General features: G+C 37.2%; 1 protein-coding gene across 4 annotated transcripts; it reads right to left on the bottom strand.

The window, feature by feature from the left end:
• Positions 1-123,021: 123,021 nt before the first annotated feature.
• EPHA7 (EPH receptor A7) lies at positions 123,022-285,671 on the bottom strand. Of its 4 annotated transcripts, none has more exons than XM_013948856.2 (17): positions 285,348-285,671; positions 281,088-281,152; positions 276,157-276,826; positions 233,728-233,883; positions 232,504-232,839; positions 168,375-168,499; positions 164,750-164,918; positions 161,071-161,179; positions 160,329-160,384; positions 156,254-156,379; positions 151,711-151,896; positions 151,084-151,145; positions 149,891-150,100; positions 148,661-148,810; positions 143,803-143,996; positions 142,533-142,688; positions 123,022-123,471 (listed from the first exon to the last, which is right to left on the bottom strand). In XM_013948856.2, exons 1-17 carry the CDS (start codon positions 285,442-285,444, stop codon positions 123,450-123,452), a joined length of 2,889 nt encoding a protein of 962 aa, XP_013804310.1. In that variant the 5' UTR covers positions 285,445-285,671; the 3' UTR covers positions 123,022-123,449. The 4 variants fall into 4 exon arrangements, with proteins under 4 accessions (XP_013804310.1, XP_013804307.1, XP_013804308.1 ...); XM_013948853.2 differs by lacking the exon at positions 123,022-123,471 and adding an exon at positions 139,262-141,358; XM_013948854.2 differs by lacking the exon at positions 123,022-123,471 and adding an exon at positions 139,262-141,358 and having other exon boundaries at positions 156,254-156,367.
• Positions 285,672-288,358: the final 2,687 nt, after the last annotated feature.

Genomic DNA, 288,358 nt, shown 5'->3' with positions numbered 1-288,358 from the left:
CAACAAACTGTATGTATCTGAATTCCATTGTGCTAGGAACAGATCAAAAAAAAAAATCCAGCATTGACAATATCTCAAGAAAATTTTAGGTATTTATCCCTAAAGAAAGTATCTAACCTACCCAGCTCTACCCTCTAAGTTTTTCATACTGCCAGTGGAGAGAGGTGAGATGCTCTGCAAACCCTTAGGAAATAATGTTGTCCTGCCTAACAAAGGTACATCTTCTCTCCATAAGTACTGGGAATTCAAGCAGCATCAGAGGGTGAGTTACGTATCTACCCTAGAGAACTGAGGAAAGAAGCAGAAATCACTAGATGCTTCTACCCAGTAGTTGAAAATATGGTCGCTTAATGGAAGAAGTGACGGTGATGCCGACCTTTCCTGTTTAATGGCTAGATCGGTCACACAGGGAGCAGGAAGGCTCCTTAGCCTGAGGAAGAGTGAGAATGCATCCGAAAAGAGGATGTCCTATAACCAGTAGTAATGTGCATTTCAGGAAGTGTCTAAAGTTTAAGTACTCACAAAACTACCAAGCTAAAATAGGACTGCAAACAAGCACCTGATGAGTACAAGGAATGGATTGCTGTCTGGGACTTAGTCTCCAATTAGATGTGATTTAGACTGAGTGGATTCCTTTATGTGCAGCAGACCTTTTAAGCTGACTGTTTTCCAGTATGTGAAATAGCACAGTCTGTTGTATGGCACAAGATATAAATTAAGGAAAGGCTCAACTGTGCTAATATGCAGCTGGGATTTGTGCCTTGTAGCACAAATAGTCCATGCCAAGACCTTTAGCTACAGTATGGCACAGAAGCTCTCCCCTGCTTTATGAATTCATCCATTCTCCAATCAGTAGTATTTGCTATGTGGAGATGTAGTGAGAACACCTGAAGAAGATCTGGTGAGGAATCAGTGACTGGCAGAGTACGGGGTAGCAGGCCCAGCATGAGAAACTACACACTGACCAAATTTCCATGAGGGCCAGGCGTACATATTCCATTTTGTCAACAATGTCTAGCTGCTTCTGGACAGTAGCTACTCAAGGTTAGCACAGCTGAGATAAGGAAATAGTTCTAGTAGATTTAAGGGACCCTTAGAATACAGTGAGTCAAGTCCTGCCTGGGTGTCCACCCGTGCATCCAACCTGTGACTCCAGCAGTCTCCTCCCGGCGACCCATCCACGCGGCTCCTGGGGCTTCCTGCGCGGCTTGAAGTGTAAGTCCTTTATTAGATCTATCCTGTTTAATCCTTCACGAACTCTGAGTGTCTCTCTTTGCGGATATCCAACCCTCTCTTGCCTGCCTTGCGGTCACAGGAGATATATATATAGAGAGAGTTTTTCAAATTGCAGTGAATAAATGTGTGAAATATAGCCCTAACTGTGATACAGTGTGAAGCAAGAACCAGTTGTATAAATCTCTTATTTAATACATGAGACCTGAAGGTCTGTATATTAGGAAGATGAAACAAGCAAGTGCATTAGAATAAAAGAGAAGGAGGGAACACAGCAGAAACTACATAAATCTTACCTGCTAAGGAGCAATAATCACATGGAACTGAAAGAGAAGCTGGGGACAGGAGAAGAGTGTAAATGGATTTCAGTCACTTGATGTAGGTCTCGTTTCAAAAATTTGGTGAGCAAAGAAAAAAAACTTTTGTATTGGAATATTTTGTCTGTGCATCAGTGGTCCCAAATATCTTGCAGTTGGTTGGTGTGTTCAAAGTCTTGGTAGGGTTCCTTGTTTGAATTAAATCCAATCTGCTTGTCTGTCCGTCTAAATTTATGACTTCTATCATCAAGAAGTTTGAATGCTGATAGATAAATTTCTACATGGAAGTCTAATTAGTTTAAAGACTAATTTAAGTATGTTTACACAGCTGATCAAATAGGATCTACATATCAGAAATTGCCATATTTAATAGGGCACCCAACACTTTCCCTCTTTTAGGTTAAAGTGATCTACTGGGCCAATATTGCACGCTATCCTGTGCCGATATCAGCTTCTGCTCCACTTCTTTGTCCATACCATTACTTTGAAATGGACAGGAAATTTTCAGCTTTCATTAAATCATTAAAAACACATGACTGCTTAAAATTAACGCAGGTACAAACTCCCAAAGGTTTTGTGGTGCCTTCTGCATGTGATCTATGCCATTTGTGAAGAACTGATACGAGTACGATTTGACTTGATATGCTTGGTTCCATTCGTTGTTCTCTTTCCTTCCCTCATACTGAAGAATAAACAATTTACTGTTAATGTGATTTCCTAGAACTTGAAAAGATAACCCCATCTTCCAGAAAAAGAATATTCCTTAGGGAAACTGCAAATCGTTACAGCAAAAGCAACAACAGAAGTAATTTCTGTTTCTTCAGCATTTGGCATTAGTGACATTTTCATGGAAGAAGTAGGTTCAGCTTGATAACAGTTTCTTTCTTAAAAAAAATGTATCTGTAACCACAGTCACAGCTTCAAAGTCTACTGTCATCTTTGAAAAGCCCAAGGCTGGGGATGGATTTGTTCAGGACTTTTGGATTAGCTTAGTGAATTAAGCAGTTTTGTTTCATATTTTACAAACTCTCAAAGTTCTAGGTTCATTTCTTCTTTTCTGTAACTTTTATAGAAATTAGAGCAAGATAATCCATTTACATATAAGTAATTACATTAAAAATGTAACTGTTTTTCAAAATATGCATAATGAAATTGTGGAACTTAGTGCCTTGGGTTGTTGGGAAGGTAAAATATGTCCATGGGTGGGCAGGTTCACGAAGGACAAATTCTTCATTAGCTTTTGGACATGATGGTTCAGAAGTATTTCTTATCAGAGATTTTCCCTAAACTACAGATTACTGGAAGCCAGGAGACCTACTAGGGAAATGATTATTCTGCATATGATTTTTCCCCCTAAGAATCTAGTATGAGCCATTTTCAGTAAAAGGATACTGGGCTAGTTAAGTCTTTTGTCTCTCACGCACACAGGCATGGTTATATATGTATACATTGAATACATCAAATTAATTTTTGAAGTGTATTTTTATTATTTTACTGTTTGCACTAAAATTATCCAGTAGGGAATAGTCCCTTAACATCTGAATCTGAAAAGAATATTATCTTTGAGAAGTCACAATTTAAAAACCTGACAAACTCTACTTATGTCATTTACTCTCAGAATTAAATAATGCTGCAAGAAGTCCATTGTACAGTGAAAAAAAAAGATCAACCACTCAACTGTTTGACTTCTGTGAAACTGATAGTGAAAACAGAGAGGTGAAATGCTAAATAAAATGAAAAAAAGAAAAAAAAAGATGTTGTGGAAAAGCCAGATGAATTTGAAAAACAGAGGTAATATCCTTACAAGCAAAGATTGTTGAGAGGTACTGCTGGTACTCAGGAGGGGTGAGGGTTCTGATTACAAATGCTGGACTGAATTTCTCTATAGGATAAAGTGCAGAGGCAGGACTAGTACTAATAACTCAGTCGCTATCCATAGGACTTTCTTCTGAAAAGCAGAAGCAGAGTACAAGTCAAGAAGAACTCTTAAGGAGAAAAACGTCTTGTTTGGGACCAGTTTACATTTAAAAAAAAATGAAGAAAGTCGCTGGATGTGGAAATACTTCATACAAAAAGATGAGAAACTAGAAAAAAAAAAAATCTATCAGCTCTTTTTCATCCAGCATTTAGGTTAACCCTTCTTGATCTAGTAGGCATACAGATGATGAATTACTCTACAGTTACTTTGAATTAGAGATGTACAGTACATGAAAATTCTAACTGTGAAGTTTGCCTGGTGCATTGGCATTTCAGTAAACTGACTCATGAGCCAAACTGATCAGCTTTCTAGAACTAATGAAAAACCCAACAGCAATAAAAAGACTTATTTACCAAATTAGAGCTCCTTGAACATCAAATATGTAGTCTGTAGACAGATGTTCACTTAAGAACAGCAGCTGCAGTCTAATATGTTGCTACACCTAACAGCTTCTTATTAGTCCTTCTGCAGGAGGTTATTGCTCTCCCAAGTTCAGTCATGGAAGGAGGGTTTGGTGGTCCATGCCAAGCAAAAGTAGGCATTGCAGCTCAAACCACCAGTTAATGTGTTTTAAGTAAGCCAGATGATTTATTCCGAACATTTTAAGTCGCAATTACCTGAGAAGTGTGGTGGTGGGGTTGTCAGGGTGGTATCTTCTCACAGAAGGTTAGTGATAAGGAACTGGTGTTGAAGGCTTAAAGGCCCAGGTGGATCCAGAAAAAGATCTCTCTTCATAGTGTTATGTAATAAGCAAAACTTTGTTAAATGGCTTAGACTTCTTCATATAATGACACAGGAAAAGCATTAGAGAACAGCATTTTAATATTATGTTCTCTTTATTCTAAGATTTAAAGTAAACAGTTTTTACAACCAGTGTTTCTCAAAATCTTTAGATTTGGATTATAGATACTGCTGGAAAAACTAGCAGCCTCAAAGGTGTGATATTCAAAATCCACACTCTTTATATACAAAGAAGATGAAGAAACCATAAGTTTTCTGAGCCCAGTCTGCAGCCCTTAATCGCTTGAAACATACTCTGAAATCAATAAAATAAGGCAAGATCTATTGCACTGTAGTTACTTGTTGTTAATGTCAGGTGACAGTGATAAAGAACCTTGTATTAACTGGCCATGTGCTCATGCAAAAATCTGATTTTCTCATACAGTCTGAGTATTTTCACACATAATTAAGCATACACAGATGCTTGCAAAGAACCAAATTGAAAATCAGAAATTAGACCATAATTTCATTGATGTCAGCTGCAAAATTCCTATAGCTTTAGCTGCACTGGGATTCCACCCATGGGTATGAAAATTCCCTGAAACAGTCTGTCTTTATTAAAAAAAAAAAAAAAAAAACTTTCTTTGAAGCTCCAAGTATGAAATGTAGTTCTTTCTCTTGCCAAATTACAAATGTGAATCCTACCAACCAAAGCCATCTTTTACCAAGTTAAGGAGTCTTTTAAAGAAAATATTGAACATAAAGGCTAAAGATTCCTAATCTTGGAAGAATGGAAAACTAGAGAATGGAAAGAAAATGGAAACTAGAAAAGCATTGAGTAATTAGATATAAAAAAACAGGCCAACTCTCAACTGATAAATTCTTAATTTATGTACTGTCGCTCTTCCCAACCCAGCTTTTGCCTATTTCTAATATATGATACTACAAGATCTTCAAGGCTTCTAACACACTTTCTAAGTTTCTGTTTAATGACAAATTGTAGTTTAAGTACTTAATTGAAGCAGAGTTACAACAACAAAAGGAACTAAGGTTTTCTGTAGTTATTATTAAAAGTTATCTTCTTCAGTGATACTCAGATTATAATATCACACTTCAGTGATATTCAGTTTATATTTTCTCTTTCTTTCTTTTCTGTTCTTTTCAAATGGAAACACTATGTCTGTTTGTTTAATAATTTATAAAGAAGAAGTGGATAAATGTACAGATATTAATTTTCAGATGTGATACAATATCACCAGACAGCACTGGAGACAAATGTTGGAGAGGATGGGGTGATAAGAAAGGCAATGAATAGTAAAGTCATTGAAAAGATGCATTTTGTTTTTCTGAAATTATCTGCAAATGTAGGTCAAATTTGCCCAGTAGTGTCAGCTGAAATTTATGGATGAAGCAAAGTGATGTTCTCTTTTTGTCTAACAATTCTAAGGTGAGAACACCCTCCACAGGCTATCAAAGTTCAAACCCACTCAACTCATTTCAGGACAAAGATTTTAATCTCCTGTTTAGTTGAAAGGCCAGGCCACCCACTGGTCCAAATCAGAACCTTTGGTTCAAGATATTCTGCTTTGCATTTAAATATTGATATAGTCACTAAAGAGAGCATACAAGCTAATCAGAATAAGTTACTGTCTCGGTGGCTAGGGATTTTATTTTAGAGGGAGAAAAGGAATGACTGAGTGGCAGTCTTACTGTATATATGCCTTGCTTTGAATCAAAAAACAGTGTCAATCAAAGAGAGAGATGGCACATGTCTCAGGTACTTTTTAACTCACTGGTTAGGGATTCCATGTGGAAGGACTGAGTTTAAATTCTTTACGAATAAAAAAAATTTGAATTTTTATCTTATCCATGCAGTGCTCCGGTTTCCAGCATGCTACTGCTCCATTGTCTGAATAACAGTGGTTAGAGGGAGGGATACTTGTCCACTAGTTTTAAAAGCTTTTTTTTTTTCTCACTTTCTTTAGGACACAGGTCTGACAGTGATTGTTTTTTTTTCCTTTTACGTCATAAAAAAAAGAAGTAATTTCATTCAATCCAAAAATTATATAAATTATTTGGTTCCTTAGTGAACCAAAAAATCATTTATTTACACAGTCCTACTCATGAGTTCTTCAAGTGTTTCAGTTTCTGAACAAAAATGCAGCCTAATGTTTTTATTGTGTTTTTTCTGTTTTCGGAAATGGATGGTAGATGACAAGAAGACACTAAAGCATCATAACACAAAGTCATGAGATTTATTGATCCAGCTCAGAGCTGCTGGAGTTTCCATACATCAGAGCTTTCAAGAAGTAGTGCACTCACCCTATATCACATCCATTAAGGATTTTTTTATTATTAAAAATCCAATGAAATATTTATAACTCCGTTACAAACCCCTGATGGTTAGATGAATGCAATTCTAAGTGTAATGATTATCTAACACAAAGTTTTACACATATATCTTGCTTGGATCTTCCTTCCTTTTTTTTTTTTTTTTTCCATTTCTTTTTGTCAACCCAGTGAATTTTAATTTCAGATCTGTCAAAATTTTCAGGCTATCAGCTCTAAGAGGCTCCCTGACAACTGTCTCAAATGTCCATCTCTTTCCAGCAAAGTCTGAAATTTAAATCTTCCTAAGGGCTATTTGAATACCCTTTCATGAATTTGGAAATAATTAGATGATCTCTTATAATGAAGCAATTTATATAAATAAAAGATAAGTCACAGCCTATGTAATGAAGCCTGGAAGTAGACTCTCTGCTCCCTTGTTACCACATTTTAATTCAGTATCTTTGTGCCTCTATGAAAGCACTTGAAAAGTATTCTCAGGAGATGGCCGTACTAGCAAGAACATGAGAAGGTGTGTGTACGGTACAAATGCATGCCATTTGAAAAGAGTTATCTTTTTTTAATGTACAGTCAACAGTCTTCTTCCAACTAAATACAGTTTGTTAGTTCAAGCATAGTTTTAAAGCTATTTGGGCACTACATCTCCCTGCAAAAGTCTGCAAAGGACTTACAGTTTTACATGAAAAGATTAGCTAGTGATAAAAGTAGGAATAAAATATTTTCCACCATTTCATTTTACAATAAAATTAATTCTTGAACTATTAAGGTATTTACTGATACCAGTATAGATGCTTTTTACATGTGGCTTTTCAGTGTAGAGGATCAAGAAAAAAACAACAGTCTGGAAATTTCTTCTTCAAGTTATTGCATAAAATAAAAATATGAGTTTAAGCTATATTGCATAAATCATATAGATTATTGTCACAGATTAACAATTACTAATAATTATTGGTTGCACAGATAGGTTATATAGGATAAGGTTGTATAGAAAGAGATTATTCTAAGAAACACCTGTGTAGAAATCAGTATTGGTGCGGCAAAGAAAATCTCTTTAGACAATAGCTACGTATCTTTTTCTCAGAGCATCTATGCACACAGAATTTGCACCTGTTTAACTACGTCAGTTTCTAAACCAGTTTACCTAAGCTGACATAAACACAGACAGTGGACCCTGAAAATGATATGGAAAACTACTGGACATGACATAAGAAATTGCTGGATGTGACAGAAAACAACGTAAGAATCTGACAAAACTTACAGACAGTGCCGTGAAGCACGGCCTGATCTCAGAGACGGTTAAGAGGGGAGTTATGTGAGAAATGACAGCAGGAGTGGGACAGTAAACCAATCTGTTGCTCTGAGCAGACCATCCAAGCTGGGCCTGTGTCCATGGTAAGGAGGACTGGGAGGAGCAGGGCAGGCGCTCTCCCTTGCTGGCAAGGGAATGTCTGGACGGCATCAGTACCATCAACACCATCAAGCACCCTGACTGTCACCATGTCAATGCTGGTTCCAGGCCTAAAGGCATCAGCAGCTAGCCACCACTTCACAGCAAATTATATAATTTGTCTTGTAATAAAAATGATTTTTAAAGTGATGATGATTTTCCGTGAGCCTGAGCTGTGGAGCCTTGGTAGATATGTTAATTTGCAAGTTATATGGGTAACAGGAGATTAAGAGGTGAGATGCTATTAGAGTGTTGATTTGTCCTTTCTTCTCTGTAATTTTGTCCTGACATAATGGATAATGTCCTGACATAATGGATAAGGAGTTCTGGGGGTGATTTTTTTTCCTTTTTTATTCAACAGAAAGAAATTGTTAGCTAGGAAAAGCCCTAGTATGAAGTTCATATTTTTGTCAGGGGTTGAGGGCCAGCCCATGTAAGGTGCTACACAGCCTGCTCCAAACTTAAGGAACTTGTTCCAATTTGGAACTAAACTTTAGGTCAGTTTAGCAGCCTTGGTACTGAGAGACCTCTCAGCTTTGCGTGCAGTTCTAAGTTGCATTTTTAATGCAGTCCAGAATCTTAATTTAGCTTGGAAATGTGGAATAGATATGACTGTAGTTTAGGGTTTTAGTATAATTCATAAGCTTGTCATGGCCCAGAAGCATAAACCGAATAAAAGTGCACTGTACTGGCTAGAGTTTCCTCCAGTCCTGGCACAGTTCATTTAGAAGCCTTCTTGCCCTTAAGGAAAGTAAAGGTAAGTAAAGAGGAAAACGTTTCCCATTGAGGTCCAAGTGCAATTCCATAAATTAAATGTCAAAGGTTTGCAGATGACTAAAATTAAAAATCATCTATTTTTTTCTAGGTTTAGAACAGATCCTAACTTTCTTCCATTCTCTTTCCCTGAGCTGCATTTCTGAGTTTGACCTACAGTTCGCACACTACAAGCAGAATAGGACAGATATTGCAATGCTAATCCTAACTTTTCATATGCTGATAAGAGAACATAAGCATCACAAGAAATGTGGACTTCCACTCTTTGTAGTATATGTATTTGATCATTAAAAATGCTTTTTAAAAAATCTTTGTTCTACAGAACCAATATTTTATTTTACAATGTGGAATATTATATTAATTTAATAGTCACATGAGAAAGAAAATCTAATCTGAAATATAAAATGGCAGTCACTGATACATCAAAAAAGGAATTCCTCAGCATTAGCAAGAGAAAAGTGCAAGCTGTAGAAAGGGCAGTATCTCATTCAGCAGCTGAGAATAATCCCTTGTTACAATCTGTGGTTAAGTTGAACCCATAAAAGAAGGACTGCCTTAAACTATGCTACAATAGACACTGATACAAACGGTGACATATATCTGATGGAAAAATATTAGGAATAAAGGGTTATGTTTTTTAAAAAAAGTGAGTACAATTTAATTTACTTGAAAAAATTTTGCATCTTCTAGATAGACACAGGAGGATTTTCTACACATGAAAGAGTAAGAGCAAATATCTATTCTGTACACATAACTGAGGAAAAATCAGAGGCTAATGTGAACAGATAAAAATATTCTGATTTAGGCATTTCCCAGAAATACCTCATAGGAACTACTGTTCGTGGGTCTTTCATCCCCCTTCTCTTTCATTGGTAACAATGTAGAGACATGTATCAGACTCCTATGACTCATGGGCTGTCCTCCTTGAGGGGAGAAACTATGGTGCCTTATAGAAAATACTGTACTGTCAGTAAACACAACATGCAGAAAATATAGGGAGTACAAGAACTACAAGACTCCCAGACTTGCTCCCATAGTTACCATAAACATCATATTTACATTTCCAAATCAAAATAATTGGATTTTTACCAAAAAGTGGAAATTTCATGAGAAAAAAAAATGTAATTTTTGATCAGCTCCATTGGAGATCTTGGATATATAATGTAGTTCTCATTACAGTATTACTGAGTTCCTGATCAATTTTCAAATATAATTTATTCTAATACCTTTGTGAGGTCAAGAAAGGCATCTTTTCTCAGTGGGAAACTGAGCCATTATAGTCTCTGAGCCTGAGCCTCAAAGATCAATAATGGGACATGGATGCCTAAACATGAACGAGATCTCTATCTACCCTTGTTGGCTGAGAGACTTGCTCAACCTTGCCAGAGGATCTTTGAAGGAGAGGTTATTAAACCTGTATGACTTAAGGCTCAGGAGAGCAGCTTGTCCAAGCTAGATTAAGCTCTTGTGCATAGGAGAATAGAGGCAGAATTGCAAGACCTGACCTCCTGCCTTGCATCCATTGCTGAATGACGGTGGGCTAGCCATTTCTGTGTGCGCCTCTTTTCCCCATTTGTAAACTGGGATAATGGTGCTTCCCTTCTTTGCAAAATGCAAGTGACACATTTTTGCCCTTACTATTTGCTGGACCTCCGCATTGGCAAAATGTTCTGCTAATCATTATTTGGGATATTACTGAATGATCTGGTTAATAGTCATTTAGAATATCATGGTTTTCCTATTGTTCTCCAAAAATGTTACTCTATTCACATACTGGAATAACCAAAAATTAAATTACAACTTCTTGCACTTGCAGACTCATGGTTTGCTTTACTTTCATTCTGTTGAGTTCATAGTTGTGTTAATTGTGTGTGCAGTTTATACGTGTATGTACCTATTATTGAACTATTTCTGTTTCTCTTTTTAATCTTAGAAAGTCCATCCCAGTAATTCTTTGTACTTAACATCATATCATGCCTATCTTAAAACCCTACTTCTTTTAGGAGTTTCTGACTGAATAACTTTACAGGAGTTTGAACTTCCTTATGCAGTCTCTGAAAGGAAGTCTTCCAAAAATAATACTTTGCACCCTTGAAATGGCAGTGCATTTGGGTTCAGATGTTCTCTGAAAGTATGGTGGTACTCCTATATGTGACACCTCAGTGTGCGGAGTCACACAGTTTACACAGGGATTATCTGGAGCGTAGAGAAAGCTAATGGGACATGAAGCCTTTCACCTGCAGAGGACTGGAGAGGCCTGTGACACTACTGAGCATGACATGACTATTTGTTGCTGTTTGGAGGTGTAATTATCTTGAGATGTGCTCCTGCAGCTGCTTGTGATTATTTTAGAGAGGTTTCAGAAGTGACTGTACCCTCAGCTGAGAATTAGCAGCTGATCCATACTTCATGAATACATCCAGACCATTGCAATGTTGAATAAAGCAGATCAATTTAAGCCAAACTGAAGGTTAGCATGGATACAAACCAGCCTGTTTTATTCAGCCCTGCAATGGAAAAGGAGCTCTTACCTACAGGCAGATAAGGATTCACTGGGCATGAAACTGAGCTTCAAGCCCATTGATCTATTGATCAATGTTGAGGCACAGTAGTGGAGGAGCAGTGTGGGAAAGGCTAAAGCACGAGCACTGCTCCATTCAAGGAGATGAGAGTTTCTAGTCTCCTGTGTGTCCCAGTGCCGTGTTGATTGCTGCTACCTTCTTGCCGTGTGTGCTACCTTCCTGTCCTGTGTACTACCTTCCTGCTGTACTCCTCAGGCCGCTGATGGCGTAACCCACTGAGAGCACATGCACAGGTCAAAAACACTGGTCCTGCTCAGGCCAAAACAGAACAAAGAAAGATTACTGCTGTATCACAGGACAGAGAAAGGGAGAGAGAGCAAGACAGAGAACGAAATTACTTTAGGAAAACAGGAAGCTCTTTTTTTCATTTTTTTGTAAGCAAGCCAAACACAGGGTGGGGAAGGGGGCTATGTTTTTATGTAAGTTGTTTGCTGTTTTTAATATACTGTATACTGTATTTCATACATCCAGCCATCTGTTTACAGAGACACAAAGATATCATTTTATTATCTTGTTTAAAAGTCAAGCCCCTCAAATGCTTGGCATACTCATGGCATCAAAAAAAAAAGAAAAAAAATCAAAACTTTTATATTCAGACAAAATTAAATAATGAAGGCATCTCTTTTAGTGTGCATTAACTCATTCAAAGTACAGAGGTAAAAACTTTTAGACATAACAGAAGACTATAAGTTTCTGGTATTCAGTACTCTAGTGTCATGGTGTTGTCATAACAGCAACAATCTATACTAAAAACTACTGAAGAAAAAACAAATTGTTTCATTACATAAAGCCATGTCCACAGCATAGATCATAAAACTTAAACCAAATATTTAAATAGTTCTGTAGAGAAAGTTACATATTGATCCTTAAAGAATAATGCAGCATAAAGACTTAATCTATAGTGCTGACAAGAAGGGAAAAAATCAATAGTGGCCAAGAAACTAGAGGCAAAAAGTGGCTAAAACAATGATACTGTTAAACTAACCAAGAGCTAACGCTCACAGTTACAGCTGAAGCAATGAGTAAATACAGTCTTATTATGTTGATATACCTATTTCACAATCCCTTTGCCATCACTGCCAATAATATTCAAATATGTCAAAATGAATATGGAATATGTAAGTAACAGTACAAATATTTGACATGAAAGATATATACTCCTCCCTTCCCTCTCTTTTTCACCAGTTACAGTTCAAACCAATAGAACACAGGATTGCACAGACCCATGGAGAGAGCATAGCTTATGAATAATATTAATATTTCAAGAAAACTTAGTGCAAAGACGGGTTTGAATAATGACTTAAAGGAGACGGATTTCTCCAGGAAGACACTGGAGAACTATCATTGACATCTCCTTGGGAAATGATCTGGAGGAGGAGAAAACTGAGAGAGATGGATCTTATGTTTTGGCTCTAACAGCTGAAATAAAGCATTATGCCTAATCCAAAGGGGTGGGAAGTAAAGTGTATGAATCTAAAGAATGTAGACGGTTATTTATTCCTAGAAGTGCTTTGCTTTGAAGAGATGAAAATGTATATCAGGTATTTCTATACCACTGCAGGAAAATGCCTTGGCTTGAAGAGTGCAGAGACAAGTATTGATTGAACAATGGGCACAAATCTAGGAGAATTAGGTGCAAATTCCAGACCTCTTTCAGATGTGCTTTCTATAGACATTTATATGTCTGATGTATGCTAGTGTGAATATTCCTAAATATTAGTTTATTTTGTATGCTTGTACTTCCAGTGGAGAGATTTTGCAGTCTCTATTCAGCTGTAATATTTCTTGCTGCAATCTGCACTTCACATGTATAAATGACATAACTAGCATAACAGAAACTATGACTGTTACAGTCAGAATGTAATTTGAAATTCAAAGTATACTTGTTACTTCCATAATGAAATTGCATATATATAATTATATGAAATGCAAATAATGACACATACTTTATTTACCTAATACCATTAGGTGCATTACATGAGAATTGGCCATTATAAATTCAAAAGTAATTTTCATAATTGAAATAACTTTCAGCCTCAAAAATTCTTTCTGGAAAATGTGAATTTTGAATAATTTCAAACCTGCTGAGTGTTATGAAAGGAATAAATAACAGAAAGTTTTAATAGTTATTGCTAGGAAATGATTCACTCGGTACAAATGACCACCAAAACAAAAATTCAAATTATGCAAATTAACCATACATTTTCTCTGTTGACATCCTTCCCACTAACAATATTATTTAATGAAAAAACTTTTACAGTCTATCTGAAACATCCATAACAATTTAGAGAATAAAATGACAAAGGTAGAAAAATATCATGTTTAAGTCCAAAGCTTTCTCAGTCAGTAGTTCTCCAGGTCATGTATTCTGAAAAATGAAGAATATAGTCTTGCCATTTTGTGGTAAGGAATCTAAAAATGCCTTTGGTTTTGACACATGTCAAAGTAATGTTGACTAGCAGCCCATATCATCCCTGAAGAATCTTCTAGGTGCAAGATGCATCACCTTTCCAGGACTAAGACTTGGCAGAAAGTAAGACATTAAAACAATCTTGGTTTTTTGTTGTTGCTGTTGTTGATTTTCAAAAATTGACATTAAAATAGTATTGTTCTTCAACAAAATATACATTTAGTATAAGTGGATGACAAGTGAGAGAAAACACTTACCGATCTCATTAGAATTTCAAATGTTGAAGAAAATGTCATTAGCCTTGTGAATTGCAATATTTTAAACCCTTTTGGCTTGTTCTTGCCTTTCACAAGTAAGAATTAGACATAAACCAACCTTCATCGTGAAGAATGAGACAAAGAATAATTTAATATTCTCACCAAAAGATGGTCCTCTTTTTTACTTTTCTAGTCTGGAATGGAAGAAAAATTGCACAAGATTAGTGTCTTTGGAGATAAGAGAACTTTACAGAGAAAGAACCAAAAACATGAAACACTGAGCAAAAGCAGTTCATGTCTTATGAATCATAGAAAAAATGAGAGCCACGCATGCCAAAACTTCCAGAATGCTCTCTCTAAAAAAAAGCCAAAGCCAAGCAATGTCACTACAGCTGAAGAAACTGATTTTCTGTGATCTGGAAATGATCCTTACTATTTGGAAGCAAGACTTGAATAATAAAAATGATCTGTGGTACAGGATAGGAACAGTGGCAAAGCAATACAAACTGACATCCATAAGGGTTCAGCGGCAGGGTTTTAAGTGAAGGTACATCATATTTCCAGTGATGTTGTCCTTTTTTGTTCTATCATCTGACTAGAAGCTGTATATTTAAAAGTTTTCTGCACCTAAAATATATATTTACATTTCATAGCTGCTAGAAGGTGAATACTGTTTCAGAGTAAACAGGAACAATGTAGTATTCATCTTTTTTTTTTTTTTTTTTTTTTTTTTTTTACCTTTCAGCCTTGGCAAACACACAGCTTTTCTGACTTTTGGGGGAGAGGCTGAATGGTGGGGAGATGTATGAGATAAACTGTGGCTGGGTGCCAGTTAAAACAGGAACGTTTAAAATGTCCCTAGTAGAAACCCTACTGATTTTTTTAAATAATTCCCATATAGCTAACTTAAAGAAAACATTTTGCTGATCATGTGCAAGCAGTAGTCATCCAGTCAGCCTCAGCTGCTGTTTTTTCAGCAGCAGTAAAATATACATTCAATATTAGTGTTTATATCTCCTTTGTCCCAATGTGCGAAACTGTGTGTGCCACACTCTTGACAAGTCAGGGAGCCCATATATGCAGCAATGTCGCTGAACCATCTCCTTCCATTCATTTTGTGGTCTATTTCAACGGAATGATCTGAAGGAAACAAGTAGAGAGCTCTCACTGTTTTCTAACCTTTCCTAAGAGATGACCTTTCCATTACATATGGTATAGTGACCTACACTGCTGGAAGCCTTTTAAAGACAGTTGGTTTGCCATTTCCCAAATGGATTTGTTTGTCTGGAAACCAAATCATTAGCTGTCGACAAGCGAGTTTTTTGCTGTTCCTATCAAAAGCTTTTGAGGCTCTTTAAATGTTGGAAGTTAGCCAGAAAGATTTTATGTTGTGTACAAGTTCTGTTTCAGAGCTCAGACCTGAATTCTTTATAGCAAGATTACTGATATCTCGACTGCTCAGTCTCTGTGGGAGTGAGACTCTGGTCCGTTCCAGGAAAGGAAAGGAGGGGTGATCCTAACTGAGATTAACTGTCTCCATTCAGAAGAAACTTGAGTCTTGTGATATAACCATAGTCACCTAAAAGTGGCTGTTTTAACCGTTTGAACTTAAACTCTTTATCTGTTCTTTCTTTCAAAAAGTGTATGATTTTATAGGAATGCAGAAATATACAATTATTTTTTAAATAAAATGCTGTCATTTATTGTTTTGTCTTGTTTGGCGTGCTGTTTTGATAACTTCCTGCTTATTCTCTCTACTTCTCTCTTTTAGAGAAAAAAAAATTTAATTTTTCTCTCCTTCTATTGCATTTTTAGTTGTACAAAATTTAAATATCATTGTTCATGTATAGGAAGCTGGGGGAAAAAAATCCTAATATTGGCAATTTGGTTTCAAAAGTACTAAATGAGCACACGCAGGCCACAGTGAAACAGAGTAAGTCCTCCTACAAGCATAACTAATCATAACAACTCCCTGAGAAAAGGTGGTAATGGACCCTGGGTGCCATGGTTTTCCTAGAAAAAAGAAGAGATAACTTAACCAGGTTCTGGTGTGTATCATGGCCTCCAGACAGACAACATGTCTCCTGCCATCTATAGCAGAGTGATCAGAGGGTAGCACAGAGACTGGCCATGTTAGGTTAAAGCCAGTAAAGAGCTTAACTCCCTAAGGTGTATTCTCTAATGACCTTTGCATTTTATACCTCCTGGAAACTACAGAATGGCTGGAAGAGAAAAGAGATGGGATCTATTCTCCGCAGAAGATTGCTATCTACATTTCTAAAAGGAAACCACATGCTCTTAGATATACATATCTTACTGTAAGTCATTGCACACACACTCATTTTGTCAACATTCTTAAAAGAAAAAACAGTGGCCTAGAGAAAAAAATTAATGGTATGGATGTGTGATGTGGGATCAGTTGCTTATTGTTCCTTACAAATTAAGAACGAACATTAAATAAAGGTAGTAGGTGGCAAGTTCAGAAGCAAGCAAAGCAAAGCAAGTATTTCTTGACACTTTGTAGTTAAGCTGTAGAACTCGCTGGCCCAAGATGTGTAAGTGCTAAAAGTCTCCAGGAAATCAAGGGACAACTGGAAAAAAATGCATGCAAGACAGGAAAGGCTGTTTAATTCAAAGATATTGCCAGCATTTGAGAAAGTAACTGAGATGTCAGTTGTTGGATGCTGGAAGGATATTCTGAAGAATTGTTACTATTTACTTGCCTTATTTTTATACAAGCTGTAATTTGTTCTTGGCATCTGCTTTTTACCACTGCTGGCAGAAGGATACCTGGATAAATGAGTCTTTGGTCTGATCCATTATAGACAGTGATACATTTTCATATCCTTTTGTTTATCCTTAACAAAAAATGGTATAATTATTAACAAAAAATGGCTTCTTGTATGCGCATGCAATGGGTGACGTTCCACACATTGCCTCATGATAAGTGTGTGTGGCCAATAGTGCTTCTCCAGGGTGTAAATCAATTAGTTAAATCCACGTTTTTCATGTTCTAAAGTATTTTCATTTTTAGAAAAAAAAAAAACAACAGGATTAATTGGGCTCATTTATTCTCCACGTGACAGCACTCATAGCTTCAAATATTTTTTTCAATGGAAGTACAATAATTTCTTCATTGTGAGTTGGAACCATTCCCAGATTTGTATATTCTTAAATAACAAAACTGTGAAAATAGAATTGTTTAAAAGGAAAGTCTAGAGTAAAAAGAACTTTTGATTGCATTTTTACTGGTTTAATTTCAATATTAAAGAAAACAGGCTAGAAGAAATTGTGATGGCTTGTTCTAAGAAAGTCATGCACCTAAACTACTTGGAAAAGTTTTGAAATTGAAGAAGGTGCCAATAAAAATAATTTCTTATTATTATTCTTTCCTTGAAACTGAGAGAATGACAATTTTCTAAGGTACCACTGTGTGGTGACTCTTGAACAAATTCTGTCTGTCTTGTGCAATCACTTTTACTGGAATACTGGAATATGAGTATTAGTGTGATTTCAAGAATAAATGACATAGATGTATGCATAGTAAAGGGTAGGCCACAATTTTGTTGTAACAACATTTTGGTTTTGTTGATTTGGGTTCAAATCTCACTTTCCAAACTGAAATGATTATGCCACTGAAAGAGTTTTGTCTTTATCAAATATGCATCCATTTTAGTATAATCCTCCTGATCAGCAATATCTACTCTGGTAAGATCCAGCACTATAATATCTGTGAAGATCCTAAGCCATCAACAGTGGCATAAATTCTTTAGTGCGCTCCGTGATTCCTTGGTTTATACTTCAGGATATCTCATCAAAGTGTCATCACAGTGTTAAACAAAAGCTGAATTTGGGATACTTACTTATGGATACAACTTGCTAATTCCCCTCTGAGTCTAACATGAACAAATTCAACGGGTAGGAACTTCAGACCACGTGACAGCACACAAGTGTCATTGGCTCTGTAGCTCCGCATGATGCCTTACAATAGCCTTGAGGATTTAGAGTGCACATGGTAAGTTTCACTAGTCTCAAGAACAGGTCCAAAACTGATCATTTGACTGTTGATATATAAGAAAATATTCATATATGACAATGTATGCAATTGCATACAGTAAATACTTTAAAAATCAACCAGATATTTTAACCATGGAATCTTCTGGTATCACAAGTTTTGGGTTGAGGTTTAGGAAATTTGTTGGGGTCTTTTTCAGGAGGAAATACTCAAAAATGCTTTGGAGATAGAGCCTGAATCTTCACATAAAAATCTTAAACCTTCTTGTATAAAAAGGCAGGTAATGGAAGTGCTATAGAATGTCTAAAATGTGCCCTGCCTTCTTGGAAACATGAACCTCCAAAAAAAGAAAAAAAGGGGGGCTCCAAGAATGTCATCTATAGGTCTAATATATGTTGGTAAATTATCTGCAGGTGTATGTCTGGTTCTGCCATTACTCTGCCAGATGTACTATGCATCAAAGCTGATGCAAAGATTAACACTAATGGATAGATTAACACTAATGGATAGAGATGTAGGCTGCAAGAAGAAGAAAGCATTCAATGTTTTGTTGCCTGAGGACTAGCTTCTCACTGCATACCCTCACTATCTAGAGTTTATTCTTCCCTTTTTAGGTCTTACTTTATCCAACTTAAAAGCTTCATTTTTAGCTTATCTGTCTGAAGTAGCTATCTTAGTTTTCTCAAAATTAAGATACCTCAAATTAACCCACTGATTGCTCTTTGCCGTAACTGTATTGTGTATGGGTGACATGAATGGACAATTTGAATCCTCTTTTTGGAACAATTCACATGGCTCTCACATAGGTAAGCATAAACACTATATAGTTTCAGTATGTTGATTTTCTGGGTTCACTTTGGGATTACAGAAAGTGTGATTATCCGCGTTGTGTATTAATCCTACTGGAAGCTCAGTCTTTCGGGAAATGTTATTACTGTTTGCCACAACTGAAGCACCTGCACTGTGGTTACTCCTGTAGCTGACCACACTTAATGATATTTATTGGTCTCAAAAGAACAGAGACCTCAATAATCAAAGTATTTGTGTAAAATTAAGTCTAAATAGTGGTTTTGACCATAAATTACAGAGTTTTTATTGCAACTTTTTTTCTTTCTCTCCTAAAAATTCATGAAGAACACTAGAAGAGAATAAATGTTACCAATGAAACTGAACAAAACCTTTTTTCTTTTTCCTAAACAATGAGATTGGAAAGAGTAGATTAGACAGCAGTAGATAGTGGAACACTAACCGAAGTTTTAGAATATCCACTTGCAGTTTCCAGCTCTTCTGCAGTTTTTGTCTCTACCTTGGGCAACATACCAGCTTCTCTGAGACTCAGTTCTTCACCTGTAAAGTGAAAATAATAACCCCTTACTTTGCAGAGTAGTTGTAAGAACAAATACATTAAAAACTGTGAGGGGCTCTGTGATAGCTATGATACATTTTCAGACAAAAAACATTTCACAGAACTGCTGAAGTAAGACATACAAGACAACAACATGTTGAATGCGTCAAGGGGTCTTATCTTCGCCTCCAATACTCAGAGCCAGACTCACATTAAATTTCTAGTAAAACTAACATTGGTATGCATTGAATTAGTTAGATGTTTAAACACAGGTATATTTGCTTTTGAAAATTTGGCATTGTTTCTTTGAGGTTCCTGTTTCTTACAGTTAATCTTTAAATATGTTGGTCCCTATAAATCAAAGTCTTCCAGGGAATAAGGTTCAATTTTCCTCTGGGAAGTGATTTTTCATCTTCCTCGAGTTTGTTTTTAGAAAGTTTTCATTGATATTCCATCCATTTTTTCTTTCCTCAGTTTCAGTCCAGTATTTTTTATAATAACCTCTAAATCCTACTCTAAATAATTATTCTTCAGGCTTGCTTTCTGCATATTTCAAGTGTTCATAGACTTTTTTTCTTTTTTTCCTCCTACTTAGACTGTTATACAGATATTAAACCCTTCTATTCCTTCCATATAGATCATGTCTTCTAGTTTTCTTATTTTAATTACTTTCAATTTATCGATATATAATCCTAGATCTGAAAATAAATACTATAATTGGTTAAATTCCAATAATTAGATAATTTCTGTGTAATTGTTTATGATTACAATAATAAAGATAAAACTGATAAAATAATTAATTTTTAGGAATAAGTTATTTCCTGTATCTAACCTCTCTACTAATCGTCACAGAACATATCTTATTGCAACTCTTTCACCCAAACAGCTTTGGGAATGTGATTTATTTCTTGCTCAGAAGTCTGTCATTTCTTTGAAACATTGTTTCTATCTTCCTTTAAAAGTCAGCAAATTGCCTTTCTACCACATTTAAGGTTCACTGTAACATAAATAATAAATAACCGTTATTGACTGTAGTGTATTCTGAGGGCTAATTCAGTCCCATTCTTGAGGACTAACTTCAATTATTATCATTTTTTTAATGGTGAAGATATTTGTGAAAGCAAAAGTGGACTGAAACCACAAAATTGTTCCCATGGGTCGCAGAACACCTAACAGATCACAAAGCCTTCTGCTTTCTCTCAAGTCAGCCCCCAATTGAGAGGATGTTTTAAAACTGTACAGCATTAGAGAAGCTAGGATCTTTCAAATAAAAATGTCCCTGACAATGAAATACCTTTTGAAAAGACAAAGACTTTTTTGGTGTCTCTGCTCTTTTTTTTATTATCTTTCATTCTGGCACCACCAAATTCTTTAGTCTAGAAAGCATTAGGGAACAAAAAAGTATGGGAAGAAGTTGCAACATAAATAACCCAGTGTCTATGATTATGATGACAGTTGAAAAATGAGTACTGTATTGACTTTGATGACCTACAAAGAAAATTCAATGTCTGTGGCAATCAGTTTTATAAATAGCTGAAGATTAGAAACTGTATTTTTTAAAAAAATAACTTGACTCTTATCTCTTTTCTGAGACACCTGTCTCAGTATCATATCTGAAATCCAAAGTTACACTTCCTATTCCAGACACAGCTATGTATAAATATATAATCTCAAATTCAGCTACTTTACTAGATAAAAAAAAAAGGGGAGGAGGACTTTTCCACAAAAAGTCTTTGTCCTCTAAAAAATGGCAAACTATGTGAAGAAAACTATAGCAAACTTTATGATATATGGCAAACAGATTTGTTTGAACTGCAGTCTTCAGATTTGCTGTTAATATAAGTAATTAGGGTGCTTGTCAAACAATGTATTTCATGACTCAAGTCTCATGAATCAGGTTAATTGTGATGTTCATAGCAGGCAGGACAGAATATTACTTATGCCTTCTAAATTGTCACTTTATCAAATCTGATGTTTCACAAAAAAAAAGCTATATATAGGGTCACATCCAAAATACCAGAGACAAGACCAAATGTAACTAATCTAGTCCTGTACATTTTATATAAATTTATTCACTTAACATTTTTCAGTTTAAATCCAAATCTGACCTTCTATGTTAGTCAACCATGACAACCATGAATAGCCAAAAATCCTAAACGTATTGGGTGTGGCTGACATCAAAATGTTTCTTTTGCAGTAGAAAAAACATCATAGTTGTAGTCTTTATGGCAGTTATTCATGCAGACAGAATTTTTTTCAGCAGGGAGCAAAATCGTCCTAGGGAAAACAACGGAACTCTGAATGTAATGAACATTGGTCCTATCCTTACACAAGCACTCTGGGTAGGAAACAATTTAACTTATGTATTTATATGGTGGATAGCCTGATGAGGGCTTGTTTCATAAAAATATTAAAACAATCCTCCCAGGCTCTGGATGAAATAGAAATTAGTGTCATGGAGTTTAGTTATATTCATAAACATGATATTTTATTTAACTTGCATTTTAGTCTTGAACCAGTAAAGATCAAAAATATGTATCTGGCGTCCTTTCATAAATGTAAGATCAACAGCAGTAATTTCTTTGGGAACTCCTGTATCACAAGAATTTACAAAAGCAAACCCTAAATCAAAGAATGAATGCACTTCTGTTAAGAATATAGCACAATTTAAGCTGGAATGGATGTCTGGAGGTCATCTAGTTGAATTTCCTGTCCAAAACAGTGAAAATTTCAAAGCTAGATCAGGTTACTCAGGGCTGTGCCCAGTCAGGTTTTGAATATCTCCAGGAATGGAAACTCTACAGACTCTCTGGGCAACTTGTACTTAAACAGTATTTAAGTACACTATTTGTGATTTTTTTTTCTTCATAGCCAATTGGAATTTCTTTTGCTGAAGCTTTTAATCATTGTCATATGTCCTTTTGTTGTGCCTCACTAAGATTCTTTCTTCTGTATAACCCCTGCTTTAGGTAGTAGATAACTACAGTAATGTCTCCCTTGATCCTTGTCTTTTCTAGGCTAAACAGATACGGTTCCCCAGCCTCTCTCCACATGCCATGTGCATCAGCCACTTAATGATATTAGTGGCCCTCTCCTGCACTCTCTTCAGTTTGTTGATGTCTCTCTTGCACCAGAAGGCCCAAAGAGCAACACAATATTCCAGATGTGGCCTCCAAAATGCTGAATAGAGGGGTATAATCACTTTCCTTGTCTGGTGGTATAGGCTTTTGCTAATTCAGCTCAGGATAAGGTTAGCTGCCATCATCACTTTGCATCAACACTTGCATCACTCCTCTACACAGAAGTGAATATTCACAGAATATTTCCTTAAAAAAGAAGAACTTGTAAGAATATCATGAAGTGTGATATAACAGGACTCTGTAATTACAATTTGCCTTGGCCCTGAGTGTGCTGAGACCAAGCAGGCTCATGGGGGAAGGCAGCCCTAGTGCTGCTCAGACCCCTTTGATGCTCTCTCTCTGGGGCTCCCCAGGGTGGCTTCATCACTCCCCCTTTCCTGCTGAGTCCACCCGGCCTCCAGGCTCCCCAGGAAAGCTTGAACCCCCCAGCCAGCCCCACGTCCTCCAGGCCAAGTCCCTTTTCCCCTTCCCAGTTCCTGCCCTGGCTCCGTGCCCTCTGAAATAGCCCACTGACAAGCCACAGAGATTAAATCACCTTGTGAGAGCACCTTGCTGGGATGGGAGGCTGCTGCCAGGCCCCCAAGACCCCCCTGTCCCTGCCCCCACCCCGGGCCTCCCCCAGCCCCAGCCCCATCTCAGCCCAGCCCGGGCCATCAGTCACTTCCCCATGATGCCCCAGCGGTGCGGGCTCCAGCCCCGGCCCCTACCCGGCCACATGATGCCTTGACAGCCTTGTATTTTGCATATTTATGATCCATTAATGTATATTTGGTACAATTTGATATCCAACTTCTTTATTTTCACTTGTGTTTAATAACATACAATTAAACATTTTAATACTTAATAGCATATACGCTGATGAAACTGCCTTGGAATAACATATGCAGATTTATTTTTTAATTGAAGAAAAAGAAATTGCTTACTGTGTAAGCCCATCTTTTATTAAAGGCACTTATTGTAGAAGAGCAGCAATAACTTAAAATAACAGCTCTTAGCAGAGCAGTTGTATCTCAGAACAAGCAAGAGTGACCATGAAACACATTAACGGGGCAGTTGCACCATGGTGAGGTCTTGCTATGTTGACAGAGTTAAAAAAAAGACTAACACTTGACAATCACAAAATATGAACAGAACTTAGCTGTAGGAGGTAGAAATCAACCAGGTAGCATGATTTCTTACCAATAAATCAGAGACTAGGATTTTTAATAGTGGTGGTTACATTTTGGGAAAAGACAGTTAGCTATTGAACATTATCTTGTTTATTTATCTGTTGTCAGTTGTATTTTTTTTCCCTAGGTATTTCTTTGTTAAGCCAGTTAATATACTGCTTGGAGGTAGGTAAGATTGTTTTATTGAATAACACATCTTTTTTTTTTTTCAGATTTTGTTAGATTTCTAGATAGGAACTTAAGACAACAGCATAGTAACGATTCCTAAATTTTGAACCCAGACATTGCTGCAATGTCCCTGGAGAAATACTGCACAGAGGAACAGATGATTCTGCACAAGATGATACGCTAAATGACTGCGTCAGTTTCTTCCAGACTGTTTTCTTTTTGATATTTTTTTTTTCTTATTTCTGTGGATGATGTGGGTCACTACAGAGAAAGATTTATAATTTCCCAAATACGTGTTCAGATGTTTCCTCAAGTATGAATAGAGAGTAGAACCATCTGAAACCAGAAACCATTGTCAGGGGCTGGGGTTGGGCAGGAGCCTTTCACATTTGTATTATACTTGACCCAAGACAGCGATTCTGTTTTCTTAACCTCCTGTACCAGAAAGTCTATGGAGCAGTAAAAAATAAAATATACCAGAAAGATGCATACACTGACTTTACCCAGAGGCTCATATGTTAGTTTAATGTATGCAAAGTAAATTCTATTAACACACTTCTCCTACTTTGTTGTTAAATATGTTCTAAAAAATTAATCACGTCCCTTTCTCACCTTCCCTAGCCTCATTCAGCACCACCTGACTAGCTGGAAAGAATAACAGCCAGTTTGATCTGACTCAGTGCTGCAGTGATCAGACAAACTTACCGTGATGCAAACAGAAGACTAGTATGGTAATAGTGCTAGTTTTAGGAATAACTGGCCTGGCATTCATCAGCCTGGGTCAGAGTTTAGAAACAGGCAGTTTACAAAAGCAAGAGACAGTTATTCAAGTAAAAGTAACTCTTCCAATGAGTTATGTTTAATGATATCCAAACATATTAGACAGATGATTACAAATGTTATACACAGGCTATAAACATGTAGGCTTTATGGGTGAAACACGTTCCCTGAGTGGCATATCTCACATTATCTGATGCATGAAACGACTTACAGGAGAAACATTTTACCTCTAATTAACTCTAATTTCTTTAATCACATTGCCAATTAGTAGTAAAAAAAAGAGCATAGATTAACACCACAGTATTCATTCATTTATTTTAAAGTCATTTTCTTTCTTCAATAATTTCCAAGGAAATAATTTTTATGCTAACTGCTCTTTTTTGTACTAAATAAACACTACAAATAAAGCTAATTGTCTGACTGCAAACGATCATTGTTATGCCCTTGGAGGCGTATTGCTGGGAGAGGCAGTTCTGACCTCTTTCATGATCTAAATTTGGCTACTTCAAACCCAAAACTGAGTTGTGCAGCAAGTACCCACTGGGTATAATTTATCACCCACAAAATGAGCCCTTGTCCTCAATGCCTTAACTGACTGTCTTTCTAAGCCTCTCTGAGACCTCTTTAAGCCATTGAGGTATTAGTATTGTCAGCTGATACTTGTTGCCTTGTTAACTTAGCAGCCAAATTTTAGATGCCCAGCAAAGCTTTATTTGAACCCGGTTGCTGAAGCAAAGGTCTATGTTACTTTTAATCCTGGTGCAATAAACAATAAAGAAGTACAAAAAGTCTGTGCAACCGCTATTGAAAGAGGAATATAGCAATAAAATTTTCCAGTGATTGAATCTACCCTCCATTTCTTCCACTGACCATTATAGAAAACTGGAGATCATTTTGTAATAGATCACTCCAAAAAATTTGGTGGTGTTCACCTTTTGCTAAAATCGTATGAAAACCATCCCTGCATCAACTGGACCATATCTTGTTCAACTTATTTCTCCTAGTGTAATTTAAAATTCCTGCAAAGAATATTTTAATTTTATACCAGGTGCTCTGGTATAACCTCTTTTAAACTTTTTAAACTATGTTAATACTATGTGTTTTCTGGAAAGCCACAAAATGTATGATATGTGCCAATTTTAATTTTCTAACCCACTCATCTTTATATAGTCATTAATTTCTTCAGCCCCAAAGTAAATTATTAAGCAAGGCTCTCAAACATTCAAAAATTTATTTAATATGATTACTCATAATAGTTTTGTATGAATCACAGTTTAATACTGTTGCCCTTACAAAGATAATATGCATTCAAAGTATGATCTGCCCAGCTTTCTTTAATGATAACATTATACTTAGCGTTTTGGGTTTTTTTTTTATTAGTATTATTCTGTCAGGAATAGATCTGTAGATATAAACAGTCCCAGAAATCCTTCTCAGCTTTGTCACTGATTATAAGTGTTGGATTCCATAATTTCCATTCCTAGGTGAAGCTTTTCAGTACCCATGTATTTGGATAGCAATACAAATTTAAAAGAAACAAGAATTCTTAATAATCTTAAAATTCAGAAATACACAACAAAAATATATTTCCTACAGCAATGTTGCTGCTGGAACATTCTAGACAAATCCTGCCCAAATAAAATCTAAATGTTGGAATGGAGTGGGTAAAGATGTGAGTCTTGGCATTTAGTTCTGGAGATTGTGGAGGTCATTTTCACTTCTTTAAATAAGTTCCAGGTGCATAGAGAGAATTTTGAATTCTGTTTCTACCCTCCTGAGATTCATCCTTGCACTTTAAAATTCCATATTTCCTAAACCACTGCCTGGAAAAGTCACATCATTCTGTGGTAGGCAATCACTGAAGTAGCCTGAGGTTATACTAACAGAGCTTTGAAGATTAAAAGTGTAGCGTTGAACTTGATGTGAATGTAAGAGGGGAAACAGTTAAGCGTACAGAGTACTGTCACACTGAACATTTGAAAAAATTGACATAGTTATGGTAGAAGTGTGGCAAATGCATTGAGAAAACCCTGTGTATTGCTGCTCCAGAAGCACAGCAAGAGTTACCCCTTGTGATCTTCCAGACACCTGCATCTGCATCAGCTCAGAAAAGTTCCTCTATCTTCTTCCTCCTGTGTGAGGCAAAATTACATGTTAGGGCTGAGGAATACTGTACTGTGTTTGTAGGGTTTTATACAGTAGACATTGCCATGTAGAAGTCACCTCATACTGTGATCCAGAAGTGCGTCTGTTCAAAATTTAAGTTCTAAAATTTAGTAGAGATAATTAAAAAAAAAAAAAAAGGTAGATATCATGAGTAGTTGATAAGTTGTTTTTGGACTTTTTTCCAATCTTGGTCAAAATAGATTAGACACCAAAAATCACAAGATCACTTAGGTTGGCCACACTAAGCAATGATTTCCTGTAGCAGGTTATTGCATGCTATATAGATAGGGAGAAGGCAGTATTAACTGAGGATCCAGACACCTGCAGATGGATTTTGCCAACAATAACATGTACGGCTCCAAATTTCAGCTGGCTATTTGGATTTCTTCAGTGCCTTAAAAATTCATTTTCTGCAAGTAGCTCATAATCTGTGAAGGAACCTTTTGTATCAACAACCAAATGAACAGTTTGTGCAGTGATCTGAGAATTCCTTGCAGACAGCATTACTGGAACTGGAAGAAATTTCTGTTCATAGCCTGGAGAAGTTCTGCAGCACCTGAGGTGGAATCCAGAATGGGAAGGTTGGCTGTATGTGGGCAATCCCACGTGAGGCCTGATACTAAATTATTTGTGTGGGCAAAATCCCCTGTGATATCGAACACATTCCTCATAAGAAATTCAAGTTTCTGCCACAGGAAAGCAAATCTGCCATTTAAAATTTATGATAGTACTCTTGCCAACATCACAACCCTCTGATCAAGCCAAAATAAAATCAGCAGATATTGTGGTGAACAGTACTGAAATATAATTTCTTCTTACGAGTCACACCCTTTCTTCTCTTCACTTCTCTGCATCTTTAAAGTTTGGCTAAGGACAGAATATCAATTTTCCATTATCTTCCATTTAAAGTTTTTGGGCAACTTATACTTTGACATGTTTGTCTTTAGCATTTATATTCCCTTTCTGCTTCTCGTTATTACCGGTCAACAGTAGTGTCATACTTCTTTAGAAGTATGCTATTGCTTTCTTTCCAAAATGAAGTAGAAGAGATCAAAACAGTTGGCCCTTATGTAAGGTACATCGGCAGCAATAGAGGGTTATGCTAACCCAAACACAGGCTACACACCTCATTTCAGTGCAAACAGGTGCAGTGAATAATGGTGTAAAGGTCATTAATGTTGTCATCATTTCGAATTTCAAGAACACTTTTCCAAAGTTTCCTTTATAAAGCAAAGTCAAAGCTATTGGATAATATGTCTTCATTTTGCTGAAATGCTACAATTTTAGGGGCAAAGAACTTGATTTTGATAGTTACTGAATGTAATTAAATTTTCTTCAGGTCACTGGTTGTTGTGGATACTGAGCATCCTTACAAGTGATGCCTAGTACTACATAGGATCAGACCATAGTAGCATTGCTGCAGCAAGCTCTTGGAGTTTCTGTCACATATGCAATAGAAAAATGTGATAAAGTGTGCTTAGATGAAATATAGCAGCCTAGCCAGCTGTTAATAGTGGCAGTGGTGAGTCAATTTTAAGTCACAGCTGAAAGGATTATAGCACTAAAATTGAAAAAGTTTTGGATCAATATAGGTAAATAAGAACACAGTAGACTTTACGGAGGAACAGACCTCCCAGTTTTAACTCTGTGAAAAGTAAAGGAATTGGATTGTCAAGATTACTGTGCTTAGTGGGCCCTGCAAAGTCTTCCAGTGTTCTAAAAACTATTTGTCCTCTTTAGGGGAGATGTGCAAAGCAACAATGGCTAACTTTTTATTTTCATTATACTTGTTTTCTTTATGCTTGATTGCTCTATACAGTGCTATTCCCTTTAATACTGAGCAATCTAGCTTGCAATTTTCAAAGCATCATTCACAGTAAATAAATATATCTGTCAGATCTCAGAAAGAAATACAAATGTGCTGTGTTTTCTATGAGAGAAATATACAATTGAAAAACTCCCCAAAGTAATTTTCTCCCAGGTCCATCATATACACATATTTAATGGTTTTTTTGGCCCAGACAACTATAGTTAGTTCTTGGGGTTTTGTATTACCAATTCTGTATAGTATAAATGGGAAGTAAGTGTACTAGAATAATGACATGAAGTTCAAACCATAAAATAAATATAAAAATCAAAAATATGGTATATCTGATTTTCATATGCTATTTCTTTCCTTTCTAAAATAAATTTCTAGTCTCCTTGACCCAAATGTGTAGAGCATGCACACAAGAGCAACCAGCTTCCAGGTGCATAATGCATACGTGCTTGGGATGTATATTGAATTGAAATGCATCTAAGCCATTCTTGTTGCTGGCAAACAAGTCAAAGAAGAAAAAGAAAGTGAAACAAAAATCCTAGCTAATTTTGGATCCACAGTACATTAAACTGAGAATAAAGTTGAACTCAAGATGGTGGTGATACTGCCCTCCTTTGAATATGAATTCAGAACAAATGCTCAACTAAGAGCTCTTGACCCTCTGGAATGGGGGAGGGGGAAAAAAAAGCCTAATGAACACTGCAGTGTCTTCAATACATTTGCATTCAGGGAATTTCCACTACATTGTTGCCTTGAGCAGGGAGAATTTGGACCTATGAAACAGGAAAGGAATTTGATGTCCTGAATCCTTCAGACACATTAGGAACCACAAGGCTCTTAGGAATACATAATCATGACCTTAATCCTGTCAAGAATCTGACCAAACTCAACAAAAGTAGCCACTGTTTCTTCATGTCTTCTCCAGTGCTCTGTCACCATAGTAACTGAGCAAATATTAATGGACTTATTCTCAAAGGCATGATGGGAAGTAGTTACCTCTCTTTTGCAGATGAGAATCTGAACCACAGGGGGAGATGAAAACCATGAAGTAGTGAAGCACTTAAGAACCTGCTAACCTTTACACATCTGAGAAGCCTTGTTTGCATAATTAAAGCAAAGCATACATTTGAGGATTTGTCCAGACCTATGTGACTTCCCAAAAGTCACACAGATGGCCATAGCAAAGTTGAGTACTGAACCCCTGTGGCTCCTGAGAGCTGGTGAAATGCATTAACCACAGGTTCCTCTTCCCCTTTCCCAGGTATGCAGAAAGATCTTTGTGGGACTAGATCTTTACAAAAAATTCTTAAAATCCATTGAATTGCTTGTCTGTCAGTTATATTATAACCTTAGAAACAGAGTTTGACTGATACTAGAAACCACACCTGAAGTTATTAGGCAAAGAAAAACAAGGAAAATCCCCTTACATAAAGTAATGCTGTCCTGTAGGTCATTTTTATGTTACAAGTATTATGCTCTCACTTTGCAGTGATAGGAAAAGTATATGTGTCTTGCTATGTATGTCAGAAGCGAGGACTTTCTCAAGATCATTTTCTCTCTCTTTTTATTACACAATTAAATTCTATGGAAGAATAAAAAAAAAGTTTCTCTTTTATTTTAAATAAACATCATAGTAAAGGTAAAATCTTCATGGATTCAAATGTACTTGAAAAGCTACTTTTAACCATATTTGATCTAAACAATCTAAAAGGTTTGGGCAAATTAAGGAATAGTGGATTTTATATTGGGTGAAATAGGTATGCCTCTCTCTCCTGCCTACATTACATGCCAACAACAACAAAAAAAGCATTTTAAGGGTAATTATTATTTTTCAAATCTTCATTCAAAACTGCTTAGCTTAAAATCAATTTGCTTCTATCAATTAGTGTCTCAAACCCTTCAAGATGTACTGAATAATTATACTGATGAATTTTCATAGATATCAGGAGCTTACAGGTCACTTGGCCATTGAAGATTAGATCAGAAACACAACATCTAAGTATATTCATAACAAAATTTGTTTTACTTATATTTATCCATCAGACCTGGAACACAGCATGCCATAAGCAGAACATACAAATTCTTTCCGTCAGGAATCTCAGCACCAGCAAAAATGCTCACATTCTGGGAGTAACTTTGCTTTAACAACTGACTGATTAGAAAGAGTAAGAAAGAGAACAGTCTCTGGATTTTCATCAGAAAGAAGCAGTAGAGAATCAGTAACAGCAGACCATCTCCCACCAAGATTAAAAATGTGTAAGCACTAAGAAAAAGTTATTGACTAAGCTCTGTGTAGCAGTGCCATCTTGTAACTCCTAAGAAACATATGTCTGATCTTTTCCATGTTCTTCCCCATTGTTTTCTTTTTCCTGCTTCTTATGTTACAGTCCTTTGCGTGTTTTCAGAGGACCAGATTATCTCAGACTCCCAGGTATACTACAGGGTAGTTTGGAGATGGTCTGTAGGACTGTGACCTATTCTCCCAGTGTCTTTTCCTGCTTCTGATCTGTTAAGTCAGTGTGGAAAACAAGGGTTAGGACTTATAGTAAAAAGATTTTGTTCTTTGCTGTTTAAGCTTAACTAAATATATCAAACTAATATTAATTGGAAAACATAATATTTACTTATTTCCTGATATATAAAAATGCAAATGAATTTGCATATGTAACTGCTGGAAAAGTTACAGGGATTTATTTATTTATTTATTTTACTTTGTGGCATTTTTATTAAGAGAAACTACTTAACAGAAAAAATCTTTTAAAAATTCATAGTGATATGATCTATAAAGAGTTTGCTTTTGCTGGGTAATGTTACAAGTTAAATTATAGAATATAATAAGCTGTGTTTAAAGAGGGACAGTTTTAGGCCAAAAATGTGGCCTACAGAAAGGAATTTTTCTCTGTATTCTAAGTACCAGAAATTCTATAACATTACCTCTCTTTTTCCTTCTAAATACTCATCACCTGCATGTCTCATAAAAACAAAAAGTCTATTCTTCTCCTGTGATGCAGTAATCTGAAAGCGCTACAGACTTTAAAGTATTAGCAGCACAGTCTGAGTTTCCAAAGAGGATCTTGTTGGAAAGACTTCCTAGAAACAATGTTTTTCTGTTGCTACCAATTTCAAGCAGCTGTGGCCATCAGTGGGATAAATTTTTTATAGTTCTCAGTATGAATGCTGCCCCAAAAGTGGTGTTCTCTGAGAATTAATCCAGCGCAGCACTGGTAACAATGAGGCTAAAGCTTTACCAGTAACTTAAACCAGTCAGGAACCTTTCCTTGGCCCTCTGGCCAACAGTCATGGCAAAGCTTGTGTCTGTGCAGCTAAACTCATTAGTTTCCCCCGAAAGGGAGGTCAGCTCCTTGCTTTTTGGGGGGATTGGTCCTTGGCCTGAGCTAGCTCCAAAGCAAGGTTGGGAAAGTGCAAGAGGGCACACACCAAAATTGTGCCAGAATTTAAGAATTTATAAATTTCAGAGTGTGAATGACTGCATTGCAAAGCCCAGTCATTTGTCCTAATCCTGCTTAATCTCGCTGACACTCACAGAATACTGTTTTGCTTCACGCATGTTATGTGATCACACCAGTATCCAGCATGGCATTATGGAGGTCACTCTTATGTTTTTATTTTACTCCATATGGCAATTCTTGGGGCTGTGCTGAAAATCTTCAATTAAAAAGCCACTACCTGCCTTCCTGAACACAGCCAGGGACATTCTTGGAAACATGGTTGTTCCTCCCTTTATGAGCTGAAATAGCTGGAGCGACATGCTGTCAAATGCCAAGGCTCCTCATATCCCTCATAGTACAGCTTTGGACCTGCAAAATGTAATAATACTTAGGTGTTTTCAAAATATGTCTTCGGCACATTATGAAAAAGATATCAGTGAGAGATATTGTCAGCAAACCTGCATTTTTGTACTGTGATAGGACAAGAAAGATATGTGTACAGAGAGATTTAAAGGGGAATAAAGGCATGTGAAGTGGTCAACAAACTAATCTAACTACCAGACCACTGCCAGCCTTTGCCTGGGGAGAGACCTTGTTGTTCCTCACCAAAGATAGGCCAGGAGCAGTCTAGCATGTAACAGGTATGGACATTGAAAGAAACAGGATCTAGGAGCAGAATAGCAGGTAATTCAAACTGTCCATGTAGATGCAAAAATAGTTCCTTTGCGCATCGATGTATTTTAAACCCTGCCACTTGACAGCTTGATTGGATGTCTCCTAGTTCTTGCACTCTATAATTCCTTAAAACTCCTTTTGTGATGCAGCATACAGGCAACATTTTATCTATCCCAGGATCACTGCTAGTCACCACCAGTGATGGTTTCCTCTCTGCATCTGTGCAAACTATATTCATTCAGCTGCAGTTTGGTTAGTGGACTCTGGAGACTTATGGAGATATAGGATATACAGAGCTGATATTTCTGGCAGACCCTGATGCTACTTCCTCTTCTTTTGTTCTCTGTCATTCCTTTCCATGGGATGAAGCAGATGCTTGTGATATTTGTGTTGTGAGTAGGAGCTGTAGAAATTTACAACTGCTCAACTTCACGTCAGTGCTTCAGCCTCTGTAGGCATCACTGTTTATACTTCCAAATGAATATGTGATGTTTTGGAATATTACAGCATGAAAATAGTTAAGTATAAAACTCATGAAACTGCAAAGACCTCCTCGTGGGTATTGGTGTATTAAAACAGTTGACTGATAGATGTATCTTTTCCAGAGCTATCTTCCCACTGCAAGCACTAAGAGGTTTCCACTGTATAATAAAAATAGGGAGCAGAGAGGGAATTTCAGTTTGCTACAGTATGGAAAACATAAAATCAAAAATAAAAGCATTGTGGTCTGAAGCTTTTTAGAAGATGCTATAAACAACAATGAACAATACAAATGTATATACCGATATATAAATAACAGTTGACAGAGCAATCTTAAGAAGTTATTTGGACTTCAAACTGACCTGCAGTAAAATGGTGGCACTCAATTTAAGAAATGTTGAAGTTGTTCAGATGTAAATAATTGAAAGCATTAAATCCAGAGTAACAAAATGGTCAGCAAATAGAAATGAACTACACATTCTTGCATAATTGTAATTTAGTGGAGCAGATAATCACACTTTTACTTTTTTTTTCCCCCAGCTAAAATCAAGTTTCTTCTTAACATTTCTAGAGCATACCCCACATTGTATTCATCCTGTGCAGCATCCCAGATGATTCTTATTTACAGCAAGCCCTGCTGTCAGTGTAAAGAGGTGTTACTTTGTAGTAAATGCAATAGTAAGCTTATTTTAAATTTCCTAAATAGAATGCAGGATGAACAAACAAGGACTCTTTGAAATTGTTTCATTTATACATGGGGAGAAACCCCTTTATCAAGAAAAAGATATAGAAGAAGAACGAATAATCTTCTGTCATCATAAATTATCTGAAACATCTTTGAGTATTGAGAACCAGAGAAACAGAGATACTACTTTTCGGTACAATATTGCAGAGATACAGAACAGCTACATTGAGTAACTGATAACAAAATTGTAGCCACATTTTTACTCAGGGAACAAATGGCCTTATTTTGACACTGTTCTTTTGATTGGATCAAGGGTATCAAGAAAGAAAACACAGCTGCCTTCAAGCATTTTCGGGGCTTTATAAGGCTTTCCGAGAGCCAGTTGCCTATATATATATATCAGCAGCTTCATAGTTCTTTTATATTCTGCTTCCCTTAACTTTGTAAGGAAAATAATAACAGTCCAGAGTCTTAACAGTGTCCTTGACATATCCTGATCTGTTACCTGCACTAAAATTCAATCCTAGACATTTTGAGGTAGTTGACAACCACTGGGGATACTCTGTGTGACCTGGAAGGCTAAAAAGGACCTCATTATAACTAAGAATTTAAAATGCAGTATAAAAATATATATTTCATATATCAGACTTTTGCTTGGAAAACTTAAGTTTGCTTTAGTTTCTGCCTATAACTATGTTCATACATCAAGAGCGTCTACGCCTCTCTCTAAAATTTCTTTTTGCTGATGAATTTGCTCTTCATGCTTTTCCTCTATGAACAGCTGTAAGTTTGGCAAAGACATATATTTACAGCGCTAAAGAGTTTATTTGGCAGCTGGCTTTTATTTTTTATAACTTGCTCTCTCTTAGACAGTAAATATTTCTCTATCTTCTTTTTCTCTGTGATTATGCATGTGACACAGACATCCATTTTGTAAATTCAGATTAATATTATATCCTATTTGTGTACATGTAGTCCACTGCAATCACTCTTGCTGAAATTACTGACTATTATCTCTTTCTTAAATAAACTGGCCATGCCCTGCTGTAAATGTTAAGACTAGAAATGTTGGACTATGTGATTCAGAGGAGTCTGGCAGCCTGTGACCTGGAAGGCAATTTGCAGTCAAATTCCTTTCTGCACCCTTTCTTCTCTATTGCCTCACAGTTAAAAGTAGTAGTGAAGTGACAGGTTTGTTACTGGCAGCATGGGAAGCCCCAATGCAATAGGCCTCGCAGTGCACCTTGGTGGGATAATGTAGGTGGCCTCGTATTCAGGGGTTGTGCCCATCCGCAGCGGCGATTGCTATCACATAACCTCAGGGATTACAGCCATTATCACTGAATTGTATTTCCAACTGATGGCCCAAAGCAATTCAGCACAACTGACATCCAACCCACAGCCTTATATCAGCATCAGACAAACCTGATTAAAGAATATTTGTTTTCTAATCTATGTTTCTCAGAGATACCTGTCTTAATGCACAGTACAATAGATGTCATCATTTTGCTAGTTCTTTGTCTATATCTTTTCCCATCTCTCCTGAAGACTATGCAAGGAGATGATATGAATGAAATAATGTTTTTTTTTTGATTCAGCAGTGATGATTATGAAGTACAAAACCAATATGTATATAGTATTAAGTGATTAAGTGACATTGTGAATACAATTTTAAAATGAACATGTGACCTTGAAGTAGCACATTGGAAACTGTGTTCCACATTAAAAAAGTTTTCTTCTTCTTCTCCTTTTTTTTTTTTTTTTTTTTTAATCATTAGATACTCATTATCAGGGCATATTTTGGACAGTGCACTTTCTCAGATTAGTCTCAAGTGATCCCCTTTACTTACAAAACTAATGTCATTTGCATGTCAGGCATGAGAACTACCATGTATTGCAGCATGTAAAGACAGTAAGTTTTCCTTATTCGCACTGATTTCAGAAAGGTAGAGTTCGCTCCATTTTATCTTGAGGCAAAAATGTATGTCTCTTATTTTTATTTTTATTTTTAATTTCACTTAAACTAAATTGACATTGTAAGCATTACTGCTCTGAAACATGATTTTTCATGTTAAAATTCATATACCCATATAGTAAAATAGAGAAATATTTGTATTCATGTACTGAACAGGTTTATCTATTCATATTTGGACCTGAGAGTTTGAAAAAAAAACTGATTTGGTCATGAAACAGCCAGTCTTCATCAGTCTTTTGGGACAATTTCAGTGTCAGAACTTTATTTTCTACAGGCTTTTATTAAATCAGCCAAAGAAGAGGAAAAGTGACCCATATCACTAACACGTCTATAGCACTCCAGGTAGGAAAATACTTGCTCCCTGGAATACAAGTCATCTGTGATTACAGAAATATCCTAAGGGAGAGCAAGGCACCTGACACATTTATGTAATTGGAACTCACAATAATGCATTTAAGGTTCTGTCTACAGTTTGCATCACTTAGGTTCTAAAAGAAACCAACTTTACCTATTTCTAAACATTTGTGAAGAATGTTGTATCTAATGCCAGCTTGAGTCCACTGTATAATGAGATTGAGACATATTCTCTGGTACAATAGTACTACAATAGTAATTCCCTGGTAGAGTTTAATATTTATCATTTTCACTGCTTTATATACAGTGGTGATTGATTGAATTTTACTCTTAACTCAGTTAACTCCAGGTTATCCTATGTAGCTGATGAAGAATCTGTTGGAATCTGCTGAAATGTAACCATAATAAATCAAAATATAAATCCCTATAGTAAAGTAAATATTAAAAAAAGTAATAATAATCACAGTCTCACAGGAATAAGTATAAGGAAAGTTCTGTGAGTAAGGTAAATTGTGACTTTGTATCAGTCTATCTGCTGTAAAATCTACCCTTCTGGTTCATTTTCTCACAGCAAATGTGACATATGGTAATTTATTCCCCTTGAGCTGATGGGTTTTGAACTCCATCTTTGCCATGGAGCAAAAAGGATGTGTATGAGATATTATTGCAGAATAGCTAGCATGCAGTGAATCTACACTTACCATACTATAGTCTGTGTGGACAGACAGACCTTGAAGTTAATAGAAGCATCCTTACATTGCCAGGTGTAACGGTCCGGCGGGGGCGACACCTGGGCTCCCGGCAGGAACAGATACACAAACGCAAGGCACGCTAAGGTCGATACTGAGCATTTATCACCTCTGCATCTGAGTGGGGGTTCCCCAGCAATTTCCCGATCGAGGCAATAAAGGAGCGGGAGAGTCCCTGGCACCGCTGAGCGTCGGTCCATGGCGAGGAACGCCGGGGGGGCACTATACGTGGGTTTTGTGTACTATACACATGTGCAGTGGGCACATTGAGCTCATCGCTAATCTCGAGTCAAAGCCCAGGTGCACACCACGCTGGCATAGGCCCAGCTACATGGCTATGGGTCAACATGCCCTGTTGATGCTCCTTTTCCCACGGAACGGTCTGGCTAGCTTCCATCGCCTATCTCCTCGACATTCTTCCGCACTTTCCCATACACCAGGTATAATTTTAGTACAAAGACTCATAATGTTATTTAGCCAGTTAGATCATGACAGCAACTTTGGTCAACCCGAGCCATAGTATATAAATTCAGCACAGTAGAATTGGCCCAAGATCTTATGTTATTCATAAATATTATTACCTGCCTCTGCCTGCCTGCCTGCCTCCCTACCATATGAGGTTCTCCACTACAGTCATTGATATGGGCATGGAAGTGCAAAAAGGATCACGTCTGCTCCAGAGGGCAACCTTCAGCCATTCCTGCAGAGATAGCCGCAAGAAGTCAAACTGGTAGAGCATCAGTGTGCTTTTGGCTATCACAGTCTTTGAATCTACGTTCCAGGTTTACCAGTTACATAGTACATGTTTTCTTATATAAAAATTGTATCAAATTATTTGGAAATGTGTTCAGATTTCTGGCACAAATTAGTTAAATACAACAGAGGGAAAATCTATCCAGACATAGCTGAATATTTCTTCCATTTCAGTGGAAAATATAACAAAGACTCTAAAATTTCCTTTTAATCAGGACTGAGAGAAGTAATCCTGATCTTAATGAAGTCAGTAACGAAACAACTCTTGACTTCAGTGAAGCCTGGATTTCACACATGGTGTCAGTTTTGAACCTAGTGTGTAAATATAATTTAAAACAACTTTCCTTTTCTGTTTGTTTGTTTGCTACTTTTTCCTCCTGATTTTCTATTTTTGTCTGTCATTAGGAGATGATTTTGGAAACTTTTTCTGTCATGTGTTTGAGGCAAATCTTTAAGGGTTAATGCATATATATCATAGTAATATCAGTTAATATATCATTTTTTTTTCCAGCCCTAGGAAAAAGCAGGGAATTGGCACTGCACTGGAATTCAGTCAAATCTTGTCTAGCTAACACATCTTCCAGTTCCACCTACTCCCCTATCTCCTGGCAGAGATGACAAAAATGCTGAGATCCAAACACACAGAAAAATATCCGCAGAACTAGAGGGATCTCAGAGGAATAGGAAATAATAATATTTTTAGTCTAGGATTAATATCTTGTTATATTTGACGAGGGTACAGAAAATATAGGAATGAAAATAAAAGAAACAAAATAGGACTTTACATGCATTGTAAAAAAAAAAAAAAAAAGATTCAGAAGTAGAACTGAGTTTGAATATATCCTTTTTCCCCTTATATAGTCTTCCACTGACTCAAGTGTGATATGAAGTTAAACTGCAATGTGACACACTCTTGAATAAGAACCTGGCATAATCAGGAAAAATAATTTGCTGCTGTGATACCTTTATGGCTGACAATTTGAACTATATATTTCTTTCTCTTAGGATATTTCTAAATTGCACCCTTCATAAAGATTGCACCTTGACAAGAGATTTCTGTGGGCTTGGTTGTTGTCAGTTTGGGTTTGTTTCTTTTTTTTTTTCTTTTCCTTTTTTCTTAGATTATTAGTGTAGAGATTTTCTTGGATAGTTGTCAGTTCCAGGCTACTTACACTTAATTTCAGCTTTACACAAGTATTCAATTCATAGCTGGAGAACAAATGGCCAAAATTAATACCTCCTAGAAAGGCAATATATTTTTAAAGTGTCTGAATAAGCTATTATTATGCATTTAAAATTATATTTCAGTAGCTTTCAGGAAACTGGAATAGATTATACCAGAAGAAAATAATGTCAGATAATTTGTTTGTTTTCCAATTTAGTTCCTTAGCTTCATTTTGTAGTAAGGAGGTTCCATGGTAATTACTAATACAGCATCCTTCTGTATCATTACACATTGCCTGTGCCTGGGCAAGTACACGTAACATGTTCTGAATATTGTGAGAGCTGCCTGTTCTTGGGACTCATGTGAATATGGCAGTCTAAATTCCCATAAAGTTGTTCACTGATCTGTGCTTAGGGCTTAACCTATGCAAATCACAAGAAGCCACAGCAGCACTGATGTTGTTGCAGCTTTATGCCAGAATGCTCTATTGAGCCTTGGTTTGTTTACCACTAAATTGCCTTCAAAGAGCAGACTTAAGTATATAAACAATGAAGACCTTAATATATAATTAATGTGTTTTCTAATTAAATAATAAACAAGTATGTTGTAACATTTCAATTAAGAGTATAGAAAATAATTAATTATCATCTTCAATAGTTAATGTGAGCACACCAATTAACAAAATGCAACTTCTATAATTTAAAAATGGTGCTTGGCCCAACTTCAAACTCACTATAAATTTTTAGTGATAAAAATCCACTTTTTTCAAGAGATGCCTTTTGTGTTTGCTTTTTTTTTTGAATCCAGATATATGAAAGTATACTTTAGAATATTTGACTGTATCACTACTAGTAAATTAAGTGGCCTAAGACCAAGTCTCTGTCCCTGAAAATAACTGAAAAGGCATGATTCAGTCCACATGGCTAAACTTTGTTTCTCTAAAATTAATGTAGCTTATTCATACTGCCTTCCAGAACACTTTCTGGGCCATATTATTACAAAAACAGTTCCTGGGCACTATCTGGGAGAGTGCTGGTGACATAAAACAAATTCAGGCCAGGGAACATGCCAACAATCAAACAGAATGGCTTGCCCATGCTTGATTCTATGCATTAGTCCTGTTTAATTTGTTAATATAGACACAGTCTTTTGAGCCTAACTATTTGCAGACACATATAAACCACTATCATGATTCTATCTGGAAAAAACAAAACAAAACAAAACAAAACTACCTGTGTTACCATAAAACATATTTGGAAGTGAAAAATGTAAAATTCCCTTGTTAATTGTTATTTCAAGGACACTTAATTTTCATATTAAGTGATAAGCTTGAGATATATGATCAGTGCATTTCATTTTTCTGGCTAACAAGAGGTAAATTTGTATTAAAATCCCTGGAACTGAACTATCAATTCAAACTGGATTTTAGTCTTTGAAAGATCTGTGTGAGTGTGAACTACAGACACTGTATGGTACTGCAGACAGCTCAGAGCCACAAAGCTTAAGCAAGAGCTGTGAGAAAGACATATTCCAATATTTGGATATCTTCAAGAGGTGCTACTTAAACTTCATTGCTGCCTTTTCCTCTTCTTTAGTGTTAGCAGTGAGGCATTCCAATATCCAAGAATGAGTAATAACAGCAGTTGCAGTCAGAACAGCTCAGGTCTGAATAAAGACCTACGTGGATAGGTGGGATGTCAAACTGTCTTTGCAGTCGCCATGTGGCCTTGCCTATGAAAATAAGCATGGCAATTTCCACTTGAAGTTCAGTTACCCACACCCACTCATTGCATTCAAGTGTAATAACCATTTCCTGCAATGCAATGCAAGATTAGTAAAGTTTAGAAACAGATTCTTTGGGTGGTTGTGGTGATAGTGTTGATTCAAAAAATAGAGACTAGAAGCACATTCCAGAGATCACCACAGCATTGTTGAAAAGGAGAAAAATTCAAAATTGGTGTCTAAAATAAGAATACTATGCTATATTTAGGCACTTAAATAGAAATCGGCTTGACTATTACAAGTGTCACATATCCTTATATCTAGAGGAAGTCAACGAGAGCCCATGTTTTGTATGCTATGCAGTATCTTCAGAACACAAATTTGAAACTTTTGTGCAAGATTCCTCTGGGACAGTCTAGCATATTGTTTCTAATCCTGAACGGAAAGAACACAAAAGAAAGGAAAAGAAAAATTGTTGGGTGCCCATCTTGTGAACTTCTGAAAATAGAAAGTTAGAGTAATTGTATGGTCATCCACTTCTTAAATGAATATCTGAAATCTAATGCAAAGGACTTCTTGCAAGCAAAACATAGGTTAGCCCTCTATGTATTCTGTAAAACAGTTTACAGCTTGCTTACTTCTCCTGTAAGTACATTATAGAGACATTGTTTATCTGAACAGTGGCATGCATTATTTCAAGGCATAACATCTAACAGTATTAATTATAAATGCCACCTTAAATTAATAATAGACCTAACAATAACGGTAAAGAGACCAAGTATTTAATATACTTTTGTACTTCAGTGGAACATAATGTGTCAGTACATAGGTTACAGCCTTTCTTAGTTATTTAGCATTGACCAAGATTATATACATTATAACTGTTATGAAACTAATGTAATTATATCATAGTTTTAGTGCAACCGTTGTACCTATGTTTAGACAATAATTTAAATGTCAGGAATTTTTGCACATTATAAATAGTCCAGCCCTCCTTTTATATCATTCTAATTTACTACAGAAAAGTCTTCATGTGTAAGAAGTATTCAAATGCACATGGGATTTCTCTTCATATCATATACATCTTATTTTCCAGTGCTTAATACTGAACAGTGTAGCACAAAACATAACCCATTACGCTTGATTTCCTGTACAAGGTTCCCTTTAACTTTTCACTGCATGACTGGTTGGAATGTGCAAATTATAACTTGCAGCAGAGTATTCTGAGGGAATAATATTTGCCTTAGGAGCAGTGTGGTCGCATTATATTTCCAAGGCAGAATGCAACACTGAACTACCTGCCCTGACAGCGTTCATTCATCACCAGGAGCTATGCTGTGGTAGAGGTCAGAGCAATAGAAGTTCTCCATTTTATATAGAAGAGGCACAGTTCTTTAATTACACTTAAACAAAGTGCTGAAATTCTATTCTCAGGGTTTATGTTCTTTATCTTCAGGGGAAATTAATATGTTTAAAATCTAAAGATAAGAATTCATATTCATCTAGTTACTGGAAGACATAAACCAAGGTCTGATTAATCAACTTGAAAAGTTCCATACAGAAAAATTGTTCCTTAGCTGTTCACTGTTTGATTCTCACATCTTCCTCTCAAGTATCTCTTTTAAGCTCCTGTCAAAGACCAGATATTGAATCAAGTAGATGGATCGTGGCCCTTCACACTGTAATGTTTGCAATATTTTAAGGGTAGGACTCCTTTCTAATGTTAATCATTAGAGCTAGGTGTCAAGCCTAAGCTAATAGTCTAGAGTCACTTTGTAGTCCCTGAAGCTAGGGCCCTCTAAAGGCAAATTACAAATTCCCAAAAGGCAATTTATCACCTCTATCTTTTATATCTATTCTGGGATAGACAGAAACACCCTCTGGAAGAACCTGTCTCTCCATTGTCTACACAGAAAGCTTAGACAAGACATTTCATTTTTGATGGCCAAATTTACATAAAAGCAATCTCAGACTTAATCAATTACTAAATATAAATCTATCACTTGAAGAATACATTGCTTCATAGTAATGAATCCAACAAGATTTTGTAAGGACATTGGGTACAAACAAGATCTAACAGGTCTGAGATCCTTCCCACTTCTCACATATATAGAGTCTATGTTGCATACAAGTCAGTATTACCTCTTGTTCAGATCTGCAAATTGCATTAGATGTCTGCAGTGCAAACAGGTAGCCTGAGAGATTTAAAAAATGTAGATTCAGCCATATTTTAAAACCAGGGATGACACCTTATTGTGTCTTTAGACTCTTAAATATCCCTACGGTGTTCCTTAGATGAACAAAAACATCGGAGGGGAGGGGGGGGAACAAAAAAACCCCTACCATCTACACTATTTATAAATTAGTTTGATTTAGAAAGGTCTGAAAGAATAATAATCTTTTCTCATATTTGTCCATGGATCTTTGGATTTCCTATAATAATGGGAACAATGAACATGTGGAAACCATTTACTGGGAAAATTTGAGGACTTTACTGTTATCAATTCATTCAGCATTCATTGTAAAACTACTAATAAATCTCTTTAGTGTTCTTATGGATCTCACTTAACATTCAATTGTTCTCATGGATCTAGCTTGCAGTTCAGTTGCAGTGCATTTGTTTAAATGGCACTGGTCTGTGCTTAGATTGGTCTCTAGAAAACAAAACTGTCACTTTTTTTTTCCCCTTTGGGGGCTTTGTTGTTTTTTTAGGAAGTTTTTGTGCTGCTGCTTTTTTAAACTAAGCAATTCCAGTAGAGTAATCCAGCAATCTTTATGTTAAAAATGTTGTTAACAAACATTTACCATAATCTTTTAAAGGATGCCATGTAGAATCCTCTCTTCTTAGCCACTTCTTTTCATAAAGTTGAAAAAAAAAAAGAAGGCAGCAGGTTAATTTCCACCTCAAGAGAAGCAGTATGCTTTTTTTTTTTTTCCCTCCCCTCACACCACTGCCAGAAATAATTATGAGTGTGTTTCATTCTTAGGTGTTCAGCCCTTTGAACTGTTAGTCTGTCTGCAAGGTTTTAGTTCACCGGAGAGGACAAAAAAAAGGCAATGAATAACATTTTACAGAGTCCCTAAAACTTGATATTTACTTCATGTTTTTATGCCATTGTCAGGAAGGTCCTGTAAAATATTTAAATTCAGAATTTCTTTCATGAGAGATGGCACACTGTAAAAGAAAAAAAAAACTATATTTTGTTTCACTTCCTGTGTACTAAGAACATAGAAGATTTAAGGACCTGCTTCAAAATTGTTATAGTTCATCTTTTTCAGCTGTGTACTGCATTTCATGTATATAGTTCATAGTCCATAAATTCTCTTTTATATGCATAATCTGCTTCTCTGATCTTAGCACCTCCGTTGGAAGTTATATAATGTGACCACAGTTGTGCTATATTCCTGTATGGAGGGGGCTGGGGATGGTGTAGGCAGAAAGTGCAGGTGAAATTCCTTGCTCTCCTTTAGCCTCTCAACCCAGCTTGTGGTCTGGTCTCTCTGCATGAATATAAAGTTCTCAGACTAAGCTATTTTTTGCCTCATTTTGCTACATTAATTTGGGTCCAATTGGCACACTAACCACTAGCCATATAATCTTGTAAGTCACTTCTCATTGTGCCTACAAAACAATAACTGGATATACCCTTGCCCCAACCATGTGCCCACACCTCCTGCATTAGCATATGGACACTCGCCTGGCTGTTCCTACAGATGTTCCAGATACTCTTACAGTTCCATCAAAAACCTTTTTAATATACAGTGATTTAAAAGCAGAATCCTATTTTTAATTTCATGTTACTTAAGAATAACACTTTATCCACTATGTGAAGGAACTTGGGTGTCATAGATCAAGAAGCTTGACATTCTGAAGAATAACAACTACCTCATTATAAAGCAATGTATGCACTACCTTTGGGAAACACACCCAGTATTGTCAAGTCCCATATGTTCCTAATCTGCAGCAGACCGTCACTGAAATCCTAGGGTAGTTTAGCAGTGTTAAGAAAGCCTCTAAAAGTAAGTTTACGAGAAAAATAATCATTAAATACTTCAGTAAGGGAATTTTTTACCCCGCCTTAGAATTAGTCATTCTGCTTAGTGGCATGATGTTTGTGGTGTGAATATTTATTGCAATATGCACTAACAGCATATATATATATTATATGTGAATTTATAGTAATAAATATTGAAAGTGAGAATACTGGTTCATTTGTCTTTACAAATGCTGCCCCAAAAACCTGCCTAACCATCGTCTCAGGTAACAAACAAAAAACCAGATAAGATAAAATTATGCAAAGTTTGCAAACCATGTCAGTGGCTTATTGCCACAAGAGGGAGTGAATCCCAAAGACAATGATCCTATGATCCTACTTCGATAGCCCAACTTCCAAGAAATCAGCTGGAGGGAGAGAGAACCAAATTATTCAAGCCAGTCATAATAGCATATATTAGATGAGAAAAATGACACCTGAGATAGTCTGGTCAGTGCCACTTGGAGCTTTTATATGGTCATCAACACCTAGAATTGCATTAGAAATGAAATTAGACCATAGCTCCTTTTCTGTTATCAACTTGCTCTGTTTGAAGGGCTCTGAGAAGTTATTACAACAAGGTCTGAAAATGATTCTCTACATTTTCAGCCCAGTGAATTATTCAACCACTAAATCCAAAAAATAAGTGGACTGTCAGATTTGTAAAAGACCCTCTACAGAGAAGAGCAGGCTGCAGCTATCCAATTATCTGCTCCCTTGGTTACCTAACTGATCTATGAAATCAAATTAAACACCAATCTACAGATTTAATATTAATATCTCAGCACTAAAGGATCTGGACCAAATCTACTGAAACAATGAGGAATACCTAAGTCCTCTTGTGGTTTGCACGTGGAAGCTAGGAAATCTTGAGTGGTTAAAATCCAGAATATTTTAGTGCTTATGTTTTCTATAGTTAAGTGTTATTAATCTGTATTCTCACTTTCTCTATTAAAAGCACAACCCTGTTCCACCTCTATTCCATCTTTAGCAATAAACACGCAATTGAGTATACCCAAGAAGACAGTTAATACAGTCCCTTTAATTTTAATGTGCCCTGTTTCGGGGGGGGGGGGTATTAGTTAGTTAGTTTGTTTGTTTGTTTGTTTTTCTTGCCTTCCATTAGTCATCCACCTGCAGGGACAGATACTGTAGTGATAAGGAAACTGAGGACTATATTTGTCCTCTGATCACCTTCTCTCTCCTTTTCTCTCTCTTCCCTCTTTCTATCTATTCTTTACTTGTTTGTCACTTCTAAGTATTTTCAGCAGCAACAGGAGTCATGCTGAAATATTTACCAGTTATCTGTTATTCCAACTTTCCAGGAACATCAAATGACAGTATTTTTTCCTTGAGGACTTTTTTTTTTTACATTTGCAAATGGAAAAGAAAGAAAAAGGGAAAGAAAAAAAAAAGGAAAAGAAAAAGCAAACAAAGGAAAATGGAAAGGAAAAGGGAAAGAGAAAGGGAAAGAAATGGAAATGGAAATGAAAAAAAAAGGGAAGGAAAGGGAAAAGGAAAAGGGGAAGTAGAAAGTGATACATTGTTTGTCATGATCATTTATCACTGAAATTTAAATTTTAATCAAAATAATCAAAACATTTGCACAAGACCTGGTATTTGTTGGCAGACAATGTCTATCTATTGAAAGCAAAATTGTATACAAGAAAGGTTAGTTATGACAAATATATGACTATGGATTTTTTTAATTGCTAAAATATCTTAGTAATTTCAAAGCAAAAATAATATTTATTTTCAGTTTGGATAGTTGTTTTTTTTTTTTCCAAGCTGTAAGCTAATTAAACTGTTTTTTTAATAAAATATTTTCAACATTTTGATAGACCAAATGGTGTTACTTTGTGTGGACAGTTGTTGAATATTTATTTTCTTAAAGATTTGGATATTTGGCCTGATTTAGTATTAGAAAAAATTTCAGTTTTGAATATTTTGCCCAAATCCATTAATACCCTTTATGACAAGATTTTCCAGGAAGCATAATAATGACTTAATGCCTGTCATTCCTGACAAAGAGGTGGAGAGGAGGTAGAAGTGAATGACAGCTCCCCAGGATTTCCACTACTCTGTTATCCCAGTGACTTTGGTATCTTAAATATATGACTCAGTTCACTGGGATGCTGATCACCACTGTATTCATCGAAGCTTTCTCTGAGAAGTAAAACAAGCAAGTACGACCCAGTTTTATTCACAGAAATAACCTTTCACATGCTCATTCTTGTGGGTACATTAGTGTTCTGTCCCCACATGTGCTGCTGGGAAGAAGGTGTTTTCAATTGATATTAAAATATAATTAATTTGATTTTAAACTTTGAGTTTACAACGTATAAAATAATCATAAGTACAAGTGAACCAGCTACACTGAGCTTTTGTTTTGATTTGTTTTGTTTTGGTTTTCTGGCAATAGTTATTTTGCTGTGGTGTTTATTTAGAAATTAATGTATTAAAGACTAAATGAGTGAAATAGCCAATGGCACAAAGACGAAGTCATCACTCAGTTCAATTATCACTTTAACTGTGCATGGCCATATAATATGAAAAGTATACATATCTAATCACATTTCTATTCCCCTGTTTCTTATATGCTGGCTTATCTGTTCTGATCTTTTGTCCCTAGCAGCCAGAAGGTTTTTCTGCAAGTAAAGGATAAGGCCGTGGACTGTAAGTCTTTGGGATGAGGATATATATTTATCTCTGACTTCACAATACTTAGTGGAAACGTAATAGGAGTGTTGAAAACCTCAGGTAATAATTTTAGCATAGATAAATCAGCTTTTCTCTTGCCCTCCCTCTTCCGGGGGGAAAAAAAAAAAAAGCCTTTCTAAAGATATAGGTTTTCCCTATGATCTTAATAAAAAAAAATCCCATCCTTTCTCTCCTGCTATTATGGTAATATTCTTCAGAATTTTTAACCTTGGATGTCAAGATGGTTGAGTATTAAAACCATTCAGACAGAACTTCCAAAGTAACAGCCTACATCTTTCCTTCCTTTTCCAGTCTACTTGGTTACTGCAGACTTCTGCTGCTCCATATCACCTCCTGAATTTGAGACGATTTAGAGTTCTAACAGTGAGATTACAGTGGAAAGGTCTCCCCTGAGTTTCATTATGTGTCTTCTCACATCTTTTTCTAATAAATTGTTTACATGTATATACCTTTGAATATACATTTACCCTTAATATACTGAATATACCCTCAATACACTGAATATACTATTTACAGTTATCTTGGGTAGCTCTCCACATGCAGCTCTTAAGCACAGAGTTAAAGAAAAGTGCAGTATGTATGGCACCAAAGTACTATCGTGTGTCCTACAATGCTCTGCTTTGTTTTTTTTTCTCTTTCTGTAACACACCTGCACACACACACAGAGCTTAAAAATTCTTGCAGCATATTTATTCCTGTGGCATTATATAAAGAGCTCAAAAATAAATAATTGTTTCTTAAATATCTAAGCCACTGTTTGGTAAGTGTCATATACTGCTCTGGTCAGGTTGTTACACTATGGTTAAGTTTAAACTAGTAAATTAAACAGTGCAGCATATTCCTTGCCACTGGAACACTATCAGCTGTCCTATTAAATTAGACTAGACCCCGGCCTACTTTGGCCTTGCCTAAGTTAACTCTCCACCAAAAAATCCCCAAGCAGTTTCAGCAGTCTGTATGGGTCAAGAAGCACTACCACTAGGCAGCTGGTATGAAGCCACCATTTTTTAAAGTCTAAGAGAATTAGACTCTTAAAATTTGTTAGAAATTTTTAGAGTTTTTCTTAATATTTTTATTAGTTCCATGCAAGTTAGCTTCATGGACAGAGAATAGTCCATATATTTATGTTACTTATTGCTTTAGACATAGTCTATGTCTAGCAGCACAGGAGCAGTTAAGTGCATATATTTGCACTTTACTGTATATTTGCATATATATTGGAGTGTTTAATGATGATTTCTACAGCTCTAAAATTCTGTTTTTTGGTTTTTGGGTTTTTTTTTTTTACAAATGAAAGCTACATAGATGGACCATAATTATATTCAAATGCAAACCTCTGAAAATAATTTAACATATTTTATGACTGTCTTCATAATACTTTATATCTAATAATAAAAATAAAATTATCCAATACTACAAATTGGAATTTAAAAACAACAAAAAAGATCTTTCTGTACATTTACTTTAATTATGTATAGATTTAGTAACTCTGGCCACTTCACAGTTGCTCTGAATTAAGGCTAATGCCATAACAAAAAAGACTTTGCCTAAGTGCTTTTGTGTTAAGTGGACTACCACGGTGTCTGTTCCTCTTCTTAATCAGATATTAAGTAATCACTGAAAGTGTCTCAGACAAAGGTTGCACCACAGAGTTGAGAGGGTTTTTTTTATGTGAAACATTGCTATTTTACTTGCACAGAATAAAGCAGGATAATATTTTATGACAGGAAACCAAAAGTATCACTTGATAAAAAACATTCTTTCTGTGAATTTTTATAATCTTAGAATCTGTAAGAAGAAAATAAACTTTTTTATTTAATAGCCTGACTGTAGAACATTCATATACATTTGGAAAATTCATTTTTAATATTAATGATTTATGACAGAAGAATATTTTCTCATATTATTAGTTGACTTTGATGAGCACATGTAAAATTTAAAGTTAAATTAAGATTACATGTAGTATCTGTTGAAGTTGATGGAAAAGCTTCCCATTGATTTCAGAGTAGCTTGGACTGGGTTCTTGATGACCATTTGGATACCACACAGCTCTTGTTTGAATAATCATATTAAATCATATTAAGATCTATGAGAGAGATTTTCAGAACTGAGCTTTGACATAATAACAATGTATCATACTGATATATTTGCATATATTGGTGCATGATCAAGCATCTCTCTTTTACATATACACAGAGCAAAATTCATATATTTAATAAGATTAGTGAATAGTAAAATTATGTTATTATCATATATTGATATGACCAAATCACTGGTGAATCCGTATCACTCACAGATTCATAAATATAAACATTTTAAGAAAGGAAGGGATTTATGGTTACTTAGTGTGACCTTCCACTTAACTCAGACCCTAGATTTCACATGTGTCAAACATGAGAATTATTTACTCTTTAACTAAGTTAGGAATGGAGAATTCCCTATATCCCTGAATAAGGTCTTCAAATGGTTATTTAATTACATAATAAAAAAAATACTACATCTTAGATGTGTGCAGAAAAACAACCAAACAAAACCTCAAACTCTATCACCAATTTCCTACCATAGGATTTTACTTTTCTTCCGAAATAAAACTAGTAGTCATAGAGAATAAGTGTGAAAGGGAATCTGCTCTCCACGTAGCCATGTACTGAACACGCGGAATTACCTCATGGACTTATCTGTGATGAGCAAAGTAGGTAGTTTTTCTCACTGTAAGTTTTTTTTACATTTTGAATTGTCCTTATACAAGATTCTGGTAAGCTCTTTCCAACTTGCTGGGAACATATTTAAAATACAACTTATCTGAAGCATGCATCTATAAAACCTTCCTGACATTTGCAGAGGCAATTTTTTTTTATGTTGATGTTATTTTTTTATATCCTGTAACTGAAAAAAAGGCAGTCTACTGCAGTTTACTGAGTACCATTTGCCAGCTTTTGAATGGAGATGGGAAATTCTAAATAATACAAAAATATTTCTTCCTTTTAATAAGAATGTTGAATGTCAAAGGTGAGAACCTTTCAGAATACGCATATGGTAGGAAATGCCTTATGCCACTGTAGTAGAGATTCCCAGCTTTCAAACTGTAATCAAACTTCTCTTTTTTTAGCCAGTCACAACTGTTTGTACCGTTTACTTAAAATCCAGAGTTCGGGCCCTAGATTTTAGACAGCTCCACATTTCTTTGTTTGTTGAGACTTCTAACATTCTACTCCACCGAGCAGCTGCAATCATCCATCACAAAAATAATAAAACAAGGACAAGGTAGGGTGCTAAAACATATCAGACGGTCAAAGGTGCATAATATATGAAATTTACCACAGGAGACTTAAGTGTGCACCGTGCATGTTGCCACCATCTATATGTTCATGAAATTTTATATAGTGGAATGCACCTATTATCTTTGTCATAACAGTTGTACTCAGGTGCACGTTACCACTGAAATTTAGTCTCCTTTCTAAACACAATTGTATGTCAGTCACCTAATTATCCTATTCATACACAACCCAGAGTTTATAACAAAAATATGATTAATTTTCTCCAGCTTTAAACAAACAAACAAATAGAAAAATCTGTGGGAGAAAACAGTGTTTGATACAGAGAGAAACTGGCATGCCCAGTATGAAGCATCTGATGTCTACTGCCATTCAGACTTTGCTGTTGGGGAACTTGTGCAGAGTGCATTTGGAGAACTGATAAGAAATAGGAAATTCTGAATGATTTTGATTTATTTGTCATTTTCAGAATGCAACATTCCAGCACTGCCTTGGAAAAGCGCACACAGGGTTTCATTTCACAAAGAACTCCCTGAGTAAGCTGTCCAGCTCAGCACTAATGATTCCTGTTGCATGTCCTAAGTAAATTAACGCTCACAATTCATACTTGTTGAATTCTGATGTCCCATTATATATCATTCCTCAAAAAAAGTGCTAATGTGTAACTCAGAAATGGGAGTGCTTTAATCAGTGTCATTTCCTTCTCTCTTCTTAAACTCTGGACATTTTTATTTTAAAATAAAATACCATTTATGGACAGAGATATAAGACATTTTTCAGAAATCCCATTTCATTCCAATTCTTCTAAATGCAGTGCAAGGCTGTATGGAAAAGAAGAGATAAAATAAGAAGATTAAGATTTAATTCAGACAAAACCCCCAAAATAAGTTTATATCCCACACTGATGAAGTCAACATTGCTGACAGATACCTGATTTCTCCATACTGTTTTTTACATGACATTTCAATTAAAAATGTAAATGATTTTAAAATGTGATTTAAAAAATGATACAGAAATTACAGGAAGTTAGTAGTTCATGTGTTAACTCACTGATTGGCTTCCAAAGGGTATTGTTAGTGAAGAGATATTGGCAGGAGTCACTAAGTCTTGGTAAGATAAAAATCATGCCCACTGGTTATAGACTCAACAATAAAGCTGATAAAGACATAACAACATTAGATTGTTAGAAATAGAAATTAGACAAAAGTTAAAGATGAAATAAGATACTTAACTAGGGCATTTAAATACAGGAACATCTTTCTAGCAAAGCAACAGATCCACTGTGGCTTGAGGTCCTTAACATGGGATTTTATGTCTTTCTAAAAAATACGCTGTAATCCAGATATCGGATTGGCTGCCACAGTAATTGTCTAAGGCTTCAGCATCTATGTGATATGTATGCGCAGCATTCAGTGAACAACACCCTTGTTCACAGGAGAAGTTTGAGAGCTGTGTGAAAAATTTCCTCGTGTAAATTGAAACCAGTGACATTTATTTTTTGACTTCCAAAGAATGGAGGGACTAAAAATGAAAAGAAATTCCTTCATGTCTTTCCATGACTTACCTGTGATCAAAAGCAGTTTTTGACAGTAAACACTGTCTTTCATTAGCAGTCTGGGTAGGGGGCAAAAGTGGAAGAAGATATTCAAAGTTCAAGCTGTTCACCATGTTACTCTCTCTCAGTATTTCCCACACGATTCTTAACATTAGCCTATTATCTGAATGATTAGCATTGTTTCTTCGAAATGGACTGACCCAATACTAGTTTTATTACAGAAGAAGTGAGAAGGTGTTTTAAGGTTAAAGAAAGCTCAGAACCAAGCAGCTTCCCTATCCTTTTCCTTGTCATGCCCCCTGCCCCTCCACACACAGCCTTTTTCTTTCCTCCATAGATCAGTTGCTGAGACTCCATGTGTCTCTACTCTAGATAATCTCTGATTACTTTCACTAGGGACAAGCATCTGACAAGCACAAGCTTATGGAAACAAATGAAGAATGCACTGACTGGAGGTGATAATAACCTTCAGGTCTGATTCTCAGTCAAGGCAGACTTACACCAATTAACATATTGCTTAAAAACCTGGCTCTCAGTGTCTGCTTATATTAAATCATTTAACACAGCAAAAAACGATATTTGGAGAAGGAGACCCTTTCAATGCACAAACCATCAGTGCAGAAGATGTTTACTAGTAATTCACAGGTATGATTTATTTTAAATAACACCCATTCTGCGATCTGGGTTGCCTGTAATACAACTCAGAATTTATGGTGATGAGTAATTCTCATTCCTGTACTTTGTACCACAGTACTGTGTTATAATCTTGCATTACTTCAAAATGTAGGCTCACAGTACCATCCACTTTCAAATCCAGCCAGATGACTCAAGATAAAATACACAGTAAAGAAAAAAGGATCTCCATAGTGAATCAGAGAAGTTAACAAACGGGAAATCTGAAAAATCAGTAAGGAAGGGCGCCATATTTAGCATCTGGAGCTTTTTCACCAGGAATATTATTCTGTCAGGTTCCTCCATTGATCCCAGAGAGCTGCACCTGTTGACACAAGGTGAGTGGAGACCAGGTAACTCCCTTTCAATTATTTAGGGTTATAGGAGGTCATTACCTTGAGTTCCACTGAGAAGTGCACCAGACCAAGGCTTGAAAAAAGCTGCTGTTCTGACCCTTGCATTCCATTTTTTAAGCTGGAAAGGAAAATCTTCTGGGTAGCTAATTTTTAAATAGTGTATAGATTAGATTGCACATGTTCTCTTTCAGTTTTACAAGCAGTAGGACTTGATGTAATTAAAAATACAAGAGGAGGGAACATGTGTAAAAAAAATTGTGGAAAATGAGCCTGAAATGATCCAAAGGGATTCAAAGGATTCAAAGTCCTATTCAGATGGAAATGTTTAAATGGAGGAAAAAAATGGAGGCATATTCTGATCTAAGAGTAAACTCAAGCTAACCACACTCACCTTGGACTGATCCCCACTTGCACTGGGGAGTGCAAAGGAGACAGGAACCTGGAATCAGGGATCATTGCAGCAGTCCCTCTGCGATGCAGTCACAGACTGACTTCTCTAATTGCTAGGGGCACAACCTTGTCACCATGTGGAATCCATCATCTACCTCATCTGAGTTCTTTGGCCACTGTCCTTACCTTCCGCAAGGAGTGGTTTCTACAGAAGCACAGCCAAAAATGGAGGGAGAGCAAAACCACCTAATTAAAGAATACATGTATCCATATATATATACATATAGGGTTCATTGATATCCATTTCAAACACATCTATTGATTAACTTTATGAGGGCATAGTTCAAGCTTGTTACAAATTGAGCTGTTTCTTTGGTTTTATTTATTGAGATCACAGAAATGTATCAACAAAATACATAGCACATTTGTATTATGTGTGCTTTTAATTGTGCAGTGACTTATTTACTGGTATTATATATTGTTTATCTAAACAAGACAGAAATCCAAATCCTGAAAGATGAAAACAAACAAATAAACAAACAAACAAACCTCAAAAAAATAGTTTCAGTTTCTCAGAAACTTCCAGCTGACACTTTGCAGAATTTGAGCTGTCAGTTATGTATTTGGTTTCTTTACTTACACATAGCTAGGTGAAGGCTTCTGTTCTATTTATTCTAGCATTGGGATTCTTTTTTAATCTTCAGTTTTCAGAATGGTATGGAGTGGAACCAGGTATTTCATCAGCATTTTGTCTTAATGAAGTTGTGTTTCATCTCTCTCCTGCCTGCCCCCTCCTTCCTAAACACCTACCCGTATGTTCACACACTCTTTCTGAAAGAGGAAAGTCTGCTTGAATACTCAGGTCATATTTCATCTCAGCAAAGACATGAGTGGGACTGAGAATAGTTATTTCACAAGAGGAAGAAAATATCTTGAATAACATTTTACAGAAAATATTATCTTTGTATTTCTTGAAAGTTTAGGCTAAAAAATTAAAGTACTAATTTTAACTTTCAGGACACTGAGAATCTAGAGCAGCTTTCCCATGGAAATAATAGAAAAACAGCTAAGGTTTGGCTGAGTTGTCTACATATAGACCCTTATTGTAATTTAAGGTACCTGTGTGTGGACACCTAAATTTAGGTAGTTTAATCTTGAACTAAATTTTATCCATGTAGATGTATACAGGTATGATAGGTGTTCGTTGTAGACACTTAGGCCATGATTCAGATGTCCACGTTGACCACACATGGATATCTAGCACCATTTGACATGTCCCAGGATATCTGAGACAAATCTGCACAGAAGTGACAGACTAAAACCTGTGGGAGACTAAAGATCTCCTGGAAATATGGCTGTAGTCATCCCAAATAGCACTAGATGCCCATGTGTGGGCAACTGGACAACCTCCAGATGAACTGGTCTGAATGTCTGTCAAAGGCATTGTAGCGACCAAACCTCTGCTGAGAGCTTAGACATATATCATACCTATATAAACCTATATAGGTACATCTAAATTTAGCTTTGTATTGAACCCTGCCCCTAGTCTCTTACTCTTGCTTTAATTCTAAATTCCTTCAAAATTCATCTTGATCAACTGATGAAAGATCAACCTGATCAACTGTGAAAGATAATATTTATATAATTTCTGTTTCAACAGTGGATTGGACCTGATAACACAGGAACTGTTTCTTTGCAGTGCTCTCTTATTTTTGTCATCCAGAGGCCTTAACCTGGCCTGAAGGTCCAGTGATGGGTCCATGATTGTGTAAGGTGCTGGATAAACATGTCAAGCAGATGATAGTCCAAAGCATTTATAAACTTATAGCCCAACTCTTCAGTACTAAATTGTTTCAAAAAATTTCAGCTTCTCCTAGTTTTACAACATACAGGAAGAAAAGAAAAGCCTGTGTGAAGATAAGCTTGTTACAGTGGGTGTAAAAGTAATGCTTAGGTGATAGGCTGTAATGTCAGTTTACTGATTATGTGGTTATTCTTATGTGTTCACATCATAATGGAGGTGGGTATTAAAGATGGGCCCCAGTTCCCGCTATAATTAGATACTTCTGTAAGTTTTGTGGTCAAAATCAGCTGCTTTAGGCACTGAATCTACCCATGTGTTGAACAGCAGTGATGAGGTGTAAAATCACTCTGAGCACTCACGCTTGTCGTACCAAAGGCAATATTTTGTCTGAATGTACACAAAAAGGAATGCTGTATTCAAACCAAATCTAATACTAAGTATACAGCAGTATTTTAGAGAAATGTCTGGTATATGCTTTTGATGGAAAAGCTTATGACTGAGGATCAGCTTTACCTCAGGATGTAAAGCATTAACAGCCATGTCAATCACTTAATTTGATTTAGCCAAATCAATACTACTCACAAACCTTTGGATTGTACTAGGTCTGTGAACGGTGTCACTAACTATCAAAATTATTAAGATCTAGATCCTGATCCATTCATGGCATCTGTGTGTGTCCGGATCCAAGGTTTTGCATTGGTCACAGAGAGAGAGCGTTCAGTCAGACGCAAATCCCAGATCTGAATTGTCACTTCCAAACTCTAAAGGTAGGTGAACTTGAGCCTTTGATTCAAGTTTACCATCAGCTTGATGCCTCTTGTTCTGAAAATAAGTGTAGGTGGGTGGATGTGTTTGCACAGAGAGGCATGAACTAAAGGAGAATAACACAGCAAACACAGGGCATGTCTGCACAGAGCAAGGTCCTGATGACATAGCACCCACTGGCAAGCTCCAAGCTGCTCTCGCTGGGCAGATGTAGCAGCTTGCTCAAAGGCAGCACAAAGGTTCTTGCACAACACTTCACCCTGTGAGGTAGACATGCCTCTTGGGGGCAAATTTAGAGCAGACATAAATAGCTTTTGTGTACTGCTGATAAAGTTTGTTTCTAAGGGATTCTGTTCTCTGCTCTGTAACGTTTAAAAACAAAAGAAAGGGAGGACACACATTCCTTCTCCTATGCCTTTTGTTCTTTTTTTCTGTGCTGTGAGATGAAGGGATATGAACACAGAAAACTTTAGAAGAGTTATGAGCTGAAAGGCACACATTAATCAAAAAGTCTTTCCCTGCAAGTCAGCTTTAGATCTGAAAATCTGGGAGGTTGTTGTGTCATTACCATAGCCATATATACTGTATTTTTTTCCTTTATTGTTTTGAATATTATATGCAGAGCACATTATTTAAAGAAAAATCTTTCAGAGCATTTATTAAATGCATTAAAATTTTTATCCCTGTGTAACTATATAAAAATTCCCTAAATGGGAATGTCAGAATTTTCAGTCTTGAAAACTGAATATTAGGCATCTTAAAAAAAAAAAGAAAAAAAAGAAAAGCCTGTTTCAAAGGCATTGACTACCATAAACATGTTATGTAGTAGGTAGAAGTTTAATTTATACTTGAAATATTTGGCTTGAAATGTTATTTGCGTTTTAACAGTTTCAATTATTATGCACACTTATATTGCAAATCTATGGAAACATATTCATTTAAAAACAGTATTTAACCTCAGAATGTATCTTTGTATGTTAAAAACAAGACAGACCGTAACAGTTCTTCCCAAGACCCAGGCCTTAGGCCACTGGTGAAAATTTTTTACATAAATACTAATATTGATGATGGAAATTGTTTATTCATTACACTAAACATTTTCATACCTGCATTAGTTTATTGTGGTACTGGTTCTGCCATCATTGGTACATTCACTTAACTTAAGACTGAGCCACTGTCCACAGAAATACGTTAAGTGGAATTATTTCAGTCGACTTTTAGCTACTCCATTAGTTTGTATGACATTGCTCAGGGGAAAAAATAGCGTATGTGTGATAATAGAAATCCACTTCCGCTGTGTGTAAAGAAGCAGGATTTTCACCATATGCATGGTAATAATTGTTTTAGATTAGGGAAGTCAGTAAGGCAACTCTTGCAGCAAAATAATTGCTAGTCACTTCTTGTGGGTGGAGGGGAAGAGAGGAGAGGTCTCGGGAAATAAGACTTAAGGAAAAAATAACATTCCTCTCTATGAATGAAACATTTTGGTAAGAGAAAGAGTACTCAGATGAATTCCACATGGATGAAATATATCATTGTTTGACTGGCCTTTTTTTCCTTTCCTTTTCTATTAAGAAATGTAGTCCCCTAAATGTAGGATGTCAATATTTTAAGACTTAAAAAATAAAAATATTAAGCCTCCATTTAATAACATTTGAAACCATCAGTACAGGAGCAACACATACCATGAATGAAGTTCAAAAATGGACAGATAAAAGTATTCTCAGCAGCTTGAACAGTGCTGTGTTTGTCTAATATATGCCAAGAGAATTTAGTAAAATAAGGACTGTTATGAAGTATTAGTAAATCAGGACAATCCAAAAATATGTATTTGAGTTTAAATAAGCAAGGAATTGTTTCATGATATTTCTTTCTTTTTGTCAAGCTTTGCTTTTGCACTCAACTGTTCTTTTGAAGCATTTCCTAAAAGCACAATTCTGACCATCACTCTTGGTACCCAAAACAAAGTACTACAGAACATGTTTAGTTTTGATAATGTGCTTCAGTTCCTTTCCTTAAAATCCTTTAGTTGTTAAGCACAAAGAATGAACCCAACAATGTGATGAATTTGAGCCATGGCCTTAAGTTTTACTGAACCTGGGTTTAACTAGGATATTGTATCTTGTATTACTTTTTTGGCCAAATATTTATTCATTATAGGTGCAGGCTACAGTTCAGAAGGAATCTCACTTCATTTCATTTTGCAGAAACTTGCCTAATTTATTCACAAACTTACCTTTTCAGAGTATCTTCCAGTGATAAACCCACATTTTTATCCATCAGAACAGAAAACAGTAATTTACCTTGAAACAAAATATGACTTTAACTTTTTGGTCTGTAACCCTGAAATGAGTTTTTGATATTTAGTGCTTTGCAGTCATATTCCCACTTTAATGACCAAAGACTGAGGTCAAAGATATTAAATGATTTGCTCATCAGTCACAAAGAAGTTTTGCAAAAAAGCTGAAAAATGGGTGTTGGCACCCACCCTTAAGAAACCAAATATCTGTTGTCTCACTGACATAAAAAAGATATTCTCCAGAAGTAGCTGGAACCTCCTCACTTCAGCAATTCATCTCTTAAAATACAGAGTGAGAGGATTCCTCTTTTTGTAAAGCATCAAAATTATCTATGATCAAATCCATATCAGACATCTTTCTTACATATGAGCCAGAGAACAATCTTTTTATTATTATTATTTCCAATAGTGCACTGAGGAAAAATAAAAGCACAAAGAAAGAAACTGAGGCTACAGCCTGCTGAATAGGCAGTACATTAGTCCTATGTAATCTCCCATTCAGTAGAGGATTTATACTGGTTACGCTGACAGCAATGGTGAATGGATATCATATATAGTAGAAGAGGAAAAGAGGAGGCCAGAAAAACATAGTAGGAAGCTGTAGGAAAAGTCATACACCCTGATTTTGAGGTTATCAGTCCCTCAGTGGTTTCATTCTGGCTAAGTCTTGTTAGTAAATTAAATTATACCAAGAAACATTCCCGGGCACTTGAATCGTACTAATATCTGTCATCTACCTTGCTACATTTCTGGAGTGATCCCTAGCATGCTTTTGTCCCTGGAAAACCAGCTCTCTGAAACTATTTCCAGGCATGTTTCAAAAATTAGGACTGAGGACAATTCCCAACAGGCAGTTTTGCATGCGTGCACTCTCTTTTCAAGCCTAGTAATGTAAATACGGTCAGGCTGTGCTGGTGGATTTCAGGGCTACAACAACGGATTTTGGCACTGTTTTGTTTACTAATAAAACTATCACCACTGTGGATCTATAATGCCAACCTCAACATTTATTATGAAATGAAATCTATTCAAGATAGTTATAGATGTTTCCTTTTTTACTGTATTTCCTAACCTAAGGCTTTATTATTTTTTGAGAACTTCAGTGTTTCTCACTTCTTTTTCCCCATGCATACCATTTTTCTTGCACAGAGCAACATTTTTTGTTATTTTTACCTCTTTTACAATTTTTGTCATCTTAATGACTACCTCTAGGCTTCTTATTATTACACAGTGCTTCAGACATTGTATTTTTTCATCTCCAATATTATCCCTCACTCAGTTATCCCTCTGGCCATCACAACTAAATGGTGATATAAATATTTTTTTAAACTATGTTTGAAGTATATGATTTCAGGAAAATGCAGTAAGGGTTTTGATTAAGAAATAAATATAATTCAGTGGCTGAATGCTAGTATGAAAATCCAGTATTTTTCATTTTACTTCAAGCAAATAATTTTACTTATATCATTAGGAGTTTCAAGGGTCAATAGGTTAATAGCTGTGAAGTATTCAGATACTGTGAAAATTCAGGGCAGGTATTATAGATGGATAATTTTTTATTTACAATATGCTATGAAAATTTTCCACAGGTTTGCAATGATAGGTTCCAGGAAGAAAGACGGATTGCTTCTCCTACCATCTTTCCCAGAATTTTTTTTTGGTTTGTTGTTTTTTTCCTTCACTGACTGTGAGTTTGTTATGTAATAAGACAGTTTTTAAGACATTGTTCTTAGTTTTGCCTCTTTCTGGAAATAGTAGTTTAACCATGAGGAGGTAAAATGAGTGATCACTGTGAGCTCTTGGTCAATTATTTTTAATGTGGACATTATTACATTATAACATAAAATTACTTTTATCTTATATATATATATGTGTGTGTGTGTATATACACATATATATAATCATTGTGAACCTGTGATTATATTTATGTGTGTGTGTCTGTGTGTGTGTGTATTCATTGTGAACCTGTGAGCACTTTTAGGTAAAGAATGAAGTCAAAGTTTGTCCATCTAGTACAGTTAATACAGTGCCTGTATGTACTTAGCTGTTGAGTGTTTTGGAGCACTGCTGAAAAAGAGAGAGAAGGGGAAAACATCTGGCCTGAAAATCTTGGTAGATCAAACATCTTTTGGGGTCTAAAAACAGTCAGCCCTCTTGGCTTCACTCATACTGTCCTTGGACCACAGTTCTCAGTTGTTCTCTGGGTTAAACCAAGGACTGTTTTCCAGTGAGTCAGGACTCTATTCATTCCTTGGCCTCTACTAATGGCAAGGAATAAATTGAATAACCCATTCCACGGAATCTCATGAATTCAATTCACTATCCCTATGGAAGTGGAAAAGATAAAAATCCAGCAGCTCTACATAAATGGCCCAAGACACTAGTTTAAAGACTTATTTCCTTTATTGGGACTCTGGGACTCCTTTACACTCATATATAATAATAGAAGTCTGTAACTGTTATCAAATTCTATTTGTCCCACTTTTCTGCATGCTTAAGCTTGATCATCTAAAAAGAAAATACCTTTGCTGGTTACCTTTACATTTTCAAGCTTCTTAGTTTTTAATTTCATCTGGAAACAGGACCTTAATCCAGTTTAGTAGGATATAACTGAAAGATTATAAAGAAGGGAAAGAAAAAAAAATGAAAGAAAAAAACCTTAATCATAGAAGCATTTCTGCAGTAAATACTGAATTCTGACAAGTGCTAGGGGAATTGGTACATCCCAGATCTTTACGCATCATAAGCATGAGGGTTATATTCTACACATTCTGAAAATGTTAGAGCCAAAAGAATTCCACTTTGATTTAAAGTGAAAATATTAGTCGGCCTATAGTAGGGTGACTCACCTAAATCAATCTAATAGTATGCACATAGAACAGCTTGAATCTAAATTATCTATGCTGCGCTGCACCAAAAGGCATTTAAAAATGGGTCAGAAGCATTTAGTTTTATTTTCTAACATTTTAAATCTGCAATTTGTATGTAAACCATTGCTGTGAAAAATATGAGACAAATGCAGAATTAAGAAAGAGCAGAATGGAAAAGAATACTTGGGTTCTTGTGATCTCACATGGGTATTTTTAATTTAGGCTGAAACATTGCCACAGATAGCCTTCTGAAATGACTAGTTGGTGATTTCCTATATTCCTTTTTATTGTTGTTGTAGTTGCTATTGTATTGAGTAATAGCTCACAAGTGCGATAGGCAATTGACTGAATTTGTTATCAACACAGAACAGAGGTTTTAAACTCTAAAATGTTGTCACTGATGAGGTAATTTTTTTCTATATCATTTCTGAAGTCAATGGGTCCATGTGCATGAATAATATTACTGTACATTAATATTTGAAGAATCAAGGCGCTAAGATTATTAAAAAATTATTAAGAAGCTTTGTTGAGAAATTAGTGTATGAAGAAGGCTATTTGTGTGACAGATTTCTAGTGGCTTTCCAAAGTCAGACTCCCTGAACTTAGGTAAGTGGGGCTATAGCTGTATTTTCCAGTGTCCTTCCTACTTAGCATTCCCTTGACTTTATATCCTTTTTTTACCCTTTCCTCTCACAAACATATATTTCTTCCTGTTATCTTCTTCTTTAATGTACGACTAAGTACTTTTCCTTTTAAACAAGCATATGGAAACAGAGTTTTCAGATGTATACATGCATACATGAGTGCATATGCACCTACGATCATCTGTACTAATACTTGCATTCATATTTACACAAATCGAGACAAGAAGGAGAGGAACTGAAGTCTTGCTCTTCAAATCCCTACCTTCATTGGGAAATTTAAAGAATGTATTCACCTCTTCAGAGTCAAGTTAAGGCCTTACAACATTCTCACATCAGAGATGTTCACTTTGATTTAAAGAAAGCAAGAAAAGTTACTACATTCACAAATTAAAAAAAAACAAAAAGTTATAATGAATCAAACGGTAAAGATAAATGAAAAGTATGATTGATCTTATTTTGAAATGCTAGTAATGTTTCAATAATGAAATGAGTTGCATTTATCGAATTGCCAGATTCTAATGTCCCCTTCAGTGGTTAAAAATGAAAGTTTAATCTGCTAAGAAAAAAAGCATCCCATTTACTTCTGAAGTTGAGAGAAATGATGAGTTTTGCTTACTGTTTTAAAGAGAAGTGCTTCTGCCTAGAGAAGGTAGTAGAATGTATTCAGCATTCATAATTATACCAATTGCATAACACATTTGTTATTTAATTAAGAATATTTGATACAATGTATTAAAAACACACAAAGCATCCTGTCAAAAAAAGTATTTTGGAACATAATTATAGCTTTACTGACATTTGGAATTCTTTAAATGTGAAATCCAAGCTGATGTAGAACACCCACACACATCTTTTAATACATGTTTTAAGTGTTAAAAAGGGGATTATATAATGCTTTGTTCCAGTGTTAGTCTCATCCTAATTCATTTATAAAGTTCTTGTTCTAGTTCCCTTTCCAAGCCCTATCTATACACAGGGGGAAATTCACTCAGTAAGTGAAAAATGTACGCAAAATATTGTCATTATGACCTGGTAACATTAACAGGCACTTTGTGCAGCTTACGTGACTCTACAGTCTAAAGAAGAGTCAGATTTTGTTGTTATAGCCTTAGTCAAAACCGAAAGGAGGGACGAAGGATTGTTCCGCAAGGCACCTAACACGGCTGTGTCACAAGAAATGATGTGATATGGAAGCCTATGCCTGTGTGCCCAGGCAAGGTCTAAGGGAGGAAGGCCAAGGAAGGCAAGAGGAGGTAAAGCTCCCATACCTTCTCCTGCTCAGCCCACTCCCTGCACAAAGAAATTTTCTCTTTTTCTTTTCCAGCTCTGGTTTCTATAGCATTGAAGGTCATTAGTACAACTAAGGTGATGCAAATGCTGATTCAGATCTTCTCATTTTACTCTAAGAATAGTTTTTTTCAATGTAGTTTGAGGAACCCACGCAACAGCCTACAAGACTCTTACACTGTAAATATCTACCCTTGCTGAAAGTTTATGCGTAGATATCACCTTGTATCTTGCTGAAAGTAGTTAAGATAAATTACTGGATCCAAAAATGGTAATCAATTGTCTGCTCATGATTACTTTCTCATAGAAGTAATAGATCACAAGTGTCTAACGCTGTTTGCATGAGGCATTCAAATTATGTAGTGAGGCTGAGGCCATACTGAATACCATGATTACCATGATATCATTAATAATCATTCATGCACTGGCCAGGACTGACAGGATTGCCAAGAAAAGTAGTTAAGTAAATAGCATTATTTGTTGGCCTGTAAAGTAATTGGATAACTTCTCAGGATTAAGTAATCCATTAATGTAAGCCATTACTTAACAGTCATTTGACTCCATGTAACCATTACTTAATTTCAGCACAACACTTAAAGGACAGGGAGTGCTATGCTGCCTCAGTGCCAGATGTCAGTCACTGTTGTATATTTTAATCAGTACCTTTTACACACTAGCACCAATCATAATAAACAGTCACATATCTGCACAGCCATCTTTTAGAATCACAAAACACAATGCTGTCTTTGCAGAGTGTTCACATGTACGCAGTATGCCCCTATATGCACTTGTATATACATACATATTTGTGTTTATTTATGTATATTTTTGCAAGCTCTACTTCCATATCTCTGCTCTTTGGAGAAGGTATCTAACATACATTAAGAAAGCTTCCAATTGGGATAAAAAAAAGGAAGAGAGAAAAAGAAGTTAAAGTGTGTGGTGCAATGAGAGAAGGAAAGGTTAAAGAGGTAAGTAAGTCAGGCTAAGTATGACTTGCTAGGTTCTCACCAATCCTAAAGCCAGCCTTGCACTTAAATCAGACTGAATAACTTAAGGAATCACTTCAGACTGATAGCTTTTATTCAGACCAAGCCTGTTCAGAATCTTAGACTCAGTAAAATATCTGCCTTGCATGCACAATATTGTTAATAAGCAGCATTTTATTGGGAAGAAGCAATGGTTGACAAAAGGCTTTACTTTTTCTTTAGAGTTTTCTTAAGATCCTGTGCATTCTTTCTTTCAACAGGTTTCAATATGGAGAGCTAGTAAAGAAGGATTATCATAGTTTAACAAAGTAAAAAACTAATTGAATCATTAACTGGCCATTCAGATTTAAATATCTTCCTTCCATTTGTACCCTTGTTTATACTTCTGCTTTACTCCTGCACATCTCTCTTTAGTTTGCCTTGTTTGTAAAACTCCTTAGGCTTTAGCTCTACCTTAAAAAGGTCATGTGAAAATGCACATCAAAATGCCAGTGAAAGTCAAGGCTTTCAATATTAATAACCCTACAATTTTTTCCATCAAGACTTTTGCTCTTAGTGATTGAAAACACACACAAGAAAAATTTGGTTGAGATTTTACAACTGTATTGATTTATCCAACTTTTTGTTTCATACAATTTTCCACTTTCCATGAATAATGCACACTGTTTAGCAAAATGTATGATTAAACACAATATTCATAAGTATCAAACAAATAATGATTATGAATTTGCAAATTAAAAATGTTCCCTTTCAGTGTAAATTAGGTTCTTGTTTATCAGCTACCTTGGTTGTTGTAGTGATAAATTGCAACAGTTTTCTCTTTTCATTCCCAATCATCCTTTAGCAACAGCAATAAAAATAAAAAGAAATTTTATATACAGTTATGGGATCTCTCTGGTAGAGTTCTAACATGTTTCTGTAAGGACTTGCCTGCATTTAAGTGTCTGTCAGCAATTTCTGTTTCCAGCTATCCTGTCTGGATACCCTATTAAATCTCACACAACCTGCGCTCATTTTTTTCAGTGCCTTGAACCAGTCTACTTAGTAGCATTAGCCAACGCATACATTAAAAGTTAGGTTCTATGATGCTCAGATTTGAGATGCAAACTTAGCTCTTGTGTACACTTTTCTCATTCTGGTCAAGTGATATTTTGGATTTGAAAGTAAAAATAAACTTTGGTTCTTTAATGTAACTATGGCTTGATGAGTTAACAAGCGGTCAAATTTCAAGACCACCGTTAACTCTAGGTTTATGAAATCTAAAATGTACCTCTGGCCATATGACATGTCCCATTTTAGGGTTAGCAGAAAATGTCACTGTGATGTGTCAGTAAACATAAGGACAATTGTAGGAGCTACAATGTAGGCGCATTTTCTCGCAGGAATGCAGTGGGATCTTCTTCCAGGAGTCATCATTGCTAGCAGGAGAATCAAATATTGATTGGATCTATGTATTTGCCTAGGTACAGCATGCAGTTATGTATTTTTCTGATTTTCTTTTTTCATCTTCTCTATCATTCCTATGCAAAAGGGACAGAAACTATAAAGGAGAGTAATGCCAAGACAGTGTACCTCTTCACACATTCATGCACATATTTTAATTATACATCCCATTGACTAATGAATATTTAATTACTTTTGTAGCCTCTCTGGCAGGTCAAAGGCAGGATATAAGTATAAGGGTTAAAATACACCATATACTCAAGCTTCACTTATAAAACAAACAAAAATAAGCATATTCATGTAAGCTTGCTGTCTTTTTTTAGCCTAAGAAAACATTCTTAAAAAAAATAAGTCAAGAAATTAATTGGAGAGTTGAGAAGAGGGAAAAGCTCCATCCATAGCACTCACCTAAGGCTACCTGCAGCACCCTGAAAATTCACTCTTTCATGTTACTCTAATTCTGTTACACTTTCATGTGTGATAGTTTCTCCTTAACTTAAAGCAGGCTAATATTTAGCACAAGGAGTGCTACTAATGCAAATGAGCAGAGCTTAGCTGATCCCTCAGTGCACATCCCAACACTTTGGGGCAGAGAGTGCTCTGGTTTGGGGACTGCAGATCGGCATCTAGGAGTGTTATCAACATTGATGCTATGCCGGAAACAGTTTTATTCAGAGAGTAAAATGATAAGTTATTCCTGAACTGCCAGTTAAAAATGGCTCTCTTGCCCCTATCAGTGCCTCCCAGGAACTGTATCACCCATGTGCAACTTGCACACACACACACACACACTCCCCATTCAGGCTCCAGAGGCTCCCCAGCCACAGGTTGGACAGGTTGATGTTGGCTTAGCAGTACAGGCCAGATCAGTGTGACAACTATGTGGGAAGACAATATCAAAGTCCAGTCTCTGGCGAGAATTTGCTCATCAGTATTGGTACTATATCAATGGAGGATATCTCATATTGCACACATTTCACAATTACTCACGTTTTCTTTTGTGAGATAATAACATTCAACATAGTGGTTTTTTTCAGCAATCAATATATTACAGACAGGTTCAGATCTATGTAACAGCAAAAAAGTCTGGAAATTCCATATCTGTCTACCTATTTCTCTATATATCTACCTATCCACCCCCTCAAGACAAATTTCAGTTTCTGAAAAACAAGGAATCAAGTATAAAGTCTGTAATTTTTACTTACAATGTTGGTTGGTGCTATTTTCCGTTTCATATTTTTTAAGCTGGATCTCTTAAACAAATGTCAAATAAATAATAATAGATAAAAAGTAAAAATCCACTTTTTAGTTAATGGGCTAATGAATGTGATGTGAATGTCAGTTAATAAGTTCTCATTAAGTAATTATTCAGGATTTTCAAGTTCCTTATAAAATTCATCAGCATCAGCAGTAGGCACTTACTTTAACGTGAGAAGAATGGCCTTTTCCCAGTGAATAATTACTCTTAAAATAAAATGAAAAGTTTGTTAAGTCTGTAACTGGTTGATCATAATGATATTTAAAAGTTACCTTCCCTTCCTTGTTACTTGATAATGAACAAGGTTTAAATTTGCTGGGTGCTCTAGTAAGTAATTAAGACGCAATTAAGATTGTTGTTTAATCCCTGTGTAGCACTTGGAGCAGGGCAAGAAACATTAAAGGGGAAATAACTTGTATGTCAGTTTGGGGCTGACAGCTGAGCAAGTAAGAATTACATCCAGGCCAGAGCAAGCTGCTGCACAGAATTTGTAATTTACCTGTCTTCTCCATGTTTTAAGGGTGTGTTCAGAGGAATATGTGATTTTGTCTGAGTTTGATTCTCACTTACGGTGTTCTGCGCTTGAAGCAGGGGAAGAGCAAGGAATTTGGGAGTGCTAGAGAGTAGTAGTACAACTCATCTGAGTTTCTCTTCCCTGCGGCAACTTTCACATTTTCAGTTAAAAATGTAAAAAAATGAAAGTGAATATTTAAATGAAGAAATAAAAATTTCCAGTGAACTCAGATACTTTTTTACCCCAAGGTGCCCTTAAGTCAAAACCCGCTTTTCCATCATAGAGCTGCTTAAATGGACAAAACAAAACAAAACCCCAAATGGGGAAATTGGGTTGAATCAGCTTAATAAATGTTTTTCCTTTTCCTCTCCCCTTTCTATCACTATAGAAAAATAGCAAATATTCTCTTTGGAGCATCTGAGTGGACATTTTTTGCATAAAATTGAAGCCAAAGAATATTCAAAAGTTCTACATATTTACACGCCAAATTTTACTGTTTCCTAGAAAGTGCATGACATGAACTTGAGAAGATGAGAAAATTATTTTGAGAGTGCAACTTTTAAAAAACAAGCTTTCCTAAAAACAATTCACCACTAGTCGTGTTACCACCTTGTTAAGTTAGTGACAGTCTACGGATTTTTCCTACAAACTATTTTGAGGAAAAAAATATATATATTTTTTTCAGATCATTCTTATTACCATCATCTAAAGCACAACAACACCTTGAATAGCATCAAGACAGTCTTCCTAACTGCATGCAAACAAGTAACAAGGAAAATCTCCCAACCACAAAGAACTTGAAATCTCATTATAAGACAATAGACAACAGATGGATGCAACAAACAGATGGAGGAAGAATAAGGTAGCAATGAGATGATTATAATCAGCATGATAAGCAGTGATGCATACCAGCAAACCGGCTGCCTAGCTATTATTTATGTGTATATGCATGCATGTTAAATTACCTAGAATACCATTTTCATGAAATTAACTGATTCTGAATGTCTGATATCATCAATTTAGAACAACCAGGAACCCAGACTCAGGCAGTGACCTTGATGACCTTCTGGTAACATTTGGAAAGAGTATCGGAGATGACTGATGATACTAGCAGATGAAAGGGTGGAAAGGAGTTTCTGTTGGTAGCTGGTTTGCTGAGATTTTGCAAAGTGATCATTTCCCCGTGTTACTGGGAATCATAAGGTGAGGAAAGGTGTTTCTGTCTGGAAGACTCACGTCTCTAGATTTTGTGCTTGTGCATTTTCTAAATCATAGTGAATTAAAAGGATAATAGAGATAGATAAACGTGTCTTAGATAGGAGATACTCTACATGATGAGGCACAGTCTGAAAGGCTCTGTTGCTAAACCTCTGAGGCCATTTTGTTCTGTTAAAACTGAATTTCAAACAGGTTATCCAGGTTATCCTTCTCCTAACAACAGAATTATGATGGAAGACACTGCAATAGCATTGGAAAGCATTTGATCCATGTTCTCTTAAATAAAACAAAACAAAACAAAATAAACCCCTCTTTAGTCTTTAAGACTAAATGTTAAGACAAACACTTGTTTGTTAAGATAAACATTTAGAAGGCAAATACTAGTGGAAAAAATACAGGTGTACCTCATTCTCTTTGTTGGTGCAAAGGCAGATGTTTAAAGTTTAAATGCAAATAAATAAATACATAACAGATAATTCTACATACTTATTTGAGTATTAAAAATAATTGCCAGGAACAGTGAGTTGTGGTCCCCTCTGGCCTCATGACAGCTTTACTATCACAGGATGGCTGAGCTTCAAGAAAAGTTATGATAATGGCAAAGTTCTGCAAACTGCAGCACATATTTTTGTAATTAATTAGACAATGGAAAACTACATCTAAAATGTACTACTGAAATTATTAGCAAAAGATGTCCTATGCTGAAGTAGACCATATTCTTCCCAGAGCAGTATTCAAAAATGTCTTGCAGAGTATTCCTTTTACCTTTTTGCCAGTTCCCAGACAAACATTAATGATAGGGAACAATTTGGTTCTGAAACAGATCTTTTGGTGATGAAAATATTGCATTTGCATTTCTAAGAGGGGTGGGAATGAATAGAAAAAGGGATACTTTTAATTTTTCAAACAATTTTAATTCTGAGTGCTTAAACCAGTTTCTCATGGGTACTTTAGGACTCTGAGTGTTAATGCTGTTATAATTCTTGCCTTTACTTAAATTAAGCCAAGGTTTTCATTCAAAAAAGACTAAGAGGAAATGGATTTCTAATCCAATGCAAACAAATTCAAAGTAAACTTTTCGAATGGATTGTTATTAATGTTCTGTTATTAAAGGAATATTTTGCAAGTAATATTGCATTTTTCCTCAAGATTTTTAATTCATAAATATCCTTTATTCTACACTGCATTTCATCTGACCTGTAGATATAGACATAACCACATTTTTAATAGCTATAACTGCAAAGAAATAATCATTTTCAAACAATGGGATTTTTTAAAGACATATCATTTTAATAAACTCTTCACAGATTAACATGATGGCGACATGTGAACACTTACTAAAAGCACAAAAGCATTAGGAAATCTTAATGTAAAAAAGTCGGTAATTTTTTCCTTCACACATGCAAATTAACGTAATTCAGTCATCCTGCCATTGTTCCTTGACTTCACTGAATTCAACAGATAATTAGACATACCATGGCAGCCATTGATCTGAAGGAGAGCAAGTTGGAAACTGCAAAAGGTGGCCCAGACCTACTGGAACACTGATTCATTCTTTGCCTAGGACAAAACTATATCTGCTGGAGTCTTCTGAAAATGCCGACAGGACTTCTGTAGACATGTAGGTTAATTAAGCAGGTTCTTTAATGAAGCTTTCAGTTTCTTTTCTGATATATTTGCTTGATGATTGTGCTTGATAGCTTTGAGATCCAAATGTCAGCCATTACTCAGGTGAAATGAAATGGTCATTAAAGTACTAAAAGTTAAGAGAATGTTAACATGTCTTTTTTTGTAATTGTCATGTAATTTCATGAAAATGAAATTTTTCTTATTTTTAGATATGATGTCCAATGAGATGGCCTATTTTAGTAAACAGCAGGTTGTCCTTTCTTTGGAGAATTAAAACACTTCTACTACTTGTTTCATTGCTTTCAAAAATTTCTTTCTCTTTTTCAACCCTTACGTCTTTTAATAAGTGTAAGTAAGAATATTCAACATCAGAATTTTAGAAAACCAGGGGAACTTTTGTAAATGTCTGTTGTGCCCTAAGCCCAGAGAAAGTGGTCTAAGGACTAATAAAAAAAAAGGTGTGTGTGTGTGTGGGGAAATAGGACTGAACAGAATTACTTTGACCATTATTTGGCCATTATTGCCTCAATATTTAATGCCAAAGCTATAGCACTGAAGTAACATAAACAGGAAAAAGAAAGTAGATAAATGAGTAATAGTAAAGATGAAAAATTGCATGAGAAGGAAAGGAAGACTCTTGCATATTCCATTTTATAGAAATATTGTACCAGAGACTATTGTAGTATGCAACTCTAATTCCAGGTATTGCTAGATTTTGAAGATGTATTGCTTAGCCAGATGACTGCCTGCCCTATTCAAAGGGGTGCAATACTATAAAGCATTCTACCATTTCCAGAATATGTTGAACATGGAAGCATATATTTAGTTAAAGCAATAGGCCTTTCCACTATTTAGGAATGCAGTAAGAAGTAGTAGGTTTTTCACATTCAGTGCCTATCTAGTCATTGCCATCCAGATGAAATAAATCCCAGATCACCCCAGATCAAGGAATTGAAGTGGAAAGGATCAGCACCTTTTCTTCCAGTGTCTCTGGCATATATTTGTGGGTGAAGATCTTCAAATCATTTCCTTATGACTTTACTGAGACAGAGAAGTACAATGAACACCCTTTAGGAAGCAAAGCACATACTTTCTGAAGTTATCTGTAATCATAGATCCTTCACAAATATGCTTGTTAGGTATTTCATATGCTGAATTTCATAGTTAAAAAAAAATTCCATTAAATATTTCCGTTATTCACTCAAGTCTAATACCAACTGCAGTTAATCCAAACTTAGCTTTCTGTTTAAAATCTCTTGAAGAATTCTCATCTTTTTTATATCTGAAGAAAACACAGAGACTGAATGTCAAGCAATTTTTTTCAAGATTTTCCTATGTGTTTTCTCTTTCACATTTTAAAACTTATTTTACAGATTATTGACACTTAAAAAAATCAACCATCTCTACCCAGCATGAATTAACTCACTTGGAAATAATTGATACTTTACAGTTCTGCTGATGATATTGGTAATATGTCAGGTTTCTGACTGATTGATATAAATCTAGTTTTAGGAATTACAGTCTGAATACACATGGTTACAGATTTGTAAAAATTTTTTTACAGTATTCACTTGAAAAGTTTATTATTTACTAGGTCTAATATCTTTTGAAAATGAAAAAGTGCAAAATGAAGGGGAGTAATTTGGAATATTCAAGCATCTGCGAAAATATCTTCCAATATTTGTCCAGAGCTATACGGTGTTTTGTTTTCATTTTCTAAAGACAGCACTAAAACTGCTGTAAGATATTCTTCTGATAAGCATCTGGTTTAGTGACATAAGCCAGAGCTATTGTACAATTGGCAGATTAAGCTGATAAACCATTTCATGGACACTTAGAATGGAAGTCAGAATAGCAGTTTTGAGTCCAGTATTATGTTTTCCCTTTCTCTCTCTCTCTCTCTTTTTTTTTTCTCCTTATGGATATAGGTACAGTCTATTCATATTCCATGTGATGTCAAAGACGTTCTTTTGCTTTTTCTCTGATAAATTTCAGAGCATTTTACTGATTCCAGACTAACTTGGAATATAAATCTAATCCGGCCTATTCTAAATAAGTAGTATTATTCCCTTTCTGTTGTTATTGTCTGTTAAAAGTAAGTGTAAGATTTTAATAAAACATGGAAGAGCAGGTATGCAAACAGCAAAACATATCCCATCTGTTGGTAGATTTGAATATTGACAACCATATTAAAAAGAGATTTAGATAGTGCTGAGAGTCACAACACCTAACAGATACCTGGTTCTTGGGCCAGAATTCACAGCAACAAGTTAAGCACCCAAGTTAACCATAGTTTGTAGGATTACTATCATGTACCTGGGAATTAAATTTACAGCTGATGGTGCATCAAGGAGAGAAATGCCTGGGTGAGATAATAAGGACACATCTAAACTTCTCTCCCCCTTTGCTGGACCCTTTCTTAGCTGTAGCCTTCAGAAAGACACCTGTGAGAAACTGAAAATCCCTTCTGGAACTGTAAATCTTGGCTTAAACACCAAATCTTGCCACTGGATGGTGTTGAGCAACACTTTCTTTTTATAGAAAAATAAGATAGGAGAAGAAGGGAGACAGTGGTTGAATGACAACTATTGTGTCATAGATTATTATAGAGAAAACTGGTTCTGAGAGCAGGAAGTTGAAATGTTACACACTGCTTGGCCTCATGATGTGTGATCACACAGTTCCCGCATCGCAGAAGGAGTTGGTATTTGCTACCAAGCTGAACATACCTTGTCTGCCTCCTACTAAAGCTCAGTAGCCGAGGAAGACAGAGCCATGGGACCAGCGAGAAAGAAGTCAGCTGAGTATCCTGGTAATCAGGACACTCACTTCAGATAAGGGACACCTCTCTGGTTTGTCAGGAGTACTCCTTACCAGAGAAACCTGGAATTAAAAAGCAGTGTCTGGCCTGTGCATGCATCATGTTGTAGATATTATGAGGGCCCCGAGGGACCTCCCTGTCCCTGTCCCCCTGGACCTCCCCCAGCCCCAGCCCCATCTCAGCCCAGCCCAGGGCTGTCAGTCTCTGCCCTGTGCCCCTCCAAGGCCCTGCTCCCTGGGTATGGGGGGACGGGCCCAGGTAGCCAGGTCCGGCTCTGCTGCCCCACGGGCAGCCCCCTCAAGGCACTGGCCCCAGGGTGCCCCTGGCCCCCGTGGCACCCTGAGAGCCAGCACATCCAGGTTAGGTGCTTTAAGTGAAACAGCCGACAAACATCACACAAGCTGGACCATGTGGACTTGGAATGCCTCGAAGTTTATTCTGGTCCCTATTCCTAATGACATGATATGAGACTGCAACCTAGCTTTCTAAAGCCAGCTGAGCATGTTTACCACTAGGCTACAGATCCCTTTTGCTTGTTCTTTCTTGGTTTTGTCTGTAAAGTTGTCCAGCTTAAATGGCAAAGGCTCATAGTGCTCCCAGCTGGGCTCTCCTGCAGCCCGTGGATTAGTTTATGTTTCTAGGAAGCAGATGTTGAGAATTTGTAACCCCATGTGCCAGAAAGGGAACTAACCTCGTCCTCCTTCCAGAACGAGTGTGCCAGCTACTGAATTTTACGCAGAGCTCATATACTGACGTCAAACTTCCTCTATGGTCTTCTCTTTTTAATGAGTTTGACCATGACTGCAGCATTTGCCTTTGCCAGAGTGTGTTAGTCACGCCTGAGTTTCACTGATCAGCTAGCCCAGGGAGCATGCTGTGCACAGGGCTGAGTAGCTCGTAGATCTCAGGTCTGCTTAGGCAGATGATGAGCACCTGGATACTCAAAGCAGATAAGAGGCAAATGCTTCAGGGCCTGATTTGTAGCAGAATCTTAAGGGCCTGAGCAACTTGTGAGGCAAAAATATGTTCCCTGAACAGGCTAAGTAGTGGTTTTACAGACTTAGAGGTCTAAATCATGTTTTGCATCTTACACTCAATTCATACCTTTAAGACACCTAAATGGTCTGTATTGTGGACAGCTGTTCTTCACGAGTCAGGTCACTGCTAACGACTCTAATCCTCACATCCAGACAAAAATCTCCAAGGAGAAAACTCTCCTCTCCTAGAGAGACATAACTTAACAAAGCTGATCATTGTAATTTCTGTAATTATTCTTCAAAAGGTGTTTACTAGTCCAACTTCCCACGGGAATGAAGACCCACTTCTTCAACCTCATCTACCCTAACCTAAATACCTAACACAGTGTAGTTATATTATACCTAATAAACGGGGAAAATATTCCCACACAGTTTCTTTCTTGAGAGACAGATAGTGAAACAAAGGCAATTTCTAACTTAATGCACTAGTGGAAGGTGCTCAGATGACTGCATAAGTCTACAAAAGATCCTGAGCAGAATAGAACAGATCTAATAAATTAATTATCCAGACTGAGCAGTAAGAATGTGATCTATTTCTGAACGTGACATATCTGGTAACTGTATCTGTGTATAAACAGACGTAAGGACATACAGAAATAACTCCCTGGATGGGATTGACAACATGTTGGAGTTAGGATCAGAGAAGAGGTAGGGTAACATTTTAGAAAGTTAATCATTTCCGTAACTACTGAATCCTGTAGATGCTTTGGAAAGTTGGTAGGTTCTAGGATCATTTCAGGTGTGAATAAGAGGATGGGGCTTAGTCAAATGCTGGTGGCAGGGAAACAGAAACCAGTCAAAGCAGTGGTATAAGGAACAGAAAAGTAGGGAATGGAGTAGAGAAAGGAAGTAAACCACTGCAGGGTTTACTCCTTCGATTATGATCCAAACTATTAAATGAAATGAAACTTCCAAGTCTTTCAGTTTTTATTTATCGTGGTTGCTGATGACAGGATAGAGACTGGAAGAAGCAGAAGAATCACTAAAGGACAACATTACTATCTGTTTAATTCGAAGTTGTGAAAATACAGCTAAAAAGAATTCTCTCTTATGTATGCTACAGGTAGTTTATATCTTTGCTAAAGAAGAAATGTTTTCTTCACCTAAGCTTGCCTTAGACATAATAATGCCTTCTCTGTCACCCTTTTAAAGAAAGCCTTAGCAAAGGAAAAGTTTATTTCTGAACTTCCTAACATATTCTTCATCCTTATAAAAAAAAGAAAGAAAAAAAGAAACACACAGAAGCTGAAATTCTTAACACCAAAGGATTTTTTATAGTAATAACCTCATGTGTAAATGCAGACTAGTGTGCAAAAAGCCCATTAAGAAGCTGAGTGCTAAGAAGATTTGTGATCGACTCCATTTACCCCTGAAGGATAGATGATTCTCCACAGAATACATTGACCCCTTCCAGGCTCCAGAAGCTCATTCAGCCATCTTAAACATGTCTGTTTGGAAGTTCCTTCCCACCAATATAGCTTAGGAGCTGAGGGGGAAAAGGCATGGCATCTTTGTCTAAGGCTTCGATGCACTTAGACTTACCACAATTATTTTTCTATTTAGTTTGTTCAGTTGTTGGATAGCTCAGTAGGTAAAGCCATGGATTAAAAAGCGAGAAAGAAAATAAGAGGTGGTCTGAGATAGGCTGAGCTGTAGTATAAACAAGGAGAGAGTGACTGTGCATTATCTTCATGTGAATGGAGATTCCTGGGATAATGCTTATGGCTCTTAACTGCAAAAAAAAGACTTACCAATAGCCACCCATTGTCCTGCTTTTGTCAAGACTGAAATAAGAGAAGACAGGCTTTTCAGGTCTGGTCCGTAAGAATGGCAGGGTGGAATGCAGTTGGATTCCAGCTGAGTGTTTGATGTCTTCATTTTTGAGGCCTCTTCTGAAAAAGAACTGGCAGGAAAGTGTGGCCTTACATAGAAAAAGGGCAAGTCCTGGAGCAAGTCGCTTCCCTAGTAATGAGTAGACATCCAATTCTATTATAGTAATGTGCTTTCATTGCCACAGTGGAGCTAACAGAGTTGTGGTGACTTCACACCTGCTGCAGCTTGGCAAAAAAAAAAAAAAAAAAAAGTCACCATGAAATCTCCCAGAAGGCTACTGCTGTCTACGGGCAAGAGTGCAAGTGACAGATAAAGTGTCTGACAATGACATATTGCTTTAGGACTGCAGTGAAATGACTAGAATGCTAAACTATAATCTCCAACTTCTCTGCCTCTGAATATAAGAAAAAGGCAAAGAAGTGACACTTGCAATTAAACATTACCATTTTTTTTCTTGGTTAACTGGGGAACTGTTAGTATTCCATCTGAGAAGGCTAAATGAGATTTTTTCTCCTCATGGCCATGTATGCCTATTCAGTTCAATAATGTTTTTTATTATTCTTAGAGAAGAATAGTTACAGTATTGTAGTTTACACTCATTTTCGAATGGAAATTTGTTTTAAAAAATGTCAGGGTAAATGAAAATGTTTCCAATGGCACAAGACTGCTCTATTGCTTTTCTTCAGATTCCACTGATAAACACAAGCTGGTTTTCTTAAACAGCAAGATGCCGTCTTTTTGACAGATACAATATGTAGTTATGTCATTGCATTATGATAAACCTTATAGGGAAGACACAGCAGGGTCAGAGAGATTCTACATTCCCAGCACAGTTTCCATGAAAGGAATGTTTACATGACCCATAGCACAAAGTTTAAATATATGCAGCAGTTTTGCTGTTAACTCCCTGAACTTGCTTGCTGAGCAGTCTGCAACCAGCAAAATTGTGCTCGACTTGTTGTTACGGTGTTACTGTTAACATTTTCCTGTCTTGTCAGCTGTTTTGGACATCTGCTGTGCTCTATAAAATGCCTGCACAGGGGTGGTTGGGGGGTTTTGTTTGGTCTGTTTGAGAGGGCTGAGGAACATAAATATTAGCCTGTCCTTTTGTTTGTGTTGTCTGAGGGCAGATGAGAGAAGAGAAGGAAATCTTGGATATTAAGCCAATGAAAATTAGCAAGATTCTTGCCTGACAAGTGCTGTATTTGCCTTTTGTGACTCATTTCTCAAATCCATAACGTATATGTAAACAAAAAGTAGGGTACATATGACCTAATGTTTTGTTTACATGTGATTTAACAAGACTGATTCAGAACTCATTTTACTAATAAAGTTTTTTCATAGTCACAGTTAATATCTTTTGGCTTAAATGTGATTGCTTTATGTACCAGATGACTGCCATACACTGGAGAAATCAAACTGGTTAAAATCTTTTTAACATTTGCAGAGCACTTTACGTTATTCTCATCAAGGCCTAATTAAAGCAAGAAGGCAGAATAGATGAAATAGTAACTAGTCACTGGTTGAAATTTATGGAGATAACATAGGTCAGAACCAATTTTGTTTGTTTCACATGTTAGAAAATTGTATCTTCCCGTGGATGGCTCTGAGAATATTCTATCATATTTTCTATCCATAGTCTTTAAAGGATATATAAGAGATGTTATTATTCACAGTCTACAGATGGGAAAACTGAGGCACAGAGAAAAACAATTATTTCTCAAGTCCAAATGATAGAAATAAAAAAAACTTTCAAGAATATGTCTGAAGTGCTGGCCGCAGTAGTATCAAATCCATATTCACTAACTAGTTTAAGGCTGGTTAAAGCATTAGAAGTTACATCAGCCTGAAGATAAGTGTGGACTTCAAAACTGCCTATAAATCATGACTGTAAGCTCATAATAGGGTCTTTATTGCTGTGGTTAATCTTATAGAGGTGCCTGCACTACTTTGTTTAAAGCTAACTTGAGTATGCTTATAACATATTACCCCTGTTTTTGTGACTGCTATTCCAATTTCTATCCACAGAAGAATGCCCCTTCCTAAAGAGCTCTAATTAGATTGCAAGTTTTGAAAGACTTTCTGAACAAAACTCAAAACTCTGGGGAACTGCTCACCACAGCCCTAATTTTATGCCATTGTTCAAAACTTTTAAAAGTTTTTTTAAAAGAAAGACCGATTAAGATTGCAAGTCACTAACAGAGCAAACTTGAAGATTTGAACATCCTGGCCTTGATTTATTAGAAGTTCCTCAACTGAAGCATTTGACCTTGTGGCAGTTTTTTTTTTTTTTAACTTGTTGGCCTGCAGTTAAATTCAAGCATGTTTCATGTACTTGAGCAGAGTCTGATATGACTGTGGTTGTATATACAGTGAGATGCCTAGTATCTTGTATGTGCCTATTAAAGCAGGGCTACTTTTCAAAATGTGGTCTCTGTTACCTCTTTAAAACATTATGTTTTCAAACATAAAATCAATTCTTGCCTCTTATTTTTCTATCACATCAACTTATATGGCAATTATCTAAAACAAGACTGGCCATATGTATTTTTTTCCCCCCTTTCCCATTGGTTGTATTTGAAATGTCTTTAGTAGTTGCAGAGAACCTGCAACTCAGCTCTACAAACATATTGTGTTGATTCTTCTCTCCAAACACAAATTTAACCAGGATTGCTTCTTTAGTTATTGGCCTGAGATCTGTCTCTATATGTATGTTACATCTTAATTGCAGGCATGAGGTCTTCAAGAGTTTAAATTAAAAAAAAAAAAAAGACTCTGTGACTCACCTTTTTAAATATTCTGCACTAAATCAGCCATATCTGAAGACCTGAAAATTAAACAAACATTTGTCCATCTGAATGCAAATTCTAAAGGAATATCAATATATACTTTCTTCCTCACAGAAGAAATTGTAAGGTAGCAACTCAGTCATGCAGTCAAGTTGAGATACTGACAAGATAGGCTGAAAGCCCGACAGTCAGATATGAGGGAAATGAGGCAGAGGATAAATCTCAGCCTTATCTGTGCTGCATGAATTAGCTTAGCAACAGAAGAGTGGGACTGAGTATTCTTTATGACAAAAATGTTAGAGATGGTCAAAGGAATGCTGCCAAGGAGCATTCCTATGGATGCCGCGACACAACAGCAGCAACACCGAGACAACTGGCTCTCCACTAGCTAAAGGTGGATAGAAAGCACTGCAGAAGAACGAACATTTTTCATAATTGCATTTGAAAGCAGGACATAAATGTTATTCTTGTGCTGCAATATTTCCTGCTATAAGCCTGTCTCAAACCTGCCAAATTACCTGGATTCACCCTGTGCTTGCTTAGATTTGCTCATTTAGAGTTCTGGTACTTCAGCGACGGTTAATCCTGGAAACTAACAAGGAATCTTGGGTTTTGATCTCTCCACCCTTTCAGCATGTCCCACAGATGGATATGACAGCTGTTTGCATCTGACAGATTAAATCTGGTAACTGAACTTGCTGTGTGTGCACTCAGCCAGTCCTTGAACCAGAACCCTGGGGGTTTATAGAAAGCAGGTTTACCAAGTGTGTCAAAAGGGAGCCTTCCACTAATAGCTCTGCTAAGCTTCTCTCACTTTGAAGTCAGTTATTTGCAAGTCTTACAGCAGTTCTTTGACAAGAGAGATTTTTTTTTCCTGCAATGAAACAAGAAACAGAGACAATGCTAATAAGAAGAGAGACGCTACATTTTGCCACCCTGAAATCATGTGTCTGTTTTATTGCATTAGGTTCACTGCTGTTAAGGATGTCACTAGTGCCTCGGTATAGAAATGTGACTTGTATCAGGACTTGAGAGGGGGAGAGGTTGAGGGGTTGCTTTTTTTCATTTAATTAAATGGACTCAGTCATTATAGACTTTTAAAACAGGACAAAGATCTTCTGTCTTTGTGACCTGATAAAATCAGGGAAGGCTAGGAGAAGCCCAAAGCACTATACCTATCAACCTTATTTGCAGCAGTACTGTGGTCAACAGGGAATGAATAATCATAAAAGTTAGAACCTACTGTTAGTTACCTAAAACTGTCCTTTGAGTTGGGTTTTGGGGCCCCTGACAAAGCTGCAAAGGAATGTGGGGCATCTGCCATAGGAACAGATGACAACTTTTTTGATCTGACGCTTTCAGTGTCACCTCACCTCACTAAGCGGGGCACGTGTGTCTTTGCCAACAGGTTGGCCAACCTGGTAAGGAGGGCTTTAAACTAGGAAAGATGGGGGAAGGGGAGAGTTATAGTGACAGGGTAGTTGACAAAACACAGCTCAAGTTGGGATGCCTCCAGCAGGTGCATGCAGCCAGGAAAGTGTGATTGGGATGTGGCTATGGAGGATCCTCTTTTACCCCCCTGGGAAACCTGCATACTTGATCACCTCTCTGAAATGCCTGTACACCAATGCACGCAGCATGGAGAACAAACAGGAAGAACTAGAGATCTGTGTGCGGGCGCAGGGCCATGATCTCATTGCCATTACAGAGACATGGTGGGATTGCTCGCCTGACTGGAGTGCTGTCATGGATGGCTACATGCTTTTTAGGAAAGACAGGCCAGGAAAGCGAGGTGGTGGAGTTGCTCTTTATGTGAGAGAGCAACTGGAATGTATTGAGCTGTGCCTAGGGGTGGATGAAGAGCGAGTCGAGAGCTTATGGGTAAGGATTAAAGGGCAGGCTAGCATGGGTGACACTGTTGTGGGTGTTTACTACAGGCCACCTGATCAGGATGAGGAAGTCGATGAGGCCTTCTACAGAGAGCTGGAAGTAGCCTCACAGTCACAGGCCCTGGTTCTCATGGGGGACTTCAACCACCCCGATATCTGCTGGAAAGACAACACAGCTAGGCACAAACAGTCCTGGAGGTTCCTGCAGAGCATTGGTGACAACTTCTTGACACAGGTGGTGGAGGAGCCAACAAGGAGAGGTGTGCTGCTGGACCTCGTACTAACAAACAAAGAAGGACTGGTGGAAGATGTGAAGGTCGGGGGCTGCCTTGGCTGCAGTGACCACGAGATGGTGGAGTTCAGGGTCCTACAAGGAGGAAGCAGGGCACTAAGTAGGATCGCAGCCCTGGACTTCAGGAGAGCAAACTTTGGCCTCTTCAGGGACCTACTTGGAGGAATCCCATGGGTTAGGGTCCTAGGAGGAAGGGGGGGGGGGTCCAAGAGAGCTGGTTAATATTCAAGTATCACCTCCTCCAGGCTCAAGAGCGGTGCATCCCTATGAGTAGGAAGTCAAGCAAAGGAGGCAGGAGACCTGCATGGATGAGCAAGGAGCTCCTGGCAAAACTCAACCAGAAGAAGGAAGTATACAGAAAGTGGAAAGGGGGACAGGCCACTTGGGAGGAATATAGGAACGTTGTCAGAGTATGCAGAGATGCGACGAGGAAGGCTAAGGCCCGTTTGGAATTAAATCTGGTGAGAGATGTCAAGGACAGCAAGAAGGGCTTCTTCAAATACATCAGTAGCAAGAGGAAGACTAGGGAAAATGTGGGCCCTTTGCTGAATGGGGTGGGTGCCCTGGTGACGAAGGATGCAGAGAAGGCCGAGTTACTGAATGCCTTCTTTGCTTCAGTCTTTACTGCTCAGGCCAGCCCTCAGGAACCCCAGACCCTGGAGACAAGAGAGAAAGTCTGGAGGAAGGAAGACTTTCCCTTGGTGGAGGAGGAGTGGGTTAGAGATCATTTAAGCAAACTTGACACCCACAAATCCATGGGCCCTGATGGGATGCACCCACGAGTGCTGAGGGAGCTGGCGGACATCATTGCTAAGCCACTCTCCATCATCTTTGAAAGGTCACGGAGGACAGGAGAGGTCCCTGAGGACTGGAAGAAAGCCAATGTCACTCCAGTCTTCAAGAAGGAGGAGCCAGGGAACTACAGGCCAGTCAGCCTCACCTGCATCCCTGGAAAGGTGATGGAGCAGCTCATCCTGGAGGCCATCTCCAAGCATGTGGAGGAAAAGAAGGTGATCAGGAGTAGTCAGCATGGCTTCACCAAGGGGAAATCATGCCTAACCAACCTGATAGCCTTCTATGATGGAATGACTGGCTGGGTAGATGAGGGGAGAGCAGTGGATGTTGTCTCCCTTGACTTCAGCAAAGGTTTTGACGCTGTCTCCCTACCGTCCTCTTAGGCAAGGGGCAGTAAGAGTTCTAGTAAGATGATTAAGGAACTGGAGCATCTCTCTTATGAGGAAAGGCTGAGAGAGCTGGGACTCTTCAGGCTGGAGAAAAGAAGGCTGAGGGAGCGGGGGTGGGGGGGCAGTTATCAATGTGTATAAGTATTGAAGGGAGGGTGTAAAGAGGATGAGGCTGGACTCTATTCAGTGGTGCCCAGTGATAGGTTGAAAGGCAATGGGCACAAACCGAAACACAGGAAATTCTGTCTGAACATGAGGAAAAACTTCTCTACTGTGAGGGTGACAGAGCACTGGAACAGGTTGCCCAGAGAAGTTGTGGCGTCTCCATCCCTGGAGATATTCAAAACCCACCTGGACACAATCCTGTGCAATGTGCTCTAGGTGACACTGCTTGAGCAGGGGGGTTGGACTAGATGATCTCCAGAGGTCCCTTCCAACCTCAACCATTCTGTGATTCTGTGATTATGTCAAATAATGCCTAAATACTGATCTGGTGAATGGAATATTTCTGATTTCTTTTTTTTTTTTAATTTACTGAAATTAGAAAAGAAGAGAAATAGAAAATACACATCTCTAAGAGTTTTATATCCGCATACAGGATTGATAAGACTGATATTAGAAAACTATGTGTGCAATTCCAGTATTCATAATTTTAAAAGTCTGTTAAGAATTGGAGATGAGGTAGCTAAATCCATAGAAATGATTTACATTCTAGAGAAAATGTCTTACAGTGAGAGATGTAACGGGTTTCTTCTGTTCAACTTAAAGTAAAAAGATGTATTTTTAATATACGAATATCATCATAGGTGGAAAATATAGGGTATTGAAGACTTTATAATCTAGTAAAGAAAGGCATAACAAGATTTATGTCTGCAAGCAGAAGCCAGAAAAATTCAAATTAGAAATGAAGCATTTTTTTTTAAACAAGTGAAAGTGATTAATGAATGGAACAATCCACCAAAGGAATGGATTCTCTGTCTCTCAACATCTTCATCTCAAGAGAAGATGCCTTTTTGGAAGCTGTGTTTTTGCTAAATACAAGGCATGTTTTAGTCAAAAATGGATTGGTGGCTTCAGTACAGGGGTAAAGGGTGAAATTTAATGTCCTATAGTAAATGAGTGAGGCTAGATGATCCAGTGTTCCCTCTGGCCTAATTTCTGTTAATCTATTTTCTCTCAGATATCTGTTTAAGAAAAAAATAAATAAATAAGATATACTTCTATTTTATTAAGAGCATCTTGTTAAACTAGATAAGCATGTTTCCCATTTTTTTTCAGTACGTGAGCTGTATTTGAATAAAGGTAACGGGAGAAAACTGAGTTTTGATTTACCAAAACCAGAAACCAGTTCAGAAAATTCTTCATCTCTTTGCTCACACATAATATCTTTTTATGTGTAAGCTACAGATAATTATTGTCTGTAACAATAATCATAATAAAAGCAAGGTTTTTTATTTTGTGAAACACTCTCCTCATTATTGCATAAAATCTTCCAGTTTAGATATGCATTCAATATGATCACAGTTTGAACTGCAGCCAACTTGTCACATTGTTAGGTTTGGTAAACCTCCTCTGTGTTTGTAAGCATAGTCACTGTGTGGAGGATTCAAAATGATGAAGATAGAGCATGATATCTGGGATTTTCTAAAGTACGTTGCAGCAGTGGCCTAATTCTGATTCCTTTGAAATCAACTGAAGTTGTGCTATTGATATAATTGACAGTACCTTCAGGTCGATGCCAAATGCTTTTAATAATCATAAGTGATAGCTCTGCAACATCTTTCTTCTTTCTGAAACATAGTATTAAATGCCAGTGAGGGAAACTATGAGTAACTGTAAGTGGGAGCATTTATTGAATTAAAAGGAACTAGAGAGGTGTGATATGATGGCAAGCACAAATGTAAATCAGTAATACCACACTGCCTCTCTGAGATAGGAACCGCTATTATTGTAAGCACCAGAAAAATATTCCTTTTTTTCCTGAATTTTAAGTGGAAAGACATGGATAAAGTTACCACTACTAATTTGAAAATACATTGCTTTTTTCTATCATCTCTAATGGTCCCCTATACAATCAGCAGGAGACATAATAATATGGAAGCTTGTCACCATAAGAAGAAACCCAAATTCTTTTAAAGACAGTTGATAACTCTAATGATACAAGTCAAGAGATAACCACCATCCTATTCCTCTCCGCTTTGGGTGTTGGGCATTGAGGTGTAAGAGAAGACTGTTATTAGATGCTTAAAAATTGTTCTATGTTTGTCAACTTGGTTTGTTTTGCTGCTCCCATCTTCTTGCTAACCGACCACATCTCTTTAAAGTCAGTTCTGGTTCCAAGTCATCCCTGGGAAAAGTATGATATGAAACAGAGAAATTTAGGATCTGAGTTTTCTAACATAAAACAAATATAGAATCCTTATCAACAACAACAGAAATCCAACAACAACAAAAATTGGAGCTACTTCTATCTATTTTCAAAGTTTAATGAAGGGTAACATTTTATGCTTTACAGTTCACTTACACAGGTAAAGAAGTTCTGATCAGCTGTGACTCCACAGGGCATAAAGGCATAGAGAGAAATTACTCTGCAGAGAGATAGACAGATAATGTGCAATCTATTTAGAAAGAGTAATCAGTTGGGTAAGACCTTGATCATTGATTATAATTCATCTAAAATCTAATTTAAGTATTCCGTTTGAGAGGCAAAATTATTCTCTCAAGATTTTTCTGTGAAATTAATTTTTTTGGAAGTTCCCAAGTCACCTACAAACCTAAATCTCTTGTCTTATGTTCCTAAACAACCTTAGTATATCTGAATGTATTATCCAGGGATATTCAGTGAGTGCCTTTTCCATATTTGTTACATATTTCAGTTCAGCTTTTATCTGTAATATGCCCGTACTGGGAGCCAAGTACTGAATACTATAAACCTTCTGTTATTGCCAGGGCAAATATAAGAAGTATTTAATAGTACTTGGAAACCAATTTATATATATGTGGCAGCATAAAAGAATATATCTTTACAGCAAAGACAGCATGGTTTAAATAAAATACAAATAATAAAAATACATGATAATAAAATGTCTGGAGGGAATGATGCTTCCTTTTGAACATTTTTTAGATCAAGCTATCATCTGAATCACAAACGAAAATGTCTGAATTGCTGTTCTGTGGTCTGCTTTCATTAGTCTCATGGTCAGATTTAAATACTCCAACTTCTTGTCAGCACTTCAGCTGAACACTTCCATTGCATCTACAAATAGCAGTAGTGATAATCATTTGCCTACATTTTCTATCAAGAGAAAAAATGTCAGACGTTTCCCTGCATCTGGGGTAAGGGACACGGGGGAGCAATGCATACTGCTTTCTGCTGATGGTGTTGGGCTGGGATTAATGATAAATGATTAAAGAACAGATTAGTCAAGCATCCATCGGGAATGGGGCAAATATATTTGGAACAGAAAGATAGCGTAGGTGACTCCTCAAGGTTCTTTCCAAGTCTATCTTCTATTGTTCTATGATAATATTTAAGTTCTTCCTCTCTTGTTATTAGGCTTTTGCCTAAGGGCACATCTCTATTCAAGGTTATTCCTCTAGCATGATGTGCCCCATGATTATTCTCCTAAAATAGTACTGCGCTGGCTTAAAGTGGAAGTATATAGGCCAAAATTTCAGCTATAAACTAGGGTGCTTCTGCTGGCTTCCCTGGAGCTCCTGCAGTTCATAGCACCAGAGGATAAGGCCCCCATACTTCAACTTTCATCTCCAAAATGTAGTGAGCTCATTCTCAATATTTCAAGTGCCAGTGTGGATGAATTCCAACCCTGGAAACACAATTGAACTGGCAAACAGTCAATGGCTGCCATCAGGCATAAGCACTTGTTATATCAAGGCTTTGGCACATTATTTATGGAAGATTTATTCTAATGAATTCCATCCACACCTGCCAGATGTGCAGTCCAGGATTATGCCAGCTGTTTACCAGAATACTTGCTGTCCAACGTTATCATGGATATAACATGACATTCAATTTTAATGTTGCTGACTAAGGAAACTTTGTCTTAATATCTTGCAGAAAATGAAAAAAAAACAAAAAACCAATGTTTTCGCATATCCAGATTTGAAATGTTAGTGAGATGTAACACAGACACTTCCATCTTAACATGAGGAAAAACTTTTTCACTGTGAGGGTGACAGAGCACTGGAACAGGTTGCCCCGAGAGGTGGTGGAGTCTCCTTCTCTGGAGATATTCAAAAGCCGCCTGGATGCAATCCTGTGCAATGTGCTCTAGGTGACCCTGGTGGAGCAGGGGGGTTGGACTAGATGATCTCCAGAGGTCCCTTCCAACCTCAGTGATTCTGTGATTCTGTGATTCTATGTAAGCTGGTCCAGCCCCTATGAAAACACATGCCCTTCTGTGCACGTAGCCAACCCCAATTGCATCTGTATGAGGCTCTTTATTACTTTTAACAATTAAAGCCTCATACATAAAATCTCTGGCACAATAAAACACCTAAAATGATAAAGGAACAGAATTACCTAAATAACATTCACCATTACTCCTACCACTACTCCTCCCGAAGACTTGCAGCTGAAGAACAGGTTTAGTGCCCTCCAGGATGAGGAGGAGATGGGCATGGCTGCAAGGGGAATACCTGGGACAACACACCCTGTGCCCTGCCGGAACGTCCGGAAAAAGCGGCGGGTGATTGTTGTGGGGGACTCCCTGCTGCAGGGGACGGAGGCATCTATCTGCCGACCAGACCTCATGTCTAGAGAGGTTTGTGGCCTGCCAGGGGCTTGTGTGAGAGATGTCATGCAAAGACTGCCTAGGCTCGTCCATTCTTCGGACTATTACCCACTGCTGCTCTTCCATGTGGGCGCCAATGACACCAAGGGCAAACTGGAGACCATCAAGCAGGATTTCAGAGCTCTGGGGATGGTGGTCAAGGGTCTGGGAGCCCAGGTCATCTTCTCCTCAATCCTGCCAGTGAGGGGGATGGATGAGAGGAGGAGGAGACGGACTTTCCAGGTTAACGACTGGCTGCACCGCTGGTGTTGGCAACAGGGTTTTGGTTTCTACGACCATGGGACCCTGTTTGAAGATCGACAACTGATGGCAAGAGATGGGATCCACCTCATGAGGCGGGGCATGCGGGTCTTTGCCAACAGGTTGGCCAACCTGGTAAGGAGGGCTTTAAACTAGGAAAGATGGGGGAAGGGAGAGTTATAGTGACAGGGTAGTTGGCAAAAGACTGCTCAAGTCAGGAGGCCTCCAGCAGGTGAATGCAGCCAGGGAAGTGCGCATGGGATGTGGCTATGGAGGATCCTCTTTTACCCCCCTGGGAAACCTGCATACTCGATCACCTCTCTGAAATGCCTGTACACCAATGCACGCAGCATGGAGAACAAACAGGAAGAACTAGAGATCTGTGTGCGGGCGCAGGGCCATGATCTCATTGCCATTACAGAGACATGGTGGGATTGCTCGCCTGACTGGAGTGCTGTCATGGATGGCTACATGCTTTTTAGGAAAGACAGGCCAGGAAAGCGAGGTGGTGGAGTTGCTCTTTATGTGAGAGAGCAACTGGAATGTATTGAGCTGTGCCTAGGGGTGGATGAAGAGCGAGTCGAGAGCTTATGGGTAAGGATTAAAGGGCAGGCTAGCATGGGTGACACTGTTGTGGGTGTTTACTACAGGCCACCTGATCAGGATGAGGAAGTCGATGAGGCCTTCTACAGAGAGCTGGAAGTAGCCTCACAATCACAGGCCCTGGTTCTCATGGGGGAATTCAACCACCCCGATATCTGCTGGAAAGACAACACAGCTAGGCACAAACAGTCCTGGAGGTTCCTGCAGAGCATTGGTGACAACTTCTTGACACAGGTGGTGGAGGAGCCAACAAGGAGAGGTGTGCTGCTGGACCTCGTACTAACAAACAAAGAAGGACTGGTGGAAGATGTGAAGGTCGGGGGCAGCCTTGGCTGCAGTGACCACGAGATGGTGGAGTTCAGGGTCCTACAAGGAGGAAGCAGGGCACTAAGTAGGATCGCAGCCCTGGACTTCAGGAGAGCAAACTTTGGCCTCTTCAGGGACCTACTTGGAGGAATCCCATGGGTTAGGGTCCTAGGAGGAAGGGGGGGGGGGTCCAAGAGAGCTGGTTAATATTCAAGTATCACCTCCTCCAGGCTCAAGAGCGGTGCATCCCTATGAGTAGGAAGTCAAGCAAAGGAGGCAGGAGACCTGCATGGATGAGCAAGGAGCTCCTGGCAAAACTCAACCAGAAGAAGGAAGTATACAGAAAGTGGAAAGGGGGACAGGCCACTTGGGAGGAATATAGGAACGTTGTCAGAGTATGCAGAGATGCGACGAGGAAGGCTAAGGCCCGTTTGGAATTAAATCTGGTGAGAGATGTCAAGGACAGCAAGAAGGGCTTCTTCAAATACATCAGTAGCAAGAGGAAGACTAGGGAAAATGTGGGCCCTTTGCTGAATGGGGTGGGTGCCCTGGTGACGAAGGATGCAGAGAAGGCCGAGTTACTGAATGCCTTCTTTGCTTCAGTCTTTACTGCTCAGGCCAGCCCTCAGGAACCCCAGACCCTGGAGACAAGAGAGAAAGTCTGGAGGAAGGAAGACTTTCCCTTGGTGGAGGAGGAGTGGGTTAGAGATCATTTAAGCAAACTTGACACCCACAAATCCATGGGCCCTGATGGGATGCACCCACGAGTGCTGAGGGAGCTGGCGGACATCATTGCTAAGCCACTCTCCATCATCTTTGAAAGGTCATGGAGGACAGGAGAGGTCCCTGAGGACTGGAAGAAAGCCAATGTCACTCCAGTCTTCAAGAAGGAGGAGCCAGGGAACTACAGGCCAGTCAGCCTCACCTGCATCCCTGGAAAGGTGATGGAGCAGCTCATCCTGGAGGCCATCTCCAAGCATGTGGAGGAAAAGAAGGTGATCAGGAGTAGTCAGCATGGCTTCACGAAGGGGAAATCATGCCTAACCAACCTGATAGCCTTCTATGATGGAATGACTGGCTGGGTAGATGAGGGGAGAGCAGTGGATGTTGTCTCCCTTGACTTCAGCAAGGCTTTTGACACTGTCTCCCATACCATCCTCGTAGACAAGCTGAGGAAGTGTGGTTTAGATGAGTGGACAGTGAGGTGGATTGAGAACTGGCTGAATGGCAGAGCTCAGAGGGTTGTGCTCAGCGGCGCAGAGTCTAGTTGGAGGCCTGTAGCTAGTGGTGTCCCCCAAGGGTCAGTCCTGGGTCCAGTCTTGTTCAACTTCTTCATCAGTGACCTGGATGAAGGGACAGAGTGCACCCTCAGCAAGTTTGCTGACGATACAAAACTGGGAGGAGTGGCGGATACACCAGAGGGCTGTGCTGCCATTCAGAGGGACCTGGACAGGCTGGAGAGGTGGGCGGAGAGGAACCTCATGAAGCTCAACAAAGGCAAGTGCAGGGTCCTGCACCTGGGGAGGAATAACCCCATGCACCAGCACAGGTTGGGGGTTGACCGGCTGGAAAGCAGCTCTGCTGAGAAGGACCTGGGAGTGCTGGTGGACACCAAGTTAAGCATGAGGCAGCAATGTGCCCTTGTGGCCAAGAAGGCCAATGGTGTCCTGGGGTTCATCAGGAAGAGTATTGCCAGCAGGTGGAGGGAGGTGATTCTCCCCCTCTACTCAGCCCTGGTGAGGCCACATCTGGAGTACTGTGTCCAGTTCTGGGCTCCCCAGTACAAGAGGGATGTGACACTACTGGAGCAAGTCCAGCGAAGGGCTACAAAGATGATGAGGGGACTGGAGCATCTCTCTTATGAGGAAAGACTGAGAGAGCTGGGCCTGTTTAGCCTGGAGAAGAGAAGGCTGAGAGGAGATCTTATCAATGTGTACAAGTATGTGAAGGGAGGGTGTCGAGAGGATGGGACCAGACTCTCCTCAGTGGTGCCCAGCGACAGGACGCGAGGCAACGGGCACAAACTGAAACACAGACGCTTCCATCTGAACATGAGGAAAAACTTTTTTACTGTGAGGGTGACAGAGCACTGGAACAGGTTGCCCAGAGAGGTTGTGGAGTCTCCTTCTCTGGAGATATTCAAAACGCACCTGGATGCAATCCTGTGCAATGTGCTCTAGGTGACCCTGCTTGAGCAGGGGGGTTGGACTAGATGATCTCCAGAGGTCCCTTCCAACTTCAACCATTCTGTGATTCTGTGATTCTGTGATTTTCTGTTTATTTAAAGGTATTTGCAGGAATAAAAGCACAATATCTAATAATGACTAATAATTTCAATTCACATTGAGAAGACTTCCTCTCCACTAGGGATCCTGTTAAAATCAGTGGTATCTCTGACAAATTCAGGATTTTTCAAACATATGAGAAGATAGCAGAATCTAGTTCTGAGTTTTTTATTATGTTATACTTAGGGAAATATGATTTTTTTTTTTTTTTGATGTAACTGCCCTCCTTGATTTGGGGGCCCATCTTACAACATTGACATAATTTAATGTTGTACATTCAGCTTCTTGGGCAGGAGTATTTTGCTTTCAGCTTAATCACTTCTAATGCATTGGCTTCATGGGCATCGTATTTATAAATACTGATGAGAAGGATGATTCATTCTGTAAAGATCCATTTAAAACTGGGAGCGAAATGAAGACTTCTTAAAGGTATTATGCTTTCTGGGCTGATAAACATTTGTGATAACCCATTAGGCTTTGTAACTACATAAGATATTGACATATCATTAAGAAGAAATACATTGTGCTGATAACAATTCAAATATTTTAAAACTTCTCAATTTTTTTCAAAAATATAGTTTCTCCATGTGTCCCCATCTAGATAATGAAAAATACTACCAATTCACACAAGAGTTACCCTTGCTTAGAGAAAAATCAAAACATGGTATCAGTTCATTGCACTGTTTTGTAAAATAGGTGTATTTTATAAATTAGCTACAAGGAAGCTGTTTTAAAAATTCCGTTTCCTTCAAACTGCTCATCAGATTAGGATTCACTAAGTCTTGATCTCAGAAAATGAGCACTGGCACACAATTGATCTTTTTGTGGTTCAAACTTCACTAAATATATTAGCATTCCTTGCCCAGAGCTGTGATTTGTTGTATTACGATCTACTTCTCTGAACATGTATTGTTAATGAGAAAGTAATTTTGCTGCTGATGCTACTGCATTGAAAATTCTAGTTTCTGACCTTCCAGCTTGATAGTCCTAGAAGTATAGCATCACACAATGTAACAACATAGCCATATGCTGGGTACATACGTATTGTGGTTATTCAGAGATAGGGCATGAGGAGATTTATAAAATATTTGTGTTTTATTCTACTCGTAGAACAGTGATAACGCTTGTAATCTATTCTTAAAGTCTTCTTTATTTCCCTTGTGGGCCTGATTCTATACCAGACCCGTAGGGTCATATCTTGCAAAACAGCTTCAGATTAACATTTTTATGTTAAAGTATACTATTCCTAGGCTTTCATCTGTAAAAGCATTGTTAGAATTCCTGCATCTCAATCGTGTTTGATAGATGGACAATACTTGGCAATGTATATCAATGTCTTTTATTCTGCTTCTGGTAGCAAATATGTATGTGGAAAAAAGTGAGAGATCTTGGCAAGAAAAATGTCTTCCATTGTCAAAACAGAATTTCCTCACCCCTCTCTGAATGAGCTTTATTCATCAGCTTTTTCCCACTGCACTGCAGCTCTGATCCAAAACTTATTGAAGTCAATAGGCTTTGAATTGGTTCCTAATGTTCCAAGGTCATGAACATCTTTTCTATCTTTGAATCTCATTAGAAGAACAATTCTGTATATTAAAAATATTTTAAACTAAAAAAAGTGTGACTGGAAGTAAATTTAAATTCATTCATTCAAAATTTGGTTAAACCATAAATTTTGCTGGTGAAATTATTCTTCATTCTCTAGCACTGCTGACTCAGAATTTAGTTCTACCACAGATATACCTCCTTTTCAGTCATGATTAAATAGTTCTGTAAGTATAACTAATGCAAAGTACTTTGGGTTGAAATATGACATTGATGATTTCAGGCATTTTGGAAAAGATTATGATCTTCCCTACTTTGTTGAGCAAGGAGCACTGTGTATTTCCTCAGGAAACATCCAAAAAATATGTATGCTTGTAAAATGATGGAAGAATAACAATCAATGCATTTTTATTGTTTGTGTTTTAGTTAGCATAATTGGCCTTTTAAGAGCAGGACGAGCCCGTGTTAATAAACTCTGGGGAGAAAAAAAAAACAAAAAAGCCAGAACAGTGTGAATAACATCCTTGCTGGTAGTGTTTGAGTGTAGAAGTCTGAGTGAAAGAAGATTTCAAAGAAAAGGGGCAAGAGAGTGAATATGAATATGGTTTGAAAGGTATTTCCTAGCACTGGTATTAGTGCAGTCATGTAATGAATTCCTGATCATCTCTATCCATTTCAGTAGGTTGCCTGGAGACAACTTAACCCATCCTAAAGACCTATACAGGATCTGTATCCAAACACAAAAGCCTCAAGCTCACTTCAAACTCTCCAGGAATATTGGCAGAGAATCCTTATTTGCTAATCATGCCATACGCAGGTAAAAAACTTGCCAAGAGTCAAGACCCGACCAAAAGTATCTCCCAGTCAATTATGTGTTTGCATACCATTCATTTTCAGAAGCCAAACTTGAATAAACAAATTCTTCCGCTATTTGTTCCCATCGACTTTGCTCAGTCTTAAAAATGCAAAAGTTATCCCTTTCCTAAAACTTTTCTCTTTGGACATGTCCCCAGGCCTCTGACAAGTAATAGCAACTCATCGTTCATTTTCATTTCATTGGCAAGTACATTTCCTTACACTGGCCAGGGAAAACTGGAGCTTCCTGTCCTCATAAACTTTCCAAGCATCTGCTAAAGAGATAGCATACTCTCTGGCACCGAGATATCACCAGTCATCTCCAAGAATGTAATATAAAAATAAAGTAATGAGTGTAACAGCAAATAGGAGGGAATGTTGTACTTTATGTGGCCTTAGTTCAAAAGTTCTTCAGACTTATCCTTAAAGTGATTACAGAAGGTGATGCAGTTTAGTAGTCTTGGGTATTTTTTTTTGCTGTTTCATGGTAGAGACAAAGTTGACTTACTAGGTTTATTGTATCACTGTGCATTTTAACTAAACAAAATTGTTGTGATCAGTAGAAAAGCATTTAGCCTTTGGGCAGTAAGATATGTAATGTGGACATAAATTCAGTGCACTCGAAACCTGAAAGCAGGCTCACAGCTTAAAGGCATATCTGTATAGATACAACCAGTGCTTCTAGGTATTTGTCACCAGGGCACTGTCTATATATGCTTTAATCTAGCTTTTATCTAGCTATTTAAAATACCTTTATCTTTGTCTATACATGTATGTATGTCGTGTGTGTATACAGAGGAAGAGAGAGAGAGAGAGAGAGAGAGAGAGAATATGCCCTGAGATTGAACAGTCACAGTAGAGTCTCGTAATCTTTTATTAATAGCTCATCACTTGCGCCTTTTTCAAATGCAGTTGTATACCAAAAAAAAAAGAAGAGGCACTGTAATTTAAAAAAAAAAAATTTAGAGGAACCCCTATCTTCCATAAAAATGAAATAATAATTTGATAGAAAATGCATCCCTGTTGACACTTGAAGGGAAGTATTTATTGTATAGTCTCTGTATAACAGAGACAAAACTCTCATACGTGCATTCGCTTGCCGTGTTATAAGAGTGAGCCATAGCTTACTATAGAAATGAAACATTCTCTGCCCATTTATTTAGGTTGTAGTATGTCTCTTTTGTATGCAACCTAGTCATATAAATATCCTGGTTCTACAGTAAAAGTATTGCCGATGAAATATAAGTACAAATTGTGTCAACTCTAATGAAGACGGTTAATCTTGTTTAGAAGCAGGAATGTATTAAGCTAGCTGTAAACCAGCTTTAACACAAAGAGCAAAGTAATGTACCTGAGAGTAACCTCACAAGCATGGGGATGGATCAGGACTCAGCTGACACAGTCTATAGACTTTACCAACTCATGGAAGGGATATGTATGTTTATCCACAAGTCAACACAGATTCTTCTTCAATATTCTTCCCTTTTTTTGCTCATGTAGGGGGAAAAAGGTTTAGAGATTTGCAGATCTTTACAGATTTGCTGATGAGGAGGATTACACAAATTTTCACTACCGTCTAGCATCTTGGTACCAATCTCACTTCTTTCATTAAACTGTGCAGCTGATTAGAGATGCGCCTAATGGATTAGGAACAGATAAGTAAGGAACTACTTCCTTCTTTGTTTATTTATTTTTAATTGCTGCCTGATACAAAATAAAAATAGGTTTTAAGATGATTCAAAATGAAAAATATTTCTCTTATGTGCTGAAAGTTAAAGCTTAAAAAATGTCCTATATCATTCAGGTCAAGATTCAGATTTCCTAATTCCATTTAATTTGATACTCAGATAGAATTTTAGGCATTTATGGCTAAGATCAATCTAGTCTACCTAAGCTGGTGACATGAAAATCTGGACACCTTCAGTTTGGACAATAAAATTCCTTATGTGTTTAAACCTAAGCTCTCACATATGTTTAAAAGCACCTGGTTCCTGCCTAACCTACTTTATTCATAGATGGACTGGGAGACAACTAGATTCATTTGAAATTTCCAATATGTTAGATTTGATCTTAGCAAGGCAATGCATTCAGACAGTCTAATGTTTCAAATAAAAGCTACAGCCAGATGAAAAATCTTACTTCAATTAACTCTGGTGGTTCAAGCAAGTACTTACCCAGAAAGATACAGATGTGGATTCTAGCCCTTCTGGCTTGAGAGGGCTCCCGCCACCAGGAGAGGGACTTAAGCACCAAACAGCAGGTGAGGCAAGAACAGGCTTCATCTGCATCACTCCTGTTGAACTTGAGCTACTCTGGAGAAAAGCCTGTAAGAATAGTGGTCCAGAGAGCGAGACAGGAGTACGGTCTGTAGTCTAGTCCTTAAAGTACTTGCCTCAGGTTAGGAACACTCCAGCCCATTTCCAAAGAGCAGTCACGTATTTTAAGGAAAGATTTTGTCATATAAGAATACAATGATTCCTTAAATAGATGCTAAAATTTAACTCACTACTTTCTGCCCTTACCCCACCAAAGGGAACTCTCTACCATTTTCCCAGAGTCATGTTCGGATTTATGCTCTAGGCTACTGTGCAGAAGAAGGATTTTGTAATAGGATTACCTCTATGTTTTTAACTCCCACAGCTGAGTTAAAATAAATTGGCAGCCACAACTTAATTCTCCAAAGTGCAAAATTCTGTTGATCAGTCTTGAATGTGTTCTGTCAATGGTTTCCTAATATAGTTATACAGTGGAATCAAGCAGACTGCTTTCCAACTCTTTTCTAGGTTTTGAGTGGGTTTAAGAAATAAAGCTGTACAGACACATAAAAGTAGAACCTAGACTGGGAATGCAGAGTTTATCATTTAGGTACCTGAGGAATGTTCGTTTCAAGCACTAGCTTGTCTATATGCTTCAGCACTCTGACAGGCAGGTATCAGTTGAACGTGGATTTTTAGGAGCATAAATTTGGACCTAGACACACCATGCCTACTTTACAGCCTCTTTTGTGCCTTACCTTTTGAAAATATTGGCCACAGCAGTAAGAAAAAAATATATATCATTCTCTGACATTTATATCACTATACTATTAGAAATGTTGATTAAAGTGATTGTCTAGCTTGAATCTTGAACCCCTCAATTGATTAAACATTTTTAACCTTTTTGTTTCAAATTATATCATATTATAGATTATCTATTATATTATAGATTATATAATGTATGTATATAATATATCTATGATATATAATCATAGATAAATAACATGTCGGCTTATGCATTTACTTACAAGAAGATGTTGCTGATCAGCAACTTTGGCTGGAAATAGTCATTGAACATTATTATGAAGACAAATCTGAAAAGAGTTGAATAACTTCAAATAAACAGTTCAATTTAGTGTTTAATATACTAATGTGTAAATGGCTTTGATGAAAAGTGTTTTGCTTTCTCTGAAAGAAAAATGAATCATCCCAAATCTGCAATCACTGAAAACTACTATAATTGTATTTAACACACTTACTTAATTTCAGAACTGAAAAACTAGAGAGAGATTCCTTTAGAAAGGTTTTATTCTAGGTTAAAAGACTTATTCTAATTTAGAAAACATGAGCTTTCCTTCAGAAAGAAAGGAAGGGCTCAGAGAAAAAGCCCCCGCATATCATGGTATAATGCACAAGTGTCTTAATAACATCAAAATAACACGAGAATCCACTTGAGGATTCTCTGCTGAGCTGCAAAGACTTGTTCACCAGTCACTAGACATTCAAATGGAAGAAAGCAAACCCTTGTAAGATCAACAAAAAGGCTGTGAATCATTTCTCCTTTCATCTGACAGACTTGTCTTGGACATAGAATGCAGAAATGGATCTGGAAAATAACAGAAAGCTGCACTTTTACGTTTGAAAACATTATACAAATTGTGGAAGTCGGGTCAGGTATCATACTGAACTTCCCCTCTAATTGCTTCACCTTAGCCACTGCACTAGATTTTTCTGAACTCTAATATTATGATGTGTTCTTCTGCAGAATTTGTTTGTACGAATAAAAGGGAAAGCAAGGATAGATTTATCAAATACATGAACTGAAAGCACACTAAACCACTGTGCTGTATTCTTTCCCGGAACAAAACATGGCCTGGGATGATGCTGAAGCCAATATTTCAAGCAGGCTATTGAGGCAGAGCAAGTACAGGTCCTGGTTCCCAGCTTCCTAGTCATTCCTCCATTTCCTGAGTTACTGCTTCAAATGTCCTCATTAATGGGGAGACAGTGGAGAAAGAAACATCTCCTCATCTTTTTGTTTATGCTAACTGTGTGATTTGGAAACTGTTTACATGATTGACCCAAACACCTACACTATTGGGACTACACTTTGCTCTCATCTGTTATTCAGGGAAATATTCAAAACCACTTAAAAACAGGTGCCTTACTTGCTTATCTCCACAACCTAGCAAGTCAGACCATCCAGACTACCTATACAGTCAGTGAAGGAAGACAGATGCCTCCACACAGCAAGTCAGACCACCTCTGATATAGCAAGCTAATGAAAGTCTAGTGGAAGTACTCTGAATGACTCCCACTGAGTCACTCTGAATTTCCATAGTTCACATGAGCAGCAAGGTAGCCTAGGTTTATAGCCTGTTTTATAAGAATAATGAGGCCTTTAAAACAGATAGTGTAAATACCCCAGAAAGTGTCTGTTTTGGAGCTTGATTCTCTTACAAAACTATAGGTGCTTAGTGCAATAGGAGATGTCCCAGGGTACCCAGCTGGCTTCCAGTTGCTGCTCCAGTGGGACAAGTTTCCACAACCATATGTCATATCTGTCATTCCTCTGCTGATGTCTGCTATACTCTTTATCTCAAGTGGCTCTAGAAACCTATGTTTAGATGGCTGAGCCTTAATGTTCATTTTGTCCATTTATGACTTGGCTGCAAAACTACATTACTCTAGGTTTTGCAGTTAGTTTTTATTCCCTTCTCAGGGATGGTTCATCTTTGCTGGCCAACTCACCAGAGGACTCAGAGCCAATGTGCCATCATTCTGACTTTGGTTTTTTTGCTTTTTTTTCCTACAGGCTGTGGGTAAGGGAAGTTCTAGATGCACAGCTTCTGCTTTCTGCCCTGGAAGCAGCCTCATGTGGGAAAGCCTGTGGGAAAAAGGGATTATGTTTTTTTATGTCACTGTACACCATTATACAGCTATGCAGTTTGGACCTTAAATGATTAGAATAAGTGTGTTACACATGTCTGCAGGCATGCCTTCATAGTTTACTTGAGAAGTTAAAAACTGCTTGACGTCTAAATATGCGATACACTTTTTTACATTCTTTGTACCATTGGCATTAATCCAGTACCCTGCTGTTAACTTTCTCTCCCCTTCTTGAATGCTGGAAAGTTTTCAGATAATATCTTCTGATGGCTTACTATCCCTTGTATTTCAGTTTAATCTTGAGCTTAAGAATCCCTGACCACACAAACAGTTAAATGTGCGAGAAGGTCAAAGAATAGGGGCAGAACAGGGGAATGCTCATTCCTACAGTGTTACCTGCTCATTTTGGAATTGTGAGATATTATTTTATATATCTTTTCCAAATCATTCTATGGTGATCCTAAAATAGAATATTGTTCATAGGCTCCTCCAGACTTGGAACTAATTGTCATTTATGGGTCCTTTTGATTAAACCTAACCTAAGTCTAGAAGTCTACATTGTTCTTTTTCTTTTGGTATCATATTTTCACAAGAGTAAAGCTTTAGGAGTTTTGATGGAGAAAGCCTTTTTTATAGGAGGGGGAAGAAAAAAACAAATTGAATGAATTACCTTTGCAAACAGATCTCTGATTACAGTTGATGTTTTGGGACTATAAACTCATGTTAAGACCAATAAACAATTTGCTATTACTAAGCTGAGTTCTAATTCTCTAGCTGCTAATTTTAGATAGAAAAATTGTTTTCATTCTTAATATGCTTTTCTTTTGCTTATGTGCTTTTGATATCCTTTGTTGAGTAAAAAAGTAAAAATATGCTTCATTCAAGCCTGAAAAGATAATTTTACTCTATTTTTTCATCTTTCAATCAGTATTATTGCCTTATTTTCACTTTAATTATCTTTTTTTCATATTTGAATAAGAGAATAAGCAAAATAAATTCTAATATTAACACTAGAGCTATCTTATGTGATCCTAATGGAAAATACTTGCTTTAACTAGAGATAGGATTTTTTTTTTTTTTTGATTTTCGGATGGTTATATTTGTATTATAGGGAAAAATATTAAAAAGAACACAATAACAATGAGTCTTAAAATTTGGGCTCTTCAGATTTTCAGTTTAAGAGATTTAAGTTATTTTTCAGATATGCTGAGCTTCCATTAAATTGGTAAGAGGATAACCTTTGAAAACCATAAATGAATAAATAAATAAATAAATAAATAAATAAATTTTGGCTGAAAGATGTGATCCCAGTAATATAGAAATCAGTTGTACACCCTTTGCTTTTAAAAAATTTCTCTTTCTTCACCTATAAATCAGGAACAATTATATGCAACTAACAAAAAAGTATTAACTGCAGTAACTAGGTGTTGCATATGTTTAGAATAAGAAATACTCTTGTATGTAAGATGTCTACCTTTTAATTATATCTTCACAGAGTTGTCATGAAGCTCTATAAGTTTGTAAAGTTCTATACAAGTGCTAAATGTTATCTAAATATTCTTAGTTGCACAGAGGCTGACAAATTTCTGGTTTAAGAAAAAGAAAAAAAAAAGAAAATATAAATTAACAAACTATCTATCCTGAGAGAGAGTCTGGAAGGCTGGAAGGTAGAGCTATAGAAAAGTGGTTTCCTGACACATTCTTAATGGACTGGAAAGGTCCACATATCTCAGAAAGAGAGTACGTAGACAGGGAAGGCATTGCAGTTCAGGCAAAGGAGGACATAATCACAGAGCTTTTTCTCAGAATAATGAAAAGCATTGCCACCTCTGCCCTGTAGTCCTACTGTCTGTGGTGGCAATGCCACTATGTGCGTGACATCGGTGGCAAAATGGGTGAATGGAATCACAGCAGGCTGAAAGAGCCCAAGGTACTTGCCCACACACAAGCATCTAGTGCCATTTGAGAAGCCATAGTCCTCTGCCTACCTGGCCTCCAGCTGCTGCTGAAGAAGGGCATGCATCTCCCATGGATCCTGCGTCGCATCTGGGCAACATAGCCTCCTACATATCCAAGACCTTTGCACAGGCTGGCTGATACAAGACTTATGAAATACCTGCTTCCCGGACCAGCGGGAGACCAGGTATCCCAGTGCCCCTAAAGTGCCTCTGGACACCTGTGTTTTAGCAATATCTAGGCATCTATCTAAGGTTAGCTGAATCATTCAGCTCCACTAAGTGTATTAACAAGATTTCTGCTGAGTGTAATAGGATATTACTGTCTACAGGTGATGTACAGACCTTAATGATGTACAAACACCTACATTTAGATGTCTTAATCTCAAACTGAATCTCACACAAAGAGTTTCTTCACTGACTCCATGATGGTAATGATATCCAGTACACAGAGTATTTAACACCCTCTTTCCTGTTGTATCCTGATAAAAGAGATAAGTGTTGTTAATAGTGCTCCCCTATGTGTTTTTTTTCCTGCTGGCTGCTGGCAGAATTATCCTGCACAGCAATTTCTGTTTAGCTCACCCCCCTGAAGTTTCTGCTGACCCAAATCTGTTGGGTCATATAGCTTTTGGCTGCCCTGTGTGAATCTCTTCCTGGTTGAACCCCAGGACATGTATGAAGTTAAAGGATCTCACAACAGGTTCCTGGGTGCTAGCCATGGTAGTACTTTTTAAAAAAATTTTGTGCAAAATTATCAACTGTAGCATGTTTGGTAAGACTACAGTTGCTTTCAAAAATGCTACCATATTCTTACATGTATTGAAAACATTTCTAGAGGTTCCATTATTCTCTTTTTGCCCACTGTTATTTCATCAGCTCTTCTGAGCATTGAGTTGACTCTCGGGGCTGCTTTCAAAATGCCTTTATGCTTTTCTCATTCAGAAAATATTTTATAGAAGTCTCTCTTCTAATGATTCTTTCCCAGACATGCCTGAATATGATGGCAGTCTTTGGCTAATTATAAGACTGTACATTTAAAACTATTTGGGACGATGTAGCTGCCAGAATGGATAAGTCCTACATTATGCACTCGTGTCCTATATTATAAAGCACTCTCCTGGCTGTCCTCCAACATTAAAGAGATGTCACCTGGACATAAAAATTGCTGAGCAATGGAAGCAAATTGTAAGATAAATAGACTACCACAGATGTGAACTGCAAAAGTAGGGAGAGACTGGAGAACTGACAAAAGTTGAGTAGTTGTGTGCAACTGCTGCACGTATATGTCTGCACATACCACAGAACAACCAACATCATTCTGAGGTTAGCACACTCCTGCTTCAGGATATTAATTCGTTTAAAAAAAAAAATTATGTGTGATGGCAAGACAGTAACTAACTTAAGGGAATTTAAACACCTTAATGTAAATTTACCTCCAATCATCCCCTTAGTCTTTATACACATATAAAGTCTCCTTACCTTTCTTATTAAATGTATATGTGATTAGAAAGAAAATGATCTCATTTTATTTTTGAAAGATAGATAGTGAGCAATCATCTTTGTGCTTGCTGTAGAAGAGGGAGAAGACATTAGGTTGAGGAAGAGAAATCTTCCAGAAACAGAGGTAAGACTAAAGACTGGTGCATAGAAAGAGTAATGTAAAAATGCTGAGAAAGTTAAAGAATGGAGGAAAATATTTTTTTCTTCTCTTTTTCTAACTGAAAAAATTCCAGTTAATTAGAAAGGGACACAAAACCTAATAGCCAAAATCTCCCAAGTTCCAAACATGCATCTGAAAGTGACTTTGCTGTAGCAGAGGGCAATTTACTTAACCTTGCTGAGTTTTCCCATCTGTAATTTGGAGATAAGTATTTATTTGCCTCATAAGAGTGGCATGAGAAAAATTAGTAAATATATGTCTGAAGCTTCTATGTTGAAAAGTATTTTGATTTTAAACAGGACTTGTTTATTTTGTCTTATGCGTCTTCAGTGTTTTTCCTGTGGTTGGTGTAAACACAGTCGTGGTGTCAGACATTCTGATCCAAAACCCTCCCACAGGAAATTTTAAATGAGATTTAAATTAACCAAAGGGGATCAAACATTGTTCTCTGAATGTAATAATCTCTGCCTTTTAGAATTATGGAAAAGTAATTAAAAAGTTGAATATAACGACTCCACATCATGTTTCCTAGTTCATTCTTGCATGTAAAATTTCGTGAAAATCAGATTATGTTGTTTAACTTAAAAATTATTGGGCCAGATTCTCAGCTGAACTGAAATCAATGGAGTGGAGTTGATTTACACAAGCTGTGGTTTTGATCCATGACATTTATTTAACTTATTCAGAAGTCTAAAAAAAGAGAGAACAAACTTTCTGTGTAATCCTTTCCCCTCAAAGTAAGATTATAGCTTTTTTTTTTTTTTTTTTTTTGGTAAACAATATTGAACTGATGAGATCAATGCAAAACTACAAAGGGCTGAAGTTCAACTTGGGCATGACTCCAAGAAAGAGTGTGCCCACTCCCACTGCAGCCACAGAAGGCATTGTAATTCAGACTTTTCTGCTTCCTTTTATGTCCTAGGGGTTAATAATTTATAACTGGAGGGGCTCAGCATTGAACACCTATGCTCCCACTGTGAGCTGGTTTAGTTATTCTGGCTACGGAAAAGGGGAGGTGAAGTAAAGCTCTGTTCATTCCTGGAGCTGCTGTGACCATTCCTCCATTTCACATAAAGAAACCCTCACCCAAGGCTTATAGTAGGGTGCAGCAGGAGAGAACAGTATAGACAGCAAAACAATCTATATGCTTTGGAACTGCAGCAGCAGATGTAAACGACATCTGAATGAGGCATGGTAATCTCCTTGACTTCATCCATCATTTATCACTAGCTGAGAACCAGGCCCATAAATGATGGATAAAAATTGGTTGAAAAAAGTTAATTTGGCACTGACCATTCTCCAGCTTGCCCAGATTGTCTTGTTATCTCCAGATTCTACTGAATTTGAAGGGAACATTATCATAGAGATTATGGAGGGAAATAGAAAGTTAGGGTCAAGTTCCCTATGTCTGTCTAGAACTATAATTCCATTTCCAAATTTGGTTTAATAATTACTGTCACTTTAATTATCATGATTTATTGGAAGAGACAAGGAGATCCATATTAGTCAGGTGGGTGACAGAGATAGCAAAAAATCACATTTTGGTTTCTAGCAAATGAATAAATTCTTCATTGGCCACATGTATTTTTAGTTCACTGTCCAGTGGGATATTGTAAGTATTAAGAATCATCTTCATTAAAGTGTTCATTATTCAAACATTTCCTATTTTTCTTTTCTTTCTTTTTTTTTTCCTTTTCTAGGGGGGGTGTCTCTTTTTCTCCAGTATTGTGTATTATCATTGCTAATGGCTAGAGACAAGTACAACAGTTGGTGTGGGTAAGTATTATTTTGTGGAACATCATGAAAGTGTTGCTCTTCCTTTGCTTCTGCATAAAAGTTGTATGACAGTAACTCCTTGATTAAATTGCAGTGGGCAACATGTATGTTTGTACATCAGTTGATAGTGAAAAGCAGGAGGGACCCCAAATCCATTAACTCAAGAACTGAAGATACAGAGTTTGTATTCAGAAACCCCTCAGTGGTTTTCAGAGTCATTTGAAAGGGAACAGATATTGCTACATTTGCTACAGAAACAGATATTGCTAGCTCAGGAGAGAGTGAGGTCTAACGAAACAAATAGGAGATGCAGAGACAGGGTTACCTAAATTCTAATTTATGTTATCTTGAGATAAATGGAAGAAAATTAGACAGATATCTGGCCAGACCTCATGTGGAATATATATTTTTGAACATTCTGAGACTTCTTGTGTGTTTCACCTACTGCCATATTTGGATTAATACAGCTAGAATATCTGTTTCTCTAAATTAATCAACACGTCCACATGATCACTCTCCAAAATCTTAGGATTTCTTCATTTTGTAATTGTTCTCTGCTGGAAAACACTTCTTGTTAGTCTTACCCTATAAATAGGAAATTGCACTGGGCATGGAAATCCATGATATAGGTATGAATCTTCATACAAATCTGTTGAAATAGAGAACAATTTGCATGGCTTTTTCATATTAAGAGCCATGGAGTTCACACAGCTAAATGAAATACTTCTGGAATATATTTGTAAATGAAGAGAATTTTTTACTAACTTGCATGTCAAGGAGTATTTTCAATGTAATTACTCTGAGTGCTGCCTGTGACATTTCATTTCCCTAAAAAAGCATTTATTCTGCTAAATTGTGAATTACAGATGCAAAAGGGATGATTTCTGGGCTGTGTTTGAACTGGGAGACCGAGAAGTGCTTCTGAGCTCAGGATGCATGCTCTGGCCATGACCCACACCTGCTGCCTCTCTCTGTACCTTTGCTGCCACAAGAAAGAAACCTGGATGTACAGGCCTTGGTTCTGACCACATCCTCGTGGAGCTGGCCAGCCTGATCCAGCCAGAAAGCTGTCATGATTGTTCCTGTAATTTGGAGGTGAATGAAAATCCCAAATAAACAGAGAGAAAAATTACTTATTTATCCACAGGAGAGAGACACAGAATATTTAGCTCTGTTTCTTCAGATTGCTGTAAGACACCAATAAAATAATTTAAGACTCTTGGTGTCTCAGTGTTCAATCCATAAATATGAATAGTAATATCTTTCTCTTAGTTTTGTCTTTTCTCTGTACTTAAAATGTTACCCTAAGTGTTTGTGTCTGGAGGAATGTGGGCTTGCACACAAGAGCATGCAAAAAGCTAACACAATAGGGCTGCAACACACATTTTCAGAAATAGAAATAGATAGAAATATTTATTAGGATTAGAAATAAATTATTTTTGTCTTACTATAACAAGTTCTCTTATAATAACTGAGGTAACTCTGGCCTCATTAGCTAGGCCCACTTTAGTAAAATAAACATAGCATAGACTCATGCAAAAATGCTCAGTCATGAATACAGATTTCTTTAAGGCCTTGTAAATAATCACCCCTACATGTTTCTGGATCCAAACTCTCCTCTAATGGCACTGTGTTTGTTTTAGACAAAAATAATAGAAAAAAGTACTGAGCCTCTTGAAAATTGTTTGTTATTTTCCTTGTTTCTGAAAGCAATTTTCCCTATAGCCATCATAGATAAAAAAATAGTCAATGACTATATTCATGCCACTTACTAGAGGTGTCAAATATAATCATTACAGTTACTTCTGTACTCAAAGTCAAAATAGGAATCACAGAATCACAGAATGGTTGAGGTTGGAAAGGACCTCTGCAGATCATCTAGTCCAACCCCCCCTGCTCAAGCAGGGTCACCTAGAGCACATTGCACAGGATCACGTCCAGGCGGGTTTTGAATATCTCCAGAGAAGGAGACTCCACAACCTCTCTGGGCAACCTGTTCCAGTGCTCTGTCACCCTCACAGTGAAAAAGTTTTTTCCTCATGTTCAGATGGAAGCGTCTGTGTTTCAGTTTGTGCCCATTGCCTCGCGTCCTGTCGCTGGGCACCACTGAAAAGAGTCTGGTCCCATCCTCTCGACACCCTCCCTTCACATACTTGTACACATTGATAAGATCCCCTCTCAGTCTTCTCTTCTCCAGGCTAAACAGGCCCAGCTCTCTCAGTCTTTCCTCATAAGAGAGATGCTCCAGTCCCCTCATCATCTTTGTAGCCCTTCGCTGGACTTGCTCCAGTAGTGTCACATCCCTCTTGTACTGGGGAGCCCAGAACTGGACGCAGTACTCCAGATGTGGCCTCACCGGGGCTGAGTAGAGGGGGAGAATCACCTCCCTCCACCTGCTGGCAACACTCTTCCTGATGAACCCCAGGACACCATTGGCCTTCTTGGCCACAAGGGCACATTGCTGCCTCATGCTTAACTAGGTGTCCACCAGCACTCCCAGGTCCTTCTCAGCAGAACTGCTTTCCAGCAGGTCAACCCCCAACCTGTGCTGGTGCATGGAGTTATTCCTCCCCAGGTGCAGGACCCTGCACTTGCCTTTGTTGAACTTCATGAGGTTCCTCTCCGCCCACCTCCTCAGCCTGTCCAAGTCTCTTTGAATGGCAGCACAGCCCTCTGGTGTATCAGCCACTCCTCCCAGTTTTGTATCGTCAGCAAACTTGCTGAGGGTGCACTCTGTCCCTTCATCCAGGTCATTGATGAAGAAGTTGAACAAGACTGGACCCAGGACTGACCCTTGGGGGACACCACTAGCTACAGGCCTCCAACTAGACTCTGCGCCGCTGAGCACAACCCTCTGAGCTCTGCCATTCAGCCAGTTCTCAATCCACCTCACTGTCCACTCATCTAAACCACACTTCCTCAGCTTGTCTACGAGGATGGTATGGGAGACAGTGTCAAAAGCCTTGCTGAAGTCAAGGGAGACAACATCCACTGCTCTCCCCTCATCTACCCAGCCAGTCATTCCATCATAGAAGGCTATCAGGTTGGTTAGGCATGATTTCCCCTTCGTGAAGCCATGCTGACTACTCCTGATCACCTTCTTTTCCTCCACATGCTTGGAGATGGCCTCCAGGATGAGCTGCTCCATCACCTTTCCAGGGATGCAGGTGAGGCTGACTGGCCTGTAGTTCCCTGGCTCCTCCTTCTTGAAGACTGGAGTGACATTGGCTTTCTTCCAGTCCTCAGGGACCTCTCCTGTCCTCCATGACCTTTCAAAGATGATGGAGAGTGGCTTAGCAATGATGTCCGCCAGCTCCCTCAGCACTCGTGGGTGCATCCCATCAGGGCCCATGGATTTGTGGGTGTCAAGTTTGCTTAAATGATCTCTAACCCACTCCTCCTCCACCAAGGGAAAGTCTTCCTTCCTCCAGACTTTCTCTCTTGTCTCCAGGGTCTGGGGTTCCTGAGGGCTGGCCTGAGCAGTAAAGACTGAAGCAAAGAAGGCATTCAGTAACTCGGCCTTCTCTGCATCCTTCGTCACCAGGGCACCCACCCCATTCAGCAAAGGGCCCACATTTTCCCTAGTCTTCCTCTTGCTACTGATGTATTTGAAGAAGCCCTTCTTGCTGTCCTTGACATCTCTCACCAGATTTAATTCCAAACGGGCCTTAGCCTTCCTCGTCACATCTCTGCATACTCTGACAACGTTCCTATATTCCTCCCAAGTGGCCTGTCCCCCTTTCCACTTTCTGTATACTTCCTTCTTCTGGGTGAGTTTTGCCAGGAGCTCCTTGCTCATCCATGCAGGCCTCCTGCCTCCTTTGCTTGACTTCCTGCTTATTGAGATGCACCGCTCTTGAGCTTGGAGGAGGTGATACTTGAATATTAACCAGCTCTCTTGGACCCCCCCCCCCTTCCTCCTAGGACCCTAACCCATGGGATTCCTCCAAGTAGGTCGCTGAAGAGGCCAAAGTTTGCTCTCCTGAAGTCCAGGGCTGCGATCCTACTTAGTGCCCTGCTTCCTCCTTGTAGGACCCTGAACTCCACCATCTCGTGGTCACTGCAGCCAAGGCTGCCCCCAACCTTCACATCTTCCACCAGTCCTTCTTTGTTTGTTAGTACGAGGTCCAGCAGCACACCTCTCCTTGTTGGCTTCTCCACCACCTGTGTCAAAAAACTATCATCAATGCTCTGCAGGAACCTCCTGGACTGTTTTTGCCTAGCTGTGTTGTCTTTCCAGCAGATATCGGGGTGGTTGAATTCCCCCATGAGAACCAGGGCCTGTGACTGTGAGGCTGCTTCCAGCTCTCTGTGGAAGGCCTCACCAACTTCCTCTTCAAATGAGAATTTTGAATCATTCTGGCTAAGATTTGTGCACCTGGCCAGCTCTACTGTCAATGAAGAGAAAATTTTCAATAACTAAATTAAGCAAACAGATTATTTGGGAGCCTAACTTAAATATCACTCTTGTTCTCTCCATTGACTCTAGAGACTGTATATAAGCCAAGCTGAAAGACTTGTTCCCTTGATATTTGCCATCATGATGTTTGACTGAAACACCTTTAGAAGACTGAATACTGCCTTTGAGTTTTGTCTGAAAACATTTCTTCATAATTTGGGTATGTATGGTATGGCTCATTTGAACTGGCACACTGAGAAGTGCCCAGTTCCTGAGGTTTAATATCATCAGGCAATTCACTGGTATGCACCAGAAATAACAGTACGTTTATTTTCTTGTTTGTTGCAAAGCAATAATTTTCTTCAAAACAAAATTATTTGTATTTAACTAAAAATATTGTTAAAAGTTTAAATGCCACTACTATTTCTCTTCTTAATTTTGCTGTTAATACCTCGACTTTTTGGAGAATCACATAGCTCCTTTCTGCCTATTTTTATAGAGTGCACAATATTGTTTGCTACTAAAAAAGAAAAGCTGGATGGTTGATCCAGCTGTTAAATCATGTCTACAATGTTTCATAAACAGGCCAAAGATATAAAGCAAGAATCTAATTGACCAGTGCTTGGATAGTGTGTGACATTATATAGATATTTTAGCTGGCTTTGTAACATCACAGAAATCTATAACTTCATACTTCATGAGTCAGAATCAATAAACCTGCCATTACAGTCTCCAAAATCAATCTTGCCTTACACGTTCCCCTCTCCTTTAAGTCTTCCTATTTTCCTTCTACTTTCCAGCAGAAAAAAATAAGCTTTTAGTGAGAATTTAGTCTTTTGTGCTAACTAAAACATGAATTAGAAACAAGGATTCTGTGGGGAATCTCACTTACCACCCTTTTTAAGCCTGCATGTTGAAATGAATATGTTTGGTGTTGGCACCTGCACCCAAACTGATATTCCAATATAGCTGTCATCCCTCATTTCTCTTGCGTATTTTCAGGTCATTGTAGCTTAAGTTTGGCATTATCAGCTTTAGGAAAATGAAGGTTTCAAGTAAAATCGAGAAGCCAAGCCCTAAGTTATTCCATAATAACTGAAATTCCTCTCTTATTCCTTCTGAGAACTCATCTTAACTCCCCGTCACCAATACTGTGATCGCTGTTTTTGCCATCCTCCTGCACTTTTTACCACTCTAGTTCAGGACTCCAACACTGTAGGCACTATCCCTCACCTACTGATCTCCTAAACCACGTATCCAGACTTCTTAAAGACTTCATCTTGCAAATGTCATTGACCTCTCCTGGAAATTTCATATGCTCAGTCACTGCTGTCATTCTAAAAATGTTACTATAGCAGTTGTGTCATGAGAATGACTTGTGTGGTAAATCTTTGACCTCACAGCACATGCCAGGTGATTTGAAATCATTACTCCTTCAGGAAGGAGGAGTAAGCTACTTTCAGTGTCCTACAGAGAAAAAGCATACTCAGGTTTGTCCTAATTATCAAAAAGAGAGAGAAAAAATTGTGAATATTACCAATATATAAATGACCAAAATGATGGTAGAAACTGCTCCTATGTTACTGTCATAGGGAATTCTGCTGATCACTCAATTTAAATCTAGTTATTTTGGTGCCAATGGCTTGGCTTGATGTCAAAGTGTCTGAAGGGGTCATCTCCAAGGAAGTATGTGAATGATATAAAAAAAACAGTTTTAACAGGTAAAAGTGTGGTAAAAAGAATTACCTGTTTGAATAGGACAGACCAAATACTCAAAAGCAGATGGGAAAGGGGATGAGAATGATGACCTTTGATTTGGTCTTATTTACAAAATGTGTCATTTCAGTATTCTTCACAAAGACAATTCTGCTAATAAAGCTAAGACTTTAGCTTGCAAAATGGATACACAAACAATACATTTTGTACACTGCATAGCCCCTGGTATTTACTGAACCCCAACAATCTAAATACAAATCTCTTCTGAGCACAGTTTTCCTGTATTTTCCTCATTATTTATTTATATTTCCAAATAGCTTATACACCACTTAGGATGTGGTTTAATAACCCTGGCTCATACAGCTGAGCTATTAGTGCTCTTGTAAAGAGCATTTTTTGGCATTTATTTTGCTGTGTCAACCCACTGGAGCACTTAACAGAGGTTTGTAAATGAGAAGTTTGAGAAAGGAAGGAGAACAGTTAGCAGGTGTCATGCATTTGCAAAGCTGCACTTGCTACACTTATATCTAAACATGTAATCTGAGAAAGATATTGGCTTAGAATGGCAGACAACAATAAAATGATGATGATGTATGACACAATTATTTTTTCTTGGCATATTTTCACAGGTCCTGGCATCATTTTTGCCCATTTATGGGGAGAGCAGAGCAGTTCCTCCACACAAGATGCCATGTCATCCTTAACTGGCTTCTCTGATCTCTCCAAAAAGGAAATATGGATTCCTTCCAAGATTAATAACTGTTCATCTGTTAGTATAACAGTGAGGCAGATTTATGAACAACAGACCTACACATGTATCTGAAGAGATCTGGGGCACTGTATGAATTGAACCATGTAATTATAAAAAATGGGCCATTCTATGAGTCATCTGTATTTTGATGGTATTTGATTCTGTTGTGATATTTTAAATGCTCAGAGTACCACAGTCAACTTTCTTTGCCTTGCCTTGCCTTGCCTTGCCCTGCCTTGTCCTGCCTTGCCTTCTCTGTATGGGAACTTCCTCGATAGCAGTTTATTAACTAGAAAGAAAGATTGCTGAAAGATCAGTCATAAACCATGGTTTCATATAGCTGAGCAGACTATGATGATTGAAAAAAATAGCTGAGCATTTCACCAATTTTTGAAATCATCTCTCCTGTTTGGTAGAAAGATTGCCTTGAGCATGGCGCTGCCTCTTATCATCTCTGTCGTCATAGGCTGTCTTCCCTTCCTCTGACTGTCCACCAGTAGTTCTGGGGTTGCTACAGAAACTTCCAAAAGTGAAAACAATATTGGCAAATATTTCCAAAAAGTTTTAAGCTTTCTTTATTGTGACAGCATCTGAAAACAAGAGAAAATATGATCCTTGCTAGTCAAATTTAATGAATCATCTCTAATTGATTGCAACAGAACTTGGAAGAGAACTCGGACCAGCCAGTCCTTAGTAGACCACCATCAGGTTTTGCTTTAAGCAGTTTGGAGGCTCTTCAGATTACAGAACATTTTTAGTTTGGATGCTGTTTGTTCTATTTTCAATTGTGCTACCACAAACTGTAAATGCAAGCACAGAAAAAGAGGGAACAACATAAAAGCATACATTTTAACAGTAGTGTATGAAACAAGGTTAACTCAGAAAACTGATCAGAAGGCTTGTTCTCTTAAGTAATGATAATATTGTTTCTGTGCAGATAAAATTTCCACTGAAGTATACTTCGCCTGAGAAAGAATTGAGGAGAACTTCACAGGTAACTCAGTCATGCTACCACTTAGTATGAATCCTTCCTTTCTTGCACATGAGAAGGAAGTGCTGCCAATAACACAGATTTTGCCCTAATTCTGTAGGGATAGACTACTTGTGTACATTGGATTAAAAGTCTGACACAAAGAGAATGAAAAGAGCTTGTAGATCTCAGTATTTCCCCTTCCTACCAAAGCACAAACCGCCACTAATTGCTGCCACCAGCCTTCTGTAACTTTAGATCTTTTTCCCAACAGTCCATTAGGAAAGTGAGAGAAAGCCTCTGAAAGCACACCTCCAACATTACATGCATTTAGTAAAGACAATATGGACAAGCAGTAGCCATTTGTTTTCTTCAGGACACCCATAGGTTTGGGGAAAAAAAATGGTCAGCATCTCTCTTTGCACAGGAGAAAGAGGTAATTATGCTTTTTAGTCCAAGGATGCAAGAGAAACGTCATGCGTATTCAAACTCTGATGTTCCTTGTGGATTATTTTGGCCCTGAAAAGAATGTAATTTTTAGTCTTGTACAAACATGTTATGCCATTAACAATGACTCATCTGCATGTACAAAGCAATAATAATTCAGGAGAAGAGGTGAAGAACAGATCTAACTGAGGATTCTGCTGCTGTTATTACTTATTAAACAATAGTATTAAGCTAGAGATATTTGTCAAATTAGAAAATGGTAAACCTGATTACATAACAACAATAAGAAAAGGGTTGATGAGATAACCAGCACTAAATAACAAGGAATTTTTTTTTTGTTGTTTTTGTTTTGTTTTGTTTTTCCAGTAATACACAAGAAGGCTTCTCAGTAAAGGCTAATCTTTATCATCTTGTATCACAGCACTGGGAATCTTTCATTTTTATGCCAGCTCTACTGATACCTTGTACCAAGGTTTGATAAAGTCTTAACCGCTTTCAAGAACAGCAAGCATTTGGTCTCTGCACATTGTTTTTTTGACCCTTTGGAGGGGCCTGATTTTAACTTATAACTACAGTTCTTCAGAACTGTATATCAGTTTTCATGTGTTTGAGGGAGAATCTCGATGAGAGCAAAGTTTCATCACTTCTCTCAGAGGATCTGGCTTTTTTCAAAATGTAAGTTATAATGCTTCACACGTTGTCCCTGGAAGGACATTTTCCAAGCAAAATGCCAAGATTTGCAATATGAAAATAGTTTCCCACCTATCGAAATTGCAGTGGTGAAGACATGAAAAATATTTCATTTGACACAGAAATCATATAGAGGGATTCTCTTTGCCAGTGGTACGTTCAGATTTGTAAGCATGTGAGTAACTACCTGACCTTGGCTAGCCTGCTCAGGAACATAAAGGTCAGCATGGGCTTAGGTGCTATGTGAAGGAGCTGACACCTACAAAGACTATACTGAATTAATTTTTTTACTTAGCAGCTATAATTTGTTCTCTCCTCCTTTACCTTTCCAGAACAGTATCCCTGCATGCCTTTGTGAAAAGAGAAACAGTCTCTCTTCCTGATTCTCAGTCAGGAGGAGTTAATGTTTCCATTCTTGCCCCTGCATCATTTTGTCAAATGAGCCATTTAAAATGACATGCAAGAGCTTGAAGTTAGAAGCTCTCTAAATTATGTATTTCCAGTGACACTGCTCTGCACAGCTGTGTGGGAGGCATGAGCTTGATTTCACATCCCAGTCTCATATTCCTGCTCATTTAAACAGAAAAGCCATGAATAGTAACTTGTAATTAATAATCCTCTCCAACTTGTCATCTCCCTCTCCCCTGAGATAGATATTGCTTCCCCCACCAGCACAATACACGTTGCTAAAAAAAAAAAAAAAAAAAAAGTGGTGGATGGTATTATCTTTTCTGTGGTGTCTCTTAATTTATTGCTTTAAGTCTAAGAAAAATCTGCAGCCATATAATGAGCTAATATGCTCCCCACTGTAAGAAAGTTGGGTCTGATAATACTGAAGACAGCTATATATGTTTTTTCACCAAGGAACATATTTCTTTGACCATTTTTAGGAGTGAGAGACTAAGTTTTGATCTGCCTTAGAATGTCCATTCTTAAATTCCAGTGTTGGGCCTCAGCACCAATGGCTGCTATATCTTGCAACTATGCAACTAGGCTGTGGTGGGAGAAACTATTTTCTGGAATATAGAATAGACCCAGAGTAGACCCAGCACTACCTGTCCCTCTGTAATGGAAATATCAAAAGTGCCAATATGTTACTGCCTACCCTGCTTCACTGGAGGCCACCAAATCCAAAGAAAACTTTGAATCTGTATTTTTAATTCAAATTACTTGTGACGTTGAATGATATTTCTTAATAAGTAGATGTAAACACATTTGAACACTGCAATGTGATTGGTTTTTTTTAAAGAAAAAAATGCTGTTTAAAATATATAATATAACACATATGTATAAGCAAATATGTGTATTCATGTCTATACAGGTCATAATGATGTTTTTTTATTATCATCAGACTCATTCTTACTGCATTGACTGCTCCACAACTGAGTTTTCAATGAAGATTTCTTTGCTGAACTTTTTGAGCCATATACCAGTGAGATTCCATATATGTAAAACAGTCTGCCAAAGCAAAGTGAATTGCAAGTCTGGGAATTTAGTAAGAGCATCATGAAACTGCAGGAAATATTTCATGAAAAAGATTCAATTTTTAAGAACCATTGCATGCCCACAGTATTGTACATTTTTGTGAAAATGGTGAATTGAGAAGAAAATACATTGCTGTAACATTTTGTACAATTTTGATTGTGAAAAGAATATCAGTTAATCAGATAATCTTAAATTTAACAATAACATACAGATTTCAGGCAGAACTTGGAGCAAAGAAAGAGTGCACCTTTAAGAATATTTAACGCTTCTGCCTTACTTTTCATTACAAGGTCTCAAAGTGCTTTATAAACGTTAATTAAGTCACACTCGTCTCCTCATCTACTTCAGGTGAATAAACTGAAGTTCAGAGAGATTAAAGGGATTCTCTATAATAAAATAGTAAATCAGTGGCAGAGCTAAAAACAGAATTCAAGAGTTTGGATGAAAAGACTGTATTATGCAAAATTTTCATAATGAAATTAAAAAAATGGCTTAAATATAAAAGAGATTGATTGCTACAGATTCATAATTGGAGCCCCACTGGTGAAAACAACTTTTACATGTTAGTGGGAATAAAATTATTCTTGTGATGGAAGTATTCAAATCACATTTGGGACTGTTTTCCAGTAATAACATGCCTGTTTCTGAGTGAAAATAGATCCTTGAAAATTGCTTGCACCTTAAAGAATATGTGAGAATTGATGGTTTTATATATCCACATCTATGTATGAATGTGTGTAAAAATATATTTATACTTATATATACACACATATATATATAATCAATAAAATCATATTTTGAAACTACAAATATAGTAAGAACAATGGAACTTACAATTTTACAAAACAATGACATTTTTCATGCAAAACTGCACAAAATCAGAATGGCAAGTTTAACCCAGCTGTAGCTCTGACCAGAGATAGAACCCAGAGATAGAGACCAATATGCTGCATTATTTCAACTGACGACTTATTTCAATTTTCAGATAACTGAATGGTTGTTTTGTAATAGCTATGATTTCTTTTCAGAAAGAGTATTCATTCTGCAAACAGAGGACAAAACTAAAACAATGAGGCTTGTTTTAGATATTTATTGTTTTCTATACTGACAACACAGCAAACCCCAGTGAAACCTTTGGTGAACTTAAAACAAAAGTAGAACAGCATTTCACAAGCTTTCTGATGTTTTTGTTTCTGGAGACTTATTTGGCTATATTATATCTGGCACTAGTTGGTGAACATCTAACAACATAGCACAGTGGTGACTGCATGATGCTGTCTCTGTTCTCACTGTGAGCTGGGCAGAGATTCCTATTTTACGTATCCTTAACAATTTGTTCCAGTGGTGGAAAAAAATAAAGTAAACTTGTCACACACTGACAACAGTGAAAATAATATTCATCAAAAAATGTTTCTGTCTTGTTAGTTTTGGAAAGTTATCTGAGATGTTAGATGCGTAAAGCAGATGTCTTGGTGATTGTGAGGGGTTATCTCTTTGAAACCACCCAGCATCAGCTCAGCACCCAAGTGCCGATGGCTTTAGCCAGAAAGATTGGGTAAGGATTTCACTATGTTGTATTGCAAGCTCCCTTGCACCTTGTCATTTCAATCTTTCACACTTTTTGCTGTTTCATATCTCAGTAAAATTTCATCTTCCCAGGCAACAGTCAGCTGCTGCTGGAATATAGCTGACACCTTGACCTCGATCCCACTGAAGTCAACAAAATGATTTCCATTGATTTCATCCGGACCTGGATCAAGGCCTTTGCGTGGAACAAAGCTCATTTCACGCTGCCTTCTGTAACACTCCCAGCAAAGTACTCTGCCATACTCTTGGCTGGCTAGCAAACTCACAGTCAAATTCCTGCTTGCCTGACACAAGCAGCTGAAAACAAGTCATTTCTGACCCACCTGCAGAACTCAGCAAAAGCCAGTAATATCACTTTACTAGGGTGGGAGAATGAACAGATTTTTTTTCTTTGCTCCAGCCTGTTTCTTTGCCTATCTAATCATCTAGTCATTGCAGTAGAATATTTGATAATATCCAGAAAGAAGTTTTGGTACAAGTTTCAAGGATCCCAAGAGAGTCTTGTTCTATAGGAACCAGGAAATATATTTTTGGATATTTCTTTTGTGACAGCCTTTCCAATTGCAAAGAACAGGAATGCAACCTTCTTCATAAGAAAATATTGCTGGTTCTGGAATTTATGTATTTCCTTCATTCATGTGGGTGGAATTCATCTCGCCTAACCTTCATTCATCCAAAAGCTTAGCCACATCACCTGGGATTTCTCTACAGTCATGAGAGAGAAATGCATGCATATGGTACTAAAACAGGCAACTCAGATAAGTGGAATGAATTGCTCTCTAATGAACCTTGTCTTTCTGCATCAATTATAGTGCCTAGATGATTAATTTAGACTAGACACATAGATTCTCTGTCCCGCTATTTTTTTCATCAAAAGAGAAATAAGGCCTATTCTAAACACAAATTCCAATAAAGCTGCGAATGCGTAGTTATGCTCATGACTAAAAGCATGCTTAGACACAAAATATATAATATATGCACATACACAGAGATGTACATATATATATTTGCATACATATGCATATATACACAAATATTATACCCACATCCACTAGGTCCGCATATGTCTATGATAAAGTTTTTCAGGTGACTTTCTACATCCAGTTATTCTGTTTCTCCAAACATTTCTCACTAATTAACCTATGCACTTCTCCCTGTGGCCTTCAAGATACTTCAGCGTTAAGAAAATGACATGAACCATTCAGAAAGTAACATGGTAAACCTGAATTTGTTTTCTTTTTTAGTTGGTCTGCCTTTAAAAAAACAGATTTAACTCACCTTTCATCTAGTTGTTGGTTTTCTTCCTTGCTGTATTGTATTGTATTCAAAAATATCGGCTACATTTGATTAAAAAATTATTTAAAATCTCATGAAGTTTCCTTTTAAATTTCTAACATTCAGAACATTTTAACAAACATGACTTGCTTCTATTTCTAGTGAAGCCAATAGAAAAACTGTCACCGGATTCATTTTGGTGATGCCTCTGTTCTTAAACAGCCGTAATAAGGTCTTAAAGTTCTCCTCTTGTTAAGAAAATTTTCATGACAGTGGAAGAAACAGCTCATTAGTAGGATGATAGAGAGGGACAGTAAATGCACTGTAAAATAGCCGTCATCTTTACTTTCAACTTGGTATTAATTTTGTACCAGGGAAAGTGATTCTATTGAGAGTTATTTTATGCAGTAGTTTTTCATTTTCAGTTTTGTATTTGAGTTAGATTTGAACCTGACATGCCAAAGAGCTGCTGAGACACTACAGCTTAAAATTTCCTGTAAATGTATTTAAATTCAAAGGGTGTTGCATCTTTTTTCAGCTTGCATTTTTCCTCCAGATAAATACTAACCTTATACAAGGTTGTCATCATTACCAGTAATTGTTAACAATAATATTGTTAATACTAATTAGCAGAAATGTTCCTATGCCCAGAGAAAAAATAGGCATAGCTAAAAATACAGGGGAGGCACTTGTTAGGAACCTGATCAAACAAGCTTAATTATGACCCCCAGATAAAGGGACTGCCATTAAGCCATTAAATTATCACAGATAAGACAGACTCTCAGTCACTGTCTGATGATAAATCACAGCTAACAACAGCAAGGAAATCAGAGCTTGAACTGCTAATCCTTTTGAGGTTTGTGATGAGCCCCAGCTCCCCTACTGTTCTGCATTTATTTATATTGCACTCAGAACCCCCAAATGACCTCTGCTTATCTGCAGCTCTAGATAATTTATGCCTATTGGTGTGTCACCTCACAGTGGAGGCTGTTATCAGGAAAGAGGAGTTTTAGGAAATCTGATCCCTTGAAATGTTAATCCTTCAGAGATTACTGCACACAAACAAGTTTTCTGCCATGATTTACTTTGTTTATTGCTAGCAGAGATTAACACTTTACGATTGCCATTGCAGATACCTGTTTAGTTTGGGAATAAAGTGATCATTTAATGTGCAGGATTTTCACATTTGAAGCTATCCTGAGTCTAGCAGTCAGATGGCCAGATAGTCATTTTTATTTGCCTGTCATCTCTTAAAAATATTTGTAAATATTTTTTTAATATCATGAAAGGCTGATCTTAAATGTCTCATCCCTTACACTCCAATCCAGAAAAGCATCTACATTTCTGTGTAATTGTAATCATGTGAATTATCACACTAACTTTGACAGGATATTCTTGTTCTTATAATATAAGTGTGCTTACGTGCTTTGTTGGAGCAGGCCCCAGCAATGCAGTAAGTGCTCTCAGGTTTGATTCGACTGTGGTGGATACTTTCTATGTTGAAACGCTTACTGCTGAGAAAGGATGTAGGATCTGGAATTTTATTAACAAAGCTTTTCTTCTATCTTAATACTGTTGAACTGCTATGAAATCTTATCTTTCAGAATGTGTTGGGGCTATTTGGCTGGTAGTTAAATGTCTCACCTCTTAGTCCTACAGGGTATTCCTAAACGAATTACTTCCAAACTCTTCAAACCCATTCATGCCTACTAGTGTAATATAATGAAAACTTGAATTGCAGGCATGTAATATTGCTGAAAATAGGTGGACCAAACACATTGTCTCTATTTCTAGTCTTCTATTTCCTTTTTGTGTTGTTGTACTCAGGTTCAATAGTCAGACTGGATGAGATCACACCAAGTGACATGACTGATTACTAATTAGCCAAGAGTTCTGATGGTAGCTGTTGGTAGCAGCTATTGAGATACAGTACTATGTGTCAGGGAGATAAGGAGAGGTAAGAAATTAAGTTGACCTTGAGATTTCATTACATTTGATGTCACCTAATAGCATCAGATATTTTTAATCCTGGTTACATTCTCCTTCCCAAATCCATTCCCATTGGCAATCATGATAAAAAAGAAAAATGTGAGTTCAGAACTTCCACACTGTTCCCCCCCCCCCCCCTTTGGGAACAGTTCAGTATAAAAATGCATAGGAAGGCTGCCTAAAGGGGAGACAGTGGGGAATGTAGTGCTCCCTATTTTCAAGGGTGACAGAGGAACAATTTCATTACATGAAAGTGCATATTAATATATAATCTTCAGTTTTTGCCCCAAGCCTGAAATTTCTGTGTCTCTTGGGAGAATGTAGTCAGTCAGTGATTCTGTTAATCTTCTCCAAAAGTGAGGAGGCGTGTGTGTGTGTGTGTGTATGTGTGTGTGTGCGTGTGTGTGCGCGCGTGTGTGTGTGTGTGCGAATAAAGATATTCTAAAAATAAAATAAAAGATGGACACAGAGACAGTCAAGCAAGAATGCAGGTTACATGTCTGAGTGCTCCTTTTTGTTGGATTTGGAAAATTACATCTTTATCCACACCAAGACTTCTGTGTACTTTCAGTTTTGACATTATGCAATGGTAAAATTTGCTAAAAAAGTTGTTTAATCTTGAACATGTCTCCAATTTCTGGAGATGAGACGTTTTGACTGGCCTCTGGGCACATGTGCACATGAATGCCTGTATCTATTACGTGTATGTGGATAAAATTTCTGGTATCTTTTAGCAACATCTTTTTATTTTTCCCTAAGAATTTGATCCAGATCTACAGAAAGACTAATGCACTGTTTTGGTGATAATTATTAGGATAAGATGTCACGAGTTTTTCGGTTCTTCCTTTTCCTTTTTCTATTCAGCCATTTAAATGGATTTACAGTTATTGAGCAGCATACAGATAGAATATTATATTGAATGGATTAGTATGACAATTCCTACCTTTTTATTTTGTGGAGAGGGATGATAATATGTTGTACTAGCAGTAGACTTAACTTTGTCTCATTAATAGTCTGCTCTTATCTTTTGCTGTGAGCCTTGCCTACCATTTCTGTAACTTATACTTAAACTGTAAGTTTTCCACAGATTTTAGAAAACACTATAGCATGAAGATTTCAGAAAAAAAAATGTAATCCATATATTTTTACAGATTACTTTGCAAATTCTTGACAGTATCAAAATTTTACAATAAGAAAATTGCAGACCCTAAATTTTCTAAAGAAATTTCTGCTGGCTCCAGTTATTGGGATACAATTTTAAAAAGATTTTATTCTTCTGGGAATAGTTATTTCAATGGCTGATTACAACATGGTTTGAAATATATTTATCCCAGTTAGTATTAATTATGTTTGACAATAGTGCATCTTCTTTTAAAGTTTTACATGGCTCAAATAGGCAAAATCTTACACGGCTTAGTCATATAACCAACTCTTAGCATTTGCTAGAAAACATGCCTCCAAATTGATCATCCCAATTTGCTTTCCTTAATACTCCAGCTTTGATAAAATATTTGCTCATCGGCTAAAAGTTTATTTGTTATGTTAAAGTGTAGTGGAGAAACTGCCTCTTCTACTCCAGAAGGTGGAGAGTTATATCACAAGCATATGTATGTATGCATTCATAAGAAAGAGAGCAGCTGAGCGCACATTAAAAAAATCAAAGAAAAATCACTGACAGGCTGTTCCTTTAGTCTAAATATTTTTTTTCTATTTTCTGTTTGTGATAGACTGAGATTTCCTGCATTTAAGAGCTTTAGAAATCAATACTTTAAGAAAAGTTAGATTCTTATGAAGTGTTTTAAGTTGAGTGCTCAAAATTCTGGAAATCTTGGTGCAAAGGTATATTACAGAAAAAGTTTTCTTTCTAAAGAACTAGAGAAGACCTTTTCTTTTTTATTTAAAGAATCCATCATTCCTCACTTTCTAAATTTCAGGGTTATGGATTAGTATCAAAAATTTAACTGAGGCCATCTTTCAATAATGTAAGTGTAATTGACATCCAAACTGCAAAAGACACAAAATTTTAAATAAAACCTGAGACCAAGAAGCAATGAAGAGATGCGAAAACAAGTCCATATAAAGGCAGAAGAAGGGTTAGAGACTGTACTGAAAAAGAGCATGGACACCAAGTCTTTGAGTATACATACCAAAAAAAGAACTAGAAGCGGCTGGTGATTTGGCTTGTGAACAAGCAGTGAGCATTCCTGAAAGGTTGGTGCCATCACAGTAGCAGAACTGGCAAAAATATGCCAACTAATTTATTGCTTTGGAGTGTCTGATTGAGTTTAAAACAGCAGCCTTTTTACCAGGTCTCTCCTTTGTGTCACTGAGTCATGACTTCTTGGTTTTGGTATATTAGATTTCCTAGGCATAGACTTACTGTTACATGGTACCAGTGCATAAAAATCCAATTTCCTGGCCATTTTGGCGTTGTATGTAATAATGGCTGTACCCGTCTAGTACTTACCATGAAAGACTAGTTGACCTGAGATTTATTAAGAATTTCCCTTTAATCACAGATTTCTGTTCACTCTCTTTTATTTTATGGCTGCCTGCCTTTGTTACTCAATTAGTATCTGTCATGTTAGAAAAGCAGAACCCACTAAGGTTAACCTCAACTAAACAAGGAAAAGACAATGCTGAAGCAGAGGAGAGTCTGGCACGACATCCATATCTAATAAATTGAGAAGGTAAGAAATTAATTATGAAAGTAGGTACTAGCTCACTCTTAATATAGGTACTTAGCAGATCATTCAGAGTTTAGTCATTTCAAAAGTGGTGTATGGCAGTTTAATGATTGGCTGGTCTGTGGACTCTCTTAATTTTTGGCTTATTAGTTCCCAAAGCTCTACTGATTTATACAGAGGAAGGTTTACATGCATCCACACTGTAATGAAACAGATAGAAATTCATAACATTTTCTCTAGCAACATCAAAAATCTCCTCTGACAGCTAGTTCTCCTTTGTCACAGGCCAATTGAGTATAGCTATAACTTTTGAGATAATTATTTTTGTAACTACAAAAATATACCCAGTACTATATGTTTCTGTATTTTTTTAACAGAGGCAAGTGAAGAGGTTTATAAAAACAAATAAAATAAACAAGCCCTTCACTCCTCCTCTCAAAAATCCAAGATGCAGCTCAGCTTTGGAAACTATAAATGTCAATCATCACCCACTTATTTCCCCAACTGTGTAAGATTTCTGATATGTTATGAATACTAATAACTCAAGGGGTCTACTAACCTGCCTAGAATTACATACTGTCAGTATTCATGTACAACAGTATGGGTCTTGGCATAATCCTTGTGTAGACAGAGAATTGGTTTTTGGAGGTTTACTCTGATGACATTTCAGTGAAGTTAAGACATGGGCTAAACAGCAGTGATTACATTTTACACAAGCAAGTTTAACAAATATGTAAAACCAAGGTTCAAATTATTCTCACTGTCTTCACTGGTATTGTAACAAAGACCCAAGTTTAGACCTACAACGGAAATAGGTGGTTAACTAAAACTTTGGATGCTCACACTGACTGTACTCCCTCAAAGTCCACCCAGTTGTCTCCTAGTCCTGGAAGTTCAGTATTTCCTGGGCTAGAGAGAAAGAAAGGGATCAACGCCTCAACATGGTAGTTTGAACATACACATTAGACGCTAGAGTTCACTGCAAGGAGTGGTGCAATAAGCAAGAGGCACAGCTACCGTGGGAGAGGAGGAGCACCCTATAGTCCCATGAGCGGGGCAATGCTGAGAAAAACACCTATATCACTACATCATTCACTTGTTTTGCTTTCCCTGTCTGTCTGTTTCTCTAGCTCGCTTAGACTGTTCCCTGTTCAGTATCTCAGCACTAGCAGATGCCACTGTTAAACACCCAGCTGTCCTCTTCTGATGTACAGAGAGGTGCCTAATCTGGGTTTATGGCTTCTGCAAGGAGTCAGGACATCTAAGAGGCTAAAGGCTATTCCTAAATGCACTTTCTTGATCTAGCCCTTGGCAATTTTTCACTCTGAGGGTTGTATAACCAGTCTGTCAGAACTGATGGACAATAAGAAGGTTCAAATTCTACTTTTAAGGATTCTAGTTAATAAAACATAAATGACACTAGCTTGAAGGCCTCCCTCCCCCATCCTGAAAACTGCAAAAGTGAATTATACCAATTGGGCACTTAAGTGTGTGCAATGCTTCCTGGATTCTGAGGCATGAATTAAAACAAAGGATTTAAACAAAAGTAATTTTATTAATAGTAAAGGTAAATATGACAGCTAAGAACTGTCAGATGAGAAAACCTGATACAAAATGTTTCTAAAAAGTTAAATCAGAAGCTGACTGTGAAGAAATGAAAAATGATTTCACAATTTTGAATGCCATTGGCAATAAAGTGGTGATGAAATTTGATAAGCACAAAGAAATGCACAAGGGAAAAAATAAGCCTAACCACATACACACAGGCAGGGGCTTTGAATTAACTATTGCTTGAGAAGAAAGAAATCTGGAATTAATTTTAGACAGCTCTTTGAAAACATCAAGTCAAGCACTCAGCATCAAGTAAAAATGTCAAATAGGATATCTGGATGATTAAGAAAGAAACCATAAACAAAAATAGAAAACATATATATATATACATATATATATAATATCACTGTATAAACACACTGTATCGCTATATCACTGTATAAATACATCATACACTCTTATGTTGAATAATTCATGCAGCCCTGGTCATTCCACTTCATAAAATAGAAAGGCAAGACAGAGAAAGAAAGAGAGAAGGAGAAAGTAAATTCACAGGATCTAGGGCAACTTCAGACTATTAAACATAGTTCATCCCTTTATTTAGAAAGCGCTTCAACTGTACATGCAGGATATAGGGCCCTGACAGTTTCTGGAAGTCAACAGTTGAAGCTGTCCCTAATCAGTAGGGGAGAGGGGGCCCTAATCAGACCTGTTGTTATTCAACAAGGCAATACCCCTACGAGGACAGGACACCTGCCAGGAACACTGGGTAGGTGGACTTTTGGTTTGAGTCAGCGCAGCTATTCTTGCTTTACACACAACCAAGTATCATCTTCAAAAAGCTGATAGCCAACAATAGGCAAGGACAAGCTATAAAAGCATAGGCAAGGTGAAAAAAAAAAAAGGCAAACTAAGCATGCTCTCCTTTACTTTTATTTTACTTAACTTTACTTTGTGTTACTCTCTTTTTTCAGCCTTTTTCTTGTAACACCCTGTTGCTGCTGAGGTTCCTGGAATTAAATGCCTGCCTAAATCATGCTTCCAGTTCACTGTCTAAACTCAGATGGTAGGTCAGACTGCAGTTTTCAGAGATTCTGACATGTTCCCAATTGAAATGCTCAGCTTTTGGGTAGCAGAGAGAGAGAAGATGCCACAGAGTGGTATCCTCTCTCAATGCCAACAGGTGCACACATTTCCCATATCTGCTATCATGCCAGAAACAGAGAGAAAATTTAAGCAGAATCCCTGGGATACTGAAGTCCATAGGAGCTTAGCTAAATATAATACATGGAGATGATCACTATGTTTTGATATTACTTTATGCTGAGTCTATTATTGCAAAACAAGGTGTATGCAACTAATCATTAATGGGCTTCTATCAAATATGTAAAAATGATATGTAAAAAATTCTGTATGATAGGGAGACACAATGACACAGCTTTTCAATTTTTTTCTTTTTCTTAATGATACATGGGCTGTTATAAACATTTGGACTTCAATTACAGAGTCACAGAATCGCTGAGGTTGGAAGGGACCTCTGGAGATCATCTAGTCCAACCCCCCTGCTCAAGCAGGGTCACCTAGAGCACATTGCACAGGATTGCGTCCAGGTGCGTTTTGAATATCTCCAGAGAAGGAGACTCCACCACCTCTCTGGGCAACCTGTTCCAGTGCTCTGTCACCCTCACAGTGAAAAAGTTTTTCCTCATGTTCAGATGGAACTGTCTGTGTTTCAGGTTGTGCCCGTTGCCTCGCATCCTGTCGCTCGGCACCACTGAAAAGAGTCTGGTCCCATCCTCTCAACACCCTCCCTTCACATACTTGTACACATTGATAAGATCTCCTCTCAGCCTTCTCTTCTCCAGGCTAAACAGGCCAAGCTCTCTCAGTCTTTCCTCATAAGAGAGATGCTCCAGTCCCCTCATCATCTTTGTAGCCCTTCGCTGGACTTGCTCCAGTAGTGCCACATCCCTCTTGTACTGGGGAGCCCAGAACTGGACGCAGTACTGCAGATGTGGCCTCACCAGGGCTGAGTAGAGGGGGAGAATCACCTCCCTCCACCTGCTGGCAACACTCTTCCTGATGAACCCCAGGACACCATTGGCCTTCTTGGCCACAAGGGCACATTGCTGCCTCATGCTTAACTTGGTGTCCACCAGCACTCCCAGGTCCTTCTCAGCAGAGCTGCTTTCCAGCAGGTCAACCCCCAACCTGTGCTGGTGCATGGAGTTATTCCTCCCCAGGTGCAGGACCCTGCACTTGCCTTTGTTGAACTTCATGAGGTTCCTCTCCGCCCACCTCCTCAGCCTGTCCAAGTCTCTTTGAATGGCAGCACAGCCCTCTGGTGTATCAGCCACTCCTCCCAGTTTTGTATCGTCAGCAAACTTGCTGAGGGTGCACTCTGTCCCTTCATCCAGGTCATTGATGAAGAAGTTGAACAAGACTGGACCCAGGACTGACCCTTGGGGGACACCACTAGCTACAGGCCTCCAACTAGACTCTGCACCGCTGAGCACAACCCTCTGAGCTCTGCCATCCAGCCAGTTCTCAATCCACCTCACTGTCCACTCATCTAAACCACACTTCCTGAGCTTGTCTACGAGGATGGTATGGGAGACAGTGTCAAAAGCCTTGCTGAAGTCAAGGGAGACAACATCCACTGCTCTCCCCTCATCTACCCAGCCAGTCATTCCATCATAGAAGGCTATCAGGTTGGTTAGGCATGATTTCCCCTTGGTGAAGCCATGCTGACTACTCCTGATCACCTTCTTTTCCTCCACATGCTTGGAGATGGCCTCCAGGATGAGCTGCTCCATCACCTTTCCAGGGATGCAGGTGAGGCTGACTGGCCTGTAGTTCCCTGGCTCCTCCTTCTTGCCCTTTTTGAAGACTGGGGTGACATTGGCTTTCTTCCAGTCCTCAGGCACCTCTCCTGTCCTCAGGCACCTCTCCTGTCCTCCATGACCTTTCAAAGATGATGGAGAGTGGCTTAGCAATAATGTCTACCAGCTCCCTCAGCACTCGTGGATGCATCCCATCAGGGCCCACGGATTTGTGGATATAAGAAACGGGAATCTAAGCAGGGTAGATTTTGTAAACTGACACAATGATTGTATGGTTTAACTCTAATACCCTTGTTCAGTAACAGTGTAGAGAAATTACTAAAGTGGGCCTGATCCTTTGAGCACTGGGCCTTCAAGAACTGGGCATTATGTTAACTCTCTGTGTACCTGGCACTTTCTGCAGTAGCTGAAATCTCTAGATTCTGCTCTGAAAGATCTCTAGATCTGAAAGAGTAGGTCCTGTAAACCTCATTGCTAAAATGGTACCCTGAAATGATAGAACTTAACTAGCTTAAGCCAAGTTCGAACTGCAGACAATAAAAAGTGTATTTGGCAGCTTCTGCTATCTGAGAATCTAATAAGCCACCATTTACCAAAAACTTCAAAGATGGACAAACCCAACCAGTTAAGGATCATCAGTACTATTTCAGCTATGACTTTCAATTGTCTCCTCCTCGCCTAGATAAATTATTTGAATCCTATCCAGATTTGCCAAGACAGTCTTAAATGAGAACCTTGTCTCCACTAGACAATGCTTAAATCATTCTGCCTCTAGAAGAGACTAAAAATGGGCATCACATTCATAAGGTGTCACAACAACCAACTTGATATCGCTCTGGTGTACATTCAAGATGAATGATTCATGCAAAGCTGTGTTATGCTGAAGGAGAGCAATTTATCCAGTGCTGCCCTCTAGAACTTATAAGAAAAAACAGAACCAGTGAGTACCTACAGTACCCTAAGCATCAACACTTTGCACTCAGAAATACCACGCATAAAGTATCTATATATGCCAAAGTAATAAAATACTCTATCACCAGAAGTAGACTCTCAACTGTCATACCAATATATTTTCCACACTATAATTATGTCTAAAAACAGTTTCACTGGAGACAGAAAGATCTGAGGGTTTCCAGAATACTTTCTCATAAATTTTCCCAGGAAAAATGGAAGCAGCTGTGATGAGGATTTAAATGGAGACATAGTCTGTTGCAAAAAAGTGACTTCCTGTAAGCATATCTAGTTAATAATTCTTAAAGAATTTGGCAGTATGCCTTTTCTCAGGCAGACATTGAAACTAGTTTTTGCTCTTTGCAGCCCAATCAGCAGAGATGTCTGATCACAGAGGCAGAGGAGAAGGAAGTGAGGAAGAGATGAGACTGGCCACTTTGTAGCTTTCTTACTCCTGAAGAATTCTTACCTTAGAATTCAAGATAGTTTAAAGTGTCTGACAGTCTGAAGATGTCAATTTTCTAGTGAAAAAAAATCCATTTTTCCATTTTCCTTCTAGAAAAAAGACAATTTTCTAGAAAATGTCAGTTCAGAACAATTAAATGATTCCCAATTTTATCATAATTTTTGATGGAAAGTTATAAAATGTACTTTTCAGTGATCAAAAAAGCCCCTATCTTCTTTTGTAATATAGAAATGATTATTTTCAGCTCTAAAAGAAACCGCCCCAGTATTTTGCTTCCATGTTTCCATTTCACTGTAAATGATTTCTGCTTCATTCTGATTTAGAATGAAAGGAAAATTAAAAAGTCCTGAATTATTTGGAGTATTGAAATTCTATTTCTCAGCAAGGCCTATATGTAAGTAGTGGCAAAGACTCCCATTGATTTGTCTGCACGAGAAAGGTTAGCAGGATGCTCTCTGACCAGTTGCTATCAGTAGCAGCAACAGTAGGAGTAAGTTTATATTATCCCAGTTTAAACTTCTTCCCCAGCAAGCCTTTTGAAAATGTTTGATTTAGCTGCTTCTCCTTCTCCTTTGCTCTTCTATATACCTATTTTGTGTATAAGAGGGGAGCTAGAAAGAAGAGGGGGAAGCAGGGTTAGGTTAGAGTGAGGAGCTTCCAGGGCAGGCTTCGAGGGCAGCTTTGCTGGTTCTTCTCTCCCTAGCAGCATTGCCACGTCCTGCTTTGCCATCCTCCTGAAATCATCTTGCTTTTCCGATGTGGTCTTTCATTCTTGGCATTAGTCACAGTCCTCAGTTTGTCAGCTGTGTGTTCTGGCCTCTCCCATACACCTGTGTTTACTCTTCCTCCTGTTGCCAGTTTGTTCCTCCCTTCTTCTCCATTCCTTTCCATGCTTCTTTTCTACATTTCCATCCTCTAATCCCAACTACAGTTCTTATGTGCTTTAAAAAAATGCCTCATAGCGATCATTGTGCCTCCAAACCAATCTCATGATCTTATGGTTATAACTCTTGTTCTGCTTCCCCTTTCTGCTTCCTTTGTCTCCTGCCATTATGTCAATTCTATTCAGGCTGCCATCTCTTCTGGAAAGGGATTTTTCTTGTTCTGTTTTTTGCAAAGCACTTGGCTTGTTTTTGGTTCTGTCAAACAAATAATAACAACAGATATGAAATTGGCAGTGCAGCAGAATCCTGATATCAGGAAGTAATAGAGGCAAATTACACTATCATCGTCATTGCCATGTATACACTACTACTTGATAAAAATTCTAATTGGCTCACTAGGCAAACAACAATAAAACCAAAGATCCCCAAGCAAACATCTCTAACATGAAGGAAATGTAGTTGTGTTTCACACTGGATCTTAATGAACTACAGGGTTATACCTGACAATTTCAGTTTTTGGAATAAAGGAAATGAAGAAATGAGGTGCAGCAGTTTTTCAGATGGGTGTTTGGGTATTAAATTAAGGATTGGAAGAAGATGTAAATAACTCTTTAAAACAGAGAAGTGGAAAATGGTGGAATGGGTGTGTTAGTTCAACTTAAATGCTACTTAATTAGAAAAAACATACACATTGTAGCTAGATTCTAGCACAGTAATTAGTAAGGTAGAATCTCCTTTAGCCTAACTGATATTATCAGAAGCTCTCAGTATTGCTGAAGAATCTTATAAAACAGTTTAACTGACTTGTCTCAGTTATTACAAGACATTGGGGCACCCCAAGACTATGTTTATGTTACTTACGTTGCCAAAAAAACCCAAAAGCTGAAAAAAGAGAAAAGGAAAGGAAAAGAAAAGCTGTAGATTTTACTATATATTTAGTGACAGGCTAGCCATATGAAATCTTTAAAAAAATATAGCTTTAGGACTAATGGATTTAGGCCAGGATTTAACAAAAAATATTATACATATGGTTAGTAATCACTTAACTAAATTATTTGAAAATTCCTGAGAGAAAAGCAATTTATTACAGACTTTGAGACAGGCCAATGTAACACTAATACCAAGGAAAAATAAACCAGCAAAGAAATGTCCCCCTGCCACACCAACTAATCTTCTTACAGTTGATTCCAAAGTACAGGCTGCCATTCTGGCACACAGATTAGATTACTTAACAGCGTGAATCAAAGGGAAGATTCTCATTCAAGAAAAGAGTATTATTAATATATTGTAATATGCCATACATCTCCATCACCAAATTGGACAAAATGGGAGCAGATATTTTATGATAAGCCAAAAAGAGGACCTGACAATATTAATAGCCATAATGTCTGAGGTTTAGCAAAAACAATTAGAGGAAGCAATCTGATGAAGGAACAGAATGTTTTTTTCTATCTCTATGTAGCGTCTTATGGACTAATTCTACATGAAGGGAAGGTATTAACTAAGTTAAATCACACTTCTTTTTTTTTTGCACCTGTCTTTTGAAACCCTAGTAATGCAAAGAATGCATGAGAAAAGAATGTAGCAAAAAGAACTCTGAGAAGAAATCCTTTCAAAAGGAAGAAATATTTTGAGTCTGATGGTTGAGTTTATTTATTTATTTTTTTACTATTTTGAAGGCAAGTAAGTCTTTGAATTAGTAAAAATGATTGACATGCGAATTTATTCCAAGGCAAAAGATAGTCACAAATAACACTTACATACATACCTACTCACAAAGGTATTTAAAACCTCAGGTTACATTTATATTAGCTATGCCTGTACTTTTTCATCAGCACCAGGAAGGTCTACAGCTCAAGAGACATTCATGAGATAGTATGTGTCTGTCAGACCCTGGACGCTGGCATGGCTCTAATCTAGGCTGCACCTGGTTCTTATTGACGAGGACTGGTTTCTCCAGAGCAGAGACCAGGTGCAAGCTAACAAGTATGAAACATCAACAGCTGGGATATTGGAATCCCTGAGTGACGCATGGTAAATCCATTTGATAATTTCCTCGCATATGTATGACCTAGGCATATTCACTATCATAATGTTTCGTTTCTAGCTGCTTTGCTGTCCAATGTCATTCACAGTCCTGAATGTGGTACCCTATCTTTTTTGGAAGAATTAGAAACCTAAATCAGAAACTCTAGAAACTGAAGGCCAGTCAGAGCCAGTGGCTGACAAGCAGTGCTGAAGTGAGGACAGTTCTTCAGTTCTTGGCTAGGGCAGCTCTGTAGCTGGATTTAGTACTCACTTATCCAGACTCTGATGCATGCCAAAGCTATATCTGTAGTCAATTGTGGGGCAAAACCAACACACACACAAGTTATCACGCACACCCTAACTTTCACAGAAAGGAAACCCAGTGAGAATAAGTACTAAACATGATTAGGAAGCATAGGGTCCTGGGTATGCTATCTTGCATCCCAGCAAAAATATGGATGTGTCCTTAGGGAAATGTTTTCAGGGATTCACAGCCTCAAGCCTTCTCTGAAAGTAGATACTTAAATCCGTCCTTTCAACAGGAAACACACATAAGAAAAGATCAAAGAGATCATACACATTTTATCTAATGATATGATATGAAATGATATGGGAAGTCCAAACTCAGTGAGGTTCCTCTAGACCAAAGTATCTGCTCTTCTGGAACGTGACAGGATACTCAACCTCTTCCATGAAAATACTCCATTTTGCTTAGAACATAAGGCTCCTCGTTCCCAGACAAGTGACTTAAATATCAATTTTAGAGTCAGAAGAGGCAATTTTTGGCAAGGGAATAGTGTTTCAGGAAAGTAAAAGGCTGTATTGGTGTAGAGTGCAGGAAGAAGTTTTGGACATAAAATCCCATGGGGGCATACTGCCCGGTCTAATAAACCTTTCCCAGGCAGTGGCTCCTACTCAAAGGATTTGGTAATACATGCATTACTGCAGGGTCTCTCCCTTTCCCACACAGAGGTTAAAAGTGGCACGTTGGCCTTCTTGTACTACCTTCCCGTAACCCAAAACTGATGGGTCAGATGAACTCTTACCACCCCTTCCTCACCAAAGAAATGTGTCAATTTTCCATCTGTATCCCCAGAAAAGGAGTAGGTCATTCATCAAATCAAAAAATGTGAGCCTTCCTGGAAGCAGACTTGGAGGCAAAAGGATGGTGGATAGGTGTTGCATTTACATTAGCTGTGTATCTTGAACTGTGTGTAGCCATGATTCAGCTGTCAAAAATTATGAGGGGAGACAGACTTTCTGATATTTTGTTCTGGCATTTATACTAGGTGAGGAGAGAGAGGGAGTTCAGTACCAGCTGGACACCACCCCGTGAGATGTCTCCATAGTTTCAGGAAATGGCTTCTGCTCTTTCACACAGTATTCGTCTGCTCACTAGTGCTCACTGACCTTAACTAAATTCTTCAGAAAGGACTTCCATCACCAAAATGCCTTAAATATGAAAACAACAGAAACAGCAAAATAGAACTAAGGGTCTAGGCGCTACCAAATATAAAGTTCTGTTTAGCAAAAGTATGCTGAGATGGCTCAATGACAGACATGCTAATGCATAACTGTATGCTAAGATATGTGGTATCTGTTTTCCTATTATCTAAAGAGAAGCATTGTGAATTTGGATCTGGAAATTCAACCTTAAATATCTTGTAACTACTTGTAAAATGGGTATGAAACATATAATATCCGTTGTTCTAGGATTTTTAATTTAATTAACTTGACAACATCTGATGTAAAAAAAAAAAAAAAGATAAATTCAGCTTCACACAATCCTATTTCCTATTTTACAAGTACTCACTTGTAAAAGTAACTTACTTAACTACTTTGAAGACTTATTTTATAAAGACTTTTTACTAGTTTTACATAATTATTAAGATATTTCCCTATACTGAAAGCAGGCAGTATTTCTAGGGAATATCTTCAAGCTAAAAATGTAATTTTAGTATAAGCTAAAGGTTTTTTTTTTTTCAGCAAATAATTCAGAAACAGATAACACAGGAAATGCATTAGTTTCCATATGATTTTCTTTAATTCAGCTATATTCATCTCATAAAATCTGTAAGCCATAGATTTATAGTAAAAGGATGAGAAAAGACTTTTACCCATGCAATATGGGGAGTATAAAATCATAGAAGATAACTCTTTCCTCCCCTGCCTTGGAAAAGCCCCATCACCAGGTGTTTTGTTTTATGTTATTCAGCTCCCACTACACTTGGATTTTTCTACCCGTGAGTAGCTTTGGTTATTCTTTTAAACATACTCCATTAGTTCATATCATCAGTGCTGCTGGTCAATTCATTTGTAAGCCTGGCTGGTTCAGCTATTTCATAGAAAAGTGAGCTGGAAGGAGCTTAGCAGCAATACTCAGCAAGCAGCACTAAACACCAAGAGAAAGACGGGGCAGGGTACAGAGCACTTGCACACTCACAGAAATCCCAATGAATTGCCTAATGGGATTTATTGTCACTGTAGTACTAATTGTTTCTTCCTCATTGTCCTCTTCTACTTATCCTCCAGTAGAGCATGGGTGCTGCTAGGAAATAATGACTCATGTCTACTGGGGAGAAATGCAAGCAGAGGATACCACAAAATTTGTTTCCTCCTTATGGTGAGGGAAATATCCCTCAAAAGCTAGAGGCATCCCTGCACAAAGAAACAAATATGGAGACCTGGAAAGGGACTTTGGTGTTGTGATGCTCAAGTAACTACCACAGAAAGTCAGGTACTGTCTTGGGGGCTGGAATTAACACCTCCGTGTTAGGCAAGAAGTTTGATGGGGAAAGAAGCAGTTTAAGTCTGAATTTTGCAACAGGCGGCAAACAGGGTATCTGCGATACTTTTGCCATCAGTTAAGAAGAACCAAATAGGATTTGTCTTTTGCACAGGTTTAGCTAGTTTTAGGCATTGAGACAAATATTTCTCTTGAAAAGAGCACTACAAAGAAGTGCCTGAAAACTCAGCTCTCTTTTTCTTTTCTTCTCTTTTCTCTTTTTTCTTTTCTTTTCTTTTTTCTTTTTTCTTTTCTTTTTTCTTTTCTTCTTTTTTCTTTTTTTTCTTTTATTTTCTTTTTTCTTCTTTCTTTTTTCTTTTCTTTTTTTTCTTTCTTTTCTTTTCCTTTCTTTTCTTTCTTCTTTCTTCTTTCTTTTTTCTTTTTTCTTTTCTTTTTTTCCCTTTCCTTTCCTTTCCTTTCCTTTCCTTTCCTTTCCTTTCCTTCTCTTGGGAGTGGATTAGTTGGAGTGCGTAAGGAAGTTATTTAGTAAGGTGCAGCCTTTCTCTCCACAAGAGCAATCCAAGGACCACTTGTCCATTGTAGTGAAGACCAGAAATACTAAAACAAAATCTTCATCAGGCTGGCCAATTGCTTCCTGTAGGCATGTGGTCTGGATTTTTTGGCCCTTTTTTCACTTCCTTTCCAGCAGCCCATGGAAGTGCAAACACTAGCTACTAGGGAAGAAGACAACAGTTATATTTTGTGTGGCATAATGTAAGGGAGGACTTAAGGAGCTAGTTGAATAGAAGAGCCAGGAAGATTTGTGAGACCTGGGATGAAGTGGGCTGAAGGTGAGGGTCTTTCACCTCAAATGTCCTGAAAAGGAGAAATACAAAGATTGCCCCAAACCACCTGCTGCTCCCTCAGGTCCTCTCTCTTCTCAGCCTCTTCTTTCCAGCCCAGCGAGCCCCCTCATCCCAATCAATCCCATTCTCCCCTTTTATCTTCTGGACTCCAACTTAGTCTTCCAGTCATCCCAAAGGGAAACACCATTATTGCCACCACCAAAAATAAATGCATAAATGTGGAGAAGTCTTGGTCTAACCTGCTACAAAATTAATTTCTCATTTCTTTACCATATGGACTCATACATTTTGCATTCATGGTCTATTTTCAATGACAGTTACTGAAGATATCTTCTACCCAGAATGCACAATAGTTTGGTAGAGTGTTTTCTGGAGGTGTGAAAGCTGCAGACACAAACCTCTGAGGATGATGAAGATGATAAACCCATCTCTTTCACTTTCTGGACAAAACCCTAACCACCATTTAAAAATTGTCATTTCTGGGTGGCCTTCAAGAGGTACCTGAATGATTTTGCTAAGATCATTCCAAGTAAATTAGATTTCTCATGCAATTTACTATGTGCAACCTTGGTGGGAGAACACATTTAAATTACAACTATAACCTAAAAGAACACCCTGGAGAGAACTAATCTGAGATTGTTGCACTTTCTTATTCGCAAAATCAGGAAAAAAAAGAAAAAAGTCTTGCATTCTTGGCATAGGCTAGTTGGTCCCTGAGAAAAGGAAATTGAAGTATGTTTTCCAGCAACTGTCTTAAGAATGGGCATGTAGTCCTTCAGTAAACCAGTGAAAGTTAGCATGGTAAAACAGATTGAATAATAGTCAAGAAGTTGCCTGAGTAACATCTCTACAGACATGAAATGTGAAGAATCAGTGTATCTACAATCTTTCGTTTCTTCCTCAATTTGGCCTCTTCCAAGCGAAATGTGAATGCCTCAGTAAAACAAAAGGATAAACAGCCTTTGACTACAGTAGTCTCTCGATTTGCCCTCTCAGTGAGACTGCATCTCTGGAATAGGAAGTTAGTTTCTTAATGTATGAGATATACTCATGTATTTCATGGTAATTCTAAGGAAATAACCAGAAAATGTCATTAAGCTTGAGCAACCTTTTGATTCCTTCCCTTTTTTGGCAGAAGAGTGGAAGGCTTTAGTTATGCACTTGGGACTATACTTTATCCAGTTTATAACTGACCTGAAATAGCTCAGAGTTTTGGAACTCTTAACATCACTAGCATAGATCAGTCTTTGGGTGTAACTATGGATTAACCATTGTATGTGCTTTCCAGTATTAACCATATTATGATTCATTTGATGAACTCTAAGTTTTAGTTTTTCATTATTAGCATTAATTATTACTAGCAACACTGTTCCACAATTGGTTATTTGGTTCAGTTAAATACAGCAGCTTTGGCCCACAGATGAACAGATTTTTCTGTTCCTGATTTAGCTCTTCTGGCACTAGGAATAACGTCTTGTTTTGTCCAAGATTCATTTGGCTGGCTACATGAATTTCATATGGTTGTATCTCATCTTTTTCACAGTCTATCAAGACATCAACTATTTTTTGACTTGTGATTATTTCTTGGTCATTCTAATTACACATTAATTTCACCCAATAAGTATGGTATCAGTGCTGAAATCTGGTATTGTTACCCTAGTTTTAAAGAAAACTATTCTAGAACCCTCTGAGAGTAAATACCATCACAGTTCTTGTTTTATTTTCAGACTTTTAATGTAAAATTTTCCTTTCATGTCTCTTTCAAGTCTGCTTGAATGAGCTGTGAATTACCAGTTGCTTTCCCATCTGTCTCAATTTTGTCTCTTTGACAAATTCCAATCTGGCCTGAGGAAAAATCGGAGCACTGAAACCACTCCACATTAGATTATTAGGTATATTTTATTAACAATACCTCTTTACTTAAAAAAATCTTGATGTTCCTTAACTTCACTGCCAGCCTTTGGAATGCCTTGTGCAGCCCTACAACTTAGTCTTGCACATTCTAGGTGTCTTCACATCCCTCTTTTTCCAGTCCCTGTCATTTTCTGGCTTTTCATCAGGTGCAAAAGTTTCCTTTGCAAACCTTTCATAGTCTCACTGCACATAATCTACACGGTCACTACAGCATCCAAACTCCAGAGGATTCTTTTCACTTTCAAACTGCACAATCTTTACCCATCCTAAAGGTGCACTCACAGTTTCATAAGTGTTACAGACTCATTAGTTTGTCCCTCAGACTGTCCCAACAGGCTCTACACTAAAAGTGTGTGTTTATTGTCCTAACTTTAAAATCTTGCAGAACCAAATCCAGACGGGACGGGGGGGGGGGGGGGGAGGGGGGGGAACCTCCCTGCAAATGTAGCTTGCATTCTGTCTCTACTCAGTTATAAGAATATTGCAGATTTTATGCCTATGGTTTAATCTGTTATATGCTTCAGTAAGCATATATTTTTCAAAGTACTATATGGAATGTGTTACTAAAAAGGTGAACTCAGTCATGCTTTGGTTTTCACAACTCATTTGTTGGCTTAGGTTTTTCTTTCTTTGTTTTTGTGTGCCAACCCCCCCCCAAACCTTTTGTGTCCACCCGCTCCTCCCCCAACCTTGCTTCTACAGGAAATATAATTATAGACGACTGCCTATTCCTAAGTAAATGAAAGGCTGCACTATGCAAATAATAAAGATCCTTGTTTAAAAGTAAGTGTTGGCTAGGTTTGACAGCTGTTAAGGGAATAGTGGAGAAAATATCATCTGCTGCCCAGAGTTTCTGTTTTACTAGAAATTAGTTTGAAGATAAGCCATTTGAGTAGTTTTTTGAATCCAAAAGCTATCATCTATCTGCAAGTGCACTCCAAGTAAGTGGGGAAAAAAATTCTCCTATTTCTACGTATCAGCTAATTCCTTAGAAGTATGATCCTAACAGGTCCTAAACACACATAAATTCTATTGCTCTAGTTCCTCAGCAAACCATAGCTTCAACTGCCTGAAAATCCTTGAACCACCTGCTTCCAGAATTACTGTTAGGCAAGAATTTATATTGTACTTTTCTTTAACTGGGCTTGGCATTCTGTCTGGGAACTCTTCTGTTCTCTTCCATAGCACCCCAAATGACATTTGTTCAAAATCAAAGAAAAAAGTCCTGAACAAGTCATGAGCATATCAGTTTCTAACTGCATACCAGGTTTTAAGGAATTAAGCATTAGCTGTAAAATGTCACATATATTTTTAAAAGGTGAAATAACCCTTTTTTGGCTCAGCTGGCCTTCACTCCTCACATGCAGCCAGTGGGCTGCCTCATGTGATTACTTGGTAAAAGAATGTCAGCCAAACCTGCCATTGTGGCAGTGTGTCTCTGCATCACTTACAGTTATGGCTGGAGTGACAAAGTCATCTTTTTTCAGTTAGTAACTGAAAGTTGCAGAATTAAATCATTCTCAAAATTACTGTGTACGAATTATTTAGAAAGTTAAGGAAAAATTATTATTTTTTTTATTTCCACTACTAACCAATAAAGGTAAAAAAAAAAAAGCCAACAACAAAACCAAACCAAACCCCTTCATCCGCCACATAAAAGCAATAGTTCTTGTAACATTCAAAACAGTGGAAACTATTTACCGTGTATTACTATTAGCGTAGAAAAGCAAATTTAATTTAAAATAATTCAAACTCCCTCAGTGGATGCCAGATGACTCTAAATAAATATCAAAACCTCATTTTTAAATGGAGAATAATACAGACACAGCTTAGTGATGGAGAAGTTAAGGGCAACATTCAATTTTAGATATATTTAAGCATCTTTGCCTCCTGGAGATTTTTACGTGACAAGGCTTTAGATAAACATGGTTTTGCAAACAGCAACTATCATATCTGACCACATAACCTCTGGATTGAAGCAGTATGTCAACAAATATTTCAGATTATTTAAAATATTAAATAACTGTAATTTACTAGGCAGGTCTTTCTTGGAACAACCACAAAATTTATCAAGAATTAATACCCATATACAAAGAGCATTTAGATGATCTGTTACAAATCTCTGAAGAAAAAAAAAATCTCTCTGTGATAAAGCCCAGTTCAAATACATTCTGGCATATACTAGTGGAAGAACTGCCTTTCTATGACGCTTAGCTTGAAGGGGAAACTATGTAGCAGCCAAGGACATATAGGGTAGTAATCATCTCACCTAACTTTAACTATCTAAAAATTAGATGCCTAATTTAAGCTAATCATCCAGGATCCCTCTGCAGGCAATGAAGATAAGCACTCCCAGAGGGTGATTCATCCCGCTTGTCTTAGACATCTCTCTTTTAGATGCTTGCGGATGGACAAACTCAAGAAAGATCAACCTCATTCATAGCCTGAAATTCTGCACAGTTCCCAAGTTCAACAGAATTAAGTCAGAACTGAGCCCACTTGTTTCACCACTCAGCCTACAATTCTGCCTTCACCTCCACTTTTTCTTCTGCTCCTCCCATGAACACCAACTTTCTCTGTAACTTTTATTTTTCTTATGCTCATCTACCTTTTCCTGGAACTTGGGGAACTGCAACTGACATCAATATGTTGCTGCTTCACCAATTACAGATCCTTTTACATGCATGTGCTCTAAATTGCAGTAATGTTCTGAATAGATAGATATGACAGGAATATTGATATTGATTGTGCTTTCCCGGTCTACTCTACCACTTTCAAATGTGTACATATCTGTGGCAACATTAAGGCAGTCAAGGTATATAGATGAATGATAAAATACATTTACTATTCAAAGAAGATGGCTTAAATCAAATAAGGAAAAATAAGGAAGAAATAACATTAGGACCCTCACTTGTACATGTGTGAGCTTGAAGATAAGACACCACACATGCTTTGAGGTCTCTGTGCTTCAGAATATTGAATAAATCCTAAAGGTGAAGCATGGCCTCATGTATTTAGGGTTTGCGGGTTCTCAGCAATACCAGCATTGCTGCATTGCACCTTTAATCACCAAGCCCTTTGAAATAATAGCCAAGATTTGTAAGAAAGCTGGTGTCTGAACTTAGATGCCTAAATTCATAGTTAGGTGCCTAAAGAAACAGCAAAACTGACAAGCACCCTGCGCAGATGTTGGTCATGGTGACCCCGGTAGCGAGGCACTTAGCATATGTTATAACACAAAAAGCATATAACACAAAATGGATGCTTAGTAGTTAATGGTGGTCCAATGGCTACTTTCAGTGCCTTGGCTGAGTGCTTGTGTGCACTAATTTCAAAATTGGGCATGCAGTACGCTCTGCATTTTGCTTCTACAACATTTTTAAAAAATTAATTTTAATAGTTAAAAAAATCATCTTGAGCTGCATACATGAAAATAACTCCATTTCTACAGAATGACAATCTAATATGAAATAAGAATATTCACCTTTTCTCTTACTCTGCCCAAATCCAGGCAATAAATTAGGCTTCTCAGCATGACTGTAAAGTGCTGCGAATTGTATAAACAATCATATATGGACACTGAAAAATAACCCTTATGCACATTGCATTATAGTTCCAAAAATATATTTACAGTCTATTACAAAGATTACAAATGGAAGTGTCTATGTAACGGGATTATGCTAATTAAAAGCTTTTTACAGATTTTCTTCAACAAAGGCAGGGGGACAAAAATTAGTATAACCAAACTGATTTTTCTAATGAAACAAATAAATAAAAATGTCAAATATAACACTGTACAATGATCTAAAAAGGGGAGAAATAAGAAGGGGAAAAATGATGCCTTTAAGTTTTTGATAACTATCTTTGGTCCTAAATGTGGGAAAACACATTATGTAGCACTGAATATACATGTTCGTTTGTGACGCTCTGCAAGTAAAATAGAAAAATATAGTGCATTTTCAATGTATTCAGAGCTCACCACACATAAATGTGTGTACAAAACAAGACAGTATAAATAAAATTTACAAGTTTTACAAAGGAACATTTACAGGGTTTTCTTTTGTTTTTGTTTTTTTTGTGTGGATGCCCACATTATCAAACAAGACCAATTTATGACTGATCCCTGGGATCTTTCTCTATCAAAATCAATAGAAGCAGCCCAATTCTCTTTGGAAGTACAGCATTTGGTTGCTGGGGTAGTTCACAATTTTCAGAATTTTTTAAAGCATTTCTCTGTGGTTCATATACATTCCTGCAATATCTGTAAAGACACACTTTGTTATTGCTTATGGTAATTAAATATTTTAGTCAAACAAAATACATATATAAATAAAAATGGTGTAAAAAAGTACTTCATTGAGCACGTTTGCATCTGTGTTCCTGATGACTGTGTGTGTGTCTGTGTGAACATGCACACGCATGTTTGTTCAGAGCAGCAAAAGCTAGTAAAAAACATGAAAATTTTGAACTGCCCCTCGTCTCATGCTCTACAGTTCTATTATAAAATCTACATCCTTAGTCTCACAGCTGGACTGCATTCAACTTAAACTCATATAAAATATATGCCAGCTATTTCTCTCAGATTTGCTAATGCAGAGTATTGAAAACAATGTGATGTGCTCAGATTAAATGGTTCGGTAACACTGGAGAACTGCACCCATGTTCTGAGACACTTCTACAATCACTTGTCCATTCAATGCAGTGCCTCAGCAGGTTTACAGTTTCTTAGAATATGTCTCACTTTAACTCTAGTCCATTAAAATCATCTCGCAAACAATTTGCTAAAAGTGCCTAGAACTACATAGGGGTCATTATTGCTTTTCCTTTTTTTTATTTTTTTTTTGTCTTTTATTTTCTTTTAAAAGATAGTATATGTGTAACCTTAAAAAATTCTTTATAAAATATCAGAGCTCTTGGCAACTTGCATTTTCCTGACTCCCTGCCAATTAGCTAGCCATGTCAATATGGTACTGATTTAACAAAAGAAAATGGTACAAAAGGATACCAATGTTCGGACAGATATACATTGCTTGGTCATGCTTTTTAAATTTCTAGGAACTCAAATAATCCTTCAGAGGTACCCAGTGTAGTAATGTGTCATAGAATTAGCACTAAAAAGGTCCAAGGATATAAACATCATACTAAAAGAAAGTCTTTATGAAGAATAAACACAAATGATTAAAAAAAGGTTCAGAAATCACAGATTTAAGGAAAATATTTTGTTGAATTTAACAATAATATCATGATTTTATCTGACAAATATATTCTTTTTTAAATTTTTATGTACATTTAAAAAGTCTATTAGATAAAAAGGAGGTTAGAGAGCTCAAGGTGTTTGTATGTTTATTCAGGTAGTACTTTGTTTATTGTCACTGCTGTTTTCCTTGCCACCACTGGTGGATCCTAATTCCCTTTTCATAAATTCTGGTGGCACTTAGGAGTTCAAGTCTGTAGGTGCTTCTTGTAGCTCTTCTATTCACTGCAGGAAGGACCCAGGAAATCAAGTGTCTTCTAGCAGCACTTCATATATACTGAAGGCCAGTGCTGTTCTCTCAGTCTGTCACCTCCCTCATAAGGGAGAAATGTCTATCACACTTGGATGCCAGTGCCGTGTAAATGTAGCATTTGTGCTCTCATAGTCTGAATGCTGCTCATGATTTTCTTTTGATGACCAACCAACGTGATCCCTAAACTCATCACATCCCTGGGGAAGATAAATGCGTACATTGTTAATTTTTCAACTTAGATTGCTTTTGTACGGTATTCAACTGTGACTTAAAGCTACATAGTGGTCTGGGCTACAGGTTTCTAACATTGATACTGAAACCTCAGCTCAGCACTGTGAAGTTCATATCAGCCCTGTTGAACTTCTCAGTGAGGAGTGTAAATACAAGGCATATGCCATGTCATTACACTGCATGTGTCTCCACATTTGAGAATGAGGTATGTTTTGCACTAAGATAATCTTTTCCTGTAGTTTTTGAGGATACTCAAAGCAAAAAAAAATCTCTCTTGTAAAATACTTGGAAGGCTTTCAGGATAAAATTATGTATAAATACAAGATTTTGGGGATCGTAGTCTGCTTCCTAAAGAGATGCCTAGAGAAACTCTTTGCATATTGACCCATACCCATCATGCAACTGAAAGAAGGCCAGCTGTCTCAATTCCATCGCTACTAGTGCTACCAAACTACTAGAAGTTGTGGGGTATGGTGATGGTTCTCTGCTATAGACAGAGAGCCCCAGTGATATCATGCGGATAAGAGTGGGGTTGCAAACTTGAGTGTATTGTTTCAGATTTGTTTAGAAAAATACTGCTCTGTAGGAGGAATTACAAGTGTTTGGTAGCTATCAGGATAAGAACACAGTGCCAAGAAGACCCGTTTAAGTTGGCAGTACCAATACAGGCCATGCTTGCTTTTAGGAAATTGCTTTGCCCCTGTAGACTTTTATCCTGATGTAATTGCTTTGCCCCTATAGACTTTTATCCCGTCATTTCTTGCATGACATAGCCCCAACCAATTAGAAGAAAATTCCACATCTTCCTAGTATGTGTCTGGAAAAGGCATCAACTGGGTAGTGGAGGCAAAGTAGGTATTTTCCTATACTTTTAAATGGGCCACATTCTCTCTCAAATTCTAGCCCCTTCATATTATTTCCATTGACCAAAAGCAAGGAAAAAAGTAACACCACACGTAGGCGGCAGAGTATTTGTCCTTTTATGGGATGCTGAATATAACATTGTCAGCTGCTAAACCAGCTGGTTTAACCCTAAGTACCATCCTTGTACTCAGGGTAAAGTTTTAGTGTTGAACATTGTGTATTTTTTTATCTAGAAGTTCCCTATATGCAAGTTAAACATGCCCAGTACTAACTTACTCAATAGTCATCCTGGCAACTGATTCAAGAGAGTTGTAGCCTGCTGCTGTGAAATTATCCTTATATCTTTCCATCTTAATAGCTTGTAACCATTCGCCTACGGAGCAGAAAGTGGTAAAATCTGGAGTGTTCTGGTCCAGAAGAGGGCTAATTGGTCTATGGAGAAGGAAAAAGGAAAGTAAGTTGTTTCCAAAGAGAGCAAAACATCAGGGAGTATTTAGCAAGGTCAGAGTCAAATAAGTTTGGGGTATTAAAATACTTCAGGAGAAGAAAGTAATAGGCCTTTATACACAGTTTAATGTATTCTGTGAATAGCTCTGACTATTCTGTAGCTCACAATATGTATTTCCTAAGCTTATTCATGTAAAAGATGAAAGGTCACAGTGAGCAATATCAGCCTACTAGACTATTGTTACCAACAGAAAATCAGTCTTATTACCTATCATGACAGCAGCTGCAGCTGAAGTTGTTGAATAAAATAAAGATACTATTCTTTTAAGCATTTTAGAAAATATAATTGCAGTCATTTCTGTTATTCAACTGGATTAGACAAAACAAGGACAAGGGAAGAGCAGAGACACAAAGTAAGTTTTTTAAGGTCACACAGCAAATCAGTCAGGAGCAGAACTGGGAGCAGAACACAAACCACTTGATTCCCTAGTGCAGTGATCTAGCTAGTGGATCAAAAGATTACCATGATTAAATAATTCACCTAAATTATATGAAGAAACCATTAAATGCTACACCATGAAATACAACGAGATGCAATCACTGGAAGAAATTAAAGCCAGAATACTAAAGGTAAAAATCTAGAGTTTACAGTGTAGCAGTGTTAAAGTACCTTGGCCAGGCATGAGTAATATTAACTACTGTTTCTACTCTGCAATTCCTAGGGCAAGGAATGCATCATACAAAACTAAAATAAATGATGATCCATGCCATCAAGTCTTTACAATTTTAAGAAGCAAGAAAACAAAGACTGCTGGTGGTGAGAGTACAGAGTGATGAGCAGGCAGTGGTTTACCGAGAAGCGTGCTAGGTCCATGATATTTGCTTCCTTTATTTTGGTTGTTTTTAACAAAGTCCTTTTTGGTTTTGTTTAGCATGATACAAAGAAAGGGCAAATGAGGGAAGGGAAGAACAAGAAATAGGAGGAAGGAAGAACTGAGAGACACATGGAAAAGTGTGAACTGGAATCAGCAACCAACCAAAACATCCAGAACCAAGCCACACTCACTGTCATATAAACACTTACTAAAGTTTTTCTTACCTGCTACAGGTTCCCAGTGGGGTTTTCAAGCTGTTTGGGTTCCTAATCATTTTGTCCAGAATACCAACTATCTGCTCAAACTTTGGCCTTTCACCACGTTCCTTCTGCCAACAATCTAGCATCAGCTGGTGTAGTCCCGCTGGGCAATCCATGGGTGCTGGCAAACGATAGCCTTCTTCGATTGCTTTTATAACCTAGTAGCCAACATAATTAATCATTTTTCATCAAGGGAGCAATATTTAAGGAATGCATATTTCTAAGCAGCTCAAGAAACATAATACACTGGAATTTGCCATCAAAGTGTTGCAAAAATATGAGTCTGTTGTTTTGACACTAGCCCTCATGTTTTCTAATAGCACCCCTGATTTTATCTTTGGGCTTATTAAACATATTGTGCTCTATGTCAATAACATAGCTATATTACCTAGTCAAATGAACATCAGGGAGCAACAATTAAATTCACCAAGGGTGCAACAGATAGATTGATAAACGGAGTTATTTCAGAAAGTGTTATTTCTCACCCCAAGGCTTTTATGAGAGAGTGTGTGGTAGAAGCAACTGATTTGTAAATGGATAGGGATCTATGCATGCACATATAAAATCCAAAAAGCCTGAAGATATAAAAGTGTCTCAGAAAAATATTTAGGGGACAGAAATTGTTAGGAAAAAAGTTGTATTCTATGTCTAGCCATGTTACATTAGCGATAACATAGCGCAAACTTGTCATGTGCGTGAGGAAGGCCTGGTTGAATGGTGTTTTAATATATCATCTAAACAGAAGGTTAGATTTAATAAGAGATGCTGCCAGGTGATGATATGATCGAAAGAGAGCATAAGCGTCTGAACCAAAAATTACACTCACTCGTGGACTTCCTTAGCCATATCCATTTGGATTTAAGTGAAAAATAGAAATGGCTAAAGTAAAATCACAGGAAACTGCTGTAAACCTTGAGGGCAGGATAAGAAAGCACATCATGAACCAACGCAGATAAGAAAAGCTGGTGAAAAAGGGCTAAAACACTGTTCATGAGGGATTTCAAGTATACTGACATTGACTGACATAACAGTGTTAGAATTGCTAAGGAAGGGTGCTTGTTCCTGAAGGTGCATAGAATTGTTTTCTCTCTGTTTGTACAGAAAGCAAGATCAGAAGCTGTTTTGGGCTTAGCCCTAGGAAATATATTTGGTATGATAAATAAAGTTGGTGAATATCCAGGGTTTAGTGAAAATAACAACTTCAGATATAAAATATTCCATAGGTTGTGTGACAAAAGTGCAAAAGCAGTGAACTGCAAAGTGAAGAGAACTGCGAAGAATACAAAATGACCTTCGAAAAGCTGGCTGAAGAAATCCATGATTGTATCAAAACCTCCCGCAGAAATAAAGTTTTGTGAAAAGAGGAAGCAAGGAAGCATAGCCCAGGGGCAGGGAACTTATTCCAGGTTTGTGTCACAGAATATCAGTCTGACCTCAGAAAGTTGCCTCATCTTTCTGGAACTCAGTTTTCTATCTGTACATTTAGAATTACAGTACTTTACAACACAAAAATGATGGAAAAATACTCAGTTCCTGCACTAGTATCAACACCTTGAACAATGAGTGTGGTGACCTTTTAGAGACAGTAAAGTTGTCTGTCAGATGGAGTGGGGAGAGATGGTGGCTACAGAAGAACAGGGAATTTGGAAGAACAAACCTATGTGTGAGAGAAAACGTCAAAAGTAAAATGCAAGATCTTTTCAAGTAGTATTAAGAGGGAAAAAAAAAACAAAAATCACACTTAAAAGTAGCAGTGGATAAAAGTGAAGAATATGCTACAGTTTGTATAGAAAAATTGATGTGCTTTGGAAAATAGATCCAGAAACTTCTGCTGGAAGTTAATCTAAAAAAAAAGACAGTATTAAACCCATCATTGCATACTACATATGACCGATTACAAGTGAAGCAGTTGCTTAACAGGTCAGTATCTCAAAGACAGCCAATGAAGAATGAAAAAGTATTTCAGACACCACCAACAGCAACACATCACCAAATTACTCCAGGGACTTAGAACTGATAAACTGTCTAGACAAGGCTATAGTTAAGAGTGTAAGAGACAGTGAAAACAGAAATGAGAGGATCATGAACAGGACTTTTCTGTGTTCCCTATGTTCTGGAGAGAAACCTGAAGAAGGGTAGGAATTAAGGTAATGGTATTATTTTTAAGGGCCCTGGGGATACTATAGAATCAGCTTCTGTGATGTATATTCTGAGCAAAACAAATACGAAGGATGAAATTGGGAAATGTAAAAGGAATTAGCTACAGCGTGAATGGCTGGCAATATCCAAAACACTGGAAAAAAAGAAAAAATACTAAACATTAATAAGTGAAGTTTCTTTTTTTTTTCAAGTTCCTACAAAACTTGGGCATTGATGGATACTACCAGTGTCTACTATGCTAAGGAAGGGGGAGAAAAGTTAAAAATTCAGTGTTCAGAGATAACGTGTGAAAAATTTTTTCAGAGGGATGCATGAAAATATTTTTTAATAAACAAAACTACAGATAGAACACAGCTGGAGTTCTTACTAATAGAATTGATTTATTTTACATATGCCACAATTCTTCAAATTGCCAAATTGCCAAAATTCTTCAAATTCTGTTTTTGCCACAAAAAGACAAAAAGGAAACACTGTTTACTTGAGAGTCATGCATGCTTCTCCCATAATTAAGCTATCTGAGGATGTAAAGGAGGTTAGAAGAGGGCCAGGTCTGCTCACTGTATGTATTGGTTGCCAACAAAGAACAAAGAAGTAATAAAAAAGGGTAAGTGGGCAATGTAATGTTTTGTTTGCTGTATCACATTGCTTCTGGGTATGTAATAATAATAATTACTGCTAATAATAATAACAATAAAAATAAATCCAGGAGTCCAGCAAAGAAAAATCATATGAGCCTAAGCTCTTACCCTTTTCCGAAAACTAATCCACCTCAGCACTAGGGTCAGTAATCAAATGAGAGCTCGAATTAGCAAATACAAGAACTTTAAAAGAGCCATAGGGTTAAGTGCAGCGGTTTGAATGTTCCTGTTATCAGCAAGGATTAAGCAACTGGATGCTCAGTGCTCAGAGAAGTTAGGGTGGTTTTGTTTCAGCCCACCTCTGTGGGAGAGCTTGCGGGATGAGTGCTCTTTTGGCACGCCCCAACCAATGCAACTGTTAAAAGGAGGCCTTTTGCTTAAAGAGAGATGATTGTGTTACAATGTAATTTTGTATCCTTTATCTATAAAAATATAAAGGAAGAACAGCCATATAAAAGAAGAGGGGGAGGGATTAAAGAAATGTCATTCTAAACTGCAAACAGAGAGACATATTTTTTGGAAGAGCCGATCTAGTACATGATATACCATCTATAGTCCATCTATACCCACATCCACATTTAGCAAAATGATGCACTTAAGATATATAAACTGCCTCAGTGTGTATGAAAAATTAGAAGAGACACATTTAGCATTTCTGCTTCCAGTTAATTACTCCTATTGATCATTGCAGAGGAGAATAAATAACTAATCATAAGCTGACTGCAAATTTCTGCCTAATATATTGGTCCGTGGGGTTGGTTTCAGGACATGTGTACATTTTGGAAGGTATATTTCAGGACACACTTGCATATCACAGCATATAAGAATATTTTAAATTATTTTACCAAGCAATTGATACATCTTTCATCAATGCAATATTTAAGACTATAATGTAAAATGCTAAAAATAGATGAAACAGCAAGAAGTTGCAATTAGTTATTTTATGAAAAAAGTTAATTCATGTGCTTTACTTGCTATTTTCAATAGAGAGGAAATGCTTTTCAAAATCTAACAAGAATCATGAAGATACTGGAATTTCCCCCCATTTAAAAATTTTTTTCCTTATTGTTCCTTGAAAGATAGGTAAGGTTTGCCTTTGAGGCCTCTTATATTCCTGTCAGACTTCTTTTATGTTTGAATCTAGTACAGAAGGAAGGTGTCAAAAGAAATGAAACTCTACTGGGTGTCCAGGGAATGTAAATATTTCTCTTTCTCTGCCCCAAGGACTTGTTTGCCCATATTTTGACAGTCCATGAAATCTTTGACACTGAGACCTGTCAAATATAAACAACTTTGCACTGTGCCAAACTGACTCATCATTTACACTTTTATCTTTTTTTTTTAACTTTGATGTCGATCATTCAATCAAAAAACAAACAAACAAACAAAAACCTCAGGCCCCCAACCCGAGGAACTTTAAACGAGAATCTTTCTGACATCTTTCTCACCTGCATAGCTTTTTCCTATACACATTCTATATTAAAAGATACTCTTGTCGGAAATCAAGATTAACACCCATCTGTTCCATCACTGATGACCTGTTGCTCTAGGTCATATTTTATGCAAACAAGGATATTGTTAAATCAGCATAATTAACTTGAAAAAGCCAAGGTAGGTCATTAACTGCCACTCAGACTTTCAACAACTTTTTTCAACTGACTAATCATTGCTCTGAGGTCAGGAACCTCAGAAATATATATTTTTTTAATTGAAAAAACTTAATTCCTTGTATGTTTAAGTATAATAAAATAAAAAGCACATATTACTATTTTTGAAGATCCAGTTTTACTTTATGCTCATGACAGAAACCTGCAACATCCACATGGCAGAATAATGATTTAGAGATTTAGGTGAAAAGTGAAATCTCTGTAATTTTTTACTTTGTGAGAACCATATAGTATTTTGATAAATCTTATTCTTAAAACAATATTTTGTACATGTATAGTGAAACATAAGTGTATGCATTTACAGATGTGTAGTTCTTAGGGTTTTTTTAATACACAAACAGACAAAGTATAACCTACATCTTGATTTGACATGTCCCAGTAAGGCCGTTCTCCGTAAGACATTACTTCCCACATAACTATTCCATAACTCCATACGTCACTGGCTGATGTAAATTTGCGATACTGGATGGCTTCTGGAGCTGTCCATCTCACCGGAATTTTTCCACCCTGTTTAAAAAAAAAAAAAAAGTATTCTTTTTTCCCCACAAAATTTCCATGGCATTTTCCTTAGAGTATATTTATAATTATTTCCATCAACATAGAAACCAGCACTTGTATCATTTACTATAGTTGACTAATTGTAGAATTTCAAAGGATTCTAAGGAAGTTTAGGCTCTTAAACACTTGGACTGTAGAAACTTAGACACCTGCCTAAGATAAGTTGGATGCATTTCTCTCTGGATATGCTTCACTCTCCATAGATTTTGAGGACTGCTTAGATGTCTAATTTAGAGTAGACACTTGACTCTTGCCTGGCTGAAATTAGGTGAGGGGAATCTCATCCTTTGCATATAAATCCCATTGAGTCGTCATACAGCTCCTCCATAATCTCACTTTGACATCTTAAAACTAGGACCCCACTTGGAGCCCCCTCACAGGAGTGACAGCCGTGAACGCCAGTGCAGTTTCCTGGATCCCTGCGCCTGTCAGGACAGATTCCAGGGTCCCTCCTTCCCTCGGCATGAGAAAATAGGTACAGCAGGGCCCGAAGGGTGGGAAAGCAGAGCTGGCTCAGCAAAAGAATAGAGAGCACAGTGTGCCCAATGAATGGTTATTTTAAAAAAGGGTCCCACCCAAATCAAGGGAAAATACAGCAGTTGAGATCTGTCATAGCCTAGCCTCCAGCTAGTCAACTTTTTGGTGAGATAAAATTTAGTTTGAAAAATAGTAATACCCTACAAATATTTTAATTGACTCCTATTAGGTGAGATGATTCACATTTTTATGGATAAGACTTCCGTATTTGTTCAAATAGAAGATCACAAAGAAAAGAATAATGAGGATACTGTGCAAATAATGAGGATGCTATGCTGTGCAAACTTTTTAGAACTTTACCAGATAAAAAATTATGCTCTTACAAAAATATCAAACTGTATTGAGCCAGTTTTCTGCAGAGACTCTTTTCCTTTTAACTGCTTAGCATTTCTCAAGTAATTAATGTGTTTCTTTTATCTGTGTTCTCCAGAAGATATGCTTCTTCTTAATAGTGACATCTCAAAACCATTCTAAAATATCAATTTCTCTTACGGTAGTAGTGTAGACGGCCTCCGGATCATCTTCTATAACTCTGGAAAGGCCAAAGTCTGACACTTTACATACAAGGTTGCTGTTGACAAGAATATTGCGTGCTGCAAGATCCCTGTGTACATATCCCATATCGGCCAAATATCTCATTCCAGCAGCAATTCCTCTCAACATTCCCACCAGCTGAATGACTGTAAATTGTCCATCATGTTTCTGGAGGGAAGAAAGGAGAAGCAATTCTTGTTAGTATAGCTGAGAAGAGAAATAAAAATTAGTTTCACAACTTTAGCTTTCTAGTTATTTACTACCTATGTGGCAATTCATCCTGGGGCAGTGAAACTCACTTCAAACACGGTTTTATTTGTTTCAGACATAAAACAGTACATCCAGTTAAGAAATGTATCAGTAGCTAATGTACTGGAAGAGAACTTGCTAACCGCTATAAAATTCTGGTTAATTCACGGTAAGTCTAAGAGAGTTTATCTATGTACCCCTCTTCACCTCTTAAAATAATCATATGCATCTAGAAAATGAGGACTACCTCCTTTTGGAATCCTAACTACTGATAATTTTATTCATATCTTGTCTTTATCAAATATAATCTTTCTGCTCTCTATGCAGGCTTTACAAGTCATTTTACATTTTCATTCTTGCACGCACAGTAAAGAGATTGCTGAGCAGTTCAGAACACGCACTCAACAAATGCTAAATTGTTGTGAACTTGTGTTTCTTTTTCCTCTGTTCTTCTCTGCAACATTCCTCTGTTTTTCTCTGAAAAATCATTTAGGGATTCTTGGGTAGTGATTTTCACCATGCTGGAAAAAAAAAATACTACTCCAAAAAGGCAGAAGGTAGGGCTTCAGGTATCACTAGTGAAAACCCATCATTTCTATACTACATTAAATTACTTAAATCCTTAGACTGCTTTAGTGTGATCCTGTCAGGTCTTATGAGTTCTGATCTAATTTTGCTGAAATAATTTAGAGATTTGATAGTATTTGTCAAGTTCCATCTCAGCCTGAAAAGCACTTTTATTATGTTAATAGCATGTGTGTGTGTATATACATGCACATATATATATAAACAAATTTTAAGTTATATATTTTATTTATTTATAAATATATGTACACACACACAAGCATATAAAATCACTTTTAAAAGAATATGTTTTTATATATATTTGTTTTGGTACTCACCCTAAGAAATGCATCAAGGGCCCCATTCTCCATGTATTCTATTACAATCATGACTGGCTTCCCTAAAAGAAAAGAAGGTGCATTTCACTTGAGAAACTATAACGTAAATGGAGTGCCTTTTTTTGATAAAACATATGTTATTCCTTTGAAGGGCTGAATTGTTGAGACATGAGCATTTCTGAAGCCTCCAGCACTGTTACTGAGCTCTAATAAGTTCTTAAATGTCTGCATGGAACATGCTCATGATTCAGAAAATTAAACCATACAAATCAAAATGTCAGTGTGTTCTCCTGACTACTGCTGTGTGAACAGGACTCTGGAATAATGACACTTCAGATAATATGAAAGGACATAAGAAACCTTATCTCCCTGCATGGTCTTTGAGGCTAAATGAAACTAGAAAAAATAATATATTTTAAAGTACTTCTTCTTTTAATCATGCATGCATCTTAATTTTTTCCTCAGATTGTAGCATAAAGTAAGTATTGTTTTAGTTAGTTACGCATCAGGAGAAAATCCATTAAGAGTGTGCAGCCTGTTTATAATTTGAATCTTTGACCGTGGATAAACTAAAGTAATTTCTGCCATTAGGTTATTATTTGACTGACGGATCAAGCCCCTGCTTACCTCTGGTAACAACCCCTTCTAAGTGAACAACGTTGGGGTGGTCAAACTGTCCCATGATGCTTGCTTCACACAGGAAATCTCTCCTTTGCTTTTCAGTGTAGCCAACTTTCAGAGTTTTTATGGCCACTGCAACATCTCTCTTGCCGGGAAGCTTTAGACGCCCACTGCACACTTCACCAAACTCTCCTAAAACGAAGTAGAACAACACTGAATTACACTGACTATAATATCACTACCCTTTCAGGCCTTGATTCAACCAACTGCCTATGTATGTGTTTAAATTTAACAGATTAATGTTTGTATTTGAAATGGATTACTTAAGAACACAAAGACAGACACCTGCTTTAAGTGATTTGCTGACTGGGTACCTTACGGAGTAAACACTTCATGTTTAAACAATCTATAGGACTATTATTTGAATCTTGGTAAAAGATTTGTTAGTTATTTGTCATATTTGTCATATTTTCTTTCAAAAGTAGAAAATAAAAATGAAGTGGCTTTCGTAAGAAAATACTATTACAGAAAAACTAATACCATTTCTAAGTGAAAATGTCATTGTGTTCTACATGGTTTCCTTGCTGTCTTTAGCTCCATGTTTTCATTTTTTTTTCTTACAAAAGGCACCTCTTTTAAAGCTGCTTTTAATTTAACACTGTTATGGTGTTAAATGAAGCACTACATTACTAACTTCAAGCAGGATAATTTATTTTGCAGATTATAAAATGAAAGGTGTGACTTATAATAATTTTGTTAAATTAAACAAACATAAGCAAATGCTGGGATTTTATCTAAGGCTTCCAAATGAATGGACAATAGGAACCTGGAGAAGAAGGTGAAGAAAAATAGCCAAATAACCAGCAAGAATACCAAAAAAGCCTCAACAATGCTAATTTGGGAGAGAAGTAAGCGGACTCCATCAGACAGAAAAGAGCAAGGAAGAATATGAGATGTGGGTCTGAATGGTTATATCTCACTGTTATTGTGTTTAAGATGGTAAAAGATTTAAGGACTGTCCCTTGCCTCACAGTAGTGTCAGAAGAGAGAAAGAAAGACCCCTAATCTGTAGCCAGGAAGAAAAATCTCTTGGGATATACAGAAGAATGAGGTAGTGACATATTTTACACTGATAAAAGGGGACTATATATTCAAAAAGAGAAAGACTCACCACAGAATATTTAATAGTCTGGTACCTGGCAAATTCATCAGAAGTACAGAAAATATAGGGTCACATCTCCTCCAAATAAAATCAAGGGGGAGTCTGAAAATTTATCTCATCTCCTGCATACCTGCAGAGTGCCTTAACACTAAGCTAATTGAGTATACACAGGTATGCAGACACACCTACATCCAAGACTTGTTTTAGGATGAGTGCTGGAAAAAAATGATTAAGTTAGGAAAGACTGACATAGACTATTTGATTAGAGAATCCCCTTGGGATATAGCCTGAGGTCCTGAGAAACCTGGTGGGATCAGGACTTAAGTGAACATATGCACTGGGAAGAGAGTCTAGCTGGCAATAGAGAGAGAATGAAGCCTAGAAAAGGCTTAAGGGCCCAAACAGGCAGGCAGATGTTAAAGTGTCCTGATGGATGAGTTCTGAGAAATCTTGTTTAAGACACCATCACCGCTCCAAGACTACTGTTTTACTGTTACACCTGACAGCAGGGTTCAGAGACGGAAGAAAGCACTGCCTGCCCTCAGCTTCTTAGATCACACTTCCTCCAGCCCAGAACAAAAAATTAAATAACTTTCAAGAGTAGAATTTTGGCCAGATCTTAATATTTCCTTCTGACTTGTTTGGGCAAATCCTCACTCAGCCTGGTAGATTTTATGAATCTCGTAGGAGATGAGTGCACACACAGTCGAATTCCTCTCCCTCATTCTAAGCTAGCAGAGTAAAAGTCAGCTCCAACTGCCTCCATATACTGCTGCTAACACTGTGTTTTACCTGAACTAACCAGCCACATGGAGGAAATTGTTTCTGTCTGCGCAGGGGTGGCACTAGGCTATGTTATCTTCAGACACTGGAGATACAGTCTGATCATCTAACTGGTGGTTAAGAATTGCACAAGGTGGGGGCATACATAACAATTAGCCACTGCTTATGCCCTTCTGTGGAGTTAGTCCAGGGTGCACAAGATAATAGCTTGGTAGTTTAACCTTCCTCCTGCACTTCATTAGCAATATGGATAACTATTAATGAATTCACCACTCACATCACTCACAGTCCCTAGCCACCAGAACTGACTAAAGGATAACAATTTTCTTTTGCAAATCTTCCAAAATTGTTTTTATTCCACAGTGAAAACAAGACGTGAGTATGTGCATGTGTGTGTGTGAGTATGATACTTCAGAGCCAGGTAATTAGGGTTCTTGGCAAGGAAGACACAAAGGCTTAACTCCTTTCCAGCTCTCTACAGTTTGATTTTGATTTATTTCCAAAAGCAGATCACTCACACTCAGGCAAAGCAGAAACTTGAATGTGTATGTCATACATTTCAGGCCAGGATGCTAGCCACTGAGCTACAGAATATGTGTCTTTTACTCCCAGCAAAATAGCATCTTTAGATGAAATGATGCCCAAAGAGGATACAGAAAATATGACAACAAGAGCAGGAGCACTGCACAGCCACAGAGCCACTAACTCAGCATGTCCACAAGGAAGAGGCTGAAACCAAGGGTCTGTGATGTGAGCAAGGGTTCAACATAGTGGACACCAAATTTTGTACCTGACAGGTGGCATCAGCAGGATGTCAATGAAAATGTTAGCAAGGAAAGCACACATCTAGCGTGCAAACTGAGCACAAGCATACCTGCACCTTGCTTGTCTGAGAGAGACATAGCACTACTCAAAAGTTGATGTGGCCAGCATTGTTGAGGCATATTGAGACTCTGCTAAGTGGCTTTTCCGGTGCTGTCACTAGTAAAAATTCTACATTCTTCTTCAGTGTATGTGGTTCAGCTGCTTCCTTCAGTCTTCTACATTCTGTTGTATCTGGACTACCTTTCATTTCACTCTTCCTGGCTATCTACATCCACAGGTTAAAGCCATAGCTAAACCCAATACACAGTATGCTTTCACCATAGTAGTGATGTACTTCTAATTAACTTTCTTCAGAATGTCTGCTGACACACTTTAGTTTTCTGCTACTGTTATACTCATGAAAATCCAGAATAAATTCAGCTGCAGTCTACAAAATTAATATGCTGGATTTACTCTGTCATAACAGAGAGAATAGTTGTGTCTTAAGCTGTATCCTCTTTGCAACTGAAGTGTTTTCAGCATTTTCCTCAATGCATAGGCAAAGTCCAACTGAATATATCTTTGTGCTCTGAACTGTTGCTGTGCTGATAGTTTTTCAATTCAAAGCAAAGACAAAGTTCAATAATTCTTCTATGATAATATGGAATTTAAATCTTGTAAAACTGTGTATTTATTAGAAGAGATGTTGACATTTTAGCATCACAAACATGACTAGTTATAAAGAGCTGGATTCTTACACCCTTACTCATCTCAAGTAATAATATACTTAATGTTAATTTCAACAGTACTGCTTCTCGATTAAGACATGATTCAACATGAGTGAGGTTACTTTAAAGAGGCATTGTGAATTCTAAGTGTAAAGACTTTTTTACAGCTTAAACTAACATTTTAGAGATATTCCTTCTTCTCTTTTTAAATAATACTGCAGTATGTAATTTACAGTGCATGCCAAACTACAGGGTGATTTTAACAGTATTCTACTAATACTTTTATAAAACAACAGGAAAGCAAAAGAACATTTCCTCCAGGAATCCAAAGTATTTGATATTTTTCTTACCCGCAGAAACTTAATTTCACTACATCAAGTAGTGCAATAAAAATGTCACATATCTTATTAATGCAAACAAATGAAACTGCCTTTTTAGAGCATGAACACCATGGCTTAAGTAGGTGGTAGACAGTTCAAGAGGAAGAAAAGCAATGTAATGCCGGTGCAATTACAATCAGTCATGAGAAGTAAAACAATAACTTTTTGTATTCACAAAATATCAAAAAGAAAAATGGTAGAACAAAAAAACAGCCTTAGGGAAGATTTTGTTATACAGAAACAAGACCTTCTTAGTCTCTATATAAGATTTTGTGCTGCAGCCAGTTTTCCTTACCCACTTGAGGAAAAAATCAGAGGTCAAAAAATTGTCTTAAAAAGGGAAAGTGAGCAGAATTTGTACTGACACCTAACCCCTTTACTCTGACAGTAAATAACAGGCAGAAAAACTGCTTTTCCAAAAAAACTGTTCTACATTTTTTAAATCAGATACAGAATTAGAAACCCACAAGCTTTCAATGCCAAGCAAGCCTCTTCATTTATTTGTTTTTTCCATTTGTCTGTTTGCTTTTTGCATTTTAGAAGCGAGCACGGCTTCATTGCTCTTAACCGCTCTGGTAAATGCAAAAAGTTCCTCCATACTTGAGGTATAATTATTTGCCTGTCATTATGATGTATGAGTTTCGATCCTGGCTAAATGGAACAGATGAATAAGGAAGCCACAGCAGCCTTACCTGCACCAATCACCCGCTCAATTTTAATACAAGAGGCATCTAGCTCCTTGGCGAATTGATGGACAGCTCTATTTGGGTCCTCGTAGGTTTCAGGGTCAATGTAGGTTTTGGTGCCTGGAAATTTAACTGTAATGATGTAAGAAAGCATGACTGTGATGAAGCAAAGGCACTTATTGTGCAGTCAGCCCAGGATTTTCATTATGCAGAGTGCTCCCTGGAAGAGTGAGCCTGCTTCCACATCGCCCGAATCACAACGGCTTTCGGAGACAACTTTAGTTTTAGGCATCATCTGCAAGTATGCCCACACAAATGCACAATCCCACCTCTAAACATGGCTAATGTTAGCATCTGCATCTCCACCTTGAAGTGGAAAATGTAATAAATACTAAACAGTGTTCGATGGATAAAATGCAATAGTTGAGTGGGAGTAAAAAGAAAGGGGGGGAGGGGACTCTAAGAGCAGTAGGGGAGGTGCAACTTTCTTTCCTGTGTAAGAACATATCTTCTTTTCCCTGCTTGAGCAAACAGCATTTCTTTACATTATCCTTGTCTTTGAGAAGGATTGGAAGCGCTCCTCCACTAATTTCATTTTGCTTAAACTAATGTACGCTGTATTATTTACATACTGTAGCAACAGTCAAGCTAAACTGTTCATAGCTGTTAGAATTTATGCTGCTAGGTACATCTCTTATACTAGAATATGAACATGAGAGACACTTGTAGTCAATTCATAAAGGCATAGGAAGGGAGAATGGACTTTATGGGACAATTACTCCCTTGCTCAAGCACCTAAGTGAATAATACGCAGAACTTGATTTCTGCTCTCTCTCTTTTTCCCGTATAATGCTTGGTGTAACTGAGGCAGCAGCATAGACCTCTGGCCAGCATATAGTTTTCCCCTTAGTTTGCCGATGATTCAACAAAATTATTAACCCTTCTTGTTCAGAACTTCTGGTGAAAGTAGAGCAACCCTAAAAATCTATTAAAACCAAACAATTTTTATGAAATAAATTTGATTCACAAGCATTACTAGGTTTTAATTAAATCAGTGAATTAAATCTCGATATGAGAAAAAAAAGCAAGAATGTTCCTATGCTAATTGATGTACTGAAATAAAAGAATTGAATCAAGGCAATACAAAACAAAAAAAATTATGGTTGCTTTGTAACCTGTTGAACATAAAATACTTTAAATTTGAACATATATTGAAAAATGGCTTAGTAATCATGTATTTATTTTTCAGATGGTATTACTGACAAAAAACATCATGAGAAGGAAAAAATTAGAGAAATTGTTTGAGGAATCAAATGAAATTACATCCACAAAAAATTATTCATGATTTTGCCCAAAGGTTATTGTCTGTTGTATTATGCATTTACAGATATGTTCTCCTAATTGTACTGATAATGCTTCAAGTATTTAAAGTGAAAAGTATTTATTTATTTAAATCAAAAAGGTCCAAAGAAGAAGAGAAGAAAACAATAGGTTAACTTCCTATTACAGTGCTTTCAGGCAGGGAGACAGAGAAAGAGCCATCCTCTTGTGTTTGTGATAAGGTCCCTGGATTGGAGGTAACCTTGTGAATCTCAAATGGGCCTCTGATGGTTCTTTATCCAAGCTGTCATAAAACATTTTGACAGGTCAAAGCTATCTTGGCATACCAACATGAAATAGTGCTGGCATGGAATTGAAGACATTGTTAGAAGAAAATGGTAGGAGGTAACAAAATGTAAATTGGAATTGCTTGACTAAACGCCTCCATTGTATTTATATCTTTAACTGCTGCTCTTGAGGCCATGGACAGTTGAGGGGGATTGAAAAAAAAAAAGATTTGATATTCTATTAAATTCAGTGCTTTAAAACCTAGTTAAATGGTTACTTGTAAGTTTTTGTGAAAATCCAGTCTGATGTCTCAGCATACAAGAAAATTGTCTAGATATTATGGAGCAAAAGGACACCAAATCGGTGTTCACAGCACTGTGACCAAGCTGGTGACCACAGAACCGTAGTTCATCTCATTCTGTATATGGTTATCAAATAAAATTAAATACTAAGCTTTCAATCAACATCTGATGAAAAAATGGCTGGGTAAAAAGTGACTTTCTTTTGGTAATTGGTGCCACGGTTTTAAAAAGGCTACGTGTATTAACTGTTCTGATTGATTCATTTTCTGCATAACCATATTTCTCAAAAGAAAGCAAAATAGGAGAAATAAACACTTAAAAAGACTCAGCATTTCTGGATCAACTGCTAAACATTAAGTAGCAGCTTTCATATTAATACATTTATGCTTTCACTGAAACAAAAATGTCCACACATAAGGGATGGGGGAAAGAATTATCCAGCAAGTCTTTTCCTTTTCTTTATACACTCCAATACAAGAATACATGGTCGATCTTTTCCTTCAAGGACATAATGGGGATTTAAAAAGTGAACGCAATAGCTCTTTTGAAGATGTGAAAAGCTTATAATGCATCTATGAGAGGCAAATTTCAAATCCATTGCTCCCAAAATAGCATTTAAGTAACATCAGATTTTTGATGAATTCTTTAAAATCAGCTGCACTGCAAACAACATGATAAATAATTCTTATCCCATTACTATTTTCCACCTTTCTTGTACGGCTTATATATTGATTGATTAAAGCTGCAATGATGTCACTACTTAGTTTAATACTCTCTGAATTTAAAAGAAATGATTTAAGTCGCAACACACCCAAATACAGGGAGCATGAACGAATTCAGGCTAAGCTGGTTTTGCTAGGGCAGAAAGGTGAAACAGCAAACTGGATCTGAGTTTGACTGGAGCTTTGGCTAAAATTGCTAGTTTAGAGAGTTGTGCATTAAGAAGATGCTAAAAGTTCGTGTTTAGTGGCTACTTCATTCTCTATGTGATACTACATCTTGATGATAGCTTATGATTTGAACAAATGTAAAACAAGATAAACCATATTGCTTTCATAAAAAATTCTGATAGATTTAAACTACAGCTGCAATTGTTGGCAGACAAAGGCTGCAAACAGCATAGCATGACTAAGTGGCAAATTCTACCGATATTAGAGTTATCAGGTATGGGAGAATACTAGAAACCTGTGCATTGTTTTTTGTCAGAGCTCGTATTCAATTTAATTCTATTATTCGATTTTGCAGTTTTCAATGTCCAAAAACTTTTTGCAACTAGTTCTATTGTATTTCCTGACTAGATCACCGATTCTAAAACAATTTAGAATATTTTTAATTTTCCATCTCAAAATGATATTACAAGTGAAATGAGGAAGGGTTAAAAAAGAAAGCTTTTGAAACAAAATTTTTCTGTAAACCTCTAATTATTTGTTCTTTCTTAGTGCAAAAGCCCTCCTCTCCCCTTAAATTTTCAATAGTGATTGACCCAAGACAGATCTATTTTATTGAATCTTCCCAGGGTTCTGGTATAAGTTCAGATAGTAACTATGGTTTAAAAAAGAGAGGCTATGGGTGCTGTTCCTCACTACTAGGCAATTGATTCTAGAACTGAGAATAGTAATTAAATAGCTGAGCTTTCTTTTCATATTAAATATTCTATTTTTTAAGAATAGTATATTCTGTAAATATCAACAGAGTAGCTACAGTATTCACAGTTGCAGAAAGCAGCTTTTGAGCAGAACACCTTCACTGTTGGGGTGACACAGTGACCCTCACTTTCTTAATCCAAAGTTTGCCTGAGGTAAAGATCTTATTTAGCCAAAGACCTCTCAATTATTGCATCTCAGAGGGATCATTAGGAAGGTGTGAAACATGTATTCAAAAACAACCAAAAGAAAAAAAAATGCAAAATGAGAACAATAGTATATCATACAGATGTATAGAAATAAACCTCCAGTGGGAGCAATGTTGATTTTGATCTGCATTATTTTTGTGTTGGTCATATTTTTACAATTTTAAACTTCTCACTTGCTATTTACACAGCGTTTTGAATTTCTTATGGCTTTTTCTTTCATGGAATGTTGTTTTAGTATAGTCTATGCTACTGCCAATACCAATCTCTTATAATTGAGTTGGGAATTCCTGAAAGGGGAAAAAAAAGGCAAAACACTTACAATGAAAGTAAAGTTCTTCATCCCCTTCTTGATCAGCTTTGCTATAGCCACAGTGCCTGAAAAAAAAGAGGCCAGTTTTACTGGTAAATAATGATTTACTTCCTCACATCTAAAGTTCTGCCACCATCAGTTTTGCAGGCTGGGATTTTCAGGCACTGAGCACCTAACTTCCATAGGCCCTTTAAGAGTTTAAGCTATAATTCTCTCAACAGCAGAGTTTTAAATAAATCATGAACAGTTGTAATCAAAAGGCTTCTGTATCAAATACCAGTTGGGACAGGTCCTGAACAGAAAACTTCTGAAAAGCTTCTAGGATAAAACAGAGGATTAACAAACTTGAAAGCAGAATGCTATTTTATATGAGGGTATTCTTAAACTTACTGCTGTGCCTCTTTTTCTTGAATATAATGTCGTTTAAAGGCTGATTAGATAAAGTGTCAGTCTTCTCCATGTGAGAGAAACTGAACAGAAACTGGAGCTTTGAGGAGCCCAGGTAGAGAATCTGCTACGGGTTTTTTCTGCTATACATTTACATAGGACAAAAAGAACATCTTGATTTAAGTGTGCCTTGCTACAGTAAGTGGACTAACTGAATACTTGATAATGGGATCTAAAAGTATATTGTCATGATTAAGCATTATTTCCATTTTAGTTTTGCAAATTATCATCCCAGACTAGACTATGTCTGAAGAGTCCACAGCAATGGAGTCAGATATGCTTATACCTACACAAGTTGCAGTACCTTCTCCCAATGATGAATCCAAAGACCATGAAGACCAGAATGATGGTTCCTGCCACAGCAACCACAGCTATGATAATAACAGGATTCTGTTCACTGGAAACAGCCGTGGCTACAAAAAGGGCAGGGAACAGAGATTAGCTCAAAATTATTCCATATAAAGGAACGGTCACAGGTAAATTAACCTTCATGAATTGCAGATTGTTGGTTTACCTTTTCTGTTGCCTGAAACTATTAAACAGATGTTAATGAGGTTAAAGAAAGACATATATGAAAAATTCACCCAAATGCTGCATGAGTTAATAATCATCTGTAGGGAATAAAAAGGAGCTATGCTGGAATTAACTTGGTCAAGGTGGTAGATCCAGCAGCTGAAAGTCAGCACCAGTAAATTCTACTCCCTCCTACTGTTTCACTAATATATGCCTATAAAGGGGGGGCAGAAGAATAATTCCTGAAGAGTTCCACAAGGGCCTCACCCCTAAAACTGGTTGATTTGACTTTGATTTTACCCCTATAAACAGTATCTTTGTAAGATGAAACATTAACTATTTTTAGCACGTTAGAGGATCCGTATGTGCACAGATTTCATACTTAACTTATTTCTACCTCTTTTAATCATTTCAAATTGCTATTATTACTTATCATTTGTTTCCATTAGCAATGAAAAGGTGCTTCCACATTTACAAAAAATTTTCCATGTTTCAAGGAATTTGCCCACTAAAAATCCACACATTGTTCCTTTTCTTATTCAATTATGTCACTGCTATTAATATATGAAAATGTATGCATGTCAGGTTAATATAAACTCAGTATGTAAATACTTAGCCTGAGAAGCCTCAGAGTTTGTTAAACATGTTGTTTGCCCATCATCTAATGTGGGCAGCCATATACTCAGTTACATTAAATGAGAACAGCTCTGCTGAACTTTGTGGAGCTATACTGATCTGTAACAGTGAGGATCTGGTCCAACAGATTGAGAATCAAGGAGGAGACATCAGGCAGTGATGCTGAAAAAAAGGTACTGTCGAAATGAGTCAGGCAGCAGAGAGATAAAAGCAAAGCAAAAAAAAAAAAAAAAAAGTTGATTAACTAAATTTTAGATGGTATATTAATACGGTTAACTCCTGGTAACGTTAACTAAACAGGAATGTCTACATGAGAATTTTATGAATTCCACAGAATCAGGTTCCTGTTGCAGATTTCATAGGTTCCCATAGAAACAAACAAAACAGTATTTTCTTTGCCCTGTCTGGGGAGAAGCGAGCCAATCAACATGATTTATTTTATCACTGACACTGACCTGTACTAGCTGGTTCCCTCAAAAATGTAACAAACCCCTTGATATGCTACAAAGATACAGAATATTTTGCATTGAGGGGAAATTTCCTCTTAACCCTCCCCCTCTTCCCCCCCTCCCCCAAATTTTATTTCCTAAGGAAACTTTATAGTTTTTCTATATTCTACCTAATGCAGCTGAGGAGGATCTCATTACTCATACCAGTCTTAATCTTGAGTACACGGAAAAGAAGAATGCTTACCTTTGAGTATCTATAAGCTTTTGAGATACTCGGGTCACCTGGATCCTACTACAGGCCTACATATATTCTCTTTGTGGAACTTGTAGGAAATTAGTGGTCAGTATCTTGTGCAAGAGGGTAGGGGCATAAGTGATACCACTCAGTTCCTGTATCATTCTCAGCCCATCAAAATAGAGAACCCCAAATATGGGAATATCAGATTCACACACAATACAGCATTTCCTAAAACTGTTCCATTCCTTCTTTGAACCTCAGTGCAAACTTCATTTGAAAGTCAAGAAGAGGCAGCATCCTATCACAATGGTGAGCATGTGAAGATGCATCCACCTAACAGTCTGGAATAATACCCACCCAAGCTTGTCACCTTATCTAGCAGCCAAATTGAGTGCATAGAGGTTGACATATGCGAGTGGGTTGCTCTGCGTAGCTGCCTCACAGATTTTGGATACTGGCACTTTCTGGAAGCAAGCCGCAGATGTCATTTGGGCTCTGGAAAATATTGGGAGCATGGTACACCAGCCAGCTGGTAAGATAGGTGGGATGTGATGTATTAGGTATTTTTACATCTTTGTGAGGGAAAGGCCTGATTGTGGGTCTGGTTAGATAGGACCTACAAGAATTCAGTGACAGCTGTCCAAGACATCTGCTTTTGTTCATGCACTAGTTCAGTGCTGCTTCTCCCTTCTGTGGGATGAACTCAGGCTGTTAGTTGGTTTAAGTGGGATTCAGAAGCCAACTTTTGGCATGATCGCTGTGGTTTGGCAGAAATAAAGATACTAGAGTAGCCTTAGAGGAAAGATTTCAGATCTTTCAGAAAAATTTTTCAGTGACTCCATGGCATAGTTACCTGTCACTAACATTGAAACAATGGTGGTGGTAGGGGACTGGCAGCAGGATAGGGAAGTCTGCCCTTACATTGGTTTAAGCTGCACTATGACTCAGAGGGCAAGAGACAAGGAATTGCTACTTAGGCAGTCAACTACAGCTGACACCCAATATGACATAGTGATATCTGTATACACAAAGAAATGAGGCAATGTTTTGCTTAGAGGAGTCAAGACTACCTTCTGTGTACACTGTTGGAGGGATGGGGAATGTATATCCAAACACATTTGGAGGATTCAAAAAAGGAGATTAGCTATAAAAGCTGTGCTGCTCCTCCAGCAATATTCTTTCATGCAAGCAACCTAAATGTATGATTTACAGAAGATAAATCTTGACAAAGTGCACCATGAAAACTTCAACAAAAATATAGATTTATGTAAATTAAACATCATTTTCATTTTTTCTTTATGTCTTCTATAAAGATTTGTAGTAGTGTTGTTTACTTCAGATATTAGAAATAAATTTTGCATTTGCATATTACTTCAATCTTCCTTATTTAAAGTGATTCAAGGCACCTGACTAAAATCAAAGTCTTCTTCACTCCAGATTGTGCTGAATCCTTTTCATTTAATAGTGAGGCATTTAACAAGTGTTTAACTCCCCATCAATTTTTTTAGACTGTTCAAAGGTAGTGGTACGTTACACCATATTGAGATCAGGTACCACATGTCTTGCCATGACTGAGAACATCCAGGAGGGCTTTCTGTCATCCAGCAAAATTGCTGAGAGCATTCCCAAAATCTGTGTGTCCCAAGAGTGTTTGTCATAGAAAGGTTTTTGCACTATGCTTTGTATACATCCAGTCTTGGCTGAAAACCACTGAATTTTCACAAACAATTTCACAATTGTTTTTCCATTAAAATTCTGATTAAAAGAAGTCATCAGGATTTTTAAGTTGGATGCATTCAATTATTCTTGATGCTTACTTTGTCTAATAGCTAGAACACAATATGTATCCTCATACTTTTTTGGAGAAACAAAAAACACAGAAACCTCTTTAGACCCACTGGCTACAACTGATTTAACATATTTTTGAAATAATTTGGTGAATCAAAATAGAAAATTCACCTGAACTGTCTGTGTTCCGGCAGCTTCACATAGAATTTGGATGGACAGTTCAACCAAATCAAAAACAGTTATTTAGCATATATGCTCCTCTTTCTAGTTTTAATAATATTGCTTATGACTCTTCCCTTTTGTGTTTTACTTACTGCTTCTACTGAAAATGTTAATTGCCTATAAATCTAAATGTTTACCTGTGGCTTCTTCTAGTGTAGCAACATCCAGTCTGGGACTATAATTTCCATAACCAGCAGCAGTAAAAGCACGAATCTGGAAAACATACACTGTTCCTGGTTTTAGGTTATTAATAGAAGCTGAAGTGGACTTGGTTTTCACCGTTGAATAGGTCCTCTCTCTTTGATCCTGGAAATGAGAAGGCAAAAGATTAAATGACATTTACAGGTCAGATTTTATCATGATTGAAGATTAGCAACAGACAACTGGTTTGGGTAGTTTATTTCAATTTACTGAGTGCTATTTTGCCCAACATAAAAAACATAGCACACTCTGAGGAGTATTACAAAACACTGTCACTGCAATGAGAAGTCCTTAAAGTAACATAAAATTTAAATAGGATGCTCATGTTGTCAGTCATAAAACATCCAGGCATAAAATGACTGTTTTGGGGGCTCTGATTACATTCTGTCAATTTTTGATGAAAAAATAGCTTGACCACAGCTTTCCTGGGACAGCTGAAGGGTCTAAACAGTTCAGTGACAGGAAAATCTGTTCTGTCATGGTCAGAATACTTTCCCTTGTTGCCTTCCAACACCTTTCAAAAGTTATTATGGTGCAGTGTAAAACTGACTGAATATTGCCTGAATTCTGTTCTTTAATTAAGTGAAAACACTTAATCTTATCTCTGGCTCCTAGTCTTTTCTCAAGTTTCGACCCTATGGCATCAAGTAAAACCCAGGGAAAGAAGTTGAGTATGTAACCTCCCCAAATTTTGAAGCTGTATGATTACAAATCCTGTGGGTAATAACTCACTTCCAAATGTTACAAAAGTTGTATCACAGACCATTATGGTATTCAAACAGCTCTACTTATTCATCAAATTTAGTGGTCCAAATTATCCTTCAGTGTAGATATGTGCAGCCCTGCTGATTTCAGTGGCATACGCAACCCCGATTTGAAGGGCAGAAGGGATGAATTAACCAACCATCTGAATGCATCACATGATCCCAATGCAAGCATGAGCCATACGAGGCACTGCTAATGAGATGGACAGAGAGGGAAGGAATAAATCTGTAACTGATTTCAATAGCACTTTGCCAGCTTAAAATGATGGAAAACCTTCCGCTTTGCATTCAGTGTAGCAGCAAAGCCTTTTGCTGAAATACAGTGCTCCATACAACGTATCAAATTTCTTTTCTAAGATGCAGTAATGGCTTCTCCTGAGCCTTGCCTGTTCTGTCATTTGAGCAAGCCTGTCAGCCTGGGTAGCAATATTTTTTCATATCTTCTCTAAGAAGATTTAAATCATCTGTAAGTGAAGACCATGGTGGAATGTATGTTGGTATGTGAGAAAGAACAGGAACACTTGAGAGATGTGAAACAAGCGTAAGCAAACAGTAAATAGTAGTATAGGTTCAGGATTGCAAGCCACAGTGGAATTTCAGAGTTTGGGTTTTGATGCATAAATGAGACTTGTCCGAATTGCCAGCAATTCTTCAATTCAAAATAAATAAATAACAAAGAAAGAAAAATAACTTAAGCTAGAAATCTCATAAGACAAGCTTACTTCGGAGATTTCTGGCAGTTAAGTTCCAGTCCTAGCCAGAAAAGAGAGGCAAAGAAACACTTATCAGAATATTTCGGAACCACAAAAATGTTTGATTTGATTTTGGCTCTAAAAGAGAGTTCAGGTCTATTTTTGAATTAACAGAACAAAATGTGAACTGCTTCTTTCATCCTGAGCAAGAAGCTTAAGAAGTACTTTTCAAGCTAAAATACATTATTTTGGAAGGAAGGCAGACATTTAAGTATTTGTGTAAAAAATATTTTGCTGAATTAAAGGTATAAAGTTCTGTTTATCTGTGAGTGTTTGTAGAATAACAACCTTATCCTTTTTTATTTATTTGACTGTAGTAAGTATAATATCAGTAGGTTTGCTTCCCTTACAAAAGAAGTCTAATACCAGTTCTTGTGCTTTGCAAACACAGGAAACTGGCAATGAAATTCTGCTGTTTATTTAAAGTAACAGAAATATATAGACAAAAATAATAAAATCTACATTCTAAGAGTCAGCATATATGAAAAGTGTTTTTGTCATTTTTATGTTATTTTCCACGAGCTATTTAAATGGTTTATTTTATTTTAACAGACAAGAAAGTACTATGCATATAGAAATGAAAAAGCTGTTTTTTTTTTTGTCCCCCCCCCCCCCGACAGAACACTTTTTCCTTAGTAATTATGTAAACTTTCTTTTCGCGTTTGGACTTCAGTTGTGTGTGTGTGCATACACACTCAAGGGAGATAAATTACCTGCCAAAAATAGAACTCCCTTAAAAAGATTTGCAGATATCTTTACATATCTAGTAAGTTTTGTCATAGGAGTCATTAAACTGAGTAATTTAAAACTGGGACATAGCATCAACAAATAAACATTTTATTCCCTTTCCAAATCATATAAAGATCTTTTGATAAATATATTTTTTGTAATTCAGCACTGAAAATTAGATGTGACACCTGATATTAGATCCAATCTGGTCTGAATTTACCTAATTATATGTTATCTAGTAGGTGACATGCTCTTTTCTCTTTTTTGGCTCTTTTCTGATATAGAGATTTTATTACCTTGTTTTCAGAGATAAAATGTCTTCACAAGAGATCACAAAGGAGCGCCTATGTTTATTTCTTTATATTTTAGTTCTTTTTTTTGTTTTTCCTTCTTCTTCTCCCAGACTGTTTCATAAAAAAAAATAAGAATACTTTACATGCTGCAGCAAATTTCTCAGGGAATCTGGAGGAGCAACACTTACTCCAGGTCCCAAGACAAACATGTAGCTGCAGAACCTGCCTTTATCCCACTTTCATTCAGCTTATGGTAGCATGTGGCCTTACTTATATGCCTGTCAGATTTTTTATTTATTTTTTTATTCTGGAATACCTCAAAGTTATCAAGAATGAAGCCCCAGACACACTGAAATGAATGGCAAAACTCCGACTGACATCAATAAGATTGCAATTTCACTCTACCAAAAATAGAAATCACTTCATCTACTATTGAGAAGCAGTCCGCAATGCATTATTGTGTTGAGAGAACAAGTGAAAAATAAATCTCACATTGCTAGGAGTTTTTCAGAGGGCAAACAAGGAATATTTATCTGCTGAAACTGTAGGAAGTGTTTTGGAAGTTTTCAGACATAAGTCCAAGCTGCCCAATTCATAAGGAAATACCATATGTAGTCAAGAGCTCTATTTGATGTCTCATCTCAAGATTGGAATTATACCGACACAGAAGGAAATGGAAAGAGCTTTAAAAACAATGTAGAAGAGACAGAAAAATGATGTCTCATGTTAAAATTTCCACTGTCCAATTTAATAATAGAAAAATCAAGGGGGGGGGAAGGGGTGATTTCAAGTGGATATTTCACTTTTTGGATACCAAAATACAATATATGGAACATATGATAACCATAATAATTGCAAGAAATAGTTAATAGATGATTGCTACAAATAAGCAAAATCACTGTGGCTTTGAAGAGATCACAGCAGAGAGGATAGATGACAGGACTGTTATGGCTGTAATATTGTTCCACAATTTAGTGAGCAAAGAGCACACTGTTGTACATTACAGATAATCTTAGCACTTACTTTCTCATAATACTTGATTTCATATTCAGTAATGACTCCATTGGGATGTTCTGGTTCCTGCCAGGAAAGCTCCACACTCCTCTGAAGCACTCTTTCTTTCATTACTCCACTAACTTGCGAGGGAGCTGTTTGGACAAGATGTGTCAATAAATAACAAGCAAATTTGTTGGATCCCTAAAATCAAATGTCATTACTGATCCACCCCATGCTGAGCCACTTTCATTAAGGTAAAAGAAAGCACCTTTTCAAAGCTCACAATTCAACAGCTAATGAATATTCAGATAGGACCCTATTACTGTTCATAAACTATAATAGAAATCAAATTACAGTGCAAACAGCAAAAAGTGGCATTGTTCAAGTTTGTGAAAAACTGGGGTTTATGGGATAGGAATGGCAATTAAGCAAATGAATTCTAATTAAGCTAGGAAGGTAGATTTTTAGATTAATTTTGTGTTAAATTAAAAATCTAAATATTTATTGCATACATTTCTGACATGCTTGCAAAAATAAATAAGGTGTATCAAACAAAATCACATTTTAGATTGATTTCATACAGTTGCTTGCAATTCTGCTTAAAAATAATCTCTTGTGTTATTTTATTATGGCATGACTTGGTAGTGAAAACAACATTGTTAGAGACTAAAAACCTTCTTTGCATTCATTCAAACCTTTCTAGAACACTCCTTCTTTAAAGCTGAAATTTCCATATTTGGCCTTGTTATTTTTTGAAAGTCTGAGAAAATCTACGTAGTTCTTATGAAATAAAGGGGTGACTGTCCTACTCCACTCAGTCTACACAGAAGTGTGTACATGCACACATGCAAACGTACACACAGTTTCCTAGTATGTCACCCACAAACAGGTGCTTTTTGAAATTAAAAAAAAAAAAGTGCACAAATTATAGAGCCACTGACTCTCATTTAAATAAGGTTAATAAGGTTAAATAAGGTTAATTTAAATAAGGTTAATAAATAAGGTAATAAAATGTGAGTGATTAAAAAAGTAGCTTTCTTGCTCCAGTTATCCTATAGCTAATGAAAAGGAAAGATGGCAGATTTTCTGCTGACAGGTTTTTCCAAAGGAGTCCCAACATCACGTTTCTTCAAACATATGCACTGCATATATATATGCAGCACAGAAGTTCTGTAAAACTTTAGCTGTTTAAAAGAGAACATGGGATTGGAATGAAGCAGGACTTAGTCTTGTTTTCCTTCAATTCAGTGGAAATAGTTCAGTTAATTTCAAGGGTGCTCATACAAAAGATACAAAGAGAGGATCTGATCCTCAACCCCCTGCAGTTAAAGGAAAATTTACATTTATCTGTTTAGAAACATGATCATATGCAGAGAGCAGGTTCAGAGACATGAATCACATAGAACCATATATAATCCATAGACAGGAAAGAAAACAAAAAAATAGATATAAATTTACTTATATCTCTTTCCAGTACAGAATCCACAACTTTGAACAAACATTCTGAAAAATTTAAATCTTTCTCTAGGGAAAAAAAGAATAGCCTTATTTCAGAACTGTATATACAGCTTTCACTATGTAAAATGATGCAAAATCTTCAGATAAAAAATAATTCTTATCCCATTGAATGAACCCAGTTCATTAGAACTACATCCACCAACGTGCATTCCTTTGCAGGACAAGGATACTTTGCTGCAACAAGTAGGTGAACTTGTTGCTGCAACAAGTAGGTGAACTTTTACTATTCACCTCAAAGTCTAATTAGAGTAATTATTATTCTAATATTCTTATGCACACCCACTTTCCTCCATTTAATTTAAAGGATAAGGAAATAAAACATCTAGAGTGCACATTATGTAAAACTAAGTATATAAACACAATGAAAAATCAAAAATTTGTACAGTACAACCAGGATAATAATCCTCTAAGACATTTAAAATTTGATTGTTAACTTCTTATTTTAATTGTGAAGTTCCTGTCCTGGCCTTTTTTTTTTTTTTTTTTTAACTGTATATTTGTGTAGTTTTTAAAGTTGAATTTATTTATATTTCATTAGAAGCTCCAAGAATCCATGGAAATTAAAAATACAAACCATGCATGATAATAGTCATCATGAACTATTATGTCATATATTCAATATAATCAAAGTTGAAGACCCCTTAACATAGGCTACCTAACTGATAAAATCAAAACACTGTATCATGCAAACATCACGAATGGATAAAGCATTCTAAATTCAGGATCTCTCTCTTTCTCTGTTGCATTCTCTTTCTAAAAGTTTTGAATATTTCTACTCTTTAATTAGTGGAATATATTCTTTTTGTAGCTAAGAGTCTGGAATGCAGCAAAGCAATTTACTCTGTCTAATGTTCTTTGCTATGATTAACTAGTTGTCTTTGTCTAAATATGGTGTAGCACAGTATCCTGGCTGAATTTCAGAGAGGTCATTATGTTTCATGAATCACGTTCTATATCATCCAGATAAACGTTTTCAAACTGTTAATTTTAGATTTTTATATGTCCAAAATTGTTAATGTTTATACCTATTTGAAAAAAATTTGTATTACTTAGGTCACTGGAAATTGTTCTCAACATTCACTGCCTTTTGTTTTAACATACCAAATTTCTTCATTCTGTTGGTCATAACATTTATTTTTCTTTTAAGCAGTGAAGCAAAATGAACTTACTTCCTTTGGAATTAGTTAACTTTGCTTATGTGGAGAAGGAACAAGGATGCAGAGAAAGAGGAACAGAGAAGGGGGAAGATGTTAGCAGGGGAAATGAAATATTCCCTACCATTCCCATTGAACATCTGTACTAAGTATACCACAAAAAGGCAAATTCCATTTCTTCAGGAAATTCAAAGAAAAAGAAAATCTCAGTGACTTATTGACATTGTAAAGTAGTGTGCAAAGCTGTCTTGAATAAGTGAATTATATTTCCTGTTAGTTAATATTCTTATTTTCTTTCAAAAATGATCAGATTAAAAGAAAGGGTTTTGTGTTGTTTTGTTTTTGTTTGTTTGTTTATTTGTTTTTCCTCTAGTTGAAAAGGCTGTGCTATATTTCAGAGGTAGAGATAATTCTGACCTTGAGTCTGGATCTTCCTTTAGGGCTCTGAAGAGAACGATGTTGCATATAAGCCCCATTCTGGATGATATTCCTAAAATGCAGTAAGTCACCTAGCCTTATTCTGTCTCACACTTTGAGCCCTGACATATGTCAGGGGAAGAAGAGAATCATGAAATGGGCTGAAGCCAGAGTGTCCTCCTCCGGCAAGGTACATCAGCCTATTGTTACTGCAAAGAAATAACTGTAAGAGAGCAATCATATTGATATTAGAGGCTAAATATAAAAAAACCTATCGCTATTCTGCCTTTTGGGTTGTATTTTTTGATCTATGCTTACGGAGCATGTACATGTCAGGAACATTTTGTTCTTTATTCTAGTATAATCATTTTCTCCATATACTCTCTGCATCTTTTTTTTTACAGCCTGTTTTGCATTCACACGTTTACTTGTTTTGGCTTTCTGACTGCTCTTTTTAAAACTACAGACCACTTCACATTGCCTTCCCATGTTAATTAATTAAAAATCGATTTATGTTTTTGTAACAGCTATGTTTGAGTGAGCTTGAAAATGAGTTAAAGCATACAATCCATCCCTAAATCCAACCTAAATATGGTACTAAATCAGAATAAAAGATACATCGGTAAAAATAGATTCAAACAAAAAATACCACTTTTCGTGGTAGATAAAACAATAATAATAATAATAATAAGTAAAACCTTTTTCTTTTTTTTCCTTCAGTAATCTAGTTCTTACCACAGGTTCCATAACAAAGATGTTTGCAATGAAGGCACTTCTTACAGCATTTCTAGACAACTAAGTACCCAGTCCTGAATGATTTGAGCATGTATAATCCCTACTGTATCACTTTGGGTTACAAAGAAGCATCACCTATCAGAATCATTATTTCCATAATATATTACACTGGGGGATACGGGCTGTTCAAAACACCATTTGCTATCAGCTTTCTTTCTGATATACCTCATCTCTTCTTTTTCTCCTTCCTACTGACACAACATCCAATGCATCAAACACACACAGCCTCGCAGGGCTAACTGGCAGATGTACCTACACATGCTGCATAAGAGAGTATTTTGAGAATGACAGGCCCTCAGCACACTCATTCACCTTTTTTAAATGCTTCAAATATACCATTCAGCAAAAGGAAAAATTGATTTTTCACTAGGTTTCAACATCAAGCCACAGAGAAATATAACGCTGCTGAGCTTTACTGATAAAGCCTTCCAGTTACATAGATCTCAAGCTGGTCATCATTTTCAGATCAAGTTATAGAAAAAGTTAAAACTGAAGTGTCAAAAAGAGCAGGATATTCCAAGGAGTTTCTGCTCCAGAGAGAATATTGCATCTGGTAGGCTGAAGTGTTACATTCATAATGCTAAGCCAACCATATGGTATATTATTAATATGTGCAAATATTTATATATAGAAAACTGCAGTGATTGTTTTGGAAGGCATTGCTTTTAGTCCAAAGTTCTGTGAAAATGTTATTATATAATATTGTTCATGCCTTTTATCTCTGTCCTTAGCTATTCCATGGTTCATATGTCTGGCATATCCCTTGATCCAAAGTGTATTTTCCAAAATACAAAGACATGCAAAATGAAATCTTTTCCAATTTCTATTAATCTAAGAAAAGTATAAAATAATAAAACAAACAATGTAAACTAAAAAATCAAAACATGGGAAGCTGGACATTCCCATGTGTAACGAACTCGGCATTATGCACCAATTTCTAGCACAAAATCAACTGTAACACTGTTTTCATAAAAAAAAAAGAAAAAAAAAAACTTAGCAAAAGAAACCTACTCAGCCATTTCTCTGAGATTTCCTAAAGTCCTGCATCATGAAAGTGCCTCAATTCTACCCAGTAACATCAGTCATGGAGACTTCTCACCTGATACATTTTTTTTAAAACTCTCTTTAGAAATAGCATTTCCAGCCACTAAATCATTCACGTGTACAAAACTGTCAAAATTTCTGAGAAATAAGGGATTCATTCCTACTATCCCGGTTTGTGCAAAAAGTTTCCCAAACGAAGGTGAGTAAATTCTCCCAGTGCAGGACCAAAACCCATATTAATAAATGTTACCAAGTCTGTTTGCATCTCTGGTTTCATGATTTGTTATACAAAGACTAATGAATGAATGGGCTGACAGCCTTCCTTAACTATTTTTTATATTGCTTTATTTTATAATAGCAATAATGTGCTTAGGACAGTTTGAGCTTTGTCTTGTACTTGCTGAAATCAACAGTAATACTCTCACTTACTTTCATAGCACAGGACACTTGCAGCACTTACCAAAGGACAAAATCTCTTGGCTTTTTGCCTCTTTTCTTTTCATATCATGAGGATATGCAGCAATTATTCAAAAACACGGCTTTTTCGTAAAGCAGGGAGAGATCAATTTTTATACCCCTGTAAAACTGCATCTCAGGGCCCAATGTAAGTTTTAAATTACATAAAGTATTAGCAACATTTTTTCTACAAGAGCTTTCTACAGCAGTTGGGAGGTGCTGTCAGTGTTCAGTGCTAAAAGGGAACATTGCTAACAAATGCAAATAATGGAAAAACAGAGATAACAGAGTCCCAACAGCTATAACATACTCTACTATTTCTATTTAAAATGTCATAGCTGTCTCCTTTTTGGGAAGGATTTTTTAGACAATGGAGTTTCTTTGACTGTACATCTATTTTAACTGAGACTGGAATCTGGCTTTGTACAAACAATGAACACAAAATGAACCCATGTGTATATATGAAAAGAGTAGCAGAGAATTATACTGTTGATAGCTCCTAAGTGGTTGCTCAGGAAGAGATTACAAAACTCCCTATACTCTGTTACCAATCCTGCATCAAGATTACCCAAACGGCACCCTTCGGCACTGGTTTCCTTACTAATTTGCTCCCAGGAGAAAACGTATAAATGAAGCCATAACCTGTTTTTCCACCACACTGGTTAGTTTTTAAGGGAAACTTAGGCACCCAGATTGCCTTGCTAGATCAGAGCTGCAGGCAAACAGATTACGCCCTTTGAAGAACTGCAGCCACAGCAATGAGGAGCCTGGGGTCAGGGTGCGGCACCACACTGGTTTTTATACTGGTCTGGAGCAACATGCCTCAGGATATATGCCCACGCTGACTTATAAGGAGTTATCTGATGTACATGGATGTTACTTGAAATAAAACCTTGACAAGGGTTTGCAGGTACTGCACAAATTTTAAAACTATACAGTGTAGATGTTTCCCTTACTTGTTTACTGAGTTTTCCATAAATATACAAGGCATTTGTGTGAAAGGAGAAATAATACATTTCAGAGTACCACAATATGGCAGTGCTACTCAAGCCATGACAGAGATCGGCTTTAGCTTGTCCTTAGAATGCTTGGGAAAATTTGCCTACATTTATCTTCATGTTTGCACTACTATGCAAGATAACTTTCATACTATTTTGTACGACAATCCATGCAAAAAATATCAAGAAAGAATATGACAGCTCTTAAACCGAACTTTTTAAAATGGACAGATGGAAATTTATAGCACTTTCTTTTTGGTTAAAATGTATTTCTCTGCCCTCAGTTAAGTCTCCACATGACAAAGCAGCCCATGATAAAAGGTTATTGAGTACCACTGTATTATGCCATTAGTACCCATTGCTTTGGATCAATGACAGACAGATTCCCCACTGTGTTTACAAGCTGCAGCATTCAAAAAGTGACCCAAATAAATCAGATATTTTACACTAACAATATCCTACCGAGAAGCAATTTTAACTTCCTCTCTGACACACTTTACTTTCCAGCTCATAAATATAACACAGTGTGCTTACAATGCTCTGCAAGCCGTGAGCAGAGGCACACACAGCTCTCGGGCCACTTGGGGATGTGAGGAGTAGAGGGTAACAGGCAATGTAGTCAAGTAATACTTGGATGCATTACTCCATTACACTTCTTTGCCCTTGCTTTTGTGGTTGAGAAACTCTTAAATTACCTGCTGATCTATGGAGAGTAACAGAAACAGAAGTTGCCTGAATACAGCTGCAAATCAATTAAGAAATACAAGAAGTCAAAAAATGAGGAAAAAGAATCAATACATTGTGGTGTCCCCTAATATTATTATGAAGTTCCAAGAAAGCATACACTTAAATAGTATTCTTATCAAATTTGTAGTGATTTACTAATCTTCTGTATCTTTTTTATTTCTGATACATTTAAAAATTAATGGTTTGGTAATTCCTTTACCAAGCCTGTACCCACTAACTGTGTCAGCTTTCTATGCTGCCTACTATGGTAAAGTTTTGGGAAGGGAAACCAATAAAAAGAAAGAAAAAGAACTTACTAGAAACAAATGAAACAGTTTAGAAATATCAGTGCTGACAGTTTGTCTATCATGTCTTTTTTCTGGTCAGAGTCTACGTCTAGACCCGTCCTATGAACTCCCCTGTTTCTCTTGCCTGACATTTGGTACGAATATTATTGTCATGTCTGTATCCCATTTCTTCCAAAACTGGCAGCTTGGGCATCAATCAGTGCTGAACGGATGCTGAGTTGCGTAACAAGTGACAACATCAACTCCCAAGGTATCCACAAATCTTGCTTTGTGAAGTTTTGACATGTCAGGCACAAACCTGATTCTTACAAATGCATTAGAGCAACAAACCAGCCTTACAAATAACAGAGAGGGGCTTTTGTTCTCATGTAGCACTTGTTTTCTCTTGGAGAAGAAATATTTCTATGTTAATTAGATTTTTCCTTTGTCCTGCCTTTTTTAGGATTCATCTTTCATAACTTTCTTTTTTTTTTTTTTCAACTGAAACATTTGCCAACAGTCTTGCACTAGATCCTTGGCACATAACTATTACTCTTCATTAAGAAAAACAAAACCCCGCAAAACTCCCAAAGGTGCTCTTTTCTTTGGTGAGCTACTCGGATACTTTATATTCTCTTTCTGCCTCTATTCATCTCTACTGACAACTGCCAATCACAGACCAAAGTTTTAGGGAATTGAAGGATAAAGAACAATTTACAAATACTTTCCTGTGGAAGTAGACAGGTGTAATGACTGAGACTGTTTGCTGTAATTGAATTTCATGCTGTCATCTACTCAGTCACAAAAAATTATCAGCTTCAAGGATGGTACTCATGGAAAAAACCTTAACACATTCCCATTGCTACTGTCTAGCTAATACTGCTATTCCAGTTTAACTTGTCTAAAAGTTAAAGCTATACTTGCTGCAATAAAATATGATACCAGGTGATTAGCATTGTGGCTTTGGAGGCCTGCAGACTACTATGATTATGTTTATTAGTCTAGGATGTCCAAGAGACAGTTGAATAAATTCCAGCCTCATAATAACAAAGTGTTTTGTTTCGGACACAGCCAACAAAAATCTGGAAGGAAAGTGTCATGACAAAAACTAAAAACACTTAATCAAATATTAACAGAACAACATATAACTATTCTATAAAGATGTCAGCAGAAAACAATAATTATCACTGCACCAGAGGTTTGATCAAATGGCCACTTTCGAACATGTAATTGTTCAATGGGGAAAAAATATGACTTTGTTAACATTCCTAAAATGTGTACAACTTCTGTTTCAGCCTTCCAAATTCATGTGAAACACATTATAATGGCACTGCTAAGGCTGGGCAGATTTCTGAAAGCAGCATGGGTGGTATTCCCAGAGAAGGCAGCAAGAGTGCCTTGCAAAAAGGGCTTGCAGCTATTCATGTTATGAGCCTGTACTCCTTTTCCCAAAGAGTGATAAATCTCCTTTATTTAAGGAGATGCATAAATACCCTCGGCTATAGTGATAAATATCAGGAGTAACTAGCCTGAAATCAGTGAATATTTATACATACAGGAGTGAAACTTGTGTCCACGAGAGGAAGCTCAGGCACAACAGTCAGCTTAAGACTCCCTCACTCAAGGCTTACTGAAGAAGCAGTTTCACCAACCACAGTGAGGTCAGTCCTGTGGGTAATTGCCACTGATATAAACAGAATATTCAAAATTTCCCTTGAAGTATTAAAAAATCACATAAATTCTGACAAATGAGAGAAAATCCACTGGATACAATGCTGGTCTGAGATACCACTAATAACAAAATAAATCATTTTTGGAGTGTGCATGAGCTGTTCAAAAACTAGCATCATGTAAATGCAGAAGGAAAAACTATTACTTTAGGGAAAAGTATTTTGTAAAGTGAAGGTGGTTGATTGGTTTGAATATACAGCATAATTTAACAGCTACATATTAAAGTGTTAATTATTTTAGAGAAAATACACAGATTTGCTTAATAATAACATATACAAAACTTGTATGAAAATATCTTAAGTTTTTTTTATATATATCTTCTCTTTTTTTGCAACAAATAATAATAAAAAAAAGCTACAGGAATAACACATTACCAGGACTTATGTAACTATATTAGTATGATAAATTAGCATTTTTTTAAACAAAATGAATCTCTACCACCCATTGCAGAAAATATACTCTAAATTTAATTTCCAGAGTCCTTAAACATTCTTGACTTTGAGTAGACATTGGTTTCTAAATCTCCTTATTTCTTTAGAAAAGCTCTTTTTTTTTTCCTTTTTGTTATTTGGGTACATGCTTTCATTCAATGCTTCTCCAGCTTCTCCTCACAGGAAAGCCTTGCACAGAGACTTGTCTTATGCAAAAAACATATCAGATTGGAAAGACATCAATCATTTAATGAAAAAAAAATACTATATGGTTTTAAAAGCTGTACAGAATCATCACCATTTTATGGACTTTCTAGTGGCTTCATTTCCCTGAATGCTACGAGGCTCCCAGGGAATCCAGCTTCTATATCTGAAGGTTAACTTCTTAGTGAGTTAGATTATGAAAATGTCAATCGTACAAATTATAAATCCATTTAGCTTTCTGATTAGTTCCACCTTTAGGATAGCATTTAGGGTTCGATTATGACCTCTCACCAATTATATTTTAGTTTAGCTACATTGATTTCAGCTAAGTTATCCTTGCTTTACACCAGTGGAAATAAGTTCAGAAACAGGTCCTAAGGGTAAAGTAATTAAAAATGTAATTACCACAACTGATCATGCAGCATAGCTACTTCATTAATTGATTACATTTTTTTTTAACAAAAAGATTAAAATTCCTTTTCCAGTTATGCCAAGAAAGATTTTTACTTTTTTATTTGATAAATAGTTCTGGATGAGATCCAGGCAATCTAACTTAGGCACCTTGGTGCACCTACCCTTTAAATGACAACAGCTCTCCTAAATTAAGTGCTTAAGTTCCCTGAATAGCTTTGCTCCCTGTAACAGAGGTAAGTGCATTCGAGGGATCCAGAAGGAGATCCTGCCTGTTCAAACTGAGACCCAAGTGAGATCTCTTCATTTTACGGCCACTGAAAAACTTTCCCCACTGGCTACATAGTGAATTTACGCACTGATTTTAGGAGAAATATATTACCTGGAACACCTAATAAACCTGACACTTAACATTTACATACTTTTTAGGTGAGGTGGACCCTTCTTCGTTATACAGTATCTAGAATTTCCTGCTATTCCTAAAGCTTCCTTGTGGATTTAAGGAGGTGATCTTTTAAGCATCTTAAGGCAATTAGTCCTGCTCTGACTTACCTCTAATGCAAATCTAGTTGGATCCAGGTTTCTAGGTACAATAGTATAAGTTTAATTCTTGACGAGTTTACAGGTACTTTAGCAAGATGCTAGCTAAATGTGTAACTACTTACATAACTGCAACATCCCAATTGCAGGGAATCAATTTAATGATGAAAAAAATTCCTAAGTAGGATTAAAGTGTGAACCAACATATTTAGAAGAAGAAGAAGAAGAAGAAGAAGAAGAAGAACAACAACAACAACAACAACAACAACAACAACAACAACAACAACTCTGGATCTGCTTCTCTTTTAAATTTCAATGGTGTAAATTAGCAGTGCCTGCACTGAGTCCCTGGAACTTATTCACTAAGAAATCCAGGATGAAGGAGATGAAAATGGGGATCTTAACAGTAAAAGAAATCCACACATACTTTTAAACAGAAAGCTTACATTTAAAAAAGAGAAAAAGTTGTTTCTGTTTTATTGCAGAGTTACTCAGTATATTGGTAAAATAAGCAAATTTCATAAACATCGTTGAACAGCTTATTGTAGGTCTATTTATCTCCAATTATAAGCTTTAGATCCAATTCTTCATTCCCTCACTCATATTGAGCTTTCAAAATGTATTGGGAGAGTGTGGGGTTGGTCTCGTTCAGACTGCACACATCATGTGCTGTCCTGTCAAATAAAGTATGGAAAAATGGTGTTTACACATCTTATGAGTCTTTCCAGGCTGTAAAAGATATAGCAAAAAGAAAGCAAAACTGGAATGTCACAAGAGAAATGAAACTTAAGTCATAACCACAGCACTATACTGTGTTTTAAAGAAAATTATCATCTTCCTACACAGACTGCGTAGACCATTTTTCACTTACTATTTTTCTATGAAAGATGCTCCATGTCTACAGTAGAAATTATTGCTATATATGTGTAACTATTGCACAAAAGTTGTATTCACCACTGACGTCAAACAAATAAAATTTAGTAATTCTAAGGCACATCACCAACAGAGCAACACATTTTACATCAGTGAGCATAGTATACAATATGGTTCAAATTTAGACTAGTCAAATAATGTGACCATTTAGACCAAGAAAGTATGAAACATCAGAATGTGCAAGAGAGTTTCTCAAGGTTACACAGTATGTAGACAGAATCAGAAATAGGACTATATCTACTGAGTATTAGTCCATTGCCTTATTCATATGGACATGCTCCAGTGCAATTATTTATACTCATGAGTGTATTATAATGCATGCATTAAAATGAATATACTTCAGGACCATGGGCATCTATAGCTTGTTTTCTTAATGTAAATGGTCACAGTACTGCTTACTGTATGAAATTAAATATGTGCATATATGTATATATATGTATATACAGATACTGGAATTTTACAGGATAATAAATATAATGAATGTGCATTATATTCCTGTAGATGTGTATGTAAAAAACCCTACCTTAGAAAGTAGTTTTGCTAAAACACTTAGAAGCTCCTCTCTTGGTTGTTCAATGATAAAAATGCTCATTCCACTTTTTAGCCCATCATACAAGGTTCTCTAGTAAGAGCTAGAGCCCCACTGAAAAGTGGAGAGGTATTTAATTAATCAAAGCTGTACTGCACACAATCTTAGGCATAATAAAAAAGGAAAAAAAAAAGTCCCTTTTTCTCTGAGTGTGCAATACCTACTTGGACTGATCCCATCTGATTTTTGCACCTGAGATGCTTACATTAGAAGCTGAGATTCCTTAAATTTCTTTCAGTTAGTTGGGAGAGAGAGATCTTCTGGGTGATTTAGATCTTCTAGGTTTTTTGCCTCTTTTTTTTTTTTTTTTTTTTTTTTTTTTTTTAGTTCTTTAACCCAGTATTTGTTGTCCATGGTAGAAATACCCACATTTTCATTTCCAGTATTTGTGGCAATGTGTCAAAGCTAGAAACTGGCCTCCCTAACTTAAACCTTTGAGCTACACAGTAGGAGCCTAATGAAAAACTCTCCCAAGCTCCACATCTAATCGATGAAAGGCACTGCCTTTATAGGTCTCCAGAGAGACATCCTATCTGGTGCAGTTCAAGCACCTCGCTAAGGAGACAGGACTTCCCTTGGAGGGACTTCAAAAGCATTTGCCACTCTTCAAGAGGTAAACGAGGCATGTCCTTTAAAAGCACTGGTTTAAACAAGCTTAAAACTTGTGATCATATGTAATACACAGTGAAATTAGGCAGAGGGACTCTACTTCCTGCCTACCTTTCTGCTATGATTGTAAACTTTTCTCCAGGATCCTTAGAAAGCACTCTCATCCTCTAGGTACAAACAAACCTTTGATTTTCTTCAGATAATTTCCACAAGACAGCATTCCAGGAAACACACTATCCATATAAGATCCATACATATACACAATAGATTACAATTGTGACTAACGCGGCTTTGTGAGGTGTAATAGGCAAGCAGCTAGTCTGCTTTTACAGTACGATAACCATGTATCTGTGGTTGCGGTTTTTACTGGCTGACTTTGAACTGAAGATAGAGGATCATCCAAAATTGTTTTTAAACCTTACATTTTATTGTACAGCCAGACTATCCACCTGACATACAATATTCTAGTGTTAAATATGTACTTATCCTCCCCTTCTTAAATCTGTGGTAAGCTGCTGACAAATCACCCCAAAGAATTTTCAAAAATAAAAGATATCATCTGTATGGTATTTTAAAGTACTTAGAATACATGCAAGTTTTTTGTTTTGTTTTGTTTAAAAAACAAGCTCATTTTCAAAAAAAAAAGAAAAAATCACATCTGCAACATTTTTACAGAATATGGATTCAATTAGTGTGAAATCGTCCTATTTGCTCCTTTAGCTTAGTTTTCATACTAGGCCATAGCTCAGGGAATATGACACAAGAAGGTAGAAGAAATGAGTAGGGAGGGAGGAAAGAGTGTGGTTTTTTTGCAGACGGTGCTCCTGAGAAATCAGATGTCTGCATCTGTCTCATTCACTTTAACATGAAGAAAGCATAATTTAGAAAAAACTCCTGCTCAGTCCTGACTGTATAATAGCACGTGAAGTGCCACGACTGGTCGTGCGTACTGGCTCAGTACTTCCAGCAGGTCAGGAATTCCAGCAATTGGATGGAATTTAAAGTGAGCTAAGGAGCTTAACTGGTGGAAACAAGCCATTTCAATGACTTACCACAGTCTCTGAGCAAGTTAAGCTGTCTGCATAGCTATGACCAATGACAATAAAAATAAGTTAGACTAAAGAAATTCTCCTCACCTACAGAATATCAATGTTTATCACAGGAACTTTATCTTGTTCTTAGCAAGTTGAATCATGCACAAACAAGATCAATAAGGGAGGATGTCTTTAAAGCTCCACGGCTGCATAATGGAAATTACTTTGAAGAGCTGGCTGTATGTGCTCATGGAGAGTTAGCAAACTGTCCCTCCAGGCACTGGTGACATTAGGCAGCTTAAAAATACAGTATTTCACTTGAAGCATATCTGACTCATTCTATTGGCATAAACATCACGTTTAGCATTAACCACTTTTAGAACCTGCTTTATAAATATATTTTGTTTCTCTTTCCAACAGCTGTCTTCTCCTTTCTTTTGTTGCAAATATTTTGCTTGCTACTTTTGCCTGTGACAGTTTGATGGTTATTACCTTAAGACATTGCAGGTGTTCTTTAGTTCTTTTCAACAAACCGTCTAGATACATAAAGCATTTAACACATTAACAGGTAACTAATTTTTAATGGTAAGCCCTAAGAGAATAAAGCCCAAAGGGATACAATATAAATAAAAATAAACTGGTTGCAGAGGCACTTAGTTTTCTCTTAAAACTAAAAATAATATTTTTGAAACTGAAAAGAAGAATAATCTAATCACTGGCACTTTATAACATGACACTGCAACACTCAGGTTATAACAAATGCAACACCCTACCCTCTTAATTAGGCTATTCATCAGAGTGAAAGGTGGATCAACAGTGCTACCATTTGCTCCAAATACAGATTGCCAAATTGTCACTGGTTATCCAGAAAACGGCAGATCTGCAGGAATACTATTTTTGCTTAATCAGCACCCTTTGGTCTATTCATTCCAGCCCAGAGAGTAAATCTCCCTTTTTCCATTCTTTCTCTCCACAGCAAAGTCCCTTTGCCAGGAATCATGACTTTGGAAGAGAATCACTTCCCATGAGAATGAAATTCTTGAATTTGAGGCTCAGAAATATCTACAGGCTTGCACCAGCTTTTCCTGGATAGTCACACTCTTTTCTGAAAGGAAGTTGGATATGGACAGTTTTCTCTTTCTCTCTCCAAAACAGAGCAGACAAAATAGGAAAAAAGTCAGCCTTCCTCTTATATATCTATTATCCTTTTATCTCCTTTCTTAAAAATGCCTGATAAGATTGAGCTGAATTATTTTCTTCTTTGCAGGCCTCTTGTCTTCACTCCACCTTCTGTTATTTTGTCTTGATTGAAAAGTAAAACATAGCACTGACTCAACTACCATTTATGTTATATTTCATGAATCTAAACATATAATGAGCTCTGAGGTTTAAAATAAAGTTATGGCATTTGAATAAGAGGTAGAGCTTAATGAAACCTAAATTCCACAGAAGGAGTCTCTACTGCAGAACTAAAGAAAAGGGAAAAGACAAGCCTCTTAAATAATGCAAAACTAGAGGTTATAGGCTTTTTTCATTTATCACACCCCTTGAAGGATGGGTACGAAAGGTGACCGCAAGTTACCTATAGTTTAGAGCAACTTCAGGAAATTATACTTCTAGGTTTCTTCTAATCTTACTGCAAAGAAAAAAAGACTTTCCTCTGTAATCTATGCCTTTAGAAGTTGAAGTAGAGTATGAAAAGCAATATAAGTAAAACAGAGATGTACTGCTGTTGAGTGGTTCATTAAAGAGAGGACTCTATTTGAACAGAGATTGTCTGAATTTGGCTCTTGTTGACATGCTACCATTATTTTTCACCTTTTTAATTTTAAATTGTTATTTTACTTTAAAATAATAATAATAATAATAATAAACACTGTACCACTCACAGACCCTCTCAGTCTCTGCCCAATGACCTAAATCTAGCCAGTAGAATGGATCTAGATCACTTGCTGGTGTTCCTCAAGAGACCGGAAGGGAGGTGGTATGTACCGCTCAAGAGAGAGAGGCTGTGAGAGTAGGACGTCTGCCAAGGGCAAGAAAATCAAATTATATGTTTTAATCATTAGAATCATCCAGCTTAGAATTAAATCACAGATCAAAAAGGCAAAATTACACGACTAGAATAAAACAGTGATCTTAATGAATGCATTTTTGTCCTCATTCTTTTTTTCTCCTGACTCTTTTGTCACAGTATTCAAACACAGTTTTGTTCTAAATAATACCTATGTCTTCTCTTACTTTTTTTGTCTCAAAAAATTCATTTTTCAAGTTAGTTCTTTTGAAATTGCCAGCCTTAACAAAGGATTACTTAATGCATTCTGTAAAATTATTTCTGTTTTAGACATATACTTTTTTTTTAATTTAGTGATTTGGTGTTTCCCTCTTTCTTTTTACTTTCTAAGTTTATTTTACTATTTGCATTCTTTCATAGCCCTAAGGTAAACAACAACTTCACCTATGTATCAGGATATGGCTTTTTAACTCAAACCCCTACACAGTGAAGACAGTGTGGATAGGTTTTCATTCAAGACATATGGCCTGATCCTTTATTGTTTGGTCAGCTTATTAATTTTCTGGTCTGATTTATTGGAACATCAGTCATGAATAGAAGCTAATATAGCTGTTTTGTTTTAAACTGCTCACAAGTGCAAATAATCAATAGTGCAAATGACTTGTGCATTAATGCTGTTAGAGAAACAAAAAAGTGTTAAACTGATCACCCTCTAATTATCTCATCTCTATTGAGGCAATGGCAGCATATTTATAAATGCTGTTGGACTTTTGTATTGCCAGGACATTGATTTTTGGCAATTAACGGATCCTTGTATCCTGAGAGAACACTATTCTTCCCTGAACTAGAATGACACAGATCTCTGATTACAAAGTATAGATGTTCTTGGGAAAACACTATATTTTTTCATTTCAATGTATTATTATTTGTGAAAAATATTGAACTAAACCTCCTGGAATAATTATTGTTCCCCAAGCCACCAACAAAATAAAAAGCTCAAAACAAACAAACAAAAGCATCCATCGAGGTGGTATTGATAATAGAATAAATGACTACATTATGTTTGCCTGACAAAGAAAATGGCAATGTCCCCATGTGAAGGGGAGCCTAAGGTTTGCAACACAGCTTTTACCATAACCAGGCTCTACCACAGTGTGTTGGTACATTTCTCCTTCTGTGGTTTAAGTCTTCTTGATATAAAATTCCACTTAAAATATACATGTATACATACACAATACTACTTTTGAAGTGTATTGCTTAAAAAAGCACAGAAAACAAGAAATTTCAGTACTGACAGAAATACAGACTTCTTAGATGTTAAAGAATTCCACTGAGAAATCATGTTTACAAAAGCCCCTGGTTTTATTTTGTGTTTTATCCCTAGAATCAAAGCTGAGCAACTAAACTACCTGATGTAACAGCATCTGTACTGGCAACTGGAAGGTGTCTGGGTGCCTCATTCTCCAAAGCTGATTCCAGACCAAAAACCCTGGGTTCATCACTGTGCAGTATTAGGCACTAAGTGAAACACCAACTGAGAGACATTAAAAATAGGCCTCAGTCCTTATCTAGAAAGTGTACGTGACTGAACTTGCACAGATATATTGTCCAAGGGGAGTTCAGAAAAACACGGTGTTTTGATCAAAATATGATCTACTATGTAATTCCAAACTCAGCTGTACAGGGGTGGGCCAAACTTTGTCACAAAGGTCAGCAAACTAGTGTATGTGACAAAGCAAAGCAAAACAAAATCCTGAATGACAGCCTAACAGAAAAGATTATTCAGATTGGAATTAACAGTATTTACTTGTTCAAATTTTGATTTCCTTATTCTGTCATACCTTGTTCTGGAAATGGTGGGAGGCCCTTTTAAAATAAGGAGAGAGGAGAATTCAGGGCACTCAACTCACAGTACTGTTCCTGCTAAAAGCTGGATCTGTTTAAGTAGAAACATCAGTCTAGTGATATATATTGAAGAAATACAGAGGAAACAAGACTCTGAGCTTGCTGCGAATCTCTTCCAAACAGGTTTCTCTTCTGTCCATCTAGGGTTTCTCCTTGAGCTATAGCACAAGGAGAAAGTGATCCTGCCATTCAAAGGAAACGGTCTCTTCTCTTTGCCATTCCAGCAATTAGTGCTTATATGCTTTTAGCTTTTAAATGCTGAATACTAAGCATTTAGTTTTTACTTATTAATTGTGCACATTTTTTCTTGGTATTTCCTGTTAAAGGTTAAAGCCAATTTATAGTAAAATCACTACAAGTTCTGCCATTGTGGAGAAAACTTATGAATGTTTTAGCAATTACTGGTACTGTCTGTGAGGATTACTCTGTAACAGAAAGGACGAGCAGATGTGCCACACTGAGTGTCTCAGGTGATCAGTGAGTGTGCCAGTGAGATGCTCCGATACCTCCGTATCGCAGCTGTGTATGAAACACCTTCTGTTAAGTACGATCATTACAATTCTCTTTATTCATCAAAAAAGAACCTTTGTCTTGAGATCCTGCCCCCTTTTTTACATGGAAGGATGTTGCAAGGCAGAAGAAAAAGTGGCTGCCATCATTTTATTTTCAGGTTGCTATAACATTGATATAACTTCAACCTCTTTAGAAGTAAATCAATATCTTTGCTTAACAGAAAGCATATCTGTCACATATGTATACTTTGAAACACTAGTGTATTCTTTGAAAAGAAAATTCTGTACAAATAAAAGTCCAATGCCTTGTAATACTAAGATTAAAAAATCAGCACTTTACAAGACTATCATATAGCAATTAATATATATTCTAATATATATTATATAATATGTAGTATATAATACATAATATACCTGTAAAATACAGGAATAAATAATCAAGATGAGAATGAACTGACAAAAATCTCTAGTAATCATTTATTTGCTAAATGTTTTGTTTTTAGCCCCTTAAAAGGCAAAAACAAGAGCACCGTTCAATTCTTTGCAATACATTTGTTTGCAGCAAAGTTCTCTTTGTCATGAGAATATTTCCCTGGCAATTATTTCTATTAATTACACTAGAAATGTTTCTTCTTTAAAAAAATGGCAGTGAAAAACAACAAACTTCAACATCAATGACTTGTTTAGAAAAGCACATATATATTTCTCTGGTTTTTTGTTTTGTTTTGTTTTGTTTACAGTTTTTAACCTGAAGCCTGGGTGAAATGTGCACATCATCAGTCCTCCAGAGAAATGATATTTTAGTTACAGTAGATCCCCAAAATATGCTGGATTAAATTTTTCCAAGACCCCAAAATTTCACGTAACACATACATCACCTCCACCTCAAATAAAACAGCACATATCCAAACAGCTTTTGACTGCTTTTCCTAATATAAAGTTCAAGAGCTGTGTAATGCCTTCTATGCCATGCCTAAGGAAAGAAAAAAAAAAATCTATGGCAGAAATTTAGGAAAGAAAACATGAGAAATGTGTGTTGAACCCGCAGATGAAGATTTTCATCTAAAACAGTGGAAAGAAATCTGACGAATCTGTATTGTTTCCCAGGCAGAGCCATGGTAAATTGCTGTAATGAGCATGTCCTAATTACTCAGGAAGCTCCAGAAATTATAATCATAAAGCTGTCCTTCAGACTAAGGACATTCATCTACTTTACCATGCAATACTTTGGAATGAGCAGTAAACAGGGCGTTAGCATTTCACCTTGTCTTTGGCAAGGCATGCCATTGTTACTTAGAGTAAAAGCTTTGGGGTTAGAGAACATTGTTTTATATGTGTATCCAGTGGCTAATACAGTCAGACCGAAGCTTGATGGAAGCCTTTCAACGCTATTCTAAAAAAGAAAACAAACAAACAAACAAAAAAACAGTATATATATATAAAAAAATGATATTGTCTTTCAGCTAGTTTTGTGGCAAAGTCTCATACTACGCTGCAGATGAAAGATAATTTTAAGTATACTTCCAATAATAACGTGAAAAATTCTCTTTGCATAATGTGATTCCATGGATTTAATAAGACATATTCATAGCAGAAAAATAATATAATTATATCTACTTTTCTTTGCTTTACACATCACTTCTTGCTATTCTCTTCCTTTATCAGAAATAGCTGTGAGAGACAGGACCAGCTACCTCTATTTCCATCTCAGTTAGCAGGACTCAAACCTGCAGAAAAGTCATAAAGTTGATTTGTGACCTCACAAATACTTTTCAATGTAACAGGTCTTATTATAAATTTTGGATTAAAGATTTCTTGCACAATAAGCCAGGAACAGACGGGTCACAAGCAGAAAAATCATGAAAATATCTGGAAAAACATGTAAATGGAATAGGAAACAAGATAAAGAGGATAAGACATTCTGAGTCCCAGTAAAAGCATGCTTTCCTAAAATATGTACCACAAGTGCATTGTTGTTTACATGTACTAGAATTTGTATTTAATTTCTCTGAATATTTATAATGGACTAGTAGAATTCTCTTGCTTACTCTAACATTAATAATCAGTAATGTCAGTGGTATATCCAGACAGTGATATTACCAGTGGCATATGGTAATGCCAATATTAATGGAATAAATACTTTAATATTACAATAATGATAGTTTTCAGTAGCTCCTAGAAGCTCCCACATATTATATGAACAATACAAGGGGCATGGTAACATATGTGCAATATTTAAAAATTTCCATTACCCTCTGTTTGCCAAACAGAGTTCATGAACATCTACACAACACTGAACAAGGCACTTCTCCATAAAGGGTGCGTGGGTGATGTGGACAGTCCAAAGATTTGCCAGACCAAAAATGAATTTTATCAGAATATTAAAAAACAAACAAACAAAAAAACCCAATAAGCACTATTTCCCTGCCAAAATATCAACTCCCTATTCTTGGTCATTTTGCTGCTAGTGTGGTTCAAATGAATACACTTACACAAGTAAGTCATAAAAATGCATTTTATCTGTTCACTTTTCACATAATACACAATTAATATTTTACTTCTAATGTCCAGTTTTCTTCTTTCACAACTAGTAAGCAAAAACCAGAAACCCTATTAGTCTGAAAAAGTTTTGCCAGAAGGTTAAGAGCTGTAATAGAAATGCTTAAGCAACTGTAAGTACAACTATTGACCTTGCTCTATCTTGCTTTTGTCTGTACCCACATCCAGTCTAGGATTGTCATGAAACTAAATATGTCTAAGGCAGCTTTAGCTTTATAAAACCAGTTTTACTTGGAGATTCTTGGTGTCAATCCTGTGGCAACAAGTGAGCTTTTGTTATTTGAGGAGTACATATCTCCATGGTCATACTTCTTAATAATAAATCCAACAATTTAGTATAGTAAGAAAACCTTTCTTCTTAATACAGAAAGTACAGGAAGCACAAACTTGCCATGAACTAAAAACAAAACAAAACAAAACAACAAAAAAAAAGTTTTAATAACTGGATCCAGTTATGCCTCACGAGTCAATTGTAAAATGAAATAAAACAATGTAAATCAAAAGTAATAACGATGGAATTTGTTAGCTAATGAGCTTTACTTGATAATCCTGAAGGGTTGCTGAAAGAAAAGGTATTTTAGAACAAAAAAAAGTCCACCATATGATACATGGAAAGGCACATTATAATTAACCCTTATCAAGGGAAGCACTACTTGCTATCAATTTATGAATTCTCTAAACATTAGCTAGATTTTGAATACTGGTAAAGTTTCTAAACACAGAGAAATCTGGAAATGCCCTAGAAGTTACCCTAAGGAGTGTTACATCTCAGACACCTCCCTGTGGGTCAATGCTCCTCTTTCTCTTCTACTGAGCTTTGAGGTTGGGGTGAAAAATTTGGATTTTTACGTCTGCCAAAACTTCTCTACAGCTACTTTGTTTTGACTGAGTAGCATAGATGGGGGGAAAAGAGGAGCACGCAGAAGAATGGAGTTGTGTAATCAGGCTTTTGAGCTCACTGTCGCTGAGGGATCTGGTTGCGTGAGTGTGCAAAGAGAGGGCTGGGAACAGGAGCCCTGATCCCGGGCTGCAAAGCGTGGGAAGGCAGGGGCAGCACAGCCGCTTGGCTGGGCACAGGTCTCCTCTGTGGTCCTTGGGTTTGGGCCCTCATCCATCATGCTCTGTTAGTGCTTCAATTATGTAATAATACCTTTTAGTATGTCTGGACTTATAAAAGCTATTTCATTTGGGAGTTTACAGAAAACTTAGTTAAGGAACTATTTTTAGGCTTGACCCTTCAGCCCCTATTCCAAACTAATTGTAACAGCCCTGTTCCTGTTTCCTGCCTTCCTCCGGCAATACACTTATTGAAGGTATGCTCCTAGACCAGAATGCGGTGGTTTTCATGGGAAGCTAGAGGGGATTAAATTATCTATCCTTTTCTTTGCCTCAGGATGATATCTAGGTTACAACATAACACTGAGAAAACAAAAACAGAGCATTTCTTACAATATGAATGCAAATATAAATGCATTCTTGTGTCCTCATGTTATTTAGATGCTCCAGCTACAATAAACTTTCATGATTTCTCTGAGCTTCCAATATTACAAGCAAGATTCTAAGGGAAGGAAATCTGTGTGTCAAGCTATCACAATTAAAATATCTACAGTGACAATAAATATGTAAATTTTATTAAGTTCTTCATGACATGTCTCAACTTCCAGGTTAACACTGCAAATGAAATTACATGCTAGTCAATTTAATAAAACAGTGTATAACTACAGCTTTAAAAAGATACACACCATTTCTTATGAATCTTCTGGTGTCTACTGTCAGTTTTCATGCTTTCTGGAAAGCAGGTTTATGCACTTTGAGAGGTGGGAAGGAGAATACATTTTTAAAAGAGGATGAAGACTCTTTGTATTCATGTGAAAATGTTGAAAACCTTTCCATAGCTCTTAAATTTCAACATTTTTTTCTTATGAATATGGACAAGGATTTTTCTTCTTTTGGTTAGGATTTCATATCAGACAGCACAAAAGAATAAAGTGAGAGAGAAGCTTTCTAATGGTATTTTCTTAAAAGAGAGACAAGAAAACCACACTGGAGGCACAAAGAAAGTTGAAGGGGTGGAAGTATACAATATATTCTTTATCTTTCATGAAATGGTCACTCTTTTGAAGCCTTTGAGGCTTAATCACTAATGAGTGATGTGCCATACGATAACACAAAGGTCCATCTCAGGCTCTACCCACACCAAATGTTTATTGCTCCTGAAAACTATAACCTATTTCTCAATGGCTCACTGAATTGAGCTCAAATACACTCTTCATCTCTTGCTCTGGCAAGTGCAAGAGCTTTCAATAAACCCAAAGAAAGGCCTGTCCAAGCACTGCCCTTTATTAGCAGAGAGCTTTAGAAAGAAAAACGTGACTTTCATTCCCCTTCCGAAGTAAATCACAACTAATCCACTTTTTTTTTTTTTTTTGAAGGAAAGGGAAAAGGAAAGGAGGAAGGGGAAAGAGAGAGCAGCAAAACTCACAGCTGGGGAATGCTGCCCTACAGATTAATCTAGTCTAATCTGCAATAAATTCAGGATATGATTTGCTCCAACCTCATCAATGAAATCAGTTTGAATTTTACTTAATAAATCATTCAGTCATTCTTTAACAAGATGAATGTCTGGCAAGATTCTTTCCCTCCCTTCCTCCTGGAAGAGATTACATTTTGAAAAGCTTTAATTTCTGAAAGCCTTCAGTATGCTAAAATATGGGCTGCTTTGAAAAGCAGCTTTAGCTCTATATTTCAACAAATAAAGTGAGAGTGAATACACAAAAAGAATGAAGATTTACACTCACTGCCTCTCCAGGTTACTGTGGGCAAAAGATAAATAAATAACTCCAAACCACCCATTTTATACATAAACATTATCTTGTTACTTTGCTGAAATGCTAATTCTAATACAAAATATCACAGAGATTGTTTGTTAAATCAGAGCTTTGCTACTGATGTTTCCAGGAATGATACTTTATAGCTAAATTCATCCTGATACAACTCTGGGTTATGCTAGATTTGATTTTGGGCCACTGTGAATCAATCATTTACCTGAAATGAGTCACAAAGCCAGAGAAAGGGTTTTCTGGTTTTGATTTTTGTTATTTTTTTTGTTGTCATTTTCTTCCTGAAGGATAGCACTGATAGAAAATAAATCATATTTAGCAGTTATCCCATTCTAAATAAACAGTTTCATTTTCTAATTCTGAAATAGTTTAATCTGATGCTAGAAATAGGTAGAACATGTAAACATACTTTTAACCAGCTCATCTGTCCGCGAATACTTTGACAAGCTTCAACTCTGTAAATTCTGAAAGCTGTGCTTAACTTTAAGCATACAGCCAATTAAAGTCAATGAGATTTAAGAATATGCTGACTTTTGCTTACCTAGTTTGTTAAATGGGGTATATTGTGGGATCAAGTCCAAAATAAATAATCCACCCATGGCCAACTGCCTAATTTAAATCTAGTCCACTACCGTCCCATACTCTTGCTGCATTTAAAAAGAACAACGACAAAATACATCTTGCAGACAAAGGTTTAAAAACTGGAATGCATACAGGTGTGAATTCACACCATATATGTGGATTTTCCCTACTTTTATTTTAACTATGTGTAATAGATACTAGGCAAACTGTGCTCAGACCAATTCTCAGTGAAGTTAGTCTGGGTTTATAAGTGGACCCCAGAGTGCTTGCAAATACTGTGTTCGGCTCCGCTGAACTCCTCCTTTCAGTAACTTGGAGCCAAACTCTCACTGAGGGACCCCTTTTCTTGTAGTTTGCCCCAAGTCTAATCAGCCTCATATGTGCTGCAGAGCAACAGTAGAGAGGTAAGCCACCTAGAAATGAATACGCTTGTTGCCACATTAACTTCAAGGTGAATTTTCATGAGCTTGATCCTTCCTTATTTTTCTCTTTCAAGACTCCAGATTTGGAAGAAAGAAGAATGGAGTCTTGCAGGCATCTTACATACAAATCCTTGGGAATAAATATTTAGGTCCAAAATAAGAATCCTATGAAGCTGACTATTAACCTTTCATTAAATAGTTTCACATTTATGAATTCTATCTAATCAATAAGATTCCATGGAACTTCCTGTATAACCTGGGCATAGTACTTCTACTTTGGCAAGACATAGTTTGTAGACAAAGACAATCAATTCCTGCAGGAATCATATACGCTATTATTTATGCATACCATACGTGCATCTATCTATTCAAATAAGATCTTAATATTTGTGTGTATGAAGTCCTAGATGCTTCAAGTTAGATATACCTAATTAGTGGACTGTTCCTGCTCTCACAGTCAGAATTTGGTCTGAGTTTGAAAACTTCACTTGGGTATTTATCTCTGTTCTCAAGGTGGCTCAATATATATTAAAAAATAAATAAATAAAATAAACCAACAAACAAAAACAAAAAACAACAAAAAAAGCTGTTCTTAAACCACTTACATTTATAAAGAGATGTCTTGGTTTAAATCAGACTTATTTTGATTCAGTTCAGTTGAAGCTACACTAAGAAATTTTCTTTTACAATAGTGACAGTGACTACAAAGGGATGTATACAGATATATAAATGGACACAAACATGAGTATTAGCTATATAAACATAGCTAATACATAGTATATAAAATCCTTGCTGTGAAAATTGTACAGGTTAGTCCTGCATCATAAGAATACCTGTGGGATTCCTGGGTTTACATTCTACAAATGTGTGATCAGATTAATTCTTTTCTCCATTTCCTTTCCCATGCAGATTTTTTTAGATGTGAATGGCATTGAACACAATAATTTAAATATAGTTCAAAAATATGCTTTAATAACATGTGGAATGCATTGTCTAAGTTCTCATGACAAACTCCCAGAAGATATGGCTGATAATTTGGGGAGGGTTAGCTTTAAAAATGTTCTTCCTTCACTGAGAGGGGGGGAAAAAATCAGTTTCTGCATTTGTTATTTTAGAGACATAATAATCTACTGTGAAATCTGTTTGTTAGATTTTAGGGCAAAATTCAAATTCTGTCCTGAATACCATACACAGAAATAGTTTTTGTGTACATTTGTTTGTCTTTTAACTTCTACACACTGAAGAAAAAAAAATAAAATAAATACAAATTTTATAAAGAGCATTTTCAAACTCTGATCCCAGCTCTAACCAAACCCACAGGGGCTCACCTCTATGTCACGGTGTAGCCAATTGATTCTGACAGTATAACATGCTCTGTCCCTGGCAAGATATGCAACAAAGTCCTGATATCATAATAAGGGCCCATGATTGCTACTGTCAGTAATGTTTCTAGTCTAATTCAGTAGCTAAAATATTGTACCTGGCTCATAGTTCTTAGGTAAATCAACACTGAAATGTTTTTATAATGTGAAGTTACACTTCAACAGGTGTGGTCTTACAGGTTTTTCCCTTGAGTAAGCTGAAGAAACCAAAAGTCATAACTGACATTCAGACCCAGGGGGGAATAAGGACAGATACAGGAACATTGCTAAAGTAGCAGGCTTTAGCTTTATTCATTCAGTATGCAGGACATGCAAGAAGACCCAGTACAGAGATAACAGGGCTCCCACCTCCTTGACTCTGTCTGTCCTAAACATTCAGATTTTTAAATTGTCTCATCCTTTTACTTGGGGGGAACAGAAGGTATTCAAGAAGAAATTCAATTGTCAAAATCCTTTGGTCTATGTTTCTCTCACAAGAAAAAAAAAAAAGGCTCAGCTACTGAAATACCAGGTCTGCTCCTGCAAGATGAGCCTTCAGTAGACACAGCAAACATGAGTCACAGGCTGAACTAACTAAACATTTATACCGATCTGGTTATTTGCTTCTAACTAACAGCTCTTTTCCCCTCCTCATAAATGTCCCCAGGAGGAGAAGAAAGAGGAGGGGAGAGGAGAAGGAAGTACTCTCTTCATTGGGAAGTACTTTCTTTAAATCTCAGGAGAAGAGGATTGGTCATAGCTGCAACAAGGTTTCCACGTTACAAGTAAGGGGAATGAGACAAAGAGTCATGGAGATATTTAAGAAGAGTCGCGGTTCAAAATATTGAAGTGAAAAAGGCACACTCATCTCTCTCTTCTCTGTGGTCTGCCCATGAAATGCAGAAGTCCTTTGCAGCAGGCAAGTTTTCCCTTGTAATGCCAACTGCATACTCCTTGACTTCCTCCAAAAAGCTTTTCCTCGGATGAGGATCAATCAGCCTCCTATCTGTTGATGTAGGTTCAGATACTATAGCAAAATCAAGGTTGTTAAAGACTCCTGTTTAAAAAGCTTTACATAATGCAAACATTTGAAGAAGTAATCATGTTGCTCTATCCCATAAATTGCTACATTTGTACAAGAAGAATAGGTAATTGCATATCAAAGCAAACTTCCTTATTATGACTGGAACCCTCTGATATTTGAGAATAATGTAGTCAGGATATTGTTGGGAATAAAATTGTTTTGCTGTGATGGCCAATAAAAATACTTATGAAGTAAATTGACTTTAAATGAAGAAAAGAAGTAAAAACCACACACACACACAAAAAAAGGACCCAAACTTGTAAATATATTACTCTGAGGCTTGGGGCCAGGAGGGGGAACCTTTTAAGAGTATTGGTTATTGGATTTATTTTAGTTTGGTATAGAGGAAATGGAATTCTTTAACAGATGGACTCCTTAAATTTAAATTTTCTATTATTCATTTTCAACAAATGAAAATTGTCTACCACTTTTGAAGGAAAGACTATTTTAGCTAGAGAACCAAAACTGAGAAGCAGCTGAGACCATACCATTGAGTCCCAAAATAGTGGCAACATTCAGGACTGAAGACTCAGCTGAATGTTAGCAAGGACAAAGCAAGACAGCTGCAACTGGGGTGACTTAGGGGCCAAAACAGTGCATCAAAAAAGAAAATGAAAAACTGAACAGCCAAGTTGAATTTCTTAGAGAGGCTGGAACTCTGAGAAGCTAAAAATTCCTGCTCACAAAGATGTTAAACCAGACACCTACTGCTTCAGAAGAGCCACTACTACATTCTCTTGTCTTGTGCTGATACAAGACTCTAACACTCCAGGACCCCAGGTCTCTCCAATATCTCTTTTATTTCTTTAGGAACCCTCCTTCAGATCAGAACTTGTTCAAAAAGAGTCCTCAAAAGCTTCTATCACAGCCATATATTTTCTATGGATTGAGGATATCTTTTTTTTTTTTTTTTTTTTGACTGATGGAACGAAGTTGCCTTTCTTGCTATCATGTTCACATAGCCTGACCAACATCTTGCTTATCAATCTTGGGTTAGTTCCTCACAAACTATTCCTTTTGAAATGCTCCCCCAGTCCCTTTAGATCATATTTTGAACATCTGAACTAAAAATAGACTCATTTTATCCTACTTTCTTTTTTATGTCTTTTAAAATCCAGGCAATACTGACTTTTCTGTTCACAATGTATACTTATTTTAAGAAATACCATTTCCACTGAGAGTTGCAGCTTGATTTACAGGTTCTGATTTGGAAAGTTCTCCATCCTTACGTGGAACATGGAAAGATAATCTGTCGATGTGTCTCCTTTCCTGATCTATTTCCTATATCTTTTCTGTTCTTCCTATATTTGGTAATACTTTGCTCAATTTTTGGAATTTCTATGAGTCAGTAAATAAATCTTACCTGACAAATCCTCAGCACTTTTATGATTTGAAAGAGATCTCTTATACCTTTTTAAGTTTAATGCTCTGCTAATCATGCCACAGTTAACTTTATCTGATCAGCATATGAAGAGGCAAAAATCGGGGGGGGGTGCCCCTTTTTTGGATTGGAAGACTTTTCTAGAAATAAATATATACATCATTATTTTATGACCAAGGATGATAGGAATCTGGCTTTCTCTTGCTAAACAAGCTTTTTCCATTTCCCCTTACTTAGGTAAAGCATAGTAGATATATTGAACAACCCTAAAATATTCAGGGAGGAGTCACTAAACTATCTTTAAGGTAGGAGAAAAATCTAAGTGAGAGATAACTGTTGCCTAGGAAGCCTGACATTAAAATTGTTGTGGTGAAGGGTTAGGAGGGAGAAGTGACAATGGGAGGGGAAGGAAGTGAAGGAAGCAGTATAATGAGAGATCTGAACTCTATTTTCTTTGCCAGCCCCACACCCCTGTGGTAGGAGATATAGCCCAACAAAGGGTATTTTTATAAAGTTGCTTTCTAGAGCAAAAGCTTTCTGGAGCACTGATAGACAGATTCCTGCTGAAGACAGGTTTGAAACAGGACATCCTAAAGAAGTGAATACAGCCTCACTCACTTCCCCCCCTTATTGTGCTCAGTTATTGCAACACAGATTTTTCCAATGGTGCAGAGAGGTGGAATATATCCAGCAAATTACAGTTGCCTTTTTCTGCACAGCGTGCCAGGTGCAGAGCTGAAGGGGCCAGGATGCTCCTGAAGACTGTTCAATTCTGAGAGTTTCCCTTGGAGAAGCTGCCCTGTGAGCAGAACAAACATCTGCCAACACCAATGCAATGATAGAGGGGCTAATGCTGCTTTGGCTGTGCATACAACTTTTTCCTTCTTGATCTTGGCCTGGTCTTGGCTGCCAGGTGACTGTTGATCCACTACTTGGAGGATAAAATAGATGGAGAATGCAGAACATGAGATAAAAGACAGAGAATAAAATCAACAAGGAAAGTAGGAATAGAGATGAAGTGATTTTTTGCCTAAAAAAAAAAAGGTATTTCCAGGTGTCTACTCAAAATATAAACCATATATCAGCCAGACTGTCTTCCCTCTTCTAACAGTTTAGGGGAATGCAATGTGCGTGTATACGTTAAATAGACAATCTCAGAAGAAAGAGTAATTACATTATAAATTCACCACAAAGATCACATTAAATAAGCAGTATGATCCAGCAATTAAGGAACAAAACTTGCAATCGAGATGGTTGCATTCTAGTCTACATTATTGCAAAGATTTTCTTTAAGACCTTGGGTAACGCATGACATGTCTTCATCACAAACGCTTACTGCAACATGGGAAAATAATTCTTACCCTCATGTATGATTTATATTAAGATATATATATCTTAATATATATTAAGATAATAATTGCCACATCATATTTTTCCCAGTGATTTTTCTATACTTAGCACATGAACTCTACAAGGCACATCTCTGTGAAAACACGATGTAATTATTGCATTAAACAAAAAGGTCTTTCACTGACCCAACTCTGTCTATTTAATAAGAACTTTTTTGAAAAGATAAGACTATTACTGCTATTTGTATTTATCAACAATGTGCTAGGCTGTGAGATTATCCTTGCATCTCTACACCCACCAGCAATTTTTCTTCTCTCAGAGATGACAACCATGAAAAAGATTTGCTTTGTAATACAAGATATCCTTATGATTTATTTACTATTATTATTTAGCTTTTGCAAAAACTATATTAGCAGACTATACATTCTATCATGGCTAATTAGTAAAAAATCCATAATTCTGAAAACATAAGATTTGTTAAATTCATTATATTTTAACACACTGATTTTCTAATTGCAGCAACAGGAGCAGATAGGAGCAGCTGCTTCCAGAACCTGCAAATGAATGAATCCATCATGCCACGATTGGTGGGTTGTGAAAAGGCTGTTTACAATTCTAAAAATCTTTGTTTATTGAAGCAAAGCAAACTATGCTAACCAGGGTGCAGAAATGACTTCCTTCAATTCTGTTCTAACTTATTCAAACAACTATTAACCTTTCATTTTATGTCAAATATATTTTACATTACAACCCCGTGTGCTAACATTACAGCAACAACAACATATTCTGTGTTTGAAATTCAGACCAGTAAAACTCCTGTGGAAAAAGCACCATTCACTAGCCCAAAGTGAATGACCAGGAATGAAGAAACTATATGCAGGAGCACCAATTTCAAATATCTTTATAACAACTTATTCTTTTTGTACAACAAAATGCACACACAAAAGACTTTCTATTTTTATGCTTATCACCGTCTATTTCTTTTCTTCTTCGCAATATATAAATTGAGATAAACAAGTTACTTCAATCTGGCAAATGGAGAGAAGTTATAAAGAATGAGCAAAACCTACAATAAAGAAACAAAATGGCCCCATGAAAGATCAAATTTACTAAGGCTGTCTATGACTTTGGCTTCCCAAAACACAAGCAAGCACACTGCAAACCAGCCACCGGCTTACCCTCATAAGCCAGTGAACATGTGAAGACAGTGGTACACATCAATTCCAACCTGCACTTGCCTATATCTTCTGCATTTAAGAGAAGTACACTCAGACTCTGGTAGCTTTGAAGAAAGTATGGGATATGAAGACAGCAGTGTATCAAGGTATAAGCAACAGGAGAAAAATGTGCAGGTTTTGTTTTATTGGCAACAAGTTGAGATATTCATTAGGATTTTAATTAGCAGATTTGTTTATCTTATCACTTGCTTTCATTGTTTTATTCCAGGTAGACTCAACTGCCCACATTAATGTCTCCATAGCAATGGTATGTCAAGTATATCAGTATGTATTTGTAAAAGTAGAATAAATTGTTAGGATTACACTAGATCTACAACATCCCTTGAAATAATATTTTTATGCAAAGCACTTTCTTCCGCAGAACACATTCATATTCATTTCTTTATGCATTGCTATATTAAATTTTAATCTTCAACCCCTAATCATAACAAACAGGTTATGCAATGGTTTTTATTGTTTCTCTCTTTATAGCAGCTAAACCTTCCAACACTCCAGTCCATTTTTCTCACTAGCAGTCATATATTTCCACCTATTTATAGAAGCCAAGCGAAATACGACCATTTTCCTAATTTGGATAATTCTTATTGCCTCTGTTGTTCACTGCTTTGGAATACACTTTTGATTCTGATATCTTCTTGAAAAGGCTAGATCCTGCTGGCATGCAAAAACTCACCTTAAGAAAGATATGGTCCTAAATCTCAGATATACATTTCCTTATATGTTTAGACTTTAATATTCACCACCAGTTGTTAGTGAAAACTGCATCTGGGTTTAGCTCAAAGTCCATCTGCTAAATTTCAATTTGATATATGCCATGATCCATCATGAAAACAAATTAAAGAGATGCAGCTGAGACCGGAAAATTTCTTTTTTTCCCACACCTGCCCTTAACAAATACTGTTTTATTAAATGCTGAATTTCATTAGAAAAGAGGACCAAGTGTGTTTTTAATATGGCAAAGTCTTAGTGAAAGTATATACTGATTTTATTGCAAATGTATGTTACCACATCCCCCCTTGAAAACAAAGTTCCAAAAGATGACCTTTATATTTCAATATTATGCCCTGGGGATGAAGACCAATTATATCAGCTGATTTTAAAGGAGTTCTTCTGTTAGTATACAGAGCATTTTAGTCCAAGTTCATTACACAAGACAAGAACACATCCCTTAAATTTAGATTATATTTAGATGTCATATAATATATTTTTTCATAATTTAGTGCTATAATGAATATATATATCAACATAGAGGTCTATCTGAAAAATATAAAAAGTGGGACAGTCTTTCCAGTTATCAGATTTATCCTAATATACTAAATTGCATAAATGTTAGTCTAAAAATATTTTTTGACCAAAGCTTGCATACTTGTGGTAATGCTCAGTGCTATGAAGTCAATATGGTCCAACACAATTAGTAAAGCCCTGAGACAGCATTAAAAAGCTAAAAGGCAAGATAAGAATAATCTTACTGACTCATATGTCCCCAAAAGAATCTGGATTTCAGCTAGGACATAATCCCATTTCTAAGGAGTTCTACATGTTTCTGCATACAAGAAACTCTATTTCCCTTCTTGTTGAATTAGCAAGAGTCAAATCTGTGTAATAAACCCATTGCCTTATAAAACTTGATGGCTGTTTATCTCATAAAGTATTATTATCTCACCATCATTAAACTTGCATAATTATAATTTCATTTTATGCTATCGTCCTGTTGTCAGATGAGTGTATTGGATGTATGCACTTTAAAAGTGACATCACCAGTCTGAATGTCTGAGTAATGTTTTTTAAGCACTGTCTACATTTGAAACGTCTTTAAATGCTATTACTTAATTTTCGACAAAGGAGAAGCACAGCACTTTGATTCTGTACATGCTTAGTTTTTTAAGAAGCACAGTTCCATGAAATGTAGGATTAGGATGCTTTTCTGGCACGTTTTCATTTTTCCCAGGCTGGACTATGATAGAAATTGGAAAGAGCCCCAGGAAATGACAGCTGAAGGGCTCTTTCTGTATTATAGCAGGCTCCAAGGATGCCCTAAGGTAAACTGAATTGCTTAGAGTTTGCACAGTGCTGCGTGCTGTTATTTTGTTATTGAAGGAAACATCACATTTTAGTACACTGTGCATTCATGACCCACTGGCAAAGAGGTGACAGGCATCACTGGTCATCTTGTAAAGTAGCTTGGTTCCCTTCAGATTGTCACATATAATGCAGCCATTTCATATGCCCAGAGAAATACTTTTCTCTGCTACTTATGCATTGACAACAAATGAAGGAGTCTACTTTGGAACATCACATGCCAAAAATGAGGCAAAATTGCTTTGCTGTCTACAGGATAGAAATATAAGTGAATAAATCTCACTTCCTGTACGTTACGCCATCTGCACTGGAACAGATCTTGGCTGTGTCAGCATTATGGAATATTGTATATTGCGGAGATGAGAGAAACACACTCCATTTTTTTCAGAGTCTAAGATGCATCTATGATATCTGGGAACAAGTTGTGTAGGAAGAATAATTGTACTGGGAAAAAAACATTCATTACTAAACTATTCATCCTTTTAAAAATGTAATTCCAGCAATAGTGTTGAAATCAGGGGTCCAAATTCAGGCCTGATATAAATGTGTGAAATATTTTTAAACTAAATAGAGTCATATCCAACATTTGCACAAGAGTATTGTATGGCCTGGGGCACAGAAATAGTAATATTCTTTCACTTGCATATATTAAGGCTGTTCTAAGGGGATTTAAGTTGAAATCCATGCTTGAAACGAAGTTTTCAATGCGTGAGTCTGTTTTATTCCTTCAGATTTCCTGGCACAGGGACTCCCCCCTACTGTTTGTACACTAGCCCAGCATAATGGGATGTCAAGCCACATTGCGTGCATTAGACACAACTGTAAAATCATTATAGTCTACACATAAATGTTCCCTTTCTTTGGTACCTCACTCTTCTTGCACCCTCTCCTCTATGAAACTTCAAGTTGAATGCTGTCCATGAAACCAGAGACTATGTTGGTAAATATGAACTATGCAGATTCTGAAATCTGCCAGCAAAGCACACATGATAATTAAACATTAGCAGATGCGTGATATTTGCTAACTAGGCCTTAAACATCAATATATCCTGGGTTATGCTCTGCACTCCTCAGGCTATTTATTAAAACATAGTGATAGTAAATGTTTACCTATTTTGACATATTTTTTAATTTTAGTTTTAAATGTTTAACTTCCCTCTGGATTAAGATGATTCCTATGAGGCTGAAGTATGGAAAATAAAAGAAATTTGCTCCTTACTGTTCAAATGAAATATCATCTCAGCTTCCAGTCATTGCTGCTTTTTAGCATCTTTGAGCCTGACATCAGTTTTGGATGCAACTAAATGCCAACTATCCCGATAAACATGTACACTACCAGCTGTGGCTCCATCTGCTCAACTAAACATTTTCACACCAAATCTTCCGGGGAAAAAATATATTGTTTTTGGAGTTGGTTTGTAACAACTGAAATATTAAAATCTTAACTCCAGGTGGCCCTTCACTTTTCTCTTCCTCTGATGAATATATTTAGGAGAAAACAAAACCAGCTATTTATAGTTGGCCTCAAACTCACAAAATCCAAAGGAAAGAATTTGGTGAGAAAAAAACAAAACAAAACAAACAAAAAAACAGATAAAGGAAACAGAAATCCAGAGCTGATGAAACTTCAGCCTATTCTCTTCTAAAGCCCTTGCCAATGCTTATGTGACTGCAGGACCTGACCAGTTTGCAGCAGCAGATATAAATAGCTCCCTCACCTTCTGTCCCACCCTTGCAATCAACGGTACCACCCATCAGGCAGGCAAGGCTGGCGTCTTTGTCAGGCTGTTCACACGGTTTTCAACCCAAAGTTGAAACTGGTACTTCAGTAAACCGGTATGACAGCTGCAGTGGTTTAGAGCCTTTTATGAAAGCAAAGATGCTCCTCTCATGGGAGCGGGGATACCAGAAGAAGTAGTAAAGTCTAACTTCAGTACCAGAAGCCAGAGGCCTACCTTTACTAAAATGAGTAGTCTGAATTGAGTTCCAAATACAACACACTCTGAAGCAGTAGCTATGTACATACCTTTGTAACAGCACAGAGGTAAAACTCACTACTGTTAATATCTCTTTTTCGCATTTGAATATTCAGATTTTCTTGAGCAAAGAAATACAAGTACGGTAGAAAAGGTAAGGCAACACCAGGAACTTGGCTCTAATCTGAGCTGCTAAAATCACATAACAAAGTCTAGTGCAGTAACAAGGGGCCATCAGAAACAATACCTGCCACTGTGTTAGGGCAATAATCTTAATATACCAAGTCTGAGCAAAGACCAAGCTTTAAATTGTACTAAGCCAGTGCATTTTGCTTTCCACTCCCTTGCTGGTAATCCAACAGGAGGCATGGAGCAGCCCAAATGCTATCAAGGTGAGACCCTGAGCAGCTACTGTGAAACAAAGATAGCACAATGGCTAAGCAGAAGGAAAAGACTAATCCCAGCCATGAGAAGCTCAAATATATATACTTTTTTTTTCCTGCTATACCTGCAACAGCCTGTACACTGCTCCTTCTGAGATTCCTTGAATGCACACGCCAGAATTCTGAATTGTGCACCTTCATGAACAATAGACTGAAAATAATGGATACCAAATCTATATGACTTGAAAGACCAGATGATTCAGACTGGCATTTGTTTTGTAGAGTGTCATCTTAAAAGTAAAAACAGAACAACTCTCCATCCCCAGCTGGGAATTTCAAACACTTGGAATAATATAAGAAGTAGAAAAACAGCAAGATAATGAGTGAACAGAGTGTGTTTTGAGTTAAAATTGAAAGACATCCTAGTGGAAACTTAAGATGGATTAAAAGGTCTGATGCTTCTGTAACTTATGTTAATGAAAATCAAGAGTAATTTTTTTGAAGTTAATGGAGTTATGCCAAAATTTTAATAGTAAAGAGAGAGATCAGACCCATTTCGATATGAAACATTCCTTGGCACTGAATAAATTTCTGTTTAAAAAATTTAAATTGTATTTTGGATACTATACCTTCTTCTGTTCTATTAAATACATTCCTTTCAAAATGAATGAAAAAGAAATTCGTTCTACATCGAATAATTTTTCTAATTAAAAAAAATACACAGAAATATGCTATAAGTAGATGTGATAAGCTATTAACAGTTTAGACTCTTAATTAAGAGACTTCTGAACTTTCTTGATACAGTATTCTTGTGATATCGTATTTCCTTCTAAGTTTACTCTTACTACAAAGCTATAGTAGATAGGAAATCCAGCAGGTTTTTCTAAATGCTGAAATTAAATAACACAAATGAAAACAATCAAGAGAAAGGGATCCAAATTCTGCATAAGATTTAGGTGCATATATTTTATCAGTCCTGTTTCACTCAACACTATCTTGCCAATTTGCACTAAAACAAATACATCAACAGAAAAAGAGTTTTAGCTAGAACATTATATTATATTATATTGAATAATTTTATCACCTAACAGTTCTTATTGCTTAATATGATTAAATTCTGAAAAATAAATGTCCATCTTTCTTTCCCTTCAAGTTTTTGATTCAAGAAGCAATTACAAAGAATCTCAATAAATTGTGAGAGACTGAAGCTCCAGAAATAAGCTAAATATTATGTAGTTGTGTGCAGAGGCACAACACATATATAACCCACTTCATCAACTTCTGCATTTTGAGATTCTCCAAGAGAAGTACTATTATCATCAGTCAGAGAATACCGAACAGTGGAACATGAAACTTTACTTTACAAAAACAAAACACCTCTCTCAGTTATGAAGAATATAAGTAAGATCAGTATCCAGAATTGTGTATAAATAGATGGTGTTTTCCATTGTTCAGCAGCCAGCATCTTTATAACAGTGATGAATAATATTAAGAAAAAATAGTCAGGTCATAACTTTTATTTTATTATTTTGGTATTTAGCTTCAGTGTAGATATTGCATTGTTGTCTATGTCTGTGATTTATGACAAAACAAAAAGTAGTCTAGCGGCTTCTTCAGAAGAAAAGCTTATGAGCCGTATAATACAACAAGTTCTTGTAATAATGATTTCCAGTCTCTATTTTCACATGCTATAATTTGACATATTTTCACAGGAGTCCTTTGAGCTGTACTCATTTATAAAGCTGAGGATATTTACAAAGATATCAAATGTACAAATACAAATATTAAAAGTTCACATACTTTTTCTTTCAAAAAGGTCCATAATCTAGACTGTTCTATCAAGGTATGAATGCCAAATTGCACAGTAGCATACATTCCTACCACTAGTACAAAAACTAACATTACTATACCATCAGTTACAGTTTTCTCATCCTTTCTCAAGGAGTTGAAGAAACAGTAACAGAGCATCTAAGCTGGAAAGTATCTTTTTGTTTTAACTATGTATCTTTCTGTGTAACTGTATAAAGACAGAGGCAAGTCCAAGAAATTTTTATCACACAGGGAAATATGACAATATTTTGAAAGCTGTCAGATCCTTTGGGAATTAATTTCAGAGGTTTTGGTGCAACCTGTACTGCTGTTCTCTCTTTCCTACAGCTAAGCTTTATATTTACTGTGAGGAAATCTACTGGAGGACTTCCAGCAGTGAAGCTATCACACACAGGAACTTGAGATAGCCTTTGAGATATCTGGGCCCAGGCCAGAGAGTCTTGAAGATAATGGTGGAGACTGAAGTTAAGCCTAATTCTCTGAAAAGCCAGTGTAAGGCAGTCTGATGTGCTCATGGTAGTCTGAGTTGCTGCAACCTTTTGTACTAGATAAGGTTCCCTAACCAGTAAGGGCTTTTTACCCCAGTATACTGTGTTGCTGTGATCCAAGGGACAGGCAATAAATGCATGAATAACTGCAGCCAGTTCAACATCCACCAGGATGAGATAGAGTTTCTTATCCAAACAGGAAAGACAGCTTTATTTACAGATGTTGCTATGTGGGAGCTTTAGTGTCAACACAGAACACAAAACTGCTCCTAAATTATGGACTGTAGTGATCAAAAGAGGCTGTAATATCTTTAACTATAAGCTATTGTACTGGGCCTGGAAACTCACTGACATGTCTCCTTCTTCTTGCCAGAACCACCTCTGTCTAATTTGGGTTTAGTTTCAACCAACTATTCTTCATTTCTGAGCTGTGTTCTTGCAATCACTTTCCATCACAGTGAATCTGGAATGGTTACAGGTCATGAAGTAGAAATGGAAGTGCATACAATCTGCATATTTCTCAAACAAACCATCTGACCCATTTACACAGTAGGTGGATATAGATGCGAAAGAGGACTAGCAATAAAACTGATTCTTGAAGGACATCAGAATGGAGAACAGAAAGGCAGCCTGCCCTGACTACTCGTTGGATGTGTTTGTCTGGGAAGAATGCCAACCATCAGAGTGTATTACTTTGGACCCTGCTAACTCTCTCAAGCAAGAAAGTACTATCTCATGATCGACAGTGTTAAATGACTCAGATATGTCCAAAGGGATGAGAATAGATGTCTGTCCTCACTCCACTGACAGGAGTAGATTACCTATTATACATGCCACTAAAGCCATTTCATGCTCTGCTTTAAATTCAGACTGTGCTGGACCTAGAATTTTATCTTAATTTAGTTAATGCAGTTGGCCTTTGGCTAGCTTCTCTATGAGCTTGCAAAGAGTTTCACAATTATTGTGTGTCTGTTTGTGGGGACAAAGAAAGATGATTACAGTTAGCTGTAGGGTGAAATGTGGAAACTGTTACAGAGCACATGGAAATGTTACACAAAGGTCTGGGACGGGAAATGAATAGCTTATCCAACTGAAGCTACAGGGGAATGACAGGGATGTGAGACATAATTACTCAAACTGCAATTTGTTTGGGACACTGAGGTTAACACCTCTCCTCTTACAAATTGTGCCAAGGCTACAGCTGACAGGACTTCAGTTTTATATCTCATTTGAAAAGCATAAAATCCAACGGCAAAATTCTTCTTTTTTTCCACGGAGAACGATGGGTTCAATATAATATGGTGAAAGAGAAATATCTTCTGAATCCTTCTTACTATTTCTTTCAACAACTGGACTCCCACCGCAGGTATTCCATTCAAGTAGTCACCCAGTATAACCCTCCTCAGTTTGAGATGTGAAGAGACAACAGCTTAAAGTGGTATAGCTACAGACCAAGCATGAGTCAAATATTTGCATAATTTCATCAGAAAATAGACTGTCTTGCCAACTAACGAACTACCTAAATAACAACACACAGTGAACTAAACACTAGAGAATTCGTACCGGAAAAGTTCTAGGTTGTTACTTTAAGTTTGAACAAGGGTGATAAGTAGAAGAATGCAGGTTATTAAAACCCATATAATTGCACACGCACATGCACACACACACATGTAAAAGAATCAATTTTATAGTGTTCAAAAGCTGTACAAAAACTAATATGCCTTAGTGGGATTTTACTGATCTTCCAAGTATGACAGATCAATCTGTTAAAGGGGGGGAAAAAGGATTAAAAAGACCACAATGTTTTAAACAGCACTTCCTTTCAGAGTTCTATTTTTTGAAAAATTAACTATGATCAGCAGCAGAGAAATCCATTTTCTTTTCTAATTAGGTTTCAAAAAATGATATACAATAAAAATAAAGATATACTCATACACAAACAATTCATATCAATGTCTGAATTTTCAGAAGTAGCTTCTACTTTTCAATTCCTTGTTTTTTGCACCTAAAAGCATGATTTTCAGATATGCTAACGGCCTACAAGTCCAGTGGCACTTAAATTGTACACTCAGACCCCAAAAGTCTGGCAGGTGTCTGCTTTGCTCTGTGCCTGAGACCTGCCTGATCTTCTCAGCGCAAGGGTAACTTGTCCCATAGCCACAGCTTCTTGCCAGACCCTTTGAAAGGAACAGCTCCCCACAGTAACCATCGCTGAAAATCAGGCCATGGGTATTAGTCAGTGGGCATCCAGCATTTGAAGCATTCAAAGAAAACAGATTTTGAAACTTTGGTTATATTTCTACACCATTGGGCAATTATGTCATGACTTAATTAATAATCACTGTAACTTTGCAGACCCTCCTCCAGGGGATCCACGCCACATAGCAAGTTAATGACCCGTTGCAAAGCACCTCCCTATAATGGGATTCAAAATTTCATTTTAGCACCTTGATTATGAATGATAGGCTTCCTCTTTCATTGCCAGCAAGGTGCTGAGTCATTAGCAGCACAACATATGAAAACAGAATCTTTTCAGGCATTAGATATGTAACATTAACAGAGCTAGGATAAACACAGTCTTCCAAAGAGGCCCTTAATTTGGACACTACATAAGACTATACTATTATTAATATCTGTAGCAGAAAACTCTAATATCATTGAGTTCCTGCATAGCACACAGTGAGTAAGGCAAAATTTGTTTAAAATACATCATAAGAATAAGTTACTACTGAGGATCATAAATCTTCTTTTTGAGGAGGTATAATATAAACATTATTTTTTTTCATATTTGAAGTTATCTAACTGTAGTACAGATACATAATCAAATGAAATGTCCTCCCACACATTATAAAAAAAGGGTTTGGATGAAAAATGGTCAGAATAAAGAAGTCAGAATGCAGTCAAATATACTTTTAGTACTATATACTTATAGTACAAGTATACTTATAGTACTTTTAGTACTATATCTGTAATTTACAGATACTAAAAGGTTAACAAATGTAACCTTCATTTAAAAATAAACAAACTGATGATGTTTTTGCTCCTTCTAAATTTACACTATCCAATAAAACAATACATACTCTATCCTGTATCAGTCTTGACATCAATATTAAAACAGCTATATAAACTGCCATAATTGTTTATATATCCTTTCCAGCAGTTTCAATGGGAACAGTGTCCTACTGGTTTCTCTCCCTACATGCAGCTATTTCATCATCTCCAGTTCACATATCATTTACTAAACTTCTCTGGTCTCAACAACTGTTGTCTCTGGACAGGATTTCAGGCTCTCAGTCCCACATATACTGCCACACTTAAGTAAAGGAGCTATGTTTTTGGCTAACTAGCTCCCACAGCTTTTCATTCAGCGTGTTGCTTCTGAATCCTTCTGTGGCACCTGATTTTCTACATGCCACATACACAGGCAGTTGAGGTGAAATTTCATATTAATCTTGATCTCTTCTAATTACGGGCTGCTGATGAAACAGTCCTGTTCTGCCCTGTGCTCATAACCACATTTCCCCGCCATATACTTTACATTAGATCTGGAAACTGTGGAACCACAATTAAGCATAACAGAAAGCTGCTCCTTTACCTCCTTAACACTAGAGTCTGGATTATGAATGAGGGACCCACCATTTCGGTCTTTTCAGGCACTTTGTATCTCTTCTTTTTCATCTATATAATGGAGCTAATTAGCACTTCCTTAGACAGAATTAAACTCCTTGACGGGGGTTTCTCCAAGATCTCCCGGGATCCCCACGCCAAAGCAATACAATCAAGTTTGGTTTTGGCAAAGTCCATGCTGTACCCATATTGAAGATTGTAAGACAGTGGGGGTTTTTTTTGTTTTGTTTGTTTTTCCAAAGTGACCAACTTTGGGCTTTTTTAGAAGCAAATCATTTGGTGAAACTCTAAGATATAAACGCTTGCATGCCTTATTTAAAAAGCAAATTCATCACTGACATTAATTAAGTACCTGACATTACTAAGCTTCTAGTTTCAAAATTCTCTTCATTTTTTTCTCTCCATTCTCTTCATTTTACAGTTGAAGAAAACAAAGCAATGACAGCAATATAGCAGGTTATCCCACAAAAGCGAAGAATTTATTTTAAACTCTTATAGGAGTCTGAGCCTCTTGTATTTTATTCTCACAGTTAATCTCTACAGATATTACAGTATATTAAATCTGCACTACAGCCATATCTGTTTTGAGCTGTTCTGTTATATATATGTTCATGACAAGAGAAAAACAAAACCAAAAAAAACCCAAGAGATGTTTCATGTGCTGAGGACATTAGAGTGGTTCTGGATTAATTTGCAACCTGTTATCCAAGTCCAACTGTTTTCAGTTTTTGCCAACATTTTGCCATAAGAGAGCCTGATAGTGCTTCAAATTTACAAACTCTAACATAAAATTTAGCATTTTATCCACTGTAACACTTATAATCACCCTATATTACTTATTTTTTTCTAAATGAATTTAATAATATAATTAGTGTCTATGGTCACCTAACATGATCATTTAGTGAGAAGTTAAAATACATTTTAAAGTGGTAATTTTAGGTGTTTTTTTATTGCGAGATTACATTTGGGATGATTCAGCTCAATAATCTATATATCTGTAAAAAGTATTTGTGGCCAGGTTTTTCAACACAGCTTGTATTTCAGTGCAATCAGCGGGAAGCAGCAACTGTAAGCAGTTTTATGTCTACAATTTCTAGAGTACAACAAAACAATTAGTATTCTAACTGGAAACAGACATGTGAAAAATTATGAGCCCAAAAATGAAAACCCTCAGAGAATTCCCTTGAAAAAAGTTAAAAAGGGTGAGGAAAAACATTTTCTGGGATTTTCAGTATTTTGCATATTTGCAGATAATAATTACTGATGTTTATAAAGTCATTAACAATATTGTTAAACAGAAAATAATACTATTTGCAATTGAACAGATTTAAAAAAAAATCAAAAAAGGTATTACCTATGCACTTCAAGGTTAAAAGAGTAATGTATTCATATGGGTCCCTGATGATCAAGGTAGGATTAACATATTTTCACCTTCACTAATAGAACTGCTTTGGTACCAAATACATTGTTCTGCACTGTCATGATGCATGGCTCATATTTAGAAATCTGACAGTTTAGGAGTGCATTATGGCATTGCATTAAATTGAGTACATTTTTGTACTGCATTGGAAAAGATAAAGAGGCCACAATTTCTGTCTTCTTTTAAAAAATGATGGGTTTGCTCTGTTTTCTCACTAAGGTGGTAAAAATTTTAGAAAATGTGGTATTTACCAGACTGGTAAGTTCTATTCACTCTGTTTAAAAAAAAGAAAGTGTGGAAGAAGTAACTCTTTATTTCAAATATAAATCCTAACTGCTTTACAAGAACATGGACTACAATGACTGACAGAGGTGTAGGTTAAAACCCTTATATAAAACCCTTATTCTACAAGTAGAATAAGAGTAATTTTGAAAAGCTTTGGAATTTCACCTATAATTGGACTGTGATGTGTCAACTTCCGAATGATAACAGTAAAGTTGACTACTTGTAAATGTTTTACAGAAAACCATCAGTGATGAGGAAGGAGGGAAAGAGAACAGGCATGGAGAGGGGCTTGAGAAGGCAAAAGAAAGAGGACTACAAATATATGACTGAAGCTTCATGTTAGGACATACATTTGCAATGCTCCTTATTCCCATGGTGACAGGATAGCACAAAGTTTGATAGAAGCCCCTAGAATGGGGAAGGAATATTTATTTAAAAATTGTATCTATTTTTAATAAATGTTTGGGATTGTTCTAAGACAAACCCAGCTACCTTGTACATGTTGTAGCACTGTCCAAATCCCTGAAATGTCTTTCCTCTCAACAAAAAGCCAAAGGATGTTTCTTAAATACTTTATCAGTTGACTTTTTTCCCTTTAATCTTTCACTCAAATTTCTCAGGAAGAATAAAGAAAACAGCCCTCTCAATCTCCCATTTCCCCAGTAAGATGCATTTAAATTGCACAACAGAGAAGAAAAGCAAAATATTAGTGTTTGAGCAGAACACGGGAACATACATGGAAGCATGGGAGTCCTTTTAGCACTGGACCCAGATAGGTAGCACACTGTAAGCTTCAGCTCAGTATTTCAGCTTCTCTCTTCCCCTATGGACAGATCAACAAAAAGTACCAATAACATGGGGCACCAGAGTGGAAAAGAGACCACAGTGCCACACTGGAAATGTCTGTGGTGGACGCTAGCTATGAGAGAGTGCGGAAAAGGAACCAGATTAACAAGGTTTGATAGTGCTGCCTTCGCTCAACACAATCTGCAGCTGTGGGAAACTGTCCTTAGTGTTTGTCCCTCAGACCTATTCTGTGGTTACCTCTTTATTAAGGGTCTGAATTTGCTGAAGGTCTGTGGTTTTATTTCTGGGTTACAAATGAGTTTTTAACTGCATTCCAAATCAAAATAAAAATAACAAAATTGGTCCCAAAAGTTTAGTATCTTCTGTTGTTCTTTACACCGACTGTTCTGATCTTATAAGACCATCAGATATAAAATTGCCTGTCCTTGGATCACTACAACAGAAGCTAAAAAACTTATGCCCATATGTCTTGCACTTTAATGATTGTTGTAATTTGGCAGAAAGGTGACACCCAAGTTTTAGAACACTTACAATATAAAACAACCCTAAGATCTTTCCACATAAAGGATAAAGAGTAATGGTGCTGGTCTCCATAAAATTATTGCTCTCACTTGGAGTAGTGGGGTGAGAAAAAACATGAGCCGTGACAGAGCACTTTAATGTGACCAATCTTGTTATTTTAGAGTACTGGGCGAACAGCTTATTAACTGCAATAAGAACCAGATCTTCCCAGGTGCAATTAGGGAATGCATCACTGCCACGGTTTAAAAAATGCTATATTAAAGACCTGCTTTTGCCCCATTGGAAACTTACCTAGAACAGTGCAGAAAGATTCACAAGGGTTAGGTTGCCAAAAAAATGTCAGTGATTAGTGATCAAAAGCAAGTTCCGTCAAGAAAAATTATTTCAGGAAGGTCACAATCTCAGGATTTTTTAGTAAGCTAAATGCATTATTAAAAGTCCTAAAGGCTAATCCTGCTACCTGCCTGCTCTTTGAGTACATGGAAATTTCTAGTGAGATTTATTCTTCTCCACATGTCAGACTGGTAGCAACTAGCAGCTACTTGGTGCATCCTCCAGCAGAACTGCCGGAGACCTAAGCTTCCTTAGCTAACTGGTGGTATGCCCGATAGTCCTGTTTTCAACCTCTCTTGCATTATAGGTCCCAGGGAAAACATAAAGGGTCAGAAAAGTCTGTCAAGGGGTGTTTACAGGAATTCCAGTCAAGAAGAACAGGCCGTTATTGAACAGGGAAGATCAACAGTTGTAGATTAACATGAAAACAAGTGCTTAATTCTATTATACATTTTAACAGGAAAAGAAGAAAAAAATGCAGGAAGATAGATAATTTTAAAGCTATCTTTGTACTTTTGTAGCCACTAGCAAAACAGTATTTGAACACCTTACAGCCACTAATGGATTTTTCTTCACAATGCTCCTTTGATGCAAGGAAGTCCTATTATCCTCATTCTTCACATGAAGAACAGCAGCACAGAGAGATTAAGTCATTTATCCAAAGTAACACAAGATGCTTATAGGACTGACTGTGTAATTTATCATGGATCTCCTGAGTCCCAGTCCAGTGCCTTAACCAGTAGACCATTCTTGTCTTCTCAACAGACAGAGCGGCTGTACAGTACCTTAAATGCCCTCTCAAAATGGCTATTTCTTATATGTTTTTTGCTTTATCATCATTCTAAAAGAGTTGTTAAAGCAACGAACTATGAGAAGGCTTAAATTAAGCACTTCGTATGTTGTCTCAGCATAAACCATGAAACTTGGGAACACAAATACTTTTCAGACCAAACATTATCTTTCTCTTCAAAGTTAGCAGAAAAGCTAAAGCTTAGCAGCCTAGCAGCTGGCGGAGACCCTTCAAGTTCTGAAAAGAAAGAAAAAAAAACCCTCTACTCTTGGGTGATCTTTCCTTGTTACATTCAATGAACGGGTTCAGTTTGAATGGTTCACTAGGAAGTAATTAAAATGTATATTAAATATGTTTTTATTTTACCTTGTTGGACATTAGCACATTTCAATGCTTTTTTCAGCCATGTAATTCAAGCTGCAGGAGCATCCATGGGACTGACAGTCATTGTTCTAGCACACTGGGCCAGTGTCTGTCTCTAAAGATTTAAATTAATTAAAATATTATATTTAATGAATAATCTGATGAATGTTATTGCACTGAAGAATTACTGAAGTTCTCTCTTTATCCAGAGAATACATACAGCACACATCAAGAACTTAAAACTTTCCAGACACTACCTTCACCTGAAAGGATCATGACCAGGAGTGAAAAGCATACCAGGTCAGGCTCCTTTAATCTTACCTTCTCTTTTGGGTGACTGCCAGAAGCAGTGCTTATGATGATGTTTATGAAAAGGAAAATGAACTGAAATTATCATTTAAATTTCACACAGTTCACAAACAAGTTTCATATGGTACCAGTTTTTGGTCCATGCTTGGGTTGACTGAATTTGAATTGGTGACCTAAAGGTGAAAGATTTTGTGTTCCAGTATCAATCTCCATACTATTCATTGTTTCCTTTTTCTGAAGTTCAAACTGGTAGAAACGAAAGTTGTATTGTTAAACACAGTTAATTCTACTTTTCACCCAGTTAAATATTTTCAGATTTTTTCTTTTAAAACATTTATAGATGTAAGCCACAATTTTATCAAAATTTCTAACATATAGAGAACTTATGTACCTCTTTAAATAAGAAAATAATATTTTAGCAGATAATCTTTTTTTTATATTAAAGAAGTCTTGCAAACTGTAAAGAAAAAGTGGTGTCGCAAGTTCACTTGTGCCTTTGTAAAACTGTCTGCTTATTTTAAGGGTTTGATGTTAAGGTATCAAACAGCCTGGTTCAGCTAACTTAAAATGATGATGAAAAAAAAAACCCTATCATTTTAAGATTTGAGAATTTCCTTCACAAATTTTCATACTTTTTAAACGCAATTGAACTTTTTTCTACGTCTACAGTTCTGTTCTATATTCAAAACATGACACTTAACTCACACACACACAGCTTCAGCAATAAATCAAGTAAATATATTTTTAAAATTGTAGAAAACAGACCTGATTCAGGAAGTTTTGAACATAATTTGGATTTAAATGGTTTATTACAAAATCTGAACTACTGGAATTCAAATTCCCCCTAACTTATAAAAACACTTTTTCTTGGGGGGGGGAGGGAAGTGAGAGGAATCAGAAAAGAAAAACACTTTCAAAAAATTACAAAGAAATTTCTAAAATAGACATAATGTGTCTAATGTGTAGACAACTAAATGAAAGAATCTTACTATGCTTTTATTTACTTTTATGCATTAAGATGGTATTTTTTGTTCAGCTTTGCAAATACCTTAACTCTTCACCATTTTTAGCAAGACAGAAATGAGAAAAAAGAATAACTTCTCCTACAAATGTATTATCAGGTTAGTTAGCCTGCTGGTTCAACAGCACATTTTTAAAGGTCTATTTTTCACCCACAGAGGAATGAAACTCAAACCTGAATACAATTGCAAATCCTTAATCTCAGATTGGGAGGAGGAATACTAATTTGCCCTCTTTAATGCATCAGTTTTCTACAAAGTAACCGTCTGGCATACAGACTTCATACTACAATAGTTATACATTATTCAAGGACTAAAAATTATTATTTTCTCTTCTGTACCTAGTTTCACAACCTCATAACTATTTCTTCAAATACTGATTGACTTTTGTGATCTGTGCTATTTTAATTATTTTTGTATCAGTCACCATTTGCTATGAGTGCCCTTTTCTGCTTTCTATTGTACAAGCCTCAACAATGTCAACCAAAGCAATCAGACCACAACACTCTACATTCTTACAGATACACTAAAAGAGAGAGAGAGAGAGAGAGAGAGAGAGAAATAACCTGAGGGACCCAAAATTTGTTTCATGGCCTATTTGGTTTAACAACAGACCCAATGCCCATTCAAGCACATATAATTCAGAAGGCCTGCCTGCCAGCAATAAAGACTGAAATTGGATACTTTGTGAGATTAATTACCTAGATAGGGCATGATAATGCTAGTCAAATGGGAAGGTAATTAAAGCGCACCTTCCATGAAAATTATTCATTGCTGATGGATTAGGTGACAGATAAATCAAAAGGCACTTAAAAAAAGCTACAGGTTAACTTGTGGAAGGCCTTTCCTCCCTGGAAGTCACAGTAACTGCAGCTCTTGAATGCGGTTCCACGGAGTTGTTCCCATCATGGGACAAAAGACGGGACTGTAATGCAACCTCTGAGAAAGAGGAACCAGCAGAAAAATTATCAGCATTGTGCCTGCAGACAAAGGGGCAGCTAGAGTGGAACCAGTTGGCTGGCAGCTTTCAGATTAGTATATCGCTCTGCTTTTATGCCATCAAGGGGTATCGTGGCCATAAAAGGCGGCAAGTGATGAATTAATAAGTTGACTGGTCTCCCGGGTGCAATTCTTATAGATGGAGGACATGCTGTGGTAATCAAACGGGGTTATAAATTGTGTACATTGAGTGGCACAAAATGCGTCTCACTTCATCACCGTTAAGTCAAGACTTCCTGAATTTGTCATTAATTCTTTAGCGTCAATATATTTACTTAAACACTAAAAGTAAGAGAAAGAGCTTAAAATAACAAAAGGGCAACTGATATTACCCAGTGGGATATACATTCTAATGAAGATCACTGACTCTTGTTTTCTACAACTACCGGTGTCTGACTGCACTCCTCCTACATCAAAGCTCCCTTGAGATGTACTGAAGAAGTTGAAAACATTCAACTAAATGCATTTCTGAACACAAATTCCTAAGTATTTATTCCCTACTTGAAAAAAATAAAGCTATTTACATGTGTAAAGTTTTCCCAGATCCCAGATTTTTATAGAAAAATCAAAAATACCTGTATTTTGGATTTAATATCTGATTATTAAGAGTGTGAAAATGGATAATTGAATACTATCTTTTTCTCTCAACAATTTTTTTTTGGGGGGCGCAGTCTTTACATTCTAGGTTGTGAGATGAAGATAGTTCTGGCTTTTCCATGGAAATTAAATGGAAAGAATTTTTGGACCATATTTTTTATCTTTAATGACAGTAATAGCCACAACAGAATCATTTTCAAGGGCTCGGAAATCCACTGGGGTTAAAGAAAACTTACCACTGACTTTGAATCAGAGCAAGACAAACAAGCAAGAATCTGAGACAATCAGAGCAAGAAACAGGCAAGAAGGCAAGGTCTTGAAATGGTCTATTTAATTTCTTCTCCCCAAAACATATTAAAAGTTTTCCCACATTTTGAACAATAGGTTTTTTTTTTCTGCATTTTTCATAAATAAACACATTCTAAACTATTTTCTGAGTCCTCTGAATGTGTTTCCCTTCCCTACGCTTCATAGGGTGTAGTGAAAATGAGAGTTTTAAATGAGCACTGAAAACTGATGTTCAAAAACATGAATTCCAAATTGAAACCCTTTTCACGTGCTCTTTCATACAAGTCCTTTGAAATTTTAGAGAATCTCTTCTGATGCAGATCATTAGCAGCGGGAAAATAACCGATTTCATTGTAAATGAAAATCTGTTATTTTGTTTTCTTCTAATTTGTTTGTAAGTTATTACCTTTGATGTACTCATAACTTGGAAAATATGCAAATTACCTCTGGACAACTCAGAAGAGATAGACAAAAGTCAAAACTTTAATATGAAAACAAAACAATGCTAAAAACAAAAATACAAACTTAAGAAACATTAATAACATAAATATAAAAAAGAGATTTTAAATTATACTGGGTTTTGAACTTCACTTGAATTATCTGAAAAAAAATTACATTAAATTTGATGGTTTGTATCCCTATGGTAAATGTATGCTGCAATGTGTAATTTTGATCGGTATTTTTCCATATTAAGAAATACGGTGAAAAGATGAGCCCACTGCATTGTTAGAAATTTATTTCATTGCAAACTAGAAAAGTGAATTGTACTCTATTGTTTTATACACAGCTCTTGTCACTGCCTCCATGCAGAATTTTGGTGAGTATGCTTAAGCACATAAAGTTTCATATACATAACAGTTCTAACTAACTTCATTAAGGATTATTCTGCTTTACACAAGTACAGAGCAGCAAAACCAAGTTCTCACATTCTCACATTGGTTTTATAGGAGGCTTAAGCATTTTCAGAGACATGGTTACAGAGAATCTCTCAGTTAAAACAGATTTTCTCCAGAATAAATATTCCAACTACCTTTGTACTTGTAAAAAGTTGTATGACAATGTTCCTTTTCTCTTTTTGATGTTCAAACTGCAGATTTAAAAACACTTATGTCTGTATGTCTGTACTTTTGTTTATGTATATATATTGTTAACAGAGTCAGTTGGCTTCAATACTGCTTTCTAGGAGGCGTTGCTGACCCATTTGCAAAACTTTGGAAAGGGATGAAGACGTTATTTAAGTGAGTTTAGTCTTTCCTCTTAAAAAGATGTTATCAGTTAGTAGTCATGCGCACTTTTTGCTATTTCTAAAGATGTGCCAGTGCTGGAGTGTTAAAGAGTTCCTTCCTATGTCTCCCTGTTCTCTGTCCCATGCTCAAAGCTCATATGGGACCACTAAGAATCAGCAAGGCTGCGGTGTTTGCAACATGCTGATGACGTATCTTGCAAAAATCTGGAAATGTAGTTCGGGACCTCAACCATTTTCTAGCTGAGGGTGGATTATAGACAAAAGAACAAATTCAGCTGGACAAGGTGGGGTCTCAAGAAGCAAGCAATGGATGGAAAGGGTAACCCTATTTCAAAAACAGAATTTCTGACATTGGCCATTACTGTCCCCACTTTGGGAAAATATCCTCTATCCACAGGAGTTTATATGATCATGTCACACAAAGAGGCTGGCTAGCTGTTTACCATCTGGACCATAGTTGACAGCTGTGGTATTTTCCCCAGGAAAGGAGTTTTGCTGATTTTATACATAGTTTTGTCACTTAGAGATTAGCCTATTACAATGTTTTCAAGAAGTCACATTTTATAGGCCTCTTAGGTTATATATATCTTCTAGCAAACTAAATATACTGTTAATTTGTTAGTGTGGTTAGCTAGCTGGGCACAGCTCTGGCCCAGCTAGCTCTCTTCCAGGTTAGAAGGGGCAAGAAATGTCCCCAGCAGGCAACCTTGATGTGGCCACAATGTTTTGCCACATAAACGAGTTTAGCTTTGTGAGTGTGAGCTGTGCTATGCCAGGGAAAAAGAGCGGGCCCTGGTCCCTTTCATGTAGCTTTTGTAAACTGGGAACATAACATTAGATTCTTTAGGGTCTCACTGCTTCTTATGCTAGTATCCAAGCAGAACTTCAGGTATTGTTTTTTATCTATAAATTGCTAAATGGGATGAGGCTTGCCTGCATGAGAGATCACCTCCATCACCATACCACTGCAGCAGTCAGCAGAGGTGTGAGTGGTAGTTTTCTCTTTGGCATCTAGAAATTACCCTCCAAGGCATCATGAATGTAATAATATTCTGGGAGCCTGGGGTACCTGCTAGGGCAAAGGTGGAGAAACTGCTCCCTGGAGGATGGTGAGAGAGTTCACTTACGCTGATTTATTGCTCATGGAAGGTTATCTGTTTGTAATTATCTTGTGCCACTGGATAGCTGAGGTAATTTATTACTTACACAAAAGTTTATAACACTGATGGGTGGTCATTGCTGCATTATTGTAGGTAAGATAAACTGTAAGGCAGCTACTGTCATCCTAATGGGAGCTATTAACTGGTATTTAAATAAAAAGAAAGTATGGAACAAATATTTTGTTTCTAAGGTATTTTAACATTAATGCTATAGACTGTAATCAAGTGAAATATCCTTATTTTAAAACACACCTATATATGCATATGTTTACTAAACATCTCAGTGCAATCAATAGTAAAAGGCCTCACAGCCTTAATAACATGAACTACTAATAGGACTAGAAAATTGTTTTAAGGAGTTTTAAAATACTAAGGACAAGAAATTATTTCTAGCTTTGCTCATTTGTTTAGGATTTTGTTGAAAAAAAGGAAACTTCTAAATATTTAATATCAACATTGCGGCAGAAATCAAGATGTGCATATGTGTGTGGGGGGAAGAGGGCATTCATGATATCTAGCTATTGGATATTAATTTAGGTGTCTAAATAGGGAGGGTAATCTAAAACTTCCTCTATAATTAAGGATGAGTCAATGCACAATTCCTAAATTTCGCTCCTGTTCTGAATCACTCCCTAAAGAAACCTATCAATCTCTGCTGACTACAACAATGTAAATATCCACCAAGATTTAAATGCTAAAGTTTAATGCCAACATCACAGAGCAGAATGTTTAGCCCTAAAATGCTTCATGTGATTAACTTTACACAATGAGAAGAGTAATGACACTTCTCCCTCTTCCTTACTAGTTAAGCTACAACACACAAAAAAATTAGAACTCGGTGAAATTTTGATCTCAGCTACACAAGGGAATATCTGGAATAATTCCACAGGAGGTCCATAGAGACAGATCATTAGAGTGTTGGCTCTGAAATATTAACATCTAGTTCCTCATTTCACAGGCATGATTAGAGGCTCTATGAACTTAAATAGACCCTTTGGTGAAGTAAATAGCATTTCTCCATAAACACCAGGGTTTACCAGCTCTGAATCTGACCTGCTGACTCGGCTGCTGCTATCTGAAAAGAGCTTGGATACTACAGAGAAAAATGAGCATTCCATGATGTGTCAGGAAATAGGGTACTAAAAAAACAGAAATACTTAGAGCCAGAAGAGGTCAAAAGGAGCGATGCTAGATACACTTATCAGCAGATATGAGAGAGAAGATACAGAAACTGCAGGGTATGTGAGTAGTAAGCCTGGATTCAATGGACAATTGTGTGCAACAAGCTGTTGAAATGTAGGTAGAAGCTTTGGAGAGTCATCCTCAAAAAGGAAAGCTAAGAATTATAGTGACAGCACCTGATTGCTAAAGTCTTACAGCTCATTTCAGAGAAAGTGATATCTAGCTTTAAAATTCTGAAAACTGTACTAAAAGCCTAGAAAGAAGGAAGACGAAAAAGATTAAGCTACATGTATGTATGTGGGTGCATGTGTGTGAGCATCTTTCCCTCTTTTTTCCTCTCTCTCTTTGTGCTAGCATCCGGCAGAAAAAAGATGGAAGAAAGATAAGAAACATCCCATACTGCACTTCTAAGATTTCTTTCATTAACATTAGAAAAATATGAGAAGTTCTGTGAATATTTTTATGGTTTTCTGTGTTTCCTCTCATGTGGAATTCTTCTAATGCCTAATGCATGATTTAGCTCATTCAGTAAGGCATAGGTCTTCATTGGACTGTTAACTTCATGTAGAAGCCTAAGACTTCTACCTTTCTGTCAAACATAGTTAAAACTGGTCAAAAAATGCTGACAGAGGACAAAGGAGCTGAAAGAAAATTGTCCAAAGAGATACACTTATAGCACACACACATAACCTTGTATCTTTAAAAAAAACAAACTAAAAAATAACCCTTTCTTAATTTGCATGTATTTAATACTAAAATGGTCTGAGTCATATGACTTATGCTGCTTGCTGTGACTATTAGCTTGAAAATTAAAGTGAACATATGAAAAATCAGCAAGTTAGGGAGTTTAAGCTGCAATTATTAAAGCCTGCTTTATTTTGTGGGTTGCAGTCACAGTCTTAAACTATCTTACAGAAACATAAAATGCAGTTTATAAGCTAGAATTTAGGACACTTGCATTGGTCATACAATAAGAAAATTTCTGTGTCATTATCACGAGCATGATTTAGCTGACTTATGTTCACACGCAGACACAGTTATGTAACACTTAGCTCAGACAAATGGCCCTGTTCTTGATCTTTCCTATTCTTCTGTAGTTAATGACCAAATATTGTTAAAAATTGGGACACTAATTATCTGATGTCGACACGTTATGGATAATTAAGAATTGCTCACTCTGAAGCCATGCTAATTGTTTTTCACAGGTCTCCTTCTCTTGTCCTTGTGTCCTCAACCAGGCAAGCAGCTACAGGTTTAAGCGTACATCTCTGTCACGTACTTTATCACCGAACATACATCATCCTTTCTGGCTCATCCCCGATTAATTTTGCTGGCTTGCAGCAATTATCTCTCCCTTTGTGACTGACCTCCTGGTAAATGGAGTGCATGATGGCTGGGTAATTTTCTCCTGTGTATTTTCCCACTTAACTGATCCTTGTTGGCTGCCCACCATAGGCTATACTAAATTTAAGTTATAAAATGGTTGAAAACGAAAGAAAGGCGTAACCATGTTTTAGAAACTGTAGTTGACAGCTGTAAAAATCAGATCTTGATAATGTTCTCTCATTTACCCTATTACTTGGATCAGTTGGTTAAAGCTGCTAATGATCCTCTTGGATCAATGTCTTTTGCTTGTAGCTATAATTTACTGCATTGGTGGATTAGTACAGATGTTTTCATAGATAGATCTGCATCATTCCACCAGATTGCTGTTTGCATCAAATTTGCTTCCATTCATCACTAACGAAGCAAAGAAAAAGATAATCAGCATCTACTATCTTAACATTATGTATAGAACTCAGGATAACACTTTTATTGTTCTCAATTTGCAGCCTTCAACCATGGCTTCCTCAGTAAATTGCCCTGAGAACTTCCCCTGGAAATAGATCCAATGACATATTTTGCCTATATCAGAAAAAGACTACAGAAATGTCAAACTGTAGAAAATAGTTCATACACTAAGCAGCAGTAGATATCACTGTTAAATTAGGAAGGTTTTCTATGCAGTCAGGGCTGTTTCTACCACAAGCAAAGTAGAAACTGCATAGAGCAACAAACTCTCAGAGATGGCAAAATCTGCCCAGACTTATTAATTTCCTGGACTGTTCTAGGGCCTGGAAAATCAGCTGCCACCTATGGTGATGTCGTAGTGGATAAGGTGGCAATGGTTATTGCTATTATGGAAGATGTATCCCCTTCTTATTATCCCAGTAGCATCAGAAGGATGCTCTTTATGGAAATTTGTTTTACCCTGATTTTCCAACCCAGCTCAGCTATCTTCCCCACTCTTGCCAGGCAGAAGTGAATCATTCATTCTTGGGCCATCAATACTTCTTAAATTGCCAAAAGACCATGGGCCAGAGGGAAAGATTTGCACTTTTAGCCAAAACTCTATTCTTCCTCCACAAAAAGTAGGATTGTTGGTACATGCAACAAATAAAAAATAAACAAATGAATAAAAAACGATCTGTCCCTAAAAAAGCAGTACCAGAATCTCTGACTCCATTTATAACAGGAATAAAGCAGACTGGAATTACATTGCCTTAAAATGCTGCACAAATCTACTTGGTGCCTCTTTCTAGACAGTTAATTATGAGACTGAACCTCAACACCAAGCGGTGGACTGGACCTTGCTTTAAGAAAGCTCTTGATTCAAGGCATTCTTTGTCTCTTCTTGCAGTGCATTTTTGGCATACAAACTACACTAGCTATGAGATTCACTACAGAGCTCTTCCAGCTATTTATTAAACAGGCACTAGTGTGAGCATTCTCTCCCATCTAGATGTCTTAGAAGCTGCTCTATCATTAATGGAGAAACTTCTTTAGCTCTCCCTGTATGAACCATCTTTTCTCTTTTAAAGATTTCCACAGGAGTCATTACGGTGGGCTGGCTGTGTGCCATACTATCATCAAATGCTTCACCCTGTAAAGTGTTACAGTTAAAGAATTTGTAATTTACCACATACAAGCTCAATTAGGATTTCAGATATGAGAGTATTTATGCATTTGCAATAGTGTCTTTCAGTAGTGATGTTCATTTCTCATTTAAAAGCAACTGTGCACGTATAAGGTTGTTTCTTTTTCTTTTTTCTTTTTTTTTTTCAAGTAACAATGGGACACATTCTTCAAAAGGTGTGAAAAAAAGCCATCAAATATTAGGAAATTCAAGGTCAAAAATTTAATGTCTTATTTAGCAATAAATATGATCCTACTCTTTTACTCTGAATTTGTTCTTTCTAGTCAAAAAAGGAAAACAGACACATACACAAAAGCAAATGAAACATCTTAATAAACTACACTGTACTGAAGTAAGATCTTATAACTCACAAGCAGTGTTTTTTGGTTAGATTAATTCAGATGAAGTATATATTATTCTGTCATACTAATATGAATATTTCACGGTTTTGTGCATTGAAGGCATTCAAATCTATTTTGCAAATACTGAAAAACAAATCCTCACCATTCTTTTATGAGGCAAGCTAAACATTGTTGTTATTAAGCTTAAACAAACAAACAAAAGAAACCGTCAAGCAAATCTATGACAGAACCAGAATAGACTTTTCTTTTTTAGCCAGGTTTTTGTCACTGTACTTCTCCTTTACTTTTAGATTTAAATATAACCATCACAGTATTTTGCCTAATACGATTTCCTATGGAATTTCTAAAGTTTCAGAACAAGTATTTATCTGCATTTTTTGGTCAGAATGCTACACATTTGGCCAATATAACAAATACAACCAATACATTGACTTCATGAGATCCTGCTGATGGTGTTCAACACTTATTTAGACCCTGTGCCCAGACACCATATCACAGTTCAAAGGAAGCAAAAAAAGGAAGATGTGGAGTCACAGTTCTCCAGCCAAAATCAAAGGTCTACAGAATTGTTCCTTCCTCACACATGAGATAATTAGCTACACTAAACTGCATATCAGTGCGTATAAATATATCAATTTCTTGTCTTCACACTGCAGGTACCTTTAAAGTCTTTGAGGTAGAGAAGCTCTTCACAGAATTAAATATAAGATTATCCCCAAAGAATATAACAAATCTCAAAGAGTAGTATTTAGTTTCCACTCAGTTCAAAAGGGTTTATGGGCATGAGAAACAATCCAACTATGGGTAAAGTGAAAGCAGCAGCCCAGCATATTTATAAGGAGCTAAAATAATCCACCCAGCAGGAGTCACAAGTAGAGCCCTTTTATTTTACAATCTTTTCTGGAATTGAGCATAGAAAATGTGATGTTATCACTCATGGTTTTTTCTTTTCAGGCTCAGGATTAATTTTTCATGATCACTTTTAATGAGACAATTTGTGTAAGCCGTGAACATCTGAGTGGATGTCTTCCCTGTATTTGTAACATTAAAAATAAAAGTATCACCCAGGCCCCTCCGTCACATTGGTAAAATACTCTCTTTCTTTGGCTAAGTTTTACTTTACGTCATTCAGCTTCTTCCTTGCATACACAGTTATTTGTCATGCAACTGGTGAAAGTCTGATTTAGTGGAGCACATTTGACTGTGGTGATATAACTTGCTATTTCAATAGCTCAGCGCATGGGAAAGTAACTGCCCTACTAGTGGGCTGTCATGCTCCTCCCAGCAGGTTACTACTAAACTTTTAACAAACATAGTGTCTTGATCTGGCTGTTTCTAATTCAGAGTTTTAGTTGTGCTAAGATGAAGGTTTGCACTGTCTTCGTAGCTGGAGGCTCTAATGTAGTTTCCCATTATTTTTATTTTTAAATATTGTAAAATTCACATAGGCTCTACCAGAAAATCTTACTTTGTTTCTTGATAAAAAAGATGATCCCTGTTTCTAAAAAAACCCTGCCACAGTAAAGCTGGACAGGGAAGAGTTTGAAACTCACTTGAAAAACATAACAAATTACACTTTTAGTATATTTTTCAAACAAACAAACAAACAAACAAAAAGTAATATAAAATGATATTCAGCCAGGAACTGATGTACAAGAAAACTTTGACCTGTTACAGTCACTATCAAAATGTGATATGAAATTAAAGTTTCCCTTCAGGATGTGACAAAGTGCCCATTGCTTTGGTTCCTGTGCGTTCTGACAGGGCATAAGGTTCAAATCCTGCTCCTATTGAAGTCAGTGACAAAACTTCCATTGACTTCTGCGGTGCAGGATCAGACCCTAAGCAACACAGCTAACATCTGCTTTCCTGCTTTCTCTCCTGTCTTTCAGAGAGAAATATCTACCTAAATATTAGAACAAATTAATTACCATCAATGGGATATCCTGCAGTAAGTTTTCAAAAACATATTGTCATTTCAGATTTCTATATACATACACGTATGTATGTTTGTGTATATATATATGCACACACAATGTATGAATATATATATAATATTATCAATGTCTAAACATCATATGCCATATCACATTTTATCCTGTATAGTTGATTCCATTGTTGTGAAAATCCCCCAAATTTATAACATTTAGCACGAATCTTTTTAATGATGCCCTACCTAGCAATTCTATAATATCTCTATAACCTTATACATTTTACTACATTAAAATATGACCTGATACAATCAGTGAATGAACAAACTGCTTTCCCCAAATCTGATGGCATTTGCTATACAGAGAGGAATTCTTCTCAAGTTTTTATCCATTAACTTAATTGAGGCATAAATGCAGTTACCACCTCTTGTCAAAATATCCGTAACATTAGTCTGGGGTAATGTGTCTTGAGATCAACAGGCAGTTTTAGTTCCACAGAAATAACCTAATCCATTTTTTAAATGTACTGAAAAGACATATAAAAAACTAGGGGAATAATAACTACCATATTGTAATTCATCTTTACTCTAGTTTTATCCTTTTTCAGTTGATGGCCATGGAGTGCAGAATATTTGCAAAAGAACTATGCTGTCTGTCTATTGGTCTAGAAAAAAGTAAAAACAAATTAGAATATATCCCAAAGATTATTAATAGTAAGCACTAGCAGTAACATCTTTGTAGCTCCCATTAAATAAGCCAAACAAAATCATAACCCGAAGTGCAATCATCATAACATGTATTTCTGAGAGTCACAGCTTAATGCAAGTGAATATTGGATTTGAATATTGGTTTTGAAAGGTGACTTTTACATAAAACAATTCTACCAGCTCAGCAGGTGGAAAACGTTTGGTCAAAAAGAAAAGAAAATTATGATTTTTGTAATTAGAATTCTTTTTAAATGAAACATTTTTTTGAAATATATATGCAGATGGTGTAACCATGTAGGAAAGCTGATCTATAATTGAAGGTTAGTAGATGAAGCATAACTCAAAAAGCACAGTCACTAGCAGGAAGTCAAATGAAACGTGAAGCCACAAAGGAAGTCAATGGGAAATGGAAAAACATATGAGCATAAAGAGCTGAACACTGAAACTGTTTGCAATATGCCATTACGTATCACCAGAAGTGAACGCTGGATGGAACGAGTAGATGAAAGTAGATGAAAACAGCCTGGAGGCAGAATGGGAAGACACCAGAACAGTCTGGGGAAAGGAGAGAAGCGAGAATGGATCTAGACCTGCGAAGGGCTGGTCGAAGCACCTGGGAAAGCAAGCCTTGCACATCTTCTTGATTGCTGCCTTCGCTGTGGGACAGCTTATTGCTAAAGGAAAGTCAGCTTCAAGTGAGACTGACAGGGAACAAATAGATGGCCAATAGTGCAGAGGCTATGAAAGAAGAGACTTTCAAAAATGAGTGGAGATAATTGAGAGCAGGGGAAGTAGCGAACGGAAGCAACAGAGACAGGAACGATCAACAGCAACAAGCAAAGGAGAACATAAGAGTAGGGGAGACTGCAAAGCATCTTGCCACTTCAGAAAGACTTCAGAAGTACCTAAGAAAAGCAGAACCAGAACCAGCTTTACAGAAGAGACGGCTGTGTTTCCTTTATGCATTTATTTGTTTCTTCTTGCTATGTAAACCAATGGCAATGCTGCAAATAGTGATGATTTCATGGCATGTGATGCTTTCTCTTCAAGTCGCTGGCATTATGGAACTTTGTAAGATTCAGATTCTTCCCTCCCTTCCCTCTCTTTTTTTTGATACGTGAGTGTCAAGATCTGGTTTCTTCAGGGAACAGTCTGAAAAATAGGATCTCTAAAAGGTCAAAAAAGGGAAACCAAGTAAACAAATGAAAAATAAATTATTATTAAAAGATCAGGATTTTTAACAGCGAGTCTTGATTTTGGAACTGAATCAGGGTTTTTAACCACTTCAAGTTGTCAGCATTGAGTGGATCTGAATGGGCAGCAGTGAGCTAATTGTGCTGTAGAGAGCCTTTCCCTTGCTGTGAAGAGGGACTTATTAGGAAGCGCTCCCTGCATAAGAACAGATAGTATGTCTAGGAGCAGGCATTAGCATTATATTCTTATTTTCGTTTCTCATTTTTGGTTTGGTTACTAAGATGTGATGAATGTCATGTCCACTTGGTTATGCCTTTTTCTTCTCCAATGACTATAAAGACAATTTAAAGATAGACACTAAAGTTTTCTCAAATGCTCATAAAGAGTGGGATTCATCTAACCTATCTTAAGTTTTCCCAAAGTTAAGTTAGGTTGGATGAATATTGCCCTTTTTCAGAGAGCAGTCCATTCAGATAGGCTGCAGAGGAAAGGATGCAGAAAGATAGTTTTTAAAACATGCAGTATTGCACTATTGATAACAGATCTTTACAATGCGTCAAGAGAAAAAACATAAGATTACTATTAAACACATATATTTTTGAAGGATTTGAAAGTGCACAAATGCCAAAATCTGATGAATATTCACCTATTGTGACACATAGCCAATTACATTAGCATTTTGAGTGTTGTAAGGAAAAAAAGGAAAATGTGGAAAGGAATATGATGGATCAAAAAGAATTTCCAGTAATGCCTAAAGGTGAATATCCTATTAGGGAAGTCAAGAATTTTATCTTCAGTAAACAACCATTCAATAAACTTGCAAAGGCTGTTTGTCAGCTGTTTGTCAGCTGCATCTCTTCAGTACAGTCACCTATTGTAACAAGGGCTGAGTCAGATTTAAATCTGAATTCTGCAAGGATGCAGGGGTTCACACAGATCAACTTGCAACACTAGGGTGTCATCCTGTACATTTTATATGATGCTGGATAGGCAAGATATGAAACAAAATGGTTTACTCCTTCAGGGACTTATTGCACTTAATCTTTTACCTCTGATTCTGGCTCAGTCTTTTCATGCTTTTGTCAAAAAACAAAACAAAGCAAAAAAAGAAAAGATCATGGTTCTGGGCTGCGGCATACAAATATGCCCTATAATAACTGATAGGCTAGTCACAAAGACTTTTTAACACAAGGAATGAATGGTGAGTCATATGTATGTATGCAAGCAAAGTGAGCAATGTGAAATGCTGCCTACCTACTTGTAGTCATTTTGTTGGGTTATTTTTGCAAATATAAATAGCTTTATGTCAACCACCTGGTTCCTTTCTGTGACATGCTCTCTTTGTCACATCAGAAGCTTGTTATACAGAAGCTTGGGTGAAGAAACACTGAGTATGTTCCAAACTCCCATTCTTCTATCAATAATTTCCTGTTATCAGTACACAATGATTTGAATTTTGTGAATATGACCACAAAGGATCAATTCAATTAAGCAAAAACCACAAAGGGAAATTCTCACTGCAAGCTTCTGTGCAACTGGTGAACCTAGTAATTATATATAGCCACCTGTTGTGCTAGCATAATAACATGTGAAGAAAGTTTAGTTAGACACATTTACACACATAAAAAGCAATATGGGCATAGAAAAAGCCACTTTTGCCAAAAGTATAGAACAGTCACATAGTAACAAATGAGAGCTGCATGAATCCTAGTTTACTTGGCTATAAATAAATCCAACATTTTCCTTCTCTCCATGGTAAAATAAAATAGGAGCACAGACGCATAACAGTCTCCTTTGAGCAACTAGTCTCTTTCTGTTCAATTATAGTCATCAATCTGTTCCACCTAAAATATTTTCCTCCTTGAGAAACCAAAGAAATCAGTATTAGGATCCAAAACATGCTGTTTCAAAATAATGTAAAAGAGGTCTTTCCTTTCTGTAAATGCATTTGTTCTTAAACACTGTAGTTTTGTAATTCAGGTGAAAAAATGCTGCATGTTTATGGCATTTTTAATCAGAAAATCTTGACGGGATCAGTAAAGAAAGATAATGGTTACTTTGCTTTTACAGATAGAGAAAACTGCAGCAAAGAGAGCCAGATTTTTCAATACCTGTTTCCTATGTATAACCCTTTTAGATGCCCAACTGAAGCATTTAAGTCCTGATACTCAGAAGTGCTAAACAGGCAAAGTCTCAAGTGTATGAGGACCCTTTCTTTCAAAGAGGACCATGTTTACACTCTGCAGACACTGGGAAACATTTGCCTGTGCATAATACCACAGCAAACTGGAAGGACGGAGTCAGGTGTCCTGCTTCCCAACTGCATCTATAAGACGTATCTATGCAGGTGAAGGTTCTTCCATCCTTTGAAATCATTAAGTCAAGTCTAGCTGGCTTTTCTAATATATATGCAAGCTATAGCTCCACTAACATCTCTGGGCTTCCTGCAAGAATCATTTCATAAAACCATTTAGCTCATGTTATTTAGAAGGTAACACAGGATAACCATATTATGTCATCTGGCCTGAAAGAAACCCTATACATCTATGACTATGCAAACACAAGAGAATTAGCTATAAAGAATTATCTTGGAGACAACACACTAAATTTATGAGTAAGCCTTTTTCATCTTCCTGAGATGTGATACTAGCCACTCAATTACACTAGTTCTTCATTTACCTGGTGTGCCACTAAACTGTCAAAGTACATAAAGTAAAGTCTACTTGATTAGCTAAAAAGAAAAAAAAAAATTCTCTTTTCCATGTAGTACGTTCATACCGCTATCTATAGAGAGCAGAACACTGTCCACCTGTGGACGTTTGAAGAGTTATAGAAAAGTATTTTAAAGATGAAAAAGCAAGATGCCAAAATGGTACAATCTGTGAAGCAAAAATAGATGCAGGGTATGTTCCCTGTGCTCATAATCTCAGCAGAAACTGCAAGAACTGAAAGAGAATGGAGATCAAAGAATCCTTACAGCCATGAGGATGGTTCCAAAATAATAGGAAATGTGTATTTGGTATCCAGGAAAGCACTACAGGGATGATAAACAACCCTGCCACAGCCTAACTTCAACATCTATATGAGTCTTTTTTTTTTTTTTAAGCAAATTTATTGTCCTTTTCTTTTTGAGATGACAGTGCAAAATAACTACAGTTTTCCCTACTTGTTCACTGCCTCTCTACAGTGATTTTGATCTCAGTTCAGAGCATTAATGTATAGGATTTCCACATAAAATTATGTCTGAATTTAAAAAGAATAGCTTGATCACAATTAATAAAATGTTCTCCCAGATGTAAGTATGGGATATCCTTTAAAACATCGCTTAGCTGTTCTTATACCAAGCATCAGTCATTCACTTCACATTTTCCTCTAAGACATTTATTTGGAAATGGGATCTTGTAATTAATGTATGGTTAAGACTTTTTGTTCAACCTATAAAAGGTTAGTTTTTACTCTCTTAAGCTAACAGCCCAAAGTGAACTACTGTAGATTCAGAGGCACATGATTATTATCAGCAAGCACCTTATCATTTCAGAATACCAAATCAGAGAATTCATACAGCATACAGACAACTAAAGCTCTTTTTCCCCCTGAGGTGATATGCTAGGTTGATTTTATTTTCCCTGACATTTCACCTGTCAGATTATGATAAGTATAAGAAACAAAAAATAATTGTCACATTCTCACTGAATCGCATAATCAAATACCTGAAAATATACAATAAATTACAAACATAATCCTGAGGGAAGACATGAACACTGAATACAGTCAGATATCCATATCATCTTCCAGCGACCTAGGACTCTCATGGAGGTTTAAAATATTGAGAAAGGGAGCACTTGCACGAGATTGTCACAGCATCTATTTTTCTTCAACTACTAGGGAATGACCCTACAATTATGTAAGAAAAAGAATTCTTGCAGAGACTTAAGAAAATCTATTTAATAATAAAGTTATATGTCTTTCATGAATGTTTTCTGGAAGCAATCCTGAGGCCAAGAAATAGGACAGGTTATCATGAAATAGTATAAATTCAAATTAACTAGTTGGCAAGGTGAAAAGATTAATGAGCTAGACACACCAAACATGCTCCTGCTATACCGCATCTGCAGTCTGCATGTTCCCAATTTCACTTAGTGCCACAGTGTTGAGATTCATAAATAATGAAAACTTACCTGCTTGACCCGTGGTAATACTGACAGCTGCAAAGAGCCTCTGGGAACGACTCAAGTCAGAAACCCCATTTACGGCTTCAACTTCAAACGTGTAGTTAGCATGAGCCAGCAGGTCCATGACCGTGACATAGTTATCGACTAATCCAGTTTGCTGGGGCATATATCCAATGTTACTCCCACAGGGAACACATTCGCCCTGCTCCCAGCTGCACCTCTTGCACAAAATGCGGTAGGTCACATCATTTCTTCCCCCACTGTCAGCAGGAGGACTCCACTCCAAACTCACGGTAGTCTGGTTGATATTGAAAATGAGATTCTGTGGTGCAGATGGAGGTCCTTTGTAAGACACAGAAAAGCTCAGTGTAAATACACAGAGTCAGTGTGGGACATTTAGCTAGCATTTTAATTACTAAGACAAAAAATAGCTGAAGCATTTTTCTTCACATAAACATTTCATTATTTTTACTACAAGCTACATAAAAGCCTCCTTGAACTCACTTGGCAAGAGCTTTATTTATTTTCCATTAAGGCATCAGGATAACAATTGGCTGTATATTTACTGCAACCGACTTCAGTCGTTTCTCTTCTATACAATTAAAAGGATCAGTTAATGTACCTTAAAGGTAGCCTTTTATAATTTTCCTAGTACAGAATTTGTTCCTCTCTTTTAAATATATATCACCAAAAGCATCTAGTCCTTCTTTTTCAGCTCTGATATGATTTACAGAAGTATTTGGTACGGCTTTGGATTTTGGAGACTTCCATTATTTGAACCACCAATCTGTGTAGGTTAGTCTATTTGCAGTTGGAATGTTAAGCCAGATCCAATTAACAGGTCAATCAAAGCTCGTATCCTCACAGGTTACTTTTCATTTTTCATATTACTCATTTTGGTGATATATTGCATCAAGCACTTGGTCTATGACAAATATAAAGCCACAGGAAAACTATGCCTGTATTCTATCTGTTACGACTAGTAACCCATTTACCCCATGTGTAACGTTTTCCAAGGTTATATCAAAGAAACATGAAAATTGTATCTGTGTAGATCCTATATTCACTGACAACTTTTCTCCCACTGCCTTTCAATTTCATTTACTGTTGTAAATACACTTTTCAACTACAGGAAAGGCCAATAGAAACTACTAGTGAGAACTAGATACAAGTGGCTGCACCTGGGTGGTTAAGCAATGTCCTTTATTATTAAATTCATGACTGACTCACTTGTGCATGCAACATATGGTGGATCAGAAGGTGCTCTATAATAGCTATCTTCACAGTCACATCTTGAAGATCCTTCCTTGTCAGAAAAGCTGTGAGTAGGGCAGCGGGAGCACTGCAGATCTTGTGAAGATGATTTGTAGAACCCACGGCCACAAGCTAAGGGAGAACAAAATAAATTAAGGTTTCAGTTTGCATGGACTATTATTCTGCTTTTTCTTCCATCTCTGTCGTATGAGATATACATTCCTGTGAACATCTAAACTGCCTATTCTATTATGTTGGCAAAAGCAAGCTGTTATGCTCACAATTTCTTTTTCTTCAGTTGGTGCTACTAATGATTTTGTGACATTTTTACAAATGCAAGCATACAAATTCCTCAGCAACTGGCAGCAGAATATTTTAACATGGAAGGCCACAGAAACATAGCAGGTATCTGTTTTTTTCTCCTAAGAAGAGTATAATGTAATGGTGTGCAACTGCTAGATACCTGCAGTAGTTCTAAACAAGGGGAAACAGGCTGGAGAAGCTCTGCTCTAAGACCACTGACGTGCTTCTGGTATCCAAACTAGCTGATTTGGCACTAATGGTGCATAGGCCAGTTACACTTCCCAGATCTGAGGAATCAAAGAAGATGTAACCTACCAATGAACTCTGGTCCCAGGAAAGAAGGAGGCATTAATAACTGTCGGACAGAAGATGCTGGTAGGAACAAGCAGAAAGAGGCAGAGGGCAGACAGCATAAGCTGCACAATTGGTTTCTCCAGTCTCACAAAGCAGGACAACTGGGATGAAATGAATTTACCGAAACTTTCAAGGAACAATTAAAAGGTAGATAATATGAAATAAGCATATAGGATCATTTCATACTTTATTTTGGGTGCTGTGAACCTGTGCAAGTAAAAATAATGTTTTCTTCCAAAATGTTTAGAAATACTTTTATCAGCTATTGTCACAGTTCCCAAAGCAGAAATACCCATAAAACACACTTATAATAATATTTGCAAGCAGAGGACTGCAACCTAGAAAGGTAGCTTAAGAACGGCTGAACTGTGAGAGTTTTAGGGGATGAGGAAGAAGGAAGTGGGGATCACACACCACTAAAGCTGTAAAAAGATTAAGACTCCATTTCAGTGCTGAAGTTATGGGATAACTTAGAAACACTGTCAACATCAAAAACAGAACATAGAAGTCTTCTAGAAACTTCTAAGAAAGCAGATTTTTTTTTCATTGGCACTACTTTTCAAGTTCTTTTTTCTAACCATCGCAGACAATTTAACCTTCTTAAGCCACCACTTGTATGTACAGAAAAGGGACTGTGGGCGAAATTTAATATTGGGTATCAAAATATTAAAGACAGTTAAACAGTCATTCTGAATTCAGAGAGAGAGGATTTACATTGGTTATATTCATATTTGCTTGTATGTTTTCTCAGAATAGAAGTGCAAAGTATCCAAAGACACTGATATTTAGAGTAGTTATTTCAGCTGTCTGGTACTACTGTGATGGAAAGAGCATGAAAACAATGAGCTTTATCCAAATCTCACTGAAGTCAATGAAGAGCATGCCTTTGACTTTAATAGCCTTTGAACTAGACCCATGGCATAGCTAAAACCACATGACTCTGGTTAATCTGATGAAATTTATGCAACTGAGAAAAAAAATGAAATCAGTGGCAATACTTCAGATAATAGTAGATAAAAGTTGTTCAACTGGGTAAATCAACACTGGCTCATACCACTATATGATAGGAAATTCTGGCCCTGTATAACTCTGTATCAATATATTGATTTTATAAATAAAAATATTCCCAAAGGACAGAAATCACCATAACATTTAGAGGTTGCCACACTGAAAAAATAGTGGATGGAAGCTAAATCATCTGGCAGAGACAATTAGCATGCAAAACATGTATCCCTTGACTTTGACAAAGGGCCATGAGTCTGCATTAGGAGAAAATCTAGCTCTGCTTGTAAAACATGCTATAGTTTGATCCTACCACAGTAATTGTTATACACACTATTAAGAAAAAAAGACAGAAAGATTTTTAGAAAAGCACTTTGGATAAACATGACCCATTGAATTCGCAGTTGTGGCAAATTTAACTCAGAATTAGCCTTTTGCACCTTCATTCAAAATTGTTTCAGAATTTCCTGATCAAAGACAAAAAGCACAAAAGCTGAACTGATTTGTATGCATGTACCTTAAGACATATATTTAAACTCCTGTCTGCTCTTTCAGTACTTCCAACTGAAATGGAGCTAAAATTACCAAATAATAGTTTCCTGCCTTTTCTTAAATAGTCATGTTCCCCTCATGCTGAGCAAAACACTGGACAAACACACTGGATCTTCCAGCATGTGGCCCTCTGCAAAGCAAAGAGCAACTTAAAAGGCAAAGATCCCTACTGTGTTTCCAGTCTGTCCTTCTCAGCAGGGAACACTACAAAGCAAAGAAGCAGAGAGTAAAATAGAGATTTCAGACAGAAATAACAAAACGTAAACAGAAAACCTCCATTCTTTTTCTTTTTCTTTTTCTTTTTTTCTTTTTTCTGACGGCTTAATCAAGACATTTATATGCTCGGTCACTTATTATTTAAAGTAAGTGTGCATTTCTTATTAGAGTTCAAAGGATCTGAATGTCTGCTGCTAGTTTACATGACTGAAAGCCATTTATTCTGCTGCACAGCATACCAGAGGCAGCAGGTTCAGGCACTCATTGTACCATGCTACAATTCCATTATCTTTTTTTTCCCCTTAAGAGGCTTATATGATGACATTTAATAGCTATCCCTTCAACCTACACACCTCTTAAATATAAGGGGCAAGAGTATTCCAGCAACAAAGTTTTTAATGATATAAAAAGGTGCTTTTAAAAAGGACATAAAAAACTTGATAGATCTTTAGGAAGGAAACAGCAGTGGTATGCATCATAATTAAAAGTACTCATTTGAGGAACATAACTAACCTATTACCCCATTTTTTTCATAAATTTAAATTTATCACAAAAATTTGGTCTTTCACCCTAGCAGAGGAATATTTCTACTACTCAAAAATTGGGGAGCAATTTTTTTAAAATTTATCATTAGCCTCACCAACTGAAAACTTTATCAAGACAATGTGTTGCATGGACCACATATCAAGGTGTAATGACTTGCCAGTGGTCTACTACAGACTGCACGTTGGAAAGAATTTTTCTAAAATATTTTTGACTCTTTTTTTTCCTTTTATTTTATCTCATCAAATTGTTATGGTCAATTTTTTGAAATTATAAGTAATTAGAACTTAGTATTTTGTTCTAATATATTTTAAATACACATATTTTGATCCAATGTAATTATATACTTTTATATATATATATATATATATATATAAAATATTTTTAAAGTCACAGGGACAGGTGGTATAAAATCCCCACTGCCATTAGCTTTGTTAGCAACATGAAAAAAATGCTAACTGTTAAAATCCATTAGCCAAACATTACTTGGAGCTCTGTGCATGTAAATTTAAAGGTGATAAATACAAGCACTGCTTTGCAAAAGTATTTCGCAGCAAAGTTTGAGGTAACTCAAATTGCATTTGATCACATTCATTTTAATATCGCAATTCCCTAGCGCAGGAGAGCACTCCTCAGCGGCACTTTTTCCCTATACAGAAAGCCTGTACTGTAAATCAAGGTATGGAACTCGAGCAATGATGGGAGAGCAGCAGTACGGTATAACTGGAGAGGCAGCACTCTGATGTTGTTGCCGTAATCCTCGCTATTGCTGATCTGAATAAAATGTGAGCCTATTTGATCTTACTTAAGCAAGTTAAGATCCAGGAGTAGTTTTGTTACTAGACAGCTTCTGAGGAAAAGGTAGCGGGAGGGAAAAAAAGCCAGCACAAAATAAATTTACTTTTATCCAGTTTAATGTGTCATTCACAGCTGCTAATTTAATAGAACAGCTCTTCCCAGATGAAACTTCTATTTTGTTCAAACAGCTGCTCCGAAGTTTGGACTGTCTTATATATTCCACAGAGAGGTTTTAAATGCTGCAGTCACACTTTACTGACAGCATAAACAGGTAGAATAAAACCTACTGGCCTAACCTAAAGCAGCCTACAAATAATGCATAAATTAATTGCTAATCCTTCCCCCTATATATTACAAAATCAAAAATAAATATAGAAAAAGTTATAGTACAGCAAAGTCACAATTCTTTGCTTAATATCTTAGCCTCACTGCTGTTAGGGACTGACCACCAGTGACCTCCCAGGGCTGCTGGGCACCTTGGATTTGTTTACTTATAAAACAAAGAGATTCGTGGTGCCCAGAAGCTGGGGTTTTTCCATCCAGCAACACAGCGGCATGAACAACCCTCAGGTGAGACAGACTCACACAGCTGAAGTCTGAAGCTGAACGGGGTATTGCTGCTTTATATTTAAACTTCCTTGCCTGAAATCCTTAGATAAAGAGGCATACTATTCTGTCTGTATATGATGAAAGACCCCGGTGAAGATGACACTAGCAATCTTTCTTTGCTTGGGCTAAGTTGCTTTCTACTTCTACAGGCCACCATGCTTAACAATGATGTATCGTGACAGGAGGACCCAGTACGTGGCCAGGTAGACTTACACTGTCAGTGCCTGAGACCTGTCCAAATATGCATTTAACATATGCCAATAAAATCAGTTCAGTCACAAACATTTTGAGCCAATGTGTTTGGTATCGTTTAAGGGGCCATACAAATACCATAAATAACAAATATAAATACTGCAAAAGCACCAGTGTATACCAAGAAGTTAACACATTGTACTAAGAACAATGCTGCCACATCTGTGCTACAACAGGGCAAAAATCATTGCAGCTAGAGGTGCTGGCTGTATCTTATGTAGAAAAATAGCAATTTCTGTGCTGTGAGCTCAGCACATGCCTTCGCAGCCTGGTACAGATCAAATCATGTATTTATTTGTATTTTCATATTTCTAAAAAGGACTTTTCCAAGAAACCCTGGAAGAGAGAATGAAGGCAGATGTCGAGAGCAGCAAACAGCATTCTGGAGTCCCACTTGTGGGACAGGAAAAAGGGAAAAAAAGAAAGTGTTAAGTACTGCTCATTTTTATGTAGCCTTCACAGTATAAACACTATGGAGATTCATTTTGCTTCCACTGGAGCTAGGGGGCTTAAATTGGGAGGGAGGACGGGAGTACTGTAAGGACTATGAGTGACATGTGTAAAAACTGATGTTTATATAACCAAAGGAGAAAGGGCAAACTGTTGTATGGTAGTGACATATTAATCACGAAAATTATTTACTACCACAGTAACATTAAAAAAATTAGAGAAAAAATCAGACTTTGTAAAGTAAGTGCAGGGCTTCCAGGTAGCATATCAGCTTGAGAGTCAAAGGGCATGCAATGGTTTCAGCGTGTTAGACACTTAATTGAACATACATAGCTTTTGATTTTAATTTTTCAGTTAATATGAAAACAATAAAACGTAAGGAGTAGCATGGAGGTAACTGCACTAATTACTGTTTGATACCATTACAAAAAGTAGATTGGTGGAAGGGAAAAAAAATAAAGATGAGGGACTGTCTTACACGAGTAAGAAAGCTTATCTGTTTATTCTGTTTATTCATCACTGGCCGCATTTGCTATCAAGTGTAAATTTTAGTGGCATACATGTCGTAGTTTTATGCACACTGCAGATGAAACTAAAGTTTAAAAACTGATACTTTTTCAAGGTCAGCATCAAAGAATGGCAAAGAAGTAATCACAGAGGGTCAACAGCAGCATATCACTTAAGGCCTCAGTCCCACTGAGAGCTGTGGCAGACTGACTGCCCACCGTGGTAGAGCTCAGGTTTTCCCTGGGTTCCTTCTTCTTGCACATTTGAATAAAGTTGCCTAAATGTTAAAGAGATCCTATACATTGTATTTTTCCTATAGTCAGTGGCTAGCATTTGTTTTATATTTACATGGACATAAACCTCCATTTTTGTGATTTGTTTTGCATTATCCTAAACAACTCCCCATCTTTCTACTCTTCCCAAGCCTTGAACATTAAGGACAATTCAGCTAACCTCCTTTTCACAGAAATTGTGTATACACAAGGAGTTTGTGCAGATGTTTCCTGTATGAAGTTATGCAGCTGCAAAGACTTTATTAATTATAAAATGCAAAATGGATTGTTCTGTAATTGAAACTCTCTGGGGCTCTGATACATTTGAAAATTAACATACATACGTGTATACTCAGAACATAGATGGATTCTGTTAGATTATTTATTACAGATGGATATTTTAGCTAATGCAGAAAAAAGGCTGGTTTTCTCCACTGGAGCTTTCAAATATTTGCATCATATTTATGTCTATGGTTCCATAATTCAGGACTGAAAGCACAGCTTGCAGAAACAGTACTCCCACTGCTAGTGTTGCTGACCTCATCTGCGATGGACAGGTCCAGAATCTTTATTTTAATCCTATTGACAGTACCTCAGTGGGAGTAATTATAACAGTCAGCCACAAATCCAGACCTCCTGTCACTGATATATTAGGGTTTTTCACAACGAAAATGAGCAGCAGACAAGGAGTATGAAAACAACATGGGGTAGAGATTATAGGAAGATTTGTCAACCCCCTTCTGTATTAACCTGCTACAAACATATGACAATTTGGCATGGGAGACACCAAAACTATTAATGTTTAATCTTGCATGGTATCAAAAATAAAAATTTCAAAAAAGTTTGGGGGTGTTCTTCTCTTATGACACACTTGGCTATTAGATCACAACTTTAGCCACAGGCACGTTTTAGCCAACAGGTCTGAAAAGTTTAGATAAACTGAAAGCAGGCCATTATACAATAATTCCCAAATGTGGATTTCAGTGTGAAAGAGTAGACATAAGAAATACAGTAACAAAAGGAGACTTTATAACCTCTGATCCTCTTTTCCAATAATTTGTGTATGTCTTAAGTCATGACTATGTTCGAAACTGTAAATTACTTTTATAGTGAGAGATGGCATCTGTTATGCCTTCTCTGGCACCTAATATATATTGTTTTATAAGGATCTCAGACTGTAGTATTTTATTTGTCTAACTACCATGCAATGATAAATGTCTAGCTGAAAAAGATGTTTATTTTAGCTTGATTTTTAAACTGCAACAGCATCTAAAGATTATTCATGTTTCAACCAAGGAATTATGTTGCATGGTTTAGCCAGAGTAAACTCAAGACTCTTAACGGTGCCTCAGCTATAGTGTGAATGACATATCTAAATAAGGCTGTCCCATGGCTGCATACCATCATCTGAATGAATGTTTGCTGTTGCCCGTCAGGAGTCTCAGACCTCATATTCACTTCCCAAGCCTAATATGCCCTCATTTTCCAAAGTCCTGCTAATGTCTTTTGAGAGATGTTCACACACTGCTGTCCACACAAATAAGTATCCAAAAATAGGTTTGTTAAGTAATAGTATCTTCCTCATTTTTTACACTGAATGAAATGAAACCTTTAACTCTCTACAGTTCTACTTAATAAATAAATAAATAAATAAATCACTGAGTATGTCAAGATGCTTGACTATTTAGCTTTGCTGATTGCAAAGAAATTTCATAGGCACAAAGCAATACTCTGCAGTGTTTTGCTGGCTAATTTATACACAAGGACAAAGTAATCAGGCTGAAGAACATAGCACACAAATCAAAGAATACCCAGTTTCACTTATACTGTAACAGCAAAATTACTTATAACCTAAAGATTATGAACGAGAAGATAAGAAACTACATTTAAATAGGAAGTAAAGATACTCTAGTGCAGTCTTGAGCAGAATTAAATAACTGGATAAATTAAGGTTGTGCATTAATGCTATGATGTAATGATTCTTTACATATTCAGAGTTTGTAAAGATTTCGACATGTTCCTCTCATGGGACACATGAGGAACATGGGCTTCCTGAGAACCACAAATCTAAAGCCACCATGAAACTCTGGAAAATTAACATGTGAGATATACAAACACTCAAAAATGCAGACAGATTGGAATTCTCTTACTAAACACAGAGTGCAGAAGTGAAAGTGGGTTAGAGAAACAAATATAATGGGAGAGTTTCCTATGAAGGCCTCAGAATAATCTGAAATCTTTTTGTCACAGACTAAATTATTGAGATCTTTTGGGGAAGTCTTAGAGCATATGGTTCACAGATAAAGTTCTCTGTAAAGGAAGTGGTGCGAGCAGATCTCTTGCTGTGTATTTTCTGAAGCTTTGACACAATCCACTTGATGTAGACGTGTAATTTCAATTAACTGTAATGGTGCTTAATGATTGGCTGGCAAGAAACAAATCTGGAGGGCTTATTTGTAAAGAAGCAGACATCCCTATAAGCTTTCCAATTGAAATGAAATTTAAATAACTTAATAACACATTTCTGTTTCCTTTGGATAGTGACCTACCATTACCATTCCAGGCCTCAATCCAGCAGAAGCTTTTCACGGGATTCTTTCTTTAACACATTCCTCAGGGCCATCATTATACAGCAGGCAAATCCATCCAAACAAAAGATCAGCTTCTAAGAACCCACAAGGGCAAAAAGCTCCACTTCTGCACACCTGTGCTACAGAATTGAAAAGTAACTTTAGGCCCGGATCCTAGTGTCAGATATTCCCACATTTAATGTTCATTGTCCTGCTTACTGAGAAAAAAATGCTTATGCCTATCAATCCGCTATTGTGCCTATGGAGGAATATTTATGCAAAAAAGGAACTATTCTTCACAGTTATATTTGGAATGGGGAGAAATAGAAATACTTCAGAAAAAGAAACAAAAGTATATTTTAATTCCTTTATGGAGGGATTCATTTCTAGTTTCACTGAAACCAGCAAAACTTTCATCAATGCATACAGACTGGAAATTTAAACTTCCTCTGTAAGTTTTAACTATAATCTCACAAAATAAAAATGGATTTAACCTGTTTATCTAAAGAACAGAGTATCAGTTTATTAAGAGATTACAAACACACACCTTCCCTTTAATGAAGAATAAAAATAAAAAAGGAAAAGCATTACTATGGTAATTCACTGATATGAAATTGAATTGGAATAAAATGTGAAGAAACATTTTCTTCGTTTGCTTTGGTAAGTCTGTGGTAAGAAAAACATTGTTGTAAGTTTTTATGAGAAAACTTCCCAGACTCTCACAATGCTTTAATTCCAAATAGTGCAGCATGAGTTGTGATACTGTGAAATGAAGTTGTCTTTACTAATTGCATACCCTAAGCAGAACTGTATCTTAATGTAGAGAGTGTATCAAATCTCTTTGGCTGATCCTTATGATTTGGAAATGTCACTTTCTACTAAACACAGAGAAAATAGGGAGGGGCAATAAAGCAGCTCAAAGATATCAGCCATCCAAAAAGATAAAGAACATGCTGAGGAAAAGCAGACAACAGATTGTGGAGACAGAACAATCACAGATGGAGGCCAGGTGGGTGGGTCAAACTTTTTTTTTTTTTTAAAGGTTTATTTTCATATTTAAACAGTACCCCGTTGTGTAAATGTTCAGCAAAGAACTGATAAGAAAATGGATTTGTAAGTGCATCTGAACAAACAACATGTCTTATAGTCAAGAAGGGTTTAGTCATATGTAATCAAGGGATAATGTGCATGGTTGAAGAGTGTGTGATACAACAAGCATTTTCTGCAAGTGATTAAACACCACTGCAAAACAAAGGAGCTAGATACCTGAAGAAGCTTTATAGAGCCAGCATGGCATAATCTGAAACCATGAACTTTCTTTTTGTTATAGAAAACAAGAGGATATTCATCTAACCACACAAAAGTTGTTTGTTTTTTTTTCACTGCAGACACTGGAAACTTCTGTGCTGTTTTTGCAGCAATAATCAAGATCTTTAACTAAGATTATCACACTTTCTATTTCAGTGTGCAGTACTATTACATTTAATCCTTTAATCCCCCTTAGAAAACAGCTCTGTACACATACAACGCCCAGTTGAACTGGAACTAATTACAGTCATAGTTTTCTGCATGTTTCCAGGAACTTAGTGGCATTACTCATCTGAGTAAATTTAGTCCCAAGAGCTTGATCTAAATCCACTGAAGAAATGGATGTCTCGGACAGTGGATAACCTGAATCATGAAATAAAGACAAAGCTAATGAGTAAGATCAGAGGTTCATCTATATCAGCACCTTGTTTTGACCATGACCAATGTCAGATGCTTACAAAAAGGAACTAAAGAGTAATGTGAAGGCAGAGGGGACCAGCATCCAAAAACCTGAGTGATCAGTCATCTCCGTTTCTTTGTTTAATGCCCCTTGATAAATTTTCTTTCACAAATTTGTCCAAGTACTTTCTCAAACCACCAGAGTTGATTCAGGTAACATCCTGAATGTTAAAGCACGTTTTACTTGTTGTAAGAAAGCACACACAGCACATGTCTTCACTCAATTCCTTCAGTAGCTGTAGCTTGTGTAGACATAGCCATGCCAACACTGAAGCTGGATATTGCTGACAGTAATGTTACCGCAGTAAAGAGCTCAGCATGCTTTTCAAAAGCCTGAGAGGCTGAGTAAATACTGAGTTTCAAAAACCTGTCTTTACAGTAGCTGTGCACTGGTATCACTGGCTACGTGGCTACAGGTATGTCACAGCAGAGACTACAGTACAGACACATACACAATCTCTGTTGTACCTGGCAAGCTGTCAGGTATATTTTCAAAAATACTGATAATGCAAGATATGTACAAATCTTTCATGGGTTTTGAAACTTAAAATTCTTATTTGTGTTTGGGTTTTTTTATATATATTTGATTTTTGTCTTTCGATTGTTAAAAACTGAACAGGAATAGGAAGAATGCTAAAGTAACATGGGTGCTTCCACATCAGCACTTTTGTTTGTATCTGAAGAGAATTTTTGAAGTGATTTCCTGGTCATCCCCACCTACCACCCTTTGGTTGACATCACAGAGTAATTTCAGAGCACATGAACTGGATTTCTTTTAGAGTAAATTAACAAGATGTGCTGCAAGAGTGAACCTAAGGCACTCCAGTTACCATTGAACCCGACTAGACCCACCTCAAATAAAACTTTCAAAAACTCATTTAGTATGGACATTAAGTCCTCAGCACTAACTCTCCTGCTCTACAGATTCTTTCCTATTATGCCATGTTCCTTGCTAATGACATCATTATGAGGGAAAAACCTGAATTCTAAATTAGAAGAAGCTTTAATTGTTGATTTTGATTGACAAGTCAGTGCATACATTATCTAAACAAGCACGTAGACCCGACTCGTGGTCCTAACTGTGAACAATCTGTATCTCATAAGATTTTTTTCTGTATACATAATTCTTCAAACAGCTCTGCATAACTTGTTAGAAGAATTCATCGATGTTGGTTTCTTGGTGTTCCAGAGTTTGCACAGTTCTTTGTAAAAGAGAAAGAAACTGAGAGGGAAACTGTGATGGAAACAAGTTGTTCTAGTCACAAACAGATAAAAAAATCAGGAAAAAAAAAAAGAAAAGTTGGTTCACAGAAAGGGGGAAAAATGGGATGTGAGAAAAAGCAAATGTAAACTAAGTTCAGAACCAGGGCACAGTTTGTCCTCACATAACATGTATGCATCTCCCAGAGAAATACTCTGATGTTAGGGAATTGCCCTCACAGCCCATGGCAGAATTCAGTTTTCCACTTAGAATGGAATTTGAGGCTTTCAATTATGCAGCTCTATTCAAAAATCATTCATTCATTCATTCTCAAATGAATGGACTGCCAAGGAAGAAATAAAACATATCTCAAGAAGGCATGAAAGTCATGGTGAAGGCCCAAGGGACGGGATGTGTAGCCACAGATAGAAAGCATTCCCTGATCTCTCCCTGGGCTCTAATACATTTCTCTCTTCAGTTCTGCTACATTACCCAAAAGTAGACTGGTCCTCTAGTACCACTGTCCTTATTCTTGTAGTTTTCTGAGTTAAATATTAATTTTTTTGAATGATAAAGACATGAATATAATTAAACTTTAATTACAGTTGATTTTATAAGAAAAACAAAGATGGAACAAAATTCACAGAGTAGAGTGAGATCCACCAGGAGTCAAGGAATGGGGCTGAGCAACGGGAAACAAAACAGACCTGCAGTTCTGACTTGGGGCTCAGTTCCTGCCTTTCTTTTCCCAGCTTTTTCTGATTCCTCTAACTTCACGAATTTCTATTACACACTGTCACTTTCCACTTCTCAACCCAGCTCCTTGTCACCAGTCCAGCAGTAAGCATACTAATCCAACAGACCTACTGATCTCAGATGGGTCTCCTCTCATAGAGTGATGGGAAAACTACATAAGGGAAAAAAGGTTGGAAAGAAAGAAGGACTGTTGGGTGGGAAACTTCAACAGGAATTGCACCAATGTGATATAGAGCACAATTGTTTTTAGAGCACGGGAAACCCAAATTAATCCCTTGATCTCCACAGCCTAGCTGACTATCAGCCATGGACTAAGCATTCAGCATAGAATTTATTCAAAGATAACAACACCTACATTTTGGTGTCTATATGTGAGTGTCTACAGGTGTAACATGTGCCTAAGTTCTCATCGGAGTCTGTGGAAACTCAGGGGTCAATTCTGAGCTGCCTAGCAATTGCCTAGTCCAATCTGAGAGAAAATCTTGATGAGTTCCTAGCTAATGGTCCAAAAGAGCATATAACTCCTGTGCTACATCTGCCAGCCCCATGTAGATGTCTTGTATACTATATGCCACCTCAAACAGCAACAACCAACCACATTCAGGAAACTAACTCCAGCCCCTTGCAGATGGTCAGTGGAATGGCTCTCCAGGCAAAAGTTTCAAAATAAATCCTGCTCTCAGTTACTTGTTCTAGCATATAAACATATCCCAACATACAAAGCATCCAGTCAGAAGAATCACCAGTAATCCTCAAATGGCACCCAAATGCAGGGCCTCATGAAATATCTCATGTTTTCATATGCAAGTTTATCTAGCATATTATAATACGTGAGTAGGGATGAGAAATGGGAACAGTAGATTATCCACAGCTCTACCAGATCTGCCTCTATCAAGTACCAAATAGACCCACACATATAGGGTTGACCCTTTTATAGCATGAAGCCTCCATGACTGAACTGAAACCAGTAAAGTATACCTACCGGGAATGAGATCCCAAGTTGAGGTTGGCACATTTGAGTCTAAGAGTGGAGAATTGGTTTACTGTAACTAGTTATCTAAATTCAAAGTGAAATAGTGGTGAAGTTAAGCTGCTTATGACTGTGTTAGGTTATTATGACATTTATGTGGAAGATGATGAAAATTAATTTGGAATGCAAATGTTAGCTGGTAATTTTCTGTACTGCTTTAAAGCAGTAGTATAGATAGAACAGACATCTGAAGAATCTTAATTCTAAAGAAAATTGTGAGTGTGTCTACCTCTGTGCACATGTGTACACATGCACATGTCTCAATCACATTAATATTTTAATTTTGTGATATAACACTCTCTACTGGCCTGTTATGTCTCCAAAAATGAATGGTAGGAACAGCAAATAGATTGGGTGAAGCCAAGAACAAGTAAACATTCTTTGTTGTAAGTGACCCCAGAAAGTTCAGTTATTAAAGACTTTAACAAATACAGATGATTTTTAAAAGAATGGAAAAAACAACAACTCTATTTGCCTTTCCATATGTCGTCTTTCTTCAAACTTTGGAACAAACTAACATATGACTGCTGAAATAGCAGACGCAGCAGTCATGTATTGGGCTCTTTGCCCAATATTATACTATATTTAGGAAACTATAATGAGCATTAACTACAGACACTTCTTTGGGATCTGGGAATCCCTAATTAACATCCCACTTTCTTCATTGAAAAGGGTGCTAGCCCCTTTTTCCAGCCATTAGTTCCCCTGTTGAATTCATAAGGCACTTTTGTGCCTCTTTGTGCCCTTTTGCTGTCCTTGCCCTGCAAGGCCCGTAGGTGGCCCAAACTCCACATTTGACCTGCAGCTTTTAACATATTTGATAACCGCTGATAATTTTAATAAAATAAAACAAAACTCTGGCCAGAGCAAGACGGCTTAAGGAAGGGTACAAGGAATGCAAAACTCACTGGGATCTTCCTGAAACACAGAGGGAGGACTTGACTACACAGACCTGCACACCTGACATCAGTGTCACACGGCCTGACTTCATTGTACCCATTTGCAGGACTGAGTCCAAGTATGTATCATCACTGCATGCATACTGTTTTTCAACCAGGCTCCCAATAAGGAACTCTGGTTGCAGTTAAACCAATATATCCCCTCTTTTCTCTGCACGTGCACTTTCCCACTAGTGCGTGAGGTTCGCAATAGCTTCTGCTTATAGCAATAGCTAGATTTCCACTCATTCTACCTTCAGTGCTGAATATAACACGTATTGTGAACTAGCAAACAAAAAAAACGCAAAAAAAACCTGTTTCATCAAAGTCTGAAAATGAGAGCAAAAGGAAAAAGAAAGAAATGGAATTTAATGTGAAAATAGGTAATGCTGGGGCTGCTGTACAGATTTTTTTTTTTTTTTTAAATACTGAATTCACTTGCTGTCTCTGCTTTTTATTTGCAGAGAAGCTGTGGTAGAATTTCCTTCAGCCATAGCTAGTTTACAGAATTAAGGACTACTGCTGTACAATTTAGAAATACAGTTTCTTGACCTTTCCCAAGATGATGTTTCTACAACATCCTTTGGCAGCAAAGCCCACAGTCTAATTGATCTTATAGTAATTGTCCTAAAACTTAGTATAAATTGTTCCTGACAGCACTTAAGCTCATAGCATTTTTATTTATGCGCACTGACATATGAAAATAAACTATTCCTTTTCTCTTTGTAACACTGTTCAACAGGTTGGCAGACCTAAAGGTTTTGCAAAGAAATATAAAGTTCTTGTGTTCTGCCCTGCTTAAAATAGACACACACACACACACACACACACACACACACACACACAAAAGAATGAAGCAATGAATTCCAAGTCATGCTGGTAGATGGGTAGCTCCCACCAACATAAAAAAGTGAACTGTCATGTTCAGATAAGAAAATGAAAACAGAAGAGAATAGGGGACAAAGAAAATCTTAGACTCAGAATAGAAGAAGATCAGGTAAGGTTTATGTTGTGTTGCTGATAAATCAAATCCAATAACACAAAACTTGAGGAAGGGATTAACTTCTGGTATTATCTATATTGTTCAGCTAAGGATTCGACAGGTATATAGTCCATTTGCATGCAGCTCCTTGCATATGCAGAAAAATTTATGTCTCCTGCTCAAGTTTTATATCAATTCTGTTAAACTTAGAAGATTGATTGCACTGCTGTTCTCATGAAGGTCAAACAGGCCATACAAACTTCTACTGCTTCTAATTCTCAAATTTCCAGCCAGTTACCTTAATTCTGTGGTTTTTTTAGATTTATTTTGTAAAGGATGTACCCATACTCAAATACTTCAGTAGGATGGGAAAAACATTTTCTACATAAAAGAATAACACATCATCAGGCAGCTCGTACATCTGCATTATCTCCTTAACTTTCTCTTTATATCAAAAACAGATTAAATCTGCAGTCATTTTCTTTATTCCCCAGTTATCTACAGAAAATTATTTGACATTTTCAAAGAACTACAATCTGAGTAGAATCTGCACTGAAGTACCTATTTCTTGAAAGAAGATGACCACAATAACTGATTATCATCATGATAATTCATCCTCTCTCTTCTATCTTCTCATTTTTATATCAGAGAATCTGCATACTGTTCTTCCCAGAATTGAGAGATAGAATCCTACAAGCTTTCTAGCATCTTACTGCCTTGTCTTCTTCACACTGACTTCCTGGCACTCAGTCCAGTGAATGTGTCTGACAATTTTAAATGACTGCTCTTTCATTAGGGAAGGCAACATATTTCTTCACTGGGTCTGTTTTCACCACAGGCCCTCACTCTGAAGCAGATGAGTAACCACCAATATATGTACAATGCCCTTAGGTCATATATATCATGACAAGTATCTAAAAAGAGAAGACTGGTCCTTCTTTTCATACTTTGTTGCAGCTAGTTGTGACAAAAGGCTCATACATTTAAATGTGAACAAAACTCAAAATACTGACCCTTCTTTCAGATTAATTTCTTCAAGCGTCTATAAGCCTAAAGCCCATTTTTGTATCTCTTTCTTTACAATGATAGTCACGAAACTGGAAGTAGATTTCAAAAAGAGTTGTGGAAAGGTGGACACTATCCTATTTTGTTTTGACTTACTTTAGCTGTGATGAGGTACAGTCTGAGCCCGAATAAATTGTTTTTATGATCTATGTTCTTTTCTGTGCAGAGGTAGAAAGGGAAGTGGACCAAACTCACACCTGATTTACTTTACTCTATTTTGAGATTTCATACTGCTGCTTTGCTAACTACACTAGGTATTTGGCCAGTTTTGTAGGCTAAGCAGTTTGCTTAGTAGAAGAAAATTATTAGAAGTAGCATTGCTCACTAGTTCCAGTGCTGGGTTAAAATTTATATCAGGAATCCATTCCCTGTATGGGTGCTTAGCAGCTTTGTAGCCATAGCCAGCTCACTTCATTTCTCTTGTTTTCTCAGACTTTTCTGTTGAAATAATGAATAATAGGAGCAAATAGGGATACATTCCTATTCAGTGTATAGGCAGTAGCACCTCAGAAGCAGCTGACTCCTCTCCTTGAATCTGGTTGAATCCTGTAGGCATTAATGCAATAAACAGCAACAACAGCCTCCAGTAAAAAATGTGTAGCTTCAGAATAATTTATAATGTTCAAAGGAAAATATCATGAGGATAAAGAATACTTTCTAATCATCTGAAAGAATGAAAGAGCTGACTCTCTTCTCTACAGCTTCACCAAAACAAACCTGAAATGATAAAGTAGAAAAGAGCCTTGCTGTCAACCATAGTGTGTATGTAACAGACAGGAACATTAAAGATAAACACTTTACTCCTGCATCTTTTTTCAGTGGATTTCAGAAGAGGGGAATAAGAGGGCTGAAAGACAAGGGGATTTTTTTGGTTTATTCTACTATACTTTTTCTTGTATAGTTATTAAGAACTGTGGAAATTCCCCATAGCCTTCTGTTTCCATGTGTTTCTCGTGTTTCTAGCTGCAACACTGGTGTTCCTGCCTTTATTCAATTCTTGGAGAAGCAGTTCCTCCTAGAACATTACAATAGCAGCAGATACCTAAGTCACGTAAATGAAGTTAGCACGAGACATGCAAACATTTTGTAATATTCTGAATTCTCCTTTTTTCTACTAATCAGCACCACAGTCATTCAAAGAGCTGAAAACCTTCAACCTGCAGTACCAACAATCAAGACTTTTCAAAACTACATGATGGCAAGAAAGACCCCATAGGATCAGGTTGTAAAAGACTGCTTTGTTTTCTTCTGTTTTTTTTCTTTTTTTCTTCCAACACGAGTAAGAGTCATTGAAACTATCCTTTAAGAATTTGCAGTGGTGTCAACAACAGTGTCAGTAGAGACAGCAGCTTTCCCAGCATCTGTCATGTCAGTTCTAGGGCCATCAGCATAAACAGATTGTGCTAGAGAGGGTTGTCCCATGTGAATCAATAAGACTCAGCCAATTCTGTCCATTCTGCACTGATCACTGATGAAAAGGATTTTCTTTGAATTGATGGGTAAATGCTAGAAGCTCCTTATACCTACTAAAAAAAATAATGTTTTATGTCTTACCTTCCCTTAATCTCTCCTGATAAATGCACACTCCTTTCTGAGAAATTTTCCCTGAGGAGCACCATGTATTCTGCCTGTCCAGCCACACAGAAAAAAAAAATCAACATACAAATGACTAAATATTGATGAATATGGTCTGAATTCTGAGGCAGGTTCTCCCTCCTCTCTCTTGCACTTTCTAATTTACAGACTCTGCAGTATTTAGAGTCACAATGTCAACCAAAGTCAGAAGAAATAGAATTCTAGAAAGCACTACAACCATCATTAGCACTCTCTATCCCAACTACTTATCAGACGCATATAAATCTTGATGTCTATGTGACTCACTATGATGAAATTAAATGAGAGCAAACAGACAAAATGCATGTCTACTGCTTTTATCTCTAACCTAGTCAGACAGTCATCAATATATTTTAGCTATAGCAATATATTCTGTAACATTTCAGAATATTGTTATCATTTTATTAAATCAAGTATCTTTAGTAATTACTCTGTGTACATCAATAGTTTCCTAACAGATAACCCCCTCCAGCATGGACTGAATGCTTCAGCATTTCGTACAACTGTGTCACATTCTCACTTTTCTAAAAAATATATAATTTATTTTCAAATATGTTTAATTTATTCCCAATGTGGTGCAAGGAGAAGTAAAATCGGCATGGGCAAAAGCAGGCGAGCGAAGCAGTTTGATCTTAGAGTCAGTAAGAACGTTAAAGCATGTGGTATCCATGTTCATAACTGCCTGTATTGTAAAAGCACAGAAGCTGTACGTTCATACCAAATCAATCCTCCATTTACTCTCAGACATTTTAATCTGTTTCCTTAAAAGGACAGGTGCTGATAAAGATTTAAAACAGAGACCAAATTAAGAAAATGACAGGAAAAAAGAATCCCTGCTGTTACAAAACAGCACTCTCACTGGGGTTGCATTTCTTGAATATTTTCCTTCAAGGACAAGAGCATATCATTTTTTACATTTAGCCAGGGAAGGTGATAGACTGAAATCAGAGCTGCTAAAACCAGACAGGTACTGTGAAATTTAAGGAAGCACAACACTGAGAACTTAAAAAGAGGAAAGGGGTTAAAATTCTTTTTCATCTTTAGAAAATCAGCACATTATTCCAACTGATTAACAGGCTCAACTGTACTGCAGGATTACAAGGAAGCCGAAGACAAAGGTTTCATTCAGAAACCCACCCTTAACAAGAGATAACCTCCTGCACAGATGTAAAGTCAAGTCACGTCTGATTAAGTTCACTTCTCCTGTGACAGTAGACAACACTTTTGGAAGGAAAAAAGAAAAAGAAATTTTGACTCTATTTTGGTCAGTGTCCTGTACATTGTTCAGATCAAAATTTAATACAGCAAAGAGGCCTATGTAGACATTAAGTATAATTATGCTAAAAATTATGCAATCAAAGATGGATAATGTTAATTTTAGTTTGGCTGCTATCCAATTAAAAAATGGACTCTGTTTTATAGCAAGTTATGAAAAAACTATCTGTTAACCGTCACTGATTTTTCACTCTTTATTTTCCTTTATTACAGGACAAGTTTAAAATAAACCACCATCTATGTTCCTTAGAAATTTGTCTCCTCTTGGTGTTTTACCTGAAATTATTGTGCTTTGTGACATCACAATTAGTTGTCATGGAAATGAATATGAGATAATAAGCAGAATACTTTGGGTCAACTCCTAGTCCAATTACGCTAACTAAGATTCATACCATTCACTTCAGCAAGGCCAAAATTTCACCTTTTAACTTCAGCCAGCAAAAAAACAGCTGAACAAAACATGACATCCAGTTTTTATGCAACGTTTGATAAATAAATTCAGCAGGAGGTTTGGCACTATTTTTCATGAAAACATGGATGAACCTATTCCATGTAAATAAACTGGGGGGGGGGGAGGAGGAGCATAAAAACATACATATGTTGCAATATTTTGCGGAAAGTGATGTTTTCCATACAAAATTTATGATTTTAGGAAGTTATTACTTTTCTCAACAGCCAAATTAAGTAGGATCATTCTACATGTAGACAGAAAATCATTTGCTTGTCCCTGAATTACAAATAATTTTGCTTTGTTCTGAACTTCTGGCAATGTGGTGGGAGGTTATACTAACTCTATGTGCTTACTGAAGCAGCAAGCAGGAGCATGAGACTTTTGATAATGTTAGAGGACTATCTTTTAGTATATCACTTCATTTTGTAAACTTGTCAAACCATGGTTAATCATTATCTGAAATTGAAAATAATAATGCAAAAGCACTATACCCATATAATACACTAATTAGTACCTACCTCAGAACTTTAGCAACAAAGGAAGAAAAGAAGCTGAAATGTAAGAAAGCAAGCTGACACTATGAATATGGTTAATCTGTTTCTGCCCTGATATGTTAATATTGCTCACTTAGAAGAGTAGCATGTGTGCTGACCTAGCACTGCAACCTATTGCAAATGCACAATAGCCAGATACTAATGGCCTTGAATGATATTAGTGCATTGTGGTGAGAATAAATATATCAATGAGTTTTTAATGACTTTAAAAGGGATGCTTCTGTGCAGCAGCAATGACAGGCACAAACATAATAATGCTTGCTCTTTTATTAATAAAACACAATGTTTTTCCTCCATCTAAATGATCCTTGTCAGGTCTGAAATGTGCTATAGGTGATAACTTTGCAACTAAAATAGAAAGACTGTTTCTGTCTTAAACAATACTGTCTTCCTCCAGAGCAGGCAGATTACTTTGGATACTCACACAGCCCCAAATAAATAGTTCACATCTGAAGAACACATCTGAACAAAAAACTTTAAACTCCCTGCCTAATGGTCATACAAAAATGGAAGTCGAACTCTTCTCACTTGCACTGGAAATCTTAAAATATGACCACTTCCCTTTTCCTTTTTTGTTTGTCCTTTACCACATATTACCTTCTTCTAGTGCCCTTAACTACACAGCATTTGCCAAACATCAGAGGAGTTTGACAGCTTACAAAAAAAAAAAAAGAAAGAAAATTGCAGTATATTTCTGCAGGAGCTGGTATTGTACAGGAGCAAATAGACATAAAGTTTATGATAAGACTGCAGGAGTTGAGAAGGGATAATTTGCAGAATGAGCCAAAACTAGACTTATTTTATTATCTAGCATAACCTTACTGAGGAAGTCCTACACTTCATTTTTAGCATAGAATTAAAAGTTACCCATCAGATCCTCCCTATTTCTCCCCAGTATGTCATAGGAATTTAGCGAATGATGAAATATCGCCAGTATAGAGCATTTTTGTTAATACAGCAGGGCACGAGTTCATAATTCCAAGAAGGTTAGATGTCATAACATAAAACAGCAGCAGCAGCAGCAAGGCTATAAACTTCTAGGGCTGTATACTGAGAGCACAGTGTGTTATATAAGTGGAAGTAAAAAATAGCATGCAAGGTTGAAAATGCAGTGGAACACAGTTCTAAAATAATGAGATTGCTATTGCATATCCAACAATTTATTCCCATTTAGCAGCAGTAAAGGGACCAGACATAGCAACTTATAGCTAAACATCTGATTTGCAAGCTGAGGATCACTGCGATCTCCACATGCAGTTGTTCCTGATTAAATCCATTAAAACAGAATAAGACTCGTCCCTATTTAGTTTCAATCACTTTTAAACCTAGATTCCCCTTGACATGCTTGTTCTCCACCAGCAATTCCTGTTTTATCTTGCACTCTTGAGCATGAAGAAACAGGTGTGCCCTGAGTAGAAACCTTCTGCTCCTCAGTGTAGAAGGATATTTCCTTGCTCTTAACCTAAATGTTGCCCACGGGGAGACTCCAATTACACAGACACTGGAATGCGAGTCTTGTGCTCCCTGATGTGCTCCATACAAGGAGCTGTAAAAGAACCAGACCTCATGTGCTGAATGTCCTCTTTCACCTGACCATGGAGGGCATTTTACACATACAGGCTGTAGCAAGATTTCACTCCAAAAGGGCCTTTACAAATTGTCATACGGGAGAGAAACAGCAGTCCATGCTTATGGTCTCCTTGGTGATTTCTGCAACAAATACTCTCAGTTTGCAAGAAAAGGGATATTTTTGCTAATCATCAGTCACACAAACTCAGTCTGCACTTCTGGACTATCAAAGACAGGCTGGCTTCTTCTCATCTTTCATCAGTGTTAACAACATTTCTGCAGTTTAAGTTATGTCCCACATTAAACCTATGCAACACCCTCCCCATCACCACCTTCAGCAACACTTTGTGGCACATTTGCCTTTGGTGATTTTATATAGGTATAAGTTATTAGAACTGATTATTATTACAGTTTGGTAAGCAATCTTATCACTGGTGTGCAAGCCTGTATAAAGGTTAAGAAGTTAAAAAAATAAATGCAAATTCCCAGATTCAGAACATTTCTTCTCTTATACTAAACTGATCTTTTAATTTCCAGTTTTGTGGGTGCTCAGGTATGGGGAGAGAGAGAAAAGAGACATTCCAACCTGCTTAATGGGAAGTATAGAGTTCAATCACAAATCAGGTCCAGACCATAAATTTAAATTGTATCCTTTTTTTTTTTTTTTCCCTAAACTGATATTATACAGTTTCTGCTTCTCTTGCTGTATGGAGAAAACCACAGCCAAGCCTTTTGTATGGGTCAGACAGGACCTAACCTTCTTCACACTCTGCCATTCGAGAGGAAAGGGAAGCAGCACAGCTCTGATGGTTGTGTTCTACCCTGATGTCCCTTAGCAGAGCCTGTCTTCTTATACAGGAAGGAAGAGGAAAAAAGGGCCTTATTCTCCTCTTCACTAAATAAGCATATGGCTGTACTTACAAATGAGCCTTTTTACATATATATATATAATGAAATGTATTTGCACAACATTTACCATTGAAATTTAATTTAACCAATTAAAAACAAGAATGATTAAATCTATATGTGAAAGTACTTTGAAAATTATTATGAAAAAATAAAATAAAAATAAAAACAGGCAGTAGACCTTAGCTATTATGAAAGATAAAGAAAACCTTGCAGTCACTTCAAGGGGACAAGGTCAGGCCTTTCATTCTTATGCATTTGCATTATTGATCATGTGAAACAAAGGCAAATCCCTCTGTAAAAAACTTGTTGTGCAAACCAAAGATACCTGCATGATCATGTGCCACTAGCAATGTCAGCAGCTTCCCAAACCGCATTATACACTGGGAGAGACACTGGCTATTTGAACAGTATTCACATACTACTTCACTGTGTTAAGCAAACCATTAATGATATGTCTACCACAGTGATGAAAACTCTTGTTCTAAACTCATATTTGTCTGCATACATATCCACTGTAAATCTGTAATGTTGAAACACTGATTATTTCCACAGCAAGGTAGAACTTTTATGCTAGAAAACCAAAGCCAAACTCTTGTTACTTGCTGTTTTTAAGATGATGTTCACCAAGGCGTTCCTCACACCCCATAGGCAGCTGCCGATGCTCGGGGCCCACCTCAGGCCCCACCAACAGAAGGAGGGAGAGGACCCAAATCTGGGAACCAGGGAAGGAAGCCAGGGAGCCACAAGGAGTGAAAAGGGAAGCAGCAGGGGAAGGGAGAGAGAACAGAGTCGTGTTCAGAAATCTCCATCCCCATCTCCATCCTCAAGCTCAGCCCCTGCCCAAAACGTTGCCCATAGGCTGAATCTCTCTGTTTAGCCAAGGTACCTCCTTGTCAACACACCCTCTCTCCTCTCTTCAGGGATATATCCCCAGGCTTCAGTTTGAGAGCAAGTGCTTTAAGAAGTTCAAGGCTTTGTGTGGTAAATTATATTATTGACTTTAAAAAAAAAAGAAAAAGAAAAAGAAAGAACCCACATGGAGAGCCTCATCAGTATCCAAAAGAGTAAAGCGGTACATTTAACTGAGACATTTTTCCCCATATGGCAAATTTTGTTTGTTGTAAAATCACATACTTCATTACTGGTAGGTATTTACAGTATGCCGATCTGGCAGCAAAATGGTACATGGTTTAACTGTTCTCTTTGAGGTGATTATTTATTAGTCATATAATCCTCTTTTTCTACTGATTAAGGAAGATGACTCAGTATTAAATATTGTCTCTTCATTCAACTGATTTTTTTTTGTGCTTTTTCCCTCCAATATTATTTTTTCAAACACAATTCCACTGGTTATTCTTTATTAGTATAAATCATCTGCAGATGTGCTAAAGATTTCACAGTACAGCTTCAAAAATCTTTTCTGGAAACCCCAGAGAACAAAGCAATTTTTCATACCTAATTCCATTCTTCTCTCCCCCACTGATGTAACTGCAAAAGAAAATCACAGCTATGCTGACAATGCAATACAGAATGAACTCTGATCCGTGCAGACTATTTCTGCAGAGGCCTGAAATCCAGAGGTGAAAATTATCTATTATTCTAAATAACAGAAGTGCCCAAAATCTGCTGTTGAAGTCCTTACCCCTTACAAATTAGATTAATCAGGAGTAAAATCAACCTAGCTCCAAAAAAAAAAAAAGCACCATCAGATTCCCAGTCTTTGCCAGGTTTCCCCTACGAGAGCAGCTGGACACAGTGACAATGTCACCAACAAACCAGCTGTTGGTACTGCTGAGCTTATTCCTCCCTTCTGACAACAAAGACAAAAACAGCCATCTCCCCATGCACCCACAGTTCACAGCTAGCTATGTCACTATTGGCCTAATGAATCTTCCACTGACATTTAGTATAAAGATTCTGGTTTTTTTTCTTTCTTTTTTTTCTTTTAAGAAAAAAAAAAAACCACAAACAGGAAAGTACATTAAACCAAACACTTTCAATTTACATTAGTTTTGGATCACTTCTTCAGCTGAGTGCCCATGGAAAGTTAGCATTTTGCAAACTTTCAACTAAAATAGAAGCAATATTCTATACCAACAGGATGAAATGAATCAATCTGCTCATGGTTTAGTTCACAGAGGCAAATTTCCCTTTCACAAACAGTCTTGTCCCAGAAATATGAAATAAACTTCTGTACTTCAGTATCCATTTCTGTTGAAGAAGAGGGGTAGAAATAGGTTAGGGGTTTTTTTTTTCACATTCTACCCTTTTCAGAGAATAAAGCCTGACAAAAGGATAGACTATCAAAACTAAGCCAGAAATCAATGAATTTACAGCAGTGTAGTAAAATCAAAATGTGACCCAGAATCTCATTATTACCCATTAAAATTTAAAGAAGAAATGGGTCTTTGTAAAGCCTTAAACATATTAATATGCTTGCTTAGCAGTTTTAAGACTTGTTAAAAGCCCAGTAAGGTGCTCCATTGCTTTCAGTGCTCTCTGGCTCATTGCTCTTTCCGCACTGTTCAGTGACTGGTTTTATTTCAGAAATTTTCTTACAACTTCACATAATTTCAGAATGATTGTAGAATTGACTGACTATAGGATTTGTGAAAAAAAACATCCGAGTTAATCTATCTGGACAAATTGGTCCTATCAGATACCCCATTACAGTTGGTTCACAAAATAAAGTAACCTTTTAATCATCTGAGCTACATGACTGAGCTTTCATATGTCCCAGCCAGCATACAAATAACCAGAAGTTAATGAAATACAGGCCTATACTTCAAACAAAATTAATCACTGATTTCTTAAAATTTGATCCAGAAACGTGGTGAATTTCATTCTCTTTTCCAGTCCCATCTGATGTGAGTTAATATCAAGCAAAAAGCATACAGAGAAATCTCTAGCTGATGAGCTGCTGTCTAACTAAATCTGTTACTACAGGAAACATGTTCACATCTTTCTTTAACAGGTACAATTAAACACAACTGTTGGGGAGAACACAATCAATAAAACAGTTTCCAAAAATCCTAGGACTGTTTATCTTAAGATCAGATCTGAGTGATTTCAATTAAATGCAGATCTGTTCTGGTATTTCTCCTCTTTGCCAGCCTGTCAGATAATTGCCTCCCAAGCAACACCGGTGATCAGGCATTCTTAGTTCAACCATTAACACATTCTTTGACACACATTCTTAGAGACACACACACACACAGAAAAGCACTTTGAAATCTTCTTCAAAACAACAGGTATGGATTACAGCTTGAAAAGTGCTAACTATACTACAATCATCATTCAAATTAATTTTTAAAACCCATACCGTGGCATAATACAGAGGTTTCTGTTATCTTTTGCTGCTTTCTGCCCACAGTGGGAAAAATGTGGCTGTGCAGTTTTTCAGTTGTATCTAGCAATGAATTTGATTAATGACAACTCATTCAGCATCTGCACTTTACTACCATAAGCTATTACGCCCATCTCTCATAAGGTAAGCACACTTGAGACAAAAATATAGCTAATTTACAAGAAAACAACAATCAAGTTACTTTTCATCTTTTGTGTGCAGTACAAACTTATGTGCTGCTGTGGAAGAAAACCACTGGCTGCTGAGAAACATCCTTGCACCATAAAAAGAGCCATAGTGTGTCACCTCTGAGTTGCAAAATATGTTTGACACTGGCTTTTACCTGGGGGAAGTGCAGAGGCATTCCGTTTGCCAGAGTCTGTGTAAGGTTTGGGAATCCATTTGGATGAAAAGCACAATCTAAATATGCAGTTATCATCTGTACACTTCTGTCATAGATAAACTTCTGGCAAAGTAGAATCTATGGAAACTGTTTAACGTTCTATAATTAAACCAATATTAGAATAATAAGGTTTGGCCATGACAACATACTACTGGAGACAAAAGAAGACCTTAACCATTGTTTGCAATAGGCATTTCAAAATAAAAACCATACCCATGAAAGTGGGAATTTTTATATGTGATATATTTTTCTTTTATGAAGATATGTTGTAAAATAAATACTATTTTTCACTGTGTTCTAAAAATATACATGCTTTTGAACTATTTAAAGTATTTTAATTACTCACTGTTTTATCAGCATAAATAAAATTTGCTCATTGACCCATATATTTCTTATCCAAGTGAATTGAGCTACTTCTCCCAGATCATTTAGTGTAGGTTAGTCAGGCTTTGTGAGCTGTGTATAATGATATGCAAACTAAAACCATAAATATGTCAATTTAAGGTCAAGGAGGCCTATTTGCGGTTATTATGGAAATCAGTTTAAATGTGAGGTGGCTAAACAATGTGTCTTTGCGTCCTGGCTCAGCAAAAAAAACACAACCAACCTGTCAACATCTGCTTTTTGAAGTGTCAGATAACATTATTTCCAGGATGACATCAAGGGCCTTCATTGGCTATGCATAAGGTCAGTGATTATTAACTTCATTTACACTTGGCTGAGAATTGGGTGGTGCCAACAATAGAGGCTTAGCTCCTCTGCTGAGCAGGGTTAAAAACTGACAGAAAGCTGCCATTGAGGAAGATGGATGATGGTACTAGCTGACCCTATTCCTCCCTAAGTGTCACAGCTTCGGCCTCTTTTCTATCTCTGCAACAAAAGACCCTCTCTGAGCTTCCCAGTGGCCTTCAGCTTTATTGGTGCTAACAGGTCCAGACATTTTCATCGATTGGATTCTATACCTCTTAAACACAAGAGCTTGCCCTCCCTGGCTAGCCAAGCCTTGGCACAGATGTCTTTTTTTGTAATTGCTTCTCTGCTGTCTGTTGGGAAGGATGCAATCGGACAGGCGAACATCATGTCAACATAGAAAATGCTTCACCATTTATCTCAGTTTCCCAATGGCATTTTAAGGAAAGTGATATGCTGCTTGCCTGGAGGGTTTAACCCTTCGATTTCTCAAAGTGCTTATAAATACAGAGAGAGAAGTTGTGGTAACGTTGCTATAATAAAATCCCAGTCTATTTGTCCTAGGCATAGTTCACAAATTACACGCATTAGTTTTTTCATTAAAAAAAAAAACCTCTGAACATGCATAAATTAGTTTAGTGTTTCTACTGTGTATACTTCTATGTCAGATCTTCAAGAGGATTTTCAGTCAAGTTCAAAGTACTCATTTTATAAATATTAAGATTTTAATTGTAAATAAAGTGAAAGTCTCTGTAATCGCTAGCATATTTAAATTTGAGGCCGCTAACTTCATAAAAATCACAAAAACGAATTATGAGCTTAATAGGACGACAGTATGTCTATTAAACGGAATGAAAAAAAATCAGAGATCTTTTAAAATTTGAATGACAGAATGACTAGAAAAAAAGGATATAGAAAAAAACAGACAGAACTGCATAGAATGTTTTGGGCTTGAAGAAAAAGTGGAGTTTTCATGTCCTTTCATTTTTAAAACATCTGCTACTGACCATTACTGGCAAAAGAGCAATAGATTTGACGAGCCACTTGTTTGATCCAATACAGCAATTCCTGTCTTTCTGCATACACCACGGAAACACTGAGCCTCCTATCATAATTTATATATTTTCCCAGATTCTGGGCTGCATTACATGTGCTCTGTGCCAGAGTGATTGTGCAAAGACACCCTTAAAGGCAGTATAGCCAGCCAGAGGACTGCTCTCCCGCTGGGGAGCAATCAACAGAATTATAACAGCTCTCGCTATGCCCAACATAGATTCATAGCCAGAAGCAAAGGAGCATGGATTAAACACTCTTATTAATACCCATGCCTCATGTTTTCTAGTAGGGACTGGCACAGCTCTGAGAACTACGGATGACATGTAAACAACAAAGCAGATAAAAGTTCATCAGGCTGATAAAAAAAGAATAATGGGCACTGAAACTGATTTTTAACAGCACAGTGGGTTTTGTAGTGAATATTGAGAAATAATCCTCCCAACTATATTTTCGTGTAGAAATGACAAATCCAGAGGAAGTGACAAAAATGGAAAAAATGTAATCCAACTTGGTAGTCCAGTCTATAAAAGCAACTGGCAGCATCAGCCACCAAAACTACCTTTCTATCATTAATTAATAATTTCAGTTTTCCAATGACAGCTGTGGTCATTTTATTTCACATGCATGTGTGCATGTGTGTGTAAAAAGGCAAATATTCTCTACTAGGGGAGAGGGGAAAAAAAGAACCATTTTCAAACTACTTGTGATCAAAACGGATGTTTACCTCAGTCATAAAAGCAGTAGAAAAGGAAACCCAAACACCCTTCAGTCATAAAACTAAAAGACATGCTATGAAAAAGTATGTGTGAAGGTAGCTGAAGTGATTTTTGAAAATACTGCAATAGATTTAGTTCTTGAAATAAGCTGTGTATTGCATAAAGCACAGCACAACGTAAAATAGTGTGACTGGGATTGTACAAGACTCATGATTATGTCTTTCTTTTATCTCTCTTTCCCCCTTCCCACCTCCCCTTTTTTTTTTTACTACTGGTAGGGAATATTGCCACAGAACTGAGGGGGGAAAGAGTTCTTATTTGTAGTAACTTCTTTTAAACAAACTGCTTTTAATAAGCGCTGCAAGATTGGGCCCTTGTTCTTTATGTTAATAACAGATGGTTATGACATGGGGCCAATTCCTGTTTTTCTTACTGGTACAAGTAGTCCCAAGGGACTAATTTTTTTTTTTTTTAAATGAATAAAGCAAGCAAGATTTTACCCAAGGGAAAATAAACAGTTTTGCAACAAAAACATTTGTGGTCCCCTTTTCCACTGAGTAAAAGTAGGGAGCCTCTTTAGCAGGTCTTATCAGTCCCGAAGGAAGCTTTAAGGAATTCCAGTTGCATGCACTTGGAAGGAACAGGGAGGGAGAGAACTGCCAGGCAAATGTAAAACTGTAACAATTTTCACCAGATATCCCCACTGTCAGAGATCAAGATCAGCAAGGGAGCTGATTTTTTCCCTAATGAAAATCATAGGAAAAGGGTTCAGATCTAAGGATATTCCTCTTTTCTATCACCTTTATGCCTTTTGACTTTAGTTAACAAATCTAAGTCAAACAGGATATATTTGCAAGTGTATTTTTAACAGCACAGTGGGTTCAGTAGTGAATATGGAGAAACAATCCTCTTGGATATATTTTCTTGTTAACCAGTTAATCAGTTTCAGTGCCCCCTGCCTATATTTTATCAGCTTTATCAACTTTGTATGCTTCCTTGTTTACAAGTTTACATATATTTATATGTATTTTCATGTAGAAATGCCAAATCCAGAGGAAGTGACAAAAATGGGAAAAAAAATGTAATCCCATCTGGTAGTCCAGTCTACAAAGGTGACTGGAAGTATCAGCCACCAAAACTACCTTTCTGCTATGAGGCAGTATGGAGGTATGATTTAGATGATTTCAGTTTTCCAATGATAGCTGTGGTTATGATTTTTATTTTGCATGTGTGCATGCCTGTGCTAAAATGAAGAGAAATAATGAGAAATAAGTGCTCGTGAGCACATCTTTTGCTGAGGGTGACACAGCTCTCCAGCTATACAGGAAAGTATCAGCCCTCTGCAAGGGCTACACGACCGTACATCATACCACAAGGCTTCGTTAGCTAATTACCGTTAGCTAATTACCACCAGTCATGTAACAGTGGGTGCCCACTACAGAAAGGGCATACTCCATCCACCCCAAAAAGAGGAATCATGAAGGAAAAACTGGAAGCCTAAGAAACTGGTCCTGGAGCAGCAACACAAAAGGCCCCTTACCAAAAGCACATCGGGGGTAGGAACATAATGGGAAGGAGACAGCTATACAGCCTCCTTAGCACCACTTTGGTGCACGCACTCGTAGTCTCAGGACAGGAACTGGTCTTTCACGGGCTCTTCCCCTCCCCGCGCTGCACAGACAGGGGGATGCCCTGCTTGCTGAGAAGGATGCTGCAATGGGTCTCCATTTTACTGAATATAAATACACTACTGACTCAGGGAAACTGAGGTGACATGTATGACTAGAGATAGTTAAAACTCATTTCTGAATTATTTGCAAGACTGAAAGGTGTCTCTCATCTCTGTGTTTCAATATTATATAAGCTAGGGTTCAGGGGGCTTCCTTCTCCTAAACAAAAAGTTACATTAAGTATATACACATAGTAAGTATCTAAAGCACATTATAAAGCAACATGCAAAAATGAAACATTGTTTTAATCTGAATGACTAAACACATCAGCCATTCAGGACTAGAAGGAGCACGAATACACATTACCCATATTAACCGGAACAAACTAGACACTTTTCTTAACTGATGACAATGAGGTTATAAAACTAAGGTTTACCTTACACATGAAGTGAATCTAGTATATGTGGAAGGAAGGAAGGAAGGAAGGATAGCTCAAGCGGAGGATCTTTTTGTGTACGTGGAGCTGATCTATAGTGTTTTGATATGCTTAGATGACCCGAGTAGCCTGTGTGTGCATAGTCTCAGAACATGTCCATCAATCAGTGTCAACATTCTCCCAAATTCCACTTTGACTGGCAAGTGACAGGCAGTTATCTTCTGAATGTTAATGAATACCCTTGTCATCTCTTAAATACACAAAATCTCTTTAAATGGTGGAATTCAAAATATGGGGTTTGTTCTGTGAGAAGTGGGATTGTACTTTCATTTACTCCTTGCATTAATGAGGAGAGAAAAAAAAATCTCCACTTAAAGATTGCACATCATTGGAACTATCATCATGTGTTTTATTTTCTAAGAAGCACTTGTCTCTGCTTGTGTCATGAAATTTTGAATCTCATACTCTTGAATAAGCAATTTTTACATCCATAATACACAATACCATCACTGTGTAGCTCTACATATGACAGAAAATCTTTAAGATAAAGATTAGAAGTAGGTATGTCATTGTCTCCTCCTCTGTCAAACTCATCCAGGAGGAGAGGAAAAAAAAAAGTGTCTTAAAAAGACATTATTTCTCTCCCTCATTTTGGGTCATTATTCACTAGCACTTCCACTAACAAGACCTTTTCAACAGTAAGCCAAATAGAGACTTATTTCAATTGACAAACAGAAGCATACACTTTGCAAAGCCAAAGAATTGCACCTTTTAATCAAAAATTTTATGCCACTAATAAGCAAAAATAAATGGAACAGAAAAACAGATCACAGATGGAATAATGTATTCACAACTCAGCACTATGGGGCTTGATTTTCAACCTGCTTATGATTTTAAGCCCATGATACTTTCACACTTCCCAGCAGCAGGCTGGAGATTAAATCTGGTGGAGAATTCCATAGGCAAGATAATTAGGTGACAATGTTTAGCCTTGGGATTTGCTAACAGTTAAAACAATGCCCATTTATTTTAGCTATTGGTGGGGGGGAGGGGGATGATGTCTTTCCGTATTTCTTTTTCTTGCTGGTGTCAATAAAATTGCTGACATTTTTAAAGTTTTCCATTTGTCTGAATAAATATATTATTCTTACACGGTAGGCATGCAATTTAATGCCACTATTAGAATATATTCAAGAAAGAGAATAATCAATACTAACTTTTACTGAAGAGGTACTGGTATAGAACAAAAATTTTCAACCAATACACAAAAATGAAAATGGCAAGTTATCCAATTATTTATTGTGCAAATAAATTGATTATGAAAAAATATATATATGTTGACATTTTGAAACTTGAGAGATCAAATACCTGAGATCAAACACTTGATTTCAGCTAAGAGACTGTATCATGGGCCTGATCCAACACACACACACGGGGGGGGGGGGGGGGGGGGGGGAATCAAATAAGAATACCCTGCCTTCAGTAGAATTTCAGTCACATTCAAAAATTATATCTAGTCAACAACTCAAAAAAAAAAAGTGTGAATGTATATACACACACGCACACACACCAAAAATGAGAGGACTGCATAAAACAGATTTTTTTTTAGATCACTTCTTAGTAATTGTTTCATATTTTGAGACCTAAAACTAAACTATATGGTCCAATAGAAAAAGAAAAAAATAATATGGCTGTATTTGCTGTGATGTATATGACCACCTTTAAAAGTGCATGAACCATTAGTAGAGTGTTTTCTCCGGTTCTACCATTCACCGACAAAAAGGACATAAGAAATTTCATAATTGAAGAGAATGGAACTCATGTCTCTATATGAATGGTGCTAAGCACCACACTGTGCGTCAAGCTCACTGCTGTATTCTAGACAATAGTATTTAGTTTTCCTGTGGAAAGAATAATAGTTTCAGCAGGGGCTGCTAATGCCTTGTAACACTGAATGTCTGGTGGTTAACATGCCTGCCCTTTTTGGAAGCAAAAAATCCGATTTCAAATTCTCTTAAGAAAGAAAAATAATTGACCTCAATTCAAAAAAAAAAAACAAAAAGAGCTGAATGCGATCATGTAAATATGATCAGTGATCATGGCCACAAGTAGCCCACTCAGGCCATGTTCCACAGACAAGCTGGAGAACGTCTAGTTTTTGAACATGTAACCTGCTCAAGCACCAACTGGGCTGAGCCGTTTGGTACACAAACTACCACACTTTCAGGAAAACAACAAACTTGACTTGTAGAATCTCAGTTACCAACATTCTTCAAGCACATTCACGGTAGCAAAGCAAGGACTCTGAGATTTTAATTTTAGGATTTAATGAGATTATCCATACCAACCATGTTCCTCTACAGACACAGATGGATTGATTCAGTAGGCACCACAGGCAGCTATGTGGTGATGCATAATTTGTTCTCAAGCTCTACCCATACAATAGTTTTGTGTAGAAAGAGATGGTACATTCAGGGAGTTCAAAGAATACTGTTTGCTGCTCATAAATGGAGACAGGCTAATAAGCTGAGAAGTAAAGGGGTTTGGAGGGTTGCAAGACACAAGCATTACTAATTTTTCAGATGGAATAGATCAGGTCATTAATTAAGTTTCCAGATAACTGAGTTTTTCCTTGATGGTTCATCAGAAGTAGGTAGGAAAGGGGCAGGATGGCAGAGTTCCCTATGCAGGGCATTAGACCACTTCTTCTATGAAGAAATATGCATATGTGCTTAGGTCGTAAGGCTGGAAGGAGAATATACACATGGTCATTTGAGAAAAATACACTTAATGAAGGAGCATATCTGGAGGATGTGCTGAGTAAGGTGAAAGAAACATGCAGCTGGTCATACGCATATGATGTAACAACATACTAGCCACCTGCTACGAAAAGATCTTGGAGTAATCACTTTCAAGGGCCACCGTAGGCCTGTGTGTTCCAATCAATGGGAAAATCAGCACCAGACGTCTAGGCTGGAAGATATTTCACATTCACATATAACGTGTTATAGCCATTAATTATGCTAGAGACTGTTTATCTCATGTACCATCAGTGGAATTGAGTCTTGTATATATTCAATTCTCTGTACGCATTCATAGTAACACGACACCTACAAGTCAGAAGAGCACACATAATCAAAAATGCATTTAAATACTTGTTTCACCAGCTTAAAAGCTTTAGGTTTATACACATGCTTACAGTTACTTAAAAGTTCATCACTTTCCTCAGTAGAAAAATATTAACCGACAATATTACTCTCACTGAAGTAGCAGGATACTTGCTCTTCAGTCCAAGGGATGAAGTCTCAGACTACAGTCCTACAGACAGTTCCATGTTAGGCATTACTTACTTAAAATAGTCATAAACTTGTTTTCAGAAAAAGGAGGAGGCCCATTTTAGGGTTAGTCCTGCTACAGCATGTTTACAGTAAGACACAATATTAGAAATATTTCTGTTCAAGACTAGTAGCCAGACCCAGTGCTTATTTCACAATTACAGCAGGAAATAACCTCTGCTCTATTCTACATTTATGTATATTAATACACCATGAAATAATAGCAATCATTACTTTTTTAATCGAGTACTTTCTTTTCATCAATCCAAATCCAATGCATTTGAGGTATGTCAGGTGTCAGAAAATACTAATAATTACATCTAATTAAACTTTAATTAGAAAAATGTTTGATATTGTTATTGCAAGAGAGCTGTATCTTGCTAAAAGTGTCACATGAAACTAATGTAAAACAAAAATTAACTTAAAGTATCAATTACTTAGGATAAAAAAAAGCAGATGTTTCTTACAGACACAAGCAGCTACCTCCTTAGAATAGGCAGCAGTACCACACAGCTAAATAAAGCTATGCAGGTGCATGAATTGATGAGATCAGGACTTTAGGAAGCATATTAACTGAGCCCAGTTCTCATCTCCAACAAGCTTTTACTTCTTTGCCTTTGTTACTCTCAATTATAATCATAAATTAGGTTAAAATTAAGCCAAATTGCCTAAAATTTATATAAGTTTAAAAGATAATTTCCCACAGAAAAGAAATAGTTTCTGCTCTGAACTACAGACTGGGATACTATTCACTTTCACACACAAAAGTGACACATTTTTCATTAGTATTAAGGACAAAAGAACTCTTGGTGAACGACACCAGCAAATGAAAGGATACAAAGTGTGCAGGAATAACAGCTTCTAAGTAGGGACAAGACAGTTCATATAAATGTCTTAAACATATTTGCTATTGCTGCCATTTTCTCAATCACCCAAACTTACAGAGGAAATCAGATATTGCATTATCTTGTAAACAGAGGTTAGTTTTCATGAAATTAAAGACAGGGAATACTGAATTAAACAGTAAACCAGCTCTTTTTTTACTGCTTGATGCCACAACATTTTGCAAAGGCTTAGAGTAAAAAACATTTACACATTTTTCTTGTCACATAAATCATGTTTGGCTTTTAATAAATACTCCCTTTTCTTTTAACGAAACCCATTGCAAATTGTTTTATGCTTAACTCAGTTCCAGCCTTAAGTTTTTATTAGAAAAGTAGTAGCTATAGCATCTCTAGAAGAGGAATACAACGAAGAGGTGAACAAGTATGTGCAATTTATGAGCATTCAGTAATTAAGTCTACTTAGAAAGTTTCATTTTGTCTTTTGCAGATATAATTTCAAAAAAGTTTTACTTGTTTTCAATTTAAAAAATATTTGTCCAGAAGCTGTGGACAACTTACTGTTTTTTTAATAACTAAATTAGTATGCAGACAGAGCCTGTACAGTACAGGGAAAATGCTGAAATTTAATGCAGAGAAGCCAGGAAGTAACTTTTTTTTTTTTTACACTGTGGTTTAAGTGGTAATAAGCATGATACTAGCTGAAAACCCAGATAAAGAGAAAATAAAGTACAATCTCCACAGTTTCCCAAGTAAAAAGAGAGTGATATTCTTAAAGCTCCAGTACTGTTTAATATAAATGGACTGACACGATAGGAAAAAATAAGCATTTTCACGAGAGCAGAGGAAGTTTCAGGTCCAATAAAATTCAAAAACTAACCTAATTAGGCAAACATTTTGTTCACATAATTTTTATTTATTTTAACTTCAGTAGCAAACATGAATTTCTGTGCATGTTTGTCCCACTTTTCCAATATGAACCTCCACTTCTCTTTTGCTTAAGGCTTTTTGTTTTCAGAGAACAATTTCTACTTTGAACTGCACAAATAGTTTGCTTGAATAACTTTGTCAGCATTTTACAATCCATATAAAAGATATCTTACTGATACATAAAGGAAGTTAGCGAAACACACGTTTATATGCTCCCACTTTTCTCTGATCAGTTCTTCTTCTAAATGATCTTTGCTTCAGCTTCTCTGTATCCTACTTAGTCTCTTTTTTTCATTCAGGGAACCTTGCTCTTTTTTGGTTAAAAGATTAACACTCATATTTAACTGAACGCATGTACACTTGAGATTTCCCTAACAAGGATTTCTGAGTCTAAATGACACATGTAATGAGAGAATATTTAACTTACTTTTAATAGGTTAAGTATCAAAAAGTAACAGAAATCCTGAAGAAAAACAGGGACTTTCTAAGCAAGCTAGTTGCTTTTGCATGTAAGAAAAACATTTGTACTTAGAACACAGGAATAAAAATATTACATGCCTATTGCACCTTTCACAAAAGATTTCTGGGCATAAAAGTGTGCTCCAAAAGCTAGATGTACTGTTTTGGGTGAAAGACTTGAGAGCAAGAGATTCTGTTTCTAAATACAAACTAAAGCTCATTTAGAACAAACAGAAAATCTAGACTTTATGGTTGAGGAGTTAACAACCCAACTGTTGAGCAACTGTAGCTAATTCAGCAGTGGCATCCCAGATCTGTAAAAAAAACAGCTTTAGTGCTTCCACTGTAACTAAGGGAGGAATTATTAAGATTCTGCCCGATTTCATTGCTGTTTATTTTAGAAATCCATTGGGAGGAAAAAAAAAAGTTTAACAAACTTAGTTTAAGAAACTCATACTCAGCAAAGCTCAAAGCTCTAACAAGATGCAAAAATAGAATTAATTCCTGGAGACAGCAGAATCTGGAAAGAGGAACAGAGAAAGGGAAAGAAGAAAGGATGGAGAAGGAAAAAAATTCTATGTGCATCTACATTATGCATGTTCAACTTCTAGGATCCAGGCTCCTGATCGCCAACCTGCATATGCTACTTCCCACTAGCCAACTCTTCTGGAGCAAGCCAACTAGTTCATTGGAAATTAAACCAGTCAATGGCTCTGCAGTTAGTTCAATTTAGAGATCCTCTGATCAACACTATGAATGAGAACTATCCAGTTTTGATAACCTCCAATATGGTTCTTCATTGCTTCAACTCAACACAATCTAACATCTCGCATACCTTCATGTCACACTTGAGAGAATGCCGGCCATTTTGTCTAACTTACTTGGAGACCAGTCTTTAAAGAGGATGTATTTAGCAGTAGATGTAGCTCCCCTACCCTTCTCTGTCCGATCCGTCACATCCAAAAGCCTGAAAGACTTGAGCAAAGTAGGTCTAAGAAACCTAACTGACCCATGGAAGCTCACAGATTTGTGGAAATCATCCTTTTTACAGACACTAGACTGTTCTGAAAGAAAGACCAAAAAAATAAAAATAAATAAAATAAAATCTTTCTACCAGAGTTCCCTGACAAGCAAACAGTTAGAAGATTCCAGGGTGAAAGAAAGCCAAGGCACTTAACTTTCTTGCAACTACAAAGGGGCTGGAAGTAAGCACCAGAATGGACTTAGATCAATTCAATAAACAGCATCCTCAAGCAATACTACTCATGGAAACTAATTCCTTTCCCAGGAAGGGATGTCAGGAGATCACAACTCTGCATTTCGTAGCACAAACACCTTCAGCACTCTTCACCCTCTCACTGGAAGGTCTTACTTTCACCTAATAATTATCTGATATATTTTTCTGAATCCTGCCGGGACCCTTTGGAAAGATACTTACGTTATGATTTTTCAATTCAATATTTCATATGCAGCTGGATCTGGAACCAGATCTTACTGACATTTGTTTAGAAAGGGACAGAAAAACTACTTAGTAGCTTAGGGGGAAAATAAAGGAATGCTCTTGTGTTGAACTTCCGCTGGCTTCAGAGGAAATGATAAAGACTGTCAGGAATATTCCTCTCCTCTCCTCTGGTTCACTTTGCTGAGAATAATTAAATTCTCCTCCCAGGAGCAGTTTCGGAGGCAAATGGGAGAGAGGTAACTTTTCTTCAGAAAATAAGCTTTTTTAGAGCCTTGACTGTACAAATGCTGTTCAGGAAGTTTTCTTCCATTTTGTCCCTTGTCCATAGAGCAAAACATTTTCAAACTGAAAAAGCAAGAATGTCAACATGGGTCACTCAAGCTGCAGGTTACCCACAGCTTTTGGGACACATTACCTGGACAAAGCTCCATACCAATTCACAATTCATGCAACCTGAACATTTTAGAAGTACAGTAATTTTTTTTTATTTTTTTAATGAAAAGTTAGCTTATTCACATTTCCTTCTCAATTCATTGCCTTCTAACAGTAAATTTGTGGCATATATAATGCAGTTCCTGTTTGTGGATCTGCTATCAAGTAATATTTTACCAAGTCAAGAGACAAAACTTTGTCCCAAAAAGAAAAAAAAAAAAGTAGGAACAGATGCAGCTTGCAGTCTGGCACAGCATACAGCACATGACAAAGTTTGGAAAGAAAAGCCTGTAGCTCCCTTTTTACCTCACCAAGACAAATGTACAAATAGCTATAATCCCATCCCCATTTTAGGGGCCAATAAAACAACTGCTAATGCATATGGTATCATAAAACATTTAACAGTAAAATCTACTCATTTGGCTTTCCCTAGAATACTGAATTTTTAGACTTAATGCTAAATCATCTATGTAATTTCTCAGTTCAGTCATACTGAGAGATGCTTCCTACCTTCTGAAATATCACTCTACTGCTCAGATTGAGTACAGTTCTCTCCCTTTCCAACACCCCCCCGCCCAACTAACAAGAAACAGATGGAAAATACTTTACACTAGAAGTTCTCAGAGAATCATTTTCTCCTTCAAGTCCCAATCATTGATCCCAATGTGGTTCTTACAAAGGCAATATATCGACTGGACTCCACTGTGAAAAGTCATCTAAGTTAGGAGTCATCCAAGTTAGGATGCTATCAAGAGTTCACTACAGTATGTGGGCAAAAATTTCTTTCTTTTTTCTTTTTTTTTTTTTGGTGGGAGGGGGAGGAGAGCTGTTTTGTTTTTGTTTTTAAGTAACATATGCAGTACATAATGTTGGAAGGGTGAATATTTGCTAAGTACCTTTCAGCACCATCCTTTAAAATATAAAACTTGCAGTCCCGATCCATGCTTGATTTTGTGCACCACACACTGTCAGACATATGATCAACATAGAGGAAACAATGTCCTGGCACATAAGCAACAGAGTCTGCAAAGTTCAGACAATTATCTAGTTTTCTCATGCTTCTTTCCCCTAGCTGTAAAATACTGCCTTAAATGAAGATTGTGAACTCTTTCGATTTAGGCACTACTGTTTGTGTGTGTGTTATCACAATAAATCACTGGAGTGACATAGATTTACTGGCACAACTATAGTGAGAAGTAATCAGTGGACATTGGGGGGAAAAATAATTCAACCTGAAAGATCAGCATTGAAGAAGAAACACTGGAAAGCTCAGTTTCCAGATTATGTTTCCCTACTCATGATTGATTTCTTCCTTACCCTCCCTCCCCTGGCATTACCAGTTACTTATATTCATATGATAAAAAAATCTTCTAGCAACACATCCAGTATAGAATTGTGTATAAATCAAAATTCAATTGTTTTAGTATCTGAACTTGATAAATTTCACATACAGGAGAGAAGCTGTATGCAAAAGGAATACATTCTTCAATCACAGTAAGCCAATCAAGCTAACTTAATACAAATGAAAATCCCCACCGAGTTACAGGTTGAAAAGCTATTTCAAATTACAATGTGGCCATCTACTTGGTCTCCTACCTTTGCTACAACACAGCCAGATAAGGTATTATTCTGTATCTTTAAAAGACTTTCCTATTGTGTTAAGTTAATTCAGCTGAGCTTTAGCAAGTGTGAGAGAGGAATCACAGACTTTTGCCCATCCTGACAGATCACAATGCTTTCTGCCAGGAGTAGTCCCAAAGAAGTCACACAGCATGCCAGGTACAAAGTATTTGCAGAAGTGAGCCCTTCGACAGGACTATAAAAGCTCTGGGTTAAGGAAGCACATACCAACTTGCTTCTGCTTGATCTGTTACACAGCTTGACAGTAACAGATAGCCAGTTGCATTAGTGTCAATGTTCAGATAAGTTTCTCTCAGTATCTGTCACAAAAAACAGACGCTGTATCAGTGTGCCAGCTGTATTATCGGTCACTACATAGTTGATCATACTTAATAACATCCCCAAGTGCAGACAAGGCTAACAAGTATCACAGACTGCAACTACTATTGTGAACCACGGAGTCACCCAGATCATTCTGGGTCTAAGCTGCTAACAGCAGGCACTTGGTGAGTGGCTGCCTTCCACCTTTTCTCTCTCAAGTACATTAACTTGCCTCAATATGGGGCCAGAGTTTGTTTTCAAACTCTTAACAGGATCACTGAAAGAAAAGAAGAAAAATACCATAAATGATCCTCTGGACTGTTTCCAGAGTGGCGTATTTGCTTAACGATTGCTTTGGAAGCAAGCCAAAAAAGGGAAGTGTTCTTGCAAATGAACACACTACTGTTCTCAAGTACAAGTTATTATTTAATTCTTTTGTCAACATCAGTGTGGTTAAAAATTAAGAAGCCTGTTTAATATACAAATTTCTTGAATTCCACTTACCAAACACTGATTTCATCTATTCCATCCCACCCTTACCACCCACCTTCCATCCCCCAACATGTTCCAAAGTACACAGCTTCCTTTTTTGGAGAGTTTCTCTCCTCTGTTGAAAGCCAAATAAAATTAGTGTTATAATTACATAAATCATGTCTAGGTTTGTAATCAAGAGCAAGTTAACTAAGAAAAGGAAAAAAAAAGTCAACTACTCAAGAAAACAGTTGAAAATGTCAAAACAGGCTTCAGTGGGACACAATACTTAATATTTTTAACAGAGCCTTAATACAGTCTACTGAACTGCTTCGTGTGGGCAGTTTTTTGAATTAGGATTATTCCTAATGAGATCACCCTCCACAGTGTATAAGCCTTCATCCCTTCCCAACGCAGCAATGAGAGATCTGTGCAAGGCTACAAAGTGCTCAAATCAGCTCCACTCACTTCACCTTATACCAAATTTCCTAGTACAAACCCATCAGGAATATGATCAGGGATTTTTATTTTGTTTTGTTTTGTTTTCCTCTAAGGACATCTTATTCCTAATGGGACACAATTTCTTTCTTTCTTTGAGTGACCCTAATCCTGTACAGATTTTGAAGTCCTCATATGGCTGTCTCAAACTCAGTGACTGCTGTCAGGTTTAGTTTTGAGATTCTGTAGGTTTCTCCTCTTCACAGATTTGCGGGGCTTTTTTCCAAGTTTTCTGACTTTCACACAACATTTTTCACCAAAAATAAATATTTCTATCTTACGCCAAAAATACAATGATACATAACTTGTGTTAAATGAATATGAAAATATAAGTGTCTAAGCAAACTGCCCATTCTCTTGATTTTACTGTAAGCAAAGACAATGAAATATCCTTTCTCATGCTAAGCAATACATTCTTACATATGTAGCCCTAGTGATAGCAGTGCTAAGGGTAAGTATTCTAAGACTATGTGTAAATGAATCAGTCTGAATTCAAAAGTACAGCTCAATAGTCTCCAATTTGCTCGTATTTCAAAGCATTGTGATCCCCTGGCAAGCCAAAGGTTTAGAGTCAATTTTCCATAGAAAGATATTGTAGAAAGAGAAGCATACCTTGTTTTGGTAACTTGATATTCTGTTTGAAAGATCTAAAATGAAACTCCTGGGTCTGAATCTGCATATACTTATGACAAAGAATTCTAACTCAGTTTTTATTGTATGTATATTCTTACCACTAGAAAGAAACCACACCTCATTCTAAGTTTATCTCTCAGTTTTAGTTTCCTTATAATTCTGTCACAGACCATATGAAAGAACAAATTGTTCAAATACTCATATTGGAGAATATTAATACTGTTCCATGACAGGTATGACTTGCTCAGCATTACCCCAAGAAGTATGAGGAACATCACCTTAACCTCTTTACAACGTTAGTCCTGAATTGGTTATGCTTCATACAACTTATGCTCCATTTTTTTCTTCTCTAAATTTAAAAATACAGTAAGTAACTGCTGATTTCCACATCCAGAAAAGCTGACTGCTTTAGATTAGCCATTGTGAAGTTTATAGATTGAGGGTCTAAAAGCAGACTAATGGCATATATGGCTGAGGGAGGAAAGCAGGAGAAGATGGTAGAACATAACCTATAGTGTAGATACTACAACTTGTATGTTTACTTACGTTCGCACGTGTCTCCTTTCTGCTGGTATCCTGCTTTGCAGATACACTTTCCAATAGGCACTAACCATTCTCCCTCTGCACTGCAGTGCATCTTCGGAGAATTCTCAGCCTCCTCCTCTGCACTGCTGACGCAAGTTCCTCGTACTTCAACTAAAGAGGAAAACTCTGAGCCAGTCACTGTATCAGGAAAAATAGCTAAGTTCTCAATGATGGACCAGCACTTCTTGTAGTAGACTTTGACAGAGACCAAAGCAATGCAGGCCCCTACATCCTGAAATGCAAGATAGAATCCTTTTTTGGACAAAGGTCCAATTTCTCTCACCTCTGTGTTAAGTTTCATTTTTCTCTCCCCAAGATCACCCTGGGTAAAACTTTCATCTGCTGCAATAGTGTCTATTTTTACATATTGGTTTTCTCGGATATTCCTGCCAGTGTCGTAGTCCGTTTCATAATAATACAAGTTAAAAGTTTCTTTACAAGTCCCCAGAACTCCAGGAAGACTGTTACAATCCCTCAAAGTGAATTTCAATTCTACAAAAATCCTTTGTGCATTGCTTTTCGCAATCCAGTTAGTCCGAAGCCAGTTGTTTTGGTTAGGTTCCATGACCTGGCATACCTGGTATGTTCGTATAGGAGTGTAGTTTTCATCCAGTCCACTAATTTCTTCCCACTAAAACAATAACAAAAAAATTAGTAATACAAAACAAGTATGTCACAAAATGTAACTATTGCATATTTGAAAAGACTCCACACAACCCCTTTTTAAACAGTAAGGCTTTGTAAAAAGGATACTATTATTAAAATATTCCTATACACCCAAATGCAGAAAATACATTTTAATGCAGCTGCAAGATCTCTCTCCCTCCATGTCTTTTCCACATATATATAACCTTTAAAAACCATTTTCATGTCATGTGCACAATTCTAAAGCGTAAGTTTCAGAAAAGGCTGTTCAAAATACCAAGTTCTGGTTACACACTGGGCTCAGCCACATTTCATTAAGGTTGTGGGTAAGCAAAGACCAAAAGGAAGACAACTTTGTTTCCAGAGAAATCTAAAACCAGTGAAGTCTTAGAAACTGAAACTGTCTAGCTTGATAATCTGTGTACATAAAACATCCAGTGGAACTTTAGTTCTACCCCCCAAAAAATAAAAAAATCAAGTCTTAAAATCTATGAATCATGATTTTTGCTATAAGTGATGAAAGTGACACACAGAATTAAAAAATCTGAAGGTGAGAAAATATTTTGATTGTCTCCTTTTTGTTCACTCCAGATCATATTCTGTTCTGCTTACAACCAAAGAACTTAACTGGAAGCTCCTTACCCCACATTTTGTTCAGTGGCTGCATCCATGTTAAAAGGATCAAACTTCATTTAGTTGGGAGTTCAAATGAAGACCATGAGATTACATACTTAATTATGAACAACCCACATGATTGAAAGTTTACTGGCTTAAAGCCTGTTTTTTGTTGTTGTTGTTCCTCCCTTAGGATAACAGCTATAAAAAACTGGTGTGTAACAATCCTGTTGTCTTTAAACATAATTTGGCAACACTGGAATTTGCACCTCAGGCAATGGCAAGCCTTCCACTGAAATCAACTGGGCAAATCTGCACAGGTGTAACTAAAACAGTATCTGTCTCTCATCTTTTTTCATATTTCTTGTAACATTTAATTCATAGCAGAAACTGCAGCTGTAATAAATTAGGGATCTTTTTGAGCTATCCTTACCCGATGATATAGGCAACCATGACTTCTCCTTATGGCACTTAGCCCTCTGGCCCTGAGTCAATAATGCACTTAAGCTCACGCTTAAGATCAATGGCAGTACGTATGAGCTTAATGGTAAGCATATGCTTAAGTGTTTTGGGGGACTAGCGTACTCAGGACTGCTGCAGGATTGAGTGCCCACAAACATTCCTTGGGCTGGTAACCCAACGCGCAAGGCGTTGGTTTCCCAGACCAGGAGCCCTGCAGCGTACAGTACGTTGCAAGCCTATTTGACAGCAAATGAGATCATTTTAATGTTGGTCTACTGCTCCAAAAAAAAGCAGATGCGGATAAACCGATGCTGGAAGTTATCACCACAAAATGTATTATGGCTGCAAATGATGAAATGCACAGAAGTTGTAAATATCAAAGTGCATTTCAAAGACCTACAGTTAATATAGATGTGGTATATATGCTATTATACTTACATATGGTATTCAATTATTGAAATATATGGTGAAATGCTCATGAAGTTAACTGATCTTATTACATATGGAACTGTATTCATATCAGAGAAGAAAAAAAAATTATCTTCAAAATACATTTATTAGCAAAACAAGCAAGAGTTTCCTCTCACATAAGAGCTGGTATTAATAAGGAAAGGAAAAAAGGGGCCCTGGACTGGGGCTTTTGGACCTGCCACAATGGAGAAAAGAAAAAATATATATATTAAAAAAAGCACAAACCCTAAAGTTTTACTGATTTTTACATCTCAGTTTCACATCAGGCAGTATATATTTGCCTTGTCTAACCAATCTTCCCCCATAACACCAAGCCAGATTCTACAAGGAGATACTTCAAGTAGAGGAAGCACGGTACCATTGAAGTCAAAGCACCCTAACGCACCACCCACCAAAATCTGAATCCTAGTGCTCTGATGTGGACTGAACTGTGTTCTTGCCATCAAAACTTACCCCAACCCTCTCCCAAACAAACAAACAAAAAAAGCAAAATATATTAACAAAACCAAACCATTCCTCCTAACACAAAAAAAGTGAGCTTTCATGGAGTTAAGAGCCTGCTATATGAGGCTAACTTGACTGAAGCATCAGAATATCTCTAATACAAGGAAAACAATACAAAATGATAGATTGAGATAATGCAAGCAAAAGAAAAGAAGCCCTACTTTATGTTATTCCTGGTACTAACCCCTAAAGTCTAGCTTTCATATTTTCCCAGAGCCATCAAAGGTGGGTTTCCTAAAAAAATACGGAATTATGACTTACAAGCTAACTAAGTAATTACAGAGCTATTACTCCAAGGAGCCCATCAAAAGTATATCTGCTTCTCAACATAAAAAACTTATTAGTATTTCAGGATATGTATTTGCCTACTCCATCTGAGGTCATGTCTCATTAAATCTTTTTATAATGACTAATTTAATGATAGATTTACAGCAAGAAAATTCAACTTTTCTTTATCCTGCTGCTATGTATCATGATAGATGTGCAATTCACTTTTAATATATCCCGTTCTACTGGTTTGTAACATGTGATACGTTAACTTCTCAGTTACTTTAACAATGTTTGATATCATTGTTAGATGTAACATTGGCAGTTGAGTGAGACATTTAACAAGCGTCTGCCGGATATATTCTGCACTGTGATGATGCAGTAGTTTCTCTCAAGAATTTTTTCTGTGTTTCTTCTCATGAAATCTTTATTGTATAGCAAGAAAATTTAATAATTAGGATAAGAAAAAAGTGTTTTTTTCTATATTATGTTATTAAAATGGCGTTTTTTGTTAAATTGCAGACATATACTTCTGAACATCCTCACATATATGAATCCAGTCATTAGTTTTGATTCGCTCTTAATTTCTGTTTGGAACTGGCTTCTACCTTTGAAAGTGACCTTTTACTATTTGTTGAATTTGACTCTACTTTCATCTTTAAGTATGTTGACATGTGTAACATGCGTTGACATGTCCTTCATTAACTACAGGTTAGCCTAATATAATTGCCACCAAGCTAATCTTTCAAATACCTCTAGTAAAGGCTTCAATCAATGCAAAATGCCAATGCCGAAGTTATTAGCCATCATAAGTGTTGAGCTCACATTACATTCTTTCTGAAGTCCTCAGATTCGTTTCCAGTTTATGGCTGTATTGATTTTACAATCTTGCTTTTAAAGAAAGACACTTTCAGATTTTCATTCTTCTTATTTAAAGGATTTGTTACACTCTTATATCCCCACTCACACTTCACGCCCTTCTGGCTCCAGATTTCTTAATGTGCTGAAGATTAAGGGCCTGATCCCCCAAGTCCTTGTTCATGCAGGAAGTTGCAATGGATTCTGCAAGACTGTTTTCATGAATAAGAACTATTCATGTAATTTATGATTTTTCAGACTGAGCTAAGGTAGGACAATATATGTACTGTATATCTCTGAAAATGTTCTTCCTCAGGAGCTGAGGAGATGTGTTTTTCTATCACTTTTAATTTGAGATGAAAGCAGCAATTCTCAGCTTTGATTGCATAAAGATGACCATAATACAGATTTTTCTAAACTTTTCTCTTTTTAATAATGACATACTTCACAATGGTACATTTCACAGAGTACCATGAGTTTAATCAGTAAGTAAGCCAGAGGTGGCCTGAAACACATAATTGGAGCCTAGTTCCAGATATCAAGCTCCTCAAAATGCGGGAATGTTTCAAGTCTGGAATGTCATTTCAAACACATCTGCAGTATAAATGTATATATTTTAGAGCAGTTCAATCTGTGCTGTTCAATTACAAAGAAAACATCATAAAAAATTTATGATCACCCATTATACAGAAAATGAAAAACATTTTTAGGAAGTTTCCACACAGACATAAATCTGTTATTTCTAAAGGAAGAAGGAAAAAGTGATTTAAAATAGTGTTATAAATAAAGAGAGCTTTCTGGTACACCACAAAGGACTACACTACAAAAGAGAAAGCTACTGAGAACGTTTAGGCGAGTTTCTAAAAAGTCTCTTCCTTTTAATTAGCTCACATTTGTACACTGTAACCTGAGGTACACTTCTTTTTGTTCTAGAAAAGAAAGAGCCATAAACACTTGCTACAATTACTGAGAAAAATATGAGGAAGAACTAGTTTAAAGCAAGTGTTTCAATTGCTTTTGTGAAATACCTAGTCATCTTTATGAATTTAATTTTTGCACAGAGTACTTACCCCATTGGGAGGAGAGGAAATCCATTCCAACTCTGTCTGTTGTGCTTTAGAGTCCAGCAATATTACTAAAAAAGAAAAAATAATAATAATAATAATTTCCTCTGTTAAATATAATAAGTGGGGATACAAAAACCAAATTAAATAGTCTAACTTAAAAAAACACTTGGTTATGAAATAGAATACAATTTTTTGTATTTTTTGTTTATATTAATTACTGAAAAAATATTATCTGCAATCATAACTATTAATTTCCTGAAAACAGATGATTAAATGATTATGTGTCATCCACATATATCCAGACACACTTTAATCTTAAAAATTTCATTGCTTATGTCTAAGTGTTTTATTTATCTCAGAATCCTAAAGTTTTAATATTCAGTCCTTAAGATCCATGATCCCTTCATCTCCTTTGTCCTAGAAAGGACATTTCTGATGTGTTGGTTATTATAAAGAGCTATTAAAAAAAAAAAAAAAAAACCCTCAATGCTTATCCAAACTGATTTAGACAGGGTTAGTCCTACATCTTACCTGACGTTCCACTACGAAAGCAGTGGTCTTTTCTTTTTTTTTTTTTTGGGGGGGGGGTGTTAAATTAGCAGTTCCATAAATATATGCCAAACAGGATTGCAGAAGATAGGAGACTCTGTAGTTAGCTCACACACCGCATACTCAAAGTACAACATATACAAAACCAGATTAATTCACTTTACAGCGATGGCTTACTAAAATCTTCATGTCAATATACCTCAGTGAGACTTCTCCAAAGTCATCAATTCTAGTAAAAGTGAAGTTGTTTGCAGCAATACATAATTCTGCTTCAGAAAAAGTGGCTAATCATAGCCTAATAAACCAACTGTTATATATTTTTACATCACATATGGAAAGAAACATTACTGATGTTCTGTTACCTCCAAGCATATATATTTTTTATAATTGTTTTGTATTTAAATTATAGTCATAATCTTCTTTCTTAGCATATTACTATGAGGTTTTGTAAGCCATATAACTAAGTTTGGTACACTTGGAAGATACCTTCTTCCAAATCACATATTTAGCTTCATACTTCTATTTGGTTAAATAAAGGGGCACGTTTCAGATTTAAACATATTCAATATATTTTATATATAAAGTTGTATATAACTTTATACACAGCATTTAATTATAGATATTTCAATGTGAGTTTTAATGCTTCAACTCAAAGTAACTTTGTCAGATTATTTGAAACAGTTATAGGTCTGGTTTAGGCTCTTTGACCCAGTGGAATCAAATACAAAATTTCAAAGAACTACTAGAAATGCCACATGACTTAAAAATATATATATTTAAAGGTTCATGAAGTAATAGCTAAAATATTAGTTGAACACAAAGCAGTAGCTTCCAGGCCTATATTTCAGTAATAAAGTGGGGCTAGTCATTAAGGAAGTTTGATAGCTCCTCTTTAAAAAAAGATTATCTGATTATTTCATTAACCTTGGATCCAAGAGACTTTACTTCGTAATACTTTCTACAGAAAAGCAGATGGGGTACACGGCTTGTTAAACAAGAGCATTTCTAGTGAGCCTGGAAAAAAAGGTGCCGCACAAATGTAACCGTTTCAGTACCAGCACACCACGCCACAGCTGCAATCCATTACAGCTTTTATCTGGCAGCAGCTCTCCAGCACATAGCAACGGGCGGGCACACACTCCAGAAAGAAAAACAAACACAAAGCCCACTGCTCTGCCAGGGCCCCTTGCGAGCAAAAACGGTGCGTTTCCCGGTCGCAGGGAAAGTTAGGGAGCAGCTTCCCACTCGGGCAGCGGGCACAGCGCTTGCCGCGGGGAAACGTTGTGCCAGCGCTGGTTTTGCAGCGCCACTTTACCGCTGAGAAGCGAGAGAAGAGCGAGCGCCGCTGCCCAGAGGGGGGAAGCCCGGCGGGCGCCGACCCTCCGCGGGGCGCAGCCAGTCGCGCTGCTCGCGGAGCGGAGACGCTGCCCGGGCCCCCTCCGCGGGGCGCGGCGGGACGCGCAAAAACGGCGGCCGAAACGCGGCCGCAGGGGGCCGGGGCTCCGCGGGGCCCCGCGCAGCGGGAGAGCAGCGGCCTCCGCGCGGCGCTGCCCCTGTGCCGGGTCGAACTCCCCCCTTTCCCCCCGCCGCGGGGCTCAGTTTTGGGGAGGCAGAGCCGGGGGAGGCAGAGCCGGGGGCGGCCGCCCCGTCCCGTCCCGGTGGAGGCTTGTAATCAGTTCCCGGGGAGAGAAGCCCCCTCCGCAGGTGCGAAGCGGCCCGCGGGGCCCCGCTTCTGCCCTCGTCCGAAAAAGTCGCGGCCGGGAGCCTGGCAGAGCCCGAGGAGAGCCGCACAGGTAGCGCGGCCACCTCCGCGCTCGGAAAGGCGAGCTAACCTGCCCCCTCTCCTCCTCAGCATCCCCTCCCGGGCCTTTTATGCAACCAGGGAAAGAAACTCCGGAAACTTTTTCGCCCTCCCTCGCCGCCGTCTCTCTTCCGTAGCCCTACGGGGAGCGGTGGGAAGCTGCGCGGGGCCGCTGGTCGCGACCGCCACTTCGGCAGGGCCGGAGGCTGGGGGCGAAGCAGTCGAAGTTACTTCCTCCCCCACCACACGCACTTCTTCATCAGGAGTTGTCCGAGCTTGCAGCAGGTAGTCGCTATCAATCACTGCCTGCCGCTCGCCCCCTCCTGACCCTCCTTTTGCTGGGCTGGTTTCCCAAACGATACTTACGCACACATAGTGTTTATACATATTTTATAAATGTCTACATATACTATATATATATTTATATATAAGTGTGTGTATGTATACACACACGTACACAGACACACACTACACACATATGCAGGGCAAGCTACCGGCCCCGAGCGCAGCCCCACGTTCCGGGGCTCTGTGCAGGGCAGAGCGGGGCAGGCAGCCTGCACCCTTCCCTCCCTCCCTCCATCCTCCCCGGCTGTACTCCGCTCCCCATCACCGCCCGGCCGGTCCCACTCACGCTTGCACGCGTTAGTACCCCCCGTGTGTGTGTTTGTGTCTGTGTGCTTTCCAGTCCCTTTAAATAAACTTTCGAAACGCTACTGAGGAAAGGCTCTCTCCTCTTTTCCTCTCTATCCGCACCATCACCTTCTTCTGTTAAGAGCAGAGGACATTTTAATTGAGGGATTTTTTTTTAAGCTCCAGCTACAGGCTCGAAATGGTATTTTTACTGTATGCCAATGGTTTGATGAAAAATATTGACGTATCTTGCTGGGGGGAGGACCCCACATGCATACATATGCGGAGGCTCCGAAAATGCCCCCTTTCTCCCCCTTCCCACCCCTGCCACAGAAGATGGAGACGGCCCATAGCCTTTGGCTGTCAAACGTGAGCAGGACGTTCCTTTAAATCATTTCAGATTTTCTGAGCATGAGAAAAGAGATTCCCGAACGGACTTTGCGAATTGATTTTTTCTTCTTCTTCTTCAGCCACATCAGTCTCTGATAGAAAACTGCCCGCTCCCTCTCTCTTCGCGGGGGAAACAAATGTTCCGCGCTCGCCTTATGGAGGCACCAGTGTGGGATTGATGGGGTCCGGGCAGCCCCATCGCAGTACGCAGATGGCGCAAAACCTCCCTTCCTCCAGAGGGGCCGAGGGTTGGGCAGCGCACACGGTGCGGAGCCGCGACGCCGGCAGGTACCCGCTAATGCCTGCGCAGCCTGCGCGCCCGGCAGCTCCGCAGCTGCACCCCCGCCCCACGGTTTGGGCAGCAGCAGCCCGGCCGGGGCGCTGCAGGCCCGCGGAGCCTTGCGCGGCCGCCGCCGCCCCGACAGCGCCGATCCCGAGCCCCCAAACTGCGCGGCGGTCCCGGAGCGCGGCCCCGACCCCCGGGGAGGCGGGAAACCCGCCCCTCGCCCTCGCCGCGGGGACTGGCGCTGCCCAAGGGGACGAGGAGCCGCTGTACCCACCCCGACCCGGGGGCTCCCCCCCCGCCCCAAGCCCATGCCTTCACATCACGTGCAAACCTCGCCAACCTCATTCCTCAGAAGAAAGGCAGTTGTCCCGGTGCCGCACACACCCGCGCGCACACCCCCGGTGAATGCCTTGCTCTGTCTTCCCTCCCTCCTCAGCTAATAAAAAAATGTTTTGCATTGTTATGTTTTTGGTGGGGTTTTTTTTGGGGGGGGTGGGGTGGCAAGCAGTTTGCAATCGTATGCAGGTTCTCCGCTAAGCCGCCGCACAGACGGCGTGTGCAAAAAGCCATAAATAAGCCCAAACTTTTGTTTTCCGCATCACCTTACCTTCTTTCGCAGCCTGTGCCTCCCCCGTGTGTGCAAAGCGGAACAGCCAGACGGAGCACAAAATAATCCAAGAAGGGAGCCTACTTTGAAAAACCATTGTGCAGGAGCAGGGCTATTTTATATTTCTAGCTATGTATTTCTAGACACTGCCGCTGCCGCCGCTTGGTGGGTGCTAGAGGACGGTGGAGAATTTGCTCTGCTATGCTCTGGCTCGGCGCTCCCTCCCTCCCTCCCGGCTGCCTTTCTCTTTCTCTTTCTTCTCCTTCTCCTCCTCCTCCGTCTCCTCCTTCTCCGTCTCCTGCTCGCCGCTGCCCGGCTCTCGCACCGGGCCGGCCGCCTGCGAGCCCCAACTGCGGGGCGGCCGCCCGCGCCGCGCTCCAATAATATCAATGAGGGGGAAGAGGCGGGTCCCCAGCCGGCAGCGCGGCCCGTCCCTCAAGATGATCGACAGTGGCCGCCAGCCAAACAGCAGCGGCCCTCAGCGCCCGCCGGGCCGAGCCGGCGCCTGAGTCGCCGCGGCTGGGGGGCGGGGCTGGCGCCGCCGGCCAATGAGCGGGCGGCGGTGTCGGGTTGCCGCTGGTGCCAGAGAGCCCTCCGGCTGTGCGCGAGGGGGCGGCGGTTGAGGCGGGCCGGGCCGAGCCGGCACTGGGGCCGCGCCGCGCCTCGCCGCGCCTCGCCTCGCCTCGCCTCGCCTCGCCCCGCCCCGCCCCGCCCCGCCCCGCCTCGCCCCGCCTCGCCTCGCCTCCTGGGCGGGTCTGTGGCCCCTCGGGGGCTGTGCCGCCGCCCCACACGCCCGGGAGGCGGCGGGTCCACCGAGCCGCCCCGGCTGGCCCCGGGCTCCGTGCGCTCGCCCTGGGCCGCCGCCCGCGGGCGTCTGGAAGCGGCGGGAGCAGCCGGCGGCGGGAAGGGGGCGAGCGGCGCCCGGCCGCAGCCGAGCCCGAGCTCGGCGGCTGGCGGCCGGCGCGGGGCCCGGCGCTGCCCCGGGCCGGGGGCCGCGGCAGAGCGCACCCCCGGGCCGTGCCGCCGCGGGGACTTGGCTGCGAGCGGCGTGCTCGGCTCCTGGGACAGCTCTGTGCCGAAAGTCAAGTTCTTCAAGACTGACATCACTGGGGCTGCCTTCCTTTTTTTATTCTTTCTATATATTCCCCAAAATGCTAACTAGTTAGTGACAATAAAAATCTTATCGGGAGTTTTTTTTTTTTGGGGGGGGGGGGGGATTTCTTTTTACCCCGCCGGGTGTAACCAGAAACGAGAGTAATCCGCTAACAATGAGACAATTAAGAGGAGCGGAAAAGAAGAAGAGGGGAAAAAAAAAAAAAAAGCGAGGGAGAGAGAAACTTGCCAAATGTCTTTGTCAGCGCTCACCCCTGCGGGCCGGGAGAGCGCTTTTCCCGGGGACCCGTTGTGCCCACGGCTTCGCCCCCTCCCCTCCATTTTCCCATAATAATAATAATAATAATAACAACAACAACTTGCTCCTTTAACGAGTGAAACAACAAAGCGACGCAAAAACTTACTGTTCCCTGAGCGAAGCTGGGGGAGGGAGGAGCGCGGCTGGTGGCGGCGGTGGGCGCGTTGTGCCCGGCGGGCGGGCGGGCGCGGCGCGGCCACGGCGCTGCCGGCGGGGAGAGCCGAGCCCGGGGAGAGCCGAGCCCTCGGCGAGCGCGGAGCCGCCGCTCCCCGCCGCTCCCCGCCTCCCTCTCTCCTCAGAAACTTGTGCCTTGCCATCATTTTTAACTCACAGATCGTGCATCTTCCCCAGACTTGATGCCCAAAATCTATTTCGTGTGGCTCTGTTAAAAGTGCATCGCCGGGTCCCTTTGCGGGATGGAAGTGCGGTGCAAACTGAGTAACTGGTTACGTCTGGGGAGCAGAGAGAGATGGGGAAACGCATGGGATGTCATTGCGATTCAGGGGCAAGAGTATGTGAGAATCTGAAACAATCCTTATACAGATGGAGACACAGATACGGAAAATGATATGTCATAAATGGAATTTTAAATGGGGGGGGGAGTTGTATGTGATCTTTAGGTAGATAAAGCAAAATTAGAATTTTTAAATATAATATACTCAACATTGATAAGCAACCACTTTATTCCGGGCTTTCAGCACTTCCCTGAAGCCTCATCATTACTTCTGAGAGAAGGGTGTGGAGGTAGTATGAAAAGGTGTGCTGTGTTTGCCTCACTTGCTGAATAACCAATACTCACTGGTTAGAATATGATAGTTTTTTCCATTAAATTCAGAATATTCTTTAGATACTCTGGATATCATAATGACTGTAGGCAAAGTATGCTCTCTTGATTCTCTCATCCTCTCTTGTCTTTCATTCCCACTCTAACACACCTATACTCGGAAAGGGGAACTGTATAGAACAGTGAGTTTACTTGTTTTTAAAAGACTATTTTGTTTTAAATACTTACATGCAGGTATTGTGTAACTTCCTTGCAAGTTTTCATTAGTAAAGCTAGTTTCCCTGTGGCGTAAGTTATAACAGTGACTTAGACAGTTGTAGGAAGACCTTAACCTCGTCAGTCCTCTACAATTTCCTAGCATAAAGTGTTAACAACACAACCAAGCCAAAAAGACAATTTTCAATGAGCAGGGTTTTTTTTAAAGGATCTATTGTAATTGAGATTTGGAATGAATATGTCCATAAAAACACAAAAACTTACTCAATGAACAAAATGATAGAAAAAAATGCATAAGTGGTAATAGAAGATGTACCCATGTCCTGCATATAATGTTAAACAAACCACTTATTTTCAGTGACCTGCATTTACACAAAAACACTAACCTGTTGTACAATCTTGTATGTGTATTTTATAAGGATATTTATATAAGTATATTAAAATTACATTAATATATTAACCATAAAAAGAATATATGTATATGTGGCTGTGTGAATGTGGAAATTAAATAACTGATTTCTGAAAAAATGCATTTTTCTCTTCCTGATTAATTCATTTTAAATGCCCTGTCTTCCTGATAATTGTAAATTGAGCTAAAGA

The sequence above is a fragment of the Apteryx mantelli genome, chromosome 3 (assembly GCF_036417845.1).
Source record: "Apteryx mantelli isolate bAptMan1 chromosome 3, bAptMan1.hap1, whole genome shotgun sequence".
Taxonomy (NCBI): Eukaryota; Metazoa; Chordata; class Aves; order Apterygiformes; family Apterygidae; genus Apteryx; species Apteryx mantelli.
Note: the sequence above shows the minus strand (reverse complement) of the source record. Positions and strands in the feature narration are given on the sequence as shown.

Excerpts from the sequence above, each read along its gene's own strand:
- EPHA7 (XM_013948853.2), bottom strand. The coding sequence starts at position 285,444 with ATGGTTTTTCAAAGTAGGCTCCCTTCTTGGATTATTTTGTGCTCCGTC. Across the intron at positions 150,101-151,083 it reads CCCTTGATGCATTTCTTAGG|AAACATGATGGACAATTTAC; the intron begins GTGAGTACCAAA and ends TCTTCCCTCCAG. Across the intron at positions 142,689-143,802 it reads CCACTGGGAACCTGTAGCAG|ACCAATTAGCCCTCTTCTGG; the intron begins GTAAGAAAAACT and ends CCTTCTCCATAG.